Source organism: Halichoerus grypus, chromosome 4 (genome assembly GCF_964656455.1).
Source record: "Halichoerus grypus chromosome 4, mHalGry1.hap1.1, whole genome shotgun sequence".
NCBI lineage: Eukaryota > Metazoa > Chordata > Mammalia > Carnivora > Phocidae > Halichoerus > Halichoerus grypus.
In genome coordinates, this window is record NC_135715.1 from 174,687,473 (window position 1) to 174,931,325 (window position 243,853).

Consider the following 243,853-nt stretch of genomic DNA (forward strand, 5'->3'; position numbering starts at 1 on the left):
TTTGGCAGTCACCTGAAGGCCTCCGCTGACCCCACAGGGGAACTGAAGTTGGGACAGCCCTTCATCCAGATTCACCAGATTTAGAAAATAAAAATAGAGCATGCTCAGTTAAAAGGGAATTTCACATAAACGGTGAATAATTTTTTAACATAAGTATGTCACATGCAAGATGAAGAGGGCGTCTGGGCAAGAGGGGTGGGAGTTCTGGCCAGGAGCGAAAAGGATGAGTTACCCAGAGAGACGGGACAAATAGGGAATAGACTGAGGATAATGGGAGCCACGTTTCTCACTATTGGGGATGTGACCAGGAAATCTGGAAAGGGAGAAGACAGGAATAAACCCTAGGGAAGTAGATATATTGGTGTGACCTCAACTTCCAACATAAGGAGATATAAGAATAAATACAAATATAAACGTGTGTGTGTTTGACTATAGATATAATGTCTGAATATATACCTGTGTACAAATGCACACATATATAGTTTGAATATTGTTAAATATTTCTGCCTGGAAGAGGCTGGAAAACGGACAGCTACATTTCCCAGGTTCCCATACAGCTGCAGTTTTAAATGTGATTTGCGCTCTGTCAATCAGATAGATGCACTCAAGGTTTTTGAAAGCAGAGGTGAGGTTGTTACTGCTGGTGCTGCTTCCGGCTGGTGCACGCAGCAGTGGACGTGCTGGTTTTTCTGTGCATGGGATTAACAGAAGCCCGGGGGTCCAGCCACAAGCTTCAGGAGCGCCAAGGCGGGGCTGAAAGCAGCTGGTCCACTGCTGGTGGGCTCAGAGCAGCTCCACATGGTTCTAGAGCTAGTGACAGTGGTGGCTGCTCCTCATAGGAATAGGAATTGACTAGTGACGTTCTGGAGATGGTGACTCCCTGACTGTGGACATCACAGAGCCCCCAGGGATGGTTTTGGAGCGGTTCCTAAAATTTTAACCTCGAGTCTGTTTTTCCTCCTCCTCATAAATGTTGAAATTCATTTAGTAAATTCCCTCTCACTCAAACTATCTAGAGTGGCTTTTGTCCTGCACCAGAACCCTGACCATACAGTTGTGTTCGTGTCAACCCTGGACATTGACTTTCAGCTTTAGAATCAGCCTATGAAGGAGAACCCAGAAACGGACCTCCAATTCTATGGTCAAGTCACCTTCGACAAAGCAGGAAAGAATGTCCAGTGGAAAAAAGACAGTCTCTTCAACAAATGGCGTTGGGATAATTGGACAGCCACATGCAGAAGAATGAAACTGGACCATTTCCTTACACCACACACAAAAATAAACCCCAAAATAGATGAAAGACCTAAATGTGAGACAGGAATCCATCAAAATCCTAGAGGAGAACACAGGCAGCAACCTCTTCGACCTCAGCCGCACAACTTCTTCCTAGAAACATCGCCAAAGGCAAGGGAAGCAAGGGCAAAAATGAACTATTGGGACTTCATCAAGATAAAAAGTTTTTGCACAGCAAAGGAAACAGTGGACAAAACCAAAAGACAACCGATAGAAGGGGAGAAGATATTTGCAAATGTCTTATCAGATAAAGGGTTAGTATCCAAAATCTATAAAGAACTTATCAAACTCAACACCCAAAGAACACATAATCCAATCAAGAAATGGGCAGAAGACATGAACAGACATTTTTCCAAAGAAGACATCCAAATGGCCAACAGACACATGAAAAAGTGCTCAACATCACTCGGCATCAGGGAAATCCAAATCAAAACCTCAATGAGATATCACCTCACACCAGTCAGAATGGCTAAAATTAACAAGTCAGGAAATGACAGATGTTGGCAAGGATGCGGAGAAAGGGGAACCCTCCTATACTGTTGGTGGGAATGCAAGCTGTTGCAACCACTCTGGAAAACAGTATGGAGGTTCCTCAAAAAGTTTAATATAGAGCTACCATATGACCCAGCAATTGCACTACTGGGTATTTACCCCAAAGATACAAATGTAGTGATCTGAAGGGGCACCTGCACCCCGATGTTTATAGCAGCAATGTCCACAATAGCCAAACTGTGGAAAGAGCCCAGATGTCCATCAACAGATGAATGGATAAAGAAGATGTGGTATCTATCTACAATGGAATATTACACAGCCATCAAAAAAATTAAGTCTTGCCATTTGCAGCTTCAGGGATGGAACTAGACGGTATTATGCTAAGCGAAATTAGTCAGTCAGAGAAAGACAATTATCATATGATCTTACTCATATGTGGAATTTAAGAAACAAAACAGAGGAGCATAGAGGAAGGAAAGGAAAAAGAAAACAAGACGAAATCAGAGAGGGAGACAAACCATGAGAGACTCTTAACTGTAGGAAACAAACAGGGTTACGGGAGGGGATGTGGGGTGGGGGGATGGGGTAACTGGGTGATGGGCATTAAGGAGGGCACGTGATGTGATGAGCACTGGGTGTTATATACAACTGATGAATCACTGAACTCTATCTCTGAAACTAACAATACACTATATGTTAATTAATTGAATGTAAATAAAATTAAATTAAATTTTTTTTTAAATTAAATAAATAAATAAGAATCAGCCTATGAAGAAATCACTGAAGAAAATAGAAAGACTACAAACTTGGTGATATGCAAGGGACAAAGACTGCTAGTTATTAACCAAAATTAACTGTTTTGTTTTCCTCTTCTTTCTGGGAAGCTAAGCCGAATACATCTCCCCTGCAATAAAATGTGTCCGTGGGTCTGAGTTGCAGCCAATGGGGTGTGAGTGACGTGATGTGTACCTGGCCCAGAGACATCGCCCGCCTCCTCTAATCCATGCTCGTTATTCTTTCCTGCTGGCTGAGGAGCAGATTATTACCATGGAAACCCCCGTGATTCGTCGTTGAATTCATAAAGCTTCCATCAGCCTAAACCAACGAATGAACTGCCAACCTAGTTACCCCCCAGTGCTTCTCTGGGAGCCGTAAGTAAACTTCCACTGTGTTTGAGACATATTTGTCTCAGCATCTAGTGTTACCCCAACAAATATAGTCAGTGAAAGCACACATGAAAAAAAATAAATGTGAAAGGGGAAAAATTGGTGAAGGAAATGGACCCAAATATCCTCAACTTACAAAATGAGGGAATCAAGATACATTTTTATAACTTATGTAACAAGAAAATAAAGACGCATCTTCTAGAAAGTTCCAAAATAGACAAAAGAGGTACTACAGGTAATGATATTGGTAAGAAGTGGAAGGCAAAGGGAGGGGATTATATAAGTTAGCTGTCAGTGTATCCTTTCGGAAAATGACTGGATAATCTCTGAAACAATCATCAAGAAACAGGAACATATTACGGAAGAGGGAACCACAAACAAACTTTATTTATTTTATTATGTTCAGTTAGCCGCTGTATGGTACATCATTAGTTTTTGATGTGGTGTTCATGATTCATTAGTTGCATATAACACCCAGTGCTCATCACATCATGTGCCCTCCTCAATACCCATCACCCCGTTACCCCATCCCCCCACTCCCCTCCCCTCTGAAACCCTCAGTTTGTTTCCCGGGGTCCATAGTCTCTCATGGTTTGTGTCCCTCTCTGATTTCTTCCCCTTCAGTTTTCCCTCCCTTCCCCTATGGTCCTCCGTGCTATTCCTTATGTCCCACATATGAGTGAAACCATATGATAATGGTCTTTCTCCGCTTGACTTATTTCACTTAACATAATCCCCTCCAGTTCCATCCATGTCGATGCAAATGGTGGGTATTCATCCTTTCTGATGGCTGAGTGATATTCCATTGTATATATGGACCACATCTTCTTTATCCATTCATCTGTTGAAGGGCATCAGAAACGTGAAGTTCCGTCTAGATAATGGGCCTGGGATAAGGAAGAGTGGGGTGGGGCTCCCGGGTCAGCTTCGAGGGTGTGTGAACCCTGCCGTTGGGCAGGGCCCCAGGCTCCTTCTCACGTTCTGCTCTCAAGGTCATGAATTCTTGATGGGTTTGCCTTTGAACTCGTGTTTTGTAAGTCAAGTCCAATGGGCCTATAGAGAATGCCCATGAGCAGAAAAGATGCAGCAAAAAGCTTGTCCACTAGTCTTTGCTACCCAGACACACACAGCCGTTGGCAACACCCAGTGAGCCCAGAATCCAGTGACTGCGCTCTGCGCTGGAATTCAGCAGGATTCAAAGTGAGTACAAGGCGAGCACGATGTGTATACGACTGGGTAAGCCGGGCCCTGACAACCCTGGGAGGCCGCGCCTTCCATGTGAACCAGAAGTTGCTTTGAACCCAGACAATAGGAAACCGTGTTCTAAGAGACACACACAACCAAGGAACGGATCACATCCTTCCTCATTCGTGTTACTCCCCCGAGACACACACAACCAAGGAACCGATCACATCCTTCCTCATTCGTGTTACTCCCCCGAGACACACACAACCAAGGAACCGATCACATCCTTCCTCGTTCGTGTTACTCCCCGGAGACACACACACAACCAAGGAACCGATCACATCCTTCCTCATTCGTGTTACTCCCCGTATTAGCCAACCATTCATGCTGAATATGGTGCTACAGAAAGAAAGAGAGCGAGCCCATCGAAAGCTTTCTTCATTTCTGCTACTGCGTCTTCTATTTTGAGCCTTTCTATTTTATTTTTTCCTACAGTTTCTACCTCACTTTTGAAATTACCCATCTGTTCATCCAGGCAATAAGTTGGATGAATCTCAAAAACATATTGCTAAGTGAAAGTAGCCAAACTCAAAAGGCCACTTACTTTAAGATTCCATTTACATAGCATTCTGGAAGAGGCAAAACTATAAAGACAGAAAATAGATCCGTACTTGCCAGGTACTGGGGTAACAGAAGGGATTGACAGTAAAGAGGAAGAGGGACCTTTGGAGGGTGGTGGGGTGGTGCTGAAAATACTATGTATTTTTATTACAAAAATGTATTGGTTAATGAAAATTCATAGATCTGTAGACCTACAATGGTAAATTTTGTTATATACAAATTATATATTAATAAACCTTATTTAAAAAAAACACAATGAATTTCCTGCCATTACACACATTTCAGGAGAGCTAACTGTCAAGAAGGTGTCCATAGGAACTGTTGGTGAGGATGGAGAGCAATGGCAAGTCTCTGGCACTATTGTAGGAGGGTAGATTCTTACGAGAACTTCGGAAAATTATTTGATGATATCCACTGAAGTTGAACATATGCATACCCCATGACCCTGCCATTCTAATACTAGGTTTATGCCCAAAAAGAGACTCATAAGAATGAACCCCAAGATATTTGCTCCAAAGATACAAATGTAGGGATCCGAAGGGGCACGTGCACCCCAGTGTTTATAACAGCAATGTCCACAATAGCCAAACTATGGGAAAAGCCCAGATGTCCATTGATAGATGAATGGATAAAGAAGATGTGGTATCTGTCTACAATGGAATATTACACAGCCATCAAAAAAATGAAATCTTGCCATTTGCAATGACGTGGATAGAACTAGAGGGTTTTATGCTAAGCGAAATAAGTCAATCAAAGAAAGACAAATACCATATGATTTCACTCATATGTGGAATTTAAGAAATAAAACAGAGGATCGTAGGGGAAGAAAGGAAAAAAGAAAACAAGATGAAATCAGAGAGGGAGACAAAACATAAGAGACTCAGCTATAGGAAACAAACTGAGGGTTATGGAGGAGAGGGGGGTTGGGGGATGGGGAATTGGGGGGTGGACATTAAGAAGGGCACGTGATGTAATGAGCACTGGCTGTTATATAAGACTGATGAATCACTGATCTCTACCTCTGAAACCAATAATACATTATATGCTAATTGACTGAATTTAAATTTTAAAAATAATTTCTAAAAACAAAAGAATGAACCCCAAGAGACAAGTACAAAAATGCTTATAGAGCTTTACTTACAGTAGCCAAAGGTGGAAACACCAACATATGATTGGTAATTAATTGAGCTCCACATTTATATACATTTGTGTTTTGTACACTTTTGTGAATGCATTTTGTGGCTTTTTTATACTTTATAAAAACATACTCCATAGCAAGGTGTGCAAGGCCTTCCATGCTCGGCCCGACCCACCTCCACAGCCTAATCTTCCCGTTTCCGTGCAGCCCCTCATGCACCATGTGCTCATGCCCCGTACAGATGTACCACGGCCTCTCTGCCTCATGCATTCGCACACTCTGTTCCCTTTGCCCAGATATTCTTCCACATGTCTGATTTTGACACACCTCGTCTGCATGGAAACCGCCAACTTATATTCCAAACCCAAGTCAGATATTACCTCCTTCCAGGAGCCTTCTTTGAACTCCCACTTCACACAACCTTTCCCCACAAGGCTGAATTGGGCACCTGTCCTGTAATTTCTCCTAACACCCTATTCTTTAGGTCCAGGTTTATCAACTCCCGCACTACAGACATTTGGGTTGAATGATTTGTGTTCTGAGGGTCTGTCTTGAGTATTTTAGGACTTTTTTTTTTTTTTAGCGTCCCTGGCCTCTACCCACTAGATACCAGGAGGATTCCACCCTCCGTTGTGACAAATGTCACCTGGGCAGGCAAAACCCCCCTGGTGGGGAACCACTGCTCTAGGGATTTGGAGAAGCAATAAACATCCTCTTTCCACACCTGAATTCAGAAACGACTGACTGACCCAAAGTGGGGAAGATGAAGATCAAAATGTTACTGATAGGGACGCCTGGGTGGCTCAGCCGGTTAAGCGTCTGCCTTCGGCTCAGGTCATGATCCCAGAGTCCTGGGATCGAGCCCCGCATCAGGCTCCCTGATCGGCGGGAAGCCTGCTTCTCCCTCTCCCACTCCCCCTGCTTGTGTTCCCTCTCTCGCTGTGTCTCTCTCCGTCAAATAAATAAATAAAATCTTTTTTTTTTTTTAATGTTACTTGTATAGCTGATGGGAGAACGTTAGAGCAGGGGCCCCATACTTGCTCCTACGTCACTCAAAGCGAGAGCCTCCCATACAGAGATGAGCGGCTCGGGACAACCCCAGGGCCCCTGCACAGGACAGGCCCCCGGCCTCGTGGCAGAGGAGACTAGAATGCAAACGTTCTGGAGCATGCTGGTTCTGAGGGGGCAGAGAGAAGTAGAATGAGCTCCATTTCTCCTCCCAAACTCCTCGACCGGAGCGGGGTGAGGAGACAGGCCAGGGTACTACAGAAACCCCTGTGCAGGAGAAGCGGCTATGCCCCTAATGCGCTGTCCCTCCAACCCGGAGATGGCTGCGTGATGGTCCGCTGGCCTCTCGCCTGGGTCCCGCATGGATGGTGGAGGGCCTGGTCCACGTCCTCGTCCTGTCCATCTCTGGGTCCTCAGTGCCCCGCACAGGGCCCGGCTCATGCGGAGAGCTCAGCACACGCCTTCCCAAGGCTGCTATGGTAAGGTGCCTGGGACCCTTAGAGCCCCGAAGATCCTCCCGAGAAAACGGCTCCCGGCAATGAAGCCTGAAAGCCGCCAGCGTCTCGCACGCACCCGGCTCCGGGACGTCTCTCACAAAGGGAGCCCGGTGCCCAGGAGGAACTCAAAAGTGTTTCAACTGCGGCGACCTGTGGCTGGCTGCGTGGGGCCCTCCCTCTCTGGTCATCCAGCCTTGGCTTCGTAGTACCACCGCTTGGCCACAAGGGGGCGACATCCCCTCTCCAATGCCTCTACAGCCTTCTTTCCTAAAGCCACCCCTTTCCCGGGACCGTGCGGGGAGGTAGGAATGAGGCAGCATGGCCACTTGCCTCTTCTAAAGGAGGGAGGGGATTCTGGGCCAGGTGACTGGGCTCGTGGCCACAGCTGGATGTCCAGCAGACTCAGACTCTAAGCATGATGTCTTTGGCCAGAAGCGGCCTCTCTGTGGCTTTTCTCTCCTTCCTTGCCTGCATTCCGGAGGTTCTCTCCTATTAAGCCCCAGAGCATCCCCAGCTCCTCCAGAGGCAGGGGAGGTGGCCCCTCCAGTGCGGTCTCGGGGCTCTCCCAGCTCTGGCCTCATGTCGACCCTCAGGCTTCTCACCACCACCCTCGGCCACCGTGTCACTGCGGCCCTTTTCCGGTGCTGCCCGTGGCCGGGCCCCGGAGTCTCCCCAGGAGCATCCCACAGACAACAGCTGGCCTTCTCAGCCTCCTGGTGACCGTCCTAGGACTCTTGATCCCTGAATCTTTGGACCAGCCAAGCTCCACGAGGCCAAGTGACCTATGGAAAGTCCCTTCCCCTCTCTGAGCCCAGCTGTCCTGCTCACAAAGGGCACAGTGTGATGAGCAGTCACCAGATCTCATGAGCCCCAAGTCCTCCTCTCCCTAAGGCCTGTCCCTGGCTGCCTTCTTCCCTCCCACCTGTCTGGCTCTTCTCTGGTCTCACAAGGACTTCTGCCTTCTCAGGAGCCTGCCCTCAGCAGGCTCCTGCCTCCACTCCATCTGTACCTTCCCAGATGAGTCTTTGGAAGCAGACAGATGTGAGTTCGAATCGTTAGATGGGCTCTTAATTGAATTGTTATTTCTCTGAGCCTTGGTTTGTTCATCTATGAAATGGGGGTGATAATTACCACCTTGTTGAGTTCATGGTAAATGAGATCCTGTGTCCCTCACACATCGCAGGCAGTCAATAAATGTGACGGCCCTCCCACTAGTCCAAGCTAGACACCCTGCATAAAGGACTTACGAATATTTACATAACTTTGTCAGGACTGCCCTGTGTTACAGACAAGGAAACTGAGGCACAGAGAGGTGAAATGACTGGCCCGGAATCGGGGGCTAGGAAGTAGCAGAGTGCCTGGAGGGACTCCCCCAACACGTGCTCCACCTCCATGTTCCACAAGCAGGCTGATGAAAACATCTCATCTGCGTTTCAGCTGGGGTACCAGGTCTTCAGTCCTGCCTCTGCAGAGGCGCCCACCATCACTCCTTTTGGGGGGAAAAGAGGCCTATTCACTTATTTATTTTCATTTTTTGTCAGATTCGGCTTCTTTCATAAGGACCTGGGGCAGTTCGGTGAGCTCGGTGGCCTGGGAGTCCTCGAGAGAAACGTGGATGTTCACGCTCACTCTCACGGGGGTCACCAACCTTGAAGAGGAGGGAAGTAAATGACCAAGTCCAGGGAAAGCAGATGCTTGCATTCCTGGTTCCTAGACCCCGGGCCCTGGGAACGGGAAGCCACTGTGGGGCCGGACCCTGCAGAAACATGCTCCCACAGAGGGTGGAGGCACAGGGTGAGCAGAACAGAATCTACAGTGTAGAGTCGCTCCAAAGGGCAAGTGCAAGCCCACTCTGCATTGCTCGCCCAGAGAGACACTCGCCCGCCCCGCCGAGAGAGGAGGGAGAACATAGGCCGGCTGCAGGGGTGGGCAGACGGGCCTTGTGGACCCAGGGAGTCAGAACATGGGGCCAGGTCATGCAGGGCTGCAAGAAGCACCCAGACACATCGTCTGGCCCAGAGGCCCCAGTTAGAGATGAGGACACGGAGGTTTTGAGAGGGCAAGTCTCTTGGCCAGCCCCCAGTCTACCCAAATCTCTTGGCTGCTAGTCCAATGCCGCTGCACAGAGCCACCCCCTTCGGTCAGGGCCTCAGTGGCTCCTGCTACCACTGGCCACCTGCAGGGTCTCCGGCCCTGCCCACAGGCAGGTCATGGAGGGGCTCTGGACCAGCTCCAGTCTGCCAGGAAGGATGACCGATGATGGGAACAGGGGCCTCCAGGTCTCTGTCCCCGCCACTTCCCTGGGGCTTTTAATAAACAGCCTGCCTCGAAGTGCCCAACTACTCTCCCCTTCCAGCTCTCAGTAGATGGGTCTCTCTCTCGGGGCCCTTGGAAGTTGGCTCAGCCTGGGGCCCCTTGAGACCTTGTCCGGGAGTGCCCGCTGTGCCCCCTGTCGGCCACTGGAGGGAGCCTTAGGCCCGGGACGGCACTGGGAAGCTGGCTGAGGTGGTGCGGCCTTAAGGCACGAGGAGAAACGCTCAGATACCAGAATTGCAGCCCCATCTGGACTTCCAAAGCCCTCCCTCAACACCCCCCCATGCCTAGGCCCCTCCTGTTCCCTGAGGTCCCTGGTCCATCCACCCTGAAGGACCACAGCCAGGACCTGCAGCCTGTCTACAGGTGACCCCATGGTGGGGGGGGGGGAGGGGGGGGAGGGAGGCGGCCTGGGGGACAGAGAAGTAACAATGAGATGGGACATGAGAGGACAGGACCCAGGGAAGGAAGCAGGAAAGAGCAGCTAGGAAGAGGTAGGGGAGGCGAGGAAGAGCGAAAAAGGCAGAGGGGAGGGAGGAACCTTGAGCTGAATGTCTTCCCTGGGCCTCCTCCGCTGGGCTGGCCCTGCAGGGCCCAGACACCCCCCTCTGGCGTCTGCCTGGAGCACGGACCCGGCCTCCTCAACACCAATCCAGGGCTTGGGTTATCAGCGCCCCGGGAGCAGGACGTCCGGCCGAGGAAGGGCAGGGAGAGGGCTGTAATGTCACACCAGGCCCACACAAAGGCGGCCGGCTCTCACCTGATCTTCACCTCCCTTATCTCCCCACTTGGGATAGAGTCCCGCGGTTCTAGTGATCTGAAGGAGCTTCATTCAGAGAAGGCTTCTCCCTCCCCAGCTGACACCTGCCGATACCGATACCGCAGCAAGCAAGATCGAGGTGAGGTATCAGAAGGCGGCTCCTTCGGCAGGGCCACCCCCAGGGGGCTTCCGATTTCCAGGACAAATCACCCTGAATGCAGGCTGAGCACCTGAAAGCAGAGAGCAACGCTCGGGAAGAGAAGTGAATCGCGGTGGGGAGAAGTCTGGGTTCTTGAAAGGATGTCCACACCTGCTGTCTCTCTCCACCTCCTGTTCACTCACGGAGTCGCCAGTTCTAGAAATACCATGAGCCGTTCGGAGCCAGACACTGTGCTAAGCCACTTCCTCAACCCCGAGCCCCCACCCTTTGCTGTCTCTCCCCGGAGGAGGAAGCCAGGATGACCTCCTCATGGTCACTTCAGTGACCTTCTCCCAGGGCTCATTCGACGTGATCCTCAAGGGGGGGCGGCTGGACTGTCTGTCCATTGCCCATTTCTTCCTCGAAACTCCCCTTTTCTATGGAGACACGAGCTCTTCCTCCCATTCTGAGACCTCCAGTCTTCTTCACAAGACCCTCTTCCTCCACCTCCTCCCTACACCCCCATGTGCCCCGGTCCCATTCACGACCCTCCTCTCTCTGCGATGCCTTTAGATGGGGATGAGTCTCCACCCACAGATGCACAACAATCCTTCTGTGATTCAACTCATTTTCTCCATCACCCAACCCTCTCAACGGAAGTAGTGAGGAATTTCAGCGGGCCGGGGGCCTGAACTGTAGGTAGTGCCGAGGCCTCGTCTGGGCTGCGTGGCCCTGGTTAGGCCACTCTCTGCAGTTTGTGGACCACACCTGAAGCACAGGGACCATTGCACTGGTCCTTGTCCTCTATACTGAGACACAGGACCATCCTTCCCCTGTGTCCTGTCACCTCTCTGGAGGAAATGATGAGACATTCCTACAGCCACCCGCCCACCCCAGACCCCACCTTGAATCGGATCCTGGCCCCTGGACCAGCCTGCTGTATCACGGGGAGGAAGTGGTCAGGATACCCCAAGGCACAGACATGGCTGCTGGGGGTCACCCCTGGGGGCCAGGTCCTTCCCGTGAAAGAGGGTGACCACTGAGCTGTGCAGCTACACCACGTGGCGTCACTAACTCCAGGATCTTGACCCCTCACTTCTAAGTGCCCCGTGAGCATTTCCACCGGAAGCCCCACGGCTGCTTCCCTCAACATGTCCACCTCCAGACTCTTCAACTTCTGCTCAAACCAATGCTTCTCAACTCAGTGTACTGTCGCTGGGCCTGGTCCTTCTCAACTGGCCTTCCATCGCCCCTGTGTTGGGTCAGTTCTGAAGCTCTTCCATGTCTTAGACCTACTGAGCATGCTCTGAGTGTGGCCCCAGAAGGAAGCACGGCGCAGGCCCTCACCTCCTGCCCCAGGAGCCGCAGAGGGGCTCTCCCTCCCACTGGTGCAGGAGCGTGAGTTGAGTCAGAAACTAACAGTGGCTCCCAATACCCACTCTCTTCCTTTAGTAATACGTCCCCAGAAGTATGGCCGGGCTGTTGGCTGCACAGCATAAAAAAGTAACACCTCCCAGCAGCTAGTTGAGGCCATGTGATAGTTTGGGTCCTTGCCATCTGAGCAGAAACAATGTATAAAATGTAAGCAGTATATCATGTCCTTAAAGAGAAGGGCATGATCTTTCCTTCCCCTTTCTCTGTTTTCCATCAACTGGAATGCAGTTGCAATGGCAGGAGCTGGATCAAGCTTTTTGGCCCCATATTGAGGATGGCTGAACGACAAAACTGAGTTCCTAAACAACTTCATAAGTAGAGCTCTGATATGAGCTAGAGACTTTTCATGAGAGAGAAAGCAACTAGGTACCTCTCACATTTAAGTGTTCGGTAATTTGGAATCTGCTATAGAAGCTGAGTCAACATCCTAAATGATGCAGAGCTAGGAGATCTGAAGTCCTATTTCTCTAGTACTTTCCAGCTATGAGATCTCAGGCAAACTACTGAATCTTCCAAGCTTTAGTTTCCCTAGCTGTGTTACCTATTTCCCGGGGTCATTTTATAAATAAATGAGATGACCTCTAACATCTAACATCGCATCATCTAACATATAGCTGGGCTGCAACAGATGTTGAAACAGCCCAGGCATCTTTGCCAAAGGCTAATCTGTCCCCACCACTCCCTTGATTAAGACTTTTCAAAAACATCCACTGCTCTTACGACAAACACCAAGCCCTTCACATGACCAAAGGCGCCTGCCAAACTCACCCATCGTCTCTAGTCCAACCTCCTGACTTCCCCCAGCCCCCACCAGCTCCCTCTGGCGACAATGACCTTGCGGTTAACTCACTCCTTCTACAAACATTGATAGAGGGCCTCGCACATGCCGGACACTGTGCTGGGGCTTCAGGTACAGACCTGGGTCCTTGCTCTTAAGGACTTAATAGTCTAGTTGGGGGGGGGATCAAATAAGTAGATAATAAACATAGCTGACATTTATCAAGCATTTACTAAAAGTGCTGCCCCAAAATGTTTGTACAGATAGAGACTCTCAATTGCTACAACAACCCCCTGAGTCAGAGACCACCATTACCATCCCACATTGCCAGAGGTGGAAACAGAAGCATAGCAAGGTCAAACAACGTGCTCAGGGTCATACAGCTAATAGGAATGACACAGCATTTTAACCCTGACCCCACAGCCTCTGCATTAGCCTCTTTTCTCTCTGGCCTGCAATTGAATGTGAAATTAACACTGTAAAATACGCCACCCCGGGGAGGCACCTGAGGTTCAAGCAGGCTATGCCCCTCCTGTCCCTGGACCTTGGCACGTGCTGTTCCCTCTGCCTGAAATACCTTTTCTCTCCTTTTTACCCAATCAACTCCTGTTCACTCTGTGGACTCTAACATTTGGAAAGAGTCACTTCCTAAGGGACACCTTCTCTGCTCTCCCCAGACCATTGGGATCCATTTACGAACTCTTGCTGTATGACGTGCCTGTCCTCCAGGGCACTTATCATACCATAATTACATATTGGCTGCTTCTTTACGTTTTCCCCACTCTCCCTTCTGTGCTGTCTTTAGACCCAGAATGCTGCAAGGGAAACAAACACACCAGTAGCGCTCAGTGCCTAGTACAATGCCTGCACATAGTAGGTGCTCACTACATCTCAGGTGAATTCACCGGCTGATTGACTTACCGCCAGGGAGCCCCGAGTTCTCCACCAGCTCTAGAGCACCACGTCTCTGAGGTTTTCCTCCGTCTCTCCCTGGTGGTCTCCTGCCCTCCTCCAGGACCCCTGGCCCACACAGCCTCTGCTCCTGATGTCCCCAACCAGCCTGAGTCCCGTGAGGACGGGGCGGTGGTGCTCCAGCTCAGGTCCTGCTCATGCAGGATAGGAGGCTGAGGGGAGGCAAGGAGCCTGTGAACTTATGGGCGCCCCCTGGTTTCCCAGGACCAACCCGGAAGTCAGGGAACAGGAAGGGGCTGAGAGGAGGGGTCCAGAATCTAGACATCCTGTCTCGAAGGCCAGAGATGATCTTTAAACCCCATAAAAGCTGGAGCCACAGAGGCGGCTGTACCACCCCCACCCCAAGCGTGTGGTCTGGAGTCAGGAGCCGGCTAGATCAATATCGTTAGGGAGGCTTTCAGCTACAAGTCTGTTCTGCTGCCAAGTCCCCCCAGAGGCCTGAGAAATGGTGGGGAGGAGGCAAGAGGCACAAGAAGAGGACGGGGGTGCATATTCCTTAAGGCCCCAGAGCCCAGCAGTACACTGCGGTCCATCTGCACACCCCGCCTCTGGGGTCAGCGTTCTCCCATTTTCCAGATGAGGAAATTAAGGCCCAGGAAGGATAAAGCTTTCCTGAGGCCCTAGCAAAGCCAGAGCCAAACCAGCTGTGCCTGGGTCAGAGGCCAGCGCTCCCAAGGCAGGTCACAGCTGACGAGGCTCATCTCTGGTCCCGGCTCAGGCTGGAAGGGGGGCCTTTCCTAGGCTGTGCCTGCAGCCACCCCCGGGATGGAGGCAGTCCTCACTCCAGCATCTGCAGGGACAGGGGCTCACTGGTCCCAGAGCACACCTTCCAGTAGCTCCTCTCCACTCGGGGCTCCCCGCAGCGCTCGCCGAGGATGGTGTGGCGCCCAGAGAGTGTGGGCTCCCTTGTCCACGGAAGGCCACAGGACACGGCATAGCCAGCATCGCAGCCTCGCCACGCCTCCGCGTCTCCAAGCAGAGCTGTCCCAGTGCTTAGGCTCCTCGTGCTGCAGCCCACCGGCCCTTGCCCCCCGACTCCCACCTGCCCACGTCCTGCGTCCACTGTGCCCCAGGCCCCGGGCCTGACCAGCAGAACTCCAGGGGCGGGTGCTCTCCCTCGCCTCTGATTGTGCCACTCTGCTAATGAGCGCAGCCGGGGGTCAGCTCGCTGTGGGAGCCGCCCTGCCCCATTGCCAGCTTGACGCCCCTGGGACTGAGTCTCCCCACCAGGATGTCGGCCGCAAGGGGGGAGCAAAGGACATGCTTCCGTGGAGACACAGTACAGCCAGATGGGCTAGGTCTCGTGTGTGTGTGTGTGTGTGTGTGTGTGTGTGCGCGTGTGTGTGTGTGTGTGTGTGTGTCCCCGCATGCACACAGGTGCATTTGGCTAGGTCTCGTGTGTGTGTGTGTGTGTGTGTGTGTGTGTCCCCGCATGCACACAGGTGCATTTGGCTAGGTCTCGTGTGTGTGTGTGTGTGTGTGTGTGTGTGTCCCCGCATGCACACAGGTGCATTTGGCTAGGTCTCGTGTGTGTGTGTGTGTGTGTGTGTGTGTGTGTGTGTGTCCCCGCATGCACACAGGTGCATTTGGCTAGGTCTCGTGTGTGTGTGTGTGTGTGTGTGTGTGTGTGTGTGTGTGTGTGTGTGTGTCCCCGCATGCACACAGGTGCATTTGATCCTCCACCTGCCGTCCACTGTTTAGAACCAGCTGTATCCTTTCCATAATTTGACTTGCTTACAAACTGCTGAGACTAATCATTAGTCGTCTTCACCAGTGAATGAGGAAAATCCAGGTGTCTAAAAGAGGAAGGCAGAATTTAATGCCCAAGAGGAGAAATTTCAGAGCTGCTGGAGCTGGATTTCCCAGACCCTACCCTTCCACCGACATCTAGAAGGCCTGGGCATGGCCCCAGGGGGACAAAGACAGCTTCTCCTTCCTCAAAGAGCCCTGGCTCAGGCGGGTCAGAGCTAGGACCCCCCCAGATGCAGAAGGAGGGACACTAGGCTCAGCTCCTGAGGGGGCACATGGGGAAGGGGGCCATGGGGATGCCCAAGCCAATCCAGAGGGGACTTCTTCCTCCCCTGCCCCTCCTCCAGACCGTTCCCCAAGGCGTGTGCGTCTGTGTGTGGGCACACACACCTGCCACAGAGGATTCCACGTGCATAACAGTCTTCCACAGTGGTTCTGGCCATGAGTTGTCCATAGAGTCCCCAGGAGAGAGATGAAAAGTTCCAGCGTCCCCCCTGGACCTTAGATTCACCCAGAACCTCAGGGTGTGACCCGCCCAGGCTTCAGTACTTTTCAGCCAAGTTTGAGACACCAAGTGAGAGACAACTTGTCTTCGGCCCCAACCCCATCCCTCTGTCCCTCCTGCCCTCCTGATGCTGTTTCGGCCTCGGCCCACACCCCAAACACCCTCCACAACCAGAGAGTGAGCAGCAGCGCCAGGCCTCGCCCCCGCCTAGCTCTCGCCAGCCCCCGGCCGCAGAGACTGCGGGATCCCGCCAGCGGGATCCCGCCAGCAGGCCCGGCCGCGAGGGGAAGCCTAGGACCCCTGGTGTCCCGCGGAGGCCCAGACAAGAGCGGTCACGGTCCTCACGGTCCGGGTGGGGTGGAGGCGGCGCATGTCAGGCCCTGGGTTTGAGACCCAGCCGGGCGATCCTCCGCCAGGCCGCTCAGGCTTCAGCGCGTGTGCGGGTCTCCTGGGGGGTCTCCTGAGGGTCTGGTCTGCAGGTCTGGGGTGGGGCCAGAGGCTCTGCCTTTCTGATAAGCTCCCGGGCGATGCCGATGGGCTGACGCTGCAGGGACCGCACTTGCCTCAGAAATGAAGAGAGTCTCCCGTGTAATAAGGGGTGTCAGGAGAACTCACGTCCCTACCCCAGAGCCCTCCGGCTGCAGCCCGCTCACTCCTTCCTCCTCCTCAGGGCACACTGGGAGCGCAGCTGGCCTCCACCCTGCCTCCCTGTTGGGGCCCCTCAAAGCCAGGCCACATGAGCCCAGCCGCAGGCCCCAGCCTGCCAGTCTCATCTGTCTCTCTCTTCCGCTGGCCCAGGCCCAGCCCAAGGTAGCCACGTCACCCCACAGCTGGGTGGCATCAGAGGGTGACCCCCTACACACACACACCTGGAGCCCCGGTCCCCTCTGTGGGAAGCCAGCCAGCCTGCCCAGCCCCGGACCCCCCTGTCTGACCAATGCCATCAGGTGGGGCTCCTGCCTGCCCCTCACTCATCAGAGTCTGTCCTTCCCTCGTAAACAAAACCCTAAGCAAAGGAAGGGGTGTGAACTAAGAGACGCATGGACTTTTAGGGTTCACAGCCTGCTTGGCCAATTTCCAGCCTTGTGATTTTGAGCAATCTCTCGACATCTCTGAAGCTCCGTTTCTTTCCCTGTAAGATGAGGACAAGGACGGTCCCCGCGCACGTGTGAGAAAACACACATACACGCTCCGCACCGTCTCTGGGACTTAGCAGGGTTGCTCGATGCGAGCTGTCACCGGTGGTGACAAGCTCCAGTTCTGCCCCTTAGAAGCTCGGTGACCTCCCGCAGACTTGGTTTCCTTCGCTGTCACTTCAATGTAATGACACCTACCTCCCGGGTGTGTTGGAAAGAGTAGTCGTGACAATTCCTCGCCCGTGGCAGGCATGCAGCACCTGTCTCCGTGGTCCAGAAAGCTCCAGAGGCCGTCTCGTGAACCAGCTCCATGTAGACGGGTTGGTTCCGAGTTGCTCGTAGGACCCAAGCGGGGCCTCCATGGTCCAGAAAGCTCCAGAGGCCGTCTCGTGAACCAGCTCCACGTAGACGGGTTGGTTCCGAGTTGCTCGTAGGACCCAAACAGGGCCTATCAGCGCCTAAGAGCACTTGCCCCAGCATTTAATATTTGCTTAAAATACCGGGGAAAAAGAGCTCTCTACAGGGCTGCCGGGCTGGGAGGATGCAAGCCGGGAGCACCTCGTGGCCAAACGCTGGGGCGTCTGGTGCCACCCCAGGGACACTGCCTGCCTGAAAATTAAGCCAGCCTGGAACTGGGGGGTGGAGACCAATTCCCGGTTCCACCATTCGAGCTGCCGGATCCCACGGGGCCTCACCTCTTGTTCACGGGGGCCGATACAGTCCTTTACCCCCTCCCTTTAAATCAGTTTGAGTTTCTCTCCTGGCTTTAAGAGTCCAGACGGAACTCTCATGGCAATCAGAACCAAGACCTGGACGGCGGGGAAGCCGCTGGGAGAATCACGGGGGAGCTGTGTGCGAGAGGCACCCCTCAAGCCCACCGCACATCCGGAGCCTGGAGGGGCCCCCTTTGTGCTCACCGGAGACTCGGCAGACCCCTTCCCAAAGAACACAGCTAGAGAAAGGCAGAGATTTTTCTTTCACTTTATCATGTATAAAGCCATACAATGCGGCGCCAGGACAGAAAGCAGCTGTACAGGAATGGGCCGGCATGAGGGTACGATACATTCATATCCGGGTAAGCTGCACAGGTCAGGGTTTATACAAGGTGGCAGAGGGTATAGGCACGATGATACAAAATAGAAAGGATATTTCCATCTATATAAATACACAGCCAGGGGATGGGGAGGACGCTGGGTTATTCTGTCTCTCCTGCAGGGGGCCGGGGAGGTGGTGGCAAGGAATCTCTTACATTTGTTCTGAATGGCATGTCAGAGGGAGGAGAGAAAATGGGGAAACACGGCATGCACACACAGATGTGCTCACTCTCACACACAAACCAAACATGGACACACGGGAGAGCCTCAACCTGTTTAACACTGATTAGAAACCAAACTTGGGACATCTGTCTGCAAAGACCTCACTGCCGGGAAGAGCCCAGGTGTGGGACATACACAAAAGTCCTCCAACAGTCTGGTCATCCGAGGACAGAGAAATCAGGAAGGAGCCGATCTGCCAGAGCCCCACCCAGTGGAGCCAGTCCTCCCCATTGACAATACTGCGATTCCTCCCATCAGGGGCCCTCCTGATTCCTTTCACTGCTGGGTGATATCGAACTGGGCGTCCCATTGCCCACCCACTACCTTTGGCCCTAACCCCACGTTTCCTAAAGAGATCAGCAAAATATGCACACACAGACTCCTGTACTCGCGTGCACACGCACGCCTATGTCCTGCGTTACACTGGCCAGGAGCTCCGGTTTCTGGATCCTGGGGCCTGGGCCTGGGTGAGGAATGGCTCTGGGACTCTGCCCCCAACCTCTCCAAGGACCCTGAGCGTGGGGAGATGTAGGGGCGGGAGGCAGCCCCTGGATAGGGTATGGACCCACTTGGGCTCCCCAGGGCCTGAAGTTGAGAAGTTCAAAGAAGGAGGGAAGACTCGGGAGGCAGGGATGGTGGGCAAGTGTCCAGCACAGATGTTCTGCTTCCAGACACCTCCACACGCCCTGCATGGCGGGAAGAGCCTGTCCGACCTGGGCCCGGGCGCATCGGCGTCCCCTTCCTCCCTCTCCTGAGAGCACCTTTGTAAGGCTCACACTTGTGCCCCTGGTTGCCGCCTCTTACGGCCACCAGGCCCCACCAGCCCTATCCTGCCAGTCTCTGATACACCGAGGGATTCCTCGAAGCCCAAGGGAGAAGGAGTCCATGAGTTTTCAGAGCTGCTGGGGAGAGACTCCGATGAAGATGGGGGTCAAAGTCCCATCCCGAACCTCGGTCACAGTGTATGTGGCCCTCAGATAGCTGGCTGGATGAGGGGGCCAGGACGCCAAGACTGCAGGGCAGGGGCGTTCCAGGCACCCCTGGAGCTGGACCAGACAGCTCCCTTCCTTCCTCTTTCCCCTCTGGGGTCACCTCTCCATTGTTCCCATGCCCTGCCCTCTCCTCCTGGTCCACCGGCGTGGGGCCACCTGCACCTCGCTGGACCTCTCCCAGAGCCAGACACATGTCATGTCCCTGCCCTCTTCCCTCCAGACACCACGCGGGCCTGCCCCAGGGAGGCCCTGGGCCGGCCTCAGATGCCTGGCTGGAGCGCGGGGGGCCATAAGCCCGCCTGGCATCTGCACCCCTGCTCTGCAACCTGACCCTGCCTCTCCCACTCCTCCTTGCCAACTTCCCCCGGACCCTGGCCCTGCCAGCCCGTTTGCAAGACCAGACAGCACTCTCCTGGCTGACAGACAGATTCAACAGTAACAGCAAACAGGGGTGAGGGGGAGGGAGGAGAGAAAAGGCTAGACATTTACACAATAATAACAATAATGATTAAAAGTGCTTTCTCTTAAAGGAAATCTTTGGCAAGAATATACTGCGGTGCTGTGTGTGTGTGTGTGTGCGTGTGTGTGCGTGTGTGTGTGTGTGCGTGTGTGTGTGTGTGTGTGTGTGCATGCTGGGGTGCACAGACCTAACCTGTGAGACATGGGAGGGCCACAGTGTCCTCCCAACCAGTGTCTGACCCAAAGGTGGGGCCACTTGGAGACTGGGGTACCCTTCCCTAGCATTCTTCCGGAAACCCACTCCTTCCAGAGGGATGCAAGGGAGTGAGGATTGAGCTGATCAGCTTCCCAGGATGCCCCGGTCCTTCCCAGGGTCACACTCGGCTCAGGCCCGAGTGGGGCAGGCTGGCCATGCCCGGGAGGTGGGGGCTGCTGGGGCGGGGGGAGGCGGTGGGAAAGCATGTGGAAGGCCCAGGGCTGGCTGCCAAAGGGTCTGCCGCTCCGCCTGGCCCGAAGTGAGGAGAGGACATCCAGACCAGGAGGGGCGAGACCCTGGGGCCACATCCAGCGGGAGATTTAAGATATTTACAAAGGAAGTGGGCAGGAAATACCTCCTATCTGGGGAGAGAGTTGGGGTGGGTGGGAATGGGGGGGGATATCTGGGTATCTGGCTTGAACGCCTCAGAAGGAAGAGCACTTTGGAGGAACCTCGGTCACCAAGTACAAGGTTGCAACCTTTAGGAAGCGGGGGCCTGCTTCCCACCTTCAGACATTCTCCTTTCCAACTCCCTGAAACAGAATGTCCACACAGATACAGCTTCTTGGAGGAGAAAAAAATGCAAAAGACACACACATCACCCACATCGGCCACACACACCCTTGTCCCCCACAGGCTCACACACTTGCTCAGGCCCACAGTGAGGGGGCAGCTCCCCCTCATCCCTGGGAGCTGACTGCTGAGCCCCAGGCTTACCAGAAAATAAGGGGGCCATGGGAATGGAGCAGGCACATCGCCTCCCCACTGCCCGCTCCAAGGATAAAGGGCCCCTACGTTTCAGACTTCACTTAGACATAAAAAAAGGGATGGGAACTGGTTTATGCCCGGGGAGGCGATAAAGCAATATGGGAAAACAATAAATACTTCTTGTCAATTTACCTATTCTTTTTTTTTTAACCTTTTCTTATATTTTATTAGCTTACAGATTCTGTCAGTATGTCTCACATATATATTATATATATTTATATATCAGTACAATGCCTCTCTCTAGGGGACCCCCTGGGCTTAAGAAGCCACTCAAGAATGGAGTCCTGGTAAATTTTCCATTCTGGCTTAGAGTCCTTGGGTGGTGGTCTGGGGGTTTCCCCAACTGCCCAGATGGATTCTCGGCCCTCTGACCTAAATGCATGCCTTGGCCCCTCTGTTCCACGGGCAGCTTGGCTCTGCCGGGGAAACCAAGGCAGGAGGGGGAACAGCAAGGCTTTGGCATGGTAGGTAGGCCATGTGGGATGCACAGGCAGCAGCAACAAGAGCTCTGCTAAGGACATCCTGGACAGCCCCGTAAAAGTCAGACCCCAAAACACCCGCAGAGGGGAGCACGAGGCCTTCGGGTGTCTTCCCTGGGGCTTGCTGGGCAGGGCTTTTGAAAGCAGGTTCGGCAGGACAAGCTCCAACACGGGGACCCTGAAGGACGGGGCAGGGCAGGGCAGGAAGGCTCAATCCCCCACAGCCGCAAGGGCATCAAACAGATAAGCAAATGTGAGGAAAGGCTGGTCTGGGGCACAAAACCCAAGAACGGGCTGAGGGCTCGGAGCTGGTGGGAGCCACCTGCCCAGGCTACTGCGGGGCCACACACCCGCGATCCTGCCAGCCCCACAGCCGCCCCTCCTGACGGATCTCTGCCCCAAGACGATGCGCATGCGTGTCTGCACCTCCCGGAACCAATACTCCAGCCTCCCGGCTGAGGCAGAACAGGGGGTACCGCCGTCAGGCAGCCAGCCCCCCTCCCACTGGGGTCGTTCTTGAGAAGGGCTGGCAGCGCCCGGGGCCGCTAGAATGCAGGCACAGGGGCCCAGTCTGTGACCCAGAATCTTGGGTACTCCTGGGGAAGAGGGCTTATGTCCCCCCCCCCCGCTGCCCTGCACCCCCTGCTATTGCCTTCTTTGGACAGGATGCACATGTGTGTGCGCAAACACATGGGGCACAGACAAGGACAGGTGTTATACCTGGCTGAGAGGCACAGGAAAGTCAGTGAGGATGGGGGTGTGGACCTATTACGCACCCCATATATACACCCGCACAGACTGCACAGCGGAGGCGGAGTCCAGAGACCTCAGGTACCTCAGGTCTCAGATACTTCCAAAGGCAAAAGTTCGGCCACGTGACGTCCCATGCTGGCTGTGTTTGGTTCGCCAATCTACCCCAGAGGCAGCCAGAAAAGGATTCTCTCAATCTGATTTCTCCTTGCGAAGCAGTCGGGTTAGGGAGACAGAGCTTTTCCATTTACTCCCAAATGACAGATCCCCAAGGAGTTGGTCTGTCTCCTCTGAGGAGCCCCATCCTCTCGGAGGGGGGAAGGGGGAATTAGGTGGACCTGGTGAGCGGTGGAGGCTTTCAGGGCTCCACAGTATCCATCTACCCAGGGGAATCCAAGTTATTCTCCTCCATCTTTTTCTTTCTCTCTCTCTCTCTCTTCCCCTTTCCCCTCTGCAATTCACTTCCCCCTCCCCACGTTGCACTTTCTTCTCTCCTTCTCCAAAATTGGCCCAAAGTCCTCCTTCTGGATTCAAGGGTGGTCAGGATTCATGGGTCCCTCCCCACTCGCCCCATCCCCCCCCACTGCCCTGGCCCTGGGCTAGGGGTGGCGTTCATCTCTTCTGGCCGGCACTCAGCATGACCTTGGAGACGAAGTTGACAATGGCGGAGGCGGGCTGGTTGGGGTCAAGCTCAGCGAAGAGGTGGCAGGCATTGTCCGTGGTGCTGCCCTGCTTCCGGGCAACAAACCCGAAGAGCCTGCGGGGGGCAGGAGAGGGGTGCCAGGCGTGAGGGGAAGGTGGGGGCCGGGGGGGGAACCCCAGGCCTGGGAGGGCTGCCCATGTGAGCAAGCTCATCCTCAGCTCAAAGCCTCTCCCCAGTCTTCCCACCTCTCCCTGCACATGGGGATGGGGGGTCCCGAGCGCAGGAGAGAATCCTCCCTCTCGTCCGCCCCCAGAAAGCCAGGGCCTGGAGATGAGAGTGTCCCTGGCTTCAGGGCAGGCAGCCATTCCCCTCTGAGGAGCAGCCGGAGGAGGGGCTGGAGGCAAATGAGGAGACTGGACAGCAAGAGGTGGGGAGGAGACCGAAAATAAAATGGGGACATTCCTAGGCTGGCTTCTCTTGGTCCTTCCCAGCCCCACCCCTCCCCGACAGTTCTTGCGCACAACACAGAAGCGCATGAAGAAAATGCCGTCTGCCTGTCAAAGCGCTTGGCCTCCTCAGACACCAGGGGAGGATCAGGGAGACAAGGACAAGGGGTCACTGCGCCCCCCCACACACACACTCTTCTCCCGGGCTCCAGAGAATGGGAGCGGATGGGGGACCCCACACCTGTTCCTCCCCACCCCCACTCCCTGCACCAGAGTGACCTGGAATTCTCTGTGCAAAACAGAGTTAAAAATATGAGCAGAGAACAGAATGTGAGCCCAGGTCCCCTCCCAGTCGGCACGTTGCTAATTAGAGCGAGATGGGGAAATCGGGACAGCTGGAGATTCCGATGGAAACCCCTCTCCCCAGGACTGGACCACAACAGCTGAAATTAGCAAAGCTGGGTGCTGCTCGCCACCACCCGCACGCATGTGTACACACACACACACACACACACACACACACACACACGCATGCACATGCACAGGACTTCCTACAGCTTGGCTCTCCCCAACTTTGTTTCAGGGGCTGGGGGCAGCTAGGGCCTGAGGTCCGGGGTAATGGTCTGCCCAAGCGAAGGGGATGCCTGCGTCCACGGCACAAGCCCCAGCACCTTCTTTGCAGGCTTGCTGAGGCTCCTCGGTGCCGGTGCCCAGGAGGGCAGTAAGGGCGGAGGGAGGGAGTGGCTCCCAGCCGCCCCATGACCTCGAGCCAGCCCTGGCTGCCTGGTTCCGCCAGGGTGGAGAGCCAGCCAATCTCACCAGCCTAAACACGGCCCGCCTGCCCTCCCTGCTGTTGATTTCAGCTCCCTGGCTCCAGAGGCCAGTTCAACGACTGCCAAGTCCTTTTTCTGCTCAGGCGGAATGGATCCAGGCAAGAAACCTCAGCCCCAGGGCAGGGAGGAGCACTTGCAAGGACCTGCGATCAAGTACCTCTTGAAATCTGGGGCCTGAGGCGCCTCGCATACCTCCCCCTGGTCCCTGCCTGACTGAGCCAGGCTCTCCGGGGCCTCGGGGCCTCTGCCCTGCCGAGCAAGGCCGTGTCAACAGGAAGCTCTGCATAAAACCAGCTCCGGAATGAGGAGAATGACTTCCGGGCTTGGGAGCAGCCCACTTCTGTCCCCAACCCACTGTCTCCCCATTGCGGGGCCCGGTGGTGACTGAGCATGAGCTCCTTCAGACACGAAGCTCTGGCCTGCTTAGGTCAGGGACTCGGAGTCCCTAACGGCCCTGGGAACTCAAAGAAGGCTGAAGTAGGTATGAGGCATGCTCTGAGATGGCTGGACACCTGGGTCCTTCTTTCAGCTGGGCCACTAGTTCTTTATGTGACCTGGGGCAAGGCGAGGTCCCCTCTGTCCCCCCAGCCCCTCTGGACGCTCCCAGGGGCGTTCATGGTGCTGTCCACTGCTGAGCAACATTCACTCCTGACCACAGGATTCACAGACGCTCACCAAAAGAGTGAGGGTGGGAATCAAGGAAGCAGGATTTGGGCAGAAAGACCATTCAAGCAACCCCCTGCCCCATGGCCGCTGCCCCCAATATAACTGCCAGCCCTCTGCCTGCTTCCTCAGATCCTGCTGGTCTGGTCCTAGGAGAGGCCAGGTGACAAGACTGGAGGCTGGGCCTCCAGCTTCGAGGCAGGAGAAGGCAAAAGACCTCGCTGGCTGGCCAAGCTTTCCTCCAAAGTTGAGTGACTGACCCCAGCACAAGTGCTTTTGTTGCCCTTTGCCTACCCCGGCCCCAGATTCTAGGCTTCCCCTAGGAGCAGCCGGCTGGGGCAGGGGAGAAGACACTTACTTAGCAGGGACACCTCCCTCTGTCTTCATCCACCTGTGGAGAGAAACACACCACAGCATAAAACACTACACCTTCTCACCACTCCAGAACCCGGCCCCGTGCATGCCCAGGCCTCCTGGGGGAAGAAGGGAGACCCCATTCCAGGGGGATGGGAGCCTCCAAAGATCACACAGGGGGAGGCATTAACGGTGGAGAGAACACTGTGGCCTGTCTCCCAAGGAGCTCTCCCCAATGTGAAGAGGAGAAGCAGATTCGAGGTCAAGGATATGGCAGAGGACATGGAAGCAAGCATATGGGTCCCTGGGAGGGGCTCCAAATGTGTGGTGGGAAAAACTCAGAAAGCTACCCAACACAATTACTCACTGTCTCACGGACACAGGCAGACCTTCAAGTCGAACCAAGAATATATGCCCACACCCACACGTGCACATGCATGCACACACAGAGACTCCGGTGTTACAGAAATGGGCGGGAGGGAAGGGGTCTGCAAGAGCCTTACTTTCTCTCCTGAGGATCCAGGTCACAGAAGGTGACAGTGTTGAGGGGGTAGTGTCGTCTGAAGAAGAGCCTGTGGCACAGACACCAGATAAAGAGAGAATAAGCGCGGAAATGACCACTCTTTCCCACCTTCCCCTTGCAGGTCAGGCCACCGTGCGTGGCTGTCATGGGCTGAACCCGCCTCCCCCTTATACGCAAGATGGCCTGGGCTGCTCATAGAAGCAATGCCCAGGAACAGATAGACGTGTCACTGAAACATGTCCCAAATGCTAGTAAGTAGGAAAAGAAGGAAGAAACTGGTATTGAAGGAGAACATGAGCAGACCCTGGAGGAGGAAGGAAAGAAGCAGGAGGGAGAGCCTGAGAGGAAAGGCTCCACTCTAGAAAGCAGGCACTTTTATTGATTGCATTTATGGCTGTGTGTTCAATGCAGGCACAATTGTAGAAGGATGGATGGATGGATGGATGGAAGGAAGGATAGATGAATGAATGGGATGATGGGATAAACAGGTGGGGGAGGATAAATGGAGGATGAATGGATGCAGGAATGAGCGAATCAGTTGGTGAGTGGATGAGTAGGTGGATGGATGGGTGGTTGGGTGGAAGGATGGATGGGTAGTTGGGTGGAAGAATGGATGGGTTGTTGAGTGGAAGGATGGATGCATGGGTAGAAGAGTGGATAGGTGGCCGGATGAGTGGGCAGGTGGATAGATGGATGTATGGATGGGTAGGTGGATGGGTGGAAGGATGGATGAATGAGTGAGTAGAGACATAAATGGATGATAGGATAAATGGGTGGAGGAGGATAAATGGAGGATGAATGGATGCAGGAATGAGCAAATCAGTTGGTGAATGGATGAGTAAGTAGATGGATGGGTGGTTGGGTGGAAGGATGGATGGGTGGGTAGAAAAGTAAATAGGTGGCTGGATGAGCGGGCAGGTGGATAGCTGGATGCATGGGTGGGTAGGTGGATGGGTGGGTGGAAGATGAGTACAAGGAACGAATGGTAAGTGGGTGGGTAAATAGATGGATAGATGGGTCACAAGGAGAGAGCCCAATATGGAAGCAAGTAGAAAAGCCTTACTTTCTCTGGTTGTCAGTCAGTGTAATTCCCTGTGCAGAAACTTTGAAGTGAACAATGGTGGCAGCTGGTGTGGGGTCAGCAGCCAGTGTCTCAGAAGTAGCTTTGGAGATGGCCTGTGGCCCAGTGAGTGACTCCATGTCCACAGAGTTGACGAAGAGCACGTTGCAGGCTGGAATAAACCCCCCCAAAGAGGAGTCAGGGGGGCCAGAGTGGGTGGGGATGACACACCAAGTCATCTCTTGGGGGAGAAGGAGTTGATGAATTTTAGGCCAGCCTCAGGCCAGGCATCCACACAGAGAAATTTGGACTGCCCAGAGATATTTGGGTCTGCAGGAGGGGACAGGGCGGGCAAGAGGAGAGGCCTGGGCGGGGACCCAGTCTGGGGTGGCCACTCACCTGCCCCTTGCTTCAGCAGATCAGTGGTGGAGTTGGCAGGGCCCGAGCTATCTTTCGATTCATCTGTGGGGTCTGAGACAAAAACTTAATTCAGCTGGTAATTAAAACTCTAGAGCTAGAAAGCAGCACACGTTTGGCTGGGCCTCAAGCAAGCTCTGCAAATACTTTGTGCAACGGATACTGCTTTTCATAACAGGCCCCAGCAGTTGGCACGTGTGTGTCCAGGCTGAACATTCCAACGATGACTGTAAGTATGCAGCACACGGGTTGAGAGCTCTGGGGTCCAACAGTGTGGGGCTCAGAGCCTCGCCCCAGTATCTGCCAAGTAGCTATAAAATGGAGATGCAATCGTACCCATTTTGTTGGGGCTTTGAGATGCCCCCCCATACAGTGTGAGCCCAGTGCTTGGCATAAAGCAGGTCTTCAAGTGGCAATGGATGTCACTGTCATCATTGTGCATGGATGTGTCTTTGTGTAGATCAACGAATGCCCTACATCATCAAGCCCTTAATGCAGCACAATTCTAATTTCAATATTAATAAGAACTGAGTATTGTCTGTACCAGTGTTTCTCAGACTTTGGAGTGCAGGCTTTTTAAAACAGATTGCTGAGCCCCACCCCAGAGTTTCTGAGTAGGTGGGGCTTGAGAGTATTTGCATTTTTAACAAGTTCCCAGGGGTGCCAATGCAGCAGGTCTGGGAACCATACTTTGAGAAGCACTGTTTTATACAATGTAAATATCAAACAGTTTTATAATCGCTAAACTACTTTCATAAATTTCATAGAACTATAATTTAGTTGGTGTCCAAATTGCGGGGTTAATAATGCTACTTAGGTTGTATTTGAACTTTTAAACTAATAATGTTGGTCAATTATCATTAATAATTCAATGAATTGAGTTGGATACATAGAAATTATCAAATAATATTGGAGGTTTTGTGTGTGGGCATAACCCCAGGAGCTCCAAGAGAAACTGGAAGAAAGTCCCAGAGACACTTCTGGATATCCTAGTTTTAAACAGAGAGGATGGGAAGAAGGGACCCAGGTTCCAGTTCCTAGACCTCGAGGTCAGGGCCGAGCATAATCCCCCTCACATGGGCCTCGTATGTGGGGCCGGGTGGCAGAAGCCTATACTGTAAAGGGTCTTGGATGTCCATCTGCCATCCTCCAAAGCTGGAACACTTCTCTAAGAGAGGCTAAACTCTCCTTCGCTGGGCCCAGGGTCCCCCTCAAATTCTCATCTATATGTCCTGAGGCTCTCAGGCTCCATTTATACTTTCCACAATCAACAGGCCTTGCTCTTTCCGTCAGTTCTGCATCCCCTCAGTCAGAGAACACCGCCACAGCCAAGCGGACCGGAAACTCCAGGGACATCTTGGCCCCGTTTCCTTCCCACGCCATGAGGCACCAGCCACCTCTTCCTCTGAGTGCTCTCCCTCCTCTTAACTCACATCAACCTCCAACCCCTGGGCAACACCCCCCACGACCTAAATCTGCCTTCCCCTTCCCCTTCCCTCAACCCCGCCCACCGATGTCCATCTTATCCTCCACACACGGTCCTCCCCATCACTGTCTCCTACTTCTAGTGCCTCCCCTGGGCTTATTCTGAAGATTCACAAAAGAATTCCTAAAAGCCACCAGAGAATTTTCCAGAACAATCTGGCAAGTCAATTACGTGTGTTCCTGGAGTTAAGTTTTTTAAAGAACTTTTCCTTTTTTTTTTTTTTTTTAATGGGTGGGGGCAGGGTGGGGGGAAGGAGAGTAGTTTTGAATTTCCCTGGATTGGCAAAATGACCCGTGTCCTCCAACCCTGGCCCGTGTTCTAGAGTGGCTGGCCGAGCTGACACAAGGAGGAGGCCAGCTCAAAGATGTACTTGGAGAGCAAGGAGTCTCACGTTCCTACCTCGGTTTGGAATGACCAGCTTACAGGGCAGAGCCAGTGGGATGATGGAATGCTGGTAGACCAGGGCAGAGAGAGACCCTGTGGGAAGAGATAGCACGTCAGGACCAGCGTCCCTGGGAGTGGGCCAGGGTGCTGAGGAGCCCAGACACCCCACCCCGCTATCCGTAATCTCCAGCTTCTTTATCACCTCTCCCTCATCCCACCAATGAAGCTGAAAATCCACCCCCTCTTTGTTAGCAAGATCTAAGGGAGAAGGTTCCAGAGTCTCCCTCTAACAGCCACAAGGTTTCTTTTCCAGAAAATTCCTCCTAACATCTTTCCTTAGTCCTTCCAGCTGCTAGGGCCCCTCTCAGGATGGTGCAGCCAAAGTATCAGAGAATTGTGGGATCAAATCCCGGCTCAGTCACTTATTAGCTCTGTGTTCCTTGGGTAAGTCTAGCTTAGTCCTGCCATGCAGGACTGTTAGGAGACCACAAGTAATATAAGGTTCCCAGATGGTGACCTTCACATCATAGGGGGCGGTAGATATAGGCAGTTGTTAGGGTTGTTATTCAAATTCTAATGGTAATGCATTTCAGTGGAGTGGGACAAATGCAGGAAAGCATGTGGCAGAGAGAAGCAGCCACAGTTCAGGGGACGGGGGCCACTGTTCCCCGCACCCACAACAAGGGGGACCGGGGACTGCCTGAGACTCTGTGGGCAGGCTGTGGAGATGGGGGACAGCTCACCAAAGTTTGGCTCATTGGGGCACCCCTTGAGCTTGACTCCTCTGGGGCCGGTCTCGATCAGGAAATGTCTCACCAGCTCATGGGTCATGTCCCCTGGGATGAAGAGAAAGACAGGAGGATGGAGCACTTTTCGTGGTGCCCTCCCAGCACCTGCCAACGGCACTCCATCCCTTCCCCACGTGCACGCTCTGTGAGGGGAGCAAGGGTGGGACGGGTAGTACGGCCAGAACCCCCAGAATGGAGAGACCACCGCTCAAGCAAACACAACCACAGGGTCCCCATAATCCTGCTTCCCTGTGCTCTGACCCCAACCATCACCAGGCCCAGGATTCATCCTCCTGAAGAGTCTGATTCAGTGGGGACCAGCTCCCCTGCTGCTCTCAGGGTCCTTGGGCACCTCAGGCTCCGAGGACACAGGACAGAGCACATGGTCCGGAAGCCCTGCTCGAGGAGGGGGAGGTGCTACCTTTTTTATTCTGCTGCATGATGGTCGGAGGGGGAGAAGACACCTTCATGGCCAGCCCGTAGGCCCCTCGGAAGGAATGGCTGTCGCGGATGATGAAGGCCCCCGGCTCCTGGTCCTTGAGGAGTGCGATGGCTGGGGTTGGAAGGGAATGAGGAGAGAAGAGGAGAGAAGACGGTGATGGCGCTGGCCTTATTTAAGACTCATCAGGCCTATCGAATCTCGTTCTTTAGTTAGAATTTAAACACCCCTAAGGGTCCTCCTCTGCTAGAGTAAGCAAGCGTCTTTTATGAATGGCCAGGTAGTAGATATTTCAGGCTCCATAGGCCGTGTAGCCCCCTACTGCGAGTACCGGACCCTGCCCCGGCAGCCTCAAGCAGCCGCACCATACAGAAGCGAATCGCCACGGTGCGTTCCACTAAAACCGTAGTTACACCCGCAGGCAGCAGTCCGGATTCGAGCCCATCCCCAACGCCTGCCTTACATCCACCCGGACCTGCCTTGGGAGCCTGAGGCGGGCCTCATCTCCAGCCCCACGATCCCAACTTTGTTCTTTCCGTAAAATGTGCAAAAGTCTCCCACCTCACATAGACAGAGGGCTAAGATTTGCTATTACCTTGGCTGGCCTTTTACTGTGCTTGGCAAATCCAGACTTGGCTGCTTTTAAGGACCCTTCATGGGTCTACAAACCCTGCTTCGGTCCTCCCACACTTCAGCCTGGGGAGGGGCATCTTACTGTCTGACCTTGATCCCAGCCCCTCTGTGTGACCACCACATACGGCAAAAAGGAGTGAGTCTGCTTGTGTTCCTTGCCCGAGGAAGACATGCTGGGCAGCAGCCAGCTGTGACCTCTGATGGACCACAGGACCCTCGGTGGCACCCAGGACTCACCCTGCTCTCTGGAGATCTCAGGCTTGTACCAATACTTGGAAGTGTCCTGGACAAACTTCACTTTAGCCCGTGTCTCGGGGCTGTTGTCTAAAGAGAGATCAAGAGAGAGAAACAGTGTTAGGGGTTGAATTGTAGCCCCCCAAGAAGGTCTGTTGGAGCCCGAACCGCGGGTACCTGTGAATGTGATCTTATTTGGAAATAGGGTCTCTGCAGATGTCATTAAGGTAAGATGAGGTTGTGCTGGATTAGAGTGCGCCCCAATCCAATATGACTGATGTCCTTATCCGAAGAGGGGAAGAGACAGAGAGACACGTGGGGAGGGTCATGAAGACGGAGGTAGAGACCAAGGGATGCATCTACAAGCCAAGGGACACCAAGGATTGGCACCCACCACGAGAAGCTAAGAGGGAGGCCTGGAACACTCTCCCTCGAGCCTCCAGATGGAACCAACCCTGCCAAAACCTTGATTTTGGACTTCTAGCCTCCAGCCCGGGAAGGCTTAAATTCTGTTGTCTTGAGCCACCACGTGTGCGGTACTTTGTCATGGTGGTCATAGAAAACTAGCACAGGACGGCAGCGTCCTCACTGCTGGAAGGGACCTCGAGCGGCCTGCCCATCCTTCCCAATCCCCGCCAACTCTCACACATCATGGAGCTGTTCTCTCGAAGAGCCTGGCACAGCAAATCTCACGGAGCAGAGGAAAGCCCCTCCTTCACCCTGTCCCCTCCTTTCCCCAGAAGATTTGGACTAAACCCTTCCTGCAGCTTCTCTCCCACAGGCTAAGGCACCCACCTTCTGGCCTCTTTCGCCACAAGATGGATTTCCCGTGTCAAAACCACCTCGAAGTTGAGGGAAGAAAGATACGTTCCCATCACTTCTCCCCAAGCCCCCCCGCCCACCCCCTCATGCCTTATATGGAGAGCCCGTGTTCTGCGTCACACACACAAAAATTCAGCCCTGCCCTGGAACAGAGGAGGACCTGCTCTGGAACAGAGGAGGGGGATGGCCTAGAGGCTATCTACTCTGAGTCATATACCTACCCCACTTCCCTGGCAAACGACCCTCACCCAGACCCTCTGCAGACCAGAGATGCCTTATGGAGCATTAGGTTCAGGAAGATGTTCGGAGAGCATCCAGTCCAACCACTTAACTATACAAATGAGGGAAGTGAGGCTCAGAGAGGGAGAGGCTACCCAAATCGCACAGGCGGTTCTCAGAAAGGCTCCTGTAAGACCTTCCCAGGTAAGGAAACACAGCCGCCAATTCCGTGCTGGCTACACCTTCTCTTCCTTGTCTGGATGTTAGGATGTGTGGCCCTCGCTCTCCAAGCTCTTCCTTCATCTTTTGGCACCAAAGAAACAAAAGGGGGGTTGGGGGAAGAGGAAGAAAGGAAGATTCCAACTGCACATGTTTCTCTGCTCTCCTTTCTTCAGAGAGAAGCTGGGACAGAGTGAGCTTGTGTTAATGCTGTGAAGTTGATGGCGCGGACCCGAGACACGAGTTAGGTTGTGTGTCCAGCGCTTGGTCCATTTCGACTTGTCAGTTACACCGTGCTCGGCCCTGGGACCGGTGTCCGGAGGACAGCAAGGGGGTAGGCCGGCTCCCTTTCCTGGCAGCTGTGCACGGAGGGGGGCCTCTGGGCTAGGCAGCTGGGCCACAAGTGCTGCTTGCTGCCTCTCTCTCTGCTCTGAAGCCCCAGGCCCCCACTGCTGCTGGGGCCTAATGAGCTGTCAGAGGCGGCTACAACCCCATGTGCCTTCCTGTGTTGACTCCAATGGCTATTTTAAGCAGGGAAGATGGTGGGAAACAGGAAATGTCCCAACTACTAGAAGTTTTCCATCCTCCAAGAAGAGGGGCTGGGAACCAGATGTCTCTGGTGGGCAGCAGGAAGCAGGGGCGTGCAGGGGCGCTGTAGAGGCCCCGGGTTGGCAGGCTCAGGGCAGGACCCGGGCGAGTCACACTGAGCATCTAGGCAGCTGGGGCCCACCGCAGGCTGCCTGAAACATTCTAAATCGTCCTCAAATGCCCCAGAGCTCTGGGGCCACTCAGCAGTAGTCACATTTGAGGTCTGGCTGAGAGGCTGCTGATCAGCTGAGGCCTTGACCTTTGTGTTTAGATAATGAGCCCTCTACATGGAGGCAAAAAATGCCAAGTTCTGGTGATGAGTGAAGAATTCAGTGAGTGAACACACATGGGCTTCCGTGAAGCCGGGCCGGTTCACGGTCACGAACCAGATTCCGGGGAACATGCCCAACCCCCGGCCTTGGCCCAGAGTGCAGCCGGCTGCCTGATCTGTTATTAGTGATGTGTGTGCAGTGGGATCAAAAGGCGGGGACAGAGTGCTGTGGGCAGCCAAACATAGGAGGTCCAGGTTTGGAAGGCAGATTTTCAGGGTGATGCTAAATCACAAGTATGGAAACATGATAAGACAACTCTAATCATGCTTTAAGAGCACCAGCTTTAGGGTACGTGGGCCTAGATCAGAAGCCATTTATTAAGTGTGGAGCCCTGGACAAATGACTGAGTCTCTCTAAGCCTCGGTTTGCTCCTGCATAAACTGGGGGTCATAAGGGGGCGCCTGGGTGGCTCAGTCGTTAAGGGTCTGCCTTCGGCTCAGGTCATGATCCCAGGGTCCTGGGATGGGGCCCCACATCGGGCTCCCTGCTCCGCGGGAAGCCTGCTTCTCCCTCTCCCTCTGTCCCTACCCCTGCTCATGTTCTCTCTCTCTCAAATAAATAGTAAAATCTTAAAATAAAATAAAATAAATAATAAAATAAAATAAAATAAAATAAAGCGGGGGCAATAATATCTACTGTGCCAGGCAGCCGTGCAGATTAAAGAGCTCGTGCCTGGCTCAGAGCATGTGCTCAACAAGGGGCAGAAGCTAGGCTGGTGGTGATGATCATCGTTCCCAGTAAGATCATCACTATTATTCCCCTCCTCTTCATCATCCTCATGGGCACCCACGTCCTCATCACTGCCCCCACACCCTTACTTTGAGGACACCTCCAACTCCCATTATACAGACAGGGAGACTGAGGCCGAGAAGTCAGTGATCTGCTCGAGATTGTGTGCCAAAGAGACAGCAGAGCAGAGGCAGAAACAGATACCCTAACCAGCAGGCGATCCGTCAAGGTGGAGGCGGGAGCAGAAGGAGGGGCTCACCTGGCATGGAGTACTTGGAGAAGTCGGGCAGGGTGTGCGAGAAGGAGACGGTGCTGCCCCCACTGGGACTGGACATGCCACTGGCCACAGGCGAGGAGGACACCTTCCCGTTGACAGTGGCGTAGTTGGGGAGGCTGCCCGCTCGGTCTCCCACGGACAACCTCCGCTTCTCGGGCAAGGCTGGTGTGGGGCTCCCTTGCCGGAAAGCGGCCGAATCGGGCGATGGGGAGGTGGCAGGGCTGCTCAGGCCTGGGTAGTAGGCAGGGGACACAGGGAAGGAGGGCGTGGAGGGAGCCTGGTAGCCGGAGGCACTGCTCTGCCGGGACAGCGTGGGTCTCGGGTCCTCAGGGGTGGAGTAGCCACCGCAGGCCATGCGCCGGTCCAGGCTGGGGCTGCCGGGAACCACAGATCCAGACCCTACCAGGTGCCGGCCCATGCTGGGGCTTCCAGGGCTGGCTATCGCGTTGCCATGGAGACCAGAGGCCAGGCTGCCTTGGTGCGCCCCAGGGTGCCGGCCCAGGCTGGGGCTTCCCGGAGTCGTGGCCACACTGCCGTGGAGGCCTGAAACCTGGTGGGCCCCGGGATGCCGGCCCAGGCTGGGGCTTCCCGGAGTGGTCGCTGCGCTGCCCTGGGGGCTGGAGACCGTGCTACCGTGGAAACCAGTTCCTGCTGGACCCATCACCTGGCGGTGGCTCAAACTGGGACTACCAGGGGCAGCCATGCTGGGGTTGATGGCCCGGCGGCCAAAGCCAGGACTGGGGGGGGTGTTGGTGCCCACTGTCCTGTGGCGAGCCTGAGGGCTCCCAGGCACTGTGTGGACGCCGGCCACAGTGAACTGAGGCCGCGCCTGGCTTTCCGGGGCGCTGAACTGCTGAAGTGAGTAGTCGGGGCTGCTGTAGCTGCTGCCCACGGGTGGGAGAGGAGAAGAGCTCTGGTAGCTTCTCTGTGCCGAAGGACTGGGCTGGCCCAGGCTGCCGGAACGGAAGCCCAAATCCAGCAAAGGCTGGGTGGGTGTCCGGGGGCCCTGGTCGCTGCTTTCCCCAGATGGGAAACTCCCCACTGAAGTGCTAGAAAGAGAGGGGGCAGGGTGAGATGTCAAGGTGAAGGACAGGCTGTCCGTGAGCATGCAGCCCTCCCCCCCACCGCTAGTAACAACAACAAGAGCTCCACGGGCGTGTTTGCTGGAATGTCATGACTTTTGTACATCACCCTATGGAACCAGCAGAAGAAGAGACGGAGGCTCAGGGAGGTGAAGCACTAAGCTCACAACCCACAGTAAAATACCAGGGTTCTAACTCAAATTGCATCTAATTTCAAAGCCCATGTTTTCTTCACTGCCCCTTGTTGACTCCTAAACCACAAGTCAAAACAGGGGGGTCTCCTCTAATGGAAACTGAAGATAGCCTCATGTCACCTCCAACATCACCGAAACAGAACACCAGGGAGGGGTCAAACCACCTGGCTCCTGTTCCTACTGGGAGTATCCCGCCTTGACTCACTTTTCCCAGAACGCTATTATCGTCTTTGGACACGGAGAGTGCCGGAATTGGGCTTTCATTGCTGGATAGCTCCAAAAAGCAGACAACAAGTCTCATAGAAGGAGATCTCAGCTTATTGTAAGGCCTGCTTTCCAGCTGTTGGATCTGGCCACTAATTTAGCAAGCTGCCTTGCATAGTAATGAGGCTCCCATCATTAGCAGTATTTAAGCAGAAGCTGACCAACTTCTGGACCTGAATGCTGTGGCCAGGGGATCTCCTCCTTTGGGAGGTTAGATTAGATGAGCTCAGAGGTCGCTCCCCATTCTAAGACTCCAATAAAATTCAGTTCAGAGGGGGCTGTCCCTGGGGAAATAGCCACAATCACAGATCCTCCTCTGAAGTTTTGTGCAAGTCTGTAGAGCTGCGCAATGCAATGGCCCATCAGCTGGGAAACCCAGATGCTGGAAACCTGTTCAACTTTCCTCATGTGGCGAACGAAGGGGCTGGGTTAGGTAATGCTGATTCCTTCCAGACCCAAACTCCTACCCGCTGATGATATGGTGGGAGAGGCAAAGGTTGACAGGGACCCCGCCTAAGCTGTGGCTGCAGGGAGGTAGCAGGGGGGCTCGGCAGCAGGAGCCCCTGGGCAGGGGGCAAGGGTGGAGGGGGTGGTCCTTACACAAGACGATGGGCCAAAGCCTGGAGCTACAGACTGGAAGGAGTCTCGAGGCCAGGTTGGATAAGCTCCGGTCGCTGCGGGACAGGAGGTGGGGAGCCGGGCAAGAGCCAAGGGCAGGAAGCAGGTCATGGGCCAGGCCAAGAAAAAGTCTACCCCGAATCCCAGAAGGAGCTAGAGTGGAATGCTATTCCTGGGACGGAATACCACGGACTCAGGAATGGGAGGATGTGTCAGGCGGAGCAGGGTGGGGTGGGGGCCACTGACATGGAGTTCTGGAAGATTAATCCCACCAGGGAAATGCTAGCTTCCTGAGCCCTGAAAAGAGCCAACTCCACAGCAGGAGGAATTTGAGTGAGAAACAGTGAAAACCTCCTAAGGTTAGGGCTCCCTCAACAGGAGCAGCAGCGGCTAGCCAGGTTAGGAAAATCCCCCTTCCTTTAAAGGAAGAATTCACCTTCTGCCCAGCAGACTTCCCAACAAACGGAGCCATCTGCCCTGTCCAGAGGCTGGGGGGGGGGGGGGGAGGGGCGAGATGGACTGGGGGTGCATGCTCAGCTTGAGGTTCTCGAATTCTTAGAACGCAGAAGAACACAGCCTCTGCTCGCCGGGCCACCCCCACTCTGACCTGGGAGGGGCACGCTGCGCTGGGCCAAGGGCATAGGGCACACAGCAAACTCTGCACCGGGCCTGGCCTGTGACAATAGGAGGGGGTGGCTGGACAGTTTCTGGGCCCCATGGGAGGCCAGGCTGGGAAAGGGGGTGGACATGCAAAGGAATGCCTAGCAGCAGTCTCCCCTCCTGGAGGAGCGCTCTGGTCGGGGCAGGCGAGCCCAGTCCGTCCCCCCATGCCTGGCACCCTTTGCCTTGCCTGGGCTGATCTCAAGCTCCCTGTGCCGTGTCACATCCCGCTCTCCCTGTCACAAAGCATACAGCCCACTCCCCCTGCACCCCCCACATGGGGGCCTCCCTCTTCACAGCCCTCCCCGGCCTGATTCCAGGCTCTCCTCTCTGTCTGACCCACTCAGAACGCCAGCCACCCATCCACCTCCCCACCTGTAGTTGGGTGCCCTCAGCCCCACGGCACCAACAGGTCCACACCCCAGCCCTCTGCCCTGGTTGTGCTGTTCCTTCTAGAATGCCCGTTCCCTCCTCCTCCTCCACCTTTCAACAGCTGCTCATCCTTCTGGCCTCACCACAAATACCTCCAGCCCCCAGAAACCCTCTCTGCATCCCTAGCCAGAAACAACAGCCTCTCACCGGGAGCTCCAAGCCCTTATACGTCTGCTCTGGGCACATCTGACTGTCAGCCTGGGATGGGCGGGCACAGAGACACAGGCCCAGGGGAGAGGAGAGACGTGGGCTCTAGAACCAGACACCTTTGGTCTGAATCCTATTTCTGCTACTGTTTAGCTGCAGGACCTTGAGTAAGCTACTTGGCTTCCCTGTGCCTTGGTTTCCTCTTCTGAAAAGTGGCACCATAAGAGTACTTACCTCTCAGGATTGCTGAGAGGATTAAATAAAATAACCAGATAAAGCATTTAACCAAGTGTCTGGCATACCGGAAGCATGCACTACATCGTGATTGCCGTTGCTAGGTTTTGAACTTGGGGGAAGGACTGGTTCACCATGGTGGCTCCCATTCCTTCCAGCACAGTTCTGGACGGTGGGATCAAATTCAGCCTGGGAATTATAGCTCGTCCACCCTCGTGCTCCCCGTGGGCTTTGGAACCCGGGATGCTCTCTCAATGCGGTGGGCTGGTTTCCAAGGTACAGCTATCTGGATGTGATTTCTGCCCATCCATGCTCTAGGCAGATCCAGGCCTGGATCCTCCTCCCCACTTACCTGTCAGCACTGAGGATGGGGCTGCTAGTGGAGAGGGGGCTGGGGGAGACAAAGGAGCCTCCCAGGGTCCCGTTCCTCAGGGGCATCTCGTGGCCATAGGCCTGGGCAGCTGGGGCGCTAAAGCTCTTGGGCTCAGGGTCCTGAGCTCGGGGTCCAGCCGCTGCTGTCCTCACCACCGACTCCACATAGCTCCGGGGCTCTGGAAGGGGGCAGAAGAGAGACTGAGATCCACGGGGGTGCAGTGTAGACCCTTCCCAACCTGTCAGGGAATTCCCCAGCCTGTGGGGACAGCCCCAAAAGGACAGCCAAGCATGCACAGGGCACTTCTGGGGTTCCAGCCAGCCCACACCTACCCCACTTCCCAGTGTCTTGGAGAAGCTGTGAGAGCCCCCACAGAACTTTTAACCGGGCCTCACACACAGAAGCTTCCCAGAAATGGACCCCAGCTTGGCCTCTGAACATAGTCATCGTAGAATCTTCCCTCCTACAGCCAGGCACCCCTTTTAGCTGCTTTTTCCTTCCTAGGTGCCCCCTGGCCCAGTTGGAGTCTGCTCTGCCATGGACCCAGAGCTCCAGGCCAGCCTTGCCCATGTTCAGAACAGCTCCAGGCTTCCCATGGGCTCCACCCACGCCCAGAATCCAGAAACAGGCTTGCTGGCCTAGCAACAGGCCTGTGGCGGCGAGTCACGCCCAGCCCCTTCTACGCCAAGACACTCCCACCCACCTTGCCTGACACACTTAGCATTCCTCCCGAGACTGACATCATTATCCCTGCCTGGTGTTTAGAAGAGCCTAAGAATCCGGGGAGTTGGGGGACAAGGGCCAGAAAGGCCATTCTACAGGTGAGGATGCTGAGGCCGGGGGCGTGCGACGTGTGGAGGCACGACCAGGAGGAGATCTGACGCCCAGCCAGCGTCTGCCTGACCCTCCTCCTAGACCTCTGAGGCCAGGCCTGAAAGGTTCTCAGGGCTACACAGAGAGAAGAAGCAGGCCACTCTTGGCTTCCCCTGGGACACGATCAGGGATCGACGACGCTCCTACCACCTCCAAACCTGGCACCGCCCTGGCTCCCCCAAGTGGGACATGATCGGAGCCCAGCTCACACACTGACCCCAATCAGGGCATCTGCTGAAACCTGCCTAAGAAAGTGAAGAACCCAAGGGTGTGTGCTGTCCTGGGCAGGCCAGGCCCCTGGAGATTTCGCGGGCCAGGATTGTGTGACAGTGCGTGGGGGTGGGGCACAGGGTGATGCAGAGCCAGTCACCTCAGTGCCCAAAGCTGGCGTCCATATAGGCAGAGGCCAGCCTCACCAGAGGCCTCCTCAAAAGCCCCACCCAACCGGCCCGGGCCACCCACCCACCTCACAGAAGCCTCAGGCCACTTTCACTCCAAAGGCATGGATTCTGTGCCCATCGTGCCCAAGCACCTGGCTGGAGCCCGAAGAAGCTGCAGAGACCCTCTGGTCCGGCTCAGGCACACGTTTTATGAGAGATTCGATAGTAAATATTTCAGACCATTTAGGAGCTGGTCTCTGTGGCAGCTAGTCAATTCTGCTTTGGGAGCACAAAAGCCGTCGTTGATAATTCATAAACAAAAGAGCGTGGCTGTGTTGCAATAAAACTTTCTTTACAAAAAGAGGCAGTGGGCCAGAATTGGTCACAGTTTGCTGACCCCTGATCTCACCCCTCTTCTTGGCCCAGAGAGGTAGAGAAATTTGCCCCAGAACACACAGCCAATCAGTGGCCAGAGATACTAGCACCACGGTCTCCTGACTCTCAATGCCGGCTCCTGGTGGCCTAGAGAAGGGCCACAGCCTCACGGGGACGCCGAGAGCTGGCGGCTACCCAGTCCTCCAGCATGTCGGCCAGAACTATTAATAATGATAAAAATAGCAAACAATTACATGAGAAAAGTAGGAGAATGTAAGTAATCAGAGAATGTAAGTAGCTCATCACCCCATCACACAGCACCAAGGGGCAGAGCTGGCCCAGGAATGCAGGCAGTCTGGCCCAGAGCCAGCCCCCTAGCCCACGGCGCACACATCGGCCAGCTAAAAATCAGGGAGCCAGTTTAGTCTTGGGGGGCTAGCTGTGTCCTTGCCATGCGACAAGGAGCCCATAGAAACGGCGATGGAGACGCAAAGCCAGAGTCCACGCTCCCCTCCCACCCCTCACCGTTCTGGGTCACTCTCTGAAAACTCCTCCTGCACCCTTCCAGGCTCTCGCTTCACCTGCATGCCTGCAACACTCGGCGGCACCCCCTCTCCCACGGAGAAACAGCAAAGGATCCATCTGCTCCCTGGCCACCCCAGGCTCTCTGCTGATATTCACAGCACCCCACACACCCCCGGGCACACAGAGAGCCCCTGACATGCATCTATCCTATAAGCTAGTAGATGCCTGACCTTCACCCTCCAGCCCCACCCACACAGAGATGCATAATAACTAGGACCTGAGAGGCACACATTCACTTTTCTCGTTCCCTGGAATTCGTGCTGACCCCAGAAGTTCAAGCTACAAGCCCCGTGGATGATCCCTGAAGTCTGTGCTCTTCTACCCGTCGATGTCCTCCCGGTCCACTGTCCAGCCTGCTCTGCGTCCCTGTAGGCCAGTACTGACCGCATCACCCAGACCCTCAGGTCCTAGGGCTCTGGAAGGCTTTGGCCTTTAGCCAGTGGGCGGGCCTGGCAGGAGATGGGAGAGTGAGAGAGAAGGTCAAGGGGTCGGTGGCTGCATCCCTCTACCCAAGACCACAGCTCTGCTCAGGGATCCTCTCCTCCAGCTCTCTGCTTTCCGTCAGGTCTGGCGTGGGAATGGCTCCCTCCTCCTGCTAGGGATCACCTGGGGGTGCTTCACCATCCATCACTGCTTTACCCAGACCTTTTAAATAGTCCATGAAACTCTCTGTTGCCCCACAGAATGAGCCATCTGTTTCCTACCGGGACCCAGGCCCAAACACTGGGTAAGCAATTCACAGTACCCTACACCCCACCTGTAAAAAAAAAAAAAGTACATGTACCCCTTCTACCAACAGTAAAACTGAGATAAAGTGGGCCTCAGCACCCTGTCCCCTAGTCAGAACAGAGCCATGCCTGGGACCCGTGGACGCTGACTCCCATCGGGCCTGCTCGCCCTTAGACAAGGCTGCGTCCCCACTCACTGCTCCCGGCCCGAACGCAATAGCCTGAGCCCCAGGCCAGGGGCCTGCCCGTAGTTTGCACAGGGTGACGATGGGACGGCATATTAGAAATTCTGGGGAGTCGGAAAGCCCAGGGTGGTCACATTTGTAAGGCATCAGTCTCATCAGCCCCTTCCCCATTGCCACCGGATCGTGAGCCACAGAAAGCCAGGGGAGGACTCTGTCTGAACTCGGGGGACAGGACTGCTCCCCAGGGACAAGCAGCAACTGCCTTCCTTCCACACGGTAGGAAATAGTCCTTGAGCTCAGAGGCCAACCAGCCTCAGGGCTTTGCTCCTGGCCTAGAAGGATTTCAGTGACCCAGCCCACCGGGCCCTGCCCTCACCTGTTCACCTCCCTTCCCCAGTCCCGCTAGGTGCGTGACCATCCTCGTGTCTGCTTGGCTAGTCTGCAACCATCTGTCACCCCTTCCTGGCCTACCAGGCCCACCCGGGGGTAGAGACGAACAAAGCCCTCTGTCTCCGTCTCTGTTTCTCATGAACCTGAAGCAGGAGGGACCTTTGGGAAATTACTTCCTTTCTTGAGTCCATCTCCAGAACTGTTCAAAACCAACCTTTAAGGCCAAAAACTCAGTTTTCCCAAGTTTTCAGAGTCAGTTACCGTATTAAAAACACCTCCTCTTTCTGTCTATTCCTCGGCTTTTTCTCTCTTCCCAACCACAGGACAACATGACGACTCGTGGGATTCCCCCTTCTTTCAATTCCTGGAGGGGTGACCTGGGACAGGTTGCTGAAACTTTCTGGGACTCAGTTTCCTCATCTGTACAAGGGGAATGAGACCACTCACCTGCCCAGCCAGGATCAAGCGACAGAGATGGGGAAGTTCGCTCTCATTCTTTCCTGCTCCGTTCCACACCAGCGTTTCTAAGCAGCCCCCGGTGCCGGCCTCTGTCCCCAGCCACACCTGCTCCTGCCTCCCTCCACCCTTCTCTCCCACCCTCTCCTGCTACTTTCCTCCTGCCTGGAGCAGCTCCACCCAAAGGAGTTGGGAAGAGTAGGAGAGGTGGGGCCAGAGGGCACTTCACACAGAACATTCCAGAGCTCAAACTTTTCTAAGTGGCTGTTGGCAGCTGAGAGCACCTGGAAGCATAAGAGTGACTTGGGCCCCACCAGGCCCAGGGCACTGACAGCTCTTCACCCACACCCTGAAGTGCATTTCCTGCCTCCAGGAAATGTTCTTTACTTGGAGAGAAGGAGCCTGCCCACCCCAAGTAAAATGAAGACATGTGCGTGAGGAAGAGGGAGGAAATAAAGAAACGCCCGAGTTCTAGTCCAGGAGCTCAAAAGTTGGAATTTCAAGCCTTTTAGATTGGGCCATACACAGGAGTTCTGAACTCCCCTAACACCCTGTTCCAAGCCCTGCTCCGTGCTTCTCCCGAATGCTGAGTTCTTTGTTGGCATCCCTGCCCTCACCAGGGTATCTCACCTTATACCCGCAGTGGGTACACCCTCAGTGCCTAGTACACGACCTGGCACAAAATAGGTGCTCAATAAATCTGCATTGCACAGCACGGCCTTAGAATCCCAGATGCCACAGTACACCCACCCCCAAGGATCTCCGAGCAGGAACAATCCCCCAGAGGGGCCATTTCGAGTCCAAAGTCTTCCTTTCCGCCAAATCTGTCCCACCTAGTCATCTGGACAAACAGAACCGAACCTGAATGTTCCCTTTTCCCATTCCTCTGGGAAAGAAGCTTCTACACTTTCTTGCCCTGTTTCACCACTGGGAAGATATTGTTGATGTTGACCTCACGTCTGCACTGCCGCAGGCTTTCTTCCTCGCCCCCCTTCATGGAGAAGAGCACCCAGGCCCCAGCCCCACTGTTTAGGGGGTGTGCCCAGTGTAGTCACATGGAAACGGGCAGCCTCCACTGATTGGGCGTTGACTCTCAGTCATGCCCCTGACTGACTGTTAGGCCTTAAACAAGGCATTTAACGGCCCTAAACGTCATCTCCTCATCGGTAAAATGGGGTTCCTACCACCTTCCTCTCAGTGCTTCTGTGATTGTTAAACAAGATGGTGTGACAATGGTCCCACATGGTGCCACTCCTGCCTGTTGAACCTCATCTGTACCCCATCCCCCCCTTGCTCCAGCCTCTAGCTCCCTCTTGCTCTCAGCCTCACTGATTTTGCAGTTCCTAGAAAAACAAAAACAAAAACAAAAACATGCAGTTCCCTCTGACCCCAGGGCCTTTGTACATGCTTTTCCTCTACATGGAATGCTCTTCTCACCTCCCGGTTTTACCAAGTTAATGTCACTCACCCTCACATCTTACTTCTTCAGCCAAGGTCAGGTTCTTGGCTAGAAGGTCTCATAAACTATATCCCCTCCCTTTGGAGCACTATCTTAATATGTAATTGCAAGTAATTTCATTCTGGCTCCTGCTCATTGCAAGTAATTTCATTCTGGCTCAAGCTCCACGAAATGAGGAATCACAGTACGGCTTATCATTACATTCCCAGAGCCTGGCACAGTGCACAGTACATGGTAGACATACAAAATATGAAATAAATGAATCAGTGAATGAGACAAGGAATGCATGACAAGCATTTAGCACAGGGCCTTGACCAGAGCAGTTTCCCTTAAAGCCTGCTTCTCCTCTAGCTGGATCATTCTGCCTCTGACCATTTTTCCTCACAGGCAGCTTTTTCTGAATTTCCCATCATAGTCTCAGCAGGGAAATCAAGCAGAGCTTCAGAGGGTCAGCAAAGAATGTGCTTTAGTCTGACCCGGGAGGTGGTACATGAGTCAGGAAAAATGAATGGGCTGCCCACAGCCATGCTCCCTGCCCCTCTCCCACCCCACTGCCCAGACCGCGACAGCAATTCCGACCCCCACGCTGGAATCCCAGGGCACGGTGCCTGGAGGCAGGAGGAGGGCTTTGAAATAGCCCCTGGACTAAGAGACGGGAGACCAGTAAGTCCAATTTGGGTCCTGCTGCCTCCTCACTGTGGCCTTGGGCAGAAATTCCAGACTCCGACCCCCACAGCACGGGTCTCAGCCCCACATCCATGAAAATGGTGGATGTAGCTGAGCACATCTGCAAGAACCTTCCCTCCGAACTCTGTGGCTCCAGGACATATGGAAGAGGGCCAGAGGCCTCGGGGCCTTGCAGGCAGAGTCATTCGTGAAACAGGCAGGTCTTGGTTCACGACTGTCGATACTCGCTTCTCTGAAGTGTCACCCCCAAGCGGGAAACATGACATCCAGGGCCTGTCAGCCTGTGGGATAATCTCCCCTCAGACCCTCCCACTGGAGAGTGTTTGTGAGTGGGCTCCAGGCCCCAGCATTTCTGGACTCCTGTCCCATCTTCACTGCCCTGTCAGGAGCCAGGAGCCAGCAGCAAGCCTGGGGGACAGCCCCTTCCCCGGGTAGAAGGCTGGGGGGAGGAGGGAGGGGCAGCCAAGAGCACGCTGGGCTCCTCCCTCTCTGGGATCTGTTGCTGGGGGCCGCCTCGATCTGCTACGCCCAGGCAGCCTGGTTCTGCTGCCCAAACTCTGGCTGGCTCCAAGCGGGCGAAGCCTATGGGAAGCTGCAGCCATCTTCTGGGGTGACGGCAGATTGAGAGGGGCACAGCCTCAAGGTGGTGAGTGGGAAGTGGGCTTCAGAAAAGCAGATAGGGGGCACCTGGGAGGCTCTGTCAGCAGAGCATCCGACTCTTGGTTTCAGCTCAGGTCACGATCTCATGGGTCCTGGGATCAAGCCCCGCGCTGGGCTCCACACTCAGCAGGGAGTCTGCTTGAAGATGCTCTCCCTCTGCCCCTCCCCTGCTCACGCTTGCATGCATGTGCATGCGCCTGCTCTCTCTCGCTCTCAAATAAATAAATCTTTAAAAGATTTATTATTTCCTTAAAGATAGAGCCTTTAAGGAAACCAGGCCACATGAAACCAGGGCCCAGGAGGGAAGTCAGAACATCTAACATATCAGAGCTGGAAGGGACCTCAGTGCCCCCCTCATCCAAGGCCCCCTGGTGAAGGAGAGGGGGACACTGATGCCCAGAGCCACATACAGACGGCCTAGGCCCGCACCCCCTTCATTTCACCTGATGCTCTGAGTCATCATTAGAATTCTGTCCCTAATAACTTAAAGGCCTCCAACCAGATTATGTCCCCTCTCTGCTTTCCCTTCTCTGCTCACGTCCCCTTCCCTGCTTCATGTACAATGCAGGGTTCATCGAAATCGAGGGTAAAGCTGATCCACAGACATGCGAACTCCTTGAAACTGTCAAAATTATGTGCATGGGTGTCCCAATGCATTCGTGTGCGAGTGGATCCACTGCTGTTCTAAGATCCCCAGAGGCATCCAAGCTCCCAGAAAGACAGACTTCCCACCATCTGTGTTGATATGAAACCAAGCAAGGGCTTCAGGGAGGCTGCTCTCGGCTCTAAGACTGCTGAGAAAGCTTGCTCCGAGCTATGCACGTGGAGTGCGCCCCAGGCAGTGGAAGAATGTGCGTCCCTTCGCCCTCCGAGGGGGCTGGCTGCACCCCAGGCAAGCTAGCGGACGTGCCGCTGGGGGAGGAGGCAGCAGGAGGGGGGGACTGTCACCAGGTGCCACTGCCCTGGCGCCTGGAGCTGGCAACACCTGAACCTGTGCCCAGCTCGCCTGTCGGAATTCAGGCAGCATCCAGGGTGACAGCTCATCACCAGGGGGTGGGGACCAGAAGGCTATGTGGCCGGTCACCTGAGACCTGTCAGGAAAGAGAGCTGCCCCCGAGCCAGCCTGAGCAAGCTCCTCCTGAACAGCCATGCCCGGACCCCGAGAGCAGGAAGCAGCCCCACAGCAAAGCCACACTTACCTTTGGGAAGCTCGGTCACCACCTTCCCCTCATCCTCCTCTGAGGGAAGATGAGAGGGGAGGGAGGAGGAAGGAGATGCAGGAAAGAGAGGCAGGTGAGGAGGATGAGGAGAGGAAGAGCAGAAAGGAGAGAGAGAGAGATTGATTAACAGAGATTATTTCCTGAAAGACAATCTGCTGAGAGAAAGGAGGCAGGAAAGCAAGGGTGAGGCCAGGGCAGAAGAGCCCAGGGTAAGAGGTAAGGTCCACCCTGACACGGCCCTGGGGGCTCAGGACACACAGTTTAAGGAGGGCCTCATTCTCGGGGACAAAGCCGGCCCCCCTCACAGCCCGTGCACCTGGGGCTTGCATCTCAAGCAGAAGGGTGCTGGCTGGTGAGAGGCAGCCCCAGGTCCCTTCTGCTCCCCGGTGACTCAGTGTCCCCGGCCATGCAGACACCTCCGGACGGGAAGCTATGCCGGCCATGTGTCCGCATGGGTCACACATGCGTGTCATTGCCCTCCTACCTGGCTGGATCAGTCTTCCGGTGACTAAGGAAGAAAAGCCAAGTTGGCCCCAAAGGCCCCAGCCCAACCCTAAAACCAGAGTCTAGAGAACACCCTTCTGGGCTCGGCCTACTGGAAATGGCCACTCAGGGACCAGGGCCCTCCACTCTCCCCTTCCCCACAGGGAGGAGGGGGGATGTGGTAAGGAAGTGGGAGGTGTGACCTGGGGGGGGTGTACATCCGTGTGTGCGTGTCCACAAGTACACTCGGGGGACGGTGGAGCCAGGCTTCTGGCAGAGAGCTAACCAAGTCCAAGGAAACTGAGGCCAAGCCTCCAAATCCCCAAGTCAGAGGGCCCTGGGAGTGGTACTGACCCCACCTGTCCATGGGCATGAAGGCTCAAGCCCTACACAGAGAGCCCCCACTCAGGCCTGACCGCATTGTGGGCACAAAGCCAGGCTGCCATCTTGTTTCCAGAAGGGTCCTGAGAACCCGTCACTTCTGGGCACTTTCTGATGAGATCCTGAGGCCCTGCCCAGGACCACAGGGGTCCTCCAACCCCTACTCCTCCCTCTGGCCCCCCCCACCACCTCCCTTCCAGCTAGAGTCACTCACCACCTGTAGGGTGCAACAGGATGTCCGCTGGGTTGTGGGGTTTCAGGCCGAGAGCAGACAGGGGCGTCTTGGCCAGACCTGGAGGGGAGCGCACTGTGCCAAGAAGAAAGGAGACACAGGCAGTGAGCCTCGGGGTGAAGGAGGTGTGTGGAGAGGAAGAGGGGCAGGAGCGGGGACACCCCTAACTGAGGACATGTTGGTGAGGGCTGGGCAGCAGGAAGCAATACAGGGGAGCCAGCCCCAGCCCCAGGGCTTCCTTTCCTATCTCCGTGTTTCTCCACAGCTCAGAGGGTAGAGTGAAAAGTCAGGAAATGGCGCTGCCCCGCAACCCAGCCCTGGCCCTCAACCTCGAGCAAATCACTTCTACGCTGGGGCCCTTGGTGGCATCACTGCGGTCCCCTTGCATCGCCATGGCTCACAACATACACACAGCTTTCTTTGGCTATCTCTGACGTCCCCCATACTATAGTCTCTCTTCCCTCATCCTCCCGCTCCCGCCCCGACACACACACAGTCTTTCCACACCGTGCACTTGGATGGACTTGGGAGAACAAAAGGAAATGGGAAATCAAGATGGCGCATCCTGTAAAGGACGGAAGGAGTAAGGGATCACGGGCGGAGCCGTGCCAACCCTGAGACCCAGGGCAGCCCTCAACCGGAGGTCTTTGACCCCCAGCGAACCATGCCACTTATAAACCCCAGGAAGAGAGAATTTCTCAGTGTGGGGCTCTCTGTCCCCCCCCAAATCTCGGTGTTCTGGAAGAGGGAGGAGCTCCACCTCCACAATCCTTGGCCAAGAGCACCAACTCCCTGTGCACACCCCAGGGCCCTTCCGAGCCGCCCGGCTGGGTTAGAGGTGTCATGTAACACACAAGGTCAGAAAGGGCTGTCCGGCTTTTTCCCATCAGCCAAGGACATGGCCGGACTCCGAGCTGGACTGCAGGGTGGTTGGCAGGCCCAGTCACGAGATTTCTCAGTGGCAGCTGCTGTGTCTCCTAACACATCTCTAAGAAGCAAAGAAAAGAGCTCTGTGTCTCTTATCACGGCTACTGGGAGTGTGCAGAGGCCACGGGCCCTGAGGACAGGCAGCCGCACAGGTCCGCCAGAGCCCAAGCCTGCCCGCCACACACCAATGGCCCCAACAGACCAGGTGTGGCCCTCGGGTGCCTGGCCCCCACACAGCAGCTCCAGGACCCCCCCCCCCCGGACACCTCCTCCTTTCCTCAAAAGACAGAGAGACCTGCAGGAAACAAAAAGCTACAATCTCTCACTGTACGCAACATCCACAACTTATCTGTGCACATGTGGGTGTATGCACGGGTACACACAGCAACAGTGAGAAATCACAGGGGTCGGGATGGGGGCAGACTCCATCCTCACACCATCCTCAGATGCCCAGTGGACAAACACAGCAGAGGGGACAAATGTGTGCAAACGCACACAGCCCAGTAATAAGGTAGGTCTAGGCTTGCATGTCTCTATCCCTCCCTCTCCTTACACACACACACACACACACACACACACACACACACACAGATTCGGTTTCTGCCCCCCTCCAGCCCCCCTGCCCATTACTGAAAATGGTGTCTTGCAATAGACCCTTATCAAGCACTTATTAATGTTTGTCAAATGAACGAACTGGAATGTAATTAACTATGGAGGAATGAGCCCAGCCTCAGAGACCACCACTGTCCATGGAATGCCCTCGAAGCATCTCCAACCCACGGGCGTGCGTGGGTTGGTCCAGGCGGGGCAGCAGAGGTACAGGTGGGCCAGTGAGCCAAGGGGAAGGAGAGGTGAAGAGGCAGCGGGAGGTCTCTCCTGGTCCCAGCTCCGGCACCTCCAGCTCCCTAGTCCCTCATGCCCCATCGCCAGGCGTCTGGCTCTTCTGCTGAGGCAGACGAGTGGGCGGCCCCGAAGCCAAGCAAGGCTTTTGCTTTCCGAGAGCAGGATTCCTCGCATTTCTCCGCCTCTGTCTTCTCTCCCAACCCTGTGCATTGATGAAACCTCTGCTTATTCTCCCCACTGGGGCAGCAGGGCTGGCAAAGGCAGGCAGAGAAGAATGGAAACAGACACATATGGCAAAATCTAACCCTAGCTCCGCCCACGTGGCTTCCATCCCACACGGGGTGATGGCCAAGATCCTGGCTGACTGGACCAACAGTGAATCAATCGGAGCAGGTGTGAAGGTGGATGCTTAAGACCACCCCCAGGAGCGAGAGCGATTCCAGGGAGTCACAGAAGGCCACGGAGGGGGCGCCCGGGTGACTCAGTTAGTTAAGCGTCTGCCTTCGGCTCGGGTCATGATCTCAGCGTCCTGGGATCGGGCCCCACATCCGGCTTTCTGCTCAGGAGGGCTCTGCTTCTCCCTCTCCCTCTGCCACTCCCCCTGCTTATGCTCTCTCTCTCTCTCTGTCAAATAAATAAATAAAATCTTTAAAAAATAAAAAATAAAAAAAAGGCCACGGAGTTGCCTCTTCAGCAGACCACCCCGGGCTTGCACCGTCCAATATGGTAGTCACGAGAGTACCTGCCGTGGGGCCAATCAGAATTGAGATGCGCTCTAGGTGTAACACACACACCGGATTTCAAACACTTGGTATGAAACAAGAATGCAACATATCTCTTTATACGGATTCCATGTTGAAATGATAGTATTATAGCTCTTTCAAATTCAATAAAAACCTATTAAAAGTAATTTCACCAGCCTCTTTTTACAGTTTTAAAAAAAGATTGAGCACTGGGTGTTATAGGCAACTGATGAATCATTGAACACTACATCTGAGACTAATGACGTACTATATGTTGGCTAATTGAATCTAAAATTTTTTTTAAAAAAGATTGTAAGATACCTCATTAATATTTTTATCTTGATCTACCTATGGAAATGATATTTTCGACATTTGGGGTTAAATAAAAAATATTACAATTTACTTCTCCAGTTTCCTATGATGTTTTTCAATGCAGCCACTAGAAAATGCTCCATCACAAGTGTGATTTGGGCTGGATTTCCATTGGGCCACACTGCCCTGGGGAGAACCATGGTTTCCACTCCCAGCTTTGGACCCCCACATGCCCCAGGCGGCAGCCCACACATGTTCTGCTGCACAGGGCGGGGCTCTGGGGCCACATTCTTCCCTCACGACAGCCAGCCCCCAGGAGAACATACCGCCAGTTCTGGTCTCCAGTCCTCACTCTCCTCCCCTCCCTGGGCTCTCCCTCCTCTGCTGCCCCGGGGCCTGCCACCGGGACCCTGAGTCCTTCTCAGTCCTGTTCCATCACTGCTGTCCCACAGCTACCCTTTTCCAGCTCCCCCTGTCTGCTCTACCAAAAAAAAGTACACTACCCCAGCCCTGCACTCATCCGGGTCTTCTCTTTGTGTGGAAATGCCTCTGCCCTTCCGGGCTTTGCCTCTCCAGTGAGTGCCTCAGGGGCTAGAGACTAAATGTTCCTGCCTGGAGACCAAGGACGGATGAGCTGGGGACTCTGACAGGCTGAGTGTTCTGGGCCTTTCTTTCCCTGATGGAAACTAAATAGGTTGCCTGAAATGGAAGAGGTGTCCAGATGTAGACAGAAATGGGGGTCTGGAGCAAGAAGGCCAAGGGGTATCTCAGAGATACACCAGCAGGTCACAAAGAGTCACTTTAGGATGGGGGCGGGGGTGGTGTTTTGCACACAAGATGCAAAACCTCTCAACGATTAGGAAGATTCCAGACTTTGGGAGTCCAGGGGCCCCACAGAAGGTCGGTAGGATCCCAAGCCCGTAGCTGCTGCACCCCCACATGTGTGCATGTGGACAACAGAAGGAAGGGGAGTAGGGCAGGGAAGGTGAAGTGAAATGAGCCATCTGGACCAGGAGCGACAGATCCTGGCCCTGCCCAACTCTGCCAGGACCTCCCCCCAAACCCGGGGTGCTTACTCAGGCCGGGGCTGAGAGCACAGCTTGCGGGCACCCAGGGAAGACAGGCTTAGTGAGGAGCTCTTACCCCCACTGGGCGGTGGGCTGGTCGGGGAGGTTCCCTCCATCTCCTCAAAGGCCTCCTTGTAGCTGTGCAGATGGGGCTGCAGGAGAAGAAGAGGAGGTGGGGGCGCTGCCCACTGGTGGCCGTGACCCTGAAGAGCAGGGGTTTCCCAGGTAACCAGCCCACACATCCCCTTGCCAGCCCCGCCCCCCCACCCCTCTTGGGGGAAACACAAAGGTCAAAGGGAGATCCTGGCCATTCACAGCCCCACCCACTCCTTTGTCACTGAGCGAATGAAAAGCGGCTATTTGCAAAGCCACTGTCCAGCACGGGTGGAAATCAGGAGCACTTGCCTTGGAAACATTCCCCAACAGGGCCAAAGAGAAGGGGCTGGCAATGGGGGACTTGGGTCCTGCCAGAAGGCAGGAGAGAAAAGATGTCCAAAAGCCATTTATATCTAGAATAACTCGCTAGCCTGCATTTTATTGGACATGGGTCACTCATATCAGAATCTTCCAGGATGGACGTTTAAAATGCATATTCCCGGGCCCTATCCCAGATCTAATATGCTGGGATCTCTGGAGGCGGACTTGGGAATCTACGTTTATAACAAACTCCCTAGTGGTTGTTTATACTCATCGAAGTCTAAGATCTACTGCCTCCCAACTACGGACAGGTCTCAGAAATGCAAACATTTTGGCATTGAAGTTAGATCTGCCAAGAAAACCCTATACCTAGAAAGAATTCAAAACCATTCTTGTCAGTCTATATGATCTGGCTTGGAGTTTAGAGACTGTGGTCATCTGTGTCATACCCAGGACCCTTACCACCCCACTAAGCGGGGCTCTTTAAGAATTAAGGAGGGAACTTCAATCTCAGTGTTAATCTAAGAGGTGGGGGCATAAAAGTTATTTAGGGAGGGAAATGCCAGATTCCATGTGCCAGAGAAGAGATAGAGGATGAGGACTGAGTTTCCTGATAGGGCAGGGCCACGCAGGTGGCGATCTGACTCCCAGATAGTTCGGGGGGGCTCCACTACTCTCTCTGGCCACAGGATGCAGCCCAAGGACTCACCTCTTTGGGCCGCCCTCCAGGATTGAGGGCGATGGTGAGAGCCAGCTCGGGGGAGACGCACTGGACAGGGGAACGAACCCCAGGGCTACGGGGGGATGCGGGTTCTGGAGACTGGTTCTCATACTGTCCATCGCTGGCTGCCCGCCTCCGGAGAGGGGCTGGGGGCTCTGCAGGCTGCTTCTCCCGAGCCTGCACCCCTGGGAGGAATTCAGGGCACAGAGGGCAATGAGCATTTTAGGCGAGAAAGGATCGATCAGGCCCAGTTCCCCAGAGAAGGCAGTGCATCTTAGCCAGGGGCCACGCTGGAGCTGGGCCTGTCTCCCCTCCAGACTCCCCCACTGCCTCCCTCTGCCCACACCGCAGGCTTTCTCTGCAGGGTGGGGGATCTGCTGTGAGGTGGGGCTGGCCTTCACCAGGAATCTCTACCCTGCACAGGGTTGGGGCCCAAAGCACAAAGGGCTGATACGAGAAACAGATGTCAACTCCTTTCAAACCCTGCAGCCAGAGGGCCAGAGCTTCCAGGCAAAGAAGGGAAGGTGGAAAGACGAGAGACAGTCTCCAAGGTGACCGCATCAACCAACAAGCAACATCAGGCCCGTGGGGAAGAACTTTGGAAAGAGCACATAATGCATCATCTTGCAAATGGTGCTCCCGAGAAGGAACAAAGAAATGACTAAGTCTTGTCATGAAGTCCCCAGCCCCAGCTGGCCCCTAGAATATTGCTGGCCTTCTCTGGGGTTCCCCAACCTCCATCCCAGGCACCTCTGAAAACGCTTACCAACTGCCCTTATGCTGGCCCCTCATCTGCCCACCCCTTGTCTCGCCCCAAAGATGGTCCAGCTTCCCACCGCGCCCCTCCCCGCAGATCAGCAGGCAAAGGGCCTGAGGTCATGGGCTCCATCTGGTTTTCTGTATCCCCTTCCATTCCACAGGCCGAAACATGTTGTTAGCCTCGCCCTCCTTCCCTCCCACTCTGTTTTCCCACAGCTGGGCTGAGGCACGGAACCCATTGCCTCACTGAGCTGGCTCCAGAATCCTAGAAAACTTACTCCCCACGTCGCAGAGGCCAAGACCCAGCCTGAGGACAGGCTTCTTGTCTTCATTAATCTTGTGCAAGGACATTTTCAGCTCTGCCTTCACCATACCCCGGGAAGGGCAGGTTAAGTGAGGGGAAGTGCTGGGACATACCACAGGGCACGGGGGCCCCCGGCCGTGCCAGCCTCATGCCGACACATCTGGGAACACGGTCCCGTGGCACACTGCACCCAGAGACGCATGCATGTGTGCACACCACTGGTCCCCTCGGGATGTGCCGGTGCAGCCCTCCTCCAGACTGAATCATCTGCCCTCCACGGTGGGGTTCGCGTGCCCCCCCGCCCACCCCCGCTCCGGCCTGGTACAGCCACTAAGGCTGCTGTGAAAATCACATGCTGGGAAGCTTTCCTAACTTGTCATGAACAGTAGGCTGCCGATGCCAAACTAGGGACAGACACACACTCTCTCACGCTCACACACACACACACAGGCACTCCGACACACACTCATCCGATCGCGTAACTGGGGACCCCATCCGGACAGCAGCAGGACTAGTGCAGCTTTTACAAAGGCAGAGGGACCCAGGTGGGGTGCGGTTTCGAGCCTCCACTTAGGGCTCTCTCTGACTCAGAGGCAGCCTGCCTGCTATCTCAACCAAGAGAAAAGAACCCCGGATGGGGACAGTGAACCAGACTCACAAACTGCTTGACTTAAAGCAAATAAGCCCTCCTCTTAAAGTACCCTTATTTTCCAAATAGAAAAATGGGGGTCACGTAGTCCTAACATGGGTCTGTTACAACCATCAACCCGGACTAAAGACGCAGGCAGGCTCTCCCAGGGCTGAGCAGTGCCCAGGACCCCAGGGTGCGGCCACCCCAGGCTCCCAGCCGTCAGAGAGGCGGCAGCCCCCAAGCACCATGCCGCGCCTGCAGGGGCTTCCTGCCTTCGCCCCGCTTCTCCCACCTCCACCGAGCCCCTTCCTCCCCAGGCCTCCTGGGCAGCCTGGTTCAGAGCTGCCGCGCATTTCATTCCTGGCAAAAACATTAGAAAGAAACAGACATAGCCATTGATTTTCTAATAATAACTGTGACAAAGGAGGCCCATTTGGGAAAGGCTCTTGGGGTTTGGAACTAAGTTCAGCTCCAAGGTTAAAAGAAATGCATTAGGGCTGGTTTCAGTTCCGGCTCACCCAGCCCCGCAGCCTCTTTCTGGCAGATCCCTATGCCTTTGCCAGGGGTGGCTGGTTTCCCTGGTTGGGGATCTGATGTCTGCCCTTGAAAAGTGGGTCTGTTTCAATTCAAGGCCCTAAATCTCCCAAAGGGATAGAGAAAATGCTCCCCGGCATGCCCAGAAGCATCCTCCATGTTCAGGTGCTGCAGACCGTTGCAGCCGCCCAGAGAAGGGGCCGGACCGCTCGAGAGGGGCTTCCCACGGCAGAGGATGCAAGATCCTAGCCCAGTCAGCCATCTGAGAATGATCACACCTCCTCAAGTCCTGAGGCAGGGGGACGGACAGGATGACCCCCAAAGAGCTAGACTCGGCAGAAGGGGGAAGACCCCACATTCCACTCCCATGGAGACAGCCTCTCCCCCCGCAGTGAGCCCCACGGCACCAGTGGCCAGTCAGAGCCTCTCACATTCTTTGAACACAGTATATCACTGTTGTCCCCTTTGGCAGGCCCAGATATGCCCCAGAGTGCTGGAGAGCCATGTCCCATCTCCCTTGTCCTTCTCTACGGGAGGGGAGACAGGGCATGGCCGGGGCGGGGGTGGGCAGGGAAGAGAGCCCTATTGTTCCTCGGCCAAGCTGGGATGGCTGGACACAAGCTAACAGCCAGTGTCAGAGAGAGAGAACACCCCTCCCTCATGTCCCAGAGACTGACCGATCGTAAAAATAGGCTTACTCCCCGCCACCCACCTCCCCACCACCACCACCCTCAACCCCAGGACTTTCTCGGTCTCTTGGCCCGTTTCCCTGTCTCTGTCGAGGCCCCTGTGTCCATGTGGTCCACTCCCTGCACGCACGCATGCACACACACACATACATGGACACACACACACACACACATACAGAGCCTTCACCCACAGGAATGGCGGTGGGTCCGGGTCGCCCTCAGAACCTCTACCCCAGCAGGAGAAGGCGGGGCTGGAGGAAGCTCATGAAGAAAGGTGGAAAGAGTGGGGTTGAGGGCCTCTGGAATGTCTTCCTTCTAGCCCCAGGAGCATGAGGAGGGGGACGCCCTCATGGCAAGGAAGTGGCCTTTTGGATAATAACATTCAGAAGCACTTTGTGTCCTCTGAAGGCTGCTCACACACTTGGGCACTGGCCCTTCCCCACCGCCTGGAGGACAGCAGTCACCTCAGCCGAGGGCCTGAGCACAGGCCGCCAGATCTGAAGAGCAGGGTGCCAAACAGCCCCATTTCCTGCGGTTCCTCACTGCATTCCCCAGGATGGTGCTGTGTTTGAGGGAACAGCTGGTTCCAAGGCTCCCCTGAAGTACACTGGACCTGAGGCAATGAATCCCCTTCACCTAACACACACACACACACACACACACACACACACACACACCGCACTTCTGGGGGTTGCAGCCCCAGCATACATCAATGCACCCACTTGGGCAGAGCATAGGCGCCCACCGCCCGAGTCCCCTGGACAAACGCCCAGGTGTCAGGCTTCATCACACGCCTCCCCTACACCCCCCAGACTGGCCGTGTCCACCCCCACAGACCCAGCTCTTCTTTCCAGCCTTCCGATTTCCAAAAGCCTGGATTCCTCAGCTCCAGGCGACGGGGTTGGGTGTCCGACAGCATGCCTGGGGCTCCGAAAGCCAGGTTCTCCGGGAGGCCACCTGCTAGGCCAGGGCACCAGAAAGCCACACGGAGATCACACTAGCAGCCCCAGGGCAAGCCATGCCAGCTCCCCTCGGGACAGGCCCGCCGCCCCAGACCTGCCCCAGCCCCCCAGGTCCAAATGAACACTGCACTCCCCACCACTGGGCCGAGAAAGGGTGAAGGGAGGGAGAGGAGGTAGACAGGGGCATTCTGCTAGAGCCATCTCCCCATTTCCCATGGACTGGGAAGAGGAGGGTCTGTGCAAACACCAGATACTGCCATGAGGAGTCAACAATCCCCACTACCCCCTACACCTGTTCCCGGAACTGCTCAGGGCCATGGCGTGGGGCAAGCCTGAGCACAACCTTCTCCCTCACCTGGGCCTCCAGGCTCAGAGGTGCAGGGAAAACGATGAGGCAACACCCTCCCCAGAGCCGACAGCCTATGGGCAGACGTTAGTGGGCATCATCCTCAAAGAGAGCAAGGGGACCCTTGATGAAGGGTCCACCATATTGGGGCACGTCAAGCCACCACGCAAAATACACGTGGCAGGGCTATGACGTCTCCCTTTTCCACGTTAGGAAATTGAGCTCTGAGTAATCAAGAGACTTGCCCAGGGTCACATAGGGGGTCACAGGCAGAGCCAGGACCATGCCCAGGGCTTCTGACTCTTGGCCATGGGTCCTAGGATCAGAGATTCGGGATGAGGTCAGAGGGGGTGCCATGTCCCCAGAGAGTACCGCACTCAAGAGTGGACAGGGCAGCAGGTGTTGGGCACCACTCTTTGTCATGAGCCTGGTGGCCCATGCAAAGCACAACCTGGCTCCTGCTGAGACCCTGGCCCAGCAGCCTGGGTGGTCTGGCCAGGGTGGTCTGGCCAGGGTGGCTGGAGAGCGGGCTGTCCCTGCCCTCACCAAGCACACTCACTGCAAAGGCCTGTGTGTCCATGGGGAGCCTGAAAGTTCATCTAGTCACCCCAGACCGTGTTCCTATCAGTAAGGCCAAAGCCAAAAGCATCAGGCCTGTGTCCATGCAGAAGTGGGAGCACTCGCTCATGCAGAAAGGAGGGGAAGAGGGTTTAGAGAGAGGAGGAGAGAGAAGTGGGTGCGAGGGCCAGTAAGGAAAGGAGGAGGGGGTGAAGAGAACAGGAAGAGATGGAAAGAAGAAGATAGAAGGGGGAGGAAAAAGAGGTAAAGGGGGATGGAAAAAATGAACGAGGACGAGAGTGGGCAAAGGTTGGAAGAAGTGGTCCATGAGAAAGAGGGAAGAGAAGCTGAGAGCTACAATGAGGGCCAGAGACTTATAAGGGGGAAGGTGGGGAGGGGAACCAACCAGAGAGGGAGGAAGATCGGAGCCGGTGGAGAGGAGGCAGCCGAAAGCTGGTGTGCCCCATGCCCTGCAGCTTGGCATTGTACGCTGCCCACCCCCACCCCGGGGAACCGGCAGGGAGAGGGGCAAGCAGGAAGGGAAGGCAGGGGGGGAGGGGATGACACCAGGCAAGGAAGGCACCACACCCGCGTCACAGGGGACAGATGGACACAGGACACACAGAGGACGCAAGGGACGAGGCATTAAACAAGACGAAACAAAACAAAAACAAAGAGAAAATCAAGATTAGTTGTTCTGAGTCTGGGATCGGGCCACACGCTTGGAGGGAGGTGGGAGGGTGTCAGACAAGAAGAGAGGGTGCATCCAAGGTCTTGCTTCTCCAGTGGGCAGGTGGACCTCTTGCTGTCCCACAGGACGCCACATCTCTCGATTTTCTAACCCCAGCATGGGGCAAGCAGGTGACGGCCCGGGACCAGGAGATTGCAGTCTATTGCCCCACAACTCACCTGCCCTCACAGTCAACATGGCCCCATCCCGGGACCTCTCTCCTCTTGTGGTCACCTGCCTCTTCCTGGACCCAGCTGTGACCCTCCCAGCCTGAGTCCAAGGGCCACAGTCCCTAGCATCCTAGCACCCCCCTGCCCTTCGTCCTTCCCTCACCCCCACCTTAGCAACCCTCTTCCCCGGAGTCCCTTCCATTTCTACTCCAGCCCAAAGCTGCTGGGCACCACCCAAAAGCCCTTAAAATGAGCCCACCTGGATGCACTATAAGGACTTGCTATGCCCTCCTTTTATCCACCCTCGCTGACTCCCTGACCCCACAAGGGCCGCACGGGGAAACCCTGCTCCTTCCCCTACTCTCTGCTTCACGAGCTACTACTCCACACCAGCTTCTTGGCCACTTCCCCCTCGTGCCTCCAACTGCCAAATGTGGGAGGCTCTGGGACTCAGCTCTGGGACCTCTTTTCTATGTGTGCTCCCTCCCAGGTGCCATCATGCGTGCCACACTTCACATGACACCGTACACAGGCAACCTCATGTACTGGCATCGTAATGCCCACGTTCCTAAGCTCCAACCTCTCCCCGCAGAGGTTTCAAGAGCCTCTCAAATCTATCATGGCCAAAATCACACTTCGGACATTCCCTCCAAGTCTGCTCTTCCCACATGCTTACCCATCTCAGTAAAGAGCGACTCCACCCTTTAGTTGCTCAGGCCAAGAACCCTAGAGTTGTCCTTGACTTTTCTTGTTCATACCCCACGTCTAGCCTTGATGGCTCCACCTCCCAAACTGTGTACAATCTAAGCGCTTCTCACCATCTCCACAGCCCCCACTCTGATCAACAGCAGCAGTCTCCTCACTGGTCTCTCTCCCTTCCATCCTGGCCACACTGATCCTTTTAGAACAAGTCAGATGATGTCACTACTGTGCACACAGCACACAGAGTAAAAGCCAAAGTTCTTAGAAGCACCTACAAGGCCCCCTGCAAGCTGGCCCCCAGGCCCATCACCTCCTTGACTTTGTGCCCCACTACAAGCCTCACATCAGGCACAGCCCGACCTCAGGGCCTTTGCACTTGCTGTTCCGTCTGCACACTCCCTCACTGCCCAGGGCAGCCTTCCCTGATCCTATGTAAAGTGCAACCACCCACCCACCCTCTATCCCTCACTGACACTCTCCTGCTTTATTTTATCTCTGTGGCACTTATCACCCATCTGACATATTATATATGTATTTGCTATTTGTTTATTGTCCATCTCCCCCATGAAGGTAAGGGTTTTTACCTCTTTTGTTTACCGCCATTTTTCCAGAGCCCAGACTAACACAGACTAGGAATTCATGCCGAATGAATGATTGAATGGGCCTTGATGTCATCTCCTCTTTCCACGATGAAAGGTAAAAGTTGGGTTCTCAATTTGAGGTCCCGAAGCTTGATACAGGTATTTCTCTATATCTGTATTCATCCTTTACTCTTACTTCACAAGGAGGTATCCCACCTCCTCACTGAGCTTAAATCATCCACCTGCGCTCCTAGGCCTAGAGCCCCTCTTCCTTCCTTACTGGTCTTATTCTAGCAACTTCTTTCTTTCTCTTCCATCTTTTTCTTCTTTCTATTCCCTCCATATTCAACCTCTGCTCCTCCTCCTCTAAAAACATTCTCATGGCTCCTATATTTACAAAAAAAAAAAAAAAAAGGCTCTCCATATCTTGCTACACTCTTTAGCTACCATCCTCTTCCCTTTTATCATATAACCACTCAAAAGAATAGTTGATATCCTGATTGCGCTGCCTCCCTGCACTCACTCCTCAATCCTGCAGTCTGCTTTCCGTCACCACCACTCTACGGAAAGTATGTCTTTGAAAATTCCCGGGGCCACCTAATTGGCAAGCCCAGTGAATTTTTCCCCGTCCTCCTCATGATCTCTCCAGTGACATTGTGAACCCCCCCACCCCTCCTCCTGGAAACCCTTTTCTGTCTTAACTTCTGTGGTGACCCACTGTCCCTGTCTTCTCTCACTGTCCTGAACATTCCTTCTCAGCCCCCTTCCCCTCCGTTCACCTCATGGCCATTTCATCCTAAGTTCTTTTCTCTCCATGCCCTCTGATATAGATAGCTCATTCATGGCCAAAGCTTTAACCCACGTCTTTGTGAGGATGACTCCAAAACCTACAGTTCTTTCCACTCTTTCAAGCTCCAGTTCCAGATGTTTAGCTGTTTTCCATACATCGCTCCTGCCTGCAGGCTCCACCGTCACCTCAGACTCAACATACAGAACACAGATGTCTTCATCTTCCACAAAATCCTCTTCTCCTAACTCCTGGCTTATTAATGGAACTAGCATTCTGTTCCTATTCATGGAGCCTCACAGTCATCTTTGATGTCTTCCTCTCCTTCACCCCTACATCCAATCAATTTGTAAGTACACTGGTTCTACTCTCATGGTATCCTTGGCACCCATCTCTTCTTTTTCATATCCATGGTCAGCACCCTAATGCAACCCCCAACCCAGTCTACCTAATAAACAACTACATGTCCCGATTCAAAATCTCTCCTATTTTGCCTCCTCCCTGCCCAGATCCACCAGATACATCTTCCTAAATTACAGATCTGATCATGGCATACTCCCAACTGAAACATGGCCATGGCTTCCTACATTGCCACTAGATAAGATTCAAGCTCCTTAGTCTGATATTTTAAGACCAACCAGAGGCAGGTCCCAGGCCACTGCCTATATGCTCTCAATCTACTATATTCTTCTAACACTTATGCTTTCCTGTCTTCACTAAGAATCCTGTCTCTCCAATGACCCCACCCACTTTCAAACTCCTATTCCTCTCCCAAGGCTCTATTTAAAACCCACACTCAACACACTCCTCCGTCTCTTCAGCTGACACTGATCTTTCCTTTTTCTTCACTCCCACAGAAGTTTCTCCATATCTCACTCATTAGGAATGACTTCATTTTAAAGTTCCAGTTCTTTCTCCCCTTACTAAACTCTAGACTCCTTAAAGATAAGATGCGCATCTGATCTCCAACATGCATTGAAACCTCTACCTCTAGAGACATCTGAGATCAGTCCAGTCACAGAATCAGGATCATAAGATAACATGGACTCAACAACTCTGACTCCTATTTCTTTTTCTTGTCTTACTGCACTGGCTAAGATATCTAATACAAGTGACAGTGGCGATAACAGGCATATTTATTTTGTCCCTGGTGTACCAGGAATGCTTCTAGTGTTTCACAAGAAAGTGTTATGTATGCTACAGATTCCTGGTACCTACCCTTTATCAAGTTAAGAAAACTACCCCTATATTCTCTGAGATCTAAGCTGAAATAAGACATAAGGAGTTGTTGGATCAAAATGGAATGAGCCAGGGATATAGTATTGAGGTATGGAGGAGGTATTGAGCCAAAGAAGAAAAGGCAGAACTGCAGGAGAAAAGCCAGGAGAAACCAGATCAAGTTCATGGCCACAAAGAGGCTCTCCCTCAGATCTGAGCTTCCTGGGTTACTCATACTGAAGCTTATGTTCCAGCTTCTTGCAGAAGAACATAGAAGAAGCAGGAAGAAGTGGTACTGGCCTATTCCCTGACTCCCAGACTGTTGTACACAATGATCCTGCCTTTGCACCTTTACTTACACAAGCACTGCAGACACTCTGCAGGGCCACTGAGGAATCTGTGCTGACATAAATACTTTCATGACAGGGCATGGACCAAGGAGTCTCCTTTATAGCCCTGGGGACCAAATATATCTGTCCCCTCTATACATCTCATCCCTTCTCCTGACTGAGTAACTCACAGTTGGTGGAGAAGACAATAGCAGGGTTGGGGACAGAGACATTGTACCAACATCCCTCCCTCCCTATGACTCCTTGGGAGCCAAAGCCGGGGCAGCTAAGGATATGGATATTGACAGTCACGACTTCAGAAGCTGGTAAGAGATAAAAGGCTGAGGGGAGATGCACTACAAGATGGGCATCCTTCTGGAGCCATTAAGGTATGGCTTCCTTTAGAGCAAGCTCCAGGAGAGCTATACAGAGGGGTTTCTGGTAGGGGAGAGGAAATTCACTCTGCTTCCCCAGAGAATCTGCTCATCATTAGGTTAGAGTGTTACTATTCCTCAGGCCACCTCATCTCTGTAAAATATTAAGAGAGCCCCACTTCTCTCCCTTTAACAAAATCTCTGACAAAGAAGCCAGTGGTCCTTCTCTCAGGAGCCCAGAGGTGGGAAAAAGAAGATGGCAGCCCCATGTGGACCACCCCATCTCGTGTTATAGAGCTACTCAGAGCACCTCTAGAGTTATAGAGCTACTCATCCTGTGTTTTGACTCTCAGCTAAAAGCAATGATGTGCTCCTAGACCAGCTCTCCAGGCGAAGTGAATCCCTGATGGCCAATTTCCATGGCATAAATACTTTCCTCATGGCCAATTTGAAGTTACTCAGAGTGGAACTCGGGGCCGTGCTCTGCTCTGAAGCACAGCAGGGCATCCCTGCCCCCACACCCCGGTCCCGGACCCAGCCTAATAGCCAGCCAGCCTGCCCTCAGCTGCTTCCCCAAACCCACCATCCATCCCCACGTAGGGGTCTCCCTCTCTCCCTGCAGCTGCTATGGTGTCTCAGCTTCCCTTACATTTAGGGAGAGGGGTGGAGGGCAGAGTCAGCTGCCCAGGCTCCTCTTCTCCTCCCTGAGCTCCCACCACCCTGTCTGCTGAGGGGCTTGGCACAAGGTCCCCTAGCCCCCGTCTCTAGTCCACCCCTGCCTGGCCTCACCTCCACAGTTAAACAAACCCACAGGATTTCTCACCGAGTGTGGCTGCCCCCATGGAATGGTCATGGGCTTAGGCCCATAAGAAGGAAGGGAGCCCTTCCTGTCCCTCCCAACATGGCCCTGCACACTCTGCCATTTCTTGCCTTGATCTCCCCAATAAGCTCTCTGGTCACCACATTCCCTATCCTCCCTCCAGAAACATAAGCCCATTCTCTGATAGGAAATGGAGCTTTGTTTCTCAGTGCCTGCTTCTCATCCACAGCGGGTCCGAAAGCAAGGACTAACAGGACAGCTGAACGAGAAGGGGAACCTTGGCCTCCCCACCAAAATGAGACCTACCCGGAAGGGACCCACCAGGGTTGAGCACTCAGGTAGAGCCCCGGCCTTAAGGACACCCTCCCTTCTCTGTTATGCCTCTGGGAGGGCCCAAGGGGGAAACTGGGTCTACAGAAGCCTCCCTCCAGCCTTCTCCACACCTTCCCCCAGGAACTGAAGTCTGAGGATGCAGGCAGTTGCAGAGAGCGTCTTCTCTCTGCCTAGAAAATCTGTACTCCAGCCCCACAGTCACCACTTCCAGGAAGCTTTCCCTGATTGCTCTAGGTGGTAAGCCTTGCTTTCCCTCCAGCTCTGGGGCTTTAGCCCCCACCCCTGTCAGAGCACACCTTACACTCCTGTCTACCTGTCCCTTCACTATACTGTAAGCTCCTTGAAGGCAGGAACTGAAAGACATTGATCTTTGAATCTCAATGCCTGCCTTAGAGCCTAACAGACAATGAACACAGGGAGGGATGGCTAGCGTGTGGGCTCCTGACAGCCTCTTCCCCAGGTCAAAGCAGCGCCTGCCAAGGGGTGATGGCTGCCCCTGCACCTCCCCCCAACAAGACCAACCAAGACCAAAGAGGGAAGGCATGGAGGGAGTAGGAGGGGATTCCCAGGACTGATGGTCCCTGAGGCTCTTACCTGCTACCCGGTGGGCCACCAGCCCCTCCAGGTTCAGTGGCTCCTCCTCTGGAGTGTGGGATGGGTCTGAAGTTGCCTCCTTTGGTGGGAGTTGAGGCTGAGCAGTGAGGCCAGGGAGAGAGGCTGGGGGCTGCTGAGGCCCTGGAGGGCTATGGGTGGTTGGAAGGAAGGCAGACGAGGAGGACGAGGCTGGGCTCTTTGGACGGAAACTCTGGCTGGACCCAGGAGGACATGGCTGATAATCATAAGGGGAGTAAGGCCTGCCGGAAGGGAAGGACTCCAGGGCCAGGGAGGCCCGCGGGGCCGGCTCAGGGGTTCCCAAGGAATGCCCACTGGGGATGTAGCCAGACCTGGACTGGGTCAGTGGATGGGGCTGGCAGGCGGAGCCGGAGAGAGGCTGGGAGGACAGCGGGGAAGCCCCTGGCCAGGCCCCCGGGACACTCTGGGACTTGTGCAGGGGGGTGGCAGCTGTGGCCGGCTCCAGATCCAGCATCAGCATGTTGAGTGCTTCGATGGACTGCTCAATCTCCTGCTGGGAGGCTGCGCTTGGGAACTCAGGGAGGCCGGGGGTGGGGGTCTCGGCCAGCGGCTGGGGGCTGGGCCTGCTGGGCCCGAGACTCTCCAGGTGGGCTCTCTCCTGCTGGCGAGGGGGCGGACGAGGTTGCTGTTGCTGCCAGGAATTCAGGCCCCTCTGCACAGCCTCCCGGCTGCTGCCCCCACGGGCTGGAGCTGGGGGCAGCTGGGGCTCGCTCTCCGGAAAGGACTGGGAGCGGAACATACCGCTGGGGTCAAGGCCATAGTGGGAGGCGGTCATTGGCTGCGGCCAGGCTGGGTGGGGCCCCTCCCGCTGGTAGCCAGCTAAACCCTCCTGTGCGGAGTAGGAGGACCGCATGGGGGCCATGTGGCCGGCATGGGCAGGCACCACCCGGCCGGCGGACTCATAGGGGTAGCCCCCGCCATTGACCATCGGTTCCACGGGGTAGGGCTTGTCCAGCCCGTTGGTCAGTGAGGACAGGGCCTCCGGGTAGCCTCCCTCACTGGTGTTGGTGACCCCGTCCAGGGAGGACAGTGTGCCCATGCTGCCCACGCTGTGCCCATCCTGGTTGGGCAACTCATCATCCAGGATGTCCGTCTCCCGCTCAGATGCCAAGGCCCCGCCGTTGACATGAACCTGGGCTGGGACGACGTGGCGGCCGGAGGAGGGCACGGCCGGGCCCCCCACGGGGCGGGACCGGAGATGCTGGGTGCGGTACATGGGCCCTGGCTTCTCTCTCTCGACACCGAAGCCACTGAGCAGGCGGTCCAGCTCGCGCTTCTCCTCGGGACTCAGGGCAGCAGGGGCACTGGAGGGCCCGGGGGCAGGCTCGTCGGTCTTGTCTGTCTTGGTGGAGGCTGTGGAGTTGCCTGAGTCGCTGCTCACGGAGAGGGTGTGCTCCACGTGGTTGGGGGTGGCCGACAGGGCGGGGCGCACGGCATTGACAGCCCCAGTGCTGCCGTGCAGGGAGTCCTTCTTCTTCACCTTGGCATACAGGCTCCCGTCCAGAGGTCCCTGAGTGTGACCCACCACCTCTGCAAGAGAGCCGGAGGGCAAACAACAGACAGCAGACGTCAGTGGGAGGCAAGGACACCCTCGCCTCTCCCAGAGGGAGTGAAGAGCTTCCATTCCCTGGATCTCAAAATCTCCCCGCACCACTCAAGACAGAGCTGAGGTCAGGGGGTGTGGGGGAGGAGGACAAAAGGACCCCTAGCCAAGGCTTTTGGGCCCCAACACCCAGCTCTCAGGGCCAGGCAGTGCAGCCTAAGCGGGAGGGGAGGGGGGTCTGGGAGCAAGATGCCCTGTCCAAAGGCTGGCCCTGGCATTTCACCAGCTTCCCAAGGACCTGAAAGTACTGGGTCAAGATGGGGTTCAGCAAAGCCAGCAGTCCCCGTGTCAGAGGGGACATGCTTTCCCTCGGAACACTGGGCTCGTGGAATTCTGGAAAGAGGATCCAGAGACCAGGGGGGCAGGGGAAGCATCTGAGGGATCCAGAACACAAAAGGAGATGCTCTCATCAGGGAGGGGTGTCCCCTGTGTCATTTTGTCTGGGGACCCCATGAGCAATACTTTCTCTGAAAGGAAAGAGTGAGCACTGGATGGCTCAGGGCCAGAGAGCTGACTCAGGAACGAAGAACTTCCCCACCCAGAGGGACTCAGTGATTTCACACCCTGTCCAGTCAGCAGCCCAGCTTCAAGCCCCGACACACACACACACACAGAAGCCCCTCCCCTCCCTTCACTCCAAGGCAGGCCCCCAGTTGGCAAGAAAAGAAAGCCCCCTCCCAAATACTGCACAGACTCCAGCCAGACACCAAGAGTCACACACACCCACCATTCACACACAGGAAAACCAGACACAAAGACGTCCAGAGACACACACGCCAACTAATAATCACCCAAGTCAAACACCCAGAATTCACCCAAATCAAACACCCTGGTACACTCTTGGGGTCCACTAGATAGCGGCCCCCGAGGCACCAAACACCTTGCAAGGCACTTTACATACACATTATTTCTAATCCTGCGAGTCAGGGAGTATTATACTTTAAGGATGGGAGAAAGTGAGGTTCACAGAAGTGAGACCATTTATCTGCAGATACACAGTATCTGGTAAAGCTAGATTTAAAATCAGAACTAATTTAAGATTTAATTAAAATAAAACTAAATTAAAAGCAAAACTAATTTAAAATCAGAACTTCAAAAACCATTCAATTTTTATTATTTCACACTGTCTCTCATATCACACACACAGAGAGAATAAATGAAACACATAAAAGGCAACAATAACACCAAAATAAATACTTAAATCTAAAGCCACAATCATTTCAGAAAATACAAACTCCTACCATGTCCAAGGATCAGCCCTCAGGCCAGAAGTGGCAGCCTCTAAAAATAAACACTCATACAGAAGCCCACAGCCAAAAACAAGTGATCAGACAACCACAAAACAGGAACATCCTGATCAACATACACACACACAAACCACAGGCCGACCAAATGACGTCACAGGGAGCGAGCACAGCGAGGCCTAACGAGGCACATCGTCCATACACAGCCCCCGGGGGCTGGATGCTCTGCCCATTCACTTAACTCTCCAGGACCATCTCTCTGTCCCCAGTTTTCCCTGGGGCTTTGGGACCTTGGCCAGCAGCAGGTCCCAAGTGATACTGGGCCAGAGTGTGGCCGCAGCCACGGGCTCCCAGGGATGGGGCTGGTCTGAATTGGAGAGAGGTCTGAATCTCCAGCAATCTGTGGCTTGTGCTGGGGCCCCCAGTGGCTGCTGAGATGCAGGCGCAGGCATGCCTGCCTCTTCCAAATGGCCTGTCGTTGCCTCTGAAGGTGTCGAAGCTACTGAAGGAGAGAGGCTGCCCCTCATGCTGTGTCCTTCCAAAGAACTGGGCTCCTTGCTACATAAAAAAAGAGACCCCAGATGGCGGCTTCCATAGGGGGAAAGCATTGAAGACAAGAGCTCTCCTCCACTCAGATTTCTGGGGGTGATTCCCATGAGGGGGGCCCCTTAGACCAGTCAGTGGGAGGCTGAAGGGCTGTCCTTCCTTCCCACTGTGCCTGGAAAGCCCTGGCCCCACTCTGAAGCTCATGCTGTGAGGCCAGGGAGCTCCTCCATCCCCTGCACCCCCTAACCTCCCAAGTTCATGCTCGTGTGGTCTGGGAAGTGGGGGGAACAGCAAAGCAAACTGTGGAATGTCCAACAGGCTCCCCATTTACACTTAGGGGCAATGAGAACCTCTGGGTACAAATCAGCGTAAACCGAGAAGTATTCTCTCCTTCAGGGAGAAAGTAGATGCACCCCCGCATCTCACTTGGGTTCATAAAAAAAGAGCTTTTAGCAAGAGAGCTACAAAAGCATATCCCCCAAGGGAGGCAGGGAGGAAGAATTCACACTGATTACCAGCACCTGACATCTTGCCCCTTTTGGCCCCTTCATTGATTCTGACAACGTCGATATAAACCTATTCTGCCATGTAATTTACCCCCGCACGGACCACTGTTTGCAGCAACATCAGGAACAGTAACTGCCAGGCCGCCAAGGCTGAGCAAGAAAATCGAAGAAGTGTAGATTGTTTAACTAAATCTTTTTCACACAATACAAATGGAAATGTCTACTGCTGTCCTCCAAGGAGGAGCCCACTGCTCCTGACTCCGAGTGCTGGCCCCACGCTCCGGGCTGTCCTGCACCTTCACTGGCCTTCCTTTTCCCATCAAGGGGGGACCGTGAGGACACCCAGGCCCGTCCCGGGTCTGTCTAGCCCCTGGGAGGGCTCCTCTGAGAGCCTAGTGCGTTGGCGTGACCCCAGCGTGGGAGGTACCCCTGTTCCTCCCATCGGAGATGAAGCGCACCCCCCACACACACATGCTCGTCCTTCTCTTCTGCCGGGCCACTGCGGCCACATTAAGTGCTACTTAGCAGGACCACAAGAAGCCGGAACACAACGTCGGTTTCAATCTATTAAGGCAGGAAGGGCAAAAGAGAGAGGCGGGCAGAGCAAGGAGGAGGAGGGAAACAGAGCCAGAGGAGAGGGTGGGGGGAGATGGTTTCGAGGCTCTCAAGCCGAGGGGCCATGAGATCCAACTCAGTTCCAGCAGACTCCAGGGGCACGGCCAACTCAGCCAAATCCTCTCGGGTGAGAGCGCATTGGACGCCCAGTGCGGCAGGGAGCAGGGGACAGAGGAGGAACCTGCCCGATCGGGGCCAGGGGTACCGGCACAGGTGACAATTGAGCAGAAGGACAGCCGGCAAGGGCAACACAGGTTGCAGGCAGCCCGGGGGGGAGCTCACAGCCCCACGAGCGGGCCAGCCAGAACATCCTGTCTCGTGGGCCGTCTCCCTGGCCGCTTCTCTAGGGAAGCCGAGAAGCCCACAGTCCCTTCAAGGCCCCACTTGCTTTGTCTGAATACGTCTCCTGGCTCTCCCAGCAGCTGCTCCAAACCCCAGCTCCACCCTCAACACTGAGCCTGATTGCACCGAGAGGCCCTTCTTCCACGGCGGCCGTAATCCAGATGTGCGAGTCATGCTTTTGGAAAGCTCTGAGGAAAATCCCCAGCTGACTTGGACGTGGACCTACTCCTTCGGCTCCCTCCAGCAAGCCACGGAGGTGTGCGTGGTGCTAGAAGCACAGTACGGGCAGGATGCAGGGAAGGAGAGACGTGTGCATCCTGCACACTGCAAAGAGAATGGAAGAATGATGGGATGTAAGAGGTGACCTGGGTTTAGGGTGGTTGTTTTCCAATTTTGATGTTCATAGTAATCTGTTCCAGGGGTTGTTAAAAATGTAGATGCTGGGGCCCTACCCTCAACGATTTTCACTCATAGGCCTGGGGCGAGGCCAAAAAGCAGTATTTTAACTCTCCCAAGGCTCTGGGGCTCACATAGGTGGATGATATCTTGAGAAACCCTGACCCCAGTGGCCAGCACTTTGGACTCTGAGATGAAGGACCCCTACTTCTCTTACTAACGTCTAGTGGGGAAATTTCGCTTATTTAGAGGTCAGGACAGATGGCCCAACCATGCAGAATAAAAGGTGCCAGCCTGGTTGACTCCAAGAAAGAAGTTTCTTTTGGCGATGAGTCAGCGAGGAGCGACCCCTCCTTGTCCAACCAGCAGGCCTGTTTTGAATAGTGAATGATTTATTAAGGTTTTCAGGATGGGGCCCTTCAGGATAAAAAGTCCTTTGGGTCCACATCCAGCAGAATAGCAACTCATTAAAATATATTATGCAGAACAGAGTGATAACCAACCAATGTAGAGGAAAATCAAAGAGTGCCAATAGGAAGAGGCATCATGCCCACCCTGGACACAGGTAGTTTAGAGGCAGACCGGGGCCCCAGCACACCCAAAGGGAATCTCAGCTTCTTAAACAGGGAGTGGGGCATCAAAGGCCATGCGCGTGCATCTAAGAAGTACATGAGCTTTGACAAGGGCTGAGGCTTGGCCAAGAAGCAGCCAAGAGAGCAAGGCCTGGACATGTGAACCCTTTCGTCACAGATTCTCCCTCAGCCATGGAGGGAGCCAGGCTGGGGTTAAGACCAGGGCTATTGAGGGGCAGCATGTGAGAGCCAGAGGATGGGGCTGGGTACCAGGAAGGCCCCAGGAATGTGGTTCTGGAGAGAAGACAGTGGAGAAGCACCCCTTCAACCCCTTGTGCCAGATACAACCATTACTCAGAAGGATGGTCCCCATCTTAATGGCAAGTCCACTTGCATCAACCACTTAACCACACAGAGCCTGGCCTCCAAGCCTGGGGAGTGAGATTCAAATGCTTGAAGCCTCACCTTCACCGTCCTCAATACCCCCAACACCCTTCACTCCTCATACTATCCATATGCTCTTTTCTACTCTGGGCCTCGCACATGCTGTTCCCTCTCCTGAAAGATGCTTCTTCATGTTTCTTCCCCACAACTCTCAAGCTCCCTGGAAAACCCCTTTCTCCTCCTTCAAGTTCAGCCTGAAGTTCTTTGGGAAGCATCCCACAACCTAACCCTTTTCACAGCCCTCCAGACTGAGATTAACCTCTTCTGAGTTCCTGTTGCCCAGGGCAGACAGCTCCCGTAACACAAATCACCCACTGGCTGGTCATTACTGCTGTTCATGTTTGTCCTCCCACTAAGCTGGGGGCTCCTCGAGAAAAGCCTTTGCCCCCCCCCCCAGTGCCTGGTTCCCAGAGGGTACCCTTCACGATAGGGTCTATGTGAACAGTGCCTCTTGGAGCTTAATGCATAACCTGCATGGCTTATAGGACAGCTCAGCAGAAGCAGGGCCTGGCACACATTGCATGTTTCATAAATGCCTCTTGCATCACATTAAATAGTCCAAAAAGTTATATATAGTCCTGTCAGCCACCGAGGCACTCTTCTGCTGCCATCCAGAGATGTGAAAAATCAGAGGTTCAGGGGGGACCCAAGCTTCTCCCAAAGGAAAGAGAAAAGAGAAAATATCATGACAGAGGAGGACTCTACACAGCTGGTCGCCCAGGCTGGGCACAGTGGAGGTCCTGAGCCAGAGCCTGCCCCATGGTGTCCCTCAGAGGACTCCCCAGCCCCACTCCAGGCCAGTGGACATTAACTTTCATAGACTAAGGACCCTTTGGGATACCTGGTGAAAGCCCATAGCTGATAATTGCCCCTAAAATGCACAAACACAAATTGTGCACATAATTACAGGGGGTGAATGGACACCTCAAAGTCCACCAATGGATCTTAAATTTAAATGTAGGCATCCAACAGGGTGCTGCCTCTGGGGATCCCTCTCTGTTGCCCGGGACTCCATGAAGAATGCCAGGCTGCATCCAAGAGGAACAGGAGAACACATAAAAAAGGAAAATCTTCCAGCTGGAGGAGCACAATTGGGGTCCAACCCAGAGGAGCCCACTGAGTTGCGACCTGCCCGAGGGAGGTGAGTGTGAGAAGGAGATGAGGATGGACAGGGGTGTGCAGAACCTCAGCCCCACGGCTCAGGCACGGCCTGGGGTCCTCTAGAGACACCGTGGCAACAGTGGCAGGGATCTCCTGTGACCCTGACTGTGACCGTCTTGGCCTCCACCCATGCCGACCTCCCATCCCACAGGCAGCCGGGGACTAAGGCAGCCCTTGTTTCTCACAGCTGCAGAGAGCTCTGGAACGTCTCCAGATGGGAATGGGCTTTGTCAGGGACTCTGAAGGTCAGCAGAATTCGGATTGAAGGGAAGTCCCCAAGTCTCTGAAGGGGAAGAACACAAAGGGGATACAGCCTCTGGGATGGCAGAGAGCAGGCAACAGGTGCAGCCCAAGAGACTTAGGTTCACACTGGGAGGTGTCTGCTGATGGGCACGTGGTGTCAGGCCCTGTGGACGGAGACAGATGAGGCCAGAGTGGCCAACAGACACCTGCCTGTCTTCCTGCTTAATAGCACTCGGAGGGAACCCGCTGCCTTCTCAGAGACTGAACCAAAAAGAAATAAGATTCTTCTCAAGGCTGCTGTCCACCTTTTAACAGGTGGCTTTGTGCCCCGTACAAGTGACCGCACCAGAGTCACCCACAAACCTGCCTCTGTGGCCCCGGGGAGGGTTGGGGGGTAGTGGGTGGCCACCTCCATCATTCTGCTGTGGCAAGAAAGAGAGAAGGCCCAATGTCCAAATGGAGCCCTGGACTGAACGTCAGCCTGCGGGCCTGGAGGATGGAGAAAGTCAGCACTCAAACAGAAATGGGAAAGAGAGCCTCCCCCATGGGCTGCTCCTGTCTCCGGTGGCTCCAGGAAGTCAGTGGAGCCAAGAGAGCTTTCCAAACGCCATGGGGATTCTAGCTGAACGGTCTCAGGGCATCAGTGAATCCACTGCCCACCCCTCATTTTACAGGAGGACAGTGACACTCAGCAGGCCCAGGGCACCCCTCCCCACCAAGGTCACCCAGCGCAGGGAGGTTCATTGCTCTTTCTCCTAATGGCCTTCAAGGTGAAGATGACTGGAGTCTGGAGGGGGCAGGGGGGCAACCATGGCTGCAGACCAAGAACCTCCCAATATAATACATGGGGCTTCATGGAGCGCTGATGACAGATGCGTCCCCAGGCCTTCCTCAGGAAGGACCCACGGTACTTTCACAGATACCATCTTACTTAAATTCCTCCAGAGAGAGGGAGCAGGGACAGAAAAACTCAATCCTGACCTTTATTTCAGACCCGAGGGACCAGGGCATGGAAGGACCTGCCCAGGTCACAGGACGGCCCACGCCTGTGGGGCAAATGTGAACTTGCAAGGCCAGCCTCCTGACTCCAGCCTGGCCCTCAGCTCCCACGCCAGGCGCTATAAGCAGAGCCTGGCACTCCCACTCCCTGCCCGCAGCCTCTCCGGGCACCAGATATCACAGGCACTCGGGACAGTAAAAATAGCACCCGAGCCCACAACAACCGAAGTCCTTCTCTGCCAGGCCAGGGCGCCCGCCCGGACACTCGGGGATCCCTGGCCAGGAGGACGGTCAAGCCACTCCAAGCCCTGCCAATGTTGGGGGAAAGCCAGGAATGGGAGCCCGCGGGTGGCCCACAGGGGAATGGTCAGCACTGGGGGGCGTGCAAAGCTCAGACCACAGAATGGGGGGGTGCCCTGAATACACGTCCCACTAGGAGTGTCTCAGCGGCTCGCCATGCCGCCACCACATTCCCTCCACCCGCCACCCCATCCTCATCCTCCGTGAACCATTACTCCCAAAGAGCGCGGCCCTCTCAGACACACTGCCCCCCACCTACAGACTCAGCCACCCCTCAGACATGAGGCAGTGGCTCTTCCGAGTCCCAGGGCAGTGAGGCCAGGAGCAGGGCAGCCGGGTCCACCTCCAAAGGCAGCGCCACGGGCCACGGCCCCACGCATTCCCCCCCCACAGCCGCGCTTCCTGGGGCCAAGTCCACGGCAGATCCCGGTGCACGAGCCCAGAAGCCCCCCAGCCCCAGGTCCAACGGAGAGCCAGCCAAGGACCCACACAAATGCCCCGCGGACACTTACCCTTTGGACGGAGAGGCAGAAAGGGGAGGAGAATAACTGCTCTAATTTGCTCTCTGCTCCTTGTGCCTCAAGTTTCAAATAATTCCTCCATGGCTACAGCCCCAAGGCAGTCTGCGTCCAGCTCGGGCTCACTCAGCCCGTCAGGGGTGGGAGGGGCCAGTGCCGCCGCCCGGCCCTCCTGCCCGGTCCACACGCACCACCCCTCCCTCCCTCCGCTCGCTCCCTCCGCTCGCTCTCCCCCTCCCGGCCAGCTCGGCCTCGCTCTGGCTTGTAGGAAGCCAGTGGGAGAAAACTCTGTCTGTAATTTCAGCCAGCTGGGTCCCCAGGGCTTCACTTATCATCCTGTAGCTATGCGGTTCTTGAATGACATCACAGTGGCTTCCCAAGCCCTCCACACGGAGCAAGGCGCAGAGACTGCCCCTGCCCGGCCGGCCCGGCCCGGCCCCAGTCCCAGACCCATCAGGGCCCCGGTGCCCAGCGAAGTGGGAAGACCGGGCCCGGGAGCCAAGTGGCCGGGATGCTGGCGGGATGCTGGCGGGAAGGGCCAGAGTTCCGACGAGGGTACTGAGATTTATTTCCCCAAATTTTTCCACATTTTTTTTCCACTCTCAGCAAATGAAAGGCAGAACAGATGACAACAATTTTCCAGCTGCTGAACAATAAGGTGGAAATCTTTTTTCCCCTCCCTCTCCCCCTCCTTCCCCCACACCCCCACCACGGGGCAGAGTCTAGGAGCCAGGACACTTCCTTGGCTTATAAAAGGAGGAGAAAAAAAAAACCTACAAGCCCCTGTACTTCCCAGAGGTGACAACAGGCCTGAGGAGAGGCACCGAGGTGTCACCCAGGCAGGTCTCTGGAAAGGGGGGGGGGGGGCGGGCAGGTGGCCCAAAGTTACATTCTCAGGGAAAAGCTTTGGATTCTGGCCCAGCAACCTTGACAGTTCTTGAGGCCCGACTTTGGGAAGGCCAAGTGGGCATCTGGCCCAGGACATCGATCCACCAGGCCACTTAGGATGCCTCCAATTGACTAGCTATCGGTATTCAGTTGGTTCCAATCTATAAAGATCATGAATGGCAGAGAGAATAACTTCTCAGAGTGTCAGTGATATCCACCTTCACCCCCAAGCACCCAGACCTAAAGCAGGCCCGTCCGCCAAAACCACGAGAGCTGCCCAAAGTCCCCACCACGATCCTGGATGCCCTAAGAAGTGCCAGAAGTCCCTGACAGTGGGACACCACTGAAGAGCAAACATGGTACCGAGTGTCCTGTCTTAACTGCATCTTCAGGGACAAGATGGGTGAGGTTCCCCCCCCACCGCCCCATACCACAGAATTCACAGGAGCCATTAAGAATGGGGAGGGTAGGTGCGCCTGGGTGGCTCAGTCGTTACACGGCTGCCCTGGGCTCAGGTCATGATCCCAGTGTCCTGGGATCAAGCCCCGCATCGGGCTCCCTGCTCGGCGGGAAGCCTACTTCTCCCTCTCCCACTCCCCCTGCTTGTGTTCCCTCTCTTCGCTGTCTCTCTCTGTGTCAAATAAATAAATAAAATCTTAAAAAAAAAAAAAAAGAAAGAATGGGGAGGGGAGAAGTGGATTTCCAGAACTGGGGGCAGGAGGACTTCCAATTTTCCCAGGGCTGGACTGTTGGAAGAGCACAATCTGGACAAACTACTGCAATTATCCACCTATCTCCACAGAGCCACCTGGAACTAACCAACAAACCCCAAGCTCCTGTCCACCCATGTTCCTACTCAACCCCCACCCGCATCAGGGTTAACGGATATTTTATTTGCATACAACCCTCTTGTTTATCTGTGAATCCCATAAACACTATTTTTATAAAATTTTGTAATTTAAAAAAATAAAATAAAACAAAATTTTGTAATTGTTAAAATAAACTTAAGTTCAAGTAGTTCTAAGCATCAATAACCATATATACATATAGTGTAAATCTATTCTTTTTTCTTCTAATATGCATTAAAATAAATGCACCTAAAATCATCTTATGTGTAACTGTCAACCTGGCCAACATACCACACTTTGGAAACACCACCACACCACAGTCCCTGGAAGTAACAACCCCATCCTATGGTGCTCTGCTCCCATCTAGGGACTGGCTGCACCAGAAGGCCCTGGGGAGAGTTTTATAAAAACCCTGATCCCCTGGCCCCACCCCAGACCTTCAGAAGCAGAATTGTGAGAGGTGGAGCCTGGGAAATCTGAACTGTAAAACACTGCCCAGCTGAGAATGGGAGGCAGCCAGGTTTGGGAAAAACTAATGCTAGCTGCACTTAACTATTTTCAGTTATGGGGAATCTTACTATTTCCCCAAAACACCCATTTCATCTTTCAATGGCTGTAATTGGTAGATTTTAGCCCCCTGTTGTTTTTCCACTAACTGGCCGTATGGTGCCCTATGGGATGGCTCAGACAAGCCAAATTTCTGCCACATGAGAGCTCTTTAGATACTAAACGTGGTGTGCATGTCCTCCCAAGTCTCTTCTTTGACAGGCCCGGTCTCCCCTGGACCCAGCCTGAAGTCCCTGAGCCCACCACACCATACCCTCCCCCTTTGCTTCTCTTCCCTACCTGAGCACTCGCTTCCAGCGGTTTTTATCATTCTGAAGCAAGGGACCCACAAACAACCCATGTGGCTCTCTGACCAGTAAGGAGCCCCATAGGCCTATCACCTCCCACTTTCTGGACACCATACGTTTAATAATGAGGCCTGTTATACCCAGCCCTTCTCGCTCAGGAACACAGTGGCTAAGAACACGGGCTTAGGGTATCAAGCAGACACTGCTCTGACTCCAGACATTACCACTTACTAACTTAGTGCAACCCTGGGCCAATTCCTTAATTTTTCTGAGCTTCAGTTTCTTTATCTGCAAAATGGGTACATTAGTATTTTTGTCTCAGAGGGTACTGCAAAGACTGTTATAACGCATATAAAGCACTTGGCACAGGACACAGCACAGAGAGATGCTCTCAGTGAGGTGGCCACATATATACAACTATGACCATGACCTCTGCTTTCTCCTCCTCGTTCCCTAACCCAGCTCCACGTTGGGTGGAGCTACACGTTGGTGACCCTATTACCCCCGGGGTGCAGATGCGCATGCCCGATGCTTCAACTTCAGGGCATATCATGTGCTTTGCCCTTTCCATTTTCGAAAATCATGGCATCAAACGAAACAGCCCGGACTCTGAGAACATGATGCTGCTCAGCTAATAAATACCAAGACTGTCCAGCTTGGTCATTGCCAACAGCAGGCCGGAAAATGCCACCCCCTCTCCCGCCTCCCAAGATGGCTTCCGCATGGGGTGGGGGGAGGACAGGGGCAAGATTTCAGCTGCCTCCACACAGATAGGAAAGTACTGGGCAGGGGGTGTGGTAGATCTGGTTTGAAAAAGGATATACCCAATTTTACCACTTTCTATTTGAGAAAAAAAAATTTTTTTTTCTCAAATAGCTGGGGCAAACGTCTTTCTGCATGGAAGATGGGTGAAGCTAAGCTTCAGAGATGAAAATACTGTTCACTCTTCCGAGGCAGCTGGGTGTGCCCTGTCCCCTGAGACAGCCCTGGGCAGGGCAGTTTCATGAAATACAAGCTCTAGAGCAGGGACATGACCCAGTGACCTTCTGGAGCCCCTCAGATGCTCAGTAGTACTGGAGACCCCAAATTTGCCATACGAGGCCCAGCTGTGGGCTGCCAGCCCAGGCTGATGATCCCTATAGTCTCAGCATGGTCAACCCAGAGGACATCCTGAGTTCATCAGGCTCCCCCACACACACCCTGATGTGGTCCAAGACTCAGGGCAGGGGAATTTTCCTACCCTTGCATATTGGGCTGGGACTGGAGCAGAGACTAACCACCCAGGGCCCCCAGCTCCCAGAAGAAAATCCTCTCCACGGCCAGAGCTGAGTCAGACACCATGAGGGGGATGCCCAAAGGGCACCAGAAACCCTGTTACGTTAGACCCTCAAAGGTCTCTGGGTCTGGCCATGCAAACAGAGTAGAATAGTTGAGAGCAATTCTACAGCTAAGAAAGACTATCCACATGCAAATCTAACGCATGCTCCATCCCCTGCAGGATGAGCTTCTGGCCCGCAGACCCCATAGCTGGGCTGGTGGGGTGCCGCAGGGCCTCTCAATCACACCAAGGGTCCTCCAGGGAGGAAGGGGGTCCAGCCTCCTTCCGTCCCCTCCTTCAGCCCCCTTCCCGCCCAGTGCTTTCTTTTCATTGGCAGGTGTGGAAGCATCTTCCCCAACCTGGATTTTTTACTCTTTCTCTTAAGGAACAAAATGGCTGAGTGTTTTGGTTTTCAAGCAGCCGATCCTGGAACAGAAACAGGAGGCAGGAAAAGAGAAAAGGGCTGTCTCACACCCTACACGCGGGAGAGCTAAGGCCCCAGAGGCAAAGGGCTGAGGACAGGTAGGCCAGTGGTCCTCCCCCAAGGTGATATGCCCCTCCCCCCCCAGGGAACGTGGAACAATGTCTGGAAATATTCTGGGCTGTCGAATCTAGAAGAAATGCTATTGACATCTGGTGGGTGGAAATGCTGCTAAACATCCTACAGCACAGAGGATGGGGCCCGGCAACGAGCAATTACCCAGTCCGAGTTCAGGTGTGCCGCAGCTGAGGCGCCGTGAGCCAGCCTGAGGGCAGAGGGAGTTTGGGGTGTGAGAGACAAAGCTCGGCGCTATGACTCACGAGTCCTGGTTTCCAGTCCCCACTGTGCCGCTGACTCGCCACGTGACCTTGGGTAAGTCATTTCCCTTGCCTGGGCCTCAGTCTCCAAAGTGGTAAAATGCGAGAGAAGAACAAGATGACTCTGAGCTCTAAAAGAGCTGGTTCTGCGCAGAACCACGAGGAGGAGAAAGGCACGGGTGTGCCAAGCGTCAAGGGGTTGAATGAACGTCAGGTGGGCGGAGGGGGAGCACAGCGAGGGCCCTGCTGCCCGGTGGGGTGGGACGCTGTGTGTGGGATGAAATCATGTCCACAGACCTCCTCAGGACCTCCTCCCGCCTTCCAGCCCAGCGCAGAGGGGAGGCAGGGCTGACCTTGAAGCTCAGGGAGGTGGAGGGAGGGCAGGTTCTGGGTACCCCTCACACGGCCCGGGCCTTCCAGGGTCTCCAAGTGCCCCCCCACCCAGGACCAGGCTCAGGATAGCATTCCCCGAGACGAGGGTAGGAGCGGCTGTGCCAGAGGATTACTCAGGAAGGGAACTGTCAACACGCAGGCAGATGTCCAGGTGGGACAAATGTCAGGGGCATACCCACACACCTCCTCCTGCCTCTCCCCACTCTTACAGCCTCCCGAGGCACAACCACCTGGAGAAGGATGGAGGGAAATGGGGAGGGGGCTGCAGAGCTTGAGGACCCGGGAAGAATGGGAGAGTGCCACAGAACGGGGATGGCAGGTTATTTACTGTGTGTCTACCCTTTGACGGATGCTCTCACACTTGCTTCCACAAGTGCCTTTCAAGGGAGATACTATAGTCCCCATCTTCCCAATAAAGAGACTGAGGCTTGGAAGTTGTGGCTTGCTTAATTAAGATCACATGGCCAATCTAACTCTGAGGGTCATGCTTTTTCTGCTTCCCAGAGAGGAAGAAGGAAGGAGAGGGAGGGGCAAAGGGGGAGAGCCAGAGGCATCCACCAGGAAGAAGGGAGTGAAGAGTGACAACCAAGCACAATGCTGGTTCAGAACAACCTGCCCAAAACAGGTGGTCCCCTAGGGCTTTTACGCATGTAGCCTAATGATGCTTCCAGGGCTCCAAGCATTCCTGGAAACTTGTAGGGAACCACTATAGGGCTGGTTCAAAATTCACGCAAAGGAACCCATCTCTGCACTTAGGGATCAATCCCCATTCTTGACCCCAAACAGGCCCATTAAGTACCACACATAACTACTGGTTATCGGACTGGCCATGCAGTTTTATAATTAGAGCCCCCATCACCACTGTGGGGCGTGCGGTGGGGTAGAGGTCTATGTGGGTCTGTGAATGAGTGGTGGGTGTATGTCGAGTGGGGGGCCTTTGTGGTTCTCTGCGTAGGCGCTGAGTATATGCAAAGGGGTCTGTGTGGTTCTTTGCCTGAGTGCGTATGGATATGGGTGTGGGTGGCAAAACTGGTTGCGTCTCTGCAACCCAAATGGAAGTTTTTCTTTCCCAAATGGGTCCTTTCCCAAATGGGTCCATCCATGTGCATCAGCATTAGGGAGGCTCATATAGGCATCTCCATGGGGGTCTGCTAGGCAATGTGCATGAGCTCACACACCTGAGCAGGTGTGGGCCAGAAGCTGGCAGTCCCTGCTGCAGAGGGACAAGTTGGAAGTGACTCTCCTGACCCACAGAAGCTACAGAACCATGGGGTACAGGCCTGGACAGGACGCAGGAGCCAGGGCACTACCCCCAGGCTTCTTTTTCTCCTTGTGTCACATGAAGAGCACCTGCCTGGTTCTGGAAGGTTTGCAAGCAGTGTTCAGACAGAGGGAGGGGGGGCAGGGAGGCAGGAAGGGAGAAGAAAAGATCTGAGCAGCTTTGAGCTTTCATATCAAAATCTGATCTCACTGCCCCTGGAGAAGGAGGAGAACAAACATCAAAGAACACTTTGCTGCTGACAATTTTTAAAGCTATCAGAGCAGCCCAAGGCAAAGTCTCTGACAAGCATCAGGGCATTGACAAGCCGTAAGGATGTGAAGGCCGGGGTGGTCCAGGATAAGCAAGGCAGTCAGAGCTCCTGGCGCCCACCCACTACAGCTCCTCAGCTGCTTCCCAGACAAGGGAGTCCCACTGTGGCCTGGATAAAGCCCCCGGGGGTTGGATAGGCCCTGGCCCTGGAGGGTAGGAGAGAGACCCCAGCAGGTCTGCCATCTGGGGCAGGATGCCCCACGTCCCTGCCAGAGAGTCCTGTGCTTGCAAATAATGCTTGAGCACAGAAAGGGAGGGGCAGGAGAAAAGGGAGTTTGAGGCGAGACTCCAGAGTCCCCTTTGCACACAGAACCTTGTTGGGGCCTTGTCGGAGCGCTCTAGAATTTGCCTTGTTCCCCCACAGCCATGAACCAAGGTCACTCACCCCATTTAGACAGATGTGTGGGGTGGAAGGAACCTCAAGAAAATCCAGTCCTGCCACCAGTTCTCCTTTCTCATGTCCCCCCCAAGGCAAGACAGTTCTCCTGGATGTCAGATCTCTCTGCCCAGCCTGCAGCAGCTAAATCCCACTCTTTCCCACTCAGTCCTCATATCCCTAACCCGCCACTGAACAATAAACAGACCTAGAAAAAAGGCTGTCTGGTAGCAAACAGCAGTAGCCTGGGAGTCAGGGGCCAGAGTACTAAGGAGTGATCCTCGAGGGGCCTCAGGGTGCTCCTCTGTGCAGTGGGAGAGCATAACCAGATGACCCCTGAACTCCTGGTCAGCTCTAGATGCTCGAAGATCCAGCTCAGAGAAGATGCTCAGCCAGGCACTGAGCCTGATTCTCCTCTCCTGCTTGGTCCCGCCCGGGTGGCTCCGGGCTCCAAGCTCATCTGAGGCTCTTTCTGCGGCAGCCCCAGGGCCCCCGGGGGCTAGGACAGAAATAGTGACTTACAGGAAATCTAGAAGTACACGCCCGGCTGCAGAGCTCATGAGGGCCATGCCGGGCAATAAAGAGGCTGATTTATTTTCATCGGTGAAATGCCGAAACCCAATCCCGGGAGCGAGCTGACGCAGCAGAAAGCAGCAGGGAGTGCCCCACCTGGAGCAGAATTAGCTGGATCGCAGCCTGCCAGGTCTCACCACGGGGGCTGATGAGGGGAGGGACGGCCGGGGAGGCCAGCTTAGCCTGTGTGGCTCCAGGTCCCTCAGGACAGCCTCCTCGCAGCCTGCTGCTGGCCAGCAAGGGTCTCCAGAACGCAGGCGCAGCGATGGCAGAGCCAGGCAAGCAGGCTTTCCATTTTAACTCTTGTTTTCAGGAGTCTCAAACCCTCTGAAACCCAGGCTGCTAGGTCCACATGCTCACTCGTGGGGGGCGGGGGACAGGGGGCCAGAGCTCCTCAGACCCCTGCCCCTGTGAAGTCACGGTGAGAAAAGGTGGGCATCAGAATCCCAGCCTCTACGCCCACCTGGCTATGCAAACACTGGTAGGTTACTCAACCTCTCTGTGCCTATTTCCTCGTCTGTGAAATAGGGACAAGACTAGTCAGCTCACAGGAGGGTCCTGAGGAGTACAGGAAATGATGGGTACCCAATAGTGTCTCACGTATGGAGCGTACGTATAGAAGGCAGAGGTGGATCTTCCTCCGAGTCCCTAACCAAACTGCTGGTGGGGAGTGTCAATCAAAACAACCCTTACAGAGGCCACTTTGGCACTATCAGAATTACATATACATGTATTCTTCACCCAGCAATTCCATTTCTACAAACTCCACTTCCACAGATAGAATTGCACAAACCAAAATGCGGTACATATGAGGTTATTCTCTGCAGCATTTTCAAAAATGACAAAAGACCAGAACCAACTTAAATGTCCATATTACTTAAATACAGTTAAATAAAATACCAGTTAAATAAAACACAGAAGGGCGCCTGGGTGGCTCAGTTGGTTAAGCGACTGCCTTCGGCTCAGGTCATGATCCCAGGGTCCTGGGATCGAGTCCCACATCGGGCTCCCGGCTCAGCGGGGAGCCTGCTTCTCCCTCTGACCCTCTCCTCTCTCATGCTGTTTCTCTCTCGCTCGCTCTCTAATAAATAAATAAATAAAATCTTTAAAAAATAAAAATAAAAAAATAAAAATAAAACACAGAACAAGTGTACAGTGGGAGGGATACAACTGAAGAAAGGTAAAATGGCTCTTTACAAGCTATCATGGAAGGGTCTCTATGACACATCATTAGATGAAAAAGTTCAGGATATGGGCCAAATCCTTGCAATGGCTACCAAACCCCCCGATGACCTGGTCCCCATTACCTCTGACCTCACTGTTTACAGCCTTCACTGCAGTGACACTGGCCCCTCTGATGCTTCCCAAGCCTATGTCTCAGGCAAGCTGCTGCCTCAGGACCTTTGCACTTGCTGCCCCCCCTACCGGCAATGCTCTTCCTCAGATATTTTCTTGGCTGACTCTCTCACCTCCTTCAACTCCTCGTTCAGATGTCTCCTCCTCAGTGAGGGCTGGGTTGATCAGCTTTAAAAAATTTCAACTCACCCCTCAACCCCCCCTAACCACCCTTATTCTGCTCTATTTTCTCCCAGAGTCTTCATCACCTTCTAGCATGCTCTCTCGTTTACTTATCATGTCTTTAAAATTTTTTTCATTGTCTCTCTTCTCCCACTAGAATATAATCATGACAAGGGCAAGGCTCTTTGTTTTGCTCGCAGCTATATCCTCAGTATCTAGAACAGTGACTGGCACATAGAGTAGGCTCTCAGTGAAATATCTGTTGACTGAATGAGTGAACGTTACAGAGGACAGTCCATGTACCAAAGAACACACGCAATTTGTTTTTTCTTTTTTTCTTGTCGGTGGAGCGGATTCAAGGTTACCCTTACAATCATGTTATTCTCACTCTCCTGCACTCTGTTTTCTCAAATGGAAGAGAAAGAAGAAACATTAGGGCTGCACCAGCAGTCACCATAACCCATAGCCTGGGCATCACGGATGACTGGTGCCAGGGAGGCAGGACCCGTGGAGGTGAAGACCCTGAAAAGACCCTGGGAGCTAGGGCTGGCTCTGCCCCCAGCTATGGGTGTGACCTTCACAAGTCCCCCAACCCCAGAGCAGAGGGAGGAGCTCCGCATGGGAATGGAGCCTGGTGTTTGGAGGGTGCCAGGGAAAAGGTTCAGACACCCACACCTGGTTCCGCGTGGTAGAAAGAACACGGAACGTGTAGCCAGAGGTCCAGGTTCAAAGTCCAGGTCAACACCTACGATCACTAAAAAATGAACTGACTTGCACTCCGGGAAGCATTTTATAAAATAGCTCCCAAGGTCAAGTAGTGGTATCAGTAACAACAAACATGAACCGCTGACTTAGTGTGCGTAGGCACAGACCTAGGCGCCCGCAGATGATCTCATGTAATCCCCAGCCCCAGAGGAGAGGTGCCATCCTTGCCCCACTTTACAGGTGAGAACACTGAGGGTCAGAAAGGCTAACCTATCTGCCCAAGGTCAAAAAAAGGCAAACAGACTCATCTGCAGCAGGATTCTGTGCTTTTTGTGTGTGTGATTTTGTGCTGTCTTTTCTCCGACTCTCCTGGTTCTCACTCCCCTCCTGGACCCCGGTATGCGGCTCCCTAGGCGCTCCCCTCACCCTCACCTCCACCCTCTCCAACACTCCCACCTTCACGGGCTCCAGCTCCCACTCACCCACCCCAGGACGACAGCAGTGGTGAGAGCAGGATCAGTCTGAATCGACTGCTTTTCTTTCCCTCTGCTAGCTAGCCTTGGCGCAATGTTGTTATGCCACTTCTAGACTGGGAAACAATTCTGCTCTCCATGCCACGTCCGCCTCCCAGACCCAGTACAAACACAGCCCCTCTGCAGAGCCGTCCCCCTCTGAGCGCCACCGTAGCTGCCCCTCTCCTGAGAAGCCGTGGCCCCTGGCCGAGATCCTTCTCGGCGTGGCCTTGGGACGCAGCGGGTGGTGCCGCACCCCCTCCCGCTCTGTCTGCAGGCAACTCCAGGGCACGACTTTCTACAGCATCTGTAGCGCCGGGGCCAGCGCAGTGCCCGCCACCTAGGAGGTGATCGGTAAGGATTCGGGGGAAAGAAAGGAGAGAGCAAAGGAAGGGAGAGAAGGAAGAAGGGAAGGAGGGCAAGAGGGATGATGGATGAAAAGAAGCCACAGCTGGGGAGGAAGCAAGATCTGATTAATGGAAGCTTCAATGTCTTTCCTTGGACATAGTTAGAGTCGGTATATGGGGTCTTGCGGGCTCTAGCTAACTTGCACTTGTCTACAGGTCTGGCAGAGGAGGAGAGGTGGGGGAGGGGGAGAGTGCTCTCCTCCAGCCCTGGCTGGAGCTGGATATTTGAGCAAAGCAGGAGGGCAGACGTGCGGCCCAGGCCACTGGCCAGGAGCTCTGGTCTGCTCCGAGTGTGGCTCCGGCCTTCCAACCTCCACCCGATGGCAGAGATTACAGAGGACCGAAGGCACATTCACTCCGGAGGGTATTGGTTTACTGAATGTTCCACGGGCAGACACTACTCTCCCCGCCTACCAGCTGCCTCGCAGAGCAGAGCCAGAGAAGGGTCTGAGGGCACCAGGACAAGCCCCGCCTCGCCCCACTAAGCAGGTGGCTGGCAGATGCTGGGTCAGTGGTGTCATCTTCTCTACCCACAAGGTCAGGCCGACTTTGCATTTGGATTCTCAGCACTCTTGATCGTTGCAGGAAGTCAACAGAGAGGACTCCCCCAACCTGGGGGAAGAGAAGGTACCAGATCCTCCTCAAGAAGCCATTCTATCCCTGCCTCTGTCACTATGTCTGTGCAGGTCATCCCACATTGAGATCCATCTCCCTTGCCTCTTGACATCTCTGCCCAAGGGTGCCAAGAGGACAAGGACCCAACCTCCCCACCACAGCTGATCCCCTCTCACAGCCAGGAAGTTCTACCAGGTGGCTAACTCAAACCCTTCCTGTTGCAGACTAAGCCCTGTGTCCTACAGGACATGACAGAACAGGGACAGAAGATTTCTGCAGCAGCTGTGAATTTCTCCCTCTCTGCCCATCCCTGTCCCCCCAACCCCATCCCCTGAAGTCACATGCCAGAAGGGCTGCCCTCTCCAGCAACCAGGTTAGGATTTCCCAACAAAAATCAGTCTGGCGCTGAACCCCAGGCTCTCGGTCAGACGATCACCCCCTAAAACCCTCTGCTCAGAGATATGGGGCAGACACATCACTCTGGGATCCCTGGAACCTCCTCGTGAATTATTTGGGACCACCTGCAATCTTGCACTCCTCTCTTCCTGGTTCCTCCCACATCTTCCCCAAAAGTTCAGAAGACAAGAAAGCCAAACCCGATGAAAGTAGGTCAGGGGCAAATATTCAGCATGGGGCACAAGTGTTCTTCCAGAGTGGGCACAGGGGCTATGTTCCCCCGCTGCCTAACTGTCTCACTCCCAACCCAAAGGGGCCACCTTCTGGAGGAGGGGCTACCCTCCCTCATCCCGCCTGGCCTCGGGGAGATGAAGGGACACGGGGCCATGTGGGTGACTGAGGCACTGCGGGGGCAGAAGTCATGCACTTCTGTCCTGCTCTGCTATCCAGGGATCCAAGACGTGGCCTCCCTCTCTGTGTCATGGGGCCGCTTTCCTAGGCCCGTTGAAGCACCAGCTCTAGGGCTGGAAAGAGATCAGACCAAGCAGCCGAAAGCACTTCGGGCTGGAGATGAATCATCTTTTCGATCAAGATCCTTAAATACTAGGAAGGAGTATCGATCCCTAACTCTGGCTCCAGACCCCCACACTGGAATCCTGCCTCCACCATTTACTCAGGACACTACCTTGGACGAGGCCCCCAACCTCTCTGCTCCTACCTGTTTCGTCATCTATAAAATGGGAACCCGAGTTGCAACCAGATGTCAACGGGGAAGTATTGGGATCTCAGTTGTGACAGGTCCCGGGAAGATGAACGCCTCCCGCCGGGAGTAAGGTTGGCGATCAGCACGCAAGCACTGCAGAGAGACCCGCCGACATCAAGTGAAGGAAGACACAACAATCCACAGAAGGGGAGAAAACAGCCGCAAATCACTTATCTGATAAGGGACCTGTCTTCAGAATAGATAAAGAACTCACAACTCAACAGCAAATGGACAAACAAAAAAAAGGATTTTTTTAAGTGTGCCAAGTATGTGAATAGACATTTCTCTAAAAACAGATCTATAGTGGCCAGTTACCATGTGAAAAGAAGCTCAACATCATTAATCATGAGGGACATGCAAACCCAAACCACAGTGAGATCCCACTTCATACCCACTAGGACGGCTAGAGCCCCGAAGACAGGAGGCGGTGAGGATGCGGAGACACTGGAATCCTCAGGGGATGTAAGATGGTGCGGCCACTTTGGAAAACAGTCTGGCAGGTCCTCAAATGATTAAACATATTGCAATCCTATGGCCCATAAATTCCACCCTTAGGTATCTACTCAAGAAAAAGTGAAAACCAGAGTCCACGTGAAAACTGGTCCACGAATGTCCACAGCAGTGTTCTTTAAATATCCAAAAAGTGGACACAAAGAAAACATTCGTCAGCTGAGATATGTATGACCAAACTGTGGTGTGGCCATAAATGGAGTGTTATTCAGCAACCAAAGCAAAGCACTGACCCACGCTCCAACATGCATGCGCCCTGAAAGTATTATGCTCAGTGAAAGAAAGCCGCGTGCTGGATAATTCCATTTACAGGAAATCTGCAGAACGTTCACATCTGTTGGGACAGAAAGGAGACGAAGCTGGGGATGGGGACAAGAAATGGGCGGTGGCTGTCAATGGCGGGGGGGCGATGCAAAGTTTCCACAGTTAGGTTATGGTGATGGTTGTACAACCCCAAATATACTAAAACCCACTGAATCGTACATTTTAAATCAGGTGGAGTGCCAGTATTAAGCTATATCCATGAATACAATTTTATTACATGATATTGGGAATATATAATATTAGCTGTTATATATATATATATATATATATATATATATATATATATTTTTTTTTTTTTTTTTTAAAGAGAGAGAGAAGCCGAAAAGTGTTCTGTGGCTGTAAACTACCTCACACACACCCATGTCAGGAGGAAAAGGATCAGGAAGGGGGAGAGTCCAAGAGGAATTTTGGAGAGTGTGGTTTTGCTGCTGGGGGCTTTTCCCCCAATCCCAGTGAGTCTTCCAGAGCACAGAGCACAGGGGAGACAGAGCCTGGCTCAGGCCCGAAAGTCTGAAAGGTGAGAAGGCAGGCGGGGGGACAGACAGAGGGGCTGCCTTGGCCACCTCCATCCCAGGCTTGCCTGAGGCCGAGAGCACGTAGGCCGGCCTGGGGCCCCCTCAGATGCTGTCCGAGAGGGCCACCTGTTGGGCTGAACAGACTTCAGCGGGAGGAGGCTGCAGGGAGCGAGGGACGCGTGGGCCCAGAAGGGTTGTCCCCCGCCTGAAGGAGAGTGTGCCCGGTGGGCAGGAACCCCCTCCTGATTCCCTCCCTCCTTCCCTCTCTTCCCATAAGTCGGGAAAACCCAGTGAGCCTCCTCAAACACGTACACACACCACAGGTGCCAGGCAGGAGCCAACAAAGGGGAAGAGAGCGGACTGACTGAAGTGCCAAGTTCACTGGCACTGGGCACATTGTCGATGGACCAGAAGGGCTTTCATTCCCTGAGAGTGGCCACAACAGGCCCGGGACTCGCCCTATTACCATGTGGGCGCAGGGACAGCAGAGAACAGATTAAGGGCAGTGGTAGACAAAGAAAGGGGCTGCATAAGCACACCCTACAAGTTGTGCCTAGTAGTCCTACTGGGGAGGAGTAACCAGGAGAAAGGGCAGTTGGTGGTGCCTGGCTCCAGCTGGGTACCAAGGCTCGCTACCATCTAGTCATTGGCGCTGGTACCATGATCATCGTTAGGGCTTTAGAGCTGAATCCCCTTTGGAATCCATCCTCCTCGATTCACTGATAAGGGAACTGAGAACCAGAGAGAAGTAACTTTTCCAAGGTCACACAGCAAGGTGATGTCAGAGGCAAGTCTCCCAACTCCCGAGAGAGCGGGGCTCTCGGAACAGAGCCAGCCTATAGATGGTTCCCAGGGAGTAGAGGGGCCAGAGGGATTTGCAATTTTTCTCAAGAAGAGAGGGCTTGTATACATTTAAATCACCTCTCTACCTTCCCTCCTCCAGCACTTCAATAATAATAATAATAATAATAATAATAATAATAATAATGATAATAATAGACACAAATTACCACCAGCATAGTAAATACCAGGCACTCTGGATTTCACCTTTCACATACATTACCTCATTGGATCTTAACAACAATCTCATGAGGAAAGTACCGTTATTGTACCCATTTTATAGATATGACATTTGGGTCTCAGAGAGGTAAAGTGTCTTGACCAAGAAACACACTTATAAACAACAGGGCTTGGAACCAGATCTAGACTCTAGATCCCACAGACTTCATCCCTATAGTAGATCTTAATCTGTTCAACATTATTGCCACTTTCCATCTTCCGTGCACCATTTCTCTGCCCCCTTTGAATTAGGCTTGGGTGTGTGACTTGCTCTGGCCAATGAAATGTCAGCAGAAGGCACATGTGTCACGTCCGGGCAGAAGCAGGAGGCACTCACAGTGTCCTCCACCCACTGTGGCAGCAATGACGGAAACAGCTATGGGATGAAGCCACCACCAGCCTGGAGTAAATACGATGAACACAGGCCCCTTGCCAACCCACATGAACACAGGCCCCTTGCAGCATGGGCAAGAAACATATATATATGTTTTTTGGAGTAAGAATTTGGGGTTTTTTTACCCAGCATAACCAAGCTTCTCCTGACTTCTACAACCACCACTGAGCTACACTGTTCTCCCTGCTCCAAGCTCACGAGGTGGGAAGGTCTGAGAGGGAAATACAGCAGGTCTATCTTAGCGCCTCCCAACTCACAGAAAGAAACAATGATCAAGCTCAAATAAACAGAAAGAACCAGTCCTCCGATCCCCTCATTTTACAGGAAATAAGGGAGATCTAAAGAAAAGGAGTTACCAAGGACACCCAAACCCAAATCTCCAGGCCAATGTCTGTCTGGGTCTGTCTGTCTCTCTCTGCTGGTCTCTTACTTATTTCTCTCTCCTCCTCACTCTCTATTTGCTGTGTCTCTCTCCCTCCCTCTTTCCTCTCTCAAAAAAAAAAAAAAAAATCAGAGAATTCTTGGACAAGCCCAGCTCAGGAGAAGTCAACGCAGACCAGGGACTCCTGGCTGCCATCACAGAGGCTCTTCCCCGGCTCAGACAACAGTGCTTTAGGAGGCACTGGGTGTCCTACAGAACTGGAAGTTCACCCCTGAGGAAGGGAATGTCTCTCCTCACAGATCCTGAGGGCTGAGAAACTTGGGCACAAAACCACACCCCCTTGTCACCAGCCCCTGGCTCTTGGGGGACTTCCCACAGAAACAAAGGAGGGCCTGATGGGCACCACGCAGGAGAAACCCAGAAGAGGGGTGGTTCCCGGCTGCCCTTGCCGTCTGCAGCCAGGCCCGGGGGCTTGTCATGGTCTCCATTCTTTCTTTTGGCCCTGAGCAATCCGCTGCTGTGCCCAGCACGCACCCCTCTTCCCCGATACCCACTTAAGGTGCGAGAGACCCTGAACAACTCAGTGTCCAAGGAGGTTAGGGGACAGGAGAAGTGAATGGGGACAGTGAGGCAACTCAGGCCTGGCCAGCCTCTGGGCTGCTTGGAGGTGGAAGGCAGCCCACAGCTCTCGGTATGGAACTCGCTTCCGAGAAGGCTTGCCCTGGAACACTCTGGAGGAATTTGGAGGCTGCTCTGTGCAGCATAGGCAAAAAATACAGCCCCACTCCCACCCACAGGGAGCTGGGATCTGGGCACGGGGCTTCAGAACTCAGGCCAAACAGCTAATGGGGCTTCTGGAGGCTGTGAAATGTGGTGTCAGCCAGAGCGCTGAGCTGGCAGGCTCCAGACCAAACCAGAGGAAGACAGAGACAGCCTGCAAGGAGGAGGCTGGTGGGGGGCCAGACCATTCTCCCCTCCCCCCGCCCTGGACCTTCTCTTCCCCCCCTCCCCCAACTCAGGACCAAGGCTCCAGGCATCCAACTACAGGCAACCCAGAAAACTCCTTCCTCGGTGTCATGGGCTGACGTGTTTCCCCCCCAAGTTCATATGTCGAAGTCCTAACCCCCAGTACCTCAGAAATGGGACTGTATTTGGAAATAGGGCCTTTAAAGAGGTAATTAAGTTAAAACGCGGTTGCATGAGTGGGCCCTCAGTCCCGCCTGACTGGTGTCCTTATAAAGAAGGGATCAGGACCCAGATGCACACAGAGGGAGGACAGAGGCAAGGGAGAAGCCCGCCCTCTACAAGCCCCACCCTCTACAAGGGCTGTTGACACTGTGCTCCCAGACTTCTGGCCTCCAGAACTGTGGAAACATGCCTGTCTGCTGTTGAAGCCGCACAGTCTGTGGGATTTTGTTGTGACCGCCCACACAGACTCAGACACCAGCCCGTGGGGTTCACCAGACGGTGCTCCTCCCGACGTAAGGAGTCCCGGAGATGACAGGTGCTTTCCCTGCTCCCCAGACACATGTCCCGAGGCCTGGACTCTTCTCCAGTCAGAAAGTTCTTGATATTGAGCTTCTCTCTGATTCTTCACCTTTTATCACTTCCCCTTCCTTCCGGCCTGAGTGCAGGGAGCCATACGGGTCCCTGAGCATCCATGGTCCACCACACACAGGCAACTCTCCCTTTTCCCTCTATTTCTGGTTCAATTACTGGACCTGTACAAAGTGAAACGGCCTGCCGCGTGTGGTGGTGAGCTCTCTGCCCTCTAAAGGTGTGACAAGTTGGACAAGCATCTGCAAGGACCACCTGAATTACGGGTGTGGAGCGCTGAATACGCTGAGCTCCAAGGGAGGTGGGAAGGGACCAGAGTCAGACCCCTGGATTCAACAGCAACCCCATGTCCTATGTCATGACCTCCCCCTCAGCACAACACCCGTCGGCACAATGGGGTCAGTACAACAAGAGTGGAGGTCACGCAAAGTGGGGCTCCACGCGTGAGGGTTTCCTCCCCCTCTGGCAGATCCCCGGCCTCTCGAGCCTCAGGGTCCTCACCGTGGCAGGGGGGCATCAGACAGGCTCCATGACTGGCCCGGGCCACCCCAGAGAACAGAAGTCCCATGGATTTTCTTCCCTCATTTTGCTGCCGAGATCGCTCAGCGATGTCCTGAGGGGGTGGAAACTTGAACTGGGAATGGGGGGGCTGGAGGGAGACGGGGGTGCAGGCATCAAGGAAGGGGTTAAACACAGAGTAGTTCCCGGCACAAAGGGTTAAGTCAGGGTCTCCTGCAGGAGCACGAGGAACAGGGGGTGGAGGGCTGACGGCCCTCACCGCAAGCAGGCGGCCCTCGAGGAGCAGCGCAGGCCAGAGATAATCTCTCTCTGTTCCCCAGTGCCTGGCTCAGCGCCCCCTGCCTTCCCCTCTGAGTCACCCGGGGGCCTCCAGACGGACTGGCCTGGCCTCTCCGATCCCCCTCCCTCACCGGGCCTGAAATAGGAGAGGTGTGCCACTTCCAGAAATGGCCTCACCTCACCTCAGACACACCACCCCTCCCTATTTTGCGAGGCCATCCCCTCACCAGGGCATCGCACTGTGAGCAGCCCCACACCCTCCTGGGTGGGGGAGGGGGGCAGTATAGGGACGTCAAGGGATGCGCCTGAGCGCTTCCCTGCACTGAAGCCCAGCTAAGCACCTGCCGCGGGGCCAGCCCGGTGCCCTCCCAGCTGCTACGCTCCAGGTACCGCTGCGTCCAACCCCTCCCTCACCCTGAGACTCAGGACAGGGGTCCTCTGGTCGGCCCAGCGGTGAGAGGTGGGGACGGAGGGGGCAGATTCATCCAAGCTCAGTGGCACCCAGGGAGTGTCACGGGACCTGGCGCCCGGAATACAGGCATCTGTGGTTACCAAAACAGCACGGTGGTTAGCGCTGGGTTCCACACCCAGGTCTGCTCTTTATTGGTGAGGCAACCTTACACAGGTTACTGAACCCCACTGTGCCCCAGTTTCCCTACCCAGGCACGATAACAGTGCCCACCTCACAGAGTAGCTGTGAGCGTTAGGTGAAATGGTGACTCGCAATGGCTGGAGTGTGGCAAAGCCAGAGCGGGCTCCCGAGGCCAACGGGCGCCCCCCTTAGCCTTGTCTGCAGACGCCTGAGATGCTGGCCACAGTCACGACTGACGTGTCAGAGACTCCTGAGGAGCCACGACAGGCCGCCGCCCCCGCTCCTACTCCCCAGAAGGTGCTCCAAATGATTTGTCGACCCAATCCTCCTTTCACAGCAGAGCAAACCGAGGCCCTGAGAGGACAGCATCTTGTCAGAGGATCTGAACCTGGATAATCTGGCTCCAGAGGCCACATTCTGGACCCCTACCTAAACTGCTTTCCATGAAAATGGGTGCATTATGCCAATGACACCCCAAGTCTATAGAAGAGGAAACTGAGACCATAGGAAGGCTAAGTAAGGCCTTCAGTTACAGAGGGGGGCATCTGGGACCTGGACCGGACCCAGGCAGTCGGGCCTCAAGCACGCGTGCTCACCCACTCTACTACAGCACCTCGGGCTTAGCCTGCCTCTCCCGGTCCGTGACTTCCTCGGGGAGCAGGCAGAGCCACCTGGGGTACCACATACCCACAGAGCCCATCCCCCCAGCCCTAGGGCCACTCCAGGGAGCCCCCAGGCACCTTCCAGGCTCCAGCTGGAGCCATCTCCTGAGCACCCCAGAAGGTGCCCTTACCCTTACCCCAACTAGTACATGGGGAAACTGAGGCACAGAGTCTTGTCCACAACTAAGGAGACAGGCCCAGGCCTCCTACTTCCCTCTCTGGACCAAGAAAATTAGCCAGAAGAAAATGCTTTTCTCTCTGGGCCCCAGAACCTAGAACCTTCCAGAAGTGCCTCCAGCCAGGAAGAAAAGCAGGATTGGAATAATGACCACTGCTCCCACCCGACGGCTGGCTTTCCTGTCCCTGTGGGGGATGCAGCCCAGCGGCGGCGGACAGGCAGGGTCTGTCCCGGTGACCACCCCAACCGCGTAGCTCCCGGTCCAGGCCAACCGTAGTCAGGACAGGCCAGGCCAGGGAAGAGGACAGCAGAGCCTCCTTCTGCTTCCCCTGCCTTCCCTTCCCACTCTTCAGGCACAGGGCCGGCTTCTCAGCCTCCAGACAGGAGCCCCTCTGTCCCTGCAGGATGAGCTGACCTTTCACTGGTCACAAAGTCCCACTGGTTCCGTCCCCTGCCTGGGGGAACGGATGACGAGAGAAGAGTCGGGGGCTCACTCAGCCTCTCCTTCCTCCCCGTTCCTGCCTCTCACCGCTGCGGTCCCCCTCTGCTCTGCCATCTGCCCCTTGCCTTCCCTCATGGCCACTGTGTCCCCACCATGCCTTCCCCAGCCTCTCCTTTCCCCTAACTAGCTTACCTTTTGTTTGCCTGGCCCTTTACAGTTTACGGAAGGTTTTTACATTTACCATTGCACAGAATCCACAGCAGGGAGAGATGGGGAAACATTGAAAATACCTTCAGATTGCCAAGTGCTCTTGTTAAAAATGCAAACATCCCCAGAAGGATGAACAATTAGGCTGGCAGCCACTGGTAGCTCAGAACTAATTCATTTCATCCTCTGCCCTTCTCCCAGCCACTCAGCACAGCAGAGGGGGCCGGGCAGTGGGGAGGAGTGCTTGGGGCGGTACCTCAGCAGGGTGGGGTGTCTGGGCCCCTGGGGGGAGGATGGGGAGGACGGGAACTAAGGTAGGCTTGAGGACAAGCCATCCACTTTGCAGTGCTGCCTGTAAACAACATGCTCTCATCAAGCCCTAAATTCTAGCCCAACCACCGCCCGCATCCCACTCGCTCTGAAATCTGTCACTCATTCTGGTATCTCAAAGGTCAGAGGGAGAATCTTTTTTCAAGAAAAGACCTAGAAGGCTTGCAGGGTGGAGTCAACAAATCCAGAACGCTGGAGAAGAAGGTGGAAGGAGGCAGGGGGGTGCAGAGGATCAGGAGAAGGTGGGGGCCGGCAGGACTGGCTCTCCCTAACCCGGATCTGCCACAGGACCCAGAGTCCCTGGGACGGCACAGCCCCACCCTAGGACCAGCTGCAGCCTGGAGGCTGGGAGCTGGTGTCCTTGAAAGGACATATCCTGGGCTGGCCGTGAGGGTAAATCAGAAGACCCTTCCTTCCAGGGGGGGAGGGGTCTAAGTTATCCCCAACGGAAGACTGGGGGATGGGCCGACAGTCCTGAGGATCCTTCCAGCTCCCTCATGCTGCAGTCCCAGGACCAAATCAGAAAAGCGAGTCTATGCCAAACCCCAGACAGGCGTCTCAAGGGCTCCTGGGCTCCAGGCATGCTAACTTTTGGAAGCCCCGCCCCGCCTCCCACATTCAAATCAACCACACAAACAAATACAACCCACAACTAACTCTCAAGGACTGAACTGAGTTGCAGTTGCCCACTTGACATAATGCTAGGTTTTGTAGCTAAATTAAACATGCATTAATTTCGACTGCGGCTTACTTTTCAAATTTTGGAGCCTATCAGTTTCCAGCTCTCAAACATTTTTGTTGGCTATTGATGAAAGCTGGTAGGCCCTGCATGCTGTGTCTAAGTCCTAGTGCTCTGACCCAGGGAAGTCAGGCCACGAGCCTGGAGACCTCTAAGAGCAGGTTTCAAAGAAATCTAACAAAGCGCTGCGTTTGCTGCACGGGAGTTTTGTCAAATGCCACTCAAGGCCCCCTCCTCCAAGGAGCCCTCCCAGGCCACTCCAGCTCTCAAGAACTCCTCCCCTGCCAGTCAGGTCATTGTGGCTGTTTGGCTGCATTCTTTAGCTCTGTCTTCATTATTTCATACATTCCTGTTTTGTCTTATAGTCCCCCACCCAACTGGGAGCTCTCCCAGTTGCCCTGGACCTGTGCTCTGCCTCCTCTCTGAACCCCGTACGGTGCCACAGCCCACCAGCAGTGCCGAGGCCACGGGAACAGGGCAGTGCTGCGTGGAGGGGAGCTGGAAGCCCAGGTGCCACCTACCCTCCAGGCCGTCCTCTCGAGGCCCATCGAAGTTGTCATAGGAATCCCAGCGGATGAGGGGGTCGGAGGTGTTATAGTCCACCGACACGCTCGGCCCGTTCTCCAGGTGTTCCATGCCTGAAGGAATGGGGTGGGAGGGCAGTGAAGAGAAAGGGGGGGGGAAAAGGATCAACAGCTGGAAAAACAGAAGAAGCCAACAGCTCCCCCATGGCTGCTCCCTGAGGGGCTTCTCATTTTCCTGACCATGGTGGGGTGCGGCCAGGGGCTTAGAGTGGACAGAGAACCCAGGAGTCTGGTTTCTTGCAGCCTTCTTTTGTCTTGTTTTGTTTTATGGTGGGGGTGGGCAGAGCAGAGGGCGAAGGAGAGAGAGACCCCCAGGCAGGCTCCACGCCCAGCACGGAGCCCGACATGGGGCTCAATCCCACGACCCTGAGATCATGACCTGAGCTGAAATCAAGAGTCAGACGCTCAACTGACTGAGCCACCCAGGCGCCCCTGGTTTCTTGCATTCTTGAAAAGGCTCGTACCCGGTTATAGGGGTAAATCAAGACAGGACTCTGAGGAAAGAAGGAGAAAGCTGGGGGGCCCTCTGGCTAGATGTCTGACTCTTCTTTTTCCATGTCCCAGAGGCCCCTGGGGCAGTGCCAGGAGACCAGAAAGTCTGCCCCTGGAGTCAGGGGTAGTGTGGAAGAGGTTTGTGATGAGCAACATGGGGTCAAGGACAACAGGGAAATCACGGCAGGACACTGAGAGGACACAAGGTCATTCTAGCCATCCCCCTGCCTCCCACTTAAGATGCTCCCGGCTCCAGGCAGAAATCTGAGGGGAGAAGCAGTCTCTCCTACACATCCACAGAAAAATGAAGACCGCACAAGCCGCACGTCCTGCCTCCTAGGGCAAGTCCCTTTCCTGACTTGGCAGTCCTTCCTTGAATCTTCCCAGAGTCCCTCCATCTATAGCCTAACTTCGTCTCGTCTCATTCTATTCTCAAATAGGATGGAGAACAACTGGTCTCCACATATAACCAGTCTAAAGGCTTAACAGCTATTATTAAATTGGCCTTCTCATCTTCAGGTTGAACCACCTCAGTTTTCATAAATACTTCTCATCCATCTAGTACTCTGAATGTCCCTTCAGCCACTCCCTCAATCTGCCACAGCCCCCAGTCTCTGAATATAATGGGATGGTGACCTAATGGGACCAGTTTATCCAGCCCAGCACCTCTTGGTCAGCTCTTTTATTTTTATTATCCAAAGAATAAGTCATTGGTTCACATTTAGCTGGAGGTCCACTGTGATACCCAGATCCTTTACTGCTGGCCTGCCTCTCATTCACAGGTAACTTGATAGTTGTAGAGCGCATCAGTGGGAGAATGCTGGGGGTGGGGAGAGGACAGGTTAGGATGGAGGCAAGGGGGTGGAAAAATGAACTCTAACAAGCTTATACCTTGAATTTTCTCTGGTCCATAAGAAAATACAAATTCTACTTTGCCATATTCTGGAAATCTATCATCTGAAAAGGGAGAAGGAAAGACAAAAATGAGCAATTAATTCCCAAAAAGGACTCCAACTTTAATCTTTCTGGAGAAGGTTAAAATAATATGCATATATATGGTTGATAATATCATATACATACAATGAAATAAGCCTCTTGCCCACCTTTGGCCCCGGTCCTACTTGCCTGAGATAACCATTCCCAACCATTCCTATTTCTTGTTCCACTAGCAGTTACTTCTAAGACTCTAAATAATAGCCACTATTTTTATGCCACCATTTCCTGATATACCAATTTCAAGTAATCTCCATTGATTGACCACCATGAAGATAATGAATTTGGCCCACTAATATCGCTCCCACCTCCTTTCCTATTAAATCTAGTAGTAGTAGTAGTATTTATTCTGATTGCCTTTGAAACTTTAAATACTATAGCTAAGCCTCTATTTCTTGAGCTGTCCATTTTCAGTGGTGTCCCCTGACTCCCTCCGTGTAAGAGGACAAAGTTTGTGCCCCCACTTTCCCCTGCCTCTACCAACTCTACCTTTATGTTGTCTGTTACCCCTTTATTTTTCCCTGTTAAGACTGATAAGATTTACATTCTGTTATGTAATTATCATGGAATCTTCTGCTTCTGCCCTCCTGGCTCCAGTACAGAAGAAACTCATCACAGAAACATCTTTCTACTGCATGAGCCAGACTACATTTGGGGGGATCAGGCTCCTCTCCACCCCCTCCCCACCCCCCAAGCCCCAGCTCTACTCTCTGCTCTTGGCCTAAGCCCAGTCTGGACAGATTGCCATCCACTGCTTGTGAGAAGAGAAGTTACAGTAGGGATGGTAGCCACCCATCATGCCTATGTATGTCTCCATCACTGCAAGCACCACTTCATTGTACCCCGCTTATGTGTCTCTTTCTCCCATGGAACTGTGAGTTCCCTGAGGGTAGGGCCTGACTTCTTTCTCTTTGTATCCCCAGGGTCTAGCACATGCCTGGCACACATAGACCCAAAAGTATTTCTTGGTGGATGGATGGATGGATTGGGATGGATGGGTGGATGGATGAGTGGATGGGTTCAGATGGGTAGGTGGACAGATGGATGGATTTGGATGAATGGATGGATATGGATGGTTGGATGGATGGATAGATGGATTTGGATGGGTGGGTGGACAGATGGAGGAGTGGATAAATGGGTGGTTGGATGAATGGATGGATTTGGATGAGTAGGTGGATGGATGGATGGATGGATGGATGGATGAGTGAATGGGTGAATGGATGTGGATATTGTCCCAGGTCTGAATGTGATACAGACAAAACCTTAAATAGATAAAGAAGCAAAGGGAGACACCACCCTAACCACATTTCCTTCCCTCAAAAAATGGTTCCCCCTTCACTGTTGCCATAGGTCCTCCATTATTGCTCTTCTACCTTGTGGTATTATTCCTTGCTAGGTCTATGTCTCTATTCAATGAGCCCACCTTTGAAGGCATCATCAAGATCTTCCTTCCCAAAGACAACCCCCAGGTCATGGATGGCACAGGTGTGGAACTGCACTCGGAAGATGACATCTCGGGCGGGGCTCCGGAACTTCTTGTGGTAGCACTTCAGCTGGGTGGGAAGGAGAGCAGAGCCCATCAGGGGCCCCAGGAGGGGAAATCAGGTCTCAAGGAGCCTCCTTATTAGCTCCATGACTGAGACCCCAGGGCTCACCCAAACCTAATGAGGGAGAGGTCACCAATACCAAATAGGATCTCAGAGCTATCTAGGGAAACTTCTAGAAAGCAGAATGTTGGAGGCCAATCTCACCCTGTGGGAACAAAACTGTCCTCCCAAGAAGTTCCTGCACACAGAATGGAAAAAGTAGGAGTGAATTTAAATTGCAGGAGGAAAGACTGAAATTAGAACTGAGGGAGTCCTGTCACCACAGGAAGCAAGGAGGTAACAGCTCACAATGGCAGATATTTCCCTGGAGATATTCTAGAACAAGAGACAAGCGCAGGAGAAGGGATGTCCAGCTCTGAGGCAGAGGAAGGCCTTGCAGGAGGACTGAGGGCCTATGGCCCCAAGGCTGGCGGCCCATAGGAGTGACAATCTTGTCTGGGGAGGCAGGAGGAGAGCAGGAAGACAGAAGAAATAAAGGGAGGAGGGGGCTTGAGACAGAGGGGCAGCACTCACCAAGATGTCTCCCTTCAAGAGCAGTCCAGGCTCGATGGTGATGCAGATGCTGGTCTGGCTGTCTCCTTGGACGTTGCTATGGGGAGAGGTGAGCGGAGAAAAAGAGAGCTGCTGAGGGGGGCGGGCAGTGCGCTTGCTCCCGCTCCCCCTGCCAGAGGGCTCCTGGGAAGGCTTGCTGCCTCTGTCCCTCAGCCCTCTGTCAGATGAGATCCTCCTAGAAGAGGTCCTGGCCCATCCCCCCACACCCTTGTCCCTGGTCCTCGGCCTTGGGCCTCCGGCACCCCTGACCTCTCATTCGCGTGGAATACCTACTAGATGCCAGACGTGTAGACAGGCTGCATGGCCTGGTAGATCCGGAGAAAGGGCCGACACCCTGTAAGGGAGGGTGGTGTTAGCGCGGATGGTATGGGGGAGAGGGGGAAGGAAGGAAGGGCTGCGGAGAGGAGAGGTAGGAAGGAGAAATGAAAAGAGAAAGGAGGAAGAAACACTAGCTTTTCATCTGAGAGGCATTTTTAGGTTTACAAAACCCATTGCCGCATCCAACATCACGGGCCAGCAGGCACCGCCAGAACCGACCCCTCGAAGAGACCGGGGCTCAAAGAAAGCTCAGGAGGTGGCGCAGTCGAGACTCCAATCCAAGCCTATGTTTTCATCCCCTCAGGCTGCCTCTTGAGGAGAAAAGATGGGAGACAGGAGGGGAGGGAAGCCAGAGGGCTCGGGCAGGTACCTCCTTTAGACTCGAAGTTGGGGATGCCGTGCATGATCACGTGGTGCAGAAACAAGGGCTTGTTGTTCATTTTGATGGAGCCAGAGAGTAGGCCACTGAAGTAGTGCACATACCTGGGGGCAGGGAGAGGGGCAGCTTCAGCCGGGAGAGCCGTCCTAGAGCAGAGCCATCCCCGTCTCTTTTCTGCCCCCGCCTAGCCCACCCCCCACCACTCTCCTAGGCCTCCTGGAACCTGGGGTCTCCACCCCAGCACAGTCCTTCCTCGCTGCCTGGAGCCCCAGGTAGGGAGGACAATGAGCAGGTAGGACTCAACCAGGAGCTGCATCTAGCCAGTACGGCCGTTTGGGGGTTCTCTGGCGCCCCCTGATGGTCAGCATGAACATCTCTTTCCAGCTTCACTCCCAGCCTAAAAATCTCCTGCTGGACCAAAATTCCTCCCACACATCCCTGACATCCCTCACATCATTAAGCAGCTCACTACTGTACAAGGCAGGCTGATCAACCATCAAACATCTCTAACACCCTCACACTGGGCTTAAACCAAGCTTACACTTATACCCAAGGCCCCAGTTCTGCCCTGACCCACCCACTAGCCACATGACCGTCCAACAAACAGTAAGAGCTTAATAATTAGAGTCCTTCACTTTTTTACATCACACTGAAGTGTATGAAATCCCTCTGTATGTGGTATTGAAAGACATCCAACTCCCACTAAGCATTCCTATATCTAGGATCAACACTCCCCCATTCTTTTTGGATCTTATTGGAAAAATGCAAGAATTAACCCATCTCCACTCCTTCTAGAAGAGAAGGGAAACTGGGTCCAGAAAGAGTTGCTGACACATAGCAAGAACATACAAAGCTGGGGGTGGACGGGGAGAGAAGGAAAGCAGTCTGAACTTCAGTGCACCTGCCAGAAAGAGAGGTCAGTTCTTTTGCTGGGGATCGGTCGATGCGTCCTCCTTTTCTGAATGGCCAGAGGACGCCGAGCTAGGCCAGCCAGATCAGAATGAATCCTGAGACTCCGTGAGGGGCAAGCGGGCTCTCTGAGGCTAGTGGAACCAGAACCCACATGACCATGACAACGGTCCCCTCCTGTCTCTTGGCTCCTTGGCCCACCTCCAGGCCTGCGGGCCTCTGTCCCTGGGCCCGGGTGGGGCCACCTCACACTACCTAAGCCAGATAATCTGATGGGCAGCACCAGTTCCTATTCAGCCCCTGCCCAGCCCCCAGCCCCATTACTCAAACCGGAAACCTGGAATGGCGGTTCCTATCAGATCTCTGGATCATGCCAACAGGATGTGTCTGTGTGCTGGGGACAATGAGTCCAGGGGTGGGGTGACAATGAATGGGGGAGTGGCAGGCAAAGCCCCTCCCTCCCTCTCTCTCTCTGCCCACCTCTCCCCCAGCTGCTCTATTGCCTACAAATGACACTGCCCAGAAGGCGGGAAAGTGGCAACAAATACGTGATGAAGCCAGCAGCCGTACTTTCACACACGGGCCCGGACCGAATGACCCACCCATAAGCAGATGCGCTTGCAGATACAAGCTGCCAGGCGGACAGATTACATAAACATCCCCCACCAGCTGCGTACTGTGTGAGCGCAGTGCACATTGTGGAGTCCCGGAACGCTCCACCTGCTGAGAGAGGACACGGATCCCGTTCCCCAGGCCTTGAGCTTCGGGGACGTGGCTGCTCAGCCCACTCTCCAAGCCACATTACTCTCCTCATCCTTCACGGTCAGACTCGTGACCAAGGCCACCAGTCATATGCAGCCAGCAGGTACTTGAACTACTGCTCGTTCCTCCCCGGGAAGGCTCTCAGTGATCCCCAGCTGCTGCGTCGGGCAGCCCAGCCAGAATTTTCTGCACATGGACATCCGGTTTCTGATGGCTGACCCTGAGACCGGCTTCCGGCTGTCCTGTGCCGGTGGAAGGCCCTGGGTGGCCTGAGCACTCACTTGTGCTTGGGCTTCCCGCTACAATGGCAGACACACTCACCAGCGGAGCCAACAGCCTTCTAAGCAAGGTGGGGGTGATGGGGGATAAATGGGGAACCCCAGCATGGAGAGGCCAGGGGCTCCTGCTAGCCTGGTCAGCATTCTGAGGGGCTAGAAAAGTCAGGGGGATGCTTTGGCCCCTAGGCCAGCCTACTTGCTGTTCCTCTGCATGGTCATGGCAGACCTGCACTCAGATGCTTCCTTCCTCCCCTCAGAGCTCGCCCCACACGTCACCTTCTCCGAAAGTTCAGCCCTCATGCCCACCCCATCACTCTCGAAGCCATCACGCGCTGTTTGGGTTTTTCCCCCTTCCAAGTACTTCTCATGACCTGAGAGTACATTGATGCCTCGTGCCCTGCTGAAACAGTCCCGCGGCCACAGCACGCAGAGCCGTGTGGCACATCATGGGCGTGCGGCGGGCCCACCGCTCTGGCCACGGGGGGCTGGGCCCCATTCCCCATCTGCAGGTCTCCCCTCTGGGCCTGGGCTTCTGCCTTGCACTCACCTGCAGCCTCCCCACAGCCCACCAGCCCTGATTCTACCTGTGCTCACCTGTGGACCAGACATTATTACACAGCACGTTATCCACAGAGCAGAATCCAGCCCTCAGGACTGGGGGTGGCACAGCCCCGGGGCAGGGGTCCTGGCCTGGCCTGAGTTACAGGCCCCAAGTACCTTCTAGTTCTGCTGCTACTCGCTGTGGATCCTGGCCATGCTGAGTCCCCTCCCCCTAGGCTCAGGCTTCTCATCTGTAAAATGGGGATGCCCTGGATGGTCATACAGTAGTTGTCATTATTACTCAGGTTCGGCCTCAAATCCACCACCTCCCCACAGGTGTTCCCTGACCCCCTTCATTAAATAGCCCCAATCTCCTCCATCAGGTCTATCCCACTCTGTTCTCTTTCTTTCCTAGCACCAGCCACTACGGAAATGGTCCTATTGGTCTACTTACTTGTGCGATGTCCATCTTTCTCAATGGGATATCAGCTCACTGAGGGCAAAGCACTTTGTCCTGTTCAACTAGATATCTCTAGCACTTGGAATGTAGTAGAGCACCTAAAACTTGTCCAGTGAATGAATGAATCATCTCTGCCCTGCTCTCTGCCTGGGCTGCTGTGGACTCCAATGAGACCACGTGCTTGAGAGCCCTTGGTTAAATTTTCAAAGCTCTTCCAGGAGAAGATGACCCTTATGGTAAGAATCTGTGACCTCCCCAGAGCAGGTAGCGATGACGTCAGCCTCCTAAAGGCTCACCCATGCACGGAAGCAGTCCTGCTTCCAGGACCAAGAAATAGCACTGCCTTCTTATACAAACTGCCTTCTTGCACCCAGACCTATGTGTCCCCCACCAATCCCCACTGCTCTCCAGCACTGGCCTCAGGAGCCAAGTGCCATGCCCACCTGTAAGTGCACACAGCGGCCCATGGGTTCACCCATGTCCCTGAGCTCACACCACTCCAGGTTGGCACCAGAATATGCATGTTCGGTACACCCCCACCTAGGCATGGCTGTTCCATCCCCTGTGGGTGCGTAAGGCCAGTCCCCAAGATAGCAAGCGCACACACACACACACACACACACACACACACACACAGGTGCATGCACTGGCTGTGAGCCCTGGAGACCCACCTTCTCTGGGATGGCTGGCCAATTGGCACAATCTTATCCTCATAGAACCGCTTCATTGCAAACCGGTCCAGGGCCTGATCAGCGCTGCAGGGAGAGACGGGTGGTCAGAGGAGCCAACTTCTATGTCCGAGAGCCCCTTGTCTCCCCACCCCTGCTCCCCTAGACCTGTGGAGCCCTCCAGCCACCCTATGCTAAGAAGCTTTCAGAAAAAGAGTGCCCCAGCATCTCTACATCCTGTGTGCTGCAGGACTCGGGGAGGGGGCTTTGGAGCCAGACAGCCTGGGTTCCCATAGCAAGTCTGCCACTTACTTATTAGCCTTGTGTCCTGAATCAGGTTATTTAACCTTTCTGAACCTGATTTCCCTCCCTGTCAAAGGTGAGTGACAAGGGCCTTCCTTGAAGGTTGTTATGGCAATTAAGTGAAATAACATCTATAAAAAGCTGTGGGCACACAGTAGGTGTACAGGAAATATTCACCATGAAGGGAAGATTAGGCTAGATTGAGTTTCTTAAACTCACAAAACTACCATCTAAGGCTCTACAGAACATTCTATCTATCCGCAAAGAGATCATTTTTAAAAGAAGAGACAGATGATGTAGCCCCTCTGTTCTTGACTCTCCAATGACATCCCATCCCAAACCCCAAAGTCCTTATCAAAGCCCACAAGGATGAGATAACTTCTAGATGGTTCTGCCAGACCCAGATCTGCCCTCCAACATTTCTTTTTGACTCCCTCTCCAGCTCACTCAGGGAAACAGAAGGCCTTTCTCCAAGGAAAAGTGGCTCGGAGAAGGTGGCTGGAGGCAGATGGGCCTGCCTCCCAAGGCTGCTCCCACCAGTGCTCCCAGTAGAGGGGGGGACTCTCCTTTCTCCCGCTCCCCATGCACAGCCACCTGCCTCAGAGCTGTAGGCTCCTCCCGCCCATCCTCAGCACCCCTCAACCCCAAGGAAGGGAGCAGTCACTGGGGGATGGGCGGAGGGGGTTCCCACTGTCAGTACTCAGGCTCTTACCTGGCAGAAATGTTGCTGTAGTGCATGTAAGCTGCAATGACAACGCCGATCCTGCCTCGGTTTCCCTAAAAGAACCCCAAACACAGACTTTACTTCTAAGGTCAGCCCATGCAGAAGCCCGGAGGAAAAAGGGGGCAGTGGCTGGAGAGAGGGCTGTGGTTCTCAGGGAGAACAGGACAGGGGAGGGGGATACAAGGGAGGGAGGCAGGTCGGGCTGAGACTCAAAGAGAAGAAACACAGCTGATCACCCACTACACTTGACGGCCCCATGAGCTCGTAACTCCCCATTTCTTGGGGGGGGGGCCCTGGGACAGAATCTACTATCTCCTAGAGAAGAGAATACACACAGGCTTGCACGCTCACATAATCCAATGCTACAGTCAGGCACACACACTCATCCAAGGACACATCTATGCACGTGCACGCACACAGGCGGCCCCCCGCTCTGACCTTATTGTGTAGAACAACAACGTTGTGAGGGTCTGCATTGAGCCAAGTGTCCATGGCCTTGCAGACGCTGCAGATCTTCTCCAGGGCTGGGGTGTGAAGGTCAGGCCAGCCAAATTCCAGTACCTGTGGTCCAAGCCATGAGTGAGAAGGGGCAGAAGCCCCAGAGAGTCGACCAGACCTGAATTTAGGGCGGGCCCTAGGTCCGATGCCTGGCGTCCTTATAAGATGAGGAGAGGAGCCACAGAGAGACACGAGGACACACCCCACACACAGGTGCCACGGCAGCAGCCACCCACCCACCTTGCTTCCTGCCCTGCCCATCAGCCCAGAGGGGAGGCGACGGTGTGGACACAGAGGACACTGGCCCAGGACCAGAGACCCTGGGTCTCTGAGTCTCTGCTCTGACACTGCCTCGCTCTGGGGGCCCTGGCAAGTCATGGCCCCTGTCCTGGCCTCAGTTTCCCCATATGTGTGTAAAGCTGATGACCCCAAGGTCCCTTCCACATGACTCTGACTTCAAAATGTGCCCCCAGCATTTCTCCCAAACTCTCCTCCCATAGACAACCCCAAGCCCGAGCTCAGGGACAAAGAGGGAAAGTGAAGGGCCCCCAGGTGTTCACAGCTCTTTTCCAGGCCCGGACACACAAACCATTGATTTTTCAGGCTGGCCGAGAGAAGCCTGAAGGGGACAGAGGGCAGATCCGAATGGCAGGCTTCAGGCTCCTCGAAACTTTTCTTAACTCACAGATCATTAAACGTAAAGAGAATTCATGCTCGGAGGAGCCGAGAGAGCAAATCTAATCTAGCCCATCCTATTTCAGAGGTGCAAACTGAGGCCCAGAGAACTGTCACCTGCCCAGGGTCACAAAGCAACAGGTACCAGAATCCAGGCGCCAGAGCAGACATCCGCACAAAGCCTGGGCTCAGCCTGCCGAGCCAGCAAGTGGGAACGGGTCATTGGCAATCCCGGGCCACTTTAAATCCAAAGTGCTTTTCAACGAGGCTAGAAATCCCATAGCTCCAGCCTCAACCCAGAGATACTACGTGCACCCCAGGGGGGGCAGACCTGGGTAGGAAATCGCTGTATCAAGCTTGGCTCTCTGCAATCTGTATTGCAAAAACAATAAATACGGGCTTTTCCTTGTTCCAAATAGAAGATGACACAGACACGGAATAGGCTTTGTGAAGTGTCTCAGCACTTCCTCCCAGATTCTAAAGTGGGGACCACAGGGAGAGGGACCCCAGCTGTTCTACTTCTCTTTCAGGCAACAGGAAGCCCCCACCCCTGATCAGCATCAGCTCACCTTGGCGTGGAGCTTCGTGATGTCAGGCCTCCGCTCAGAGAGGTTGAAAAGCTAGAAGGAGGGAAAGGAAGAGATTGTAAGATAATGCTTGCTGTCTTCTGTCTGTCTCTCTGTCTCTCTCTCTGTCTCCTCTACCCCTATGCCCCCCTCAGTGAAAATTCTACCCATGCAAGAGCTTACAATGGCGTCCCATCGGACACACACACACATTGACCAATAAGAACTCAACTATATGTTCTCAGGGTAAAGAGGAGGAGAAGGAAGTAGGTAGACACGGCCACTCCCCTCAGTGAGCGGACAGACGCCCAGGACTGAAAATGAGAAGGGGATGCAGTCTGTCTCAGGTCCCACGTGCCACCCACAAGGTGGGCATCTTTGCATCCTAAACAGGAATCCCAGTGTTGTTAACTGATAAGTATTTGGCCATCTCTAGTTTCCACTTCACATGTCAACTTCTCTCAACCACCACAAGAGGTAGGTGGTGTAATCAGACCCATTTTACAGATGCAGGACCGAAGATTTAGTGAGGTGAAGTGGCCAAGTCAGATGGTAAGAGCAGAGCCGGCATTCAAACCCAGGACTCTCCGATGTCTGAACCCAGAGCCCTCAACAATGCCCAACACAGCTGATGGACAGGCCTCCGCGGTGGATTCATAGCATCCCACAAAAATTCATATCCACCTGGAACTTCACAATATGACCTTATTTGGAAACAGAGCCTTTGCTGATGTAAGTACTTAAGGATCTCAAGATGAGATCATCCTGGATTTAGGGCGGGCCCTAGGTCCGATGCCTGGTGTCCTTATAAGATGAGGAGAGGAGCCACAGAGAGACACGAGGACAGAGGCAGAGACGGGAGTGATGTAGCGACAAGCCAAGGTCACCAAGGATTGCTGGGAGGCACCAGACACCAGGAAGGGGCATGGCCCTGCCAACACCTTGATTTGGACTTCTAGCCTCCAGAGCTGTGAAAAAAATTAATTCTGTTGTTTCCAGACCCCCAGTTTGTGGTCATGTGTTAGAGCAGGCCTAGGGACCTAAGATGGCCTCCCACACCCCGCCTCAAGCCTGCACCGTCTGGTTGGTGGGTCCAGCCCAACCCCACAGGTGCTTCCTTGTAACATGGAACTGAGCTCTCCTCTGGGGCCAATCCCCATGCCAGCTCTCTGAGAGTAGAGAAGAACTGCCAACCACCTCATCCACGTCTGTAAAGTGCTTCTGGGCCAGGCACCGCCCCGGTGCCAGCCACACAAGGTCCCATAGGATGCACGTTGCCACAACATGCCCTCAGACCTCAGCTCTGCCACTTCCGGATGCTGTCACCTGAGGCAGACACCCCACCTCTCGGCACTCCGGCGAAACCTGATTTCTAGGGCTAGCGTGCAGTTAAACCCGTGGAGAGCAGTTAGAACAGGGCCTGCCTCATAGGGAGCGCTCGAGAACATGAATTCCTCAATGCACACATATACACACACGCACACACGGGCACGTGTACACACGTGACTTGGGTCCAGATGCCGCATTCCAGCGACAGACACACTCCTCCCGGCAAAGTGGGGCCGGAGAGTGAGTGCAGACTCAGGCCACGAGCGAGGCACGTAAATCACGGGAAGAGGAAGAGCAGGAGTTGGCCCTGAGGGGCACCAGAAGCAAGGAGGTGGTGAGGAGAAAGGACAGGGGGCACCGGGCCCCACCCTCACCAGGTAGCTGCCGCCATGTTTGGACTTGAGCATCTGGGCCACCTCTCGGAGGTTGCTCCGGAAGTTCTCCTCGTTGGCTGTGCTGGGGAAGGAGACGGCGATGATCCTCTCCGTGACGTACACCAGGTCCAGCTCACAGCTGTCCTCCATGGTCCGGCTCACGCTCATGTTTCTGGAGGGACAGGAGGCAGAAGGGGGTCCAGATCAGAAGCCAACTCCTCAGGGCAAGGTTCAGGTAGCTGTACCTCCTACACACCACATGGGGCCCACAATTCCAACCCAGGAGGCTTGGCTCTTCCCTGACCCAGAGCCAAGGCCAGAGGCCTCCCCTAGCAAGGCCCATGCAGCCAGCAAGGCCAGCCTGGGAGCCTGGGAGCCTGGGCATACGTGGCCAGGGGCTGGCAGGATCTCGGGCCATTTCAGTCATGACAGCAATCCTAAGTGCCCATCCATCCTGTTGGCCCTGCCTTCAACCTGCGATCCCAGAGGTCAGGGCCAGGACGGGAGCCAGCTAGGAGCCCAGGAGTCCAGCTCAGCCTCCCCACACACTGCGGCCACCTGGTCTGGCGGTAGTCTCTCAAAGGATCCCGGGATAGATTTTGAAGAGGAAGGAGAGCCTGAGCTGGGTGCTCTCCAGCATCCCAGGGCTGAGCACTGGGCTGCCCTCCCCTTGCTCCCAAGCTGTAGAGTAGGTGGGGAGGCTTCTCAGGGGAAAAGGCAGCTCAGGTGACACGCTCACCTGGGCTCCAGGTAAGCCAGACCACAGTGCACATTCCAGCCCTCCCCGGAGGCAGGCCGGCTCCTGCCCTTTGTTCCCTGGCTCTCCCCCACCTCTGGCAGCTTCCACTGCCTGCCAGGGCTATTTCTTGGCAGTGGCCTCCGTGATTTCTAAGGGCCCAGGAAACAGAGGGTGCTGAGCCTTTGCTGCTGCCGTGGCAGGTGGCCCCCAGAAATCCCAGTGCCATCTGAGCTCCTAAAAGAGGTGGGAAGCCCCTGGGCTGGGCTCTGGGTGAGGGGAGGTAGGGGTTCACACCTTTACACCTCACCCAGCTTCTCTCCCAGCACGAGGGCCCAGGAAGGGGAAATGGGTGTCAGGACACTGAAATTCCATTCTGAGGTGCACCTGCAGCTTCTGGGGGCACCTCACACCCTTCCTACCCCCACACTTTCTTACTCCATCACTAACCCGCGACTGTCTCACTTCCCCTCTCTATCCAAGGTGGTCCACACTCACATTTCCTTTTGAGAATCTTTGACTGCAGCAGGATAAAGGAGAGACTGGGGGGCAGTGGAGAAATACCACCAGGGTATTTCAAAGAGATGGGGCGGCACATCCAGATGTCCACCAGGGTAGAGGGGCCAGTAGGCTGTGGTAGGGAGCCCAGTTTGAATTTGACCTCTGAGCCCCCACCATTCCTTGTCCCTAAGATAAGGTTCTGACTGCAGCCTTTGGGGGGGCGGGGGGGGGGGGCGGGCGGCAACCTGAGGCAGAACAGTGCCACCGCCTGGACAACTTCAGCATTGCGCCCTGCACCCACCCACCCCAAGATGGTTCTCAGCTGTAAGGGAAGAAGCAGATTCTCCAAAGGGCCACCCCGGTCTGTGGGCCGCTGGGCCACAACCCACTGGGGGCTTTAGCTACACACCAGCCCTCTCTGGCCGGGGCTCCATTTCCCTGGGGTCAGATTCTCACTCATCTCTGGAGCCTCAGGAGTGGAGGTGAGGCAGAGAGAGAAGAGCCTGAGCCAGAAAACCACAGAACCCGGACACAGGGAAAAGAGACTCTGGATCAGCAAGGCACCAAGTCTTCATGCATCCCCTCCCCCAGCTCCTGCCAGCCAGCCAGATAGAGAACTTTCCTTTTAGAAATGACCCTCCAACATCAAAAACCCCTGCGCACAGAGGACCTGGATCTAGCACAGGCCTTGCCACCTGCCGGTCCAAAGGCACACCCAAGTCTTGCCTCCTGGTGGTTCTGTGACCTTTAACAAGTCACCTTACCTCCCTGAGACTGTTTCTTCATCTGCTGAATGGGAATAAAATACTTACCTTGCACGGTTGTTGCAAGGACTAGATGAGATCGTGCAGGGACATAAAGAATCCAGCTCAAGGCCTGGCTTCGAGCTAGAACTCAAAACACGAGCATTTCCAAGGGGCATCCACTTGCACCCTCTCTCTGTGGCTGGCATGTCTCCCCATGCTCCCTACCTGTGGCTTTATGACTTCGGGCTCAGAAACCCAAAGGTATGACTTGCTGGAAACACCCACAGTGACCTCACTGCGGCACCCCCACCCCTTGCCCCCCACAGGCCAGGCATACCTGATAGGCTGGGGATGGGGTTGGACACTCAGGGTGACTCTGGCGGAGCCCTGGGACAGAGAAAGGAGAAGCGGCATTATGGAGGGGGCCAGCAGAGAGTCGGCCACGGGAGCAGTCGGGGCTGTGGACAAACACAGATTCCCTCCTCCTTTCTCTGCCAACATTCCAGCCCAGGCCCCTAACACCCAGGCAACAGAGCAACCTAAAGCCAAAGGCCATCAGTGCCAATTCCTTTGGGAGTGTGCATGCAAGCCCCCAAAGGGCTTAGCTTTCCCTTCCCTGGGGAAGGAAGAAATCCCAAATGCTGAGAACGGTCTGGGCTGGTGCCATCCACAGAGTCCACACACGCAATAAAACAGTTACTAAATGGATGGAAACACATTTCGTCTTGATTCACCGGACAGCATAACAGTAAGCCCGAGGGGAGAATACAGACTGCAAGCCTCAAGGAAGGAAAGGCTGGTGCGGCAGCCCTCTGCCCGGCTCTGAACCTTTGTCGGCCGACCACCATCTCCCCGCACTCCTCCCCTTCAAAGCAGCACCACTGAGCCATTCAATCAAGAGTTGTGGGTCCAGAGCAGCCAGGGACCACGTGGTGTGTAGCAGGCGGGACCAGTGCCAGGCAGCAAATCATGCTCCCAAGGACCCGCCGTCCCTTGTCTGTCACCCCCTCACCCATCTCCAGGGTGGTCCGCTTGCACAAAATTAGGCAAATGGACCCACGCTGGGGTCCCAAACAGCCCAGGACAACCCGATGGCGCAGGGATGAAAGCGCAGAGCCGGGGTCCCCCAGCATCCCTCCCCGCAACCTTGCCCTTAACACTCCGAGCCTCCCTGACAGTCACACGGACAATGGGGCAATCCTTACCGAGTGGTTTGGAGATTAAAAAGAAGTATGCATATGGGGCACTCATACAGTGTTACTGTTTACTACATCTGCTACGATTAAAAGGGTAGTTAGAGATACAACCAACATTCACCTCTATAGAAAATCAAAGCCCGATATCACAGCTGCTGCCCACCCTCTCAGCCACCTCACCTGATGCACAAACACCCAGTTTCCAGTTCCCAGGCCCAGCCAGAGCCCTTTGAGCCCTCTGGCGCCTTCCAAAGCTCCCTGTGCCTCCCAGCCTTTCCCAACCACCTAGTTGCAACCACCTCTTGGAGGAGACAGGACCATAGTCTGCCAAGAAGAGGAGAAACTGAGGCACAGTGACTCACCCCCAAGTCCCCTGGAAGTCGACAACCGGCAGGATTCACCCTCAGACTCTGGGTTTGACCATGGGGGCCCAGAGCAGAAAAGCCCGTTCCAGCCTCCCCCAGGGCCCTGCGGCGCCTACCAGGCAGGGGTGGGTGGTAGGCTTGGAGGCCTGGCTCCCGGCTGAGCCCGAAGTCAGGGCAGCCCTGCTAAGAGGAGAGCTCTCCATCCAGCCCCCCAGGAGAAGGCTGCACCCAGAGCCCCCTCTTTGTGGGCCATGGCCCAGCTCTCCCCTGCTTAGCCTCTGTGGCAGCAGCGAGAGAACGAACAGCCAAATGGGACTGTCAGGGTGGAAAGTTTCTGTCTCCACAGCCCCCTGGCCCTGATGACTTGGGTTTGCATGAGTCAGGCGTGGGGGCGCGGGGGTGGTAAGGAGGGATCATGTTTGGTTTTCAAGCCCCAAACCAGGCTGTTCCAAGACTACCCACCCAGAGGAACACCAGAGACCCAACACTCCATCTGTCTTGATTTCACTGGCCCCTGATGAGGAGTCGCTGAACCTCCCCAGGCCCTCGGCCCTGCTCCAGGCCCCAGGGCCACCCTGCTATAAATAGCCCCTCGGGTTTCATCTGCTGCCGACCCGCAGCCACGTTTGGAGGCCACCACGGCTGCCTCAAACACTGGAAGCCACAGCTGTAGCTGAGGCTCGAGGTGTGGCCAAGGCCACGGGTCCCAGCCCACGGAGCCACAGGGAGACAATGCGATATTGAGACCGGCTTGGCGAGGGGACCGGGGAGCCAAGGGGAGCCAGGAGCCTCCTGGGGAGCAGGGGTGAAAAGGAAGAACGGGGCAGGAGAGCTGGATCCCATTTCTCCAACCCCCCTTCCCAACGTTACAACACTCCACATTCCTTAGCCTCCCCACCCCAAAAAAGCCAGGAAAGATAAATAAAAACTTGGCCCCAACAGAGTCTGGCCATGCCGTCTCCAGAGGTGATAAGACAAAGTCCAAGCCTGCTCTGCTCCACCAGGCCAGCCAGGGCAGGGGAGGCAGGGGAGGAAGCTGCCCTGGGCCGTGACCCCACCAGATGACGGGGAAGGGAACAGCTGGATGGTCATCCCCTGTTGAATCACTGGGCTGTCCTCTAACTGACGGGGCTTCCTGTTTTCCGCAGAGTCTGGGGACATGTGACACTCGCTGGCAGAAAGCAGACATAGACGGGTGACAAGTCTGAGTCTAGTGGACGTGGAGAATCACACGCCGTTGCAGGGGTGGGGGGGCAGGGTGTGAGCAAGCACAACCTAATACTCCAAAACACACAGGTGACCTCACACAGGAGGCCAGAGATGGGGCCCCACTGCTGTGCGCCTCACCACACAGGCCCTTGATAAGAGGCTGGGAGTGAGTGGACACATTGGTCATCTCTGCTGCCCATCATGGTGCTCGATCCCTCATCCCGAAAGCCCTCACCAAGTACCACCAGCGGTGTGCCAGGCAACGTGCTAGGCACCGGGGACCAGAGAAGGCCAAGTCCCTGACCTCGGAGAACTTCTATTCCATGAAGGAAGACACTCTTCAAGAACCGACCAATCTGTAAAATGGGTATAGCACAGCGCCCATGGGATTTCATGGGATTTACCTGTTCCAACCTAAAGCCTCCAGGGAAAACCACCAGAGGGCTTTACAAAGAGTACTGCAAAGATTTTATTTTAAAAAGAAAAATAAGTTCTCTGTCCGCCAGTAACCCCATTCTTCTCCTCTCTGGGGCTGTCAAAGCCCTTTGCCCACCAGGCCTCAACTTCCTCCCGGACCCTCCCAAGACAGAGATCAGTAATACAGCTTTGATTCAACTCCCTAGACACCAAGAACTCTCCCCTATGGTCATCACCAAACCATGGTCTCTGTTTCACGAAGAGAACAGCATGAAAGGAAATTCCACCCCACCCCCGCCAAAACAGTGTCTTGCTTCTCTCACTATCCGGAAGTTCCTCCTGGTGTCTAACCTTCACCCTTCCTCCTGCAGATCCACCCGACTCTTTTTGCCTTGGTCCTCCCTGCGGACCACCACCCAGACACTCCCGAGTGGCTCAAGGTCTGTGGCCCTAGGCGCCAATCTTGCCTTCTCCACCATGCAGCAAGGAGTGGGAACCCCAGGACTTGGGCGGGGTTGGTTTAGAGCAAAACGACTGTGTGGGAAGAGTCCTGCCTGCCTTTGAGGTCCACAGACCAAACACAACAGCTCTGGACCAAAAGAAAAGGCATTTCCTGAGCCCCAGGCCCCAGGGGGCCCAGTTGGGAGGAGGGTCTCTAAGAAACACCAGGGGCCATGTCAGGCAGCCAGAAATTGGTGCCCAATCTACGTCAGGGGCCTGTCCCCATTCCTACCTCTCCTCCGGGGGCTGTGGCCACCCCCTCCCACCCCCACCAGCCCCTCCAGCCACACCCCTTCCTCTCTCCTTCCTGCCCACCAGCCTGGATTTTTCCAAAACAAAGTGCGACACAGCACACCGTCCACAAACCTCTCTACACACCAACCCTGCTGGAGGAAAACAGCCATTCCTGCCCTGGGAGTCCTGGGCCACAGGCCAGAGACAGGAAAACAGCTCAACGAACAGGCACACTATCACGCCCGGAGGCCCAGGCTTGCAACGGCGCAGCCTCTGAAACAGGTCTCCTCACCCCCCAGACTGCAGGGGGGCCCCCCTGGCTGGGCAGGGGCATGGACGAATGACCCTGAGAGCACCCAAACTGGGACAGGTGTCCAGGAACTTTAAAGATTAGGTCTTCCCTCCTTTGCAGTACACAGGCCATCCTAGAACCTGCTCCCTTCACTAGACTGGCTAAACCAAAATTCATGTTGTCCCTCGTCCCCTATCCAGACAGGACACAACCTTTACCCACCCTGGCAAACAGACACAAACACACACTCATCCCAAATCAACAAAATTTTCTTCTGAAGAAACCTCTTGTCCCAACTAAAGGGCCACTTCTTTCTTTCCGAGGACCAAGGTCATACCCACCGTCGCATCAAAAAGTTCTTGATGATGTCTAACTTCACTCTCTCTTGCTGCGGCTTCCCCTGACAAGCTATGTCTGGCCCAGGCTGGGGTTGTGGGAAGCAGCGGCATTAGGACTGGGCTTATAAATGTGCTCAGCCCACTGTAAAAGGTTTGGCTCACACAGCATCCCCTGGCCAAGGGTTGGGAGAGCCGGGTAACACCAGATCCGAGCAGCAGACCCAGGAAGGGATGGAGAAGGCACTCATCAAGTCACTGAGCCCCTTCAAGTCTCTGTTTTCCCGTCTAAAAAATGGGACCAGAGCATCTGTCATGGGTGGGGGGTAGGAATCAAAAAAAAGAAAACAAACAAACAAATCCCAGCCCACCTCCTGGCCCTTAGTCAAAATAACAGGAATAAGAATGGCTAATATTTATTGAGCACATATTATATGTTCTGTGTGCATTAAGTTAGTTCGTCCTCTGTAATAGGTACACACAAAAATTAATTTCTGACCCACATCCCAGCCCCAGAAATATCATAGACTTGGACAAGAGTCCCTCCCCGACAGGTGCACTCTGTGCCCATGGGACCCACACATACCTTGAACAGAGCCTTCCCCACTAATTTAAGAGGCATGCTCCCGCTCCATCCAGACAGGTCGTGCAGCCCCAGGAATGCCTCTGCCTTGTAGGGCTGGCCTTGCAGGGCTGCCTGGGGCGGGGGGGGGGGGGGGGGGGGGGGCAAGGCGGTGGTGGCAGGGGGCTCCCCACAGAAGTGCGGCTGCCTACATGCCTCCTGCCGTCCCAGCACCTCCCTCCAGGGCCCTCCCCACCGTGGGTCAGGCAGCTGTCAGATGATAGGGCCTCATGCCATCAACAGCTCCCCCGTGCCAACCGCCAAACCACTCCCTGTTCCTCTGCAGATCAGGGCGGGCAAGGATAGGGAGGCCAGCAGAGGGGCAAACTGTCAGAGGAGGGTGGGGAAGACAGAAAGGCCCAACGCTGTGGGGCGTCTCCCCCAGGGATGTGAGGACAAGCCCAGACACGAGCATTGCTCAAAGCAGGGTCCTGGGAGAGCCCCTTCTGCCCTTCCCTGGGGTCCTTCCACTTTAGGAATTTGCCCATTGACCTCCACCAAAAATGCATGGCGAGAGGAGCCCAGAGGGATCAACCGGCTTAGCCCATCTTCCAGCCTTCTCCTGAATCAATGGCACTTAAGTCACACAGAAGACTCTGACATTTTCAAAGGCTCCTTTCTCCCAAGATGTAGAGCCTACAATTCCCCAAGGTCTGATGACCCTCTGCGAGCCCAGGGGTCCTTCTTCACCTCTGCCCTTAGTCCCTTTGCCCATTTCCCTTGGCCTTACCTTGGTGACTGCTCACCACCATGCCAGGCCTCAAAGAGCGCTCCCTCTCTGGCCTCCCGCCCCACCCCCCACCCTGGAGCACTGAGGAGGTCTGGCAAAGTGGTGGGCAAATGAACTCTGGATCCAGCTGAGCTGGAGGCCAAAGCCAAGACGGAGGCCCAGTGCATAAGTACGTGGGGCCTGTTCACCATCCCAACCCCTCCTCCCCTGCTCAGCCACAGAGCTGAGTGACCCCCGCCCGCCCTTCTGGAAAGGAGGCAAGGGATGCTCCACCAAACGAGACAGGTATGAGACATGATCCACACCAGCAATCCCCCCGGGGGCACATGAGCCCAGACACATCCTCCGCTTCCGCATCCCCATACTTACGTCTTCCTCAAGGCTTTTCCGTGTGTTTCCACCCCGGAAAGCTCCTTCTCCCTGCAGATGGAGAAAAGGCAGTCAGAGCGGGGAGTCAAGGAAGGGAATCAGAAGCACCCTGGTCTTTCACCTCCTGGCTTTGGCAGGGGTGAGGGGGTAAGGGGCTTGGCAGAAGGGCCTGGGAGGGAACTTCGCTGCTTGTTTAGCTTTCCTTTGTCCACTAAAAGCCCCTCAGAGCTAGCCAACCCTCTCACCTGTGTCTCACGACCACTGTGCTGGGAGATCTTCCTGTGCCCATTTTGCATGTGAGACCACGGAGGCACACACAAGCTCATGACTTGCCTACGGTCGCACAATTAGAAGCTTGGAGGAGGTAGGATCTGAACGCAAGCCCTCTGACCGTAAGCCCATTATGGCGCACGAGCCATGGCCAGGAGATGCCCCTCGGCTGCTGACCTCAGCTTCTCCACTGCAGGACCCACCCACTCTCTTCCCTTCCTCCTCCATGCAGCCTTGAGGAAATTGGGAAACTGTCTGTCTTTCTGCGAAGTCAGAAAGATCTGTTTGGAAACATCTGCCCAGCTTTCTCGCATTCTACATATTTAATAAAGAAACCCACATTTAACCACTGGCCTCTCCCACCTGCCTACCTACTTCCCTAGCAATCCATTTCCAAACACATGAGTGAGGTCACATGCCCGGCTCCCAACATGACCCACATCCCCATCACTTTCCCCCAAGTTCCTCAAATCTACTCCAGAAGGATGTCCCCAGACTTATGTGTTCACTTTCCCCCAAATCACCCTTCTGCCTTCTGGGCTCCCCATGCTTGCCCGGGATGTTCCCTGCCACCCACCACACCTGCCGTCACTCACCGTGTTGGCTACATTCTTCGGTGCACTCTCAGTGTTGATGGGCTGTGAACACAGGGAGAAAACAGTGCGAGGCCTCAGGGCGAACAGCCATGGATTGGCTCCCCAGGGCTGGTGGCCACGACGGGGCAGAATGCCCCCTGAGGCAGGGCCCATGGCACCAACCCAAGGCTCAGACTTAACCTGGCTAGCCCCAAGCTCGGGAAGCCAGGTTTGGAAAACAAAAAACAATCCTACTGGTACTAGAACCATGCAGCTCGACAAACCCCAGCAAGGCCTCTGACTCAGCGCTGACCCCTCAAAAAGGGACACAGAGCAGGTAAAAGTCACACCTGTTCCTAAGGGCCAGACTGCTTCACCTGCACCAGCTCATTATTCATGACAAGAACCCAGTAGGTGGGTCCCATTAGTACCTGTGAGCCCCACTTCACAGAAAAGGAGAAGTTAAATGAGTGGTCCAAAGTCATCGACTACCACTGGCGACAACAGGATTTGTACCCCATCCTGGGACTCTGTGCTTCACGCTCTTTGTGTGAAATCACCACAGCCCAGGATGACGCCTGCCAGAGTCTTAACTCTGGCGGGCTTTCAAGGCCCTCCACCATTAGCCCCGCCCACTCGCAGACCTGTGTCCCTACCCCAAAACTCAGCCCCATCCAGACCTGTCGCCTAGATCCCCTTCCTTATTCACACATCCGGGCCTTTGCTTGTGGAACGGCTCTCCTACCCATGCTCTTTTCCAACAAGCTCTCCTCCCCCACAAGGCCCTTCCTGGACACCCAGCAAGGAGGACTCCCTCCCACCTTGGAACTCCAATAAGCCTGCCCTCTGGGCTATGTATCTGGTCCTTAGGGTATAAATAATCTCATCAAGGGAATATGTCTTGTTCCCCAATATTGTTTTGTGAGTCTTATCCCACCTGCCTCCTAAACAGATTCAAAGCAGCGTTATAAGCAGCTCCGCTACCATATCCCTCACGCCAGGGACTGGGAAGGATGTGTAGAAGGCCACCAATGAACACCTGTGGACTGAGCCTGTCCCTCGGGCCAGTGCCACCCTTTCCCAGCCAGGACCAACAGACGTGCTTCCTACTAAAGGCATCCTGAAAGGCTCCTCGGACTCCCCCATAACACGAGAGAAACTTCCCACTCCAGGTCCACCTCCTGCCTCCAGTCCCTAGGGCTCTGTTCCCGACACAGTGAAGTGTTTCCAGGGGCCCCTGAATCTCGCAGAAGGACATGAGCTTGACCGTGAAGGTGAGGAAGCAAGCCTTTGCCAGGATGAGCAGAGACCAGCTTAGGATACAGTGTCTCAGAATAGGAAATGCCCGCCCTAACCCCTTGCTGGTGAGCTCCTCAGCCCTGAGGAAGACAGGGGAATGGACAGAACGGCCTCTGAGAGGTTCTGGCATCAGGGAGGGGAACGGGACCAAGATGGGAATGGAGTAAGAAAGCCGGCGGAGATCAAGGTAGCGGTGCTCTTTCGGGAAACGGCCAGGACTCCTTTACCCCAATGGCCTGGGGGATGGGAGGCTAAGGCCAGAACTTCTTTCCAGGGGATGAAACTTCCTAAGCAGCCAAGGCAACTTAGATGGTTGAGGGAGGACAGGGCCCAGGAAGAGAGTAGGAGATGGGAAGGCAAGTCAGCTGGGCCCTCCCAGCCCCCAGGTCAGCCCACCTGGAGTCTGAGCAGGCTCTGGAGAAGTAAAGATGCCACATTCCACTCCCTCCCAGCCCAACCCCAGCCCTCCCCCAACCCCCTCCCAGCCCCCACTCCCGAGCCACAGGCCACCGGGCAGGGACCCCTGACCCAGGCTCAGCTTCAGGAGCTGCCTGCTAATCTGGGCCAGGTTCTCCCCTCAGCCTCCAAAAGCCAGCAGCCCCAACCAGGGGAGTCCTTGGCAGCGCTGACCCCTGACCCCCCCACCTCTCCCTTCTGGTCCAAGGCTCTGCAACGCTCCTGTGGAGACCGTGGCTAGGCGGGAAGGCCCAAGCGCATCCTCTCTGGGCTGCTCCGGCCTCCAGGCGAGGAGGAGCACTCCAGGAGGGCAGATCACAGGGACCTTCTATATGCAGTCTACACTACAGAACTGCAATTTGAATCCACATCTGTCAACGCCAAAGCCCTCACTCTTAACCAGCCTGCCTAGATGGGGGGCGGTCAGAAAGGACAGAAATGGGGTGGGACAGAGAAGATGGAGGCAAAGCACCTGCCCCAGGCCCATGACAGGCCCTAAAGAGCCCCTCGTCCTGCTCTAGGGAAAGCCTCCTAAGAAGCCCAGACTCTGGGCAGAACAGAATGTGGGCTGGCAGTCTCACACAGCCCTCAGAATCACCGGGAGGGCTGTGGGCACACAGGGGACAGGCCCTGCCCAGAGTGTCTAATCCAAGGGCCCTACAGTGGGACCCAAGAACGTGCATTTCTCAAAGGTTTCCGGCCCTGGGGATGACACTTCGAAAACCACGGGTCTAAGCTAACAGCGTCAGCCATCGACCACCAGGGCCATGTCCTGACTCGCTCTACTACTAACTGTGTGACCTCGAACAGGTCACTTTGTCCTTGCTGCTCCTCACCAGGCCTGCAGAGCGCTTTTTCATGAGCACCAAATGACACAGGGCACATTAAGCACTTAGAACAGGGCCTGGCACTTAGAAAGCTCTCAGTAAATGTTAGCTGTTATTTCTCATCTCTACGATGCACACTCCCAAGGCCCACCCTACCCCACATTGACCCTCCTGCTCCACCCCTCCCCAGTCTGGCACGATGCAAACCAGGGAGATGAGTCAATATTAGAAAGCACGGGCCTCAGCACTGCAAGAGAAACTTCCCTCCTGGCCAGCAATCAACTGAGCACCAGCCCCTCTGTCCCCACCCCTTCCCCGGGCCAGCTAGAGGCCGGCCACAGGGCCAGCCAGCAGATGCGTTCAACATACTTCCAGGGGCTCCCTGAGAAGGTAAAAATTTCCAAAAGCCCCTCTGGAGTTAAACACCCAGTGTCCCCCCAGCGCCCTGCAGTATTTGCAAACACAGCCCAACATGCATACCGAGCTCCCCAGCCCTCTCCTCCATCCCAGTCCTCCCAGGATTGAAGACCTGCTTCTCTGTTTCCTAGGTGCCGCCAGGGATGGGGCTACTGGGAATGAAAAAGGCAAGGGACAGGTAGCATGAGGGCAGGCTCCCACTGACGCTGCCCCTGCCCCAGGCCCCCAGCGATGCTGTAGGGAAGCTCCCAGAGCACTGGAGCTGTGGGTCCTGACGTGGCTGAGCCAGAGCCAACGGCCAGAGAGCCCCACTCAGCCTGGGCTGTTAGCCCACCTTGGGCACACCCAAACACATATTTTCTCCCTGTTGCATGGTTTATTTTTCTTCTTAGAACCCCTCACTCTCCAACACACTATGCATTTTACTTCCTGATCTCACTTAAGGTCTTCCTTCCCTGCTAGCACGTAAGTTCCCATAGCCCCCAGAGCCTAGGACTGGGCCTGGCACACTGTAGGCCCTCAGCAAATATCAAGTGAGTGAGCTAACCAAGAGAGCCCTTCACTCTTCCCCGGCCCCCTGACCATGCTCACTACTTACAATGCAGCACCCCCGGACCTTGTGGATCCGAGGTCTCGAACCTCCATCTTTGCTTGGTTTTGGGCCAGGACACACCCCATCCTTGCACACCACTCCTCAGAACACCAGCTCTGAGAAGGATTTCAGACACCATCTCCCGCCCTCCCTGTTTCACAGATGTGGAAACTGAGGTACAGAGAGGTATGATGCCCAGCCTCTCATAGTGGGGTCCATGGCAATACTGGGGTCGGCACCCAGGTCCTGTAGGGCCCACTGCTGAGCTCACCTTTCTGTCCCTCGCCCCAGTCCCTAGCCAACCTGCAGGCCGGGTTAGCAGAACACCTCCCTGCGGGCTCTCCTCTTCCTCCCCCTGAGGCTCAGTGCAGAAGGTGGTAGAGACAGCACCCCCACATCTAGCCCCACCCCTACCTAAGCCCAGGACAAAAATCTTTGGCTTTTTTTTTTTTTAAAGATTTTATTTATTTATTTGTGAGAGAGCAAGAAGGAGAGAGCTGGGGAAGAGGTAGTGGGAGAGGGAGAAGCAGACTCCCCACTGAGCAGGGAGCCGGACGCAGGGCTCGATCCCAGAACCCAGAGGTCATGACCTGAGCTGAAGACGGACGCTTACCCGACTGAGCCACCCAGGCTCCCCAACAAAACCTATAGCTTAAGGACCCCAGGCTTTCCAAAGCTGAGGGCAGCCAATGCACAGCCCTACCAGGGGTCTTCCAGAATACTCCTTGTCCCCAGGAAGGACAACTCCAAGCAGGTGGCAGTGTTTGGACCTGGTGCCACTTGGCGGCCAGACCTTGAGCTTCACAGCTCACTCGGCTCTGGGGTCTCAAACTTGGAAGTCTGCAGCAAGGCAGGGACTAGGGTGAGGTGCTTCGGGCAGGAAATTATCCACTCTCAGCTCGCACGAGGTGCACCCACACAACCCTGAGAGCCAGGCCTCCTCAAGTGTTCCACTCTTCCTGCCCTGCTCTGGGGATGCCTTTTCATAATGGCAACACAGTAACAATCACTGTTCATGAGGTCCTAATGATCTGAGCATAATATCAAGTTCTTTACTTCCATGACCATCAATCCTCGGAACCGCCGAGGTAAGCATGACCCCACTTTGCAGTTGAGACAGAAGGTCCAAGAGGTTCAGTAACTTGCCCAATGTTGCCCAGCTGGTCTTTGAACCGGGCTCCCTCCATCCCCGTCATGTTCTTTCTCCTCTCCCTGACGAAGATCTTCACTCACTGAAAGTTCCTCTCAGTCAACTGCCCTCCCATTGGGAACAAGCTTTATGTGACTTAGAGATGAATTGTCTCGGATCCTCAGGAAGAAGAGACCCCTTCAGTGCACTGCCGTAGGAAGAGGAGGAAATGGACGGCAGTAGGAGACACTGAGATCAGACATCAGAGAGAACTTCCTGAATGTGAAGGGTTGCGAACCACAGGGCGGATAAGGGAAACTGCACATCCTTTCCTCAAGTTTTTTTTTTCCAAAAAAAGACACGCACGCCCCCTCTGCGCATGCATACCCACCCCAAACTGTGTGGGCTCGAGGGGCTGGGTGGCTGGGATGATGCCCAGAGGTTTGTGCAGTATGACATGTTGGTGGCCTACAGGGAGGGTGGGCTGGGAAAAAATGTATCTGTGGGCCGCTGTTGTGGAGGAAGGAAAAGGCAAGGCAAGGGCCATGGGGGGGAGGGGTAGATGCCCAAGCCCAGGCTCGGGGGAGGGGTCTGGCGCAGAATGCAGACTCAGCCTCCGGAGGAACATTCTGTCCAGAAATTCCTCACACCCTCCTTCCTTCCACTGCTCCAGCCCTCCCCACTCTTGCCCCCTGGGAGGCCTGGAATCCAGGCAGTTTTTTAGGCCAAAAAGACCCCATGACGTCACATGTCCCGCCATGGCAACCCACTGTGAGATCACAGGTGGTGCTGCCTAGCAGGACGGGAAGGGAGTCGGGGGGAGCCAGAAGGTAGGGCTGGTGGGGGCTGGAGGAGCGTCCTCAGCCCCGGGACCCACAGCAGGTTATTCCAGGCTCACTTGCTCCAGAAATAGAACCCTAAGCAGATGAAGGGAGGGGCTGGAAGCAAGAGGGAAGAGCAGGGAAGCACCATTTACTGGACACTTAGAGGGCGTGGGGCTGGGTGGGCACATTACAGACCCCCCAGTCCCCGGAGTGGGAGCGGGAGGGGGACGATCACACAAGGACAAAATATCCCAGAGCCGTCGCCACTCAGGTAGCACTTTGAACCCCTTTGGGCAGATGCAGAAACCGAGTGTCCAGGTCTGCACCTCAAAGCCTGTGTTTGCCCCTCGCCTACCACCACCCCCCACCCCCTCCCTGTGTTAATTCCCACCATCCTGGGAAGGCAGAGCCCCTGGGGGTGGGCATCAGCACTGAGGGCAGGGGGCTGGAGAGAGGGTGCGGAACACACAGGGCCAGGCCCGGCCAGGGTGGGAGGGAGGCCAGTGGCCTGGTTCCCCATTAAGTGTTTGGGCGAAGTCGCCCCAGGGGCTCCATCCTCTCCTGAGCAGACCTAGGCCCCCAGAGGAAAAGAACAGGCTGGGTGTGATTAAATGAAATGTGATGCCTGATTTTCCCTGCACAGCCCCCCCCAAGGAGGGGCCTGCGGAAGCCCACTCCTGTCCTCAGGCCGGTCCCAGTTCACCCCCAGGGACCCGGCACACAGTTCCTGGCAGAGAGGGGGCAACAGCAGGGGTGGCGGGCACTCACCCAGCCCCCTCCTGCCCCTGCTCCACACTGGATGCCGTTCTCCCCTTCCCAGGGCACTGGGAGTCTGGACTTCCCTAGGCGCTTCCTCTGTGCCCTTCTGGCCACTCTTGTCCGCGTTCTCTCTACTCCAGCTGAGCACCTGTGCCCAGCACTCCTCCCACAGCCCCCTCACCACCCAGCCGCACCCCACAGCTGGCAGCAGACTCTCTCAGATCCTGCTCTGGGTCACTTCCCCACTCAAGGACCCATAATGGCCCTACTGCTTGGCTCATCAAGTTCAAGTTCCCCTGCCAGGCGTGTGTACTCCTCCCTTATCTGGCCCCTTCCTCCACACATGCCATGTTCGCACTCTTTCCATTCCTGCACTCATCAGTTCCATCAGCACACCCAGCCAGGGCCACCAACCAAAATGACACAGAATCGCCTGGCCCCCACTCCCCTCCACCCCCCTCCTCCAGCAAGGGCAGACTGGCCAAAAATATTTACCCTGGGTTTGCCCTGGCTCGCAACGGGCTCAGGAACTCATATGAAGGCCCTGCCCCCTCTCTGTTTCAGCTCTCCATCCTCCTCCTCTCCTCTCTTCCATTTGCTCAAATCTTAAACTAGACCTGAAACAGGAGACAGACTTCCTCAGCCACCACAGCACAAACTGATTGCTTCTTTCCCTGGCCCCCAAGGCCACCTCTGGTGAGAAGCCCCCAGGCGGGCACTAATCAGCTTCCATCTCATACTCCTCTCTTTCCCCCCCACTGAACATGGCTCCCAAGGATTTCTCTTCACCTGACTTGGGTCTCTCCCGGGATGGTGGTCAGCACATTCATGGATGCCTTGACCTCCAGGAGCCATGTCCCTTCACAGCCCAGTCTAAGGGCGGGACTTCCACCAGGCCCTCCCCAGAGAAAGAACTTGCCATCAGCACCCACCTTACACCTAGTAGGTGCTGGTGAGTATGGGTTCCAGCAACAGACAGCAACACCCCCCCTCCCCCGACAGGCCATTTTAGATGTTAGAAAGCTCTTCTTTACATCTAAGTATCCTTCCTCCTCTTTGTAAGAACCTCCATACTAGGTTCTACTCTGGAGAGCAATAGCAAATCTGCCCTTCCCCACGTTCTCATTCCCAGTCTGCGCCTGCTCCATATTTTCCCTCTCCAGACCGCACAGCCCTGTTGCACGAAAGGAGATCTTCAGCACCCTCACCACTCTGAGAATCTTCTTTGGAATGTAATGCCCAGTTTGCTCTCTCCTTTGAAAACCAAGCCTCTATCGGGCTCATCTCTCCTGACATTGCTCCACTTTCTAGAATCTTCCAAGATGGCTGCTCATGGCACTCATGGCCAGAAGATGAAATTTCATCAGAGCCTGGAGTTCAAACTAAAGTGACTGCTAGTCATTCTCCTTGATGGAGGGCAAGATGGCATCATCAGGGCTGAGGGCTCTGCACACTTGTCCGGAACATCACATCATCCTCCTCCTCCATGAGGCAGTGTGGTGCCTTCTTGCCTCAGATCTGACACTCGGGCACCTTGGGAAAGTCGTCTGAAAATCTCAGGACCACCACTCCAAGCCCAGGAGAATGGCTGCTCTCAAGAAAACAGCGTTATTCACAAGAGCTAAAATCCAGAAGTAGCTCAAATGTCCACTGACAGATGAATGGGTAAGCAAACTGTGAGACAGACATACAATGGAATATTATTCAGCCTTGAAAAGGAAGGACATTCTGACACACACTACAGCACAGGGAGTCTTGAGTACATCAGTGCTAAGTGAAACAAGCCAGTCACAAAAGGACACATATCATATGAGTTCACTCACATGAGGCACTTAAGTGGTCAAATTCAGAGAGATACAAAGAGAATGGTGGTTGGCAGGGACTGGGGAAGGGGAGGGCAGAGCTCTTGTTAAATGGGTAGAGTTTTGTTTTACAAGATGACAAGAGTTCTGGAGTAGGATGGGTGACGTTTGTACAAGGACAGAAATGAACTTAATACCATGACTGTGCATTCGAAAATGGTTAAGATGGTTAATTTTCTGTTATGTGTATTTTACCACAATAAAAAAACACTCAAGACAAAAATAATTTTTCAGGGCCTCCATTTCACCTGAAACAGAGCAGGACTGGACCAAATGGTGTCTAAAGTCCTCTCTTTCCTGTGGCTCCATGCCAACCCCACTCGCCTTCTAGAAGGCCTGGCACTGTGGCAGAAAGGAACTTTGCAGCCCCAGCATTAAAACAGCAGTGTGCACAAGGTGGGTGCTCAGGACCCTCCTCTAAATCCCAGGCCCTAAGCTAGCTAGGTACACTTGTGGTTGGTGCTGTTTAGAAAAAGAAATCCCAACACATGAAACTAATGTAACATTGTGTGTCGACTCTACTTCAAATAAATGAAGGAAGGGAGGGAGGGAGGGAGAAAGGAAGGAAAGGAAAGGAGAGGAAATCCCAGAAAAGTCCACCTGGCTGCATCCAGTATTTACATCAGCAGCAAGCATCTAGGGGATCCTGGGGAGAAAGCAGAACCAGGAATCTAAAACCCTACTCCTGACCCAGCACACCACCACCCACCCCCCGACTACTGTGGGACCATGAACAGATCACCTAGCCTTTCTGAGCCCCACATTGTTCCTCCGCCTACCCAGGTGGCTCTCACATGTGCCCAGACTTTCACACAATCCACTGTGGGTTCCCCATGGCCCGATGTCAGGGGAAGGGCTTTGAAAACTGCAGGTGTCATGCAAGTGAATGACGTTTGTCATGACTGATGGTCAGGAGGGTGGACAGCAGTGCTGGACTACTGAGTCAAAATCCCAGCTCCCTCTCTGAATATCTCTGGGGCCTGAGGCCTCAGTTCCTCATCTGTAATATTGGGATAATCACAGCATCTCTCTTGCTGTGTTGTCCTGCAGAATAAATGAGTTTATTTTTACAAAGCTTTCCGAACCATGTTTGGCGGAAAGAAAGTTCCATACAAGGGTTAACGTCTCCCCATTGCTCTGATTGCTATTATGGGTGAATCTGGCCTGGCATTCCCATTGTCCCATTCACCTCTTCCCTCCTGCCCTCACAAACTCCCCACCCGACCTCCAGTTCATCCCACAGTGACATTCTGAGCACCTGCGAAGGGGCTGGTCTGCGTGAGGAGAAGCACTTGCACCCCCTTCTGTCCCCGGCGCAAGTCTCCTGGGTGCCAGGCTGTGTGTGCAGCAGGGCTCACCATCCAGCCGACCTCGGCGGCCACTCCACTTGGCTATCACCCTCGGGAAATTCCTTTTGACTCTTTATTTTTCAGAAGTTGAGAAAAGCTGCTTCAGCAATTTCCAAGGATCAGGAGCGTCCGTGGCAAACAAGCCCTCTCCCCTCTTCATCCTGCCCCCACCGGGGGACCCCACAGGAGGGAGGTGACCCTAGGACCCTTCTACCCAAGGCCTTGGGCAACATCTGTTGAGTAAGATGAAAACACGGGTTGAAGATTAAGCCACTTTGCCCTGGCTGGCCTGGCACAGGCTGGAGAATGTGACTGGCAGGCACACACCATGCAGAAATCCTGTGCCCAGAACTCGGGCTCCCGATCCCAGGGGGGTAAGATCGAAGCAAGATGGGTAAGAAGGCCAGAGGGAGAGCTGGGACCCCCCCGAGACCTGGAGAAACTGCAACAGACAGGCACACACTGTGTGAGGCACGAGGGAAGGGGGCAGGGAGACCAGAGACCAGCTCTGCCGAGGCTGAAGGGGAGGCAGCAAATGGAAAAGGAAGGAAAAATACAACCCGCCCTTTCCTCCCTCTTGTGAACCTGCTCAAAGCACTTGCCTCGCCTGCCTTGAGGAAACAGGTGCTGAGTGCTCTCTGGGGGAAGCCAAACTTTCTCCCGGTTTCCCCTGGGCCACTTTCCCACTCCCTGGGGACGACAGCAGAGCTTCCGGCCCAGGCCCACCCCTGCCCCTCGAATAGACAGACCCCCGCCCATGGGCAAGCGGGGCAACAGGGGCCACAGCAGTCCCGCTTCCTGAGCCCCTAATCCGCACCGGGCATCCAGCTGAACGCCTTTCTTCCACTGCTGTATCCCTACCCTCCGGCACGTAGTAGGTGACGTGCTGGTATGGGGGGAGCCCTGTAAATGAGACGCACCGTGTACCAGGTTGTGAGACATGGAGGGACCAGGAGAGCAGGGAGGGGAGACAGCGCTGCTGGGGGAAAGGGAAATCTCACACTTGCGTGAACACCTGTGGGAGGGAAAGAGCCTTGCCTCGCAGGGATCCGTGGGAATGGGCTCCCGGCCGGGAGGAACACAAACAACAGCGGTCCTGAAGCAGCATCATGCCTGCTGTGTTCAAGGAGCAGCAAGAAGACCAGGTATCTGACGCAGAGTGAGTGGAGGAGAGAGCTTCTAGAAGGAGACGTTCCAGAGTGCAAAGCCATCCTGTAGGGTGGTACAGGCCAATGCAAGAACCTGGACTTTTACCCCACATCAGGTGGGCAGGCCCTGGAGGGCCCTGAATATGGATTAAATAAATACATTCACAGGGCGCCTGGGTGGCTCAGTCGGGTAAACATCTGCCTTCGGCTCAGGTCATGATCCCGAGGCCCTGGGATCAAGCCCTGCATCCGGCTCCCTGCTCAGTGGGGAGTCTGCTTCTCCCTCTCCCTCTTGCTCTCTCACAAATAAAATCTTAAAAAAAAAAAAAAAAAAAAAGCCAAAGGTTTTGTCCTGGGCTTAGGTAGGGGTGGGGCTAGATGTGGGGGTGCTGTCTCTGTCTGGGCCATGTGGGCTCCCTGCTCAGCGGGGAGTCTGCTTCTCCCTCTCCCCCTCCTCCCTACTTGTGCTCTCTCATGTGCACGCTCTCTCTCTCTCTCAAATAAATAAAATCTTTAAAAAAAAAATACACTCATTTCCTTTTTATTCTCCCTAACCACCTTATAGGGTAGCTGCTATTACAAGCTCCCAATCTGCAGAGGGGGAAACTGAGGTTCAGAGAGATTAAGCAATGTGTCCAAGGTCACACAGAGGAGACTGGGGGCCAGGATCCAAAGGGAGGGAGTCTAACCCCCTCACTCTTGACCACGGCGGTGGGGAGGGGGGGTTCTGATTTAGGTGGGAAGCCTCAGGGAGCACAATCTGGTGTGTCAACCATTCCACCACCAGGTGGCTGACCCAGCCTCCAGGAAGGTCAGAGCCTCCTGCACAGGTGGGGCACATCACAGGGACGGGAAGATTCCACAGCCTCACTCAGGTAGGAGTTCCTTCGGTATCTAACTGCAATCCTTCCAGCTGGAATGCCAACCTCTTCCCTTTTGTTCCAACCCCTGACCCTTCCTCACATAAACAAAGCTCACAAGACTCCAAGTGGCCAGGAATCTGGCTTCTGCCTGGAGATCCCTAAACCCCAGACCCCCCAGCTATCCTAGAGCAGCCAAGGACATTCTGTTCTCAGAGGCGAGGTGGCAGTTGGGTTGAAATGATGAGACTTATGCTCCCCGCTTCCCCCACCCCCACCCCGCCCGCCCACCATGATGACCCTCCACAATCCCAGAGTGACTTCTTACCGGCAGTTGCAAACCAGGCCTGCACCCCAGCCTCGCCCCACCCACCCCTCTGTTGTCAGATGACCTTGCGACTGGGCTCTGTGCGAAAAACACGTCACATCTGGAGCGGCACAGCCGGGCAGAGCTGAGGCCCAGGAGGGTCTGAGCCCAGTGAGACCAGGGAGGAGGGGCCTCTGCGAGGAACAGAAATAGCTTGGCGGCGCCTGGGCCAGGGCTGCAGAGGCCAGGGACACGGCCGTGGGCCCGAGGTGGCTGAGTCACGAGCACTTTTACAAACTTTATTTCATTCCAGCAACAACCCTCGGTGGAGGGGAGACTTCTCAGCACCAAGAAGGCCTTGGGAGCATCTGGAGCAACCCCTCTCCTTGACAGTAAGGGAAGCTGGGGTCCAGAAAGAGTGCGGGACTTGTCCATTGTCATGGGGCAAATGGGTGTTGGAGGGAAAGAAGAGACCAGGTGGCCTGACAGAGATTCCAGTCTCCAGGCTGAGCGAGTGTGCAGACGCCTGAAACTGCCAGGACATCCTGGCCCCCTCCCCCAGACTCCCACCCACACGAGTGTCATCAGAGGCTCCTCTGTATCAGCAAATCAGATTGTGCCCATAGGGGCCCTCTGTCCTATGTGCCCATAGGACACCCCTCCCCCCCCACACACACAAACGCACACGGATGCACCTGTGCTCATGCAGACCCCTCCCCTCCAGCCTCCAGGGCCCTGCCTCCCTCCAGCGCTGGGCTGGGGAGCAGGGGGGGCCTTGGGAGGGTGAGAAGACCCTGAGAGGGCCGGGAGGAAAAGTTCCCAGTGTTCCAAATCAGCCCAGCTGGGATCCGTCTGGAACAGGCCCCTCTCCCCACAGCCCACAACTCATAGGCGTCCTGCCCCTATCCACACTTTTCTGGAAGCCTGCTGGGGGAGGCAGGGGTGGGAGACATGGAGACAGAGCAGAAAAGCAGAGTCAGCCAAGGGGCTTGGAGGTGCAATGGGCCACCTGAATGTGAGCCACTGCCCAGGCGGGTGAACTCTGTGGGTCCGGCTATCCATTCCCTGTCCTCCAGCCAAAGGGTATCTGGTCCTGGCAGGTAGAAGGTGCCGTCCCCTGGTCCTGGAAGCCCAGAGCAAGAGGCACTGGCCAGGCCCAGAGGCATGTGAGATGCCCTTTTATGGGTTTTTCCAAGGACTTCAGTCTCAAATTGAAATAGGAGGCCCTGCATCTCATCAGAAGGGACCTCATGACTCATTTCCTCCCAGTCCAGCTTCAGCCTCGGGAAGTGTCCCCCTCCTCCTCCTTACCTAATGGCCCAGCACCCTCCGGGGCTAGCAGCATGCTTAGGTCTAAAGGCAGCAGTAACGAAGGAGCTGAAGAAAGAGGGGAAAGAGACCAGCAGGGTAGGGAAGGGACTGTCACTCACCACCAATTCATGGCTGGTTGGAGGAAGGCAGGGGGCAGCCACCTGTGGGAGGGAACAGAGAAAGGGGCAAGGTTAGCATCTTTCATCCCCACAGAAAACCAGGGCCTCCTGAGACCATTCCACGACCCCGCCTCCACGCTAGACACCCCTTCCGTGAGCCCAACACACTGACCATCACCAGCTGGAGAGGTCACTGGAAGACTCTGCAGCCATGTGGGGGATTCCCTCAGGCAATAACACTGGGTAGAGGGGGTGTGGCAGAAGGCAAAAGATTTTAAGATTTTTATTTATTTACTTGATAGAGAGAGAGTGCGCACACATGCTCACGGTAGGAAGGGGCACAAGGAAAGGGAGAAAGAGAATCTCAAGCAGACGCTGTGCTGAGCGCAGGGCCCGATGCGAGACTCGATCTCATGACCCTGAGATCATGACCTGAGCTGAAACCAAGAGTCGGAAGCTTAACTGACTGAGCCACCCAGGCGCCCTGTTATCACACAATTTTTTAATTCTGTAGAAAAATATGCAGAAGACTGGAGGTCAGTGCACCGGGATTTTTTTAATAGCAGTGGGTTAAGGTAATAAGAAGAAGGATTTTTTTTTTTCTCTGCTCTATGTTCTAAATGTTCTACAATATGCTAAGATTTGTTTTACATTTTTTAAAAACATGTTTAAGACCTCTGAGAAAGGAGGTTCTCCCCAATGCCAGGACATCTCACCCAAAGCTGCAAACAGAGTCTGGGGTCCCCACAGCATGTGGGAAGCAGGATGGTGAAAGGCCCCTGCCAGTTCTTCCAAAGAAAGCCTTGAGGGGTGAAAGCACCCTCTCGATGGGCAAGCTTTTATTCTTAACAGCATCCTCATCTTCCTCTCTGATGGAGGGTGGGGACTGGCACGCGGGCCTCCAGACAGAGGGAGGGGGGAGGGAGGGCTGCATTTCTCCCTCCCCTGAGATAACATCCCCCATCCAGGCCAGGCAGCCAAACCACTACCCTGACAATTAGCAGGGCCCTTTATCAGAGACTCAGTGTGTTCTTTTTTTCTAGCTGGGACACGTTTTTCTTGGAGCTCATACCTCAATCTTGGCTCCAATTCCCAACCCAAGGGGCCCACGGAGGGGACTAGGAGGAGGCTCTCCCTCGGGCATAAGGGTGTGTGGGCACAAGCCCCAGATCGCTGAAGAGGGGGCTGCTGCCTCCTCAAAAAGTGGGCAACCCCTGCTCCGGCCACCACCCCAGCGGAGCGGTGATGGTGACAGCCTACAGGCTCGGCTAGAGTTGGCTGCTCACAAGAAGCCACCCTCAGCCGGGCCCTCCCTCCACCAGACCCAGTTCTGTCCTCCAACCAGCCAAAGGGATCCCCAGACTTGACACACCAGCCCAGAAGGGGACAAGACTCACGTGATGGTGTGCCCTGAGCTCTGGAAGGGGCAGAGAAGCTGGGTGTTTAGCATCCCTGGGTTCTCGATCCAGTCCCGTTACGGGCTTCCTGCCCCAACTCATTCTCCAGCAAAGAAGCCTGAGTTGAGTCTCAGTATCTATCGCCCTGTACTCACCATTACTCCAAGACTATTGAGAGAGTCATACATGAGGCCAAAACAAAGGAACAATAGCTAACATTCATTGAATACAGACTATAGGAATGACAGGCATTATTATCTATGCTTGACCCATATTAACTCATTTAATCTTTCAACAACCCAATAAGGTAGGTACTATTACATCTTTGGTTGAGGTGCAGGGGGGCACAGAGAGGTTAAACACCTTGCCCAAGGTCACAGAGCGGATAAGTGGTGAAGATTTGAACTTAGGCATTCTGATTCCCAAAATGAAATGTGAAGGGAAACTCCTCCCTTATGTTCAAGAGAACAAGGAAACGTGGGGACAAATGCTCCCCCAAGTTCAGGGTTCTTGATACACACAAGCATGGAGCCATGAGTGACTGTTTTAGAAGTTTCTGGGGCAGACAGAGCCTAGGGTGGGGTGGAGGATGCCAGGAGAACAGACTGGGAAGGAAGGGAAGGTCCCAGAGGTGGCTGTGGCCTGCAGGGTTCTCTGCCTGCCCTGCCCACTGGACAAGGTCTCAGCCACGGGGGGACACTACTGCTCCCCCAGGCACCTGTGGGCAGGAGTCCTGCATCCAGCAGTGGCCTCCTCCCTGTCCCCTCCTGTCCCTAACCCCATTCAGGGGCTATAGGTTTCAACCTCACAGGGCCAGGTTCCCAGTGTCTGCCACCACTCTATCATTTATGGGTCCCTCGGGCCCTGGGTGGGAGCAGGTGCAATCCACAGGGCAGCACCCTGCTCCGCTCCTTCCTTGAGAGCTGGAGATGGGGCTCGGGTGGGGCTGGGAACCTGAGGACCACGCTGCAGGGGGACGGATGCTGCAGGTTCCAGCCACGGCCTCCAGACCCGGGCAAGTCCCATCCACAGCCACTGTCTCCCACGCCATGACACGAGGGGGTTTCCAGTCTCCATTCGGGGTCTGGGGATTGAGGGGGTCGGGGAGAGGTTATGGATCCATTTAAAGGAGGGGCAGAATGGACAGTGTCCTCTGAAACAGTGGGAGGGCCTCTCTTCCAGAACCACCCTAAGGCAGTGGTGGAAAGAACGGGAGTCCAGGTGTCCCGACCCCAGGTCACTTCCCTGTTCCCCTGAGGCAGAGCTGCCCCTAAGGCCTGAGCTCTGCAGAGGAGCGGTGGACCCCCGGCCGCAGGGCCTGCGGTCTGGGCGCCCCTCGGGGCCTGCTGCCCCCTAGCAGCTCCTCCACCCACCGCCCCCAGCTGTGCATTCCAGGCCAGCCGGCCGGCCAGCCCACTAACTTTGTTGTGTGTTTCAATGTCTCTTGTCTCTCTTTTTTTTTGTAAGCAGAGAAATGTTTCCTTAAAAGGCTCTCTCCTTCCCTCCGGCACCCTGGCCCCTGGCCACCCTCTCAGGAGCCTGGAATGTGCCAGGGAGAGCCAGGGCCCCCTGCCACTCTGTGGCCCGTGCCCTACAGCCCCACACTCCCGGTGTCAGCAGTGACCACTCCCACTGCCCCATAGGGACCCGAGCTAGGAACCCTCTCTCCGCAAAGGGGGCAGACTCGGGGGTGTCCACAGGGGCTCTGGGTCCCAGCCCTGTCATAGACTGGCTTCCCGGGCACTGGCAGTGCAGGATTCCAGGGCTCGGGCCCAGGAGGTCAGCCTCAGGTAAGCCTCCTCCCCTGGTGTATCTCCATAAACCCATCCACACGGTGCGGGCTGAGCAGGCCTGATGCTCAGTCTCTGCCCTTGGAAAAACGGAACAGTCAAAGTAGAAGCAATGGCAGGTGCCCCCGTCATACTTGCCCTATGCCACTCAGCCTAAGTTCCCTCATTTCATCCCTACAACAACCCTCAACACCCCGTTTTATGGCCCAGGAGGCCAAGGCGTTGGGGAGGTCGATAAGCCATCCGATGATGTGAACCCAGCAGGCCGGCTCCCGACGGAGATGCGCTCCTGCCCTCTCGGCCATGCTGATGCTCTCGTAAATGCTAGTGTCCCTACAGCTCTATCCAACGACCAGGGCAACAGCCCCTGGAATGTGGCTTTCGGTCTGCTACTGTCCTAAGCTCTCAAAATGCTTGGGGCAGAGACTTCTTATCCCCATTTCACAGATGAAGAAAGGAAGGCACAGAAAAGGTGATGACTTGTCCAAGGCCACTGCGGAGGGGCAATGTGGCTCTGGAGCCTGCAAGGTAGAGAGCTGGGGGCGCAGCTGGGGGGTGAGTTACCAATGCCTGGCATTCATCAGTCCCCCACCCACTAACATCTTCTGAATTTCAAAGGTCCCTGGACACAATGCCAACAACGGGACACACCCTTGGAGACTCCCCCAGGTCACGAGGTTGAATGCACCAGACTGCAGCCAGCCAGGCAAGGGCTCCCTGCGTGACCTGGGCCCTGTCCTTCTCTCCACCAGCACTCCGTGTCCATCCCTTGTCCAGGACCTAAAGCCACACATAAGGGTGGGCTCTTCTCAGTCCTTCGAGCACACCTAGCTCTGTTCTTCCTCAGGGCCTCTGCATATGCTGTTCCCTCCCAGCCTTCTGGCTTTGGCTTCAATGCCACCACCACAGAGAGGCCCTCCCTGACTCCCTTAAGTCACTCATACACACACACACACTGTTTCTCCTGCATTCTTATCTCTTCCTTCACAGACCTAATTGCAATTTGCAACTAAACAGGTGTCTGTTTCCTTGTCAGTAATCTGTTTCCCCTGCTAGAAATCAAGGGCCCTGCGGGCAGAGAATACGTCTCGTTCATCACACTGCTCCCAGCACATAGTAGCTGCACAATAAGCACTTGTGGGAAGATGCAGGACACTCGGACCCGAGGAAGGGAGGCGCCTGCAACTACCAGTGGTCAAAATCACCGCCACCGCTGAGAACCTTCTACGCGCCAGGTGCTGGGGCCAATCCTGCCATATGCCTGTCTCTCTGCGCCCTTCCGATCCTGCAGAGTCAGTAATATTGTTTTCGTTTTACAGATGAAAAAAAACGGAGGCTCGAAGAGATCATGACACTTGTCGCAGGTCAATCAGCTGGGAAGGGGCACGCTGCAGGTGAAATCTTGGGTCTGTGGGCTCCAGGCAATGCTCTTTGCAGAGCAAGAGGAAACCCAGGCGCCCACCTGGCATGGCCCCCATCACCTCACCAGTGTGCAAGCGATGGGACCTGGTCCCCAACTGGGTGACACTCCCATCCTCAGGGCCTCAAGTTGTCGGCCCTGATAACATCAAACCCCGGGCTCCTAAACTTGCCCAGCCCTTCTGAGGAGCTCCCCACGTCCGCCTGACCCTGGGGCTGCACAGGACCGCCTTGCCCCAGCCAAAACTGAGAACCACTCCAGTCTCTGACTCTAGCATTTCATACGATCCTGAGCAGGTTTTTTTTTTTCCCTATCTCTAGCTAGTCCTTTCTATTATTATTATTGTGGTAAAATGCATACAACATAAAATTTACCATTTTAACCATTTCTAAGAGTACATTTCAATGGCAGGTAAGTGCATTCACACTGCTGCACATCACTCCTACCCACTTCCAGAACCTTGTCACCTTTCCAAACAAGAAACCCCACATCCTTTAAACAAGAACCCCGTCCCCCTTTCCTCCCAGCCCCTGGGGATCTCTAAGCTACCTCCTGTGTCTATGAATTTACCTGTTCTAGGCACCTCGCATAAGAGGAATCACACAGCATTTTGAGTCTGTCTTATTTCCTTCGTGTTCTGGGCTGAGTTCTATCCCCCCAAATTCCCACGTTGCAAGTCCTAATCCCCAGTACGTCAGAACGTGACTGTATTGAAAGAGGTGATGGAGTTACAACGAGGCCATCTGCGGGCCCTAATCCAATCTGGCAGGTGTCCTTATAGGAAGAGGCTAGGACCCACAGAGAGTCACTAGGGGAACATGCACAAAGCGAGGACCACGTGAGGACACAAGGATCCGCCTCAGAGGAAATGAGAAGTGCCAACGCCTGGACTTGGAGCTCCCGCCCCCAGAAGTGGGTGAAGATGAATTCATTGTGTGAGCCACCCAGCGTGCGGTATGTTGTTAGAGCTGCCCCAGCAACTGTCACACTTGGTGTCATGTCCTCAGGATTCACTCACGTGGCCGCATGTGGCAGAGCTGCCTTGCTTTTCCAGGCTGCATACTAATCTACTGCGTGAGCCCAGCACACCGTGTTTATCCGATGGATGGACACGCAGGCTGTTTCCACCGAGGTTCTGCCTGACACCCCCTCCACGTCCCTGCCTCCACAACTCCAGGCCCCCATCTCGGCTGACACCCAGAGGTACACGGGAGGGAAGGAAAGTAGGGTTTGCAGAGCACCTACTATGCATCACCAACCTGGGTGCTTTACATACATTTTATTTAGTCTTCATGACAGGTCTTTGGGGCACATGGGCTCAGAGAGGTCAAGCCATTGCCCAAAGTCGAACAGCTCGTAAGAGAAGGAATAGCAAAAGAAGAAGCAGCAGTTGCTGAGGTTTCTTTGGATGCTCACTGTGTACCAGGCACACTATTTTATCCCTTCCTCTCCCTGGGACCTGCTGGAGGCAGAGATGAGTGCCCTCATGTCCAGCCGTCTTCGCGGCAATCCTGTGAGATCCAAGACAGTACAGCTGCTAAGTGACAGACCCCGGGGTCCGCCTGACTCCAATGCCCACCTTGCCCAGCACGCCACGCTGCCTCTATAGCCGGATGGAGGTGCCAGGGGCTGTGAATGCAGAGAGCACTCGGGGGTCCCGGGCAGGGTCCACAGAGGAGGGGACACCTGGGCCAGGCCTCCAGGATAGATTGCTTTTGTCTGCTGGGCGTCTCACCCAGGACCGTTCTAAGAGCCCCGAGGGCAGGAAGAGCCCCTGGTCCAGAGCCCGGAGCTCACCCGGTATGTGGATAGGGTTTTAAAAGGTGGAGACGGGGAAAGGGCATTTCAGGTGCAAATGATCACGTGAACAAGGCATGGAGGAAAGAACTCCTACAAGTGCCCCTTGGCTGGGACACAGGGTGGGGGAAGGGGAGAAGGAGGGACACTAAAGGACAAACGGAAGGAGACAAAGGGTAAGAGGACCGGCTGCAAACTCTCCTTCCAGGCTGGACCATGGGCAACTTTGACAGCCCAGCAGAGAAGTTAAGACTTTTAGATGCTGGCACTGGGGAGCCACTGAAGGTGCCTGAGTGGGAGAGGGAGCAGAGAGAAGTAAAGGGTGAAGCTTAAGGCAGGCAGAAGATGTGTAATAATGATACTAATAATAATGGGGAGGGGGAGAAAGAGTGGGGGGCCCAAAGCCCACAGACAACAGGCCACTTGGGCACCCTAAAACCAAGAAGTCCTCATTTCCACCCTAACAAACACACACTGGACAGACCCTGACCTCCAGCCTTGCCTTCTCTTCCCCCAGCCACAGCACAGGACACCACTGCCCCGACTTCTTCCCTCCCTGCCCTGCACGGAGCAAGTGGACCCCCCCCCCCCACCGGAGCTGCTGCTCACCCTCCGGGCCCCTCCTGGGGAACCTGTGGCCAGCACGCCACTACCTCTGAGCCCTGGTCACTGAGGTGACACCACAGGGGTCAAGAATAATACAGATCATGACCCCCCAGAGGATCTAGCCTCCATGCCACATGACTGAGGAAAGAGCCAGAAGACCCCCTCGGCTGTGGCCAGCCCAGCACCTCAGACGTCACGTGATGAGTCCGCCGGGCTCCGGCAAGAAGGCCATGGCCAGCCCCGGTGAGCCGGGCAAAGGCAGGCTGGCAGGCCCAGCCAAGTGGACCGAAGGATGGCTTGGAAGCCCGGTGGGAGGCGAGTGTGCACTGAGCCTACACAGCAGTCAGGTAGCTACAGAATGCCTCAGCCAGGGGGCTTGCGGGGAGCAAGGACAAGGTCCGGGTGGCAAAAGGCAGAGCCCCAGCATGGCTCAATGGCTCAAGACACTGGCCTCCCGTTCTGAGCCCCAGGCCCTGGGCAGGGGGCTCCTGGAGAAGAGATGGTAGTTGCTCCCAGGCCTGTGCCCTCCCCTCCAGGCTGCCTGTCCTCACCAGAGCTTGCTCCTGGCCTGCTCGGCTGTTTCCTTCCCTTATATAGAGTTCTGCTCAGGATCAGGAAAGGAAGTGCATCCAGTTCCTGGAGGCAAGAAGGGGCCTGTTCCCAGGGACACCTTGAGCTGAGGGGGGTAGGGCATGTCCCAGGCAAGAGTCCCCTCCAGAACCAGGGGGCCAGCCCTTTCCCCAAACCCAGCACAGGCTCCGACTCCGACAAGAAACAGAGGAGAGTCCCAGAGGGCCGACTCTGGGCAATGCCCCCAGGACGTCTGTCCCCACTGTTCACCCAAACCCTCCTGGGCCACATGCCTCTTGAACCACTGACCCAATCAACCTGCTCCCCAAGCTCCAGCAGCACCCCCTTCTCCCCAGTCCTCCCTCTTGTCTCGGGACCTTCTCCTCGCACCCACGCACTGAGCACCCCGCCCACTGCCAGCCTCTAGGTCTGGTAACACGCTCAAGAAAGGGCTCTCCGGACAGGGAAGTTTCTCTGCAGGCAAACACCTCCCTGACCTCTGGCCACACCCACACGCAGCAGCCAGACTGCACGGCCAACCCTACATGAGGTGGGGAGCCGGGTGTGCCCCTCTTGTGCCCGGCCAGAAGGTGCAGCCACAGGAAAGGGGGGTGCGGTGGACCTAGCAGGGCACGCTATGGAACCAGCAGGCCTCCACCTACGGAAGCTGGTCCCCTGCAGAGCCCCTCTGGAGGATGGCGTGAGCTAGCACCCGCGTTAGTCCACGCTGGAGGCCCGGCTGGTGGCAGAGCATTTTCTCTGAAGATGTGCCTCCCCCTAAACCCAAGCCGAGACCCCGGCTCAGGGGCCACACTTACCCACACCCACAGTTAGTGACTCCAGGAGGGCTGAGGTTGCAACCAGGCCAGCTTCTTATGATGAAACCCCAGTGAGCAGGAGAAGCACAGAAGTTGAGGTCGGGCAAACCTGTACTGAGCATCTATGGTGTGCCAGGCCCTGGGAGCACGAGAGAGGAAGCCAGGGGTCCCAGAGGGGCTGAGCAATAGCCACAGACAAGGGTGGGACACATGGGGCCGTAGGAAAGCACCAGCAGGGGGCAGAAGGCACAGCTGGGCCCAGGGCTTGACACTGATCAGCATCCTGGGCACACAGCCCTACCTCTGCCTCACTCCTCTCCCGCTCAGTGCTGACAACCACCCCACTCCCCCACCCTCGGCCACCCAAGGTTGTGAAGCCAGAAACCTGAGCATCCGCCTTGAATCTCCCTTCCCCTCCCTCCCACCAAGCCTGGACAATTCTTCTGGCCAAATATCTCTCCAAGCCGCCCCACCCTGCACCATAGAGATTACTGCAAGAACCTCCTAACTCAGGTCTCTGCCTTAGGTCTTGCCCCTCTAACCTATTCTCCACTCAGCAGCCAGGGAACTATTTCTAAAATGCACATCCAGTCCTATCACTCCCCTGCCTGAAGTCCTTCCTGGCTCCATGGGACAGAGTCCAAATGCCCTAATATGGTCCTCATGGCCCTGCGGGACCTGGCTGGGTCTCTTTCAGGCCCCATTCCCCACCTCTCTGCCTCCAAGCCCTTGCTCCAGCCAGAGAAACCCCCTTTCAGGTCCAATTCTGTTCCATCTAATATGCTCTGAGCCCATTTCCCAGATGAGACTCAGAGAAGTCACACACTTCGCCCAAGGTCCCAAGCCTCAGCTGTGCCCAGCACCCCACCACCTTGACCCGTCAGGGGCCACAGCAAGAGTTTCGTGGAGGGCATGGCCTCTGAGGTGGATGGGGCGGGGGAGACATCAGCCGTGGGAGAACAGAGAGGAGGCCAGTCAGCGGGGCCCGGGGCGCACATGGCAAAACGGAGGAAGCGGGTCAAAGGGGGCGCCTTGTGCAAGGTCTGGAGGGCTGGACTGACACACCTGTCCAGGGGCTCTGGAATAGCCCCATGCCTCCAGAGCCAGTGAGAGAAGGCGCAGGCGAGGGGCAGGGCTGGAGGCCAAATGTCCCACCCAAAATAGGCAGCTGCTGCCAAAGCAAGACAAGCTCTGAGCCAGGGCCGGGTGCAGAGGAGAGAGGCCACCAAGACAGCTTCAAGGGGACAGGAGAAGATGGAGAAGCCAGACACCACTGAGAGGCCCAGCCTGGAGGCCTCCGAGGAAGCAGGGCCTCTGCTGCATAAGTGAAAGTGTCAACAGGCAGTTTGAAACGGAGACTTCAGAGCTGCCTTCTCCTGAGATGCAAAGCCCAGGGAAAACCCCAGCCCTTCTTCTCCTCCTGGAGAGGGGCCATTTGTTCCGAAGCAGGGGGTGGGGTGACATGGCCTGCAGCACAGAAAACATAGCTTCTAGGAAGTTCCTCGAAGAATCTGGTCAAGGAAAGGGCTGTGGTCTGTGGTCAAGGTTTTAGTGGAACTGGGGGACCGGTGGGGGGGGATGGGGGACAGGCCTGGGAAGCAAGACCCTGCATTCACTCCTCAGTGCCAGGTTCCCAGCAAGGGAGACAGAGATGAATAAGAATGGCCTGGACCAGGAGGGGAACTTGGGGCCCAGTGGAGGAGGCCCACATGTAAACAGGGATTATAAAAGAGCCCAGTAACTAACTGCTATAAGGAAGGTATGAAGAGGGTTATTATCTCACTGGGATTCAAATCCATCTTGTTTTTCCAGAAATTACGCCCAGAGGGAGGCTGCCCACCCAACCCCCCTCACTCCCCACAGACGGTTTCTGTCCCTAGAGGAGAACTTGCAGGGACAAAAGTCTTTGACCCTAAACTGTGCCAGAACAGTGAGGCAGGAAGGACGCATGGGAAAAACAGCTAAGAGCAAGGGGGAAACCCAAGGAGTCAGAGGGCTCGGGAACTGCTAAGAGGCACACCGGCAGCCCTGGGACGTGGCAAAGGAGGCTGAGGAGAGGTTGGGGTGAGGAGACGGTGGGGCTCGGCCAGGCCACGGATCGGAGAATTCTGGAGCTGGGGGCCACACTCGAACCCACACCAACACCAGAGGGTCCCTCTGCCTTCTTAAACTAGACCAGAGTCTGCTTGTGGGCCAGGACCAGGGGCCTGGCCCCTCCTGGCCCCTCTCTCCCTTCCCACTCTGCTTCCTAATCTTAAAGGTGTTACTGGTTGCCTGGGGCACCATCCATTGGGTAACAGGTTTTGAGAGGGAAAAATGCTACCCCAAATGTGCACTCCAATTGCAAGATGCATACCAATTTCAGAAATACCAAATGTTATTTTAAAAAAGTCATCTCAAATTTGAAGAAAAATTGAGGCTCCCCAAACTGCCCTATGCTGCTGACAATCAGGAAATCCCTCCCAGTGTCTACCTACTTTCTTTTTAAAAAATTGAAGGACGCGCAAAGAAAGAACAAGGTGAAAGGCAACCCAAGCCCATGTTACCCAGGAGAAAACTCTACATCCTCAAAGCCCATCTGTGGCTCTTACATTCCCTGGACCCCTGCAGGTCATTCTGTCCCATCGCCTGACTGCAGACAGCTCTGATTCTAACCCAAAACCCACAGCTGGGAGCAGATTCCGTTCTGAAAGATCACACCTAACACCTTTTGTCCATGGATCCCTTTCTTCCAAATTCCTCAACACATCGAGAGGCCACAAGTTTCCAGCCAAAGGGCAAGAGCTGGGAGAAGCACTGGACTGGGAGTCGGGCGTGGCTTCCAATTCCACATTGCCATAGCCCGCCACTTCCTGCAGCTCCCCGAGGAGGTCTCCTCGTCTGGAAAATGGGGATAAGGAGACCTACGTTCCAGGGTGCAACCAAATAGAGTTGACTCAGTTGACACCACTAAAAACTCCTGGAACACAGCACATGCTTAGTACACGGTAGTCCCTTCCATTGAGCTGCTACCAACATGCGCCTCCATGTCTTCATGTCCACAGCAGTAAACTGCACGGTGCGGGCCCCATGCTAAGGGCTGCATGTATCTCAGCTCATCAAATCGTCACTGCAGGGGCGCCTGGGTGGCTCAGTCAGTTGGGCGTCCGACTCTTGGTTTCAGCTCAGGTCATGATCTCAGGGTCCTGGGATCGAGCCCTCCATCGGGCTCTGCACTCCACTCACAGTCTGCTGGAGATTCTCTCCCTCTGCTCCTCCCCCTGCTCATGCTCGCTCTCTCTCTCTCTCAAATAAATAAAATCTTTAAAAAAAATCTTTAAAAAAAATCATCACTTCAACCCTGTGAGGTAGGCTCTGTTCTTATGCCCACTTGACAGAAGAATTCAGGAACTATATATACCAGGTGAGAAGAGGTAGCTGACTGACAAGGTCCCATCCACCGATACGTCAGAACTTGGGAAAGTATTGTACAATGCAAGAGATTCCCATCAAAAAAAAAAAAAAAAAATCCACCTCTTTTCCCTGAGCTCTCGACTCTGGCCTCAGCTTCAGTGATCTGCAAAGGCACTCCCGTAGGAAAGTCCTGGGCCCCAGACGGCAGCACCAGGAGGACTCAGCGTGATGATGCATCTGCACAATTAGCGCAGGGCAAGGGCTGGTGTTCCAGAACCCCATCTGCTCTGATGGACCTCACCAGGAGCCCCGGAAGCAGGAGTTCCAAGGGCAGGGCAGCCCAGCCCCATGTTGCTCCTTTAAATCCATCTGTGGCTGAGGCGCAGGAAGCCCCCTCTGGCTCCCAATTAGCCGGCATCAGAGACTTGAAGCGAGGCCAGCACTGAAGGCCAGCGGAGGCCTGGCTGTCACCGGCATTGTTCGGCTGCATCTGACGCATATCCACCCTCCCCCTGCAATGTTTCCTTGTTCTCCGGGAGAACCTCAGAGATGCACGCATCTGAAACCAGGTCTGGAGGGAAGGGGTTGCTGAAGGGAGGGGCAGCGGAAGACTCGGCTCTATCTGGCTCAGAAAATGCAGGCGGACTTTAGGCAGGGAAGACGGCTCACATCAGCTACAGACCCCGGGGACCCAGAGACACTGCTGAGGTGCAGACGCACAGTTCACACACCCCAAGGCACAGGCACAGCGCAGACACAGCCCCCGGGACCCCTGCCAGCACCAGATGCAAAGTCACCCCGTGGTACCGCCGGCCCCACCCCAAGCAGAGCCGCACTGACTCCCGCACAGCGGCCCCACCAGCACACCCAGGGGCGGGGGACGGGGTCCCGGGGCACAGTTCATCTCAGGAAGCCAGGGTGGGGAATGACTGGAGGAGGGGAGAGCACGAACCAGCAGAGGCAGGGGGGTTCAAGTCTGAATACTCACCCAGATCTCAAAGCGCCCCCAGGAGCCAGCCTATCTATGGGAGCAGGGCCAGCAACAGATTCCCCTTGGACTCTCCCCCCTTCTTGCATCCTGCCCATCCTCTGGAAAAGCAGGTGAGGGGCGAGGCACACTGACGAAAGCTGGGTGGGAGGTGTCAGAAACAGGAGGGCAAGTGTACTAAGCCGTGGGGCAGAGCTGATAGGAGAATAAACATCCTGGAAATCACGGAATACAGGCATGGGAGCAAGAATTTTAGAGGTGGAGGTGGGGAAGAGGAGCAAAACAGAGTTTAGGGCTTGACGGATGACCAAATTATCTGAATCCCTCGAAGGTACTGTGTACTGCAGACACGGCATCACGTTGACCCCTTTCAACGGTATGTACAACAGCCAAATCTCCCTTTTCCATATGAGGCCAAGAAGCTCAGGGAGAAAAGTAAGTTGCCCAGGGTCACACAGCTATGAGCACTGGAGCTGGGACTCAGACCCAGGACAGCCAGACTGCAAATCTATACCCCTGCAGGCAACCCAAGTCACCCGGGTGCTTCGACGACAAGACGGGGCAGCTGTGCGGCCTAGAGGGCGTGGCAGGATCGCTGGGCGGAGGGGCTGATGCAGAAGGGCACAGAGACACAAAGGGGGCAGGTGGGTGGGCATGCCGGCCTGGACCCCCAGCTCCTAAGGGGCTCAGGCTGCGGTGACTCAGTGGCTGGGCCTCCGGGGAGCATTTCCGGAGCCTCAGACAGCTCTGCAGCCTAGGAGCCACCTGCCCAGCAGAGACACTGGGCCATTACTCACAACTGTTAGTTACTCACTCTTCTCGGCACGCTGCCCCCCAGCACATCACTCACTCCCACTCTGTTCCCTGAGAGTGGCCAAGGGGAGCCAGCGGATCTGGCTGGTTCCCACCCTCGCTTTGCTAGCCCCAATCCTGCCAGCGCATCGCCACCTGAGTCACTGGGACCGAGCCCCACAGACTCTGGCCCACTCAACCCAGACAGCTGTTAGCCTCCACTCTGTTCCAAGAAATAGAGCTGCTTGGAGGAGTGGTCACTAGGCAAAGAACTTTCCAATCCCAGGGCTAGAAGGGACCTTCCCAGCATCTCAGCTGGCTTCCCAGCAGATGCCTGAAGACCTTCCAGGACCGCCACCTCCATGCTGGATGGCTCCTCGGACGGCCCCAAGAACAAGAGCCTCTCTGTTCAGAAAGATCTGCAGCCTTGCAGAATGTCAGCACTGGTTGGAGAAACGGAGGGCTCTCCTAAGGCCAACCTCTCATCTTATAAACGAAGAAACTGAAGCCCAGAGAGGGGATGTGATTTGCCCAAGGTCAAACAGTGCCAAAGGGGGACTGCAAGCAGGCCGCCTGGCCCCCATGCCACCAGTCCCTCCACTCACTGCAAGTCCTTTCGCCCCATGGGGAGTCGGTTGGAGCAGGCCCCTGCAGCCTACCCTCATGCCCTCCTGTTGCAAAGCAGCCGCTTATCCCGAGCCACTGGACTTGGGGGAGCTGAAGCCCAGATGAGAAGAGAAGAAAGGAGCTGCAGCTAAACCGTGCTTAGTGGGGAGCAATCACTTTCTAACAGCGACAGAGCATCAGGAACAGTCTCCTGGCAGACGGGAGATGGACCACAGGCCTTCCGGAGGCCATGGAGCTAGAAGGCCAGGCCCTCTGGCAGGACATGATGGGAGGAATTCCTGGGGTCCCAGCTGGGGACTTGGGAGAGTCCTGGCCTCCTCTCTGCTCACCTCTCCTCCCCTTGCCCCCCGCCCCGGCTCACCCCTGCTCTCCCAGGGCTCCGGCCTGGAATCCAGGCTGGCCGCAGCCTCCGCTCCCACACCCGGCTCGGCCCAGCTGGCCACATCAGACACAGCCCGATGTGTGGGGTTCGAGGCAGCTCATGAGGCACCGAGGAGCCTCGTCTCTCCTGTGCTCTCCCACCCGCTCGGGGCACTCATCCCAGCCGAGAGGCCCCTACCTGCCTCTCTCCCTCTGCACCAACACATAACAATAGTAGTAATACTAACCAAGGGTCACAGAGCATGGCCTGTGTGCTGGGCATGGTTCTATTTATTTCCCGCTTTGACAGATGGGTAAATAAAGCACTGGCAGGTTGGGGTCAAGACTGAAACCCACAGTGTGGCCACAGCGTCTGATCTTGACCCCCCTCCTCCCCACCGTGCCTCATGAGAGGGCCTCGCTCCAAGTTAAAGCTCCCAAAATCCCTGCTTCCTCATCCACGCACCATCATGGAACTCCTTCAGCCCCACCGGCCTCGGTGACGCTCAACAGTCCTCGTGGCTCTGGACAGGCAGCCCCTGTCCAGACACTCACCAGGCCGCCTACGGTCAGGCCGCGAACCCTCAGCCTCCGAGCGCAGGCTCCTCCACCCTGACTCGGGGACACTCGCGTTCGTTTGTTCAACAAAGAGTGAGGGCCCACCGTGTGCCAGGCAGACAGTGAAGGATGCCTCCAAAGGAGCCTCCCGATTCCTTAGAAATGCCAGAGCCTATGGTCTACCCTCACTCCCGCCTGCTACAACAGGGCTCTCCCCTGGCCTGAAAGATCTCCCAGGAAGGAGATTTCAGGGTCTCCACAGCCTGCCGATGCAGGAAAGGGGGTCAGCACGTGGGAAGGAAGCCCAGAGAGATGAAGCGATGGCAGGAGAGGCTTTCCCAGCTTGGGGTTGAGAAATTTGCACAGAGGACTCTGAGGGCTGTGGCTTACGGGCTGTCCCCAGATCTCCCTGGCCAGTACAGCCTTCATGCCATCCAAATCACCCTCCTGAATAACAGTCTCATCACATTTTCCCCACATGAAAGCCCTCAGCTGCTCCCTCGTTCACCTGGCCCAGGAAACCCCCCATGGCTGGACCCCAAGCAACACCAGCAGGCTCGCCCAAAGCCATCCTTTCCCATGCACACCACTTCCTGTGGGCCTATCCCGTGCCAGGCACTGAGCGGGGCACTTCACAGAGAGGATCTCATTTCATCCCCATCATAGCTCTATGAGGCTGCAATATCAACCCCATTTGACAGATGCAGACACTGAGGTTTGGCCCAAGGCCACCCAGCTAGCAAGCAGCAGAGCCGGGAGGGACAGAGCATTCTGTCTGACTCTAACACAGGGTGGGGGACGTTATTTGATCCATCATGACATGTGCCTTTGTGCATGCCTTTCCCCTGTGCCTGAAGAAGTCTTTGTCCCTCTTGCTTCCTGCAGAACTCCTGCTCAACCTTCAAAACCCATCTCCCATGGCATCTCTTCTCCAAAGCTCTCTCCACTCCACCAGCTCATGTACATTGCTTCCTGATTGACATTGCCTCTGCATTTGGCAGAAAGCCATCTACTCCCCTTTGTCTCCTTCTAGACCATGTCCCCCTGGCCTTTCCAGCCCCATGCCCCTGGCACCTTGCCTGGCATACGGCCAGTGCCCCAAAAAGGCTTTGAAGTGAATAATAAGGGGCCTCGTGTGCCCAGTCGGACTCAGCACGCAGCCTCCACTGTGGGTGCCTGGGCACAGCCCCCACCCAAGAAGCCCACCCCCAGTCACAGGCAGGCATCAAGTGCCCCCCATCACAGCCCAACACCCAGCTCGTGTCCCTCGGTGGGAGCTTCTCCCCATGCCCATCCGCCTGCCCCTCTCTGCTCAACCAGCTCAGCTGTTTCTGGGAGTCTCAGCCGGTGATTAGGGCCCTAATCAGCAGGACTTCCTGCCAGCGATTGCCAGAGGTGGGGGCGGGGCAGGAGGGAAGCAAGGTCAATCCAAGGTGAAGTTCTCGCAGCTTGGGACCAGGGGAGATTCAGGCAGGGAGATGCACTCACAGACTCTTCTAGCCCCTGCACCTCCTCAGTCTTTCACCGACAGGTGAGGACATCAGGCCCAGCAAGGGAAGGGACTCTTCCAGAATCCAGGAACAGAGCAAGAGCGCTGCTCTCCCCATGCCCTGGGCCTTTCTTACACTACCCTTGAGCCCTGTGCCCGCCTTTCGACCCCCCACCCCAGCAGCAAGCCCAGGGCCTAACCCACAGACTGCTCCCCATAAAGGGCTGCTGTAGCCAGTTGATTGCTCAGGTCTGGTCAAGGTCAAGAGCCAAAGGTGAGCCCCTCCTCTAGATGAGCAATGGCCTAGAAATGGAGCAGAGGTGAACAGGGGCTGGGGAGGGGAAGAGAGATAGGGCCGGGTTGAGCTCAGGAACCCTCCCCAGCTGTCATCATCATCAACCCAAACCCATTCTTTCTCCAAAAAAAAGCTTAATGCCTTTTGCAGCTGCAACTGGGCGGGCCAGGGGTCCGGAAATAGAGCTCACCCCCGACCTGGAGCAACCCCAGCCTCCCTGGGTGGGAACCAGGGATAGGTAGAGAGTGCAGCTTGGCAGGCCTTGGGGGCTGACCCCTGCTAATGAGGAACGTCAGAGGCACCAGAAAGTGGAGGACCCCAGAGAGGACAGAGGCCTGGGATGAGGAGGGAGTGTGGCCAGGCCCCGCCCCTACCACGGGTTCAAAGCTCCCAGCTTTGTGGCATGCAGGAAGGGCTGGGCATGGTTCTCCCCCACCTCCCACCAACAAGGGACTGAACTTAAAGTTGCAGCAAGAGGGATGCTGGTTAGACACAGCAACTTACAGCAGCTATTTGGAGATCCCACTTTAAAATAGAGACGCCACCCCCATGGGTATACCCATGGTCAAGAGTAAGCCTGCCTGGAGGCTGGGCCAGCCACGTCCTTGCCAGGCCTGGGAGTCTCCGATTCAGTGACTCTCAACAAGGGATGGGATAGGATCCAAGGAGGGGAGCTTGGACTGGTTTATAATAACGCATCTTGTTTACAGTGATGGCAGCTTTCTCAGAGTCCTCCATAAACACAGCTCTGCATCAGCTCCCCTGGGCAGACAAGGTCTCGGGAGGTCCCCTTAGCTCCCCGCCTCTCCCCACTCACAGAGAGGGAGAGACAGACGTGGGGGGGGTCTCCTCTCTGGGCTCTGATGCTGGGTCTCCTTGAGGGAAAATGATGCCATCATCTCCTCCACTCTCTGGTCCCAGAATCCTCCCGTCTCAGGGATGGAAGAACCACAAGAGAGAGAAAAGAGTCTACCCAGAATTGAGCTCCTAAACACCAGTACCATCACTATGACCCATAATAATAACAATTACTAACATTTATCGATCCTTTACTATGTGCCAGGCACTGTTCAAAGTGTTTCAAATTAACTCATTTGATACTCACACCGGGAAACAGGTACAATTCTTACTCCGCATTTCAGATGAGGAAACCGAGGCTCAGAAAGGTTCAGTCACTTGCCAAAGCCACATAGCTAATAAACAGGGTCGGCCTGAGTCGGGCCCCAGCAGTCTGGCTTTCGGAGTCACATTTTCTGCCTCACTCTAGACCTCCTGGCCAACACAGCCCTGTTTCCAGGCCCAGCAAATCCTCCCCAGGCCCTGTCTAAATCCCGCACTCCTGCGCCCCTCATCGGGCAGTTAGTGCTGAGCACACTGCGGCAGGCCCGGCAAGGACCACCAGGGAGGCAAAAGGCCGGGCCTGCCCTCAAGGGCCTTGTAATCCAGCTAGAAGACAGGTGAGCCCTCGGGAAGTTTGCAGGGAAAACTGAGGGGTCCCATATTCTCTGCTGGAAAAGGCCTAGGAAGGTTTCTGGGGAAGCTGGACCTCGAACTGGGACTGCCCCTCACCATGGTGGCAGGATAGTACTCGGCTCAGACACTACCATCACCCCTCCTTGCTCATCGGTTCCCCAGGACCACGCCCTCCCGGCCCAGTCCCTCCTGCCTCCCAGAACACCCAGGCCTGAGCTACAAGCCTCCGGCCCTAAAAAGGCAGGGATTACAGAGCCCAGACTAGCCCTGGAGGAGGCGGCACCGGGGACTGGCTCGGGCCCACCTACCACCCCACCCCACACAGCTCCAGCTCTCTGGAGACCGACCATCTCTCCGAGGGAAACCAAGGTGTGGACAAGTAGGAAGATGGCCAAGGCCACCAACCTGAGTTGAGGCAGACAAGGGACCCAGCCATGCCGCCTGCCACCTCCCCTCTTGGGAAAGTGCTGCAGGCAATCTGAGCAAAGGAAGGAGAGGAAGGGCCAGGTGTGACCTTGCATAATGGAGCAGAGCACCCAGGGAGGTGGGCATGGCCTGCCAGGCTGGCAGCCCCGCCACCCGACTACCTCGTTCCAGCTCGCTGGTGCCCACACCTCTGTGTGCCTAATGGCTTTGAAAGCTAAGAGCCAGGCCCATGGGAATATAGTTCTGGGGACAACAGTCCCTCCAATCTCCGAAAACCTCTCTCTTCCGCCCCCAGCATCACGCCCACTTGCTGTTTTCAGAGTCCAGTAACTGAGAGGGCTTTCCTCTGCCCCCCCTCCAGTACACGTCCCTCCGCTGGACCTCAGTTTCCCTTTCTAGGCAGAGACTCGTGGCCCCAGAAATAAGCCAATAAGCCAGGGCCTGCAGCTGAGAGCCTTTGCCATCCACGCCAGCTCGCATACTCAGCATCTCACCTTCCTGCCCCTCTATGGGGTCTCTGTCGGACCAGAGGAAAGCATGTCCTAATGAAGCAGCCTCATCTAGTCCCGGCTCGGGACAAGGGACTCCAGTTAGACACTGAAAAGGACTTCGTTCTCAGATGAAGCCAGGACTGACTGGAGGCAGGGGGATGACCAGGGTGACCTCAGACCCTACTCCTTCACTCTCCCCACCAAGGAGAAAAGGAGTCACGGGGCCGTGGGGAGATGCAGGCTGGGACAGGAAGGACGGAGCCCTGGTGGGTCCTGAGCCTAGCCCAGAAGCCCACCTTGACATTCCGATCATGAAAAGCCCCAGCCTCCCAGGGTGTGGTGTTTGGAAACCTCTAACCCCAATCCCACCCTGCCTCTCCTCCTGCCGCCTGGCGCCCACCCCACAGGAAAACAGGTCTGGAGAGGTGGCGTGGAGGGAGTAAGGGGACCTGCTCCTCCCACACTCCTCCCTCGCAACCCCGCTGCAACTTACACAAACCACTTCAAGCTGCCCTGACCACTCTGTGTCATGTCACAAATTTGGAAACTGAGGCTCAGGCAAGGGCCACCCCTGGGACTTTCTGCATCTCAGATCTTGACACTGTTCCTCGGCCCACTATCTCCAGGCAGCCTGGGGAGGCCCCCTCCCATGGGGTGGGGGGGTGGTAGCAGAGGACAAACTGGGCAGGGGCATGAGCTGCCAAACCTCAAAGCACACCCCTGCCCCTAATCCTCACACACCGGCCGCCAGTTAGCCCCCTTAGCTGGGAGCACGGGCTCTAACTGAAGTGGGCAGGGGGCAAGGTCGCCCCCTCCATCTGTGCTGGCCCTCGTGGGGTTAACCAGCAGGGCAAGGCTCAGGGTGAGACAGGAAAAATAGGAAGAAACTCAGAATCTTTGCAGGAAGCAGCTGGGGCAGACCTGGTAGGAGAGTGAGCACTGGGTGCGAGCGGAGAGCGTCAGGCTCTCTGTTCCCCAAACACTGGCAGGGAGGAATAAGAGGCAGTGCCCACGCCCCAGGCTGGAGGCCCCCGCCTTCCTGCTCCCCCATTCCGGGTGTCAGAGAATTCCTGACTCCAAGAATCCCAGGACCTCAGCATCCCAAGAGACCGTCAGGGTCATCTCTCCTAACCGCATCCCAGCTCAGGAATCCTTCCAAGCTGTTTTCTAGCCTCGGTCTGAACTCCCCCCAGGACGGGAAGCTCACTACCTTACAAGGCAGCCCATTCTCCGGCTGGCCAGCCAGGCTAGTTAAGAACCCCTTCGTTAAACCTGAGCCAAGCTTCCTTCCCCCGACAAAAAACCATTCTCCCTTTTTGCTTCCTGTTCCTACCTCAGTACAAACAGGGCACTGAGAAGTCCCCAAAATCCAGGTCTTCTGCTATAGTCCGTCAGAGATGAGATGGTCACCCAACGGCAAGGTCAGCTCCGAACTCACCGACACCCCAGCCAGCCCCCCTCCAACCAGCCACCAGCTCCCAGTGTTTACGATTCGGGATGCTACCGCCCCCATGGGAGACTCTAAGCCGGGGCTCTGAGGAAGGTGAAGTATGGAGCAGTACAGAGTGAGCGATAGAGAAGGAGAGGCAGGCGTGTGGAAGCAGAGGGTCCCTCGTTGCCTCCTCCACCACCCGATAATTCTCAGCTCCGGATCAGAGTCCTGGCTCCCAGCTCTGGGGGTCCTATAGACTGGCGGAGACCCTCCCCAGCCTGGGAACCCAGTGAGAGCCCTCCCACCCAGCTCCCCACGTGGAGCCAGGACCCCACCACAGTCCTGGGCCAGAGGGGTCTGGGGCAGGGGAGGGCTCAGCCTGAGGTCCTGGGGGCGAGTGAGGGTGGGGAGACAGCAGGGGCCGCCAGCTGGCAGGGCTAGAAGCAACTTAAGGCCAAGTCTGAGCCACAATGGTCCCCACCCCACCCAGGCAGCTTCAGGAAGGGGCCCAGCAGAGACTCAAGGAAAGAGAGTGCTCCCCACGCCCTCCTGACCCCCCTCCCTGCTTTGACTCTGCCACATGGAAGAAGTTCTGTAGCTTCCAGAAGAGAAACCCCTGTCCCCAAAGACTCTGGAACCCCGGTTTCCAGCTCCTCCTCTGAGCCTCATCCCACGGCTGCTTGTCCTGCCCTCCCCTATCCAGCACCCATCCTGTTCCCTAACCCCATCCCACCCCTGCAGGGAGCCCATCTCGGGAGCGCAGCAGGCTTCTCCTGGTCACCCCTGGGTCACCCCCTCCCAGTTTTCTCTTCTAGGACAGTGGCCAGCCTAAAAACATCTGGTCCTGAATTGGGCGGTGGGGGCCAGACACTGAGATTAGCTCTGCAGAGCCTGTCCCACTTGGGAAGGGGTGGCAGGCGGGGCACCAGAGGGTCAGAGGAGGAGATGGGGGGTGGGAAGAGAGGAAGGAGAGGGGGGTAGAAGGCAGCTGTGTGTGTCTGTTCATTAACCACCTGGATTAGCCATTTCTGCCCCGAGGGGTGAGGAGGGGATAAGAGCTGCTGGCTGGGGGAGGGCAGCAGGGGGCACTCGCGCCAGGCTGTGCCCGTGTGCCCAGGGACCCAGGCTGAGGGCAGTGCAGCGGGGAAACCCTTCCAGGCCTGCCTCACCCTCCCTCGCAGCCTGGCCAGCCCTCTGGGAGATGAGAGGTGGGAGTAAGGAGAGCCCCAAGGAGGAGGGCCCAGCAGCAGCTCCAGGGGGTGGCAGGGAAAAACCGCCCAGGCTCACGTCTCATGGTCCTCTCCGAGCAACCCTGGGATGGGCAGCAGGTAGGGGAAGAGACTAATACTCCCAACCTCCCCCTCTTGCCCTGCTGGCCTCAGTCTCACGCAGTCACTGGCACCAGCAACTTCCCCAGCGAACGAAACTCCTGCTGACGGGTCTCTCAGAGCAGGGACAACCGCACCCGGACATCCTTGCCAGCACCAGACCCCGAAGGCAGGGGACTGACAGGTTGGCCTCCGGGGGCTAGCCTAGCCCGGGGACATGTGACTGAGTGGGCTGACCTCCCCCTCCCCTAATTTACAGGATCGGTGGTCCTGACAGCATCAGTAGGGGACACACACACACACACACACACACACCCCACTCACCTTGCCAACGGAAGAGCCACCGGGTGGGGTGGGTGCCTGGGCTCAGGGGACAGGGCAGTGGGCAATGACAGGGCAGCAGCTGTGGCCGGCCAGAAGCTGGTTGCCGAGAGGAGGGCGTGAGTGAGGCTTGTGTCCAGGCAGGAGCCGGCAGGGAGCAGAGCTGGTCCCAGGGCCACTGCTGGGAGCAACTGAGCCAGGGCGCTGCTCACCCGGCTCCCTCCCCCGGCAGCGGGCGGGCAAGCGGCGCACCGCCTCCTTCCCCTCCTTCCCGGAGCCCCGGCCAGCAGCCCGCCCGCCGCCGCCACTGCCGCCTCCTTTAACCCCTGAAGCACTCGGCCAGCTCCCAGCTCCCAGTTCCCAGCTCCCAGTTCCCGGCTCCCAGCTCCGGGCTCCCAGCTCCCAGCTCAGCGGCTGGGCGGCAGGCACACGCCTGGGGCCCCGCGTGCCCAGAAGCACAGCCTCCCTTGCTTCAGCCACCTGCCCAGCAGCCTCCCCGGGCCCTGCAGGGAGGCATCAGAGGGCCTGGGGGCAGAAGTGGGGAAAGGGGACAGGTGGCCAAGAGGTCCAGGACCCCAGGGAAGAAACACAGTTGCTGAGAAATGGCCAAAGGGCTGCCGGCTGGAGAAGGATGGTTGGTCAGATGGCAATGACAATGATAATCATAAGAACAGCAACTCCCAGTTTCTGTAGCGCACCCTGCTCTCTGCCAATCCCAACTCATTTGGTGACAGGAGACCTAGAATCTCACTTCTGAACCTGTTTTTTCTTTATCTGTCAAATCTGAGATAACAGTCCCTGCTTTCTTCTCTCGGCTGAGTTAAGGCATTTGTGACTATTTTCAAGTGATGTGAAGTGGGGACACCTGGGGGGCTCGGTCAGTTAAGCATCTGCCTTGATCCCAGGGTCCTGGGGTTGAGTCTCCAATGGGGAAAAAAATCCAAGCTCAGCAGGGAGCCTGCTTCTCTCTCTTCTCCCCACTTGTTCTCTCTCTCTCTCTCTGTTGCTATCTCTCTCTCAAATAAATAAATAAAATCTTTTTTAAAAAAGTAACGTGAAGTGAACTCTAGTTAATGAGATGCATGCTTCAGCTCTCTTTGAAATGCATCAAACAATAACACGGACTGATGGATGGAGAGATAAATAGAAATGTGATAAAGCAAATGTACCAAAGAATTCATTACAGAATCTAGGGAGTTTACCATATAATCCTTTCAACTTTCCTATATGCACAAATTTTTTTTTATAATTACAAATATCAGGGGAAACGTGACTTGAAAAGCTTGAAGTACCACATAAATAAGCTAGGAAGCAGAAGGGATTATTTTGAGCAGAAGGGAAAAATCATTCTGCACACCTGTTGCATGCCAGGCACTTAAAGAATATTCTCTCTCATTTAAACTTCGAATCACCCTTATTCTAGCTGAAAAAAGTGATCTTGCAGTGGTTAGGTGACTTGTCCAAGACCACACACGACAGTGTTGAGTGCAAACTCAGCCTCGGACAGCCTTGCTCCAGAGCCAAGCTCCCCACCACTCAGCCCTCCAGAGACGGAAAGGCCCTTCTCTTCCCCACCTGGGCTGCCTTTGTGGGAGGTCCTGGGCCAGTGACCTGCATCTCTGAGCCTCAGTTTCCCCTGCTGTCCGATGAGTTTGAATCCAAAGGTCCTCAAGATGTCTTCCAGTTCTAACACTCTAATTTTACTAATTCAGCCAAACCCTTCCCCAGGCTTCAATTTTCCAAAGAGCAAAGTGACAGGGAAAGCCCAGAGGAGGGACAAACAGCCTCAGGAAAGATTTGGGGGCATCTGGGGCCAGCAATGGTCAAACCTTCAGAGGGTTTTTTCCCTTCCCACCCCACCCCTCTGGCTTTGGTGATAGTGAGATCCTCGAGGATTCAAGGAAGAGGGGTACCTTCCCAGGACCCTGTGGAGACAGAAGCATCATTGTGCCCACCCCCTGCCTTCAGAACAAGATGACTTCACCCCTTCCTAGGTGGAGAGTCTGGGTTCCCAGGGTTCCAGACGCCAGCATCTCAGAACCTACCAGCCTTGAAGGTGGCCTCAGTCTATGAGGGTGAGGGTGCTGGCAGAGACAGAGACGGGAGAGACATGCCCCACTGAATGTGCCTCTGACCTGCCCAGCTAGGTTCCCTGCCCAGCGCTCACTGCCCCAACTCTGGGGCAAAGGTGAATCCTGATGCCTCGTCCTGCTAACCCCCACGCCCCTGCAGACCAAGGGTGGCCCAGGGGCTTGGAACAGCCCTGGTCAGGTGAGGGAAGTAAGAGAGTCCATGTCAGCAATCGGGGCTCCTCTAGAGGTGGATGGGGAATCTGCCATAAAAGGGGGAACCCCCTCCCCGTCTTGGACCACAGAGCAGCTCCCCATCCCCAAGTGCAGGACTGCACATCTGGTTCCAGTGCCGTCCTCCCCATCGCCTCCTTCCAACCCACACCCACGGTCACCCTGATCAACACCAAACTGTCCCGGGCTCCCCACTGCCTACCAGATCGAGTCCCAGCTCTGCAGAAGGACCCCTGTGACACAGCCCCACCTCTGAGTCTTTTCAAGGCACAATTCCCTCTTTTCTCTGAGGCCTCAATTCAAAAGCCACATCCTCCCTGGGTCCTTCTGCACCTGCACCATTTGGCGGGTACCGTCCCTTCCTCTGAACACCTAAGGCTCTTGCTCATACATTAACGCCAGGACGCTCACTTGTTGCGTGCACTTCTAGATCTCCCAGTGAGCTGAGCAAAGATTTATTCATCATTCCCTTCCCCCACCCTAGCATGCTCAATGCCCAGCACAAGGAGGGCACACAGATTCTCAATGAATGCAGAATGAATAACTGAATAATGGAGAGATGGATGGATGGATGATTGGTTACAAATGGAATAAAAGAGCACTTTTAAATGCTTGATTCAGCACAACACTGTACCAAGACGATTGTTGGCAGACTTTTATCTTCAAAGCTGTATAAAAAACTGAGCATCAGAGAAACTGACCATGCTAAGACATGAGGATCATGTACACGATGTCCCAGGCACATCCCATCCACCCCAGGTCTGCAGCAGATTGGGGGGGGGGGGCCTCTGAGAGATGCCGGCCTCAGCTGCTTGCAAGGAGCCACTGGAGGTGACACCTTCCATCCTCCGCCCCAACATGACCCCTCTCTCCCAGCCCTCCTGCTCCAGGACCAATTCAGAAGTCTCTAGAAACCACACAGACAGGAAGTCAAGGAGCTAGAGGATTTCAAAGCAAAAGAGTAGCCTTCCCCTTTATTTCCAAGAGCTCTCCCATAGCTGATCATCCCCCGCAAACCCCCCCCCAGGCTTTCCCCAGTGTTAGTCCCAGCATCTCACACGCCTGCACGCTTGCACGTGCACATTCACACACAGAGTGAGAGCTGCTTTCTACAGAAGTCTGCTTAGCCCCTTTTCCCTCCCCTCCTCGCAGCCCTCCTCCCCTGAGCCAAAGCAGGTGAGGGATTCCCAGGGTTTCCCATCTCCCCTCCCCCCTCCCCTGCCCACCTCCTAAGCCAGCCCATGCCCCTTTCCCTCCTCCCACCCGCCCTCCCTCCCATCCCCAAGTGCAGGACTGCACATCTGGTTCCAGTTGTGGTTGGTCCGTTCAGGGGTAGGCCTGGGGGTTTCTCATAAAACTGAATAATACCAGTGTTGGAGCCTGTGGAGCTGGGGGAAGGGAGGGCAGGAGGCCGAAGGGGCGGGTGGGAGGGAGAGAAGTGGGCAGCCAGGAGGCAGGGAAAGACACAGAGCCTAGAAAGGAGCAGGGCAGCGCCTGGCATCTAGCGAGGATTCAATGGATGCTTGTTGAGGGAAGATAGAAGCCGGAGAAAGAGAGGGCAGGAAAGCCAGAAGGAGAGAGAGCAGGACAAAGAGGGGGTCAGAAGCAGAGACCCAGAAGGAGGAAAGAAACGAAGCTGGGGGTGGTGGGACAGTACCACTGAGCCACAGAGCAGCCATTGAGAAGAAGAGGGAAAGTGCATTGTGCCTGTCAGGGCCAGGTGCTGAGTTAGGCACTTCCAATGGAGCAGGAGGGGATGTGGCAGAAAGGAGGACAAAGGGACACATAAAGACAGAGAAGAAAGGGCAAAGATAAAGTCAAGGGAAAGATGGCCTGAAAATGTTGAATCCAGATTCCCCCGGCCTCTGGCCCCCAGAGCTGCTCCCTTGTTTTCCGTCATTCCACTTGCATCAAGATTTGAGTGCCTACCCTGCACCAAAACTTTCCCGTGTGTTTTTCCATTAAAACCCGCGAAATGGCTGTAATTCTTATCCCGGTCTTAGAGACGGGCTCAGAGCAGTTAAGCAATTTACCTAAAACCACAGGGCAGCTGATGAAACGGAATCTGAACCCAGGTCTTGCAACTCAAGGCTGTTTCACCGCCTGAAACAACTGGGAATTCCGGGTCCCCGGTGCTCCCTTTGGAGGTCATCATGTCACGTAACCCCCACTCTTGCAGGGCCAGATCCCCCCGGGGGCCTTCCCGCACTGAGCGGGGCTAAGAGTAGACCGCCACCATCCAGCAGGCAGGGACTGGCCTCCCAATCTTCCTAGGAGGTGCCGGAGCTACCCCCTCTAGCGCCCTTGGCCCCCACTCTCTTCCTCCCTCTCCACCACAGGGAAGGCAGGGCCACATGCCCAGGTCCCCAAGGGCAGAGGCCCACAGCACAGCTAGCCGGGAGCCAGGCCCTGGGGGACACCCTAGGCACTTGGTCAGTCTGTGCCTTGGGTTCCACCCTCCCCCTTCTGACCAGCCCCCCCCCCCCCACTACAGCTAGAGATGAGTCAGGCTTTCTCCCAGGATCCTCCATCTCAGGGCTACCTCCTAGGAACCAGCCACCCCCTCAGCTCGCCCTCCTTCTCCCCCAGAGCTGGCTCCAGAAGCCACGCCCCACCCTGCTGCCCCACAGAGCCCCTCTCCCTTCCTTCCTGATGCTGGGTTCCACGGCCCAGGTCACAGGTCTCTTCCTTTTCTATTTGTCATCCTCAACACTCAGGCCAGACTGAGGCAGCAGCAAGGGGCACCCCCTCCTCACCATTGTCCACCCCATTTGCATCTCATTTGCATGCATTCCCAGCATCTCTCAGAGTGCAGAACTAGGCAGAGCCTCAGCCCTGCGCCAGCCACACTCTCCCCCAGGGAGGGAGACATGCTCAGCCTTCCATGTTCTGGTTTCCTACGTTCTGGTTTCCTACTCTCGGGTTTGCGCCCGTGGTCTGAGGGCAAAGGATCAAAAGGGCAGGAGAAGCACGAGAAAAACAGCCTGCCAACAACTTGTGCCTAAGACACATGCTTGCAGCCCCTCCCTCCTGAGCCTGCCTCAGTTTCCAAGCCAGGAAAGGCACTTGGATCCAGCCCCAAGGCTCAGACTGGGAGTCAGGGCCTTGGGTTCCAGCCCTGTCCAGCCACCAATGCCCTGGTGACCAGAGGACACTCTTGGTCCCTCTTGGCTTCCATCCCCTCATCTGACAACCTCTAAGATCCCTGGGAAGATTCCCGGAACACGTTTTTAGGCAGACGCTAGTCCTTGGCAGAAAGTGCCTGCTGTGCCAGTTCATTGCCAGTTCATTGCACACAAATCCCTGTCTCCCCTGAGAACCCCGATTTTAAAGCTGTAAGAGCTCTGGGCTGTAACTGCCCCTAAACCAGCAATGATCACCGGCTTCAGCCTGGATCCTTTCAGAGAACCCACAGCCCTCCTTCACACAGCACACCCACCACCCTAACCCCATTATTACAAGGTCCAGAGCCTGGACAGGACAGTCGGGGATCCCCCACACCTTAGGTTATCTGAATTTCAGGAAGGTGTTGGCAGGAGCCGTGATGAAATGCTTGGAGACGAGATAGAGAGCCGAGTGGATTCCTAGCCAGCAAGCCAAGGGGTGTTGATTAATAGATCAATGTCAACTTCCTGACTTGCCAAAGGGCTCTGTCCTCTGCCCTGGCTTGTCCAACATACTTATCAGTAACTTAGATGAAGACTTAGAACAGAGGCTTACCAGGTACACAAAGGTAAAAAAGCAAAAGGAAGAGCTAAGGCACTGAACTGAACCAAAATGCAAAACTGACTTGATAAACAGGCCAGAATTAGTAAGGGAATATGTCTCTTGGGGTCAAGTCCTAAACTAAAGTTCAAAAGGCATAAAATAAAAACCCTGAATTAATAATAGTTCGTGCAATAACAAAAAAATAAAAATAGTTCATGCAAGGAAAGGTCTAAGATTTAGTGAAAACAGAAATTCAGTTCAGCTCTCAGTAGGATATGGCTGCCACCAAAAGTCATGTGCTCTTTGGGTTGCATTAACAGAGGTACAGAATGTAGACCAAAGGAGATGAGAGTTCCACTCTACTCCATGCCTCTCGGACACCATCAGAAGTGTCGAGTTCAGGGCACCTGGGTGGCTCAGTCGTTAAGCGTCTGCCTTCAGCTCAGGTCATGATCCCAGGGTCCTGGGATCGAGCCCTGCATCAGGCTCCCTGCTCAGCGGGAAGTCTGCTTCTCCCTCCCCCACTTCCCCTGCTTGTGTTCCCTCTCTCGCTGTGTCTCTCTCTGTCAAATAAATTTTAAAAAAAAGAAGTGTCGAGTTCTCTCCTATATTCTATAAACCAAAGAGCATCCAGAAGAAGACAGCAGTAGACACTCAATAAGTATTTGTGGAATCAAAGTACAAGAAAAGTTAAAGAAATTGGGCCCAATTTTTACGTCAGATGATTAAAAAAAAAAAAAGGACACAACATACATCATCAAGTATTCGAAAAAACTGTCTTAGGGCAAGTGAGCCAGGGCAATATCTACTGCCCACATACAAGTCCTTTGTCTCTCTGCCCCTTCATCTGTGAATTCCTTGAAGCCCGGGACCATTTCCCATTCATCTCTGAACGTCTAAAAGGCAGAATCGGTCAGGGGCTGAGCAGTGCGAAGGACAAAACAGCATCCTGACAAGGCCAGGCCTATGGGCGCAGATCAGTCGGGAGCGTGCTGGCCCCAGCACGAGAGCGGACCTTTCGCCAAGCCGGCTGCTGAGCCAGAGGGGGCGAGGAGCCAGTCTGGTGGCTGAACGTTTGGCTCGCACATGCTGTCCCAGGCTGGCTCTCATGCTGGCCAACTGGCCTCCCACCCCCCAAGACTCACCCCTGCTGCTCTGTGGGGACTGGCCCCAGATGCGCACACTTGCCCGAAGTGTGGAGCTGCCCTGTGGCCCAGGTCCTGCCATCGCTGGATTGGTCCTGTCTCTCATCACCTGCATGGCCTATCGCCTCATCCTCTGTGCATCGACTTCCTTTCCCTCGCCCCCTAACCGACCCTCCTCTCATCATCCCTTCTCCTTAAAGTCGAACCCCATGCCTCCAGTGTTCTTCTCATGACTACTTCTTGCTCTGTGCTCCGTGGCTTTGGGCTGCTAAAAATTGCAGCCCTCATCCTACTCCCACATCCTCCCCATTTTTTCTTATTTATGTAGCGCTTCCAGGGCTGGACAGAGCTGGAGACTTCCTCCTGAGGACTTAGCTTCCACCGCTATAGATAATAATCTCTCCGCTTCACCTTGAAATGCAGTGCCGTCCCTGGGGGGCTGGGGGTGATGAGAGCCAGGGAAACCCGGCCCTATTCTACTGAGGCCCAGGAGTGGAGGGGAAAGAGTCTAGGCTTTGGTGTTGCATGGACCATCTCTGAAACCTGGCCACCCACCCCTCACCGGCTGTGTGACCTCAGGCAAGTTATTAACCACTCTGAGACATGAGCACAGAGTCTGAGCCAGAGCGGCCCTCCCTATATTCAAGCTTCCCCCACCCCCTCCTCCATCCAAGAAGCCATCACCATCCCCACCCCAGAGTCACAATTCATCTCTCCTTCCCATGTGTCTCTTAGGCCCTATTTAATAAACACATTTATTGAGTGTTTTCCATGTGCCAGGCACTATTCCATGTGCCAGGCACTATTCCTGGATATTAACTTTAATCGTCCTAACAACCCTATGGGTATTGACCATCATTAACCCCATTTTACAGATAAGGAAACGGACACTCAGAGACCTCAGCTATGATTGCCACTACTCTCCTCACTCAAGCAGCATCCGCAGGGACCTCAGGGCCCATCGACATCCTGTGCCTGACAGATGCTCGCTCGCAGCCTCTGCGCTTGCACACCAGGCCCTCGGAATTCACCCCGCGCCCTGCTGAGGTTGGAAGGTTCCACTGAGTGGCAGCCTGCTTCCTGTGCCTCCTGGTTCTGCTGCAGAGAACAAGTCCCTTCGAAGCTTTATTCAGAAATCTCTCTCTCTCTCTCTCTCTCTCTCTCTCTCACACACACACACACACACACACACACACACTGGCTCACAATCTCCCCCAAGTCCTCGCTTCACAGGATGGACATTCCCAGCTCTGCCGCAGTTTCTGGCTCTTTCCACCTTCCAGGTGCTCGCTTGTTTCCCTGCCTCCGATTGGGCCCCGCGGGCCTCCAGCCGTGCCTCCGTTTACCCATTCCTTCCGCAAACGCTCCTGAGGGCCTGCAGTGGGGCGAGCCCAGGGCCGGCCCTGCGGGCGGATCCCGAGCGAAGCCAGACGGAGCACCTGCCCTCAGGAGCACCTGGTCTGGAGGAGGAGACACCACACAAGCAGGAGCCTCAACACTTGCCCCGAATCGTGCTGAGCGGTGCAAGGGGGACGAGCAGAAAGCCAGAGGGAGGGATGACGCAGATCCTAACAGCTACGGTGCACTTGGCATATGCACAGGCCCGTTATAAACCCCGCGCCTGCCTTATTAGCTCGTTCCCTCCTCACCACGGCCCTGGGAGACATCCTTCTAACCCAACTTCCAACAGCGGAGGGAGCTCAGTCACTTGCCCAAGGCCAGTAAGACAACACAGCGGTGGCGATAGGCCTGAGGCCCAGCTGTGCTCTCAAGCACCCGGCCATCTTATCTCCAAGAGGCTCGGGGAGGGTTCCTTAGGACTCAGTTCCCAAACCACCCACCCCTCACACACATGCCAGCAGCAGCCTGGCCGTGCAGAAGGTCGCAGGCCCACCCTGGCGGTGACCCCGACCCCATCCTGTGCTTTTCATCCATCCACCCTAGTGCAGCATTGGCTTCACCAAGATGGTAGTCACGCCAACACCAGACCCCCGGCTTGTTCTCCACTTGCTGTCACCTTCAGACATCTGACCTTTACCCCGGTTGGCTTCAAGATGGCTGGGAAAAGATGCGAATGAGGCCAGCCCCTCCCATCAGGGCTTGCTTGAGACATGGCTCCTGGTGTCACCGATGGGACCAGGGATGGGGCGAGAAGGGCTCCAAACTCTGGGAGACAATCACCCCAGGCTCTCCCCAGGGCCACCCAAGTGAGGCTCACAGATGTTGACAAGAATTTAGAGTTGACTAATCCAGTCCTCTCATTGTAGTTAGATGGAAACTGAAGCCCCGAAAGGACAAGTAGGGAGTCCCAATGTCACTACAAGGAGGAACTCAATGGAATCAACCCTAGAACCCTGTGTCTGCTCCCACCCCAGTGCTCAGGCCCTGCATCCCACTAGCCCCCAGGAGAGCCGGTCCTGGCCTTACCCATGTGGAGATGGAAGCAGGACCATATCCATTTAACCATGAGGAAGGAATGAGGGGCTCGGGCCCCTGCGGTGGTGAGGGGCCCACAGGGCCAGATAAAGGATCCTTGGGCTCCAGGTGCAGGCCAGTCCTGCTCCCCACCAAGGGCCAGAATGGAGGCTGGGGCAGGAAAGGTAAGCAGGGCAAGGGACATCAGCTGGAACCCCTCCCTCTGGGTGCTCCTCCCCAGGGACCCCACAGGTGACTGTTTTCCTAGGAACATTGTGTTCAAGCTGTGAGTCTTGGCTCAAGCACCCCACCCTGGCAGATCTCCAGCTGCCTGTTTAATAATGTACAGCCGATCGGCCATTAACAGTAGGTTCCAAAAAAAAAAAGTTTGATGGTTGTTTTTGTTGTTGGTTTTTTCTTTTCCTTCCAGATAGTTGGTGATGGTTATGAGGAACAAGTCTCCTCTGGCTGGTGTCCAGGGCAATCACTGCCTGCCCAGGCTGAGGGATCCTGGCAGATCCCACCTGCCTCTGCCCACCCCGCCCACAGTGCCCAGGCGCCAAAATGCCCGCTCCCGCCTCCACAGTCCTGGCGACACCCTGAGCCTGCTTCCCGGGGGCGGGCAGCTGTCCTGGCATCTGGGAGGTCCAGAGAGGCCTAGCAGGGCTGAGGGAGAGGATGTGGGATGTGCTGGCAGGGGCAGAGGAAGGGCAGGTGGGGGCTCAGCTCTAAATGGGCCCAGCGCTTCCTAGGAATTCCGCCCCGTCTGGCCACAGTCAGGAGCGGAAGGTGGAGCTGGGGTAGCCCAACCAGGTGTGAGGACCTAAGTCCAGAGCCAGATGGCCAGCTCTCCCGAGCCGGGCTGGGCGAAGGGGTGAAGATTCTGAGCCCTGCCCTCCTTGGGGCCGACTCATCTCCACCTGCGAGTCGGGATTTGCCGCAGGATCAAGGGAGCTAGAAAACAGAAGACTCACAGGAGGGCAGTTAAGACAGAGAGTGGAAACTTTGATCCTGTAAGAACAGATCCAGTAGTGAACAGATTGGTCCTGGGCTATGTGCAGCAGTGGGCCCAGGTGAGGAAGCCTGTCAGATTCTCCTTGCCTCTCCAGCCTGGTACCCCAGAAACGGGAGCAAGGAAGTGCAGGGGGTGAGAAGAGCTGCCAGGAGCCAGGGGCTGGCTCCTCACAGCTCCAAACAGCTCCCTGATGACCCCAGGGCCAGTCTGTGCCCTCTCTGGGCCTCCATCTTACTGCTGTGCCAGGTTGAACGGGGGGCTACAGGGGGGTCCCCCATCCTGCCTGGGTGTCCCAACCACAGAGGGACTGCCAAGGTCAGATGCGGGGCACACAGAGGAGTCCATAATCATGATGCTGATGGGGATACATTATCATTTATCAAGCTCTCAGGATGTTCTAGGCACTGTATTTTTTTCTCTCTTGTTAATTTTGCTGGGCAGGTGCTATTATTCCCACCACCAAACAGATGAGGACACTGAGGCTTGGGGCAGTTGAGGAGTCACTTGCTCAAGTGATGGTGTGAGTGACAGAAGCAGGACGTGGACCCAGGCCGTCTGACCTCAGGGTTCGTGCTGCCTTGGAGCTTCCAGTCAAGGGGAGTGGTGGCCCAGCCCCCAAGCACCAAGGGCCCCAGCAGCCCCTCCTCTCGGCTCTGCACATCTGACCACTGCCTCCCAGCCTGTCTTGCCCTGGCGGGGTCAGCAACCTCCCCTCTGTCCTTTCCCTCCCTCCCGCTCCCTAGGCCCCCTTGGGGCTTCCTGCCCCCCCCAGGGCAGTGGCACACACAGTCACAGCCACACAGTCCTGCACACTCACACACTCACACACACACACACACACACACACACACATACTTGTGCATGTATGCACAGAGACCCATGCACTACACGCAAGCACATGTGCTTAAACTCATGCACACACACACACATGAAAATATGTGTACAGAATACACATGCACCCTCTTTGCACACACATTCCCACACCTAACGGCCCCCAAAGATCCACACTGGCACACACACTGGCACTCACAGAGGTACATGCCCCCATGCACACACATACACACGGATCCATGCACACACGCACACAAGCACACACATACACACGGATCCATGCCCACACGCACACAGATCCATGTATGCACACACACACACACAAGCACACACGTGAGCCCCAGCCATGGGAGGCTTGGCGTCGGCACCCGCAGACTGTCTGGGCAGGCCGAACTGGACAGATGTCTGCCATGCCACCCGGGTGGTTATTCCAAAGGCGAGAAGGCTGTCGGCTAAGAATATTGCAGCGCATTCCTGGCCTGAGATAAGCGGCCCCAAGCATCCTCGGCACGTTCTGGCCTCGCTGTCTCACCCCTGTGGATTCCACCCACCCGCAGCACCATCCTGGAAGAGCCCCAGCAGCCGGCACCACCAGCAAACACACCTTGGCTGGGGGCCGGCCACTCTCCCCTCTCCAGGGACCCCAGGCCCATGGGGGGGCCTCGGTCTCCCCCACAGAGACACGCACGCAGGGAAGGAGTCTTCCCTGCTTCCCGGGAATTGAGGAGCTAGGGATACTTGGATCTGCCAGGATCCCTCAGCCTGGGCAGGCAGTGTAAGATACCCTACATGTATCATATGACCTCATATGGACGTGTGTGTCCATCCTGAGATGCGGGCTAACCTACAGGAGTGGTGTGCCTTCCAGCCCCAAGCTGGGCAAACACACACCCCACGCACCCCCGCCACTAAGTACGCACCACTGAGCACCTCATCACACCCGTGCTCACCACCACTCCACGGCATCATTGTACCCTGCAGGGGAAGGGACTGAGGTCCACAGAGACCCCACTGCTAGAAAGGAAGAGACCCCAAATTTGAACCCAGGTCTTCTGGCTCCTACGCCAGGGCTCTAACCAGGACCTCAAACAATTCCCCCGCCTGGCTGACTCTTAAATCACATCTTTTGGGGCGCCTGGGTGGCTCAGTCGTTAAGCGTCTGCCTTCGGCTCAGGTCATGATCCCGGGGTTCCGGGATCGAGTCCCACATCGGGCTCCCTGCTCAGCGGGAAGCCTGCTTCTCCCTCTCCCACTCCCCTTGCTTGTGTTCCTGCTCTCGCTGTGTCTCTCTCTGTCAAATAAATAAAATCTTTAAAAAAAATAAATAAATAAATAAATCACATCTTTTCAGGGCCACCAGGTAGATCAGGGACATCCCCGGGATCACCTTCCTCGGGGAAAAGACTTGTGCTCATTACAGGCTCAGGAGGGGGCTCTCAGTCACACACACATACAAGGGCAATACCCCTACAAAAGTGTCAGATGTTAGGGGACGTTCTGGGGCGTCTGCAGCTGCCTTGAGGAGTGAGGGGTGTCCCCAGGGCAGGAGACTACGAGCTCTCAAAGCCCCAAGTCCCCGAGGGTTTGGGAGGAAACGGAGCTGTGAAGACAGAGAAAGGGGCTCCCCCATCCATGGAGTCAAGAGGGAGAGGCCTTTGGATTTTAGCGCTGGAGGATCAGGACGAAGGGCTGGGCCTTGGGGAACAAGGCAGGATCCTGAGGATGACAGGAACATAGAGAGTCCTCAGGGGCCCAGAAGGGACACAGAGAGAACAGACAGGAAAGAGAAAGAACAAAGCTAAGGAACCCGAGGTCTCTAAAGGAAAGAGGTAACAGGGAAAGATAAGAGATGTGGTTGCCACTCTGGAAAACAGTACGGAGGTTCCTCAACAAGTTGAAAATAGAGCTACCATACGATCCAGCAATTGCACTACTGGGTATTTACCCCAAAGATACAAATGTAGGGATCCGAAGGGGTACGTGCACCCCGATGTTTATAGCAGCAATGTCCACAATAGCCAAACTGTGGAAAGAGCCAAGATGTCCATCGACAGATGAATGGATAAAGAAGATGTGGTATATAAATATATATATATATATATATATATATATATATATATATATACACACACACACACACACACATATACATAATGGAATATTATGCAGCCATCAAAAGGAATGAGATCTTGCCATTTGCAACGACGTGGATGGAACTGGAGGGTGTTATGCTGAGCAAAATAAGTCAATCAGAGAAAGACATGTATCATATGACCTCACTGATATGAGGAATTCTTAATCTCAGGAAACAAACTGAGGGTTGCTGGAGTGGGGGGTAGGGTGGGAGGGAAGGGGTGGCTGGGTGATAGACACTGGGGAGGGTATGTGCTATGTGAGTGCTGTGAATTGTGCAAGACTGTTGAATCACAGATCTGTACCTCTGAAACAAATAATGCAATATATGTTAAGAAAAAAAAAAAAGAAGAAGATAGCAGGAGGGGAAGAATGAAGGGGGGGAAATCGGAGGGGGAGACGAACCATGAGAGATGATGGACTCTGAAAAACAAACTGAGGGTTCTAGAGGGGAGGGGGGTGGGAGGATGGGTTAGCCTGGTGATGGGTATTAAAGAGGTCATGTTCTGCATGGAACACTGGGTGTTATGCACAAACAATGAATCATGGAACACTACATCAAAAACTAATGATGTAATGGATGGTGATTAACATAACAATAAAAAAAATTTTTAATTAAAAAAAAAAAAGATGTGGTTGCAACAGAGGCCAGGAGCTAGAAAGTTCTGGTGTACCTTGGTGATCCTGGGCAGCCCACACTTCTGTTTTTTCTCACCTTGTAGCCCAACCCTGTTCTGGGGCAGCAGTTCTAAAGTCTGTGTGCATGTGCACACACACGTACACACACACACACACACCCCTAAATCTCAAGTGTCCCTCTCGGCAACTCAGTCAATGAGGTCAAGAGCTGTTCTGGACATTTTTCATATGAGAACAGTGGGGCCCAGAGAGGGGCTGTGGCTCCCCGAAGGCGCCAGGTTTCCTTTCTGCTGGGAAAAAAAAAAAAAAAAGCCAAGAAGAGGACCCAAGTATCCCTAGCTCCTCAATTCCCGGGAAGCAGCCCTACCAAGCAGTAGAGCTGAGGCCAGAGGCCTCAGAAGCAAAGGGAGAACGGAAGGAAGCAGGCCCCGGGAACTCGGGGGCGTGACTTTCCCAGCCCCAAGGAGATGGGATCTGGGAGGATCAGAGCGGCATCCCGAGCTTGACACCAGCCGAGCAGGCTCCAAGAGGGCAGGACCTTGGCTGGCCATGAAGGCAGAGGGCACAGAGGTGCAGGCGGTGGGGTCACAGCAGGGAGTGAGGCTGAAAGAGGGGGTGTGTTCCCATGAAGACTTGGCCACCCCCAGCCACTGGCTTGGTAAGACAGCTGTGCTTCCCAGAGCCGTGTGACCCCGCAGCCAGAACCGCCTGCTGGCCACCCCCACCCCCCCCAACTCTGAGCAAGCCAGGCAGCCTTACATGGACATCTCAGGGACACAATATTTACCAGATGAGGCATCAAGGGACACAGACGTGTGAGCTCCCCCCCTTCCCCCAACTTCACCCTGGGGTGCTGCTCACTCTCCACCGCTCCTCCTTCCAGAGCCCCCTCTTTCCTGGAGACAGGGCAGTGGACCAGCAGGCCAAGGCCGGAAAGGAGAAGCTGAGAGGGGAGGAATACTGGACTCCGGATTTCACATCCAGCCAGCCACAGACCCCAGCTGGAAGCCTATAGAGAAACCTGGAAGAGAGAGGCCAGGGATAGAAACTAAGGAATGAGGACCCATGGGAAAAGTGATCACGTATCGTCAACTGATTGGTGAAGGGACAGAAGCAAGAATATATGTAGATACATGATTATTCCAGAAACAGACAAGAGCAGAGTTTGCACGTTCATTTGCCTGATGCAAACAAACCAAATGAAACAAGACATTTTTGAGATAATCAGGGAAAATTGAACATACACTAGGTATTAGCTGCTCCTAGGAAATTGTTATTAATTGTGTTGACTGTAATAATGGTATTATGGTAATGTTAAAATTAAAAGTCCTTATCTGTTAATGATACGTAGTAAAGTATTTACAGTGGAATGATATAATGTCTGGGATTTGCTTTAAAAACACTCCAGCAAAAAAAAAAAAAAAGGGAGTGAAGGGGGCAGATGAAACAAAAAAGTTGATGGTTGTCAACCATGGGTACAAAGGAGTTCATCATGCTATTCTTGCTACTTGTATATGTTTTAAATCTCCCACAATAAAGAACTGACAAACACACACACACACATACACGCACGCAAGCACACAGTGGGAGGAAGGGGGGTTCATCTGATCCACATTCCCTAAAGCGTGTTATTAAGATGATTTTAGTTAGAAACATGGCTCAATAATTTTCTTTTAATATTTCTGCATATTAAAAATATAAAACTGTAGAGTAAGCCTATACATTCTTTTTTTTTTAAGATTTTATTTATTTATTTGAGAGAGAGAGAGAGAATGAATAGGAGAGGGAGAAAGAATCTGAAGCAGGCTCCCCACTGAGCACAGCCCGACATGGGGCTCGATCCCACAACCGCAAGATCATGACCTGAGCGGAAACCAAGAATCAGACGCTTAACCGACTGAGCCACCCAGGCGCCCCAGAGCAAGCCTATACATTCTATTACTTAAATGAGTAAAAGGTTATAAAAGCCAAGTTTTTTTTTTAATGCAGTGATAGTTAGGCCGGTGAGACCTGAAACCGTAAAATGGCAAAGGAGAATGCGCCCGAGCGCAGCTGGGGAACCACCAAGCCCACCCAAACTCCCCACTGCCTGGGAAGCCACACCGGCTCCCACGGTGGAGCCACCCATCCTCCCTCGTCAGCATCCCAGACAGGCAGGTGTGCATCCACGCCTGAGACAGCACCGCAGAGGCTGGACGGGGCCGTGCCTGGAGCAGCTGGGATGCAGACCACAGCGGGTAACAGCTCACCCGGCTCTGTACTTGCACAGTCTCCCATCCCCGATCCCCACAGAGCCCTCGGAGGTAGACAACATCATACCCATTTTACAGATGGGGAAACTGTGACTCAGAGAGGAGAGAGGACTTTCTCAAGGCCCCAGGGCCAGTGGGTGGCAGAGTCAGGATTTGAACCCCCATCTCTCTGATACCCAGGCTTGCAAGTTGAACCAAGAAGGCAGCCAGGTAACCGGACCAGCAGGAGCCCGTGGCCCAGCAAAGAGCTAAAGCGCTGAAAGAGCTGGGCAGGAGACAAGAACGACATGATCTGTGGGAGGGAGAGGAAGGAGAGGCGGGCCGGTAGGCCCAGGGCTGCACAGTCGGCTTGGGTGCCAGCACAGTTGTTACCCAGAAGTGGCAGAAAGGGAAGGGACTGCAGCAAGTTGAATGAAGGTCAGACAGCCGGGGGAACTGGAAGGTAGAAACGGAAGGCTGGGAGCCTTGGTCAACATTTCAAAACGGACTTCTGAGCTTTGGGCTGGAATTAAACCAACTCAGCATGGGAACATACGTTATTCGGTGCCTCCTGGAAGTTTCTAGTTGGTAGCCAAAATATGTTTCATTAACAAAAACAAGGAAATGCATGTAATTTCTCCAAATGTGAGGTTCATGGGGGAAATATTAGTAAAAGAATCCTTTCATTGTGCACCAGAATCTGGACTAGACCTGAGGACAAAGGGGTTAAGGTAATGCCCTAGAAAGGCTATCTGCCTGCCCAAGGTTCTAATTTGACAAGGCTAGGAAACAGGGGAAGGAACGCTTGAGGGACACAAAGCTTCTACAAAGCTCTGAGCCCCCAGGAGATGCCCCATCCGTCTTTCTTGGCAGTGGGGATGCCCCAGGGAGGCCCAGGCTCCTAAGCAAGTCTCACTCCCATTCTTGCATCTGCTCTCAGGGCTGGGGCCCGGGGCCTGGGTTGGACAGGCTGATGGAGCCTAAAGCTGGTTGTGGGGAAGGGGTTCCGAGTTATCAGCAACATAGGGGTTCTGGCTCTATTCATTAGCTGCGTGAGGCTGGGCAAGCAGCTTGACCTCTCTCCTGTTTCCCCGGCCTTCCCACCTTCCCCTGCCTGTCCAGCTACAACTGGAATAATAACAATCATAATGACTTCCTCATGGGGCTGTTTCGAGAATTCATTGACATGATCCATGTAATGTGCTTAGCATGGAACCTGGTGCCTAATTGCTTCATCAGTGATAACCACGGCAATTATTAGCCTTAACTATCCTGTCTGAGATCCACAGTTGGGCCCTTTGGCGCTCAGGGCCCTGATGAGCCTGGACCCGAGGAAGCCGACGGTGGGCAGTAGCCCGCAGGACAAAGGAGGCCGAGAGGGGGAGAGCAGCCCAACCTCATCCTCTCCAGGAACGCGGCTGGTGGCTGGGAGGGTGGGGGGCGAGGGGAGATGCCTCGCCGCTGAGGTCAGGCCCTATTTGGAGCTGGCAGAGTGTTTATCATCCTCACGTGTGAGAGGAGGGGGGGTGGTGGGGAGCGGAGAGGGGGAGGAGAAGAAGCAGCTGCTGGGAGGAGGGGGAGGACTCCCGAGCGGGAGGGACCTACGCTTTTGCTGGTGTCCTGGGAGACCACCCCCACCCCGGCCCCTCCACTAACTCACTCTGTGAGCGGGGGGCAGGAGGAGTGCCAACTGCACACAAAGGTGCCCCCCCACTCACTGCCTCAGCCAGGAATAGGACATCCACCCCACCGTGGGCCCCATTTTCAAAGCTCCTCACAACCCCCCAGCAAGCTAGATCTCGTTATCCTCATCGGACGGACGAGGTAACTGAGGCTGGGGCTGGTCAAGCTCGCTGCCCAAGGATGCTCACTGACACCAGTCCCCATCTCCTGGATCTCCTCACTGCCCCAGAGGCCACTCACAGGGGTGGCTGCAGGGGTGGTGGGACAAAGGATGTGGTCTTAAGGAGGCGGAGTCGGCCTGCGCTGGTTTGCCCCAGGTCGGGACAATGCAGGCTGAGACACATCATCCTGCCCCTACAGACACACGCACCGCCAGGTCAGGGCAGCTCGGCCCTCCCCTGGCCAAATACAACCACTTTTATTCTTGACATTCCAATCAAGGGGCCCCAGCGGCTCCTTCGGTTCCCTGGTGCCCCTTTTCTGGCTCCCCACCACCAGAAGACAGCCCCTCGGAATGAACCCAACTCATTCATGTAGGAAGCATGAAAGCCACTAGCTTCTCATTTGTCAAGGTAGGTAGAGGGATGGAGAATTTCAAGCTGTTTCCTCCTAGGCTGTCCTCCACCAAGACCAGGAAAATTATCTGGCTACCCTCAGTGACTGTGGTCGTACCCACTCCTCTACTGAAGTTAGAACCACCCCGGGCCTCGGTTTCCCCTTATGGAAAGAGGGAGGGCAGTGACCCACAGAGAGGTAGGAGGAGTGCCAAGGCCCTAACAGCATGGGGCGGGCTTTGGGGATATAACTAGAGCTTTCCATCTTGCTGGTTTCTCCCTAGTTTCCAGATCTGCCCCCATTCTGGGAACGCCAGACCTCCCCTGCTCCCCCCTCTCTGCTGCCTACAAAATGTCAGGGAGCTCAGCCCTGTTAGAGAGCCTTGCTCGGCAGCTATCTCCTCCTTGCCAGTGCAAATCCCCGAAGGTCTCCCTGAATCGCCAGTCATTCCCCACCCACACCCCAGGATATTTCACACACACACGTGTGCACACATACACACACGCGCGCCTCGTAGCCACAATTCCTGCCTGGGCTCTGTGGTTAACCCACTGTGATGACTCTGATTACTGCCTCCCATAGCGATCAGATCAGACAGAGGAACTGTGGCTGCCAACGCCACCTCAGCCTCTCCCAGAAGGGAAGGTGCCCTGCGTGTCCCCAGAAGACTGGCCGCACGTCCCGGAAGGCAGCTGAAGCCAAGCCCTGTGGAGGGTGTGTTCCCACTCAGGCTTCTGAGCAGGCACTAAAAATTCTTCCTCTGATTCCCCCCAGCCACCTGAGAACAATAATGATCCTTGCATTTTACAGAGGAAAGGAGCGATCTGCCTAAATCTCACAGAGGGCAAGAGTCAAAGATCAAATCTGCAAACGAACGAGGCCCAGACCAGAAGCACATACTTCCATCCCAAATCAGCCTGATGGGACCCCTGTATTCTCCATCCCTCTACCTACCTTGACAAATGAGAAGCTAAGTGCCGTTCATGCTTCCTACAGAATGGGTGGGTATGACAGTGTCATACTCCTTCTGTGTCAACTCGTCTCAGCCACAGTGCCCAGTGATTTAACCAAACACGATCTGGGTGTTGTCTGAGGACGGTTAGTATCTATAATCACTTGACCTTAAGTAAAGGAGATCGCTCTCCATCATGTGGACAGGCCTCCCATTAATTGAAGCTGCAAAGAGCAAAAATTAAGGCTTCCTGGAGAAGAAGAAATTCTGCCTCCAGACGGCAACACCAGCTTCTATCTGATTTGCTAGACTGCCAGCGTGTCCTAGAGATTTCAGACCTGCCAGTCCCCACAGCTGTGTGTGCCAATGCCTTAAAATAAAATCTCTTGGGGCGCCTGGGTGGTTCAGTCATTAGGCGTCTGCCTTTGGCTCGGGTCATGATCCCAGGGTCCAGGGATCGAGCCCGCCCATCGGACTCCCTGCTCCGCGGGAAGCCTGCTTCTCCCTCTCCCACTCCCCCGCTTGTGTTCCCTCTCTCGCTGTGTCTCTCTTTGTCAAATAAATAAACAAACAAATAAATAAAATCTCTTAATATACATACGGGCATACCTCAGAGACGTTGCAGGTTCAATTCTAGACCACCATAATGAAGCCGATTGTCCCAGTAAAGCTAGTCAAATGACTTTTTTGGTTTCCCAGGGCATATCAAAGATGAAAGTTACATTTACACTAGACTATAATCTAGTAACTGTGCGAAAGCATTATGTCTAAAAATTTACATAATTTAAAAATACCTGATTTGGGGCACCTGGGTGGCTCAGTCGGTAAGCGACTGCCTTTGGCTCAGGTCATGATCCCAGGGTCCAGGGATCGAGCCCCGCATCGGGCTCCCTGCTCTGCGGGAAGCCTGCTTCTCCCTCTCCCACTCCCCCGCTTGTGTTCCCTCTCTCGCTGTGTCTCTCTTTGTCAAATAAACAAACAAACAAATAAATAAAATCTCTTAATATACATACGGGCATACCTCAGAGACGTTGCAGGTTCGATTCTAGACCACCATAATGAAGCCGATTGTCCCAGTAAAGCTAGTCAAATGACTTTTTTGGTTTCCCAGGGCATATCAAAGATGAAAGTTACATTTACACTAGACTATAATCTAGTAACTGTGCGAAAGCATTATGTCTAAAAATTTACATAATTTAAAAATACCTGATTTGGGGCACCTGGGTGGCTCAGTCGGTAAGCGACTGCCTTCGGCTCAGGTCATGATCTCAGGGTCCTGGGATCGAGCCCCGCATCGGGCTCCCTGCTCTGTGGGAAGCCTGCTTCTCCCTCTCCCACTCCCCCTGCTTGTGTTCCCTCTCTTGCTGTCTCTCTGTCAAATAAATAAAATCTTTACAAAAAAAAAAAAATACCTGATTTGCGGGGCACCTGGGTGGCTCGGTGGGTTGAGCGTTTGCCTTCCACTCAGGTCATGATCTTGGAGTCCTGGGATCGAGCCCCGCATCGGGCTCCCTGCTCAATGGAGAGCCTGCTTCTCCCTCTGCCCCTCGCCCCACTCATGTTTTCTCTCTCTCTCTCTCTCAAATAAAATCTAAAAAAAAAAAAAAAATACCTGATTTGCTAAAAAATGCTAATTGTCACCTGAGCTTTTAGCGAGTCACCTTTCAGCCGGTGGAGGGTCTCCGTGTTGATGGCTGCTGACTGATCAGGGAGGTGGTTGCTGAAGGCTGGCATGGCCATGGCAATTTCTCGAAATAAGACAATAAAGTTTGCCACAGCAATGGACTCTTCCTTTCATGAACCGATTCTCTGTAGCATGTGACGCCGTTTGGGAGCATTTACCAATAGGACGACTTCTTTCATCATTGGAGTCAGTCATCTTAAACCTGCTTCTGCTTTGTCAACTAAGTTTATGCAGTATTCTAAATCCTTTGTGGCCTTTTCAACAATCCCCACAGCATCTTCACCAGGAATAGACGCCGTCTCAAGAAACCACTTCGTTTGCTCATCCACGAGAGCAACTCCTGACCCATTCAAGTTTGATCATGAGCTTGCAGCCATTCAGGTGCATCTTCAGGCTCCGCTGCTAATTCTAGTTCTCTTGCTGTTTCCACCACGTCTGCAGCTACTTTCTCCACTGCAGTCTTAAGCCTTCAATTTGGGGGGGGGGAGGGGGAGATAGAAAAGGCAATATCGGCGAAGCGCAATGAAGCAAAGTGCGCTAAAAAGAGGTAAGCCTTGTATACCTCCTACTGGTTGCTTCATGGAGAACTCTGACTGATACAGTGAGCAAACAAGATGTCAAAAAACGTGAGTCCTTGGGGCGCCTGGGTGGCTCAGTTGGTTAAGCGACTGCCTTCAGCTCAGGTCATGATCCTGGAGTCCCTGGATCGAGTCCCGCATCGGGCTCCCTGCTTGGCAGGGAGTCTGCTTCTCCCTCTGACCCTCCCCCCTCTCATGTGCTCTCTCTCATTCTCTCTCTCTCAAATAAATAAATAAAATCTTAAAAAAAAAAAAAAACGTGAGTCCTACCAACTTAAACAAACTCGCAATGGCCATGGCAGGGTCAATTCGATCAAGTAATAATATAACAAAAATAATGATGATAGCACTGGATTACAGCCTTTAAAAACAAGTGAATATCCAGGTTCCATACTGACATAAATAAATAACTGAATAAAAAATAAGGGATAAGAGACAGTGGAATGAATAGGGACAGTAGAATGTGAAAGAACAGTCGAACTCCATTTATCCATGTAGAAGGAATGATGGAAACACAAAACCAAATAAAGTCAAGCTAAGAGACATTCTACAAAACACCTGACGCATACTCTTCAGAAGTGCCAAAGTCATGAGAGACAAAGAAAGACTGCTGAACTGTCCCAGCTGGGTGGAGGCAAAGCAGGCACACGGCTAAATGCAATGTGGCATCCTGACGTGGATCTGGGATCCAGAAAAGGGGAGATACTGGAAAAACCCAGCAAACTCTACTAAGATCTGTGAATTAGTAACAACATCCGATCAGTGTGAATTTCCTGGTTTTGATCATTGTGCAATAGATCTGTAAAGCTGTCAACATTTGGGGAAGTTGAATGAAGGGTATATGGGAACTCTACTATTTTGGCAAACTTTCCGTAAGTCTAAAATCATTTCAAAAAGAAAATTTTTTTAAGTGGGTTCTAAAGAAGACACAGATTAAGGGTCAGAATGAAAGTCAGAGGGCAGTTAAAGAATTAGGTCTTTGGGAGGGAAGAGGGATTCAACGTGGGAAGGCCCCAGATGCCTCAGGGAATCAGAGGAGAGGAGGGATGCTCAGACGAGAGAAGGAGGAATGCAGGCTGCTCGGGGTGCACAGCACACAGATCTGGCCTCTGGATAAGGTGACACAAATAGAGTACATGGGCCTCCCAGCTCTGGGACTCTCCCCTGGAGACAGCCAGACTTGGCTAACGACCACAATGCCACCACCACCATCATCACAGGTCACTGCACACCAGGAGCTGAAAGCTCCATATCGACTAATGTCATCCTCACTACAACCCTGCAGGAAGGTCTTTATGACCTCAGTTTATAGATGAGGAAACTGAGAATCCGAACTCCTCAGTAAATGATCCCAGGTCACTCCACTATAAACAGGGGAAGCAGGGAACAAATCCAGCTCTGACTCCCAAGCTCCCAAACCCTAAAACAAAACAGACCCTGACTACCCCCAGTCCGACTTCCCTCCACACAGCACAAGATGGCTGCTGAGAGCTTACCTCACAAGAGAGCCCCGTCCAGGGGAGACCATTCTCATTGTCTTCCCTGGAGGTTAAAGCTGGCTTGGTAATACAGAATTCCCTCCACCCAACCCAATGGCAGCCTCTGTCTGGGACCCCAGTCACAAGGCAATGACAATGACACAAAATGCTGGGATTCACGACTGCTCCAAGCACTGTCTATGTATTATTCACTCGGTAACTCTCACAATTATCTGACAAGGCAGGGACAGAGCAGAAGCCCAAGTCACAATGAGGCTGTTGAAGTAGAAAAGTCAGAAATGGGCCAGTTCTCACTATACCATCCGCAGGTCAGACTCTCTCCTCGAGGCTCTCCCTAAATCTGGGTCTATTCCCAGGTCCCGGTTCCACCACCTTCCTGGCTGCGTGAGCATGCAGCTCAACCATCCCAGCCTGTCTCCTCCTCTGTGCCCTAGGGGATTACATTAATGCCTACCTTTTCATGTTGTTGTAAGGATTAGATTAAATGGATCCCGTCCATGCAAGGATAGAAGATCTTTGTAAGCCAGGCACTCATGGTGGAATTCAAGCCAGTGTGATTTTTCTAGTGCAGGAGAGGGCACTGGAGTTTTTCTGCTGTTCCTCCAATCACATGTGACCCATGAGTGACCTTCCTCCCCGGCTTCCTTAAACAGAACCCAGTTTGAACCCAGACACCTCTGGACACCCTCGCTTGGGTGCCCCGGCCCAGCAGGTGGAAACAGGCCAGGGGGTTAATCTGTGACTCACTCGGTGCTTTCTTGTGCCTCAGGACATACATACCCTCTCTTCCTAATGGCCCCCCGCTAACATCCCACCCTGCTTGCCAGCTATGGGGTACAAATGACCAAGTCACTCATCAGCCAGAGGCCAGAACCTTAGAGAAGAGGAGGCGGGGCCTCATAGGTCCTGGGCAGGGCGAAGCAGGGCACAGGACAGGGGGCCAGCAGGTGACCACAGGCAGAGGAAGCAGTGTGGGGGAGGGTAAGGGAGTATGGGCCATTGTCATTCTGGTGGAGCTGGCCAGACCTGCCAGCTGGTGGATTTCTGGGGCACTTAGCTGCTTGTTATCCTTGGGTCTCATAATAACAGAATAAATAGGAGTTATCATCTATTGAGAAAGAGCCTATCACATGCCAGGATCTTACCTACATTTTCTCTAATCCTCACACCAACCTTGCAAGGTTCACTAATATCAATGTCACCAGTTTTATATTGATGAGGAAACCAGATTTCGGAGGTTGAGTGACTTGTCTGATATAACACAGCTCACATAAATGGCAGACTCAGAACCACCTGAGCCCAAGGCCAGAGGAGCTCCAGCTCCATCGGGCCCCCTCTCAGGACACTCAGGCTCTGGAAACTGTTCTAGGTCAGTGGCTTGGGAGGCTCAGAAGGCTAAGACAGTCTTGGCCATTAGGGAGAGCCACGCAGGAAAGAATGCTGGGTTCCAGGAAGGCGGCTCAGGACCCCAGGAGGGAGGGGCTTACCATGCCCCAGGAGTGGGGAGCCCACCTCTCCCTCACCCTCCCTTGCTTAGCCGACTCCTTCAGAGACTACAGACCCCCAAGCTAAAAGCTGGAAGCAGTGGGGGAGGCTGGTATGGGCCAGGGGTCCAGGAGTCACCCTGTTCCCTCCCACACCACTGACAAGCCTCCTCATCTGCGCCGGGCCTTCTGCCCTCTACCCCACACCATGGACCCCAGGCCTCACCAGATCCCTCACACTCTCAGTGGGAAACCTCTGGCCTCTGTTCCCTCCCACATATTTCACCACATGTCCTGTCTCAACAGGACCCCAGGGTTTCCCTCTCCTTTCCCCCTCTCTGGCTCCAAGTCTCCATCTCCCATTCACCCCCTCTCCCTGCTCTGGGCTCCCACCCTCCCCCTTTCAAACTCCTCTGTTCTCTCAGACACAGCAATCCCCTATGTGATGTTTACACAGCCCCAGAGTCAGAAATACTGAAAACTATGAGACCTTTTGGGAGCCACATTCCAGGAAAATGAGAAGCCAGTCTCAGCTCAGTGTCACTTTCTCCCCCCACAACCCCTCCCCGCCTCGCCCCCTCCCTGCTGGGGTGTGTATGTGTGTGCGTGCGTGTACTCACTGCTTAGGACACACACCCCAAGCTGACTTATTAACTCCTGAAGGTCCTACACTCTATTACCTCAGAGAGAACTTTAGGAAGATGGAGCAGGGGCGGGCAGGGCATATAAAAATGTACAACTTCTTGCAAATTTTTATAAAGCATCGAGGAAATGGCTTCCCACCCAAGACCTACCTTATCCTTGACCCGCACCCTGGGGGTGGGGGAAGCAGAAGCCAGGAGAACACAGAGCCCAGAGGAACTGTGGCTTCCTGGGGAACCAAAACCCAGGAAAGTTGTGGAGGAGTATCCAGGGCAAACACGGGTTATTCAGGTGCTGTCAGGGAATCCCAGCATCAGAATCTTTGGGGACATTAGATAATACGGCATATCCCTGGACCCGAGCCCAGGCTCACTAAATCAAAGCTGCGTAGCTCAGTCAGCTAAGCATCCGATTGTTGGTTTCAGCTCAGGTCATGATCTCAAGGTCATGAAATTGAGCCCCAAGTTGGCTCCACACTCAGTGCAGAGTCTGCTAGCGATTCCCTCTCCCTCTCCCTCCCTCCTTCTCTCCCTCTCTCTCTCATAAATAAATAAATAAAATCTTTTTTTAAAAAATACACAAACTTCCAAAACTGACTCAAGAGGAAACAGAAAACCTGAATAGACCTCTAACAAATAAAGAGACTGAACTCACAATCAAAAAACTGCCCACAAAAAAAAAAAGCCCAGACAAACTGCTTCACATGTGAATTCTACCAAACATTCAAGGAGAATCAATATCAATTCGTCCCAAACTCTTCCAGAAATTGGAAGAGGAGCAAGCACTTTCCAACTCATTCTATGAGGCCAATATTACCTTGATGCCAAAACCAGACAAAGACATTATAAGAGAAAGAAAACTAAAGACCAGTATCTCTTATGAACTGAGATGCAAAAACCTTCAACTACATACTAAAAAATAAAACCAGCCACAAATAATAATAATTATACACCATGACCAAATGGGATTTGCCCCAGGAATACAGGACTGTTTTCACACCTGAAAATCAACTAGTATAATCACGTTCCATAATTAAAGTCCATAATACATCCATATCAAAGGAATAGAAAAACAAAACCACTTGATCCTCAATAGATGCAGAAAAGGATTTTGAGAAAATCCACCAATATCTCCTGATTTAAAAAAACACTCATCAAACTAGAAATAGAAGGAAATGCCCCTGACAAAGGGCATCACAAAAAAAAAAACCCACAGCTATCATCATGCTTAATGGTGAAAGACTGCATGCTTTCCCCAAAAGTCAAGAACAAGATTAGGATTTCTGCTCTCACTACTTCTAATCAACATTGTAACTGGAGGTTCTAGCCAGGACAATTGGGGGGATGAAGGGGATAAGAAATCAAAAACATCCAGGTTGGAAAGGAAGAAGTGAAACTATCTCTATTCACAGATTACATGATCTCACATATAGAAAATCCTAAATAATCCATTTAAAAACTATTAGAACTAATGAGTTCATCAAGTTGCAGGATAAATCTCCAATGTTCAAAAATCAGTTGTATTTGTATACACTGGCAATGAACAACGTGAAAATGAAATTAAGAAATCAATTCCATTTAAAGAAATTCCATTTCTTCCATTGAAAAGGATAAAATACTTAGGAATAAATTTTATAAGACATACTCTGAAAACTACAAAACCATGTTGAAAGAAATTTAAAAAGATCTAAATTAACGGAAAGACTTTCCATGCTCGTGGCTCAGAAGATTCAATATCGTTAAGAGAGTAATATTCCCCAAATTGATTGATAAATTCAATGCAGTCCCTATTAGAATCGCAGCAGGTTGCTTTGCAGAAATTGATAGGCTGATCCTAAAACTCAGGGACCCAGAATAGCCAAAGCAATCTTGAAAAAGAAGACTCACACTTCCCAATTTTAATACTTACTACAAAGCAACAGTAGAATGGTGTGGTACTAGCCTAAGGATAGCCAAATGTATCAATGAAATAGAATTAAATCCAGAAATAAACTCACACACCCATAGTCAATTGATTTTTGACAGGGTTGCCAAGATCAGTGGGGAAAGAACAGTCTTTTCAACAAATGGTTTTGGGACAATTGGTTAGCCACATACAAAGGAATGCAGTTGGGCCCTGACCTCCTACCCTATATAAAAATTAACTCAGGGTGTCTGGGTGGCTCAGTGGGTTAAGCATCTACCTTTGGCTTGTGACATGATCTCAGAGTCCTGGGATCAAGCCCCAAGTCTGGCTCCCTGCTCAGCGGGGAGTCTGCTTCTCCCTCTCCCTCTCCACTGCCCTCCACCCCACCCCATCCCCCGCTTGTGCACTCACACTCTCTCTCTCTAATAAATAAATAAAATCTTTAAAAAAAATAACTCAAAATGGATGAAAGACCGAGCTGAAAAAGCCAATACTATTAAATTTTTAGAAGAAAACATAGGGTCAAATCTTCATGACCTTGGATTTGGCAATGAATTCTTAGGCATGACACCAAAAGCAAAAGTCATAACAAAATAATAAATCAGACTGTATCAAAATTTTACACTTTCGTGCTATAAAATGAAAGGACAACCCACAGAATGGGAAACAAAATAGCTCAAATCATATCTGATAAGGGACTTGTATTGTGAACATATAAACAACATTACCAACTCAATAATAAAGACAACCCAATTTTTTAAGTGGGCAAAGAATCTGAATAGACATTTCTCCAAAGAAGATATACAAATGACCAATAAGCACATGAAAAGATGCTCAGCATCACTAGTCATCAGGGAAATCAAAGCAAAACCACAATGAGATGTCACTTCATTTTCACGAGGATGGCTATAATCAAAAAATCGGGAGAAGCAGCGACGAGGATGTGGAGAAATCATAACCTTCATCCATTGCTGGTGAGGATCGAAAATGGTGCAGTTCTGTTATGAGCTGGATTGTGTCCCTCTAAAAAGATATGTTGAGGTCCCAATCTCCAGTACCTGAGAACATGACTTTATGTGGAAGTAGGTTCTTTACAGAGATAATCAAGTTATAATGAGGTTCTTGTCGTGGGCCTTAATCTAGCATGACTGGTGTCTTTGTAAAAATTTGGACACAGAGTCAGGCAGACACAGAGGGAAGATGATGCGAAGACATACAAGGAAAATACCATATGAAGACGGAGGACTGGGGAGATGCCTCTGTAAGACAAGAAGCGCCACAGATTGCTAGCAAACCCCCAGGCGCTAGGGAGAGGCAAGGAAGGATCTCCTCTACATCTTTCAGAGGAGCGTGGCTCACCAACATCTTGATTTTGGACTTCCAGCCTCCAGAACTATAAGACAATAAATTTCTGTTGTTTAAAGTCACGGGTATGGGCGCCTGGGTGGCTCAGTTGGTTAAAGTCACGGGTATGTGGTACTTTGTTGCAGCAGACCTAGAAAACTAATATAAGCTACTTTGAAAAACAATCTAGCAGTTCCTCCAAAAGTTAAGCAGAATTACCGTACGACCCTGCAATTCCACTCCTAGGTATATACAGTTGGCCCTTGAACGAGGGGGTTAGGGGCACCAACACTCTGAGCAGTGAAAAGCCCCATATAACTTTTGACTCCCCCAAAACTTAACTACTAACAACCTACTGTTGACTAGAAGCCTTACCAATAACATCAACAGTCAATTAACACATTTTTTAACTGAAATCGGCACATATTTTATGTGGTATATGTATTACATCCTGTAGTCTTACCATAAAGTAAGCTAGAGGAAAGAAAATGTTAGTAAAAACATCATAAGGAAGAGAAAATACATTTCCGGTACCGTCCTGTAAAAATCTGTGTATAAAGTGGACCTGTGCGGTTCGCACCTGGGTTGTTCAAGGTTTGACTCTATCCCCAGAGAAATGAAAACATACTGTCACAGAAAGACTTGTACATGAATATTCATGACAGCATTATTTATAACCATCAAAAGGTGGAAACAACCCACATGCCCATCCATTGAGGGATGGATAAACAAAATGTGGTATACTCCCACGATGGAATAGTATTCAGCCATGGATGTGCCTTACAAACATTATGGTAAGTGAAAGAAGCCAATCATGAAAACCATACATTCTATTATTCCATTCATATGAAATTTCCAGAATAGGGAAATATGTAGAGACTGTAAATTAGTGGTTGCTTAGGACTGGGGCAGGTGTGGGGGGGAAAAGGATGGAGGGACTTTTTGACCCCTTGATCTTGAAACATGGCATTATAGTTGGGTCATCAATCTCACTGCTCACGAGAGCCCTACAAGATAGGTCTTACTATCATCCCCGTGGTATGGGTGAGGGAACTGGAGCTCAGAGAGATTAAGGAACTTGCCCAAGGTCACACAACCAATTATGGATGCAATCAGGATTTAAACACAATACTCTGCCTCCAAGGCCAAAGAACAACCCATGCGTCCTGGGGCCACGAGCCTCCCCCAGTCCAGCTATACACGGGAGCAGGAGAATACTCCAAGTTTCCAACACCTCGAGGGAAGGTTGCAGGTGTGTTTATGAGAAAGTGGGAAAAGTGGTGTGTCGTATGACTGAAAGGTGGGGGTTCATTATGGGATTTCCTTTCCTTTCAAGCTTAAAGGATGGGATTAAACCCCTTTGGTACAAGGGAGGAGACAAAGTCATTGCTGGTGCTCGGGACAGGGAAGAGCCAGGGTCTGGGAAGAGGGTAGGAGAGAAAGAGAGAAGCAGGAGGTGAGTAGGAGCCGCCTGGAGGCTGAGGCGTGGGCAATTTGGCTGCCCAGCAACTGCCTGGTACCTTCCTTTAATCTGCATCTGACCTGGAATGGAAATGAGCATTTTGCTGGAAGGAGCTGCTATTTTAAAACAAGGGGCAAATCAGAAGCGAGAAAAGCGTTTCTCAAAAATGTATTAGGGATTAGGGAAACGATGTGGGCTACACGGGTACTCCCTGGATCATCTTTGCAACTTTTCTGTAAATCTAAGACAACTCTAAAATGACAAGTTTCCTTTAAAATAATAGATAAATAGATGACAGCTAGCTAGATAAAATGCACCTGGAGGTTGTGGAATCATATAGCAGGGGAGAGAGAAGAAACACAAAGCAGAAGACAATCTGCCGTGTATATACATACCATGTGTATACTGAAATAGAAGTGGAAGACACATCCTGGACCATCCACTTTCATCCTCAACTGGGGACAGATAAGGACCCCATGAGACATAGGGGTGGGGACTAAGGGAGGCTTGGAACTGCTTCCTTCAAGGGATTCGGAATGGGGAGCTGGAGGGTGGCATTTCCATCCACTGTGGTGCATCTCCAGTGCCCAAATCAGCCCCGCTCTCAGTCGTCTCACTCTCTTCTCTTCTCACCTGCTCCCCACCCATGGATCCCAGGGCAGTGCCAGAATCATGTAGAAAGCCACTGGCCCTTAGCCAAGTTGGTTACCCTCCCCAGGCCTCAGTTTTGGATCTATAAATTGGGGCTACCATGAGCCCAGCCCACCCCACAGAACCGAGGTGAATGAAGACATTTTGTATATCACAAAGTTCTGTGTAGATACAGATGATTAAAGATTCATAGCACATCTGTTCATAATAGCCCCAAACTGCAAATAACCCAAATGGCAATCAACCGTGGGATGGATAAACAAATTGTGCTTTATTCATATGCTGGAATACAACATAGCAATCAAAAAGAATGAACTGCTGTAATATGCAAGGGCATGGATGACTGTCCCAGACAGAATGTTGAGTGAAATAAGCCAGGCACAAGAGTAAACAGGGCTCCCTGGGTGGCAAAGTCAGTTAAGCATCGACATTTGGTTTCAGCTCAGCTCATGATCTCAAGGTCATGAGACGGAGCCCCACGTCAGGCTCTGCAATCAGCACGGCGTCTGCTTAAGACCCCCTCTCCCTTTCCTTCAGCCCCTCCCCCCTGCTCACTTGTGCTCTCTCTGTAAAATAAATAAGTCATTTAAAAAAAAGAGTAAACATACTGTATGACTCAATTTATAAGAAGTTCAAAAAGAGGCAAAACTAATCTGTGATGGCAGAAGTAAGACTAGAAATTTCCTTTGGGGGATACTGACTTGGAGGGGCGCAAAAGGGCACTTCTGGGTGCTGGAAACGTTCTAGATCTTGATCTGGTTCATATACAGGTACAAACTTATTGATGTGTGTACTTGATGGTACGTGAGTTATACCCCCGCTAGAAAATGTAAACGACTAAACTTATGTGGAGTGTGAGTGTCTGTCAGAAGGTCGGAGGGCTTTCTGGAAGGATATTATGAAATGATTTTGCTGCTCCCTCTCTCCTGCTCTCATGTCCTCCCTCACCCCACTCCACAGCCTCTCTCTAAATAGGAACCTCTTGTTCCTCAACATTCCTTTATTCCACTCCTTTACTTCTTCATTGGAACCCCTTCTATGAGTCAGGCACTATTCTAGAAACTGAGGGTGCAGCCTCTCAGCCCTCCTTTGTGCAATAAACAGGTATTTTAACATCTACTCTGGGGCCCCTCCTCAACCAGCATGGAGCATTTTCTCTCCAGCAGGTCCCAGTGGCAAAGAACAGGGCATAGAATATCTAAGATCTTGTCCAGTCTCCACCTATGGTTCAAGAAAGGAGAAAGGTGCCTACTATGTGCTGGGGTGCATTTATTCCTCTACAACACAGGTCACATAGCTGGAAGGCAGCATGGGTAGAGGGGTATGTCTGATTCCTACATCTCCGCCCTTCCCACCATTCCCATGGACCACCCCCCGCCCAGGAGCAAGGTCAACCTCACCCTCTCTCTGGGCATCTATGTAGCTGGCCTCCAAGGTGGCCACCCCATTGATTCTTGCCTCCAAGTATTCATGTCTTTATATAGGTCCCTCCCACAGTCAATGAGGATGACCTATACAACCAATAGGATATTGTAAACATAACAGTGTTTGTCTTCCAAGGCGAGGACATAAAAGACATTGTGGCTACCACCTTGCTCTCTCTTGAATCATCCACCCTAAGGAAGCCAGCCACCATGTTGTGAGGACACTCAAGCAGATCTATGGAGAGCGCCATGTGGCAAGAAACTAGGACCTCCTTCCAACAGCCAGCACCAAGTTGCTAGCTACATGAATGAACCACCTTGGAAGCAGCTCCTCCAGCCCCAGTCAGGCCTTCAGATAACTACAGCCCCAGCTGACATCTTGACCGCCACCGCATGAGAGACCCCAGGCCAGAACCAGCCAGCCAAGCCACTCCCAAATTTCTGACCCATGGAAACTATATGAGATAATAAATGTTTGTTGCTGTTTTAAGCTACTAAATTTGGGGGTAGACTGTTACATCATATTGCTATATGTAAATAATATAGCCCCTCTCAGATCAGATCATGGGTTCATGCTGCAAGAACAGTCTGGAAGGTGGCATGTTAAGGTGTCCAGAACTATCCACTCACTAGAGGGATGATCAGCGTGGGCTGAATCTGAGAGGACAGGAGAGAACACACATGCACAAGAAATCCCCAGTATGTGGGAGAAGAGCTGTGAAATAAGAAATCAAGCAAAGCAGAAATCTTGGCACTTTCTTCCCTAGAAATTTCTCACACACTCCATCTATCTCAGTAAGTGGAACCACGTGCACCCAGTGACTCTGGCCAAAAACCTGGGAGTCATCCTTGGGCCCATTCTCTCTCACACACCCAACATCTCATCCATCAGCCAAGTCCTGGGCTCTACCCCCATGATGTACCCCAGACCTGGCCCCTTCTCACTGCCTTTCCTGCGAGCACCACGGACTAAGCCACCAGCCTCCTTCACCTGGGCAACATCAGTAGCCTACTGGCCCATCTCCATAGCCTACCCTTGTGCCTGCCCAAGGCCAGAGTAGTCTTCTCAAAACAGATCAGATCATGTCCCATGTGCTCAAAACGCTCCAGGGCTCACCATTCTCCAGTGACATGGCCTTCTTTCAAGCATTTCATAAGCTCATCTCACCTGAGGGCCTTTGCACTTGCTCTTCCATCTTCCAGATCATCACGTAACATCAACATCTGGGTCTCACCTCATGCAATACTTCCTCTGAGAAGTTTTCCTGGGCCACGTTAGCCTAATCACTCTCTAACCCGCTGCTTTAGCTCATTTCCTTCATAGCATGTTTACCTATTTATTGTCTGTCTCCCCCGGGAGAATGTCAATCCCATGAGGGCAAACGTCTTATCTGTCTTGTTTACCTAGAACACTGTCTGGCCCTTGGAAAGAGCTCAATAAGCATTTGTGTAATGAGCCCTGTCTAGAGGTAAAGGGATGGATGAGATGACCTCCAAGTTGATCTGGTTACAAAATCTAGAGGACAGAGCTCTGCTGTGTGGTGTGTCCTGGGGCTCACATCGCCCTTCCCAATAGGAGGAAAAGACAGGGCAGTAGTAAGAGCTGTGGTTTTAGGGGAAAGACTTGCCAGCTGGGTGGAGCCCACACCACCAGTGGGTCCCATTTCCTATAGAGGAAAATCCTCTAAAAAAGCTCCTTCTGTCTGTCTGGCCGTGCCCTGCCAGTCCACCTCTACCCTCTGGGTTGTCCTCCAGGGCTAGGCAGAGCAGGATTTTGCCACAGCCTGGTGGATTCTGAGCCCCCAGCATTTCTAAGAATTGCCAGGCAGGCTATGCCCCCAGAAGTCATCTTTGGCATCCCTCTGTCATCCACAGAGGCTGTTATATAATAAGAAACCCTCTTGGGTCACACCTCCTGACCTCCCTCAGCCCCCATTCACCCAGACTTAGACCCTCCACTGCCAGTATGTTCGTGCCCTTATCCTCTCTGAAGGCATCCGCTGCTGCAAGAGATGGAAAGCAAAGGGGGAGGGGTAGGCAAGGATTAAGGGACATCGGCAAGATGGGATATTTAGAAGGAAGCACAAAGGCCCAGGGACAAAGACAGGGTGAGGAATTATACCAGGAGCCCTTAGGAAAGTCATTCACTCAGTGCCTCAGTTTCCTTATTCGTAAAACAATGGGATCTTTCAGCCTACTTTATGCTGTGATGGAATTAAAAGAATAAAATCAGATAATGCACTGAAGTGCTTTCTAAAGCCTGAAGCGCTGTACAAACATTCATTGTTATTAAGAGAAGCAGGTGCAGAAAGGAAGAGAGGAAGGGAGTAGACGGAGGAGGAGCGAGAAGATGCCGCCTCTGGGGTTAAGGGTGGAGAAGCTCCGCTCTGGATGAAGAGAACAAGGAGGGAGATGGAGGGAGAAGCAGAAACTCACTCGCCCCCCCCCCCACTCCCACCTGAAGGAGACAAGGCTGAGAGAGCCAGAAAAGCAGAAGGTGATGGGAGGGGCAGCAGCTGTCCAGGTGTGCCCATTTGAGCCAGGCCCTTTGCACCTCTGCTAGGAGGGCACTCCTACCTGGAGTTTACCGATGGGGAGATGCCCCCAGCAAGGCTGCGTACTTGGCTTGAGCACGGTCACCCAGAGGAAGTGGATTCCCTCACAGATCTGTCTGCTCCATGAGCACCCTTCTCCAGAATAATACTTGGCTTTTGGAGCTACCAACTGATAATAACCAATCACTATGTTTTTGAGCACCTACCTATGTCAGGCACTGTACTGGGCACTTGCACACACATTATCCCATTTCATCTTCATAATAACCTTTTCTTATTCCCATCCCCTTGAGGATGAAACAGAGGCTCAGAGAGGTTACATGACTTGCCCAAAGTCATTCAGCAAATAAAGAAGCAGAGCATGAGATGCACCAGATACTGGGCCTCCACTGTTCAGTGCATCCTTTTGAAACCTCCTCCCCTCTTCTTCCATTCACTGAACTCCTTCTGGAAAGATCACGTGTGAACAGCAAAGGTGGGGTGAGAGGGCGAGGAGAAGGTGAGCCATCATGGGGTGGGGGCACAGACTGGCAGGTAAGGCAGGGCATTTCCACCTCCAGAGAGCTGAGCCCATCTGACAGAACAGCTCCCCTCCCAAATAAACCATCATAATCCAGTACTCCAAGAAGCCGGCTCCTGATCCATCACTCCTCTGTCCAGGCCTGAGAGGATGCAGCAGGACTCCAGCCAGCCCTGCCAACCAGGACCCAGCAGCCCCTCTGGCTTCTTGCTCAGTTTTCCTCTCACCAAGACCAGCCCTGAAACACTGATGGGGAAACTGAGGACCAAAGTGCCACCTGGCCAATAAAGACAGTGGGATGGTCCTGCAGGAGGTTCCATGCCCAGGGAAACCCTGACCTCCGACCGCATCCCCACTTCCCCACCTATCCCGTTTTCCCGCCCTCGGGCTCCTTCGGCCGTTGCCCCCATCCCAAGTTTTTCCAGACTGCCCAAATTGGGCCAACCAGGGCTCTGCGCAGCCCACGGGATAACTGAAATGCATCCCCCTCCTCCTCCATTCCCCCAACCAGCCCCCCTCCCCCAACTAAGGGAAATACCTTCAAAGACCCCTCCCTTGGAGCTCGGGTCCCCGCCTGCCAACTTCAGGAGCTGCCCAGACCCCGCGCCGCGGCCCCCCACCCCTGGCCCTCGCCTTCACCTTGACCCGAGCCCGCTCCTGGGCCCCGAAGCTTTGCATAAACAAAGAGCGGGGCAGGGGACGACCCGGGCCCCGCCCCCGGCCCGCCGGCGCCCCCGCTCCCGTCCCGGACCCGAGCCGGTCGCGCCCCCGAGCCCCCCGCGGAGCCAGCCGGCCCGCGGCCCCTTACCTTGGCCCGGCATTTCGGATGACAGGAGAAACTGCAGACTGCGAGAGGGCGACACAGAAAGAAAGTTTAGCCGCGAGGTATGGAATGGAAACTCGGGCGAAATCTCCTCCCACCCCCGCCCGCACTCCGCGCTCGGGAGGGAAGGAGGGAAGGAGGGAAGGAGGGACGGAGGAACGGAGGGAGGAGGGGGCGAAGGGGGGCGGCTGCCGCAGCTCCCCGGGGCCTGCGGGGCGGGAAAGCCCGGGACTGCGGACCCGCGGGTCGGGGAGGCGCCGAGCGCTCATTGCCCGAGCCCCTGGGGCGGGCGCGGGAAGGTGGGGGGGGGCAGGGGGAGGGGCGGGGGGGGACCGACTCCCCCGCTGGATCCTTGCCAGGGGCAGAGGGACCCAGGCCTCGTGGCAGCCGCGCCAAGGAATGGGGTGGGGGGGGCCTTCTCCCCTTACATACACACCAGGCAGGCAGGCAGCCGGCACCCCAGGAACCATGATCACGCTCCCTCTCCCCCAGAGAGAGACACACAGACCCGATTTACCGTCCAGGAGAGGACCGTACGGTACACACACACATACACGTTTACACCCATACACACACACACTCACCAATAACCACTATCCGCATTCACTCGGCCAGACAAGCACACATACACATATAAATACACACAGAGCCTCACACACATTCACACTTATGCCCGAGGGAAACCTCTGACTCAGGGGCACCAACACACACACTTTCACGGGACACCCTCAGAGTACAGCCTGACACAGACGTTGGACACAGACACATGGATAGATGCTTACACAGGCTCACAAACTTATTGTGCATCATTTGAAACACACACACACACACACACACACACACAGCAGACTTAAATCTGCCCTCCCACTACCAGAAGCTGGAATCAAATTTCCTATGGGGTTCCCTCAGTCTGGAATGTCCCAGCCCTGCCTGCCCCACCCCCAGGGCCCTCCACCCTGGGGTTTGGTGGTCCCCTCCCACCAGGTCCCACAGATGGGGTGAGGGGGTCTACTGAGCTGAGCTTCTGCACTGACTTGACCTTGTTAGCTGCTGAGACCAGTGGGTTAGGGGCACTGGTTAGAGAACAGGGGTCAGGGAGGCAGGGGAGAGCTGCCCCAACCCCAAAGCCTTGGCAAGCCACAGCCCTGGGCCACAGCCAGCTGCACTGGCCTCTTGAATCTACAGTTCATCCCACCCCTTTCTGGCTTTGAGTCAACCTGATTCTCAGCAGAATGCAAAAGGGGAGACTGAGGCGCAGATGGAGGCCCAGAGCTGCAAAAGAGGGCTCTCCATACTAAGGCTTCTGATTGGTCTGTAGGAATGGAAGTCTGGGATGCGACCTTGGCCATCGGCCCTGCCTGGGACCTTGTTCTCCCAGAACCTTGTCCTGGCCCCAGCTCAGGCCTGTGACTCAGCTGTTGCTAAGCAAGGCTTTCCTGACCCCACCAGCCACCCAGGACAGCTCAGGGACTTCTCCACCCGTGGCCACACCAAGACATACCCACCCCTGACCACTCAAGTCAAGTCATGCCCATCTGTCTAGACTTTCTGCTTCTCTCGCCCCACCCCACCCCCACTACCCCAGGATGGCAACTCCCCTCCAGACACCCCAGCCCCACCCCCATGCCTTCTTTCCTGGCCTTGGAATGTGGAATTGAGAAAGCTTCAGGCCATGTGGCCTGAGCTTGGAAGGCCATTCCAGCCAGGCAGGCGCCCCACTGTGCCACTACGTCCAAACAGAAGGACCTTTCCCCTTCCTCTGCTAATCAAATCCCAAGCCTTCAGGAATAAGTCCTGGGCCTCTCCTCTGGAGGCTTCCCTCACTGTTCCCTACCTCCTCGCAGGTAGCACCACACAGAGCACGTTTCCCCCACCACCGTGGTCCCTACAGCTATGGCTCCTTCTCTCTCTCTCCCTACACAGTACCTGCTACCTGGTACATACAGTAGAAGCTTAATAAATGATCGAGGAGTTGTACCTGACTGAAGATCTCCCCTGGAGTTTATGTGTACCCCCCATTTAATCATTCCCAACCCACTCTCAGCCTTTCCCTGAGCCATACCCTGCCCCCAACATTTCATAATCCATCAAAAAGGCATTCCCTAAGTGTCCACTCTGGGTCTCCCAACCCCAGTCAAGATACCAACAGCACAATGACAGCCAGGACCCCATCTCCCTCAAGTATCGTACTGCATACTCTGACAGGTCACAGAATGCACCAAATCCTTTCCTACCTCAGGGCCTTTGCACTTGCTGTTCTGGCTGCCTGGACCATTCTCCCTCACCCTAGCTGTCCATTGCTCACCAAGCCAAATCCTTCTTCTACTTCTAGAATCCACTGAAAGCCAACTATCTCCTCAAAGAGGCTTTTCCTGACCACCCAAATCACATTAGGCACCTCCAATATTCTTTCTCAGCAGCACCCTGATAATTTCCTTCTTAATACAGTTCACAGTCTGAAGTCAACATGGGTAATTCCTGCTCACTTATGAATAGTATATCTCCCTACACTAGACCCATGAAGGCAGGGAGCATGCCTGTCTCATTCACACAAATCCCCAGTAGTGAGAACAGTTTCTGATCCAGGCCTCCAACACCAAACAGCAGCTTTGTGCAAATTAGAAAATGTCTTACCCTTTGGGCAGACCAGCCCCTTGGCCACACAGCTGAATACAGCGTCTCTGTGGAAATGGCAAGAAGGTGCCCTTTCTCCAGGCGGACCCAGCTCTGTACCTGGGTGCATGGTTTGGAGAGCAAAGCGTGGCTGCTTCCAGTGCTCTCTCGGGGAGGCGCCCTTGGCAGCAAACGGCCTGCCTGACCATACAGGGCAGCCCTGCCTGTCACACAGTGGGCAGACGTCCAACAAATGCCCCTGGATGGAGGGCATTGGGCAATAGCAGTACAGCGAGCTGAGGGCTCCGTGTGTGCTGGAATGCTGAGCGTGCCCTTGAGAGCTCTCCAGTGGGGAGCAGACGAAGCCGGCCCAGCCCAGAAGACAAAAGCTCGGCAAAGTCCACTCAAGTGGCAGGTTCCCAGCAGCTCCGCTGGTGGATTGTTACACCTTAGGAGCACCTGCGCCCAGCCCCAGGGAGGCCCTCTTGCGCTGAGGGCCCCATCCCTGGAGGGGGTCTTCTCTGGTCTCCCCCAGGGGGCAGTATTTCCTACTCTAACTGGCTGGTCCCCTACTGTCATGTGAAACTTGGGCATGCCACTCTGCAGGCTTCCCACTTCCCAGATGCATGGCACGTTCAAATGTGCTCCAGAAAGGGGAACTGTGGCAGCCAATGTTTCCTGCCTCCTGGATGCACACCTTCCTGTCATCCATTCCCACAGTGAATAGGGCTGGCTTACGTGGCCCACTGAATATTGTAGAACTGCTGGTGTGTGACTCCTGAGGCTCAGTCATCAAAGGCATTGTGGCTTCAGCCCCAGTCTCTTGGATCACTGGCTCTGGGGGAAGCCAGTTACCACATCATGAGGACACCCAAGCAGCGCTATAGAGAGGGCCATGTGACGAATAGCTGAGGCCCCCTGCCACCAGCCAGCGCCAACTTGGCAGACGCATGACCGAACCACCTTGCAAGTGGATCCTCTGGTCCCTGTCAGGCCCTCTGATGATGACGACCCCGGCTGACGTCTTGACTACGACTCACGGGAGACCCGGGGTCCAAACCACCCAGTGAAGCCACGCGTGAAACCCTGACCCTCAGAAACAACGTGAGATCATAATTTCATATCTGTTGTAAATTGCTAAGTTTGGGGACAAATTTGTTATGTAGCTACAGATAACCAACACAGAAACCAGAGCCCAGGATCCCGCAGAAAGCAAGAGGCTAAAGGCTGATGCTGGGCGCTGAGGCCAGAGGCCATCTCCTCGGTCCTTCCTTGCTCCCTGGGTACGGGCATGCTCGTTTCTGGAATTCCTTCTTCCCTTTCCTTCCCCTACCAAGCAATTAGTCATCCTGCCCCAGAAAGTAACTCCAAAGAGGCTGTCAAATCTCCCCCTTCCTGCCAGCCCCCCACCACTGCACCAGTTCAGACCAATTATCCTTCCCTGGGCCCTGTCTCCCCTCCAGCCTTGCCCCCCCTTTAATCCAGAGCCACAGACCATTCTCAAGTGCAAACTGATCACATTACACTCCTGCTTAGAACTGTCTTGTCCAACTCCTCAGTATGCTTACAAGGCCCTGCTTGGCCTGGTCTTGCCCCCACCTCCAGCCAGTGCCCCAAGAGATCTGCCACACTGAACTCCCCAAAAGGACATTGAATCTGGTAGGTCTGAAATGGTGAACTCATATACATCCTCCAAGGCCTATTTCAAAATGCCCCTCCCTGAATAATCAGGCATTCAAAGATGATCACTCCCTGCTCTGTGCTCCCACTGAGGTCCTGTTCAACCTGGCAGCTTTGTATCCTGCCCCTTCTCCAGGCACAGGGTCTGACTTACAGATGGGGCTGAACAAATGTGGCGTAAATTTAAAACTGGAAGAATTCTTCCCAGCCTAAACCACTGGGACCACAGCTGATGTTCTGGGGCAATGGAAAGGACACAAGAGAGGGTGGGTGAGCCCCACTTTTCAGCCCCAGCCCCTGCTGGAAGAGGGCCAGTGTGGACCATGGTCAGTGCCTTCTGAGTGCCTCAGTACAAACACCACCTATTACCCAGCCTGGTCCTGCTCTCCATCTACCCGCTTACCTCCCTGGCTACATGGAGACTGGCTCTCAGCTCAGATGCCGGTCATGCTCTGTGATCCGGGACCAGTTATGTAGCCACTCTGAGCCTCCATTTCCTCATCTATAAAATGGGGGCAATAGTAACACCTCCTTCCCAGGGTTGTGAGAGTTGACTGACTTCATATAAGTGGCTGGCCCTGAGCATGCTCTATAGAAAGCTGTAGCTGGTATCAGCACCGTCTGATTCTGTATTACTGGTATTCTACCGGAGAACCCCCATCTCCTGGTCAGGAGACCGGGTTCTAGTCCTGAGTGCCATCATACAGCTGTGTGACCTGAAGCAAGTCGTTCCCACTCTCTGGTCCCCATCACGCCCCACTGACTCACTCATTTGCCTGCCTCAGCCCTGAGCCCCGGAACAGATGGCCCTCAAGCTCTCTCCCGGCTGTGAGAGCCTGTGGCACCCCACTGGTCTCTCCACCGGTCACCACCTGCCTCCTCCTCCCTCCGACAAAGAAAGGAGGGGAGGCCCAGGTTCCAACCCTGAACGCATCCTGGACACTGGGGGGGAAACGCCCAGCCTGCGGTTGACAGGGATGTCCACTCCACAAGGTACAGCTCCTCATCATGGGGGGACATGGGCAGGAAAACATCAGCCGTCCCATCCTCCTGGGCTGTGCGCTTGAGTCCTCCCCAGACACACATCCCAGGATCCACCCCACCTGAGCGGACCGTGGCCTGCCCCAGCTCCCGCAGAAGGCAGTGGCCTCGTAAGCCAGTAACCCCGCAAGATGAAGCCCCCTAGGGAGGGACCCTGCCAAACCAAAGCTCAATGGAGCCCCAGGAGCCTCATCTCTGCCCATGGGTGTCAACACGGCCCCCCACCCAGCAGGGCCCACCCCGTGGTGGAGCTAAGAACCCCATAGTGTGGAGGGGTCCATAGGTTACCTGCTGGGGTAGAAAACTGCACCCCCAACCCCAGCCCTGAGCCAGCTCCCGCCTCATTGGGCTGCTGGGATTCTATCCTGAGGTGGCTTCCTGCCCTCCCGGGAACACAGGAAGCTAACATTGTTGGGATCTAAATGGCCTTTTCCTCCTGGCCTCGGCTCGGAAAATGAGCACATAGCCTCGGTGTGCACCTGACCCCAGCAGGAACCGCCCACACCCGCAGTGGGCCTCAGCTCCTCTCCCCAGCTGGCAGACAGACTGGCCCAGCCACCCACCTGCCCGCACCACCTCACAGCCCTTCCCTGCCCTGCTTATCTCCATGGCCTGGCTTGGGGGTGTGTGATGGTTTATATTATGTGTCAGCTCGGGTAGACTATCTATCATACCCAGATAGTTGTTCAACATGATTCTAGATGTTTCTGTGAAGGGGTTTTTGTGGATAAGATTAACATTTAAATCAACAGACTTGAGTAAAGCACATTAACTTCCATAATGTGGGTGGGCCTCATCCAATCAGTTGAAGGCCTAAATAAAACAAAGACTGATCTCCCCAAGCAAGAAGGGACTCTGCCAGCAACTGGTTTTGAACTTGAACTGCAACTCTTCCCTGGGTCTGCAGCCTGACAACAGATTTTGGACTTGCCAAACCTCTATAATTGTATGAGCCAATTCCTTAAAATAAATTATCTGTCTATCCATCCATCAACTACCTACCGACCTATCTATCCATCCATCCATACATCCTGTTGGTTCTGTTTCTCTGGGGTACCTCAAGTAACACAAGGTAACTCAGGGGATGGCCCGGGGTTGTGGGCGCTGTGTGGCTCTGAAGTTCAAGCAAGAGGAAACCTTCTAGATGTTCCCATCCAGTGGTTTTCAAACTTTCATGAAGATGGACTCTTATGTGGAACCTCAGTGATCTTGGTTAACTTTTACTAAAAGCTTGTTCTGAGCCCTTTATGTATACATATTATCTCATTTAACCCCCAAAGTAACCTGAGGAGGGAGGTGTGCTATGTGTCTCATTTTAAAGGAAAGGTGCCTGAGGCTCGTACAGGTGACACACTCTGCTCAAGTTCTTACTAGTAAGGGGCAGAGCTGGGATAGGAATCTGGGACGTCGGGGCTAAGTGCAAGACCACCATCCACCCTGCCTCCTGATATATTTAACTCCTAAAACCAGAACTGTTCTGATTAAAGTGGGCAAGGCTTCCAACGTCCCAACCCCTCAAGCCTTTCCCCTTAGGTTTCTTCTTTTTCCTACCTTCTCAGGCCCCTGAATCACCTCCAAAAAAACCTTACAGTTCCTCTGGATGACAGTTTAGAGCCTCTGATCTTAGTCCAATCCGTCCTTTAGAGAAATGGGAAAGCCAGGCTCAGAGAGGTTAAGTTTCTCACCCAAGCTCACACAGCTGGGCCATGGCAAGCCAGCACTAGAACCCAGGGTCTTCCCACTCTACTAGGCTGACTCCAAAAAGGTCCTCAGACAGAGGGTAGAAGCTGGGATCCCCAGTGAAGTAACAGAGGACAAAGAGCTCCCTGAAACAAGGTTTCCCCAAATTCAACCAGTAAGGGCTTCTGGGTAGTTTTGTCCCATTGAGAGCCTAATTCTCTTTCCCAAGTGCATCCCACTCTGGGGAAACTGCAGGCCACTTCCCTACCTTCTAGGCTGATCAGAGGCATTGAGAAGGGAAGTAGTCTAAGCCTAGCCCCCAAATCCAGACCCAGATGGCAGCCCTTGGGCTCTTGATCTGGCATTCTGGTTTCTTCCCTTGGGTTTCAGTGTAGCAGAAGGCTAGGGCCCTTTGGCAAAGCTCTAGACTCCCTAGAGCTCCACCCCAAGAATCTCTGGGAAACCCACTGTTTGAATGAAGGAACTCTTACACACCCCTCAAGACCCAGCCTACATATGCCTTCCCTGATGAAGCCTGACAGGAAAATCTCTGCTAAGTCAGAGATGACCTTTCACACACACCTCTGTGTCAGCTTTGCCACCACGTTCTATGACTGTCTGATGGTATGTCTGTCTTCCCAGGTCAGGGGCTGGATCTTGGCACCGGTACCTGGCACCGCATCCAGCCCAGACGGGGCTCAGTTCACGATCATCAGAGGGATGCACGTGTGTATGCGGGAGGTGAAGGGGCAGCCTCCACTGGCCGAGTTATCAAGCCTTTACAGACTCCAACAAGGGAGTTTTCCAGACCCCCACCCACCCACCCGCGTCTGGGCCTCGGTGAGCATTCCTGGTCCAGCCCCTCCTCCATAGTTGAGGAAACTGAGTCCTGAGCAGAGACATGATTTATCTGAGGTCACACAGCCTGTGGGTGGCAGGGCCAGAGACAGGACCCCTAACAAAGGCCCGGGGCCTCCTCTCCCCCCATTGTCTCATCTGTCCGTCTCCCCCACATGGAGCCTTAGTCCCTAACACTAGTGTTCGTGTTATAGCCACACACAGAACCTCTGTGTTCCTCACAATGACCACCCCCCCAGGGACGCAGGACAGGGTTTATTGTTAACTGCATGGGGCACAGGAGGAGACAGGCTCAGCGAAGGAGAAGACTGGTAGCTGTCTCACAGGACCTCTTGGCCTGTTTATCAGTCACATTTACGCCTGAATGTCCCGCCACCTTAGTTCATTGTCTGCACGGTCCATCTATGAGTCTCCCAGACCAGGCCCTGGGCTCTTTGACTCCTCTCCCCACCCCTGTCTCCCACCCTGCCCCTCCAGCCACATTACATTAAACAGTGAAATGCGGGAAGGCGGGGAGCAGAAAACTGTCCGAGCTACAGAGCAGGTCAGACGGAGGGAGAAAGACAAGTGGCCCAGTTTCTCTAGATCTAGGAAAGTGTCCTCACCGCCCCTGCCTGCAGGAATTCCCTCAGCACTGCAAGCCCCGTGGAGACTGAATTCACAGCCTTGCTGTTCCATTCACCCTGCCCCCCTACCCCCCAGCCACAAATCCAGAGGGTATCCATGCTGTAACCCCAGACTTGAAGCCCGTTAAAGGAACCAGAGAGCACAGCAAACCCTGGGCTTGGCGAACAAAATATGACCTGGATTTTAGTCCACAATCACCCCCTTCACCAGGGAGCAACAACCCATACCTGGTGGCCCTGGATGGATGGATGGATGGATGGATAAGGGCATCTATCCATCTCGTGCCACCTCCTGGTTCCAAAGCACAGAGAGTTGGCTCATTGCCGCATCTCCCACCAGTAAGCCCAGTGGCCCCAACCCTGACCTCAGGCCTGGTGACCCCGACGATCTTGCTGAGAAGGCACACCATAGCCTGTAGAGCTGGGAGTCTTCAATCCTCCCTTGCTGCCCCCCTCCACCCGCCCCAGCCCTTCCATGGCCCAGTCCTGACACCTAGTGGTGCCTTTGGACTTCAGTCCTGGCTTTCTTCCCACTTCTCAGTAACTCATTCAGAGCTGCCAAACCAGCCCAACAGCCCACTGGCCACATGACCTCCACTCTGGTTCACACCGGCAGGGCCAGGCTCCCAACCAGGGAAAACCCGTGTCTCACCTTGGGAGCCTTCCATTCCCAGGAGGTCACATCCCCTCCTCAACCCAGGCCCTCAAGCCAGGTCAACTGGGGAACCCAGGACCACAGACCATCACAGAACATGCGGCCAAAGATGTGCCCAAGGTCACACAGTGAGTGCTGGGACTTCCTTCTATCCCACCCCTGTGCTGCCTCTGGTGGTTACTGGGGTGAAGGGAAGGCACACTGGGGAAGGAGGGGAGGCACTGGGGGGAGGCTCAGGGGCTAACTTCAGCAGGTTCATGGGGCGGGGTCAGGTGGGGCGGTGACCCCGCGCCCAGCAATTCGGGCCTGACTCCTCCCAGCTCTCACCCTGACCCACCACCTGTCCCAGCCAGACCTCTTGGGAGGAGCGTGACACCATGCGGCGGATATGGGTACTGCAGAAGTCCCTGTTGGCCGCCTAAACTCCGTCTGGGTATCCCAGCTCTTCAGTGAAGGACAATTAACCTCTACCCTTTGTCCAGAGCAGGACGTGCCTAGAATATCCTCCACACGCACATTTGACACACTCACACGCTCCCATCCACACCCACTCCCCACTCCATCATGCCGCTGAAAGTCCTTGTCTAGGAAGACTTCCCTCCCCCAGAGAGCACACCCCCTGACAGCCCCGCTGGGACCCAGCCAGCTGTGTGCCTTAGCAAGAGTCTTAACGACTCTGCGCCCCAGTTTCCTCCTTTCCTCCTCTGTAAAGCGAGGGTGACACAGGCCGCCCCCCCCCCCATGCTGTGAGCACTGCAGGAGAGCCATGTGAGTGCTTTGATACGAAGTGCTTTGATGATTACTCCCTAGGCTGCCCTCCCACACCCACTGAGACTTCGGCAGGGGAGAGGGGAGGAGAGCGAAGTCCAGGTAGAGCCACGTGAGTCAAGGCCCAGGGCAACAGAGAGCCCGGCCCCTTTGGCATGTTTGACACACTTGGCCTACTCGAGAGCCGAGCCGGGTGCAGCCGGGCTGAGTATGGACTTGGGGGACAGGGGTAGATGGGTCAGAGAGCTGGCAAGGGGTGGAGGCCGGGCCTCACAGCCACAGGAAGGGGGCGGTGCTCTGTCTTGAGGGCAGGGGCACTCGCAAGGCTGTACCCAGGGAACGGCCGAACTAGGTGTGCGTGGAGTCCCGCTGGGAGCTGGTGAGACAGTGGATCGGAGGGGGTGGGTCAGGAGGAAAAGGATCTACAGTCAGCCCTCCAGGCGAGAGAAGCCAGCAGCCTGAATAGGCTGTGGAGAAGCTCAGGGACTCAAACTATATTGGGGGGCCCTGGCGATTGACGGGACGTGGCGGGGGAGAGGAAGGCATCTGGTGGGACAGCTGGGTGGCAGGATGATGTCAGCCACCAAGATTAGGCGCAGGGGCCTCCTGCTGATTTTACTGTGTGACCTGGGCCAAGACACCGACTTCTCTGGCAGCAGGGACAGCCGAACCCCAGGCCGGGTGAGAAGCACACGAGAATAGTGATTGAAAAAGCCCAGCAGCCGCCAGGCCCTCCCTCCAGTCTGACCTGGGGCCTCTTAAACTCACCCCTAAATGTGGTGTCTTTCCCAGTGCCAGTCACACGCCACCCACACACCTTCCGCGTGCCCTCCACATGCCAATCCCAGGACCTCCACGTGTCACCCACATGACCGCCACACAGCACCCACTCACCTTCCACACGCCCCATCCACATGCCAACTACATGACATCCACGGGCCAGCACGCCCCACTCATGCAGCCTCCACACGCCACGCACACACTCAGTACATGCCAACCACAGACCATCCACACACCACAAACCACTAGCCGTACACCTTCCACATGCCATCCGCATGCCTTCTTCATATCATCCACACACAAGCTACATGCCATCTCCATGCCACCCACGACCTGTCATCATGTACCATCCATACACACCCACGAGCTTGCCATCTGGTGTGCTCAGCATCAACCCCCACGTGAGAACCTGGCCCCAGGCCAGGACCCCAAGGACATCTGCCCAGGTCCCAGGCCACCTCCTTCCCACCATGACGTGCTCCCCATCTCCCGTAGCCTGACCAGCTACTCACCTTTGCAGGTGCAACCGTCCCGGGTGATGACCTGACGGCAGATACCACAGGGCTTCACCTTCTTGAAGGTCTTCACCTTGAAGTGGTGAGTCTTGGGGGCCTCCAGATCCTCTGGCTGTGGGGGGAGAGGCACAGTGATCAGGCCTGGGCAGAAGGCTGGGGAAGGAGCTGGGGGGACTCGGGGAGAAGTGGGCCAGGACTGGGGAAAACGAGAGGTGAGAGCCCCTTCAGGGGTGACAGGCCTGAGCCCCCATTTCTGGGAGGAGGTGCCCCAGGAAAGAGAGCTGAGTGTGACCCAGACTCCGACACTTAGGTGGGTCAGCACACTGGGACACTGATTTTAAATGGCTTACTCAATAACAATTTTACAAACATACACCATGTCACCACACCCCAGAGGGCTCTCCCATGGCCATCCCAGTCAATATCCCCCTAAGGTAAATACTATTGTGACTTCTTTTTTTTTTTAAGATTTTATTTATTTATTTTATTTATGGGGGTTTCGAGAGGGGGAGGGGCAAAGGGAGAGAAAGAGAGAGAGAGAATCCCAAGCAGACCGCGCTGAGCACAGAGCTCGATGCGGGGCTCAATCTCAATCCCTGGGCCGAAATCAAGAGTTAGACACGGGGCGCCTGGGTGGCTCGTCGGTTAAGCATCTGCCTTCAGCTCAGGTCATGATCTCGGGGTCCTGGGATCGAGCCCCACATCGGGCTCTCTGCTGAGCAGGGAGTCTGCTCCTCCCTCTCATTCTCCCTCTGTGCTCTCTCTCTCTCTCAAATAAATAAATAAAATCTCTTTAAAAAAAAAAGTCAAACACTTAACCAACTGAGTCACCCAGGCGCCCCAATACTATTGTGACTTCTATCAGCAAAGATTCGTCTTGCCAGAGTCTGAAATTTCACTGAGCAGGCCGTACCCCTGCGTCCGGCTTCTGTCGCCCGGGGTTCATCCGTGGGATTCATCCACACGGCTGCCCGGAGAGCTGCTCTTTCTTTTCGCTGCGTGTGGTAGCCCACGTGTGAAAGTAGCTGCTTCCTTTATCCGTTCTACTGGTGATAGTCCTTAGCCTTTTTACCCACGTGCCCCCCATTCCCCCTCACCCCCTCGCTACCACCTCCAGCCCCAGCCCAGAAGCCTTCTGCCATTTTATTTTTATTTTATTTATTAATATAAATATTAGTGTTTATAAATAAATATTTATTTATTTACAATGCCATCACTTTGCATTATGAAAATATTGCTCTGTTAAATCTCCTTTTTAAAACTATGGGGCGCCTGGGTGGCTCAGTCGTTAAGCATCTGCCTTCAGCTCAGGTCATGATCCCGGGGTCCTGGGTTCGAGCCCCGCATCGGGCTCCCTGCTCAGCGGGGAGCCTGCTTCTCCCTCTCCCTCTGCTGTTCCCCCTGCTTGTGTTCCCTCTCTCGTTGTGTCTCTCTCTGTCAAACAAATAAAATCTTTTAAAAAAATTTTTTTAAATAAAAATAAATAAATAAATAAATAATAAATAAAACTAGCCCACCACACACATGAGATGAGAGGCGGGCAGGCAGTCCAAGCCTTCTCTGGGTCTGACCGGCCGTGAGCCCCTGGGCCAGTCACCGCCCACCGCTACCACAGGCCTCGGTTTCCCACTCTGGACAGCGCAAGGTTGGGCCCCACACCCTCAAGCCCCAACAGTCTGTCCTTGGTAACCACGTATAGGAACGCACTCTAAGCCGCAAAGCCCTGCCCCCACATGGCTTAGGACCCCCTCCTCCCATCTGCGGCCCTCAGCCCAGGCACAGGCTGGGGGCGCTCCCCGTTTGGAGGACGCCCCAGGAAGCTGTCCCTGCTCGAAGGCACCACGCCTCTCCAAGGCACCTCACCGTGGCGTCCAACCCGATTCATTTCCCGGCTTCGGCGGCAGGGGCCAGCAGAGTGCAGACATTGGCCGCTCCCTCGCTCTCTCCCTCTCCCAGGCACAGAGCTTCCTGACCCCCCTCTACACACATAGCCACACACAGAGACACAGCTGATGACAGACCCTGCCGTTCCGGGGGAGGGTTCTTCTCTTCCAAGTGTCCCTCCTTGGACCCTGCTCCAGAGCCTCTGGGACAGGGGCTGGAGGGGGCGACTTGTGTGTTCAGAGGAGGAAGGGAGGCAGCCTCCCACAAACCCAGCCTGTCCAGGACTCCTCTCGGAAGACACTGCAGTGGTCTGGGGCAGAGAGAGGCTGAACCACAAGAGACACAGAGAGAAAAACCGACAGAATGAGAGAGAGACAGAAAGCCAGAGAGACAAAGAGGCAAAGAGAGAGAGAGGGAGAGAGAGACAGAAACAGAAAGAATCAGAGAGACAGACACAGAGAAAGACAGAGAGACAGAGAAAGAGGGAGAAAAGCAACAGAGTCAGAGAGGAAGAAAAGAAGACCCAGATAAGGCAGAGGCAAATAAAGGCAGAGACGAACCAGCACACACAGAGAATAATCAAAATTAGACAGAAACACAGAGACTATAAAGGCAACCAGAGAATCAAAGGGGCAGACAGACAAAAGGACAGAGGCGCCAGCTCAAATGGGCCCCCAAAGGCTAAACCTGGGCAGATTTGAGCATCATAATACAGAATGATAGTAGTGGCTTAAATTAGTCCAGGCCAATATGTAAACTAAGTGAAAAAATTCAAAGTGTGATGAGAAAGAGAAGATTCACAAATCTCAAAGCACCTCGCCATGCCACGCTTCTAAATTACAAAAGGGAAAAAAGTAACTCTGCCTGGCAGACTACTCGTTAATCAAGGGATCAAAGCAAACACGACCAGTAATGCGATGAATGGAAATCGTGCACCACAGAGGGGATGCTTGGAGAACAGGACACCATGTCTGCCATGTTCCTGCCAAAGAGACACAAGCTGAATCTAATCATGAGGAAACATCAGACCAACCCAAATCAAGGCACAGTCTACTAATTAAATGGCTTGTGATCATCAAAAGTGACAAGGTCACAGAAGTCAAGGAAAGACTGAGATTTCCAGACCAATGGAGTCTAAAGAGATACAACAGTCAAATGCAGGGGCTGACTTGGAACTGGATTCTTCCCATGTCCATAAAGGACATCATCGGGACAACTGGCTGCACCTCAGTGGGGTCTGAGGACAAGACGGTAGCCATGTGTCAATGTCAGGTCCCTGACTTTGATGGCTGGGTTGGGTTAGGTAGGAGAAAGTCCTCGTAGGAAAATTAGGAAAGCATGTAGGGGTGGTAGGGCACTGTGTCAGCAACTCGCTCGCAAACAGCTCAGGAAAACAAGTTCTTTGCATTGTATTTGCAACATTTCTGAAGTCTGAGACTGGCTCAAAATTCAAAGAGACAGGCAGACAGAGATGACAGGGAGGCAGGACAGAGCAGAGACAAAAGCCCAGGGCAGAGGTGGAGAGAGCAGACGGCCGTTGAGCCGGGAGCCCAGCACTGCCCCCTGGTGGCTAAACCAGGCAGCAGGGCCTGGGTCCTGCTAGTCCAGTGTTGTGTTCTAGGAGCTGTGCTTCCAGCTTCCACTGAGGGTGGGGGCAGGGCCCGGGCCAGGGCCGGGGCAGGGCACTATCCTGCACTAGACCTCACTCAGTGTCCCCCAGCCTACCAGGAGAGGCAGGTGAGCCCCCTCCATTCTGAAGTCTCACCTCCCCTGTTTGCCCTTCTCAGCCCCAGGCAGGCAGCCTTCCAGATAATCTCTGTCATAGACATTCCAGGGAGGGGACCCAGCCCAAAGTCAACTGCAGCAGCCCAGCCCTGGGCTGGGGGGAGGTGCAGGAAGGGGACTTGGGGTTCAATTTAAGGCCTGTGTGGGGAGGCAGGCAGGAAGCCCTAAAGCCCAAACTTTTCAGGCCTACTCCAGCCACTCCCCAAGCCTGCCTCTCCCACCCTGTGGAGTCAAGCTGAGCTTCCCATTCCAGCTTATCCCCTAGACTTCTCCGTCTATACCCCAAATCCAGCTCTTCACCCAAAGCCCACGGAAGGTGGCCTTCTCCCCAAAGTATAGTTGGAACAGCGGAATCTCCCAAAAGAGGCTCCTGGCTGCCCAGTGAACAGATGGGGAGCAGGCAGAGCCTTCTAGGCTGACAAGCAAACGCCCAGGCTTCTCCCCTGGGCCCTGGGCTTGCCTGCCCTGCCTGCCCAAACTCATAAATGTGAGTTTACAAACTCTCTCCCCGCATGGGCGTGGGGAGCAGGAACAGGGTTTCAGATACATTCTCTGGCCTCACTCATGGCCTCTGTAAGCAGCTTATGGGCCAAGGCCCTGCCCTTCCCCCCACCTCATTCTGGCTCTCTGGCTGAAGGAGCATTGGGATGGGAGTCTAGAGACCAGCTCTCTAGGCTGGTGACCCTGAGAACACCAATGGCCTTCTCTGGGCCTCACAGTCCCCAAATGAAAATGATGGGTTTGGACAGATAGTCTGAGTATAGAAAGAGCAGGGGAACCGATGGGCCAGTTTGAGATGAGGGGGCTGGAGGAACTGGGGGGTGGGACATGCTCACGGTTACAGAGGGGGGTGCCTAATGAGATATCACCCCTCCAAGAGAGGCTGGGGGACCCACGTGGGAGCGAGGAGGCCAGCACCCCCAGGAAAGTGGCCCTAGGCTGTGACCTCCTCTGCAACATAGGCTTGCCCGGCTATAACACGGGTATCTGGCAATGTTGTTGAAAGAGTCACCCACAGAGGTCTGAAGGTCCCAGTTTGCAGGAGGAGAAAGTCTAGGGTGGGTGAGCCTTAGATCTTCAAATATCTTGAGGGGCTATCATTGTAAGAATGGACCAGACATGATCTATGAAGTAATTGAATGCAAAACAAAACTCAGGGGGCAGAAGCCACAAGGATGCATGATTAGACGCAAGGGGGTACAAGAGTTTCCCATCGACCAACCATAGGTTAAATTCCAGAAGAAGAAGAAACCTGGGGGTCTAGAACCTACACTGCCCTCACCCAGGGTTACTCTGCAGATATGGGCGGAGAATATGAACAAGCCCATGAATGCAAAGCTCTGCTCAGGGGTAACCACTTGTTATGACAATGCTCATCATTTTTCCTGACAAGTGCCAGACAGCCTCACAAAGCACTCCCCCACTCTTCCTAGCTGGATTAGCTCCTGGAGGACCTGGGGGCCCCGGGGGGGGGGGGGGGCGGGGCGCGAGGAAGCACAGCCACAGCGGGATCTGCCTGGTGTCTCCAACACCCTCCTCCCTCGAGAGCCAGAGTCCAGAGAAGGGAAGGGGTCCTAGCCGGGAAGTCATTCCTCCCCACCCTCCAAGCCCAGAGCCCGAGCCCTGTGACAAGCCCACCCACCCAGCATCAGAGGGCTTTCCTGGGCCTCAGGGGGATCCTCTCCTTCCCACCCTCCATTCAGCCAAGCCTGCCTGCCAGATAGTTCCAGCCAGAGGGGCGTGGCACATCTGGCGGGGACAGCTTTGGCGGGAGTCCTGGGCCCTGGGGGGGGAAATGCTGTTTGTTGGTCCCTCCCTGCCCCATGGGAGCTGAGTGTGGTGGGGGTGGGGAGCGAAAGGGGACTGACAGCCCTAGGGGTCCTCCAGCTCAGGCCTCCAGACCCCTCCACAAGAAACTCCCCCCAGCCCTGTTCCCACTCGGCTCCCTGTGCCCACACTAGGAGCCCCGATGATGTGGCCAGAGGGCAGAAGTCTGCGGGCCAGTGAGCCTTGGGGAAGAAAGTCACCAAAAAGCAGGCCCTGGAGAGTCAGCAAGCCCTCTCCCCGCCTCCTGGCCATCCACACCGCCACGCCTTGTCTTCTTGGGTGGAGACACCAAGATGGTTGGTATCACCTGTCACTTCTGTGGGGAAGACTCGGACTCCCCAAGGAGCCACAGATTGGCATGTGGGAGACCCAGTCACCTCCAGTGCAAGCTTCCCCCAGCCCCACCTCCCTTCACATACACACCAAAGTTCCTTAACCTCTGCCACCCCCCCAACCTGCTAGCCAGCTAATGGCCTGATGGTGTTCTTGGTCGCCCAAGTGGAAAACTCTGAGTCACCCCCAACTCCTCCCAGCCCTCCACCCTCCAGTCCAACTAGCTGCCAGACTTTGAATTTTGCTTCCCGAACACTCTCAGCCCTCCTGCGCTTTTTGATTCCGAGGCCTCTGCCCTATGGAAAGCCTTGTCACTTCTACGCACAGCTATTGCCACAGCCTCCTGGGCCCCTGACACTGGGCCCCGCCTCCCCCACACAGCCTCAATGCAGCCTCTAAAGAGCACAGCTCTATGGGGTCACTGACACCCCCACTCACCCCAAAATGCTTCCATGCCTACCCATGCATCCAAGACAAAACGTGCACTCCCTCAAGCCAGCAGGGGAAGCAGCCTCAGTCCATACCCAGCCCACCTTGCCATCTCAAACCCCACACCCCGCTCCCCAGCTCGCTGCCCTGCGTCCACCTCTGAGCCTCTGCTCTGCTGTTCCCCCTTCCCAGAATGCCCTTCCTCCCCTCTCAGCCTGCCAAGCTCCTATAGGTCCTCGAGGGCCACATTCAAACCCCAGCCCCTCAGGGAGATTTTCCCAGATACCCTCCCCCCGCACAACACTGTCTTAGATTCAGACTCCCCACCGCTGTCTTCTTTTTTTATTCTGAAGGGTTTGAAAGCGCTGGAAAAGATGAGCATGCATGTTCCGATCACCGTGATTCACCGTTTGCTAATGTTGTGCTGCTTTTGCCTGCGCTGTTTCTCCGCCTCTGGCCCTACAGAAAGCCCTACAGAAAGCCCTACAGAAAGCCTACCGTGATGATCACACGCAGGGAATCCGGCATCAGCGCAGTACCGTTCTCTAAGATTTCGTTCATATTCGAATTTCCCCTTTGGCCCCATTAACATCCATCGTAGCTGGGTCTTCGGTTTTGTTTTGCTCCGGGACTCAGGATCCACCAGGACCCTGCATTACATTTCCTTGCTGAGTTCCCTTCATCTTTCATCTAGACACACTACTCCACCTTTTGATTTCCCTTTTTTGAAGACTCTGGGCTGTTTTGCAGGAGGTCCCTCAGTTTGGATTTGTCTGCTTACTTCCTCAGGATTCCATTTGGGCTGAGCGCCCCCCACCCCCAGGCACCCCCTCCTCCCCTGGTTGCACTTTCCTGGTGCCCCATTGGAGCCCTCTATGCCATCGGGAGCTCCTGCTCCTTCCTTGCTAGCGAGGTGGCCCCAGGCAAGTGGATTAGCCCCATCTGCTTCACTTTACTAATCGGTTAAATGGGCTGGTAATAGTCACCTCCCACAAGTTGTTCTGAGACAATGCCTGGCCCGGGTGAGCAGCCCCCAGGCATTTCACGTCATCTGTCACTCCTGTGTGCACTAGACTAGCACACTGGGGGCACGTGTCCGCCGGGCCTTCTGTTCCATGTCCCCGTGCCCTGGACCGGTGTGATCCCTAAACAAGTCTGAAGGAGCAAACTGAGTGGATTTGCTGTCTGGCATCAGTTTCCCCACGTGTGGTTGTATCCCACGCGCACTGGCCTGCCCTTGGGGAGAGGACACGGGTCACCCCCTTCACCAGCCACAGGTGCTAGCTGAGATGAAACTCTCTGACTCCGAGTAGCCCCGCTTCTCCACGGAGGGAGGAGGGCAGGGGGTCGCACTGACTGAGCTCCTGCCCTGTGACAGAGAACACGGGGGCTTGGGAGCCCAGGACTCAGCCCCAGACTGTTTCTGGAGCTGGATCATCTCCCCCTTCAGCTTGCTTCTCTCTCCCCTGCTCAGCAACTTCATAGACCACGTCCCCACATGCCTGAGCAGCCAGTCGCAGGTCCCTTTTTGTGCCCTAAAGTGAGTCATCTCCTGGGGTGGCAGGACTCAGAGATGGGACAGGCTGAGCCCCATGCATGGGCCGGTGCCACAGCGAGGGGCTAGCCCAGATTCCCTCACTGACCCCTCACAGTGACAAGGAGCCCGAGGAACCTGCTCTGGACACACAGGGAGGGCAGGATGGAACAGAGACTCAAATCCAAGTCTGTCTGAGGCAGGGTCCCAAGTCCCTAGCCACTGCACTCCCATGTCACTGACAGTGTGCCAGAGGCCCTGACCGTCCCATCCTCGGCGCCCCTCTGCCCAAAGGCCACCTCCTGGCAGTTTCCCCAGTCCTGTCCATCCACAGTTACCCTTAGCTGCTGCACTTGGACTTCTGAGCTCTCAGCTTCACCCCTGCATTGAAGTATACCTCTCCTAATACCTCCCCCTCCTCCAGTCCAGGTGAGGTCCCCCCTTACCTGCCCCCACAGCTTCCGTCTTGGCAACACCCACCTTACTGTAATCATTAGCCCAAGACCTGCAAGCTTCTTGAAGAAAGTAGGCACCCCATAATCGTCCGTGAGATGGATGGACGGGCAGCAGGTGGGTGGATGCCTGCGTGGCCCAGTGGCTGGACGGTGTCTCCATCACACACAGCACTTCCCTGACACCAGCCGCTACCCCTGGGCTGCCGGCCCCCAACCCCCCCCCCCAACCCAGAGCTCCAACACCCTCCCAGCGCCTACCCTTCCCTGTCTAGGACCACTGAACCCAGAAGCTACGTGGGCCTTGAGCAGGCCCCTTCCCCTCTGTGGGTCCCCTTCACCATGGCCGGAAACTGGAACCTTCGTCCCTGCCATTCACGCCTTACAGAATCACACTGAATCTCAAGTGAAACTGTTGAAGTCGAGGAACTGTACACAAGGAAGGCACAGAGAGGCTAAGTAACTCGCCTGAGCAGACAGCTAATAAGTGGTATCCAGACAGGCTGGCTCCAGAGCCCACGCTCTGACCGTGTGCATCCCGCCTGCAGGGGAGGGCCCTGATTGTTCTCGGGCCTTCGCATCACTCTCCTGATTCTCCTGGCCCCGCACACCCTGCCCTGAAGGATTCCCAGGATGGAGAGCCCTTGATGGGGGACCGGGAGAACCCGGTCTCTAGTTCTGCTCTGGCTTGCTTCGTGGCTCTGAAAACATGCCATCAGACAGTAAGAGCTAACATTTCTTAAGCCCTGACTGTGTGAGAGACGCTATTTTAAGTGTATGCGTCTATTAGCTCATTTAAAACCGAACGACACTCTAGGTAGGTGGGGAAACTGAGGCACAGAGATGTGAAGCTACTTGCCTAAGGTCTCGCAGCTAGCAAGTGGCGGGGCCGGGATCGAAGCCAGCCCACTGCACTTCCTCTGAACACTGCAGAGGAACAGTGAGATACTTGTCCCTGACCTTGTGCCTCAAACGTCATTCTGAAAACCTCTGCAAAAGGAGGGTTTTATTTCAGACTCTGGTCAGTCTCGTGTAGCCCAGCCTAGGTCCCAAGCCCCACTTATCAGGAGGCCCCGGGTGGGCACAGCCCTCACAGGCAAACAAAACTCCAGAGCCAGCGAGTTCAGGACCAAGAGGTCAGACTGGGGTCTCTGTGGCAGAAACTGCGCCCTGAGAATCTGCGGGCTCATGAGGACCCTTCTGTACAAAACTGTGCGCTTGGCACTGGGAAGAACACCACTCCAGAAAAAAGAACGCTTCATTGTCTGCAGCTGGAAGGGGCCTCTGAGAATACTTTCTCCACTTCTGTGAGGTCCAGAAAAGTCGAGTGACCAGCCTGAGGCCACATGGCTTCCTCAGGGCAGGGCCAGAGCACTTGCCCACCCCACCCCCACCCCGGGTGGCTCTTTCAGCCCCACCTCCCTTGATAAGCTCCCCCCCAGTTCCCGGGAATAGAGTGAGCCCTTCTGGAAGGAAGAGCCTGCAGCTCTAACTCCATCGGCACAACACCAAAGAGCCTCAATTAATGGGCATGTAATTATTTTCTAAATAAACCATCTTTGAATATGTAATAACAGGAGCATCTGATGAGAAAATCAAGTTATGCATAACATGTAGCTATGCTCCTTCACTAATAAAGTGATTTTTATTCCTCGAGCTTATGAAAGCCGTGCACTGCAGATACACTGCTGCTCGGAGGAAGCATCTATATCTTTCTCTGTCCACATACACAAGCATGCACACACGCAGGGGCACAAGACCTAGCTCTTCCAGACCATGCCTCAGTTTACCTCCCCGAGGCAGCAGACCCAGCTAGTTGTTGGCCTCAGAATACCTGGGCGGTCCTGGGGCAGTCAGGAGCCTCAGGGGCCCCCTCCCACAACAGCCATCCCAGGGAGATCCTCCCCGCACATGAGATCTGGGTTCAGGGGATCCCACGAGCCAAGCAGGAGGTTTCGGAGCGGCAGAAGGACGAGCATCTACTGAGCACCTACTGTGTGCCTGGGCACCTGTTCTTTTGACATGCATTATCTCTGTGCTCATCCCCATCACACAAGGTGTATTTTCTTATTCCCACTTTACAGACCAGGAAACAGACTCAGGAAGGGAACTGTTTTACCCAAGGCCCATCTGGTAAATAATGGAACTAAGATTTTAACCTAGCCCTGTCTTGTGTCAAAGTCCGCACACTTCCCACCACCAGCTGCCTCTCAAGGCAGAAGCAGCCCCCTTGGCAAGGTCTCCAGGGCCTCTGTGCTCCCTCTCCATACCTGGTGCCATCCACCCTTCCACTGCCCGCCACATACACCCCAGTCCTGCCCAGAAGAGAGGAAGGTTGCTGGTAGAGCTGCCTGGGCATCTGTGGGAGCACTGACAGGGCCAGAACTGTGCCCTCTGTCCAGTCCACACTTCCCCAGACTCTAGCCCCCGCCCCCCGGCAATGGCCATCCCCTCTGCCCAGCCCACTCTCACCAGCAAGTGCCCACGGGGCTGGCCCACAGGGCCGGGAGGGACACGGCTGGGAAGGGACCAGGAGAGAGGGCAGGGGAGGGATTTAGAGGCCCCAAAGTGGCAGCATCCACACCTGCCTTTGGTCACGAGCACCTTCTCCCAACTCTCAGAAAGGACAGTAAGGTCGACAGGGCACTCATGCCTACCTCTCAGCAGCTCCCCTTCACTATCCTACTTTCACCCATGGGGAAACTGAGGGCTGCCCAGGCGAAGTACTTTTCCCACGCCCTCTGAGCCGAAGTGGCCCTTCCCCCATCCACAGCAGCCGGTCACCCCTGGAAATCTAACTGCCATCTGTCCCCCGGCAGGGCTCCCCCGCTGCCCACCTCGATCCTCAGCACTGTAGGCAGGCCTTCCTGAGCTTGTCCGAGGGCGCTGGAAGGGCCCAGAGAGATGAACTTGGCCAAGGATCCCATTTCACAGAAAACCACTGGTGCAGCCTCTGTGCAGGACGTTGCGGGCTCTCCCGGTCTACTATTCTGACCCACCCCTGCACCCGAGCCCCACGCTCCACCCAAACCCCCGCGTTCCAGCCCCCTCTCCCACCCTTCCCCTCACTGCTCCAAGGATGCCTGGCTGCCCAAGTCTGATCTCCCACAGCTGCCCCCAGCCTGGGCTTGCCTGGGGACTGGCCGGAACAGGGAAAGGGGCAGGAAAGGCCACATCTGGATCCTGGGCCCAGAGCCCCCTCCCCCCAAGCCAGCCATCACTCTCTTTGAGACCAACATGAACCTCAGCCAGGGATGACTTCCTCGCCCTCCTGACCCCTGTGCATGCCTTCACCCAGCCCAGACCTCCGAGAAGCCCCTCTGAGGAAGGGGTCTCCTGCCCCTGCCCCCACCCCTCCTGCGGCGGTCAGGACTCTCCCCGCCCCCCTCTCTCCCAGGAGACTTTTACCCTCATCATGTGGCCTCCAGCCCCTGCCTTCCCACCCCTCAGGCACCCTCACCCCAACACACACCTTCCTAAATCCGGGGTGGGGGGAGCAGAAAAGAAGGGAGAAAGAGGAAGCAGTGTTTTCCTCTTCTGGGCAGGAGGGGAGGGGAGGCAGGAGGGTCTTGGTAAGGATGGGCGGCCTATAGGGGAAGCGATGGTAGTGGGAAGAAGCTGATACTGAGTCTAGAAGGGATCAAAGTAACGGGATCCAAACAGAGGTCTCCACAGCCAGGCTTCCCCAGGTTTCATTTGCTAGGTCAGTGTCTCCTGTCCCCCAGACCCCTAGCACGGCCACCTCCCCAGCTTGGGCTGAGCAGCAGAGGGGTGAAGTATTTTCCCCCCAGTGTGGCGGGGCAGGGGGCGGGGGGGGGGGGGGCGGTGCAGGCAGGAGAGGCTCCCAAAACAAACAAACTTCTTGGCGGGGGGGGGGGGGGGGGGGGGGGGGGGGCGGTGCAGGCAGGAGAGGCTCCCAAAACAAACAAACTACAGCTCCTGGACTCAAGTGGAGGCAAGAAAGGTGGGGAGGGGGGATGTCCTGACCCGGAGAACCAGGGCCTAGGCCCTGTTGATGGGGGCCTGCCCTAGTCAGTCTGTCCTTCTGTCAGTCAGCAGGAGGCAGAGAGGCCCTCCGCCTTTACCACCAACACTCCCGCACGCTGGCTCTCTGCCTAAGGATAAGATGTTGGGGGGGGGGCGGCCCTGCGACCTCCTAGCTAAAGCAGCCAGACCTACCCAGAGCATGCAGGACAGACAGATCCACGTCATCTTCGGCAGGCGCCGTCCCTCGGGCCCAGGCCAGAGCCTGCTCACGGCCCCCCTGAGCTCACAGCCCCCACGGAGCAGGCAGAAGGCAGCTCTGAGAACGACGGAGCAGTCAGCATCTGCCCGGCAGCTCACCCTGCCTGCCTCCAGCTCACCCTCCCTCCTTTCCTCCTCCCCCCACTCCACCCCTTGTCCCAGCCTCCTGTCTCCTCCCTCCTCCCAGGCTCCACTGGTGGGGCTGGGGGTCAGAAGCCCTGCTTTGCAGGGGGGTATGAAGGAGACAAGGCAAAGGGACAGCTACTGGAGACAGCCCCCCGCCCAGGCCATCACTGTCCACCCTGCACCCCCACCCCCACCTCCAGACATACGAGCCCTGTGAGCCACCGAGGCTCCTCCCGCCTTCTGATCTGATGCTGCAGGCCCGCTGAGCCTACCGTCCTCACTGCAGACCCCCCTCCCCGCCCCCAGACCACTGATGAACAGACAGACACAATCCCTATATCCTGGGCTTCCCCGGCCCCGGCCCATCTCTTGAGTACAGATGCATGCCCTCCTGCCCTGGGAACACACGTTTATTTGCACACACTCAGCAACAGGCCTTAACACAAGAAAAACCAGGCCCGAGACTGTGGGAGAATGGCCCTGCCTCCAGGCTGTGGATTTCATTCCAATTTTTTTCCTACTTCTTTTTTTTTCCTTCTTTCTTTTCTCCAAACATCTGTCCCAGCCCTTCCTGCCCTTCCTAAAGGGAGCCCCGCTCCAGGCTCCTGCGAGAGTCTGTTTTTCCTGACTGTACCCTGAGCCAACATTTGGTTTGCATTTCCCTACTTCCTCCTCCACAGCCCCTGCCCCCCCTCCCTGGGCCCAGTTTTCACCTCCCCCCATTCCACCCGCCTACTTCTCCCCCACAGTGCTCCCCTTCCCCTCCAGCCCTCCCCTGCCCTCTCCCCCACCTTTAGCTCAGGAGTGAGAGTTTGGGGTCCAGAGCAGGGTAAAAAGTAGGGTACAGAATATAAATGTATTCCCAGGGAGCACTGCAAGGGAATCCAGCAAAATCTGCTCAGGCCCTCATTGTCTTAATCCGCTCCCACCCCTCCCCCCCAAGTTTTTCCCCCCAAAGTCTTTCCTCTTTGAGCTCTGGCCAAGGCTGGACCAAGTGAGGGTGGGTGGGGCTGGTGAATCACCCGCTCTGCTTTTTGGAGCCTTCCAGGGGAGGGAAAGAGGGCTCAGCCCCACCCCCTTCTGTAGACACACACACCAGGACACACAGTCCAACTCACATAAACACACAAAATACCGAGGACGGGGCCCCACCCAGAGTAGGCACTTTGAGACCACTTTCCTGGATTGAGTAACATGGCAAGAAAGTCCTCTCGCTTGGCTCCCCTGCACATGCACAAGTGTGCGGTGTGTGCCCCTGGCATGTACAAAGGCTTACGGATCCCCTGACTCTCTCCCCCCCTCACCCAAAAGAATGCCCTTGCCACCCTCTGTCAGCACCACATACAGTGCATCCCGAGGGTTCAGCCTCTACAACCGGCCTCCCCCCTCAGCTGGACCTGCCCAGCCAGGTGTGTGGCCTCCCAGACCAACCGAGACATTTACCTGCCTAACTCCAGAAAGAGAGGGATCCCTTCACACTTCAGCTGGGGAAAGGCTGCCACGTGCGGAAATGCAGGTTGTGCACTGCACAAGGGACTGACACTCTATCTTCTGGTGATTCTGAGAAGTCACGGGAGGACACCGAAGCAAGGTGTCTGATTCTGGTCCTTCCTGGAGCAGATGCCTGTGTTCAGAGTCTTTGTTCTGGTCAAGGAGACAGGGTGAAGAACCGGGGTCCCTTCTCGGGGGCCCCCTTCTCCTTTCTCTCCAAGTCTCTCCAATTCCTTCTGCAGAGCTATGAAGCTGCAAAAGGTTTTGCCCCTCCACGGCATGCCCTGCAGCATCACGATACCCTTCGATTCCCCCACCCCAGCCACCTCCCTTCCAAGCCTGCTGGGGCTCACTGACAGTTTGGCCGACACTGAAGGCACCAGGGTTCCACGTATAGCCGGCCCTGCGACCACCCCTGGGTGGTCCACAGACGGACACTCCTGCACAGCCTCCCACCCTCTGCAGACGAGCCACAGGCAAGCGAGGAGGCATGGCTTTTCAGGAGGCCCTTGGGAGCCCACCCCCAGCCACCACCCCCAGCCCTTCCAGCCTTCCCACAACTTGGAGGGCGCAGCCAGCTCCAGCCTGCCAGCCCAGTACCCTGGCCCACCCTTCCTGCTCCCACAGCCCTTTGCTGCTGGCCACACTAGAGGATGCACCTCCCGACGGCTATCTCAGAAGTTCTGAGAAATCATCTTGCAGCTTCCCAGAAACGCTGGAAAACAAGCCCAAAGACCAAGTCACGGTGACACCAGCTTGTCTGGCCTCCCACAAAGCCCAAAGGGGCCCCACGGACCTCAAGGCAGCCCCTTCCCCGGTCCCCTCAGGGTGTGGAGGACCCTCGTGCTGGGGGTCCCCCTGGAAGAACCCTCCCCCAGAATGTCCCCATCCCTCTATTCCAAGCCTGTGGGGGTCTCCCCTGTATCTGAACCTCTCACTGTTGGGAAGTCCTCCCTGCTACCTAACCACCATCCACCCTGTTGAATGTTAAACTCTGCCACCCGAGGTGTCTCTAACTCTGTAATGACCCCGTTTCTGGCTTGTTATCCATTTTTCATCCTTCGCAGCCTGGTGTCCCTCCCCCACCCACACAAGGAGAGAGTTCCTTGGGCAAGGACATGCCCTGTGTTTCGTGTCTCCAGAGCCTGGCATACAGCAGGTACCAGACATGGTTGAAGAATGAATGAGTCGATCTATCAGTCAATGGGTCCTAACCTATTTTCCTCCTGTTAGCATCTACCGTCCCCCACCCAAACCCCTTCTTTCTCTCCCCCTCTGATCCCCTTAGGACCTTGGGCAGTCCTGCCAGCACACGTTTGCACACGCCTGTGATACCCACCCATCTTCAGCACCATCTCCTCCTGCTACCCCCTGGCCTCTGGGCCCTCTCAGACTGCGGACTCTCAGGGGGCCCGGACAGTATTGCTCAGCCTGGGATTCCCCGCCTTGGGCTTGGACCAGGGTCTTGTCTGCAGCAGACATCAGGGACACGCCAGTGGGCTGGCTGGATTTTCCGGGCTGGGATCCCAGAAGCCTCAGGACCCACCACCACCCCGGGCCCCACCACCCCACTGCCTCCCCACTGCCGCGGCCAGGTCTGGGTTCCACTCAGCTCCCCCATCTGCACGCAGAGCACTCCTGCTAGCTGCCCTCCAGATCCAGACCCAGCAGCCAGCAGAAGAAACAGTTCGGGCGCTGGACGGAGGTGGACTGAGCTGGCGCAGAGGGATGCGTGAGTGAGGGCGGGCATGAAGCTCAGGGGCTTTCTGAGCCTGAGCCTGACACCCCTCTCTCCCGGCCTCATTTCCTCACCTGCAAAATGGTCAGGCTGATGGCCTCTCAGGTCCCTTTCAGCTCCACCTTCTGTGATGCCCCCAAGTTCCCAGGCCGAGGCCCCAGTTCCCTCCAATCCACTCTTCCTGTCCCTAGACACTCGTCCATCAAAAAGTTCTTCCTGTTGTCTGGCCCATCTCCTGCGGTGGCTTTGAGCCTTGCCTCTGTCACAACCAGCACAGAAGCTGAAGGTCAAGATCATCGGAGGTGGAAAGACTCTCAGGCTCAGCGAGCAGCCACAGTCAGGGCGACCAGGAGAGTCACAGTCAGAGCCTTCAGGGGCCCGACAGACGTTAAATGAGAGGAGCGGGCAAGGGGTCTCTGGGGACCTCGAAAGGGCAGCCCCAGCTAAAGGGGACACGCACTCCTCAAGACAGCCACTGTGGCATCTGGGATATCTGACAGAAGACCACCAGATCCTTTGATCTGTCAAGAAGCCCCAAATCTATATGATCATATAAAATCTTTCATACAAAACATGAACAAAAAACCCGAATTTTGAAATTTAAAAAAAAAAGAAAAGAAAAGAAAACCCATGCTGCCAGCCAAATTAAACATGTCCATGGGGAGAGTCTGGCCTTTGGGGCGCAGCTTATCTAACCCAGCCCCCTTGTTGAACGGACGACAACCCTGCAGTGGAGGGAGGTCACAGAGCTGGTCAGGAAAGAGCCCCAGTCTCATGGTTCCCAGGCCCCACACATTTCCCTAAAGCAGCCACTGTGCGACGATCATGCTTCCAGCTTCCGGCCAACCCTACAGCCCACTGCCTTCCACGCAGGGGCCGCTCACACCACAGCCTTCCTCCCAGTCTGTCCCAGATGCCTCCCGTCAAATAAGCAGGGGCACTGCTGGCTCTGGGATTCCTCTCCAACGCCCAGCTACAGAGCCTGATAGTATGGGACGCGCAGGAATCTGACACCAAGTGCTCGGTAACTCCATCTGTACCCGTTCGTCCCCTTAGACGATACCACTCCACCCCTTGCCCCAGGAAAGACAGTATTAACTAATCAGGCACTTCATTGTGGCATCCACTTAAGGCTCCTACCAGCTCTCATTTTACAGAGGCAGAAGCTGAGGCACAGAGAGGTTCGGCAAGCTGCTCGGAGTCACACAGCTAGGGTGTGTGAGAATGGAGAGCCAGCGTCTGACTCAACATCTCATGGGGATTGAGAACGTTCCTGCTGCTCCTATAGCAGGACTAGGGGCTATGGTCCCATGTGGCGGTGATGATTTAGCTCTCCTCCCACAGCTGATCCAAGGGCTGGCTCTGCAGCTCCACAGAGGGGGTCAGTTACCCAGGCCCAGGTCTGGCTTGGGTGGGAGGTGCAGGGGGCAGGAAAGAGGGAAGCTGAGGACAGTGCAGCCACAGGGTTCGGGGTGAGACTGACTGGCTCCCTTGTGGCTCCAGAAGAGCCAACCAGAAGAGAAAAGCCGCAGGACTTGCAAGCTCTGGGGCCCGAGATCTGGGTGAGCACAGGGTCTGGCCTCTGCTGGCCAGAGACCCTCCTTTCCAGTAAGCTATGCCTCCTCACCCTGCTTCCCAGCCCCATACACACTCGGCCTTTGAGTTCTGCGGTGCTAGAACCCTAGCATGCCTCCATGTACCACTGCCCAGGGTGCCAGGGGTCAATGGGGGCTGAAGTCCCATCTACGCTTCATTCACCAAGCCCGGCATGGGACACATCAGCCCGCAGCATGAGGCATCCATCCCAAAGCTTACCAAGGCACCCTGTGGGCTGGGGAGGTCTTGCCCCTTGCCCCCATGCCCACCACCCCTCCAGTATGAGATGGGGATCACCCCGTTGCATTCCAAAAATCTGGATGCTCCCTGAAACAGAAGCCGAGTTTCCAACTGGGCCCTGCCTGGGCCTCAGTTTCCCTAGCTGACACAGGAAGGAGCATCATTCACATCCCCTTCCCTTAACCTCCCCTCCACCAGCACCCTAGGTGGGGACAGAGTCTGGGCCCAATCCCAACAATTTTTAATAAAATCTTCGCCAGGGCTCTACTCGGTGATCTTGATCTCCCCCCCAGCTCTAATTTCCTGCCTGACTCAGGCCCTCCAAGGCTGGCTGGAGGGAGGGAGGCAGCTGCAGCTGCTCATCCAGCCCCTCACCCCCAGTGCCGCATTCAAATCCTGGCCCAGGAGGAGTTCGGGGTCACCCTCTACCTCTACAAATGAGGAGTGGGGGATTGCTAAGCGGCCTGGGGTCCAACTGACCTGGTCCTTGCTGGCCATTTCCCGCTGCAGGCTGCCTTTTCCCAAATGCGAAAACCCGACTCCGCAGCCTCTGAACTCAGAGTCCACTGGACCGTGGATGGGGCTCTGGCCCCGTGCTCCACAGCTGCAGAGCCTGCCTCGCAGCCAATCCCTGGGGACAATGCATTTTGCTAGAAGATTTCAAAGCACACCTTGGGTGACTGGAGCGGAAGCCTGTTGGCACCTTTCCCCACTGCGGAGTGGCAGAGAGGGAAACTGAGGCCCGGAGGCAGCACCTGGGAGGAGGAGCTGAACATTCAATCCCATATGATGGAGAGAATGGATACTGGGAGAAATCCCTCCATCCCCACATACCCCAGTCCTGGCCTGTCTGGAGGTCTACAAGGAAGGAGACCCCTGCTGGAAAGGCACAGTAGTAATCAAGATAATATTCCTAATTTTTATTGAACACCTACTATGGAGTAGGCACTTCGGTAAACACTTTAAACGTATTGCCTCATTTAATCCTCACAACAACCCAATGGTGTAGGTAGTTTCATTATCTCCATTTTACATGTGTGAAAACTAAGGTACAGCCAGATTTAGCAACTTGCCCAAGGTCCACCGCTAGTAAATGGGAGAGCCAGAATTCAAAGCCAGGCAGACGGGCTCTGCATCTGGCACTCTTAACCAGAATGGTGTACTGCGCCCCTCTCCCCCAGCGTGACGGGCCCTTCTGGTTCCCAAAAGGAATGCAGAACGGACCAGAAGCCCAGTTCCCTGTTACAGGACCCCCAGTTCCTGAAATCCTTCCCCTCACTGGACGCTTCTAAGGGCTCAAGGTCATGCTCTTGGGGTTCTCTCTGCCCCACCAGGAGAGAATTTAAGGTTACACACAGTTTTTCCAGTTCCCTACTCTGCTGGCTAGCTATGCACCCACCTCCACCCTCTCCCCAGCTTCCTCCTTACACACACACACACACACACACACACACAGAAGTCAAGCAAACACACCCTGAAGGCATTGTCAAGGAGCTTCTCTAGGAGGATCCCAGGGGAAAGATGCTCAACCAGGACACGCCCACCCATAGACCCATTGCACTGCGGTCCCGGCAGACCCCTCCACCCTCACTAGCCCAGCTACTGCCTCCTGCCCTCATCCTCTCCCTGTCCAGTTCCCTGGTCCCTCCATCCTCTGGGAAATCCCTCCCGAGTCCACCAGCCCCTTCACGCCCCACTTCCATCTCACTCTGCTATCCCCCAGCCTTAACTCTGGGTCCTCTTAGTCCAGTGGGGGGAAAAGAGCCATTTCCAGAAACTCGTCCTCCCTCCCCACAGAAACTTAGGAGGGATGCTGAAAACCCTTAGAAACGCTCCTCTGTGCCCAAATCCCCACAGACTTCAGTACTACCCTTCAGACTTCTGACCCAAACTCCAGATGCGCTGGGGGAAGGGCAGCCACTCCCCCCTCCTGCATCCGTGCTGCCCGGGGAAGGGGCGCCCCAGGAGTCCCCAAACTCTGTTGAAAGCCAGGCTGACAAGGGTCAAGACGGTGTGTCCTGAAGGTGGGAGGGTGATACCTCGGCCGCGTAGGAGACCACGGGCGGGGAGTGCCTGTCAGGGAGTGGGAAGCCGGGCTGGGGGAGGGGAGGGGAACAGGTGCCATGTGAGGCGGAGGGCTTTTACCTGGCTGCGGAGGCAGAAGCGCGGGGGCAGCAGGCAGGTGAAGAGGTACTTGCCCCATCGGATCACGCAGGAGAAGCACCAGCTCAGCCGAGTCATGGTGACCCCCAGGATGCGCGCGTCGGGCGGGCGTGAGGGTCTGGGGACCGGCCGCTCCGGGCGCTGAGTTGGGGTGGGGAGAGGAGGATGCCGAGAGCCCGGCCCCGGGCGGGGGCGGAGGGGGGTGTCCGGGAGCCTCAGCCCCCGCGGGAGCAGCCCGCGTGTCCGAGTGTCCGGCCCCCTCTAGCCGAAGGAACGGCCCCGACGTGGCTCCATCTCCCCGGAAGCCCCGGCGGGAGGCGCGGGGCCGCTGCGGGGCGCTTCCAGCCTCGGAGACTTCCTCCGGCGGCTCCCCTCTCTCCCCCTCCCCGCGGCGTGACAGCCTCCGCGCGCCTGCTTCCCGGGCGGGCTGGGGAGGGGGGAGGGGGGATGGGGCGGGCGCGAGCACCCCGGCAACTTGGGAGGCTGGCGGGGCCGCGCCGGAGGGGCGGGTCGGGACCGGGCAGAGGCGGGGCCGGGCGCCAGGCGTCCACCTGCGAGCAGGGCAGAGCACCGCCCGGCGGCGCTGGGAGCCTGGGCGACGGCGGCAGCGTTGTGCTCCAAGCTGCAGTGAGTGTGTGAGCGAGCGTGCGTGTGTGGATTCCCTCCAGACCTCACTCCATTCCCATATTGCTCCCCCGCGCATAATGTGATTAACTTCCACGGAGGCCACCGGCTTCCAGGACGAGCAGAAACATCCATGGGCTGGGGCGTGCACATGGGGACACTGAACACAACCGGGCCAGCTGTCCCCACTCACCACCAACCTCTGACCCTGGCCACACTCAGCCTCCCCTACCTGGGGCTCTCTCCAGCCAAGTCAGGGAGTGAGGGAGCTCTGAGCATCCAGAACCCGCCCAGGTTGGAAGGGACCCTGCCTCAGGGGCTGAACCAGCTCAGACGGATGAGAGCCGGACAGGCCCCCTCTGGCTATGGCTGAACCTCGTCCTGCTCGGGGTTCAGGGCGCACCACTCCCCACCTTCACTTCCCGTCCTGCCCCGTGTCTGCCACTGGAGCCGGGGACCCTCCTCTGCCTCTGCTGTGCTCAGAGGATGTGAAGTGAGGGCGGGTCCTCTCAGGAATCTTGTTTGGGGTGACCATACCGTGCCCCTGGAACTAGGGAGAGAGAAGTGAGAAGGAGGAGGTGCAAGACGCAGGAGAGAGGGAGTGAGAAACAGAGCCACAGAGGGAGAGAGAGGCAGATGGGAGGGCCAGACTACAGAGAGGTGGACCAGCAGCCATGAGCTTTGCCCCTGGCGTGCTGCTGCAGAGAAAGCAGGAGGGCAGCCAGCCAGCTAAGCCTTGAGAGTAAGGGGCTGGGGGGGGGGGGGGGGGCGAGCTAGCAGGACCCCGCCAGGGCCTCCTCCACAGCAACAGGCCAGCAGAGCGGCGGCGAGGGACCCCTCCCCCAGGGCCCCCACCGCCTGCACTGCCCAGCCAGGCTTCCCTGGGACCATCTCAGGGCAATGCCCTCTCCCTATCCCCTTCCCCTCACCCCTGCCCCAAGCTCTCCCCTACTCCAGCAGACTTCTCAGGCCCTGCCCCCTCCCCACTTCAGATCCCTACCAGGAGACAAGGCAGTGGGGTACAGTGCCTTAGGGGAGACTGGGCAGGAACACAGTGAAAGAGAAGGAACAGGTCCCGGCTGGTGCATGGCTAGTGAGAGAGGGAGAGGCAGACATTAGGGCCCTCAGCCCCTCATAATCCCCCAAGCAAGGGAACCACCATCATCCCTGCCCCCCCACACACACAGGGGCCTTCCTCCTCTCTGGGGGTCCCACAATCTCCACAGCCTCCCTCCCCACCACAGCACCAGAGGAAATGGATAAGACGTGAGACGTGAGGAAATGGGGCCTAATCCACAGCGAGTGGAACAAAGTTTAATCGAAAGGGACCACTTGTTGAATTTGTTAAATAAGAGGAAGTCCTTCAGATAGGATTGGCTGAGGCGTGGCCCTGCTCCGCCAAAGAGAGGAGGACTAGATGACTTTTTCTTCATAGCATCCTAAAGTCTTCCCAGCACTTAGGACACAAAAGGCACTCATCAAACACAGAAACAAAAGGGGGAGGGGGAGGTAGGAAGAAAGAGAAGAAAGTGGTGGCTAGACCCAGCTCTTCCTGGATCTAGGAGGATCAAGGAGATCCTGAAGAAAAAAGACTCAGAAGGGCAGAGAGCCCTTCACTTCATCCACTGCCCAGTGAGCTGTCCTTAAGCCAAGGACCTCCAGAGAGGAAGGGAAGAGTGTGCAGCCGACCAGGACATGAAGTTTGGCCCATTGCTGCCTGGAGCTGCTCCCCAGCGCTCCCCTCCCAGCCTCTGGCCTAGCTTCATGCCCCATGTCTCAATTCCTGAAGATCCATGTGATCCTGCCCCCATGTGTATTGCCTTGACAGCACCCAGAAATATGTCCCCCCACCCCGGGGGGGAGTTTGATGCTCGTGGGAAATCACAAGTCCTCTGTTCTGTTTTCACCACCAGAGGAGGTCAGAATCCTGAGAACAGCTGCAGGATCCCCAGAACCTCCTGGAAAGTTTCAGCAACAACTCCTTTGCTTCCATTTCCACCAAAATTTTTGTGTCTTGGGGGGCGGGGGGTGAGGAGGAGCCTAATCCCAAAAGGTCTCTCAATCTCAATCCCCTTTTCCTGCTAAGTACTCAAAGCACCAGAAACTGCATCCAGCTCCTGGTGGGTGTTTAGTAAATCTTTCCTCCCTCTCCTTCTTCTTCCAGGCCCCTGAGCATCGGGGACAGAGATGCAAGGCTCCACAGAATGGACCAGACACAAATGATCAGACACAGGGGACCACATATTAGAGCCAACATATGGAGTGAGTGAGGGGTTGGGATGAGCCTAGGCGGGGTCTGGGCCATCTGAGGACCTCACATCAGACCCCCAATGTTTACAGTGCCCAAGTGGGTGCCAGACAAGAGCCCCCCAACTCCTAACTCTCCCTCCCCAGTGGAGCTTTTGAAAAGCTAGCCACCATCCTCAGAGGGTGAACCAGCCCTTCAGTGACTGCTTCCACCTTCTGCCCCCCCAACCCATGTGACATGGCCCTGCCCACACCTCCATGGTCCCTGGGCCTGGCTCCCGGCCCTGCCACCGTCTGGGACCCTGGCTCTTCTTCCCTCCTCCTCCTCTCCTCAGCCAGAGTCTGCCCTGGCAAGCTAGGCTGTGCTGTAGGGCTGGCCAGGGCTCGAAGGAGGAGGAATTTCTTCTCCTCCTCAGCCCACTCTTGCTCATGCAGCCCAAAGACCCAGATATTGAGTGCAGGCCAGGGAGGAAATTCCAGAGACGAGGTGGGATGGAGGCCACGTGCACAGACAGGGAGACACTCTGGGCTTTTTTCCCCAAGTTTTCCCTGGGTCAGAGCCAGGAGGACCCCCTTTTCCCTTGAGTGGAAGAACGGGAAATTTCCCAGAGGCAGCCAGCAAAGGTGTCAGAGAAATAAGAGAGCAGGTCACAGCCACAAGCCCCCTGGGGACAAGCCTTGGGAGGAGGGCCCACCCGCTCAGGGAAGGCACAGAGCCTCCTCTGTCCCAGGCCCCCAGGATCACAGTGCCCCCCGCTGGTTTTGTCTTCGGAGGGACAAAGGCGGTTCCTGTTCGGGGAGAATGGCTTGGGCATCTGATCCGAGGCTCCAGGTCTTCTTTTCACACCCAGAGAGAGATGTACAGAGGCTTCTCCCCAGGGACCTTGCAGCCTTTCTCCTGCATCAGATGGGGACAGCTCTAGCAGGCCTGGCTTTCTCACTACCAGTTGCTTTCAACACCCTCCCAGCCACAGCGAGTCCTCCTGTGGCCTCCAGGGGGCTCTCACTCGGGTCTCACCTCCCAGGCTGGCTTCCCCAGAGCCCAGTGCATAGATGGACTTCACAGGCTGCACCCATCATTTCGCTGCCCAACCATCTACAAGGTCCAGAACTCAAACAGTTCTCCCTCCATGCAACAGAATAGGGGTCCCTGCAGAGCTGGGGTCCCATCTCATGTGGGCTCCAATGTCATCTCCTAGGTTCCCATCTCCTTTGACAGCCCCATTAAAGTCCTTGCATGCCCTCCCACCATCAGTCTTGTAGGACACCAGCATTTCTTCACAGCTCTTAGCACCGCTTGTTGACGGATTTGCTCACTTCCCTATCCCACCCCTTCCCGGCCAGACGCCAGCTTCCTGAAGAGCTGATCCGCCTTTCCATTGTACCCCTGCCCTGGTGCGCAGCATGGTGCCCGGTGCATGGTTGATGGACATGCATTACATGGTAGATTGGTTGGTTGATTGCATGGAAAGAAAGAAAGAAAGAGAGAGAGAAGGGGGGGAGGGAGGGAAAGAGAGGAAGAAAGAAGAAAGAAAGAAAGAAAGAAAGAGAAGAAGGGAGGGAGGGAAAGAGAGAAAGAAAGAAAGAAAGAAAGAGGAAGGGAGGGAGAGAAAGAGAGAAAGAAAGAAAGGGCGAGGGAGGGAGGGTGGGAGGGAGGGAGGAAGAAAGAAGGAAGGAAGGAAGGAAGGAAGGAAGGAAAGAAAGAAAAAGAAAGAAAGAAAGAAAGAAGGAAAGAAAGAAAGAAAGAGAAAGAAAGAAAAGAAAGAAAGAAAGAAAGAAAGAAAGAAAGAAAGAAAGAAAGAAAGAAAGAGAAAGAAAGAAAAGAAAGAAAGAAAGAAAGAAAGAAAGAAAGGAGGGAGGGAGGGAGGGAGGGAGGGAGGGAGGGAGACCACGCCTGCTTCCAAATGCACCTGTCGGTCCCCCAGCCCTGGATTGCGGACCAGGGACCAGCGGGGAGTGTGGCTTTCTGGGCTCTTGCTGCCACGGCAGCCAGGACGGTGAGGTCTTGATCCAGCTCCGCTCCACTTGCCCCTCGCTAGGGGCCCCATGTTCCTATTCTGAAACAGCTCCCCAATATCCAGTCCTGATTCCAGCTCAACTTCTCCTGCCCCCTGCCCCAACACACACTCGATTTACAGATGAGGACGCTGAGGCCCAGAGAGGTAAAGTGACTTGCCAGGGGTCACCCAGCTAGAAAGTAGCAGTGCCGGAACTGCATGGAGGCCCCCCCATGCTTGGTCCACTGCTTTTCCATAGCACAGCATTGCAGACGGGAGGGCGAGGCGAGGAGGCAGAGGAGGAGGAGGGGGGAGGAAAGGCAGGAAAGGCTTCTTCTCTTATAGGAGGTGAGTCCCTAAGTTCTCTTTCTCCTTTTCACCCCCTAAGCCAGGTCTCTGACCCCTGACAGGCAGGAAGTTCTTCCTGATACCTAACCTCCATTCCCCCCCTCTCAAATGCCAAAGCAAATCCTCTTAGACTGCCTTGCCCCGGGAAGGAGAACAACTTGGTCACTCTCTTCTGCACAATGAATGCCTTCAGGCGCTGGCAGCTCATTATTCAAGCCCCTATCCCCACCCCACCCCCACCTCACTCTATTCTGCAGGATGAGAATCCTGGGTCCTCTGGGCCCCTTTCCAAATGACTTCCATCACCACCCAGAGGCTGACATGACAAACGGTGGAGGGGGGAGGGGTGGGGACAGACCTGGAGTGATGGTGAGGATCAATCCATAGGGAAGCCCAAGGCCTGGTCTCCCTCCCAGGGCAGGCCAGAGCATCTGGGGGTGGAGAAGTAAGAACAGGGGCCCTGAGGTCATCCTGGTCATCCCTCCACCACTGGGGTGCTCGTTGCAGGGCCCCACGTGGAAACTGCAGACCAGGAGCTGGGCAGCTGGGTCTGAGCCCAGGCTCCTGCATGAGATTAAAGCAGGGACTGTCTAATTGATTCTGATGGAACTGGGAGAGGGAGGAAGATGAATGGAGAGTGGGGGGGGGGGCAGGGGAGAGGGGAGGAGAAGGGAGGTGGGCAGGGGAGGGCCCAGTCTGGGAAGCCCAATTGCATCAGAACTAGCTAATACAATTACCATTCACCTCCACCCCCACCCAGCCCCCACACGGCCCCCTCTCCTTCCTGGGAAACCAGCCCACTGACTGGTCTGCCCCTGAACTGGACAGAGAGGGCGGGTGGGTGTGGGAGGCACGGAGGAGAGGAGCTGGGTTAAAGTATCCCAGTCCCAGACCCTAGATGACACGGAGAGGCAAAGACAGTGACAGTGACTGGCAGATAGCTAGAGACATCCGGAGACGGGCAAAAGGAGGCAGATACAGACAGATAAGCAGATCTCCATCTACCCCCTCTTCACCCAACAACCTCCCTCCCATCCCACCCCTGGCACACCACACCATCCTCCCCCAGTCCCCTCCCTGGGCTCCTCTCCTGGGCCCACCCCTGACTACAGAGTGAGGAAATAGGATGGAGTCCAGAAAAAGGGACCCCAGGACTCTCAGGCTCCCCACCCCGCCGAGGGCCCTCAGCCTGGGCCCTGCAGCCCTCCAGGGAAGTGGGAGAAGGAAGTAGGGCCGGGAGGAGCCAGGAGCTGGGTCACTGAGTCAGATCCCAGGTGGACCCCAAGACTGAGCTGCAGACAGGAGGGGAAACAGAGCCTCCAAGAGAGACAAGCAAAGACGGGAAAGGCACTGGGGCTGAGACTGTCAAAGACAGGAAGTGAAAGAAAGCCCTCAGGAGTGGAGAGAAGGAGGCAAGCAAAACAGAAAGGCAGGAGGCCAGCGCGAGGACAAGGAGACAGGGAGGAAGGTGACCATCTCACAAAGGCGGCAGCAAAGGGCCGGCATTGGGTGAGGGGAGGAGAGGCAAGGAATAAATGAAAGAGGAAAGAGAGTGTAAGGTGCCACCTGCCAGCCATCCAGGGAAACCGAGGCACAAAACAAGGGGACATGGCCTCATGCCCAGGCTCCAGAAGCAAGGGACTCCCGCCAGGGCCCAGCTGCAGCCCCTGTGGTCAGGAGACAGATGTGGGCCAAGACTCTCAGGGCACTTGATTCCTGACTAGGAGGAGGCCCCAGCTGGCCCAAGGGGGCCAGGCCCTGAACAAGCTCCTGAGGGCACCCAAGCCCCACCAGACGCAAATTCTTCACCACTCCACAGCTGCCAGGAGGAATGGTGCCCCCCGGCTGGATCCTGTATCCTCCCAAGGCTAGAGGCCCTCCTGGCCCCCACAGACTTCCATTTGCTCCCCTGACCTGAACGGTACAAGGTGGCTTCTTCTTCCTGCTTCCCAAAGGGTCCCACACCCTCTCTGTGATCCACTCAAGCTCGGCTTCTGGCATGTTCTATGCTCACTCTGTCTGCTACCTTCAGGGCAAAGCAGGGCAAGCCTGGGCCCCAGGCAGACCAGAGAAGAGGAAGTTACTGATGCAGCCCTGTGGATGTCTGAGCCAAGTCACGAGGCCATGGGGGGTAAGGAGACAGACCCAAGGACAGAAGGCGACATCCCAGACCAGGCTGGAGCACAGCCCCTCTGGGAGCCCAGCTTTGTCTGTGGAACAGGTACACTGCCTTTGCCTTTCTCACCTCCCAGTGCCGTGGAGAGCATGCTGGGAGAAAGCTTATGGGAAGCATCACCTCCCAAAGGAAAGGATACAGGTTCAAAGCCAGCAGAGACCAGGGTCCAATCCCGACCTTGACTCTTAACCGGCTGTGTGACCTGGAAGAGATTTCTTCCCTGTTCTGAGCCCGTTTCCCCTTCCATAAAATGGAGCCAAGAACCCTAACCCCATGTGGTAATTGTCAGGATGGCCTTAAATGTGAAAATGCCTGGCACCGGACCTGAGTCATCAAGGCACCCTGGGGAGCTACTGGGCAAATATCTCAGAAACTGGGGCCGGGAGGGGCACCCTGAAGCAACTTTCAAAGCAAGTTCACCCACCCCCACCACACAGATGCTCCGCACTAGAACCTTCGGCAAGAGCACCCTGTCTGGAACACACGGTTCACACCACCATCTGGGGAATGGACACCCAAGGAAGAGGAGCCAGGAGTCCCAGCTGGATGAGCCAAGACAGCATTGTTAGGCGATGCTGGAAGCAGGCCAGAGGAGAGGTAGAATGGGGGCACCTGAGCCCAGAAGAAGCTGGAACTCAAGAAGAAAGAGGGATTGAGGGAAGCCTCTCGTGCAGAGAAAACAGAAGAAAAAAAGCAAAACAGTGAGTTCCTGAGCTCCCCACCCACACTGAAGATAAACATGAGGAAATGGGTCTGGCCTGAAGCAGGAGATACTCAAGTTAGACAATAGGCAGAACTTCCAATGAAGCACTACACCTACAGAGAGGCCCGTTTCCACCCCATTACTTCCCCACTCTCCTTTAAACCTCAAATGATGTTTGAGTCTTCAACTTTCCATTACTCAGCATAAAACCTCAGTATTAGAAGTCCCTGTTCTCCTCAGCAGGAAAATAGGCCAGCCTTGCTTCCCTGATCCCCAAATCTCTAGACTCATTCAGCCCAGCCACTCTCCATACTGATCTGGCAGAAACCAAAACTCAGTCCTACCATCCACGGCCATCTCAGATGCCTGGAGTAGGGGACCCACTTCCCATACAGACATCTACTCCTAACCCCTCAGAAACCCCTTCTTCCTCAACCAGGCCTTGCCTGGGCCACTCAGACCTGGCTCTGCCCAGTACCGATTGTCCCCTTCCTTAAGTGTTCTGTCTGGGAGGCAGAGGGAAGGGTGCACAGGCTGAGGGTGGGAGCAGGAGACACGGGACTTGTGAAGCAACTTTGGGGACGGGGGAAAGGTAGATGGAACCCCATTATTGCTCCCGAAAGCTTGTAAGAAAGGGCTGGGACTGGGCTGGAAAAGAAGCAAAAATGGGCCTGGAAAGAGAAGAAGTGTATACAACAGATACACACATACATAAAACACATGCCCCTGCGGGACAAAGTGAGCATCCTGGAGAGTCAGGGCCAGGGCTGGGACCCTGTGGACAAGGAGGGGGGGACCGAGACAGAAAAGAATGAAGGGGGTAGAGCTGAGTACTGCCCAGACAAGAGAAAAGTAGGTGCTAAAGGAACTTTCTGACCATTTTGGACCCCAAATGACATACAAGCCTGATGCAAAGAGTATGCAATGAGGTTGCCTGGCAGGGAATTCTTTGTCTATGCTTGACCCTCATGAGATGTCAGTGTGGGTGTGTCGTGTGGAGGTAAGAACCACCCCCAGCCCCCCAGCCCCTCACCTCCCTGCAGGCGGCCCCTCCTTCCCTCCAGCCTTGGGCCCCAGAGGGCTTCACGGGGCCTCTCCCCCGACCCTTGGGTCTCTTTCTAGGCCCCCAGAGCTCCCCCTATCTCTGCCTCTCACACCCCAAACTTCCTCCTTCCTCAAGGGGCTTGTCCCCTAGCCCACAGGAGGGGGACCCTGCCTCCCACGGAGAGAAGCTTTCTGTTGATAAAAAGAGGAAGGGAGGCCGCCAAAGGGAAATGAACTTATCAACACTTATAGGGGCAGACAGGCAGCAAGGGCCCCTGGGATCCCCCCAGTCAGCCCTCTGCCTCCCTGGAGATGTCCTCCTGCCCAGGCCCACCAGGGTCCCTCCTGGCTTAAAGTTCTTCTGAAAGGGAGACCCTACAGCCTGCCCAGATCATCCCGCTCTCTGGTTTCCAAGCCCTGGTTGGCTGGGAAGTGCTCCCAATTGTCTGACCTGTTGCTGTTTTCAAGCTGGCTTCACACATCACTGCCCCGTCAGTGGCCCCCAGGCCATACTCAAGACAGGTGATAGCTAACACAGGAAGAGAGAAGACCCTGCCTCTGGGTCCCCAGAAAGACTGTGTCTTCCAGCCCTCCTGACCAGCCACACAGCCTCTCTGCCTGCCAATGGGGCTCCTTTTCTTTTTTTTAAGATTTTATGTTTAAGTCATCTCTACACCCAACATGGGGCTCGGACTCACAACCCCGAGATCAAGAGTCGGACACTCTACCGACTGAGTCGCCCTGCCCCCCGCGCTTTGCTCTCCTACAGGCAACAGCAGCTGAAGCTCCGAGAAGTGAAGAGGAGGGCATTCTTCCAGTGCCGTGGACCAGCGGGGTACACACATTTACTTGAGCTCCCTCTTGAAACTCCTCTAAAACAACAGCAACATTTTTTTTTTTTTAATTAAAGCAAAAAGCCAGGAAGACAAATAAAACCAAAAAGGAGAAGACCCAACCGCGGAGTGCCATTCAGCACAGCGCAAGGACTACGGCTGCCGGGATAGTAAACCCCTTCTGTTCCAACTGGTAACTAGCCACTGCACACCCCCCACAGCCCACCTCCCTGCTCAGTGCTCTGGTCTGCCCCTGGGCCCGAAGGGGCTAATTCCAGGCCCAGGAGGGGCCCCAGGACGGCTCCAGCCTCCCAGCCCAGTCGCTAGGACCTCCAGTTAAATATTTTGATTATCACCCTTGATAACAGTATCAAAATTCTGGGAGCTGGAGGACAAATGGATGAGCAGGATCTGTGAGCCTGAGAGAGCTGCACCCTGAACTGGCTGCAGGAAAAGCCAAAGCCAGGAAGCCACCAGACCCTTTGGCATGAGACCCTCCAAAGGCTCTGAATTGATGGAGGCAGATACTTTGGGGGTGGGGGCGAATGTGAACTTAAACTAGAAGATACGTAGAACATTGGAGAGGCGACCCAGATATAGATAGGACGCTCCCCAATGCAGCCGCCCGGCCAGGTACTCAAGAGTGAAGCCCTTGGTGGGTCCGTTCCCACCCTCAGAGCAAACCATCCACCCATTAGGGTCCCATTTAAAATATAAGCCAAAAACCCAGGCTGCAGGGAAAGCTTAACAGAGAAGAACTAGAGAGGCAGAGCCACTTGGAGGAAACAGGTGGGGAGCGGGGAGAAGAAAACGTCAAGATAAAGTTATTGGCATTCACAGAGGCCAGAGAAGAAGATGCATCTACGAAACAAGAACAGTAGGCATGCATAAATAAATAAATAAATACATAAATACATAAATACATAAATACATAAATAAATAAATATTCAGAAAACAAACCAAACAGCTCTTGGGGATTAACTGAACAGTACAGAGCCCAGACTGAGGCCCTCACTAGGCACTAGCCCATACCCGCCCCTTCACCCACTCTGCACACACAGGCAGCAGGCCAGACTCTCCTCTCCAAGAAGCCCTGCACACCCCTCAGGGCCCCAGAGTCCATGACAGGAGTGATCTGGAGACCAGATGAGGTGGAGACCCAGACCCGGGGAGGGACCCAAGAGGCCAGGAAGAGATGAGGGTCCAGGGCCCGGGGCTGGAGCGGGCCAGCCAGCTTGGTGAGCCTGTAGACCGCCCCCCCCCCCCAGAGCCCTGTCCACCACCGGCCCGGCAGAGATGCACCTAGCAGTAACCCAGAGAGGTGCAAGGCCCGTCTTCCAGGTAGGAAAAGCTCATGCTCGAAGAGGTTGAGTCACTGCTCAGGGTCCAAGGCAAGAGAAGCGCAGAGCTAGGAATGTGAATTTCTGCCTTAACTCAACCTTCCTGCAACAAAACCGTCTAAGGCTGGAGTGTCTACGCCTCCAGGCTGAGAGCCTCGACTTGGGTTTAAGTCCTGGCCCTTGACACTTACCAGCGAGGAATCCTGGGTTGATCCCAGCACTCAGTTCACTTCCCTCTGCCCACGTGTCACCCACCAGCACCAGAAAGTCCCTCCCAGGTGTTGCTGGGACCCATGGCCCTCCAACCAGGCTTCTGGCTGCAGCAGGGAGGTGGGGAGACTCCAGGGCCCCGGCAGAATATGTCCCCCAAGGAGACCATGAGGGACCTGTGGGGTGGACCCTGCCTCGGCCCCAGGCTGCCCTGAAAGCACCCCAAGCATGGATCTATTTTTAACCAGGCCCCAGCGGGCAGCCAGCCACCCAGAGTTATTCTAGACTGTGGGGTCATCAGGCTGGCCAGGGTAAAGGGGAGCCAGGGCTGAGGCTGCGGAAATGGCACGCCTGGGAGGAGACACCCGCAGCCTGAGGGAGGGGCTGGAAGAGCAGAGTCCAGGGCAAGGAGTCAGGGCCAGGGAGGGCTGAGTTGGGGGCAGAAGCCCAGAAAAGGCTAGGATACTGGGATGGCAGTGGGTGAGAGGGTCTCCCTGGAACTGGCATTGAGGGGTGGGGAGGGCGTCTGCCTTGTCTCTCCTCGGGGACAGGGGGCCGTGTCAAAGGAGGCAGAGGCTAGGCTGAGAACGAGGGATGGGCATGGACGGAGTGAGCTGGGAGGACAGAGAAGGGGCAGGGCAGGTAGACAAGAGACAGTCAGACAAAGAGAGAGAATGACAAGAGAATCAGAGAGCTGGGTAGAGGTGGGCGGGGGACAGCACCCGCTCCTGGGGACAGAGTCTTGTCCTCACTCCACACACCCCAAGCCTGATCGCCCTCTCAAAAGCACCTAGTCTCCTTCCACCCACCAGGGCCTCTCAGCCTTGGAGTAGAGGCCCCAAGACTGCTCAGCATCCCTGACTCCTTTCAAGATTCCTCCTGGCCCCCAAGTTACATATAAAAGTCACCAAGCTCAGACATGGACGCGAGCGCATGCACACACACACACACACACACACCCCTGGGCAGTGATGGGACAATGGAGAGGGGAGAGAGGGGTGTCCCTTTATCCCCCTGCCCAGCCTTGGGAGCTCAAATCCACACAAAGAGCTTCACAAAGGGCCTCTGGCTCCCAGAGGGGGAGATAAATGGGGGGAGAGTGAGGAAGGGGAGACCCCAGAGCTGGAAATGCCCAACAGTGGGTCTGGGAAGCAAAATGGGAGCTGTTCTCACAGCTACAAGGGGCCACAGAAGAGCTTAGGGGGAGGGGGAAAAAGAAGGGGGGGTGCCCCATGGGTTCAGGGGGCAGGGAGAAAGCTAGGGCCTGGAAGTGGCTTCCTGGAGGAGGTGGTCAGAAGTACTAACCTGCTGGAGGCATTGAGAGAGAGGTAGCCGGGCTTCCTTGCGTAGCCTAGGTGAGGGAGCAACAGGCCTCACACCAAAGAAGGTGGGGAGACCACAGACCACCCCATCCCCCATCCCCCTTCCCTATGCTGCCTTGGGTCTAGCTGGAGAAGGGTGGATACCTTCTTCAGGGCTGAAGGCCAGGCCCAGGTCGGGGGCGGGGGGGGCTCCAGGAGAAGGATGGACCAGTCAAGCAAGATCATAGCTTCTTGCTCCAAAGAGGCCGGTGGGAACAAGAGGAACCTCTTCCTTTGTTCCTACTGCACACCCCCAACCCGTCCTATTGCGGGGGGCGGGGGGGGGGAGCTGTCCTGCAGGTGAGAAGCAGGAGAGATGCCGTGTGCACAAGAAGTCTTAGGATTCCTGGCTCACGTCCTAGCTACACCGACAGCAGTAGGGCTGTTGACAAGTCACCTCCCGGGGCCTCAACCCCCATCCGTGAAATAGGGTAACAATGCCTGCTCACATCACTTTTCAGGGTTGTTGCGAGCATCACGTAAGGCTCTTTTTAAGGACATTTATTATCATTATCGCCAAGTGACCTCTGAGCTGCCAGACAAGTCAGAGATCCCAAGCCCGAGGCTCTCCCTCATTCCCACCGTCCCCTTCTACTTTCTGAGAGGAGTTCCCAGGTGAGGCTTCCGGCCAGCGAGTGAAGAGGTCAACCAGATGAGCTCAGAGACTCCTTCCAGGGGAAGAAGGCAACTAATGTTTATTGGGGGCCTACTATGCGCTAGGAGCTTGACATACATCAGTCACCTCAATCTCCTGGCTAACCCTGCGAGATCAGTGTTATCATTCCCATTTCCCAGATGAGGAAACTGAGCTCACAAAGTTATCAGGAGCAGAGCCCAGATTTGTGACCAGAGCAGCCCACACCCTGGGCCCGTGCTTTTCTACCACAAACCCTCCCTCATTTCATCACCATAGTGTTCTAAGCTCCCCTGTCCCTGCCCCTCACCCCCAATCCCTGCACCCCAGAGCAGAGCTCCCAGAACGGCCTCCCCCCCGCAACACCCATCCCCAGCTGACCTCAGACTTCAGGACTGCAGAGGGTGACAAAAGAGGGACAGGAGATGCCAACAAGAACAGAGTGTGGACGGGCTGGAACACTGCTGCCTGCCCACGGTGTCCCAGGGCTTGGCATCGACTGTGAGGCTGGCTCCGCACAGCAGCCTGGCTAGGTGGGCTCTGTGCTCCCCATTTTACAGGTGAGGAAGTGAAGGCTCAGAGGCAGGAAGTAGCTTTTCCAGGGCACCCTGCTAAGAAGCAGTAAGCAAGGATTCGCCCAGCTGCCTGTCCCCCAGTCCCTGCTCCCTCGGCTACCCGGCTTCCTCTCTGGGCTAAAGCCTTGGACCAGGTGGTGCTGAGTCCCACAGGGAGCCCGGAGGTCTTGCCTCAGAATGCAGAAGAACCGCAGAGAGCCCCCCCACCCCAGGGCTACCTCCACCACGCTCACCCCCTGCCGGCTTTGTGCAATTCCATTAAGAAGCAAAGGAATAAATTAGCCCTGCTTAGCATATTGAGTGGCTGGGGTTCAAGAGGCCGTCTGGGTGGCTCGCACATCTCAGTGCAGTCCGCCAGCAGCTGCAATGGTGGGGAGCCGATGGGGGCAGCGCGGGGGGGGGGGCAGTCTGGCCAGGCTGGGCCTGCTCCGACCTCCCACAGATGGCCTCAGCTCAGTGCCCAGAAGCCCTTATTCCTGCTCCAACTTCATTCCCCTAATGGTGTCGCAGCTTGGCACCTGCTCTCCGCACCCCCGCCCCGTGCTCCGGCCAGCCCCAGAGGACACCCAAGGGTAGTGTCAGGGTGGTGTCAGGCTACCCATCCTCCCCAGGCTGAACTTCGAGATGGATGGCTCTGTTCAGGGGGGGAGGAAAAGAACAGCACAAGGCAGAGTCTGGAATGCCCCCGGGGTAGGCCCTCACTGGCCTGATGCACCCATGCCTCCGTTTCCCCCCTCGGCACTGAGGCACCCCAAGCACAAAGGAAAGATGGGGAGGGGAACAGAGGACCGTACCAAAGGCCAGGTGGCTCACCGCTCCACCCCAAGCAGGAGCGCACCATTTAATATGACTAGGACAAGCAATACTAACTCAGCGGCCAGGATCCAGCCTGAGGCCAGATCCAGCAGGCCCAGGCCTGGAAGGGAGCAGGACAGCTTGGGGCCCCAGTCTGCTGCCTCCTGCCACATCAATGGGTCATTCCCCTCCACCCCTCCCAACCCACCCCGGACCCCCAGGCCCAAAGGCCTTGTCGTCCTCCCTGGCTCCAGGCCCTGGGGCAGCCACAAGAATGCACCTTTCAGACCCCGGCTGCAGGGAGCCAGACTGGCCAAGGCCCCAGCCGTGCACTTTGAATCACTACTGTGCTTGCTGAGGCCAAGCCTGCGGAGGGCCCCACCATTGTCAGAGTGCTGAGGCAATTCTAAAGCAGCCTTGTTCCTGGCAGACACAAGACTTTCGGCCAACTTGGGTTCATGGATTCCCTGTCGGCTTTGCTCCGGAGTGCGCAGAGGTCTAGGACACTTCCATCCAACCCGGGCTCCCTCGGCCTCCCCTTCACTCAGGGTGGGACTTAGGTGGCCATCTGAAGGCTCTCCCAGCCTCTCCTGGCTCCTCCCTTTCACTCAGCCATTTCCCCTAATAAAATCTTTACACATTTAATCCCAACTTGTTTCTCCAAGGACCCGGACTAGTACAACCGCTCAGTAACCATAACAACAGCAACAACAATAGCGACCCTTCATTAAATGCTAGCGATATGCCCCACACTGGTCTAAGTGCTTTTAAGGGCAGCAGAGGATAGCGAGGTACAGGGAGGTTACATACTGCGCTCAGCGATGCACAGCCCTGAAGGGGCAAAGCCCAAAGCTGACAACAGTTTGGTCCCGAAGCTCACTGGGTCACCACCACCCCACACTGTGTCCTCTAGGAGAGAGATGCCAGCCCTCCTGCTTTCTGCCTTCCAGGAAAGAAAGAGCGTGCAAAAGGGAACTGCAACTCCTGAGGAGTGGGCAAGACTGACACACAGAGAACCGAGCTGGAATTGAGAGAGAGAAAGAAGGCACAGTGGCCCCCTGGAGACTCCTGATTCCTATAAGCCAGAGCGCCTCCCCTCCCCAGGGCAAGGACAGGCTGAGCTCGGGGACCACGGGGAGCAGAAGAGGAAGGAGAAGGTGACCCTGGAGCCCTTTCCAACCGCGCCCACTTCTTGCCATCCTTGGCCCCCCCCGCCACCCCCCTTGGGCATGTGACTAGGGTGTGCCAGAGGTGTCAGCCAAGGGACTCCTGGCAGCACCCAGTCCCTGCAATCCCCATCCCTCCCCACCCCCGCCATTCCTCGTCCTCCATCCCTTGCAGGGCAGAGCCAACAGGCCTAGCCCGGCCGGGTCTCAGGGTCCCAACAAAGCCAGGCCTGTCCCCTGCCCGTGGGAGTGACATCTGGGCTGGGCAGCAGGTAAAAGTGAGCCAAAGGGACATGGCAGAGAGCCAGCTGTATGTCCTCCAGGTGAGTTCCCAGCTTAACCCCTGGCCTGCTGGACCAGAGTTCTTGAGGCTGTTGGTTAGGGGATGAAGGGGTTGGGAGAAGTGAACTCAGGGACAAAGATGGGGAACCAGCTTCCAAGGGGCACCCGTACACCTGCACACACGCACACACGCACACACACACACACACACGCACACACGTGCACACACACAGATCCCGATTTGGTCCAGCCACATGAGAAAGACCCATCACTGGCTCCAGGCACCCCACACCCACCTCTCATCCATCCTCCACCCTGTGCCAGGGATATTTTAAAAGGCAGACTCCACCCCCTCCCCATACACATACTGCTCAGTCTTCCAGGGGCTTTTTATGACCCACGTAAGTCTGAAGTCCAAACTCTTCAGCTTGGTATTCAAGGCCCTGCCCATGCTGACCCACCTCTTTTCCAGCTTCTGATCCAACCTCTCCCTTCCCACCCTATCCTCCAGCTCACTGAGGGTACCACACACTTTCAGGCCCCTGAGCTTTCCTCCCCTGTGTCAGTGAACTCCTAGTCACCTTGTAGGACCCAGGTCAACCTGTCACCTCCTCTGCGAGGGCTTTCCAGACTGCCCCAGGCAAAGTAGGCCACCCCCTGCTCTAGAACCAGGGGACAGCTTATCCAGGCCTTTCTGCACATTGACATGTTTGGACATCCTCCCCGCGCCGCCAACCTGGGCCTCTGAACGGGGGGTGAGGACTTACTGAGGAAGACTAGTGTGGGTGCTCAGGACTCGGCAGAGGGCAGATAAGTGGGAGAGAGGAAAGGTGATGGGCACAAGGATGAAGGGTGGGCAGGTAAAAGAGAAGGAGGGACAGATGGGGGGCAAGGCAGATTTGCTGAGAGGGGAGTAGACAAGGGAGAACAGAGAAGCTTCTACTAGGTGCAGAAGCCACATGTCACACACAGCACCAGGCCCACAGGACTTCCGACAGAAGGCTTTGCCAGGAGGCTTTGAGGACTGGGCCCAAGGACACACCAAGGCATTCTTGACTCCTTGGCTTCAGCCGTGGCAGGCAGAGTGGGGTGAAGTGGGGTTTGATGGGGACCTTGAGAAGTTCCTGAGAAGGGGGTGCTGGCAGGAATGACAAGAGGAGCTGGACAGAGGCATAACTCACGCTGAGGCCACAGGACAAGCCCCTGGGCCTCCTCGTGACTGCCCCCACTGCTGGCCCCTGCGGGTCACAGGGTCTTACTCCCTCCCACACTCTCCAAACCTCGAAAAGCCCTCTGTCAGTGGACCTCCGACCATGGCTGAGCTTGACCCCGGTGGTCTCATCCTCGCTCCCATCCCATCCCCACACCCACGCCCACCCATGGGGTGCCCAGAGGAGCTCGGGCCCAGGGAGAGCCCCAAGGTGGAGCAGGGATCTCAGCTTCCCAAGCAGGATAGCTCACCCAGCGTAGCAGGCCACACCTGCCCATGGCCAGACCCTGTGCCCAGCCTCCCCCTGGGTTCTCTCGCTTCTCTGGGGTCTCTGCCTGTCCCAGTCTCACATGTGGCCATCCTTCCGCTGGGCAGCCCTTATTGAGCCCATCCTCTGCTAAGTACCTAGGATACCAAATTCTCAAAAACTGGACTCTGGTCTAAAAACACTGGCTCCTTACCATATGATCCAGCAATTGCACTACTGGCTTTTTACCCCAAAGATACAAAAGTAGGGACCCGAAAGGGTACGTGCACCCCGATGTTTATAGCAGCAATGTCCACAATAGCCAAACTGTGGAAAGAGCCAAGATGTCCATCGACAGATGAATGGATAAAGAAGATGTGGTATATATATACAATGGAATATTATACAGCCATCAAAAGGAATGAGATCTTGCCATTTGCAACGACGTGGATGGAACTGGAGGGTATTATGCTGAACGAAATAAGTCAAACAGAGAAAGACATGTATCATATGACCTCACTGATATGAGGAATTCTTAATCTCAGGAAACAAACTGAGGGTTGCTGGAGTGGGGGGTGGGGTGGGAGGGATGGGGTGACTGGGTGATGGACACTGGGGAGGGTATGTGCTCTGGTAAGCGCTGTGAATTGTGCAAGACTGTTGAATCTCAGATCTGTACCTCTGAAACAAATAATGCAATATATGTTAAGAAAGAAAAAAAGAAGAAGAAGAATGTAGCAGGAGGGGAAGAACGAAGGGGGGGAAATCGGAGGGGGAGAAGAACCATGAGAGACGATGGACTCTGATAAACAAACTGAGGGTTCTAGAGGGGAGGGGGGTGGGAGGATGGGTTAGCCTGGTGATGGGTATTGAGGAGGGCACGTTCTGCATGGAGCACTGGGTGTTATGCACAAACAATGAATCATGGAACACTATATCTAAAACTAATGATGTAATGTATGGGGATTAACATAACAATAAAAAAATAAAAATAAAAATAAAAAATAAAAACACTGGCTCCTTGGGACGCCTGGGTGGCTCAGCTGTTAAGCGTCTGCTTTCAGCTCAGGTCACGATCCCTGGGTCCTGGGATGGAGCCCCTACATCGGGCTCCCTGCTCAAGAGAGAGTCTGCTTCTCCCTCTGCCTGCAGCTCCCCCTGCTTGTGCGCTCTCTCTCTGACAAATAAATAAATAAAATCTTTAAAAATAAATAAAATAAAAAATAAAAAAACACACTGGCTCCCAGACTTACTTGGGAGACAGACTTGTGAAGAGATGTCACCAGAAGCGCCCTACCATTCTCACATCCTTGGTCCGAAAGAAACACTACAGCCAAAGTCCCTCATCCCCCTATCCCCGGGGGAGGTTTGGAGACCCTGCCTCTGCTCTGGGCCCTAGGACTTCTCAGGCTAGGAGAGGGAGGGGCTGGCCCGAAGTGCCAGGGCTGCTGTGTCTAGTGGGGAGGGAGTCCACTTAGGGACCAGAGCTGGGACAGTCAGCAAGGGGACTGAACCCTGGACATTTTGCCCATGTTCCCTTTGCTCCCCACCACTTGGCTTCTTTGCAGATGGCAGCCTCCGCTTCCCACCCACAGGCCACTGCCCCTCCAGGGGCTGCCGTAGCTTGCCTGCCCTTGGCACCACGCTCTGTCCTGCTGCCAGGGGCCCTTGGCAAGTTCATACATCAAACAGGGAGGCAGCGGCTGGCTTCCTGCCCTTTGGGAAGGAGAGAAGGTTGGAGGCATGGCCCCATCCTCAGCTTCACACCCTCCTGACCCCACCAGGGACCCAGACCTGCCCCTAGAGAGTGGGTAAGTCCGAGAGAGGTGGTCAGCTGACTCCCACCCACCCCTACCCCAGTGCGGGCCTCTAGAGCTCCTTCCCCCTTCCCCTCCTACATCTGAGCCCCACCTTGAGAGGGAGGGAAAGATGAGAAGGGTCACTACAAAGGGACATATTAGGGTACTAGAGAATCTCCCCTTCCCTAAGATGTCTGTCATGCCCCAAAATGCCTGAAGTGCTCCCTTTATAGAATAATGCCCCTGATTCTTGAGATGCTGGGGTCTTCCAGAGACACCCATCACAATAGAGGGATGAATCTACTCAACCGAAAGCAGAACCAAAAGACAGGGCCAAAAATGTTCATAGCAGAGCTATTCACAATAGCCCCAAACCAGAAATAACCCAAATGCCTGTCAGTAGCAGAATTGATAAATAAACTGTGTATCTTCACTTGGTGGAGCACTGCCCAGCAATGAGAAGTAACCATCTACAAGCACGTGTGAGACAATGGATGAAATTCACATCCCTAATGTCCAGCAAAAGAAATCAGGCACAAAATAACTGCATTTGTAAGAAGCTCTAAAACGGGAAAATCTATGTTGTCAGAAGTCAAGAGAGCCAGGACAGCAGGATAGGAGAACCCTCAGAGAGGAACTGGCGACTGGAAGGGAGCAAGTAGAAAGACTTCTGGATGCTGGTAATGCCCACTGTTGGCTGAGCGCTGGGTCATGGGCACATGGGTGTGTTCAGTTTGGGAAAAGTTCGTGGGCTTCTCTGCATTATGAAACACTTCATATTTATAAGATACTAGACCGAAATGGAGGAGTACCTGATGCCGCCTTAGCAGCTGCCACTGAAGATGAAGGGGTCAGGTTCATACACACCTCCGCTTCGCCCCCACCCAGCTCCAGCCCATCTCCACCTCTTGTCCTTGTCCTTTCTCTGCCTGAATCAGGCTCGGCCTCACCCCCTAAGCCCTCCCCATGGCCGGTGGCCTCTCTAACCTAAACCACCACCCTCTCTCACCCAGATGACTACAACCGCCTACTCCAGGCAGGTCTCCTGGCTTTGCGCCTCACCCTTTCCAATCCATATCCACAGCATGTGGATGGCAGGGTTCATGGAGAGCCAGGAGCAGCCAGAGAAAGCCTCTGTCAGATTCTATAAGGGCTCACACCTCTTCGTTTCAGGACCTTCAAGTGTGCTCTTCTCACCCCCTGGGAAAGCGTCTTTTCCCTATCTTCTGCTTGCACTGGTCTCCTTGCTTAAATACCACTTCCCCCACCTTCCCAGTCAAAATCTGATCCTTCCATTGGCTCCCATGACCCCCTTACTTCTCTCCCACGGCACTGTTTCCAGTAATGCATTTATTCGTGCAACTATTCATTTGCGCCCCGTTCTGTCTGTCCCACTGGATTGACACCGCCTCTGAAGGCAAGAACGGGAGCTGTCTGCTTTCCTGCCTTTCTCTCCAGCTCCTAGCTCAATGCCCGGCTTAGAGCAGGTGCTCAAAAATGCTTCTTGACTAAGGGACTAAATCTTAATTGTTCCCACTACAACAACAACAAAAAATGATAATGATGTGACTTGTAGAAGTGTTAGCTGAGGCTGCAGCAGTAATCATATGGCAACACATAAATGTACCATATCGACACATTGTACACCTTATTAACCTTGTACACATCAAATGTATCTCAATAAAAATAAATTTTTAAAAATACATTAACCTATGGGGCGCCTAGGTGGCTCAGATGGTTAAGCATCTGCCTTCGGCTCAGGTCATGATCCCAGGGTCCTGGGATCGAGCCCCGCGTCGGGCTCCTTGCTCAGCAGGAAGCCTGCTTCTCCCTCTCCCTCTGCCTCTCCCCCTCCTCATGCTCTCTCTCTCTCTCTATCTCTGTGTCTCAAATGAATAAATTTAAAAAAAAATCTTTAAAAATACATTAACCTACAATGAAATAAACTCAATTAAAAGCTAAGGTAATAAATACCCCAAACTCCCCCCCAAAAAACATTCTTGTTGAATAAATGAATGGCCAGGCCTCTGCAGGCAGCCTTTAGGGAAGGCAAAGCTGCCTCTGGAAACAAAACTTCCACTTGTCGGGGTCAAGACACCTGGGTCGTGGTCCTGACTCTGCCACTCACCTGTTTTGCGGCCGTGGACAAGTCACTTCTCTCTGGGCTTCAGTGTACTCATTGTGAAATGCAGGTGTGAGATGCATCGGGCCCCTAGGTGGGCTTGAAGAGGCATATGACGTGTGTGTGTGTGTGTGTGTGTGTGTGTGTGTGTGTGTGTGTGCGCGTACACATGCCCATGCACATTTCCCTAGCAAGAACATACATGGCTTTCATCAGATTCTTAAAGAGATCTATGACCTCAAAAGGTTCAGAACCACTAACCAAGATCCTTTTCGGCTCTGGGGGGTCTATGATCATATATAACTAGAGAGAAAGAGGAAGTAATCCAACCCATAGTAGAAGGAGTTAAAGAACTTCCATCAGGGGTGTAGGACCCCACAATAGGAACACAAGGGAGGCTGCAGGACCTGGCCTCCTGGGGAACTCCCAAACTCAACGGGGCTCTAGGTGAGTGGGCAGAAGCCACACCAACTGACCCAGGGGGCTGGTTTTTCAAGAGAGGGGGCAGAAGCAATCCAGAGTCTCCTCCTCTCTGCTCCTGCCACCATCGGACAAGCACCCACTTGTCTTGGGATACGGCAGAAAGCAAGGAGGTGGGGCTGGCACTGGAGATGCCCCCCAGGCCCCTTGGCACCCAGGTCAGAGAAGGCTTGGCGGGAATGCTCAGGAGGGCTGCCAAACCCCACCTTTCCTTCTCCTGAGGTTGGCAGGCTGACATGTGGAACCAAAGGAGAGCTTAGGACATAGAGCGATCATGGGACCCTGAGGAGGCCACCTGAGGGGTGAAGGGCCTATACCTCCAGGCCCCAAAAATCCAGAGCTGGGGTTCTGAGGCCTGGGAAGCAGAGTGGACAGGCGTCCCCAGAGCAAAGAGGAGGAGCAGGCCACAAGTCCCGGATGGAGGAGGAGAGCAGTGTGGGCAGCAGAGGCTGGGAGGACAGAGCGGGCCACCAGAGGGAAGGCAGTGTGGTCTGAGCAGAAGACAGCCTGCTTCAGGACCGGGCTGGGGGCAGCACGCAGGGGGAAGAGGGAAAGTGGCCTGGGTGGGAGGGGGCTGCCCCGAGGGGAGAGGGGAAGAGCAGGCTGCCGGTGGAGGAGGTGATATGAGCCTGCGGCCCAAGGAGAGACGCTCAGCGTACCTACTGGAGGAGGACGGGGGAACACGGTCCGTGATGGTGGCATGCCAGTGGCAGGACTGTCAGTGGGAGGGCCCTGGCCAGGAGCCCAGATGCCGGAGTAACTTCTAAGCCCTGACTCCTGAGGGGAGCTGAGCGCCCAAGAGATGTTTATCCGCCACAAGAACGCGGTAAACGCCTCCTCCAGTGAAGTGATAGGCCGCCCGGCTGTTCTTTCCTGGGTCAGGGGTCTCCTGAGAGTTGCAGGATAAATGGGGGCAGGGGGGCCTGGCAAGGGGAGAGAGCAGCCAGCGACAGCATCCCCCCCTGGAACCAGGGCCAGGGGAGCCGTGGGCACAGGCTGGCGCTGGGATGGAGTTTCATCCTGAAGATGAAGGAGGGGGTGAATCATGGGCGAGCGCCAGGCACTCTCAAGAGGCTGCTCAGAAACCAGCTCATCCAAATGCAGACAGACACTTGTCCCCATCCCTGTCCCTGTGGCTGTCACACACCCACGCACTCACTCCTCCCCCACCCTTCTCCTTGATCACCCACCTCCACTGCCCCTGGCTTCTTCCTCCATCTCAGCCCCGACTGCCTGTCCCTGTCCCTGTCCCTGCCCACCCTCAGGTGGCCCGCCTGGCCCCCAGCCCCTAGCTGTCTGCATCACGAGTGCAGAAGGTAGGGAGACAGAGAAAGTGAAGTCAAGAAGGGTCTGAGATAGGAACAGATGACGGAGGGACACTGTGAACTCACTTCCACCTGAAACCTCCAAGGACAGAGGAGGGTTCCTGAGGCTCTGAGGCGGAGAAGCCCTGATGACCTCTGGAAGGGCCTGACCGTTGGAGGTTGGGCCAGGTCACTTTCACTCTCCAGACCCTCTGCCCCTTTGCCAGGACTAAGAAGCCACGGTGCACTAAGCTAGCTCAGGCTCCCATCAGAATCCCACCTGGGCCACCACAACAAGGTCTAAGACAACTACTACGCCTCACCAAGCCTGTCCCTCCCCATGATCAATCATCACAATGATGACCAGGGCTAGAGCTCAGGAAGGACAGAGAGTTCAGTTGGTAAATGTAGCCTTATGCCTGGCACTGTGGAGTATAACCACGAATACACTCTCATCCTGCTTGGAAGGGCATCTGGTCAAGTGAGGCAGTGGGGTCGCGCGCACACACACACACACACACACACACACCCCTGGCTTCACGGGCTGCCCCAGTGTGGGGAAGAAGGGCTGGGATACACCACATGGTACATTTTGAGTTGCCCAAACCCTATGTGCTCCAGGTGGAGGGATGTAAGACACCAGCATTTTCCAAACCCCGCACAGCAACAAACCTGAGGAGGCTGGAAACTTCCCAGCCCCCAGACAGGGATGCAGGTTGGGATAAAGCAGGTAGCCTAGAGCAAGGTTATCTAGTCCTACC

At 54.9% G+C, this 243,853-nt stretch overlaps 1 protein-coding gene and 1 long non-coding RNA gene across 20 annotated transcripts; one reads left to right on the top strand and one right to left on the bottom strand.

Annotated features, from left to right (window-relative positions):
* Positions 1-18,151: 18,151 nt before the first annotated feature.
* TNS1 (tensin 1) lies at positions 18,152-219,688 on the bottom strand. Of its 15 annotated transcripts, XM_078071301.1 has the most exons (35): positions 219,578-219,688; positions 199,750-199,864; positions 188,522-188,559; positions 129,985-130,026; positions 116,747-116,788; positions 115,881-115,931; positions 109,948-109,997; positions 107,628-107,799; positions 105,928-105,978; positions 104,624-104,746; positions 104,174-104,238; positions 103,162-103,245; positions 99,533-99,645; positions 99,118-99,178; positions 98,806-98,881; positions 98,109-98,238; positions 96,584-96,649; positions 95,138-95,254; positions 63,845-65,413; positions 57,613-57,696; positions 52,412-52,608; positions 51,362-51,437; positions 47,376-47,468; positions 46,277-46,315; positions 38,279-38,477; positions 34,278-35,344; positions 31,113-31,199; positions 30,225-30,356; positions 29,759-29,851; positions 29,031-29,108; positions 27,128-27,199; positions 26,732-26,900; positions 25,649-25,717; positions 25,150-25,182; positions 18,152-22,963 (listed from the first exon to the last, which is right to left on the bottom strand). In XM_078071301.1, the coding sequence occupies exons 1-35, from the start codon at positions 219,671-219,673 to the stop codon at positions 22,819-22,821; spliced, it is 5,694 nt and encodes a 1,897-aa protein (XP_077927427.1). In that variant the 5' UTR covers positions 219,674-219,688; the 3' UTR covers positions 18,152-22,818. The 15 variants fall into 15 exon arrangements, with proteins under 15 accessions (XP_077927427.1, XP_077927431.1, XP_077927430.1 ...); XM_078071305.1 differs by lacking the exons at positions 199,750-199,864; positions 219,578-219,688 and adding an exon at positions 188,973-188,988; XM_078071304.1 differs by lacking the exons at positions 46,277-46,315; positions 57,613-57,696.
* LOC118526222 (uncharacterized) lies at positions 128,615-134,978 on the top strand. Of its 5 annotated transcripts, none has more exons than XR_013447372.1 (5): positions 128,615-128,946; positions 133,382-133,699; positions 133,790-133,877; positions 134,208-134,406; positions 134,491-134,978. It is a non-coding gene; the product is annotated as an uncharacterized LOC118526222 (long non-coding RNA). The 5 variants fall into 5 exon arrangements; XR_013447373.1 differs by having other exon boundaries at positions 128,618-128,946; positions 133,619-133,699; positions 133,790-133,969; positions 134,228-134,406; XR_013447370.1 differs by having other exon boundaries at positions 128,622-128,946; positions 133,619-133,699.
* Positions 219,689-243,853: the final 24,165 nt, after the last annotated feature.

Coding starts and splice junctions, on each gene's coding strand:
- TNS1 (XM_078071301.1), bottom strand. CDS start 219,673: ATGACTCGGCTGAGCTGGTGCTTCTCCTGCGTGATCCGATGGGGCAAG. Junction 65,414..95,137: donor TCGAGAGGACGGCCTGGAGG/GTAGGTGGCACC, acceptor GCTCTCTTGCAG/AGGTGGTGGGTCACACTCAG. Junction 57,697..63,844: donor GGTGGCCCACCGGGTAGCAG/GTAAGAGCCTCA, acceptor GGGGGTGGGCAG/CGTACAATGCCAAGCTGCAG.